This window comes from Pogona vitticeps, chromosome 5, assembly GCF_051106095.1.
Source record: "Pogona vitticeps strain Pit_001003342236 chromosome 5, PviZW2.1, whole genome shotgun sequence".
NCBI lineage: Eukaryota > Metazoa > Chordata > Lepidosauria > Squamata > Agamidae > Pogona > Pogona vitticeps.
The window spans coordinates 91,002,597-91,290,954 of NC_135787.1; the positions used below are offsets into that span (position 1 = coordinate 91,002,597).

The window sequence follows — 288,358 nt, forward strand, 5'->3', positions numbered from 1 at the left end:
AGACTATAGATGGCAGGGGAAGATATGGCAGTGAGAGTAGAGCATGCCCGTGTAGGACAAAGGAGAATAGATACCTTACACTTATCCACTTTTCTAGCTCTACTCCTAGCCAAACAGTACTAGGTGACCATATCACCCAACCCCCAGGCCACATGGTACTGTTGGTAAATGCCAGGTTGGCAAAAAAAAAAAAAAAAAAAGACAACCCTACCTGAGCTGACAGAGGTAATCTCAGACCTGGTGGTGAGGACCCTCAGATGTTTGGTCCTGGGGGACCTCAACCTCCATGCTAAGGCCACCTTAACAGGGGCAGCTCAAGACTTCATGGCTGCCATGACAACCATGGGACTGTCTCAACATGTCATCGGCCCAACTCATGAGAACATCCATACATTTTACCTAGTATTTTCAAAGGGATGGTGGGATTTGCCTTTTAATATTTATCTTTTTGTGTTTTAATTGTGTTATTTTTAATGCTGTGAGCTGCCTTGGGGCCCTTTGTTGGGAGAAATGCAGAATAATAATAATAATAATAATAATAATAATAATAATAATAATAATAATAAGAAGAAGAAGAAGAAGAAGAAGAAGAAGAAGAAGAAGAATGGTGGTGGTGGTGGTGGTGGTGGTGGTGGTGGTGGTGGTGGTGGTAGGGATGTGGTGGGTTTATCTTTGACCCCCATTGTCTGGTCGGACCATTTCCTGGTAAAGTTTAAACTCCCCCACTACTACCCTTTGCAGGGATAGGAGATCAATTAAAATGATCCACCCTCAGAGACTTATGGATCCTGAAGGATTCCTGAATGCTCTAGGGGAGTATCCAGCTGATATGATCGGCATTCTTGTCAAAGCCAAGGTCACTTTGTGGTACAAGGAGATGGTCCAGGCGGTTGACATGGTTGCACCTAGGTGCCCTCTCCCTGCCCACAGAGCCTGTACAGATGGTACACAGAGGAACTTCTGGCTATGAAGTGGTTGGGGAGATGGCTTGAGAGCAGATGGAGGAAGTGTTGCTGCAATTATGACCAAACACAGCTTAGAGCCCATTATCAGGCCTACTCTGTGGCGATACGGCTGGAGAAACACCAGCATTTCTCCAGTTCTATTGCTTCCTCAGCGTGTCCTCCAGCAGAGCTATTTCGAGTGGTCTGCGACCTTCTTCAGCCTAATTGTTCAGTGGAGGTCCCGGACTGCTCAGTGGCTCGCTGTAACAAATTTGTTACACACTTTGAGGGGGAAATTGCTCAGATTCGCAAAGAGTTAGACTCCACTGTTGATGCAGAGCCTATGGATGTGTCTAGAGATGGGGACGAATATAAAAACGGATCAGTTTTCTGACGAATATAGCTGATTTGTCATATATTCATCAATCCATATTTGTGAAATTTTAAATCAGGATGAATATGGCTTGCCAAATATTTCCTTGGTTTTATTTGTCGATCTGTTCATATTCATCTATATTTGTTATCCCTTTTGGGGGCCTCTCTGAGCTTGCTGGCACCAATTCAAAGCTCTGGCCAATCAGGACAGAGATCCTGGATTGACATGTCTGGCAGCCAATAGTACTGCTGAAAGGTGTATCTACTTTTACAGATGCTTCATATAAGCTTTTCCCATCCGGGCCGTTCCCCTCTTCTGTTCATGCTCTCTGGAGTTGCTTCTCGCTGGCTTGCTAGTACTTTTGTGCTTTCATTTTTGTGGCAGCAAAGCAAAGACTTACAGTATATTTTTCTTTTTCATCATCATTCATCAATCATCATCAACTTTACTGGGAATTTGGGAAGGGATTTCAAGTAGCTTAGGCTATTTCTTCAGAAGGGCTTAATTTTATTTCAAATTCAAATCAATCAAACATTTTTTTCCTGAAGGCTTGTTTGTGTGTGTATGTCGCCCAGTTGGGGGGGCACAACTGTCATTGTATGACTGTGGAATCTCTTTTCCTTTATATTCAGTTTTCAAAAGTTCATTTTAGGGAGGCTTGTGTCTCTCAGGAAATTTGGTGAGTGGCTGGATCCATCATTCCTTTTTCTTCCAAAACTTATTTCTCTGTGTGTGTGTGTGTGTGTGTGTGTGTGTGTCTGTGTCTGTGTCTGTGTCTGTGTCTGTGTCTGTGTCTGTGTCTGTGTCTGTGTGTGACTGAGACTTAGTTGGCAGGGCTTTTCTTTTTGGACTTTTTCAGCTTTTGTGCCACAGTGGGTCACGGGGGAATTTTCCTAATCACATTGGAGCACAGATGTTAAAATAATGGACATTCACTGTTCTCCTGATTTAGAGTATTTGGCAGTGAAATGCCGCCCCTTTTACCTGCCTCGTGAGTTTAATGTTATAATAACAGCAGTATATATACCTCCTGATGCTAACACAACCACAGCTTTGAGTTGTTTGTTAACTGCTATCAGCAAACAGCAGCAGGCCTACCCAGATGGAGTGCTGGTGGTAGCAGGTGATTTCAATCAAGCCAATTTAAAGACCGTCCTCCTTAACTTTTATCAGTATGTGGACTGTCCCACTAGAGGGGAAAATACCTTGGATCAGGTATATAGTAACATCATGCATGGATATAAGACGAAGCCATTGCCTAGCTTGGGACAGTCAGATCATATATCTCTTTTTTTTTATTCCATCATACAGACCTCTTGTTAAAAGCATCAGACCATCAATTAGAGAAATACAAGTGTGGCCAGTGGATGCATATGAGCAACTTCAAGATTGCTTTAGGAGCACTGATTGGGCACTGTTTGAGGAGGACAATGTTGATACTTATGCCTCAACAGTACTGTTTTATATCAAAAGCTGCATCAATGTTGTTACTACCACCAGACAAGTACGAGCGTTTTCTAATAACATGCCTTGGCTAAATAGAGAAGTGTGCCTTTTATTAAAAGCCAGAAATGCTGCTTTTCATTCTGGTGATGAACTACAGTACAGAGGCCAGAGCTAAACTGAAAAGGGGCATTAGGGATGCCAAAGCTATGTACAGCCAGAGAATTGAGCAACAGCTTGAGAGTTCTGACACTCGTCGAGTATGGCATGGCCTACGACAAATCACGGGGCAGAGTAACAAAAACAGTCTGTGTAGCAGCAGTGATTTTTTGGCTGAGCAGTTAAATCAATTTTTCAGCCGTTTTGAGGTGGAAACAGGAACAACCATTATTCCAGCACCTACTGCTATCTATAATACATCACTAGAATCTATCATCAACAGACAACCATTATTCCATTATTCCAGCACCTACTGTCTATATTACATCACTAGAATCTACTATCGACAGACAACCACTAGTACTGCAGATTTCAGATGTGAGACGCACTTTCCAGAATATTAACGTTCAAAAGGCAGCTGGACCAGATGGAATCATGGGACGAGTTATTAGGGGCTGTGCTGCAGAATTAGCTGGAGTTTTTACGGATATTTTCAATCTATCCTTGTTGCAGTGTTCAGTCCCCACTTGCCTGAAGACATCTATTATAGTGCCAGTCCCCAAGCAGTCAGCTGTGGTATCTCTCAATGATTATAGACCAATAGCTTTAACATCTGTTGTTATGAAATGTTTTGAGAGATTGGTGCTGGATTACATTAAGGCTAGTCTTCCACCTTCTTTGGACCCATGGCAATTTGCATACAGGAAAAATAGATCTACTGATGATGCTGTGTCCATTGTACTCCATACTGTATTGAGCCACTTAGAACATCAGGGAACTTATGCGAGGCTGTTGTTTGTGGATTATAGCTCTGCTTTTAATACCATTCTACCAAATAGGTTGTTTTTTAAAATGATCAACCTGGGATTACCTCAGGAGATCTGCGTGTGGATAAAGGATTTTCTGACAGATAGGCCACAGTAAGGATGGAATCTCACCATTCTTCTACCCTGGTACTAAGTACAGGAGCTCCCCAGGGCTGTGTGCTAAGTCCCTTCCTCTATTCCCTGTACACACATGATTGCACCCCGCTGTATAACACCAATGCAATTATTAAATTTGCAGATGATACGACAGTGGTGGGGCTCATAAATAAGGACAATGAGTCTGCTTATAGAAGGGAAGTACAAAGGTTGATACTTTGGTGTAAAGAAATCATCTTACACTTAACATAAAAAAAAACTAAAGAACTCATAATTGATTTTAGGAGGAAGAGAAATGTACATTTACCACTGTACATAAATGGTGAGGAAGTGGAGAGAGTTGGTAGTTTTAAATTTCTGGGTACTTACATCTCAGAGGACCTCTCATGGACTATAAATGGCAACATGCTAATGAAGAAGGCACAGAAGAGGCTGTATTTCCTGAGAATGCTCTGCAAGTTAAATTTATCTCGGCATTTACTTCTGTCATACTATCATAGCACCATTGAGAGTGTCCTAACCTATGGCATTCTGGCATGGTTTGAGAGTAGCTCTGTAGCGGACAAAAAAGCTCTACAGAGAACTATTAAAATTGCCCAGAATATCATCGGGCTCCAGCTACCAACCCTGGATGACATCTTCACATCCCGCTGTCTAAGGAAGTCACACAGCATCCTGAGAGACTCTTCCCATCCTGCTTATAACTTTTTTGAACTGTTACCATCTGGCAGAAGATATAGAACAATTAAGACTCGGACCACACGTTTTCTCAATAGTTTTTATCCCAGAGCTATAATTGCAATTAATAATGAGCTTAAAGACCACCAGTAGTGAATAATTAGTTGGACTGTGTTACTTGGCCTGCGGTGTAGATGTTTGTATTTTTAGTGGGGGACTTTCAGTGGGTGGGGAGTGTTTGGGGAATTTTATGTGTGTGCATGTGTCTGGTCTCTGGGTGTCTGTGAATTTCGTTGTATGTGTATATACTTACAATGACAATAAATCATTATTATTATTATTATTATTATTATTATTATTATTATTATTATTATTATTATTATTATTATTATTATACTGATGGGGGGCTTTGTTTAGGCAGGCAGGTCACATTTTAGTAAAAGAATTACACCACCATGATTCTAAAAATAAAATTTATTCACACTCTCTTGACCCTGTATTAGTTTCCTTGCTCAGTCTCCATTGCTTTATTTATTTAGTTGGTTTGTTAGGCAGGCAGTAGAAAATGGAGGAATTTCTTCAGAGGCAATCCAAGGCAAAGAAGGCTGTAAATCTATGCAGGCTAGGTAGCAGCACCATCATCACGACAACCACATGCATAACCATGTCTACGATAACCAGTGCCACTGTCCCTCTTCCGGTGGCCTTGCAGGCAGGCATGGAACGAAAACTTCCAGAGGTGCCAAAAGAACTGGTGTTCCTCTTCTTAGAGGAATCTGAGGAGTTACTGGTTTCTGAAGATCCCCAATCTGATTTGGAACCAGTAGCAGCAGGGCAGGCTTCACAGCCCCCACCCACCCCTGTCCTCAGAGTCATCTGTTCCCTTCTCCCAGACCAGCAGCACCCCTGGGACACAGAGTTCTTCCGAGGCCAGCAGTAAGGAGCCGGCAGTGGATGCTCGTTTGGGCAAACATGGCCGTGGGGCCATATAGGATCATTTCACAGTGCTCACCGATGACCAACAGCTGGCATGCTGCAATACTTGCCTTGGGGTGGTCCGGAGGGGGTCGGACAGGCATCTGTCCTCCACCACCCTCTGCCAACATCTGGAAAGGTACCACCCAAGGCTCCTGTGCAGGAAAGGCACTTCATCCACACCTTCTGGGAGAGGGAAAAGAGCAGCTCTAGGGGAGGCAGGAGGAGGTGCCTCCTTTCAAAAGGGCAGCCACAGAGGTTTCTGGGGTTGGGAGCATCACACAGGCCACACTCCATGAAGTAGCACCCATAGGGTCCACTATGACCCTCAGCCAGTGGTCAAAGGGCAAGGCCCAGCAGGTGGCCTCTTGTCTTGTCACCAAGATGATCACCCTGCTCAGGCTTCCACTGTCCATCGTGGAATCCCAAGCCTTCCACTGGTTGCTGCATTTTTTTGCCCCCTGGTACGACCTCCCCTCACAGAGAACTCTCAGTTCTAGAGTGCTGCCCTCACTCTATAACTCTGTGAGGGAGGTGGTCTGTGACCATTTGTCATGGCTAATGGGGCTCAAGGTGCACTTCACAGTGGACCTTTGGAGTGGAGGTCAGCATGGCTACCTCTCGCTCAGAGACCACCGGTGGCAGCCAGAGGACTTAAGTAGTGGCAAGGCATCAGCAACAGGGTTGCAGGGGGAGGCCCTTGCCCTGCCTCCAGGCTACAGGTCCATTCTGTTGCAGGCGTGGCACATGGAAGCTCAGGTGATGGGGAGGAACATCACAAATGAATTCCTGTCTGTGCTGCAGGAGTGAGCACCAGAGGGGGAGGTGACCCATGGCCACATGGTCAGAGATGCTGGGCGGCATTGAATGCGGCAGGCTTCGTATGCATGGCACACAAATTACACCTTCTGGTGCACAATGCCCTCGACCTGGGCAGCCACGTCAAGCCCAAGTGGGATGCAGGCACCTGGGAGATGTGGGCACTCCTGGAGCAATGCTGCCAACTGGTGGGTCACTTCTCCTGCAGCCTGAAAACTGCCCGCCGGCTGCATGAGAGGCAGAAGGAGTTGGGTCAGGAGACCCACATTCTCCTGACCGACCTGCCCACCAGGTGGAACTCTATCTACACCATAGTGTCCCACCTGGTAGAGCAGAAGGCCATTTTGGAGGACATCATGTCTTCCATGTCCATTCTGCCCAGGGGGAGAGAGGGGGGCATCAGTTCCATGCGTTGGCTGACCCTCTCCCAGATGGTGGAGGTCCTCAAGTCCTCCCTGGAGACCACGGACATCTTGTGTGGTTATACAGCAAGCCTGGGGCAGGTCATCCCCTGATTCATGCCCTCAATTGGTCCCTGGAGACTGCTGTGGCAACAGGATCCTCCCTCCTTCCATGGACCAGGGCTTTGGTGAAGAGGTTGCAGGAAGGCATGCAGAAGTGACTCCTTCCTGTCTACAGCGACAGAGCTTACTGCATGGCCTGCCTGTGTGATCCTCGAATCACCTCAGACCTTGATGAGTGGAGGACGGAACCTTCCACCGAGGTCTGCAGGGCATTGGGGGCACAACACCTGCATGGGGAGCCAGGAACATCAGGCCACAAGGGGCAGGGTGGTTTGCCTGAACCACAGGGAAGGATTTTACCTGGTGAAGATTCCATTCACTACAAACATTACTGGACCTATGTGGTGACCTTGGCACTTGCCTCAGAGGAAGGCTGAAGAGGATTCAGCAGAGATAATGATGTGGGAATATCTGGCTGAGCCCCCTCAGCCCCACCAGTCAGATCCCCTCCATTACAGAGCTAGGAAACTAGTCATATGGCTAGAGTTGTCCAATGGGGCCATGGACCTCCTTTCCATCCCCTCCACCAGCATCCAGAGTGAGTGCATGTTTTCCCATCTTGGAGACGTACTCCGACCATGCCGCTCACGTTTGGATCCCGTTACTGTGGAGAAACTGTCGTTCATCAAGGTGGACCTTCCTTTGTTGGGCTTCCCCTCATTGAACCCAAAGAGGTAGGGTTCCAATGACAGTCTCTCCCTGAACACACTGCCTGCCTACCTGCCCACCTACCCACCCTCCAGCCCTCCTGGAAAAAAAGACCTGCCTACTTGCTTGCCAGCCTGTAAACCTGCCCCTCAGCCAGAACTCCCCTCAGACCAGCAGGCCAAGAACTGTTGAACTCCTGCCTGCCTGCTGGATCAAGTCAGACCAGCAGGCTGAGAACTGTTGAACTCCTGCCTCCCTGCCTGCCTGCTGGGTTACGCAGTCGCAGTGGACTGTTTGTTCCAACTTCTGCCTCCTTGACTGGGAGGAGAGAACTGTCAGGATATAGTGAATTTTTATAGGCCTGAACCTGGATAAATGTGTTATTAATGAGCTGCCATTGTGAAAAGATGTGTGTATGCTGAGTCACTGTGACTGCTGAGAAGATGATGCAATATCTGAAAATGAGAAGACACCCAGGTGCAGAAGATGAAGTAATGTGTCTTCTGATTGTACTAAATAAGTCTCTGCTTTCCTCTATGCTGGTTTGTTTAATGATTTCCTGCCATGCTGATGTGATGCCAGCGTGTATATACTAGTAAATATTCTAAATACAACCGTCTTGCTAAAGAAAAAGAACGTGTAAGTGTCTTCAATTAACTCTGCGTATTTTCCTGTCACCAAAATCCTGACAGAGGTTATGGGCCCAGCAACGTGTGCTACGCAAGCCATTTAAAGTCAAGACAGTGGTGAGTAACGTGGATGAAGTATTTAAATGAAGGAAGAGAGAGAAAGTGACATAGAAGAATTGGGAGAAGACAGTTCGTCTGTTAGCCCAGGAGGGGAAAGGAAACAGAGAACTGCAAGAAAAGGCAGAATGGCGTAGAGTGCAGGAGGCATAGGAGGATTAGCAATTAACAGGCTGAATGACAGAAACTATAAAACATGGGCAGTAAAGGCTGAAATGTTATTAAGAAGAGATGGATTATGGTCATATGTGTGTAATCCTCCAGTGCAGTTAACTGAGGAGCAAGAACAAGAGCATGAGAGGGCTCTTAGCACCCTGATTTTGTCAGTAGAAGATGAACAGTTAGTACATGTGCAAGGACTGGCCACAGCCAAGGCAGTCTGGGACAGATTAAGGAACATTTATTTAAGAGAAACAGCAGGTACGAAGATCTCATTAACCAGAAGGCTATATAAGTGCAAAATGCAGTCTGGTGAATGTGCATCTAAGCATCTACAAACAATGAAAGGACTGTTTAATGAACTGGAGTTGATGAATGTTCATTTTACAGAAGAGCATAAGGTCTTCATGATTTTGAGCAGTCTGCCCATTAATTTTGATATGCTGATTACAAGCTTGGAAAGTTTGCCTGACACACAACTAACTTTGGAATATATTACAAGCAGAATTTTGCAGGAACAGAATCGTTGGAAGGAGAGGTCCCAAAGTGCTGAAAGAAGCCACGTGAGAGCTGACCGGGAGAGCTGGAGACAGATTCCAGAGGGCAGCATGAAAAGAAGAATGCCAGCTACAGACAGAGAGCAGCGTGGGCGTGCCATGATGCTTAAAGCCTGTTACAGATGTGGATCAAAGAGTCATCTTCTGAGAAACTGTGGACAAAAAGAAAACTGCTTAAAAGGAGAGACGATTTCAAACAGAAGGGAACCAGCAGCAAATTACAGACGCTCCACAGAAGGCAACAGGAAAGGAATTTCTCTTGTTAAGAAAACAAGAGATAAGGTGTTCAAGGTTGCGAACACAGCTGTGTGGATAATAGACAGCGGTGCTGTAAATCACTTAACTAATGATCCAGAAATGTTTTGTTTTCTAGGAGACACGGAGCTGAGAAGCGTGATGCTGGCAAATGGACAAAAAGCAGACGTTGCAGCAGAAGGGAGAATATATATTCCCAGTCTAAAGGAAGAGATAAGTAACGTATTACTGGTTCCCAGCATAGATTGTCAATTATTAAGCGTCTCAGCATTAGACAGACAAGGGTTCTCTGTAATATTTGAAAAAGGGGAATGCATAATTAAGAAAAATAACAGAGTAGTAGCAAAAGCAAAACAAGAGGACAATTTGTATGTATTGAAAAACAGAACATATAGAGATACACACATGATAAACAGGAATGAACCACAGCATAACAACTGCATACATTTGCTACACAGGAGACTGGGGCATGTGAACTTTAAAACTGTACAGAGAATGGAAAACATTGCTAGAGGTGTACATATAAAAGATTGTAAAAATTACTTAGATTGCCAGGTGTGCAAGCAATCTAAGTCCCATGTGGCACCAAAAGGGAAACTGAGTATCAGAAAGACAAATAGACCTTTTTCAACTTGTACATGCTGATTTGATAGGACCATTTTCACCCTTATTAGGAGGGGCAAAATATTCAGTGACTATTGTAGACGACCACACATGATTTTCGTATTGCTTCACGTTAAAATCAAAAACAGAGGTCTTTCAAACCTTTAAGAAATGAGTGAAATTAATTGAAAGATGTTTTGGCCACCAGGTGGCGCAATTGCAAATGGATAGGGGTTCAGAATTCATGAACACTGAGTTTCAAAGGTGGCTAGAAAACACAGGGATAAGCCACAGAAAAATAAGTCCATATTCTCCATTTCAAAACAGTGTGGCTGAAAGGAGAAATGGAGTACTTCAGGAAATGAAGGATGCACTGTTAGCAGATGCAGAAATGCATCATAGATATTGGGCAGAGGCACTGAAAACGGCTAATTATTTGGTGAAAAGAATTTGGTCATCTGCCATAGACTATACCCCTTATTACATGCTCTTTGAAAAGGAACCTTCATTAAAGCACCTGAGGGTATTTAGTTGTACTGCATGGGTACACGTGCCAAAACAGTTAAGGAGAAAAGGCAGAGCTAAACCAAAGAAGATGAGGTTCTTAGGTTATGAGCCTGGATCAAAAGCATATAGGTTTGTGGATGGAAACAAAAATATTGTGATATCCAGGTCTGCAAGTTTCAATGAAGGTGAGAATTGGGATAAAGTGCATGCTAATTCACAGATATTTATCCCATTAAATGACACAAGGAGGAGTCAGATTAGACAGTCAGAAACACATGAAGAAGACACAAAGTCCTCAATTGAAGAAGATGAAGAAGAACATGAAGATGAAGAACAACAACACATTAGTGAGTCAGAGAAAGAGCCAGGGTCCTAGGAGGTCTGAAAGGGCAAACAAGGGTGTGCCACCCAAGAGGTTTGGAGTGGGTGGAGTAAGAGTTTGTCACGTATACCTAGAACCTAGAAATTATGAGGAGGTAATGGAACTTCCTGAATTTGAAAGGAGGAAATGGCAAGATGCCATGGATGAGGAAATGAGATCCATGGAAGAGCACAAGATATTTACAGAAACTAAGCTACCTGCAGTACATAAGGTTATTGGTAGCAAGTGGGTGTTTAAAAGGAAATTACAAAATGATGGGAAGCAGAATTTGCCGCTCTGTCAGAATTGTGTTCAGAGTTAACATGGTACAAACAGTTAGCAAAAGATTTAAAAATTGAAACAAATGGTGCAATAAAAGTGATGGAGGACAACACTACATGCATACACATGGCTGTAACAGAAAGAGTGAAAAAACAGAAGTAAACATGTGGATATTAAATACCATAATGTAAGAGAGGCAATAAAAGAAAAATTGATTGAATTAGAGTATTGCCAGACAGAAGACGATATAGCAGACATTTTGACTAAGCCTTTGAATACTCAAAAGCATGAAAAATGTGTACAGGAGTTGGGAATATGTTTTGTTCAGGCATAAAAAATTAGGAGGGGTGTCAGGATATTGTAATTTGTATAGGCCTGAACCTGGATAAATGTGTTATTAATGAGCTGCCATTGTGAACAGATGTGTGTATGCTGAGTCACTGTGACTGCTGAGAAGATGATGCAATATAATAATAATAATAATAATAATAATAATAATAATAATAATAATAATAATAATAATAATAATAATAATAATAATATAATTTATTGTCATTGTAAGTATATACACAGTATACCATACAACGAAATTCACAATATATCTGAAAATGAGAAGACACCCAGGTGCAGAAGATGAAGTAATGTGTCTTCTGATTGAACTAAAGAAGCCTTATATATGTATATAAGTGAACAGTGTGTTCATAGATTCCTCTTCTCTCTCCACCATTTGCTGCTATCCTCTATGCCGGTTTGTTTAATGATTTCCTGCCATGCTGATGTGATGCCAGCCTGCATATACTTGTAAATATTGTAAATACAACCGTCTTGCTAAAGAAGAAGAACATGTAAGTGTCTTCAATTAACTCTGCGTATTTTCCTGTCATCAAAATCCTGACAAGAACTCCTGCCTGGCATGAGTTAAACCAGATCAGCTCTGCAATCTGAAGCCAGGCTATATGGTGATGGTATGATGCACAGACAGCCTTTGGTTGGGGCAGACCCAGGCCGGTCCTCTTGGCATCCAAGCCTAAACCCTCTGTTGGCACACCCATAGCCTGTCCCGGCACCCCCAAATGCGATAAGAGGGCCAGACAACCATCTTGGTGCACCCAGAGCCTGTCCTGGCACCACTGGACTTAATTAGAGCACCAGCTAACTCTTGGCACACACAAAGCCTGTCCCAATCCCCAAATGTGGCAAGAGGACCAGCCAGGCCTCTTGGCAGTTGGCACACCCAATGCCGGTCCTGACATCTGGAACATGCCAAGAGGGCCAGCCTGTCTCAGCCCCCCAAAACCTCCGAGGGCTATCTTTATCATATCCAGGTGGTCTCAGCAGCAAAGTTGCAATCCCCCCAGCTTTCTAGTTCTAAACAAGCATCTTTGTCTGAAGGTTGTCAGCAAGTCTAGTTAGATATTGGTGGTGACAGATGAGTTTCTTACGCCTGTCTCAGACCCACCCAAACCCTGTCCTGGCATCGCCCCATCACATGGCTTCATATTGCATAACATCTGTTTCCGATGACCCTGCAGATTAACTGCTATTAGTAGCACCTTGGACCCTTTTCTCCTGTTGGTGCTACTGATTCCCTGAGAGCCAGACTCTACCCACCCCAAGCCTGTTTGGGTGTCCCCCATAACAAGATGGACAACAATAACAAAAACAACAGCACCTATAACAAGCCCAGTGGCTCAGCAGCACAGCAGTTTAACCCACAGCACCACTGTCTACCTTGCTGCCAACTTCCTCAGTGCCTGATGAGTCCACTCCAAAAGTCTACATTGCTGGCTACATGACAACTTTCCAAGTCCTGCAGCTCCTTCCACTTCCAAAAAGCCTGTGTGCTCATTCCAACTTCCTCAGGCTTGATTCTCAAATGCTGCTTGCTGGCTTCAGCATCCTACCCTCCTCTGGCATCCCTGTGCCAAGAAGGCCAGATTCAGCTCCACCCAAACCTGACCAATGTGCTCCCTCCTCCTGAGATGTGCTTTGTGTGACATGTCCCTCCCTATCTTCAGGATCAGTATCCGCTGATTCATTTCTGAAAAATATCAGAAATGCATATTTACATGTATTTCATGATTCCAGCTTCTCTGGGCTTCATTCCAATTATTCATGGCTGTTCATTCCGGCCTCTTAGCCTTCTCTACTGCCCCAGAAGGCTGGCAGAAGCTGGATGAAAAGCAACGGGACATAGCTCACCCCATCATATGGATTCAAACTGCAGTGCTGATCTTCTGATGGACAAGCCCATTGGCTCAGCAGTTTAACCCACAGCGCCACTGTCTATGTTGCTGCCATGTGCAACCTGTGCAGGCTTCCCCCCACCTCACTGGGCATCAATTCTAGCCTCCTTGGGCCATGTTGGCCCCAAATCCTGCATCCCTCTCCAGATGCCTTGAGCTTTCCTGCTGCTGATTCTGTGCCAAGAATCGAGCCAAGGGCCTTCCAAATCTTGACTGCTGGGTGAAAATGCCTCATCGGGCCAGGTTCTTTCTTTCCTGCCTGTGTGCCTGCTTATTCAAAGGGCTACATTAGTGCTCCAAAGTTCACTTGGGCTTCATTCCTAATTCCTGGCTGTTCATTCCAGCTTCCTACTGCCTCAGGTAGGCAGAACCTGGAACAAACTACAGGAGCTCAGCTCACCCTGTTGCATGAATTTGATCTTCCGCTCGAGAAGCCCAGCGGCCCCATGGATTAACCACTGTTACGTTAGTAGCACCACCCTATTCATCTGTTGTTGCTGTTGTTGTGCAACCTCACCTGCCTCCTGGGGGCAAACTTGACTATGCAGGCAAAAGTGAAGTTCCCAAAGAAGGCAAGAGTCTGCTTTCAAGCCTGTCTGGGCATCTAAGCACCAACCAGGCCTGTCTCAAGCCCAACCAAGCCTATCCGGGTGCCTCCTGTGTCATGATCATGAGTATGTGAGTTAAAGCCTGTTATTTGAATGGTTTATGTAGTCCTGAGAATTGTAAAATGGAAGCTGAATTGTCATGTGGGAGGATAATTTTGCAATGCTGGGAATGTTTTTCTGAAGAGATGGTGAGAAGATTTTTTTTTCTGGCTGGTACAGCAAGGATGAGATAAGAGACCAGACACTACATTCCATCCTAATTGCCCCCCCAACCCTGGAATAAGGCGCGAGACAATAATATGGGTTTAAATACGGGCCACACTTTATTAATTGTACAATCATATATATCAAGTTTTTTATTCTGAAGGAGGAGCCTGCTGTAGTGCGGAAACATTTAAAGTGATTAACGTAAGGGCGAGTCCCCGGCCCCCAGGCCCCCGCGACCGCGAGGGATAGCGGGGACCTGGCCGGCCGCTAGCCGAACGCCCCCAGACCTTTATCCCCCTTTGATTGAGGGTTGTTAGTCTGGAGTGTCCCAGCGCATCTTTCCGCCACAGGCACTGTAATCGCACGATCCGCAGTGCCGGGCGGTCGGATGTACTGTTGGCTTACCTGAAGTTACTGCGGGACCCACCGTAGATGCCTATTTTTCCGCACTACCTGCCACAGCATAGGGACTAGCCTGGCTATGTCCCATGCCCGCCACAGAGCCCTGTGAGCTCAGCAAGCAGGCCCCCCCCGTATATCCTCTAAAAATACTTCCAGGCCTTCATCCGATAGATGCACGCCGTCACTCCGGAACAGATGTGACCTCTCAGGTTGAATCCTGCGGTGCCCTATCACGGCTCCAATACCGCTGCAGACGCCTCTGCATACCTCTCTGTTGACGCCCCGCCGGGCCCTGTTCACTGCCGCGCACCTCACCGAGCCTCGCCAGGCTAACCGAGGTATGATTGTAGACCATATGATATGCATCATCGGGTATGTCGTCTTCAATCTCTTAAGGTCGCACAGAATGTCCAGTATTAACGCCTTGCCAGGCAGCCGGGGCAAGTCGTTGCCACCCAAATGTATTAGTAAAAGGTCAGGAGGGCAGTGATCAAACGCCGTGGCTCTGCATAGTTGACCCCATTGCATGCCACGCATACCCCGCCATGTAATGGTAGCCCTTGCTCCTAGCCCCAGGTTGCTTCCCCAGTGCGATGCTGCCGCATAGCGCTCTGCCCAGTATATATAGCTATGGCCGATGATCAATATGTGCTTCCGTGTACTTGCGCTTGAGCAACCTGTAAAAACATCAGTCAGACACCCGCCTACGCTGTAGGTAAGAGTCTAATATACCTTTTATAACAGGAAGAGGCCCACCGCCCTATCCGCTTGATGTCCTGTGTGCTGTAGCCCATGGCTGCCGCAGTGGATGCTGCTCCGATTCTGAATGAATGTGTGCCAAACCTAGCACCCCTGATACCAACCGCCTGTAGGGCTAATCCTGTGAGTGTCCAGAACTGGTATTCGTTAGTGGAGATTTATCAGCATGCTGGAAAAAATAACCCGGCTCGCTACCCCTATATTCCACGTATGCTTTAGCTGCTCTAACTGGGCATATGCTCTTGGTTGAGCATTGGCCTAAAACTAACTGCCTGCCCTTTCCCCTTTGATCAGTTTTAGATCTTCTAATCAACAGCTCCACTGTCGCTCCCTGCACTCTCACATCCCCCCACTGTAGGGCTACCCTTGCCTTGTCCTCCTTACCCTGAGCCACCAACTCACTGATCCTCAGGGCACCGAAAAAGGCTATGAGCGATGCAGCATGTAATAACCTTGCTTCATACTCATCCCTGCATAATGTCCTCCAATGCGTACAGATACGCTCCAGGATGCCAGGTGATATGGGTGCCCTAGTGTCCTGTGTCCTGCCCCTTTCCTTAGACCACCCCTCTAACATTTTCCTAATGCAGAAATCGCCGGTGGTATCCCTGTAGCCATTGCTTTTCGCCTGAAATGCTACAGCTGACAGTTTACCCTGTATAGTGGACGGTGCTAGCCCTCTCTTATACAGGTATACCATGAACTGCTGCAGGTGTTCCACCGGGACCGCCCAAGCCTGGTCCAGGTGCGCCATCCTTCTAAATTGCATGAACTCCGTACTCACTGCGGAGTAGCCCTTCCTTGTCCTTTCCGCAAGGGCCATCCCTATTGCCGCGGATGCGACGTCACGCCAATCCGCCAGACCTCCGGGGGAAGGACGTCTGGCGCCTCCCTGGCTTCTGGAGCCAGTTCCCTGAACCTCGCGATCTGTTGACGTGACAAAGCATCAGCTATGCTGTTGTCTACCCCGGGGACGTGTCTAGCATGTACCACTATGTTGAACTGCAGTGCCCTGAGCATGAAGGCCCTAACCAGGTTCATAACCCACTCCGATTGTGCTGTCTGGTTGTTTATGATGTGCACAACCGCCAGGTTGTCGCACCAAAAGCGTACTACAGAATTTGCCCATTCTTCCGCCCATAGCCATAGCGCCCCTACAATTGGGAAGAATTCTAGGAAGGTTAGATCCCTTGTAATGCCAGTCTGGTGCCATGCCTGCAGCCACTGGCCTGAGCACCATTTGCCCTGGCAATAGATACCGAATCCCAATGACCCAGCGGCATCCGAGTGTACTTGGAAATTTGCCTTAAGATTTATCTCGGACCTCCAGAAAGAGACCCCGTTGAACGACTTAAGAAATAGGCTCCATACCTGGAGGTCTTCCCTCATGCCCCGCGTGACCCTGGTCCTGTGGCTCGGTCGCTTGAGACCTCTCATAGCTGTGCATAGGCGCTTGAGGAATGCTCGGCCCGGTGCCACGACTTTGCAAGCAAAGTTCAAATGCCCGACTATTTCCTGCAGGTCTCTAAGGGAAGCTTTCCTTTTGTGTAATAGAGCTTCAATTCGTGCCCTCACGTCAATCAACTTGTCCCGTGGCAGCCTAGATGTTTGCTGCACCGTATCGAGCTCTATACCCAGGAAGGTTAGGGATGTCGCTGGACCCTCCGTCTTATCCTCTGCTAGGGGCAACCCTAATTCTTTGGCTAATGTTTGGAATGTACGGAGTATGACACCGCATCTACCTGTGCCTCCCTTTCTGCAGAAAAGGAAGTCGTCGAGGTAATGCGTTGTTGAATTGCTTCCCACCGTGCGCCTAAGTCTCCACTCAATAAAAGTACTGAACCTCTCAAATGCGGCACATGACACTGAGCATCCCATGGGAAGGGCCCTGTCCACAAAAAATTCGCCACCAAACTGGAAGCCTAGCAAGTTAAAGTCGTGAGGGTGAACTGGCAGCAGCCGAAATGCTGATTTAATGTCACATTTCGCCAGTTCAGCTCCTACACCACATTTCCTGATCATTCTCACTGCATCATCGAAGGAGGTGTACCTGACTGTGCACAATTCTTGGGGAATAGCATCGTTCACCGATGCCCCTTCCGGGAAGGACAGGTGGTGAATTAACCAGAATTCCCCTGGGGCCTTCTTGGGCACTATACCTAGCGGTGAAACTCGGAGGTTTGCCATAGGTGGTTTTGAGAAGGGGCCAAGGACCCTGCCCTCCTTTACCTCCTTGTCAATTTTTTGTCGTACTATGTCTTCCATACCTAACACAGATCGGAGGTTCCGGGCCATGAAGGCCTTGCGTTCCCCTTCTGCTGGTATTCTAAACCCATATTTGAAACCTTGCAATAAATACTTAGCGTCATCATGGCGAGGGTAAGCCCTCAGCCATTCCTCCAAAACCTGCACTTTAATTGGGCTGGGCCCCTTTTGCATTGTTCCCACTTCCGTTGTTAGGCTTCCTGGGCCCCCCTGCGTTCCTGCTCTGTCTCTGGGCCCCTGCCCTAAAACACGAGGAGTTTGCATGTTGCCCTCCGCATGTGAGGCACTCGTGTCTAAACTTGCAGGGCTTCTTGTTACAGAAACCCCTGGCGTTAAACTGAAAACAAGGCAGGCGGGGTTGAACCACCTGCCCCGCACCTGTGCGGGTAGCTTGTGGGACTAACGCTCTCCTATTGAGGTGCCCACTATCAAATCGTTCCCCAGTGTTGGGCCTAGAAGGGGCCATATGCTGCAGCCAGAGCCCTGGTTGCGGTTCGTCCCACTGCAGGTTTGGTTGGATGGCGCTCCTCATGCGGAAGGCCTGATCGTATTGTAACCAAGCCTGCCCTGCGAAGTCCGTGTAAGCCCTATAGATGATGTCCAGGTACTGGAAGAGGGCCTGCGCCCTCCACGGCTGAGCCTTTACAATAACCCCAGCATAGATTAAGAACCCAGGGAGCCAATTAGCCCACGTTCTCTCCGGCTTTTTCCTCCTTCTCCTCTCCTTATCCTTCTCATCCTCCCCCTCTAGGTCCTTCTTTTCCACTTCCCTATTAAGCAATTCAAAGACGTCTATGTACTCTCCTTTCCAAATTTTTTCCTTTGTTGCCGGGCTCAAATGGTCACCCAAAGGCGTCGAATAGTCCCCATAAGGCAGCGCCGCAATAGGCACGGTGTTGTATCCCGTGTTGGGTACTGCCGGGTAAGGCCAGGCCCCTGAGCCAGTTGCAACCCCAGGCTGAGCCTGCGCGGAAGGAGCCCCGGCAGGACCGCCCCACCCCGTGAGATGCGGAGCGGCATACGGCCAGGGAGGATTTGGTAAACCTGCGCTCAGTGAGATGCAGGGGGCGGTCACTGCATATGTTCCCGGTGCACCCGCGGGCCAGGGCCATGCTGCGGGAGGCGTGTGGGCAGTTGCCCCGGCTGCATACTCACCGTATGATGTCAACGGTCCGCCCGGTTCCTCATGATGCTGTGGGGCTACGTAGCCAACCTCCTCAATCTCCTCCTGTTCCTCCTGGCTCACAGAAGCCTGTTCCGAGTCCTCCCTGTGTACCGGCCTCTGTTCAACAATCCGGCGCCTCTTTGCAGCCACCACTGCACCATCCTCATCCGGGCTCGCAGCAGCATCCGTGCCCTGTGTGGACTCAATAGCAGCACATCTCTGGGTTAGTTCGCGAGCCATGACCCTTAGCCTAGTTCTCCTGTGGCTTTTGGACTCCCTAGCCGACCTACGCACCCCCCGTGGTTGAGTGGGCTGCTTGCCCAGTGTTTGTGCCTCCAAAGCCTCAAGTTTCTTCTGCAATTTTTGCCAGACCGGCCATGATTCCTCATCCGAAGAGGAATGAGGCGGCGACGCAGGGGTTGCCTGCGTCCTCTGGGCCGGCTGCTTCCCTTTCTTGTTTCCAACCCCTTTTCGTGGCGCCATTTTGCAAGGCAACTGTACTACAACCGGGGCCACTAACCAGACTCTCTCTCTCTTCCCCCTTTTATTTCTATTTTATTTATTATATATATGTATATGTATATATATATTTGTATAGAATCGTCGCTATTGGTTTCGCTTGCTCATTAGCAGTCCCCCGCTTCCAATCCGCACCTGGTAATCCTACACCCAGGGTGGGTTGTTTATTCTATACCCAATCCAAATTTAATCGGTTATTTATTTTTGACTGCCGCCCCTGCGTGCGCCTGATCTAATTAAAACAAATCCTGCCGCGGGGCCAATGGAGTACTGTACAACAAGCAGCAAGGTGCTAATGCATAGGAATTGATGTTAGCCAAGCAGTAGTCACCCTTGCGTCCACGAACCACCTTAGTGCAATTTCTCTCTTTTTATTAAATTTTTTTTTGTTTGTTTATAATTATTATTCAAATGCTCACTAATAGGAGAAAAATTGATTGTAATATAATATTTAACAATTACAATTTCCAACTTAGGGTTTCCTCTTTAACCAGCCAATTAGATCATCCAATATATTTATATACGGCTAATCGATTGCGTATGAATTAATTGTAGATCAAGCTGCTTGCAGTGAAAATTTATTGAAATAGTAATCACAATGTAGGCTTTACCAATTAATCAGCCAATAAATTTATCTATTTATATATTAATGTACGCCTAATTACCTGTATATATGAAATCGAATGTAAGTAAAGCTGATTGCAGTTAAAGTGTATTAAATTAACATGTGCAGTTCAGGCTGTACTACTGAACCAGCCAGTTAATTCATTTATTCATATAATTAAATATGGCTAAGTAAATGTATCTAAAGATCAATGCAGATAAAGTGCAGTGCAATTAAAATTTATTTCATTAAACCCTTTCCAATTCAGGCTTTAATACTCAACAGGCCAATTAATTCGTCTCTGTATATATTGATATCTTACTAGTCAATGGCAAAAGTAATTCAGCAACTCTTGGCACTCAAGCAATGCAGCGTAATGTAGTTGCTATGGAGGTACTCTGGGTATCCCCCTCCCAGGTAGCTGACCCGGTCCTGCGCGGAACCCTCAGCTCCTCACTATTTGCCTAAAACAACAACCGCCGCGATGGGTAGGCAAGTGGGCGGAGCCAGAAAAATGGCAGGAAATTTAAAACAGAACGCTCCGTTCTTCCAGGCAAGCCGATGGATCCCCTAAATAACAGCAGCCCTTGCAGGAAAGACGCGAGTAGAAAAGGCTGCCCCCACAGTACCGCCCTGCCTCCATGCCGCTGTTCGCGAGCAAGCCGGAGCTGCCACGTGGCCCGAAAACAATGGCAAACAAGGGGGGTCAGAACCACCGCTGCAGCAAGGGAGAACGAGCGAGGGGGAAGCCAAAGAACCGCCCTACCCTCCGGGTGTAATGCAGGCGAAGCCGCTGTTGCCGCCCAAGAAAATTGGCGGGAGATTTTAAATACCCGAACAGGGCTACTCGCGCAATGGGGGAGGTAAAAAGAGCTCTGCCGCTGGGCTAGATGAAATCGGCACGCAAGCGCACCGGGAAGCCAAGTCCCCGTGAAAACCCCCAGCACAGCCCGACTCCAACAAAACAGGGGATGCCGCCTCAGCAGAGGGAAAGGGAAAAGGTTGCAAGGCAAGGCGGAGAAAGGAAAGGGTGCTCCACTAAGGTATCCCGGGAGAGTGGAAGGGAAATCCAAAAAAGGCGCAGCGCCGCGAGGCAGCTGTAGGCTGCCGGCTAGCGCAGCGAGCAGAAAGCAGTGCAGGAAAAAACACAATAGGTAAGAGGGACAGCCCCGCCGCGATAAGGCCACCTCCCGTGCCCCTGGGGTGAATACAATCAAAAAGGAACTTAGCCCAGGTAGGAGGCTGTTGCCTCTACCGCTCCACCGTTCGCCGCCGCTAGATCGTTCCCTCTCTCGCTTTCCGTCCTCAGCCCGCGGGAGAAGCAGATGATTCTCCCGCTCCGTTAAAGCTCCGCTGCTGATGAGCTCCGCCGCTACAAGATTGCTCCAGCAATTCACGTGGTGCCAGTAAGAAACCGCGCTCCGACCACTCTCTTTCCAGCTCGGGTGCCCGAAAAGAAGAGGGCGTTCCGGAAGGGGAAGGCCCTTTAAGTACCAGGGCTTTCCCCTCCCACCCGGAAGTCGCGTTGGCCCATCTCGCGATATCCCGGGTGGAGGGCAAGGCCAGCCTCGCTGTTCGAGGTCATGGACCCTCCAGCGGCTGGATCATTGGAAGAAGATAGGAGGAACTAAACAACACCTGCATTCTCACAAGAAACAGAGGAGGGGGCTAATTTTACTGCCTGAGTTATAATTGGTTGACACCTTGGAAGACGGAAGAGAATGGAGGAGTTTAGCATATACAAAAATGAAGGTTGTACTGTGTGCAGTGTTCCTTATGAACCAGAAGAATTTTTGACTTTTTCCCTTATGCCATGTGCTAGGGTAAGGAATTAACTAGAGAATAAGGAGGGGTGCTTTATGCCTTTTGCCTACCCTGAAAGATGCTTTTAGAAGTTTTTAGCTATTTTTATATTTAACTTGGAATTAGTCTTTCTTATTAATTGTAATAATCCTTGAATATGCATTCAGATGCTAATGCTTGTGCAATAAACTGATTTCTTTATGAAACTTTATTTTTTCAATAAAAATATTTTTAAAAGATTGGAGAGTGGTCTCTTTAAGAGCAAGGCTGAAAATCCTGAATTCCTTAGGTGGAGGATTGAGGCCATGGTTGCTATTTACAGAGTCCTGTTTTTCTGAGCTTATGTGAGTCTTAAGGGGCTACTAAGCCAAGTGCCTGTACTTTGTTAAATCTAAGGAGGCGCAAGAGGGAATCTTTTAGGTCAGATTTGTGAGAAAGGATTTATGATACACCCTAACTGGTGTTACTAGGACTCAGCTAGCTGATAAGGGGTACATAAATACCCGGACACTCTCTCACTGAACAAACGGTGCTTCCTAGAGGGAGGTTGGTTCATTACACCCTGTGCCAAAGAGGGCCTGTCTCAGGCCCACCCACAACTGGCAGGCTGTTCATTCCAGCTTCCTAGCTATTCTACAACTTCAGTAGGTAGGCAGAACGTGGAACAAACTACAGGAGCTCAGCTCACCAGTGGCCCCGTCAATTAACCGCCATTACGTTAGTAGCACCTTGGACCCTATTCATCTGCTGTTGTTGCTGCAGTTGGGCAGCCTCAGTTGCCTCCTGGAGGCAAACTGAACTAACTTTGCGCTAAAGAAGACAAGAGCCTTCTTTCCTTTTGCTTCTTTCCTTTAGCCTCTGCCTCTTCCTTTTCCTCTGTCCCCTCCCCAAGCTTATCTGGGCATCCCAATGCCAAGAGAACCAGGCTCTGCCCCACCCAATGCCTGTCAGGCCATCCCATGCCAACACGGTAATCCAAAGTCCACTTGAGTTACTGCTTGAGTAGGTTGGCAGACCTTCCAATCAACAAGCCTAGTGGCTCAGCAGCAATTTAACTCAGTAGGTAGGCAGAAGCAGGAACAAGGGACAAGAGCTCAGGTCACCCCATTGCATGGATTCAAACTGCTGATCTTCTGCTCAAGAAGCCCAGCAGCCATCTTGATTAACTGCCATTAGTAGCACCTTGAAGTCGGACCCTGTTGCTGCTGCTTTGACAACGTTAGTTGCCTTCTGGGAACAAAGTGAAGTAACTTTGCAGGCAAATGTGATGTTGAAGAAGAAGAAGACCAGAGTCTCCTGCGGCTGCCTTTTGCCTCAGTGGCCAAGGGGCAAAAAAGCCTGCTCTCTGACTGCAAACTTCCTCAGTGCCTGATGGGGCAAAAAGTCAATGATGTTGCTGGCCATTTGAACAATTTCCTAATCCTGCAGCCCCTTCCACTTGGGCTACATTCCAAAAGGTCTGTCTGCTCTGCCGCACCCAAAGCCTGTCTAGGTGTGGCCCCATTGCCTGGCTTCAGAGGGCAGAACTCATCTGGCTTTCAACCTGTTCCAAGGGGGCTAGCTTGTCTAAGCCCCCCCCCCAAACCTCCGAGGGCTATCTTTATCCTATCCGGCCAATCTCAGCAGCCAAGTTGCAAGCAATCCCCAACTTTCTAGTTCTAAATGAGCATCTTTGTTGCCCCATCACTCAGTTTCAGATTGCAGAGCTGATTTGTTTCTGATAGCCCCATGACCCCGTGGATTATCCACTGTTAGTAGCACTGACCCTGTTCATCTGATGGTGCTGCTGGTGATGTTGGAAGTTACAAGCAACCTCAGTTACCTCCTGGGGACATAAATCTTTCCTTTGCAAGCAAATCTGATATTGCTGAAGAAAGTCAGTCTGCTCTGCTGCCTTTTGCCATAGTGGACCCCAAAGCCTGCTTTCCAGCTGCCAATTACCTCAGTGCCCAATGCAGCCAAAAAAGCCTGCTTTCCTGCTGCCTTTCCCCCCAGTGCCTGATGGGGCCAAAAGAACCTGCTTTCCTGCTGCTGTGTGCCCGAGTGCCCAATGGAGCAACACACTCTACTTTGATGCTGCCAACTTACCTCAGTCCCCCCATGGGGCCAAAAGAGCCTGCTTTCCTGCTGCCGTGTGCCTGAGTGCCCGATGGGGCAAAACACTCTACTTTGCTTCTGCCAACTTATCTCAGTGCCACAATGGGGCCAAAAAGCCTGTCCAGGCATTGCCCCATTGCACAGCTTGGGACTGTAGAGTTTATCTTGTGCCAACAATCATCACCATCCCTTTTCTTCATCAATAACAAAACAAACAACACAATTACACAGCTTCAGATTCAGACGGCAGACTTGATAATCTGGTTTTCCAAAGCTGTCCTCCTGGCTTCCCCATGCCAAGAGGGCTGGGTCAACCCAAGCCCTTCCTGGCAGTCAAAAAGAGCATACTTGACTAAATAATTCTTTCTGGAGGCTTGTGTTTCATACGCCACCTTGATGGAAAATGCCATCCTCTTGCTCATCAATGTTGAAGATTTCTGCCACTACACACCCAATGGGCAAAGCCTACTTTGCTGCCAATTGCCTCAGTGCCCGATGTGATGGAGTTGAAGCAGTGTGGGATATGTAGTCAGAGAAATGCAAGATGAAGTCAGACAGGTTATGTGTGAAGATGATTTGAGAGAAATTGGAATGTGTTTTTCTAAGTGCTATGAGAGTTTTTCTGAAGACTGGTACAGCATGTTTTGAGATAAAGCTGGTTAGACCAAGGAGCTCATGAAAGACTCAACATTCCCAGCTAATTGGAGAGGAGATAAAACACCTGGATTTTCATTGGATTGAGGGAGGAGGAAGCTGTTATAGCCCCTCGAGGCTAATTGGTTAACAGCCATGAAGTGTCAAGAAGAAGGGAAGATGTGGGAGAAGTTCAGAAGTTCTGAGGTTCTATTCCATGATGATGGGAAAGAAAAAGAACTTGATGTATGTGGCTTGAAGGAGAAAGAACATAAGTGGAGAGAAAGAAGGAGGTGGGGCTAGCCCACCTTAGCCCAGCTGAGTAGTGTTTTTTTATTTTAATGGGGATTAGTTATTTTATATAACTTCAATAATCTCTGAATATGTTCCTTATGCTAAAGCTTGAGCAATGTAAACTGATGCTATGAAACTTTATTTTTGTAATAAAAATTAATTACAAAATACTTACAAAGGACTGGTCTCTTGAACAGCCGGGTCTGGCTAAATCCAGGAGGTGGAGAGGACCACAAACTAGCTATCTTTAACAGTCCTAACTACCTGAGATGTTGTGAGTTCTAAGGAATCACAAAGCCCATGTGCCTGTACTTGCAAAGTACTGGATAAAAGTAAAGTGTTCTTTTAAGGACATACTTGTTCAAGGGGCTTATGTAATGCACTGCTGACGTCTTGGGACTTGCCTCAGTGCAAAGGTGGTAGGTAAGTGGCCTGTCAAACTCTCTGACCGAGTGCTAGGCGCTCCTGAGGGAGACTTGTGCACTACATGATGGTAGCATGTGAGATGTATGATCTGAGCTGTTGAGAGGCCATTCTGTTGGAATCAGTTTTGCATATTCAAAGAAATGCAGAATAAGTGACTTTTCACTAAGTTGTTATTTTGCTAAGGTAGAAATGGCAATCAGGAGAAGCTTGTCCATAACTAAGCATCCATTACCTGAAGGAATGGACTTACTTCTGGACAAAGAACTGCAACACATTACTTTGGATGAGTCCTTAGGCACAACTGGCGGCATCCAACCCAAGATAACTGGGGTGTCCCTCCTCAAACCAATGCTTGGTGATGTGGAACCGTTTGACATGATGGACAGAATGAGTCACTACTTGAAGCGAACAGCTTGAGACGCCGTGAAAGCTCAGACCACCTGGGGTGACTTGCCAGATGACCAGGAGAATGAGGGAGACGACGATCTAAATAAAACTCCAAAGAGCCTCGTGGCGCAGTGGTTAAAACGCTGTACTGCAGCTAAAACTGTGCTCACGACCTGGGGTTCAAATCCCAGGTAGCCGGCTCAAGGTTGACTCAGCCTTCCATCCTTCCGAAGTCGGTAAAATGAGTACCCAGCTTGCTGGGGGGGCAATGTGTAGCCTGTATAATTAAAATTGTAAACCGCCCGGAGAGTGCTTGTAGCGCTATGGGGCGGTATATAAGTCCAATAAATAAATAAATAAAATAAATAAATAAAGATGGCTATTCTCCAGGATGAGACTGGAGAGGATGCTACAGTAGGTGCCACCAGGGGAATCCCAACTCCGATATCTCATACCATGAATCAGACAGAAAAGGTAACTTTGTTGATGGCTGATTTCTTGTCTGCTCAGAGAAAGCTGATCATCACCCAAACCACAAGGGAAAGACAAGGAGAAACAGAGGTGGTTTTCCTAAGAGAGCAAGCAGAAAGAAAGGCTGAGAAAAAGAGGAAAGAAAGAGACTCCATTGCCAGGCATGACAGGAAACATTTGCCTTTTATTCTGATGAAGATTTTTTTAAATAAACTTTGAGTTAATCTGTAAAGACTTAGGGATACCAGAGAGACTCTGTTAAACTGCTATGTTCTCAGGTTTCTGGACAATTAGCTAAGATTGTTGGAAGGAAAGTTGAAGATGAACCCACTTGGGTGGAATCATCATTTTGGGTTCACACCAAAAAGTCTGTGTCAGCAGTTTAGGAGCATAAAGAGACAGTATAAAGAGAGTTTTTCTGCTGTGGCTGATAAGTTGGAGAGTCATTGCTCGCAATGGATGCAAGCTGCAAAGGCGCAAACAGCTGAACAAATTATGCAGTTACTTTTGTGTGAGCAGTTCCTGACTCTGGTGCCACCTGAACTTAAAGTGACCTTGCTGGAAAAGCATTTGCATAATCTTCATTAGCTGGCTTTGGCTGCAGATGAACTTTGGGCGTTTCGCAGGGACGACAAGCAAAAAGCTAAAGCTGTATACGCACCAGGGATGGCCAAAAAGCCAGGAGAATTTAAAATGGCAGTCAAACCGATTTCCCAAGAGGATAAGCATGCTCCTCCAAGTGACGCCAGAAAGCCAGCCACTTTGGGTCACCCTATAAAGTGTTATTTGTGTGGCGGTGATCATCTCTGGAGAGATTGTCCTAAAGTTACCTCCCAGCCAAGCCAACAAGCTTGAGTTCTGCCTCCAAGCAAGACACCTACTCCCACACCCCCATGGCTACTGCCCAAGCGGAAATTCCTGTTAACTGGAGGAAGAAGGAGATCCACCCAGCTTTGAGAGACCCCAACCGGAGGAAGTCAATACTTGCCCTATAAGGCATCACCACCAATACCCGCTCAACAAGGAATTAATCCTCTACAAGCTCAGAGGCAAGCCAGTGAAGACAAAGGAATTCCAGCTCCTCAGCGACCCCCCACTAATCCTTTTCAGCCTAGCATGTTTGCAGCAGCTGTTCAGAAAGAGGCTCAGGATTATACATAGCCTACCCAGTGGAAATTACAATATAGAATCATTTATCCCACTTGCCTGATACCTAATGACAGAGCAGAATGGGCAGCAAAAGAGTTTGGTGAGTCAATTGAAATCCAAGCCCCCCAAGGCTTTTTGAGAATTAATGCCCTTTGGGATACAGGTGTGGACCTTTCCTCTGTTAGTGGGAACTTAATTAACCCTAGTCAGGTTGTGCATATTTCCAGATTTCCCATCCATAGTTACCACCCCACAGGCAAGGAACTAGTTCATGCTCCTATCGCCTTGATAAATGTGAACTGCAAAGGTTGGACTGGCCAAATTTATGCTCTGGTGCATAGCGAGAGTTCACCTTCTTTTTTTGTTGGGAATGACTTAGAATTTGAAGTGTTTAAGAAGCAAATGGAGCCTGGAATTAATGTAATAACATGCGCTCAAACAAAGTTGCTTTCACATCCCCTGAGTGAGGTTTCAGAGGAGCTATGTAAAAAACCACTCAGGAGGTGTCAGAGTTTGCCTAGGCTGACTTCAAAGGAACAGCTAGTAGGCTTAACAGATGACTCTGAACCCCCTCAGGCAGAGCAATCCCCGCCTGCCAAGCCAGTTTTGTATCATGAGTTCAGCCGAAGATCTGGAACCTGAGGGGTTAACTACAGCTGAGCAAAATGCTGAGTGATTAGAAGCACAGACAGCTGAATCACCACCAGATTCTCCTCCCCCAGTAGCCAGGGTGAGGGCTAGATTTCAGCAAAGATTTATGATGCAAACGTCAGAGGATCAATTGAATGCTGCCCACAAAAACATCAGGTCAGCTAGTCCTGAGTTTTGACAGGATGAAAAGCTTCCAGCAGTTCAATGACTGTTTTGTTACATAATCAGCTCCCAGACAGCTGGGAAGCTCGTGGAAGCAACAAGTCAAATCTCTGGCTTGCATCCACGCTCCTGACTACCTTGGACCTTGTTCTCTGGACCATTGGCTTTGGATTCTGTCCCTGGACTATGTTGTGTGATTTGGCTTTGGACCCTGACCTCGGCTTATGGTTTGTGATTTGGCTTTGGCATTTTGGTATCAGCTCTGCATCCTCTGAACTTCTGATATTGGACTGGCTTATTGGACTTTGCTCTTGAAACCCCCAGGAACGTGACTTTTGCCAGCTAAAAAGCAACTTCCATTGCCTGAGCAACAACAAACTGCTCTTTCAGATCTTAACAGCCCAGAAGGGGGAGAGACTGTTGTTCAAACGATGGGTACAGATGAGTTCAAAAGACACAAGAAAATGACCCTTCTTTAACAGCCCTGCGGTTGCATGCTGACCAGCCTCAAGTACTCAGTCCGGCCAAGCCTATAATTTTTTTTCTGGGGCCAAAATGGTCTACTCTATCACCAGTTTGCCCAAGGTTTTAGAGTTGATTTAGAGCAGTTTAGTCAACTCATGGTGCCTCAGCAACACAGGCACAAGGTGCTGGAGCTGGTACATAATTGTCCATCTTCAGGACACCTGAGAACCAAAAAGACTTTGAAGACCAAAAATGAAGAGATCTGAAAGTTGTTTTTTCTTGTGACATATGCCAGAGGGGAAGGCACAGAGAGTTTACGTTGAGAGACTCTGTTCTTGCCTTGAACCCCCCCAGACCTAACAAGCTAGAGATTTCCTGGGAAGGTCCAGGCAAAGTTTGTGATGCCTTGGAACTGTGAATTATCTTATTAAAATGCCTGGTTCTGGGGAAAAGCCTACCATTTATCATGTCAACAGCCTGAAACCATATCGGGACAGAGCAGCTGTCATTCTGAGGTGTCAAGCTGATTGTGTTAGACCAGAAGAGGAACCTATGGACATTTTGTCTGATTTGGAAAATGCTGGAAATTGGCTAGAAAATTTTGTTCTTTCAGATACTACTGATGAGCTGGAGTGGCTTTCTCAAATTCTTGAATACTACCAAGGTGTGTTTTCTGATAAAACTGGTGTGATGATTTGTGTTTTTATGTGTATTAGAATGGGATATGTAGTCCTAAGATTGTCCCTATAGCACCCATTTTGATTTAAAGTCTGTTCTGTAGTAGGAAAGTTTTACATGCTGTTTCAGAGAAGCTTTGCTCTCTGGTTATCTCGTTGCTAAGCTGAGTAGAGAGCAGAGACTTTCGTAGTCAAAATAATTCTGCCACAAAGTATGATAACAACTGAAGCTTCATGAGAAAGTTAGGCGGAACAACAAGACCCAGGAGGGGGTGTTCCTTATGAAGCATTCTGGGAAGAAGAAGGAAATTAGTGAGGAGTTGGAAAAAGATGGAGATGGTCTGAGAAAGGGCAGACACGTGCTTTTCCCATAATGGACTATTTTTCCTACCTTGGACTGATGGAAGTCAACTGGTTTTCATCTAGCATCAGCCTATGAAGACCCAAGACACGTGAGATGGACTGTTACCCTTTATATTAGTTAGCATAGTTTCATTTCTTTATTTTTCCAGCTGGAGTGGGGGAGTGGAGTATTCCGTTTGCCTTGATATGAAAATGTACCTACTATACTATTTTACTATCAACTGAAATATTTTCTAAAGCAATTCTTTTCAATAAAGCAGTAATGTCTAAATCTGCATGTATTAGTTCTTGAACAGACTAGCTGAATGTCTAATTGGCCACGTGTGTTTGCTACCAAAGTTTCAGAGCCAGATTATTCTGAGTATAGCTCATGGATTTGTCTGTGTGTGTTGCTTTCTTAATAAAGGAGATTGGCTTTTGAGGAAGAAATTTAGACAAGACCTGGCTGGGAACTAAGTGGCTCTGCTCAGCAGTTAGAGGTTTGTCTGGATTTCGTACTCATCCCAGTTTCCGGCACCCCCATAAATCTCTTTGGAGATAAGGGGCAGCTTACAACTGGTTCTATTGATTTGGTTACCCATGTCATGAATTTGATTATGAAAATAGAATAGAGTTGTATTTCATAGGATTTATTTCAGAGCTGCAACGAGAAAGCTAGAAATCTGCTTGTGTCCAGGTGCTAATTAGAGAGAAAAATGTACAAGGTCAGTTCTTCTCCAGCTAAAGAAAAAAAAAGTTAAGAAGAGCAAGCTGACCCTTATCTTATCTCAACTCCGATGGACAAGGACATAACTTCTTAATTTAAGAAAGATGGGCGAAGAAGGAGAAGGACGGAGAAGAGATGGAAGGGAGAGAGACGACACCGAGCGAAATGCAGCCGACAGGACTTTATTTTGAGATTGCGTAAGAATGCTTATTTAAGATATAGTTAGACATTTCATTATTTTCACTTTATAGAGGAAATGACTGGTGGCTAAGGCTGGGGGTTATTTTGGAAATACTGAATAACGTTAAAATAAGCTTGTTGAAATGATATCTTTTGTAATAAAATATAAAAAGACAAATTGTCTGTAAGCTGTCTCCTTGTTTAGACCAAGCTACTGTAATACATTGGATATTTTAGAACTAGGATTGTTTTGATCTGGCCACATTACGCTACCAAATGAGGGTCCTAAAGTAATAAAAGAGGAAGAGCAGACCTTCCAGATTGTTTATTTAAAATCGAGACAGACTTGGGTGAAGGAGTGTGAAGTCGCCTAGAGCAAAATTACAGGACCCGATTTTGCTGGCAATAGGGACTGATCATTCTGAATCCCTCTCTGTCTCGTGTAAAGGTAGTTCTAAGGAACGCTTTTACCACAACCCATGTTATAGATACTGGGGGCAGCCCTCCTGTGAGGTCAAGTCCCTATAGGGCTATAGGGGCTCATGCTGTGCAGATTGAGGAGATTCAAAAGATGAAATCTCATAACCAAAAGTTGTTGCATTGGAGGTTAACTTTACAGGATTTTGATTTCAAGGTTCAGCACATTCCTGGGAAGCTGAATGTCATCACAGACAGCCTGTCCAGGATGCATTGTGGAATTTCAGATGTGGCAGATGGTTGAAGAAGTTTCTTCTGATTCAATGGTTCCTGAGCATAACCAAAGCATTATTCTGTTTTACTACTAGCCAAGGGCTATCTTCATCATATCCGGGTAGTCTCAGCAACCAAGTTGCAAGCAATCCTCAGCTTTCTAGTTCTAAATGGGCATCTTTGTTGCCATATCGCCAGGCTTCAGATTGCAGAGCTGATCTGTTTCAGACAAACTCGATGTCTCATGAATGCCTCTGCCAAAGGGACCTCTCATTCTGCTGTGGCTAAATCTAACTCCCTCAATGCTATGCGCTCCTGTGCTGTGTGGTAAACTCTCCTGGGGGGACCCAATTTGTGGGTGAATAACTCAGGGTTCTGATAACCTAATCTTCACCAAAGTCAGAAGGCATGTTGGGGAAGGACATAGGAAGCTCCATTGTGATTCTGAAGTCTCTAAGTACCTGGGGGGGAGCATTCCTTGGGTGTCCTCATTGTGACTATATAACTTGGGGGTCCATGAACCATGTGATGATTTGTGTTTTTATGTGTATTAGAATGGGATATGTAGTCCTAAGATTGTCCCAATAGCATCCATTTTGATTTAAAGTCTGTTCTGTAGTAGGAAAGTTTTACATGCTGTTTCAGAGAAGCTTCGCTCTCTGGTTATCTTGTTGCTAAGCTGAGTAGAGAGTAGAGACTTTCGTAGTCAAAATAATTCTGCCACAAAGAATGATAACAACTGAAGCTCCATGAGAAAGTTAGGCGGGACAACAAGGCCCAGGAGGCATTCTGGGAAGAAGAAGAGTGAGGAGAAGAAGAAAGATGGAGTTTGCCTGAGAAAGGGGCAGACACGTGCTTTTCCCTAAATGGACTATTTTTCCTACCATGGACTGGTTTTCATCTAGCATCAGCCTTTGAAGACCCAAGACACGTGAGATGGACTATGTTATCCTTTATATTAGGTAGCATAGTTTCATTTCTTTATTTTTTCAGCTGGAGTGGGGGGAGTGGAGTGTTCCGTTGGACTTGAATGAAAATGTACCTACTAAACTATTTTACTATCAACTGAATTCTTTTCTAAAGCAATTCTTTTCAATAAAACAGTAATGATTGGTTTCTATCTAGAAGCATTGTTTCTTGAACAGACTAGCTGATGTCTAATTGGCCACGTGGGTTTGCTACCAAACTTTCAGAGCCAAATCATTCTGAGTATAACTCAAGGATGTGTCTGTGTGTGTTGCTTTCTTAATAAGGAGATTGGCTTCTGAGGAAGAAAATTTAGACAGAACCCGGCTGAGTTCCAAGTAGCTCTGCTCAGCAGTTAGAGGTTTGTCTGGTTTTCGTACTCGTCCCAATTTCCGGCACCCCCATAAATCTTCTTGGAGATAAGGGGCTGCTTACAAACCAATGTTCATCATATTTTCAGGAGTTGTAGAAATGTGTCTCAGGAATCTTCCCTGCACATATGGTATCTCTAGGTCATTGGGGGCCCGTGTTATAGCCATTTAAAGTGAAGATGAATCAACAGATTGATTCGTCAATTCATTGAAGAATATTTGTATATTTGTATTCATTGATTCATTAACCTTGATGAATAACGCATCAAAATGAATTGCCATTCTTTGATTCATCCCCATCTCTAGTTGCATCCAGTGCTTCAGAGTTATGTCATAATTTATTGAATGAGTTTCAGTTGTTACGACCCAAGGATGTGGACAGGGTGTTTGGATTGGTTCATGCCACCACTACGCAACCCATCATGGCTAATAAAGGAATCTGCTGGGGGGTTCACACCTGGATCCTGGAGGTCATCAACTCCTCATTAAGAGAGGGAGTGGTCCCCGCCCCATTAAAGGAGGCAGTGATTCGCCCACTCCTGAAAAAGCCTAACCTGGACCCAGGCCTAGTGATCAACTTCCAACAAGTAGTGAACTTCTATTTTCTGGTCAAGGTGTTGGAATGTGTGGTGGCTGAGCAGATCCAGGGTCTCCTGGATGAAATGGATTGTCTAGATCCATTTCAGTTGGATTTCAGGATGGGTTATGGGATGGAGACTGCCTTGGTCACCCTGTCTGATGACCTCTGCTGGGAGAAAGATAGGGGGAATGCATCTCTGTTCATTCTCCTGGACCTCTCAGCAGCTTTCGACACCATCAACCATGGTGTCTTTCTGGACAGATTGGCTGGGATGGGAATGGGAGGCAGCGTTTTACAATGGTTGTGTTTCTACCTGGCTAATCTAGTCCAGAAGGTGGTGCTGGGGGACAGTATGTCTGATCCATGGCAGTTGCATCATGGGGTTCCTCAGAGCTCTATACTGTCCCCCATGCTATTCAATATCTACTTGAAACCTCTGGGGGAGGTTGTTAGGAGGTTTGGACTGAGGAGGCAGCAATATGCTGATGACACCCAGCTCTACCTCTCATTCTCTACCAATCCAGGTGTGGTAGTCATCATTCTGGACTTGATAATGGACTGGATGAGGGTCAAGAAACTGAGGCTCAATCCAGACAAGTCAGAAGTGCTGCTGGTAGGTGCTCTCCCAGATAGGTTAAAGGGCCATTTCCCTGCCTTAGATGGGGTAAAACCCCTCCTAAAGGACTGGCTCTGCACCTTGGGGGTGTTACTTCACCTGGGTCTGATCTTGGAAGCCCAGGTGTATTTGGTATCCAGGGGTGCCTTCTTACAGCTGTGGAGAATATATCAACTTTGTCCTTACCTGGATGAGCGGAGCCTGGCAACAGTCACACATGCACTGGTAACAACCAGACTGGACTACTGCAATGTGCTATACATGGGACAGCCTTTGAAGACGATTCAGTGACTGCAACTGGCACAGAACCAGGCTGCGTGGCTGGTAACTGGTGCTGCCATGCGGACTCATATCACACCAGTTCTGAAAAATTTACACTGGGTGCTGGTTGCTGCCCAGGCCCAATTCAAAGTGCTTACTTTGACATATAAAGCCCTAAATGGCTGAGGACCTGGTTACCTAAAGGACCGCCTTCTTCCATACAAGCCTACCCATCCTCTAAGATCAGGCCAGGAGGGCCTTCTGAAGGTGCCATTCCTGAAAGAGATGAGGGGGATGGCATGCCAAAATAGGATCTTCTCGGCTGTTGTCCCCCAACTTTGGTTGCCTGCCCTGTAGACATCCGTCTGGCTCCAACACTTTTGGCTTTTTGGCACCAGGCAAAAACCTTTCTGTTTAGCCAGCATTTTAATTAAATAGTATTTTTTGCTGGCCATATAAGCAGCAGGATGTAATAATATTAATGTTTTAATGACTGTTTTTAATATAGGATATTATTATAATATTGCCTATCTTTATGGTTTTAATGTTTCTAAAGTTTTGATATTGTTGTATGCTGCTCAGAGACCACTGGTAATGGCACAGCTAAAAAAACCTTGTAAATAAATAAATAAATAAATAAATAAATAAATAAATAAATAAATAAATAAATAAATAAATAAATAAATAAATAAATAAATAAATAAATAAATAAATTCTTATTGGACTGCTTCTTGCTGTTGTCCCAACCCTGTCTGTAAAATTTTACTTCAGAAAACATAGAATCTCTGATCCCACTAATCAAGTCACAATATTCAGATACTTGTTGTATATTTTTTGGTTCTTTATCCTTTACTAAATATTGAAGTTCCCCTGGTAAAAGAGAATAGAATTGCTCCAACCCAAATACATTTTTTCATTTGGTCTGAGGAGGTTACATGTTCCTGTTCTAAACACTTATTCAAAAATTGATTCATGCACACACCTAATTGGACAAATGATTCATCAGATTTTTTTAGTAATTGATCTGAAGTTCCACCTGATGTGTTTAGCATGAATCCCAAATCTTGAATATACAAGTTTTCTATAAGACTCAAAATTTCTAGATTCTTCCAGAGGAATCTGAAAATAGATTTCTTCTAAAACTCCTCCTATCTGAGATCTTAAAATGACCATTCTTTGCCCTTCTTTAATTCCAAAATCCCAACAAGCTCTTTCAAATGAAATTAAGAAGGATTCAGGGCAATCTCCTTGTCTATACTGAGGGAATGTCTTTAAATCAGTCTTGGGGGGATAACATTCACACTTGAATTGGTATTGTTATTGTTCTGGGCCTCCAATTCTAACTTCCTCATCTCCAGTTGAAAATGCATTTCACTTTCTTTTAATTCCATTTGTCTGGCCTCAGCTCTCTCTCCTTAATCTCCAATTCCTTGATTCTATATTCTTGTTCATCTTTCAAAATCCGGGGGGCTTAGAACACTTTCTTTCTCTGAGGCAATCACTATAAGTTTCTCAGGTCTCTCCTCTTGAATTTGAGGTTCCTGAGGTACAACTTCCTCCATGACTGATTTTTTTTTTGTTCTTTTGGGGAACAGATTAGAGTTAAAGTGGACTGGGTTTTATTTTCTTTTACTATTTTTAAAAGGACCTATCTTCCAATTGTTTTTCTAGTAACTATGTTGTGCTTTACTTAGCAGCTCTCTCTGGCTGCTCTCCAGCTCTGAACCTCCATTTCTGTTTCCTTGTCTGAGCAATTCCTGCATCTAGACACCAGAATAATTTTCTTTTTAGCTTTTTATTTTCCTATCACCTCAGATCTTTCATGACTCTGGCTTCCACTCTTATCCACCACTGGTTCCTTTCTCTCAGAGCTCCAGATTTCAAGCTATCTCACTGGGTCTCTCAAATCCTGGGGTAAAAAGAAGTTTTCTTTAGAGTCAGTTCCCTATCAAGTTCCTCTATACCTGGGTTGAGAAGCCTTTCCACAAAAGCTCTAGCAGGTTACCCATTTCTTTACCACAGATCCTAACTAAAAGGTACACACAACTCCAGAAAATTCACTTTCAAACTTTGGCTTCACTGGATTGATTCATATCCTGCTGCTGCCACCAATTGTGACGTGCCCCTTCCATGTCCCTGGATTGTTTCACTAATCTAAGGCCCATGCCACATTCCTATTTATGCTGCCACCAGTTGATCTCTGTCAACATTATTTACTTGGAAAGTCTGAGGTCCATATTGCATGTAACTTTTAATGAAAACAGGTTTATTGGATACAGTTCAAATCTTGAGTTTTACATAAGCATATTCCTAAAAGACATTAAAGCGTTCAGTAGTTTCATAATACACACTTAACTCTAAGTTCCACACTCTTAACTGCTTTTCAACTACCCACTGAGTATCTGCCCTTAACTATCTGCTTCACACTTCCCTTTTTGTTCCACTGGCTCTGCCTCCCAACAACTTTTATTGGTGCATGCCGATACACTTATACATGTGCATAGGCAGGGTGGTCACTACAATAGCAAACAGTCCCTATAATACTCCAGTTTGGCCAGTAAAGAAAGCAGATGGGAAGACTTGGTGTCTTGTGATGGACTACAGGAAATTGAACCAGGCTACACCAGCCATTGCTCCCATGGTAGCTAACATTGTGGATACCATAGCCAAATTAGGGGCTAATACAAACTGATATTCAATTATTGATCTCTCTAATTGTTTCTTTGCTTTGCCATTAACAGAGGAAAGCAAGGCAAGGCTTGCTTTTATACATTTCATATAGGTCATAGAGCTCTGGGAAAGTGGATAGAGCAAACCAAACAATTAACGGGATGTTAAGGAAATTAGTGAAAGAAAACGGAAAAGATTGGATTGAAAAATTACCAATAGTGTTGGCCACATTGAGGAGTTTACCGATTGGAATATGGGGTTACTCTCCTTACGAGATATTGCTTGGAACAAAAATATGTTTGGGATTTCCCCAGGATTATGCTAGAAGATTATTAGTTTAACCTGTAACAGGAAAGAAATAGATACCAGGAAGAAATTCAAGAACAATGGAATCAAGCTAAAGAGGTAAAGGAAAAAGTTATGTCTGATAAAGCTATGTTTCCCATAGGAACACAGGTAGGAACATTGGTTGAGACCACGCTGGAGAGGACCCTACGCGATTTTGGATTCTACTTATCTAACATATTTGTTACAGATAAATGACCAGCAGAGGTGGGTTCATCGAAACCAGATAAGCTGTGGAAACCAGGAGGAAGCAACTAATAAAATTCACACTTTATTTTCCTTTAGGGACAATGTGGCCACCAACATCTGAAGATTTAGTTTTGTGGGAACTGCTTCCTTGTTATTCCTGTCTTAATATATACTGTGTATGAACAAGAAGGGATGTGGTGGCGCTGCGGGCTAAACCGCAGAAGCCTGTGCTGCAGGGTCAGAAGACCAAGCAGTCGTAAGATCGAATCCACGCGACGGAGTGAGCTCCCGTCGCTTGTCCCAGCTCCCGCCAACCTAGCGGTTTGAAAGCATGCAAATGTTTGCGCTAGGTCAAGGAACAGGGAGAAAGGGGCTGCATCATCTTTCAAGGCCATGGACCCATCTACAGTTGGACAAGAGGGGCAGGGCGCCCCGTTGGAGCCTTGTGTGGCTTCCACTTCAGATGGTGAGTGTATCCTTGCCCCACAAGTACAATCAGCTCTGCCTGCTTGGCCCTGGCTGGTGGAGCGATTGGTACATCATACACGAACAAACCACAAGCGACAGGATGAGGGGTTCCCTAACACAGTCTGGCCATACAGAGGTCCTCAATGGGGAGTCTGGGGCATGCCATGGGGAGTAATAACTTCCCCGCCTCAGCTTGTTAGTTATGATAGCGTGGCAGGCTAGCAACCGGCTATAATACTGTGCCGGTGGGATCCTTGCCGCATGCCGATTATTCAACACCTGTAGGAGGGTGATTTATGCTGGTGTCTTGATTAAAATGCAACCATGGAAGGCACCTGCCCTATTTCAATATTTAGATATCATGATCAGGGCTTATTTGGACTTTGAAGGCCAAGCCTGCTTGCGATACGACGGAGCTTTGCGAATGAGGAGTGCTATTCAACCTAACCTTCGTTGGGATGAACTGCATCCTGGTTTGTGGCTTCAACATATGACTCCAGCTAAGTCTAACTTAGGCGACAGCTTCAACAGTGGTCATTTGAATTGGAAATCGAGGCAAGTACAACTTGCCCACCCTTTGGCAGGTCAGGTGGTTCAACCCCGTTTGCTGTGTTTCCAACACAACGCCAGAGGTTCTTGCACAAGAAGACCCTGTAAATTTAGGCACGAGTGCCTTGCCTGCGGGGGGCAGCAACCAAACTCAAGTTGCTTCAAAGCAGGTGCTCAGAGGCAGGATAGAGGGGCCGGAGGTCCCAAGAAGCAGAATGGGGGCGGGGATAACCCTGGAAAAGGGGCCCAGCCCAATTAAGGTGGATGTACTGGAGCAATGAGCAGTACCCAATGATAGATGAAGCTAGATATCTCTTAGAGGGTTTTAACTATGGCTTTAGGATACCAGCTGTAGGCAAACACAGAGTATTTTGCGCAAACCTGCGGTCAGTAAAAGGAATGGAGAGTATAGTGTGGAAGGAAATAAGCAAGGAGGTGAAGGAAGGGCGGGTTTTAGGCCCCTTCCCTGACCCCCCCCCATTGAGAACCTCGGGGTTTCCCCATTAAAAAGCACAGGGTGAATTTCGTCTTATTCACCACTTGTCTTTTCCAGAAGGGGAGTCAGTTAAAAACGCTATTCCTCCAGAGGTTTGCACAGTTAGGTACAAGTCATTTGACGAAGCAGTTGATATGGTTTAGAAGTGTGGGATTGCATTTCGGATCTTGTCAGTTCACCCACAGGATTTTAATTTGTTGGGATTTCAGTTTGAGGGCTCATATTATGTAGACAGGGCCTTGCCCAGGGGCTGCTCGGTGGTGTGTGCTGCCTTCGGAAAGTTTCAGGAGAGAGATTCAGGAAGGTGCCAGTACATTTTAAATACATTCAAGGGATTAGCTATGAAGCTGGCGTTGCCTTTAGCCGAGGAGACGACCGAGGGGCCAGCCACGGTGCTAACATTCTTAGGTATAGAAATAGATACTGTACAGCAAACATCTAGGTCACCATTGGAGAAACTGGAAGCTCTGAAGGCGAGAATAGGATCTTTATTAGAAAAGTCTAAGATGACACTTAGGGAGCTGCAAAGGATAGTCGGACATCTTAATTTTGCATGTAGAGTAGTGGCTCCAGGGAGGGCCTTTATCAGGCGCATTAGTGCAGCTATGGCAGGTTTGAAACGTCCGCTATACAGGACTAGGGTTACGAGGAGTGTGAAGGAGGACCTAAAGGTTTGGATGCAATTCCTGACAGGATTTCATGGGATCTTCTTTTTGGAGGTTCAAAAGAAGTGTACAGGTCGAATTTCAAATTCAGTCAGATGCGGCCGGAGCGTACGGCTTTGGCATCTATCATCGAGGAAGGTGGTACGCAGGTTCATGGCCGGAGGAATGGCACAGCGAAGGTATAACAAGAGACCTTACATTTTTAGAATTCTTCCCCATTGTGGGGCCCTCTGAATGTGGGCAGAGGAATGGGCCGATTCTGTCGTCCGTTTCTGGTGTGACAATAAAGCGGTGGTATGCATTATAAATAGTCTCACATCACAGTCAGAGTGGATTATGGGCCTGGTTAGGGCCTTTACATTAACGTCGCTTCAATATAATAATTTAGTACATGCACGGCATATCCCTGGTTTGGATAATAGCATTGTTGATACTTTGTCACATCAGCAGATGGACCGTTTCAGGCAGTTGGCGCCAGAGGCCAGGGAGTTACCAAAGATTCTGCTCCCGGAGGTCTGGCAAATTTGCGTCATGACGCATCCGAAGCAATAGGTTTGGCTTTGGCGGCAAGGACAAGAAAGGGATACTCAGCCATGAGTAAAGAGTTCTTAGAGATTAGAAGTGGTGGAATTGGAGCAGGTGTGGCCTCTGCCTGTGGTACATCTGCAGCAGTTTATGGTTTATCTACATAGGAAGGGGATAGCTCCAGGCACTATCCAGGGTAAATTGTTGGCTCTGGCATTTCACTCTAAAGTCAATGGCTTTAGGGATTTCTTGAGGGACTATAGGGTTAAGAAAATGTTGGAGAGTTGGTCCAAGGAGAGAGGGAGAGTGCAGGACTCCAGGGCACCCATTTCTCTCCCTTTATTAGAATGATTAGGCGAGCAATGGGTGATCTTGTGCAAGAGCGAATACGAAAGAGCACTATTGAAGGCTGCCTCGTTAATAGCATTTTTGGGGCCCTTTGGATTAGTGAATTAGCTGGTGGTAATGAGGACAAATCAAAGTTGGCCTTACAATGGAGGGATGTCAGAGTCCTGGACAGTAGGCTGGAATTGTTTATCAGACGTTCTAATACGGACCAGACGGGCAAAGGGAAGTGCCGGGTGTCGCGAACACGGGTTCGAAAACACACGTGTAAGCTTGGACAGAGAGCAATCAGGAGTTTGCACATGCTAAAATGGGCTGAAAGAGTCCAATTCAGCCAGCCATGCTACAACACTCCTTCTCACAGGTCTGCCCACATAAGAACACCCTGGTACTCTCAGATATTATTGTGAAAAGGTCAAGTGGGCTTTGTAGTCCTTAGACTTAACTTGCACCACTGACAGGACTCTAAGTAAGCTAGGCCGAGGCAGCACTCTCAGATGACCCTATGACAAGTGTACTGTTCAGAAAACCAATTGAGTTTTATAATCTTTATTTTATTAAAGAAAAAGCATGTTACTAAGTATCAGAGCCAAATTAACCCAAAACAAATAATCTAGCATTGTGCTGTTTAGTTACACAGATGTAGTGAGGCAAAGAAAACATGAAAAATAGAAAAGTATTCAAAAAACCCAAAAAGTCATTAAAAAGAGTAAAAACAAAATAATCCATGTAGGTTATAAAAAGGCTATAGTCCTCAGTGATCCTATAGAATAAAAATCCCTAAACAAAAGTAAAAATCCATTATATGTCCCATAGTCCTTAGAAAAGAAAAATCCAGTAAATATACCATAGTCCTTACAAAATTACAAGAGCATAGTCCATATGGAGTATTCCAAGAAAAGAAGTCCATAAAGAATATTCCATAGAACAGTCCATTGAAAATAGTCCATGCACAGTCCTTAGGAAAAATCACATAAGTCCAAAAGTAATCCAGCAAAGCATAGAAACCAGTCCATATAGGTAGGCCACCAGTCCCAAATGGCTGAAGAGTAGGTCACGAATCACTGAAAGGTCGGTCTTGGAAAGACAATGTCCATAGAGAAAAAGTTCCTTTTTCAAGAGTAACTGGCAAGGGCTCATCGCACCTTCCCACGATGTCATCCAATCAGAGTTCGTTACTAGGCAAACAGTCCTGTTGTACCACATGACTTCTTTCTCTTACACACCAGATGTTATTTGGGTTACGGTGGTTTCTCAAAGAGTCACAACAATTCCCATCTATCTAATCACACAGAGTCCTTTCTCAGGCTTTCAGAATAACATTCTCTCTGCTCATCTGGAAAACACTTGTCAGCATAGCAAAGATACTTTATACAAAGAAACAAAATGGAACCTCTCTGGCTCATTTCTTAATTACAAAACCCATATGCCTTTAAACGATTTTAACTCAAAAACCCATCTCATCACAAGCCCCCTGAAGATTAACAAAATTCTCAAACAATTTAAGTTTTAATTTTGATAACTGAATAAGATGAGATGTCATAATTAAGCAGTAACAAAATAGAGAAAGATATTAACTTGAACATAAAGTAATACATTTCAAACATGATTCTAAAATAGCAAAACAATTGATACATGAGAACTATTATAATCACAGTATTTACCATACATGAGAGAAATTTGCCTTAGACACTTCTACTAGTCTGAAAAACAGAAGAACAAACATGTTAGCATACTTAATCAAATACATCACTCTGCATATGCTCAGATAATACTCTAGTCATCAAACAGCAAAATAGTGAAACCAGGGTTAACATCATAATAACTTGACAATCTAATATACTGATATGTAGTAATAATAGTGAAAACACTCTATGTATGCTCAGGAACATAGTCATACAGAATACCAAGAAAATTAAACATCAGAGCTTTATCAATTCTAGCCATTTTCTCCCCTTGCATCTGCACTAAACATTCGAGATAACCAGTGAGGAATTAAAGCCTCCTTTCCAAGTAGATGTTTAACATCAAAATCATATTTTTGCAATCTGAAATACCACTGCATTAATCTTGGGCTTCGATGTCTCTGCTTCTCTAAGAATGACAAAGCATTTTGGTCTGCTTGAATTGGATCAGGGCTGTAAATTACAAGGTTGTCTACATAGCCAATCACATAATATAAATCACCAAACAATTCATCAACCAATTTCTGAAAAGTAACATAGGTATTTTCTGTGGTAAAAGCGTTCCTTAGAACTGCCTCTACACAAGACAGAGGGATTCAGAATGATCAGTCCCTATTGCCAGCAAAATCGGGTCCTGTAATTTTGCTCTAGGCGACTTCTCACTCCTTCACCCAAGTCTGTCTCGATTTTAAATAAATAATCTGGAAGGTCTGCTCTTCCTCTTTTATTACTTTAGGACCCTCATTTGGTAGCGTAAATGTGGCCAGATCAAATAATATATTTCTAACGTAGCCAATTTTACCATAGTAGCTGTGGTCTAAACAAGGAGACAGCTTACAGACAATTTGTCTTTTTATATTTTATTACAAAAGATATCATCTCAACAAGCTCATTTGAACGTCATTCAGTATTTCCAAATTATTTTCAAAATAACCCCCAGCCTTAGCCACCAGTCATTTCCTCTATAAAATGAAAATAATGAACTGTCTAACTATATCTTAAATAAGCATTCTTACACAGTCTTCTGTTTAAAGTTCTGCCAGACGCATCTCTCTCCGTGTGTTGTCTCTGGCTGTCGTGAAAGCAAACTCTTCCCCTGTTAAGGGAGTGTGCGCCTGTGACTTTATCTTGTCTCTCGCAGAGTAAAGAGCAGATAAACGCACACAACAGCTTCTTCTTTTCAGCAGTGTGTTTACAAAATATATACAGGATATACATACATACAGCACTTCAGTATTCAGTATTCAAACCGGCAGCATGACATGCAGACATCAGTACACAGGAGAAGAGAGAGACTGTACAGAGTTCATTTCTTAAATACAGTTCTGGCATCAGTCTGGTCCAATCACGTCTAAGGTGACTTCATGCACACAGGTGTGGCAATCTTCATATTGCAGAGAAATTGCATCAGCCAGGGATGAAGGAATGATGTCATCTCAATCTTGTTCTGCACACACACATATTATGTTCAGGCTATATAAAAATTATATACCTTAACACTCCTCCTAATTTTTAAATTGCCTGAACCCATTACACATTCCCAATGCATCTATACACTTTTTATGCTTTTGAGCACACAACGGTTTAGTCAAAATGTCTGCAATATTTTCTTCAGTCTTACAATATTCTAATTCAATTAGTTTTCCTTTTACAGCTTCCCTTACATTATGATATTTTATATCAACATGTTTGCTCCTGTTTTTTACTCTATCTGTTTTGGCCATTTGTATACAGGTGGTACTGTCTTCCATTACTTTTATTGCATTATCTGTTTTACACTTTAAGTCTTTTTCTGTGTAAAACCTTGTGCAACCAACCTTGCTTTATATCTGTAGTTTCCGTCATTTTGCAATTTTCTTTTGAACACCCACTTACTACCTATTACCTTATGCTCTGGTGGTAGTTTGGTTTCAGTGAACACGTGATGTTCCTTCATGGAATTCATCTCCTCCTCCATGGCCTCTAACCACTTATTCTTCTCATAATCAGGAAGCTTCAAAACATCTTTATAGTTTCTGGGCTCAATATAAACATTACACACTATAACACCCACTCCATATCTATTGGGTGGCACACCCTTATTTGCTCTCTGGGACCTCCTGGGACCGTGTGAATTTGTGTGTGTTTCTATCTGACTACTAGTATGTGCTTCCTCCTCTTCGTGTCCTTCCTCATCACTACCTTCTTTTTCTTCTTCTTCTTCATCATCTGTAGTAGCTCCTCCTTCTTCATCATCAGCACAGGAATCCATGCCTTGCTTAAGTGTTCCTGTCTGTCTTAACTGACTTTTTCTTTCGTGTAGAGGGATGTATAACTGTGAGTTTGCATGTACTTGGTCCCAGTTTTCCCCTTCATTAAAACTGGCTGACCTAGAGATTATCACACTTCTATCCCCATCAAAAAACCGGTATGCCTTTGAATTGGGTTCATACCCTACAAATGTCATTTTCCTTGTTTTATTTTTACCTTTTCTTCTGAGTTGTTTCGGGATATGCACCCAAGCCGTGCATCCAAACACCCTCAAATATTTTAAACATGGTTTCTTACCGTATAACAAGAAATATGGTGTGTCATCTATCGAGGAAGAATAAATTCTGTTAACCAAAAAGTTAGAGGTTAGTATCGCTTCACTCCACAGACCGTGACGCAACCCAGAGTCTGCCAACAATGCATTTTTCATCTCTTGTAACACTCTGTTGCGTCTCTCAGCAACACCATTCTGAAATGGGCTATATGGGCTCGTTTTTCTATGTCTAATTCCCAGACTTTCTAACCATCTTTGAAACCTTGTGTTTGTAAACTCTGTACCTCTATCCGTTTGCAACTGCGCCACCTTGTGGTTAAATCTTCTCTCTACTGAAAATAACCATTTTCTAAATGTATCAAATACTTCTGCTTTAGATTTTAGTGTATAACAATAAGAAAACCTTGTAAAATCATCCACTAGAACCATTGCATATTTCGCTCCTCCTAATGATGGAGGAAATGGTCCCATTAAATCTGCATGAACTAATTCAAATGGCCTGGTTGTGACTCTGTCACTTTTCCTCCCTTTTGGGGCCACATTTGTCTTGCTACTTTTACAGACATTACAGTCCAAGTAATTTTTGCATTCCTTTATGTTTACATCCCTGGCAAAATGTTCCATTTTCTGTAATGATCTAAAATTTACATGACCCAGCCTCCTATGCAATAAATGTATACAGTTGTCATGTTGTGGTTTGTTTGTATGTATCACATGTGCACTTTCATGTGTCTGGCTCTTTAACATGTACAGATTATTTTCTTGCTTCACTTTTGCAACTATTTTACCATTTTTCTTAATTATACACTCCTGTTTCTCAAAAGTGACAGTGAACCCTTGCTCAGCCAACGCTGATACACTTATTATATTAAACGACAATTCAGGAGCGTAAAATACCCCACTTATCTCAGTATTCAACGAAGGAATGTAAACAGTTCCTTGTCCTTCAACGGCCGTCTCTTGTGAATTTGCCATCATCACACTTCTGAGGCTGGTTTCATCTAAAAGACAAAAGAGATCCTTATTATTAGTCAAATGTACGACCGCCCCCGAGTCAATTAGCCACGCCTCTGTGTGGCTGCCCGGAACCTTGTCCCTCGTTCCTCTGGTAACCAAGGAGACCGGCCTCATGTCGTTTCTTTGTTGAAACCTTTTGGAGACTTTCTTCCTTCCTTCTTTGTTGCTTGGAGGACTTCCGCTTTTGTCACAGTTCCGTTGCAGGTGATTGGTGGATCCGCAGAGGAAACAGGCTTTCGTCATCATCACTCTTCCTGTTTGTTCTCCGTCTGCCCGCCTCCTGGGCATGCTGCCATCAGCGTATCTCTGTCTCTCATGGTCAGCACGCACGTGGTTTGCCTTTTTGTTCAGCATTCTCTGTTTTAAATGCTGCTCCTCCTGGAGAATTCTGTTTGTCACATATTCTTCTGAAAGCTCAGTTTCTGGCATGCTTTCCAAACTTGTTACTAGCATGGAGTAATCGTCATTCAGAGAACTTAGCAAAATATAAACGCGCTGTTCCTGAGGGAAGACAACATTCATTAATTGCAGTTGATTAAACATGTCCTTCATATTTTTTAAGTGTTCCGAAGCACATTCATCCTGTTTCATCCTGCATTGGAACAACCTCCTGGTAAGAGAAATCTTTGTGCCTGTCGTCTCCCTCTGATAAATGCCTTTTAGTTTATCCCAGACTGCTTTTGCTGTTGCCAGTCCTTGAATGTGGGTTAGAAGCGAATCTTCAATGGCCAAAATGATCGTGGCAAGAGCTCTCTCATGCTCTGCCTCTTCCTCCTCACTGGGCTGCACTGGGGGGGCTGTAACGTAACGAAAAAGACCCTCCTTTCTCAACAACATCTCCGCTTTAATTGCCCACGTTCTATAATTATTTTCATTCAGTCTATTTATGGCCAGGCCACCTATATTTCCTCCCGTGCTGTATGCCATCCTTGCAGCTCTCTGTATCCTTCCCTTCCCCGGGTTTACAGACGAACTGGTTTCACTATCACTGCTGCTTAGGCTCTCCTCCTCTTTCATTTACTCATTTACTCACGTTTGCAGCGCAGCGGAACGTTGCTGGGCGCATAACCTCTGTTAAGGGAGTGTGCGCCTGTGACTTTATCTTGTCTCTCGCAGAGTAAAGAGCAGATAAACGCACACAACAGCTTCTTCTTTTCAGCAGTGTGTTTACAAAATATATACAGGATATACATACATACAGCACTTCAGTATTCAGTATTCAAACCGGCAGCATGACATGCAGACATCAGTACACAGGAGAAGAGAGAGACTGTACAGAGTTCATTTCTTAAATACAGTTCTGGCATCAGTCTGGTCCAATCACGTCTAAGGTGACTTCATGCACACAGGTGTGGCAATCTTCATATTGCAGAGAAATTGCATCAGCCAGGGATGAAGGAATGATGTCATCTCAATCTTGTTCTGCACACACACATATTATGTTCAGGCTATATAAAAATTATATACCTTAACATCCCCCATCTCTCTTCTCCGTCCTCTCCTTTCAGTCCTTCTTCGCCCATCTTTCTTAAATTAAGAAGTTATGTCCTTGTCCATCGGAGCTGAGATAAGATAAGGGTCAGCTTGCTCTTCTTAACTTTTTTTTTTCTTTAGCTGGAGAAGAACTGACCTTGTACATTTTTCTCTCTAATTAGCACCTGGACACAAGCAGATTTCTAGCTTTTTCGTTGCAGCTCTGAAATAAATCCTATGAAATACAACTCTATTCTTTTTCATAATCAAATTCATGACACGCCCCCCCTTAAATATACAAAATATAGGACTATTAAAGTTCTTATTTTGTTACTAACTTAACATTTGATTATGAAAGGTTAACAAGACTATAAGTGAACTTACAATTATCTTAACCAAGTATTAAGCTTATCAAAATAATATCTCTATGAGTATACAGAAAAATAAGCACGTTAGTTAATTTTAACCATAAATTCAAGGTAACCATATTACAGCATACCATTTTTCAACGATCTGTTACATTACGTTCGATTTTTCTCCCCACATTGTTACAATTAGAATTATTAGGAACAATCTTTTGACTTTTACCCCATTTAGTTACCATGTCAGTAGGTTCATTATCTGGTTTAAAACACGCCACATGACACTGATACACCATTGCCGATCTGTCTCTATACATTTTTAAACTATTTACATGAAACATAACTGATTTCTTGGATGAATTTAACATTTTCACAAGATAATTCACATTTCCTACTTTTTGTATGATTTCCCCTGGACCTTCCCAGACTACTTCCAATTTTGAAGGTCTGAGCGGGTTTAGTACAAGTACAATATCACCAACTTCAAACTCTCGGTGACGGGCCTTCTTGTCATGATAGTATTTTTGTTTTGTACAATCAGTCCGTTTCCCTGTTCTTTGACAGTAATTACAGGTACTAACGTAGTCCTTGACGGTTTTATAAATTCCGGGCCAATAAAAATGTTGTGAAATCTGGCTTAACGTTTTTTGGATTCCCAGATGTCCGCTACTTGGATTATCGTGGGCCATTTGTAGAATTCTTTCCCTATACTCTTTTGGAATGACTAGTTGTTGTACTGGTTCCGCCTCTTCATTCAATTTTGGGGAATATTCCCGGTATAACAATCCATTTTTCCCCCACAAAAAGGATACTTTTTGTTGTACCGGTTGTCTAGCGTAATCGTCGGCTTGTGACCTCAAAGAATCTAACGTAGGGTCTTCCATCTGCTTCTGCTTGAATACTTCGGATCCCATTGGTACTAGTAGATCCTCTGGTTCAGTTTTTATCTCAGTTGTACTATCCGTTTCATCTGCAAGGGGTTGATGTTGCGTTACATGTCCATCTGAATGCTCCTCAGAGTTATCTTCAGTTGGGACTTGCTCTATTGCTTTGCTTCGCACACGTGTCACTGCTTGTATGGAAGCTGATTTTAAAGTGTGTTGGTGGTTAAGAAATGCTAGATCGTTTCCCAATAAAAAATCAGGTTTGCCTTCATGCACTAATAGATATTTTGCACCTTTCCAATTCTTGTAGCTTAAGTGTACATACATGAGTGGTAAGAATCGCTCGATTACTTCTCCGGATCCATATGTTTTCACTGGACATCTCAGGTTATTCAAAATTAGTGCCGGATCCACAAACCGTTTGTTGATTGATGAGATATCTGCGGCGGTATCCCTAGAGGCGTTTATGGTCAAATCTCCTGTAGAAAAATGTAGGGTTACCGGTTCCGAAAAACTTTTCAGTGACCAATAAAACTGTTCTTCCGGTAGGATGCTACTGGGATCTATAACTGAAAATTTCTCCCCTGAGGATGTCTGTTGGTTTACTGTTGTAGAGACTTGAGCTACTCGTAAGCCCATTATCCTTGGCACAATCCTTGGCTCTGTTGCTTGCATTTCACTAGTTTTAGAAAAATTTGGATTGACTTCTCCTTGTCTCTGGGGTGGCACATTACATAGTTGATTAATTACATGTGGTTCTGTTGGTTGTTCTGGTATTTCTTCTGGTATTTCTAGTGGTGTTGCACTGAGATAATCCACTTTAGGGGTCGTTGGCTTGAATTTCCGTGGAGTGGGTATGGGTGCCTGCTGGAATTTCCTTGGTGCTGGTAAGGGTGTCTGCTGAAATCTCCGTGGGACAGGTAACGGGGTTTTGCCAACTGGCTTCTCCTCTTGATTAGTTGATCCCGCCAGTCGTGGACAATCCCTTTTTAAATGGGCTCCTCCGCATTGAAAGCAAGTCAAGGGTGACCTAGCCTGGCTAGGGCCCATGCTTCTTCGCTCTCCAGCCAAAGACTGTCTTGGTTCAGGAACCACTGTCTTCTTAGCTTCATATAGGCTCTGCCTCCTAGGCACTTCTGGAATAGGCCTAACTTTGGGAGTAGGTTCAATCTTCTTAAAGGAAATTATTTCTTCAGTTTCCTGGTAATCAGACAGGTTTCCACTGTCCATGCTCCCTAAAGAGCCTCTGGTCCACTCTTCCTCAGCAATCTTCCTCTCCAAAAGATGCAGTTTCATCTCATGGTATTCCCTTGCTTTTCTCTGAATCGTGGAGTGGGCTTCAAACCATTGCCTCTGGCTCTCCATGAAGTCTGCCATCATCAGGGTAAACTGCTCTTGCAACCTGAAACTCGCATCTCTTTTATCTGCTGGACTGCTGCTGGCCTCTGCCATTGCTGCTCCTGACGACCTCTGGTCATCAGCAAGAATTTTCTCTGTTAGCAGATCCTGCTGAGTTGGAACTTGTTCCGCCCCAGTGTACTGCTGTGCCTTTCTTGGCTTCACTTTAGGTTTAACAACTTCTGGATTTGCTTCTATTAATCTTTGGGCATCTTCTTCATCCTCTGGGTTATCTACTTCCCAGTGTTCCACTGCTTCCAAAATCTCCTTATCCACTGATAATTCAGGCAGTGAAAACCGACTGCTAAAAGCCATTTTTCCTTTTTTTTTTTTCCTCTCCCTGCAGCCTTGGCCGAAGCACGGGAGGAGCAATAAAACAATTAAACTGTCAGCTTTGACTAATCCTATTTTCCCTTCAGGAAATCCTTTTGGCTCTGGCTTGGGGTAGGAAATTTTCCTTTTTAAACTTTATTTAATCACTTTTAAATTACTTTTATTATCCTAGCTGCTCCTTATAGACTCCTGCTACACTCAAAACAATTTTGCCACTCTTCACCTGAGTGAAACGAGCTGGCACTTTTTAAACAGCACAATGCTTGTTCCTTAGAACTCTTAAGCCACTGGCAGAATCTCTCCTTGCATTACTTTAGCCTGAGCTTTCTGCATAGGAGTCTTCTCCAGTCACAATAATTTACAACCTTCTCTGCTTTGCTCTGAAGCTCATGCCAGAGAAGTTTCTCTTGTCCTTTATTTAGCAGTGTGTATCTGCTTGCTCACACATCTGCCTTCATAAAACAATTACAAGCGCTAATTCAGCCCTTGAGCAAAGCGCAAATATTTAAGCTGCCAGCATGGCATAAACACAGCACATGGATTTGTATCCAAACACAGCCACCATGGCTTGTAAATCAAATCCCATCTGCCACTATACTGTAAACACGGCACGTAAGGCTCAGATCCCACCACTGCCACCATGTGGTAAAAGCGTTCCTTAGAACTGCCTCTACACGAGACAGAGAGGGATTCAGAATGATCAGTCCCTATTGCCAGCAAAATCGGGTCCTGTAATTTTGCTCTAGGCGACTTCTCACTCCTTCACCCAAGTCTGTCTCGATTTTAAATAAATAATCTGGAAGGTCTGCTCTTCCTCTTTTATTACTTTAGGACCCTCATTTGGTAGCGTAAATGTGGCCAGATCAAATAATATATTTCTAACGTAGCCAATTTTACCATAGTAGCTGTGGTCTAAACAAGGAGACAGCTTACAGACAATTTGTCTTTTTATATTTTATTACAAAAGATATCATCTCAACAAGCTCATTTGAACGTCATTCAGTATTTCCAAATTATTTTCAAAATAACCCCCAGCCTTAGCCACCAGTCATTTCCTCTATAAAATGAAAATAATGAACTGTCTAACTATATCTTAAATAAGCATTCTTACACAGTCTTCTGTTTAAAGTTCTGCCAGACGCATCTCTCTCCGTGTGTTGTCTCTGGCTGTCGTGAAAGCAAACTCTTCCCCATCTCTCTTCTCCGTCCTCTCCTTTCAGTCCTTCTTCGCCCATCTTTCTTAAATTAAGAAGTTATGTCCTTGTCCATCGGAGCTGAGATAAGATAAGGGTCAGCTTGCTCTTCTTAACTTTTTTTTTTCTTTAGCTGGAGAAGAACTGACCTTGTACATTTTTCTCTCTAATTAGCACCTGGACACAAGCAGATTTCTAGCTTTTTCGTTGCAGCTCTGAAATAAATCCTATGAAATACAACTCTATTCTTTTTCATAATCAAATTCATGACATTTTCCATTCCAGGTGCTAGTTTTCTGAGTTGGTAAATTCCCTGAGGGCAAGTAAATGATGTATAAGGGCGATGTCCCTCTTTAATTAAAATCTGATAAAGCCCTCCTTTTATTCCAATCACAGAAATGTATTCAGCGTTTGCAACAATTTCTACCAACATCTCAACATTGATTGTAGGGATTGTTTCAGTCTCCAGGAACTTATTTAACTGGCTAAAATTCAATTCCACTTTAGGATTAGCTAACACAGACTCCAATATCTGCCCTGGGCTGAATTGATCAATGCCTGAATACCTGTATTGCTGAATTAGCTGTGCTATCAGGTTTGGTCACAAGGGGCCGCTGTTGCATCCAAGTTCCCACGGAAGTACTCTGCATAGCCTCAGAAACAGTATTAGCATTCTCACCACTTCCTTGGAAAATAGGCTGTTGAAAATAAGAATGGTCCCAAACCTCTGTCTTTCTTTTTAAAGATCTTTCTGGGAAGATTAACTGTGGTACCGGGCCAAAGCTTCCAGATATGATTTCAGTCTCTGGAGAAACATCAGTACTTTGTAATCCCAAAAAGTTAGCACTTCCCCCTTCGTTGGTTGTGTTAGAAACAGTCTCACAATCTGACAGTTTCAAATGCAGTCTTGTATCTTTAACCAAGTTTACACAGTCACTTGTACTATTGCAACAATGTGAAAGTCCATGCTGCAAAACCGCTCCACTATCAACCACTAAAACACTTGGCAAAGACTCTGAGAAAACCTTCACTCCTCCAGCTTTCTCAACAGACTGCTCCGGTACGCTGAGTAGGCCACCCCCTTGGTATATTTCTTGCTCCCCCTCTTCTGGCAAACCCATAGTCTCATCCCGAATTATTTCAGAACCTCTCACCTGTCCAGTGCTCTGAAAAAGAGCTGAGGTTGGTGCTGAGCTGAATTCCAATGCACTGCAGTTCTCTGGAGCACTGCAGTTTTCCCTTGGGTCGTCCGATGTTAATTCCCTCAAGTTCCCTTCTCGGCGAACTTTTTCCTGCATTCCTTTCTCTGCGCGCGGCTCCAGGGCCTGTGAATCCTCTGTTTGGACGGGCGATGAATCGCTGTCTTCTCTGGAATGCTCATTAGAATTCCACTGGGCCTCGTTAACTCTTTCCACACAAGCATCTTGCATCTCAGGATCGCTCCCAATTGTTTGGAGCGTCTCGTTGCAGTAATCCCCAAAGGAACCCTGCTGAGTTTGGAAAAACTTTTGCATCAAGCCAGGTTCTGTGCTAAGAAAACGTTTTAAAAGGATGTTTTCATAGTACAGATTTTCTATAAGGGAATCTCTTTCCCTAATTTTCTGCTTGGCTTGCTCGAAAAATCCCGAAGCCACTTCCAAGATTATATCCACGGTTTTCGACTGGTTTTGCTCCTCCATCTTCTGCTGGCAATCTAGCCTTGGCTAGGTCAGCAATAAAACAAACAAAACTCCAAAAAAAAAAATTAAAAATCTCCTCTGCACCTTCGATCAACTGCTGTGACTCTGTGACCCTAAGGTCTGTGAGAGGCCAGACAGCTACCAAAACCAAAATACTGAAAAATCCAAAAGGGAGAGAAAAGAAAAACTGTGATCACTCTGTGAACCCTAAAGTTACAGAGATGATCAATGACTGAGCTGGGTGCAGACAGATATCCTAAGATCATAGGGTATGACTCTAGGCCAAGCCAGATGCAACTAGGTACTCCTGACAGATCCTAAAATCGTAGTGGGGAGACCCAGAGCTAGTCTGGAACACGGCCAGGTGCTCCGGCAAATCCTAAGATTATAGGAGTACACTTAGGCCAAAAACAAAAACAAAAAACCTGGATGCAAGTTCCAGAACAAGGTAGTCAGAGTCATTTATGCAATCCTAAGATTGTGAAATGACCTGCTCAACTTGGGTGCAAGCACTCCAAAAATAAAGGACATGTATCTTGGAATTTCTTCACTACAACGTTGTAACAACCTGCACATGCCTACTGATTAAATCCAATTGTTTCCTAACAGTTTGCTTGTCCCACTGTGAATCTCTTTCTTAAAAGAGCACCCCAGATTCTAACACACATTACCACAGCCTGAAGATCTAACACCTCTCACCACAGCCTTTAGATCTAACTGCTGGCAAACAGTGTTTCCTAGGAAGCTACTGTTTACACCCAGGGAAGCACCTAGCTCCTTGAAGCCTCAGTGTCCCACTGCAATCAAAACTTAGCTTGTGGATCAGAGTCACTCAAGCTGCCAGATAGAACAAAAATTGGTCATCCTGAGGTACTACAAAACCCAGCACGTGGTCCATCGCGCAGCTGCCACCATGTCAGCAAACACGGGTTCGAAAACACACGTGTAAGCTTGGACAGAGAGCAATCAGGAGTTTGCACATGCTAAAATGGGCTGAAAGAGTCCAATTCAGCCAGCCATGCTACAACACTCCTTCTCACAGGTCTGCCCACATAAGAACACCCTGGTACTCTCAGATATTATTGTGAAAAGGTCAAGTGGGCTTTGTAGTCCTTAGACTTAACTTGCACCACTGACAGGACTCTAAGTAAGCTAGGCCGAGGCAGCACTCTCAGATGACCCTATGACAAGTGTACTGTTCAGGAAACCAATTGAGTTTTATAATCTTTATTTTATTAAAGAAAAAGCATGTTACTAAGTATCAGAGCCAAATTAACCCAAAACAAATAAACTAGCATTGTGCTGTTTAGTTACACAGATGTAGTGAGGCAAAGAAAACATGAAAAATAGAAAAGTATTCAAAAAACCCAAAAAGTCATTAAAAAGAGTAAAAACAAAATAATCCATGTAGGTTATAAAAAGGCTATAGTCCTCAGTGATCCTATAGAATAAAAATCCCTTAACAAAAGTAAAAATCCATTATATGTCCCATAGTCCTTAGAAAAGAAAAATCCAGTAAATATACCATAGTCGGAGGAAAGATGGCGACCATAGCAGACGCCCACGCTATCAGCTCCGGCTTTTAAATCTCTATTTTCCATCTACTGGCTTCAAACTATGTTTTCTTTTGACTGCTTCTTGGGCTGAGCTGAGCTGCGGCGAAGTTTCTCTGCAAGCTTTGCTAAACAGACACTTCACCGGACATTTACACTTACAGCAAAGCAAAGGAAAGTTCGTCTGATACTGTGCTTCCTTATCTGGCTGGCCTGACTCCAACCTCCCTGCCTTCCTCCAACGCAAACATGCATTCAGCTAAAGCGAAGAAAAGGCAGCGAACCAGCCCCAACAAGGGGGAGGCCAATGTTGTGAAGAAGAAAAAGAAAGGAGGAAAAAAACAACAGCCTTCTCATCCACAGATAACCCCCTACCTTTCTACGGCCTCGCCGAACGCTAAAGATGCCAAGGATGTAAGTGCCAAGCCCCCCCCTTCTCCACCATTCCATGCTGTAGCTGAACCTGGTCGCTTCCCCCCGGACTCTGAAACCAGGGAGGAACTGGGAAGGGAAGGGGGACCTACCGACTCTATGTTGGAATTTGACTCAGAGCGGGAGCAGCCCTGGTTGGAAGCAAGTTCTCCACAGAAGATTCTTACTCAGCAGATGAGAGACACATGTATGATATCTGCTCGTACCCTGCTCCTGATCCTTGAAAGGCTGGGTGAGATCGGAAGTCAGGTACAAGCAGTATCTCAAAACATCTCCCAACTTGCTAATTGGTGTAAAAGGCAAGCTGCTACTGAGAAGTTCACCACCCCCCCCTCATGCTGTGGACAACAAAGTGGGTAATAATTTACTCTCAGCAGACAAACCTGAGAAATTTCAGCTGTCATTATCTCCTTCAAATATTGTGCTTCATTTCCCTTGCCGGGATGCCTCCTTATGGTCCAGCAAGCGAAGAGTTAATAACTCACTAGAACAGCTGCTGGGCCTTGCCTTAAGCCCCAACGCCCTAAAAAAATTCTTTTTTCTTCCAACTTGGGCCCAACGTAAAAGAATTTTTCTGTCTTTTAGCTCTGACCAAATACCCAACAGGTTACTAAAACTCAGAGCTCATTTAGGACTTTACGATATTTCCATTCAAAGAGTGTTCAAGCAAGCAGCCTCTATAAGGATATTTAAAACAAAATTTTCCAGAGTCAATCACAAGGGCCCACAGCCACTCACTTGCTCCCCCTTTTCCTTGGGTCATCAACCTAACAATCAATCAAACAAAGCGAAGCCCACCCTGTTCTGCAGTGAAGCTAGTGCTCTGGATAAAGTGGGAGAACACTTAGAACCTAACCAGAGACCTTCCAACGATTTACTTACTAACCTTGATACGGACTGTTCTTACCCAGGTCTAGAAGGTTCCTCACCCCCTTCAAAGTGCTTCTCACTTGTGAAAACACTGAACTCTCCATCAGCATCACATAAGACCCCTTGCCCCAAGGCCAGTGCCACAGCTACTGCCGAAACATTCCCGCCTGCCCTTAACAGCAAGTTACTGGAAGCAAACCTGGTACACAATTCTGAGGAAAATTCAGTGAGACCGCTGTCTCCTAGGCTGCTCCAACAGACAGATACGTACCACCGGATCTCTGACTCTGGCCTCTGGCCTGATTCTCCTGCACCCAACCCAAAAGCTTTAAGACCAGGGTCTATTTTTTGCCATGACCCACATTTTGATAGTCTTACCAACTTGTTATTCCCGACTACTCTGGCCAAGAACGAACTAGAGGCAGGGTCCTCGACAGTAAATGCCAACCCGGACACTAAGGCGATCCATCTACGCCGTGATCAGGTGTGTAACTTAAACCCAGAAACAGTCCTTTCCCCCCTATCCCCAACAGAATCTATCTCCACCCTACCTCCAACAGTATCGGTCCCTTTATGACCCCCTATGGAAGTATTAAACACATTCCTTAACAACCCAACTTTTCCCCCTAGCCTAGAAGAAATATTAACCATCCCCGTTTCCTGCACCAAGCCTAATCTGTCAGACTTTACTAGCTTCCCGTATGAGCTCTCCACTTCGGACTCTTCTCACATCAAGACCAATTTAACCCTCACCCCGGCTCTACAAACTCTTAATAAATCTTTGACTATTGACATTGAACCACCTGTTTCTAAACTTACTCTCTCTTCCTCTCAAGCCTCTCGAGAGGTGATCTCTATCGTCTCCTGGAATATAGCAGGATGGACCTCAAAACCTTTGGATTCTGACTTCATCAAATTTTGCTCTAGTTTTGATGTCATCCTCTTCCAAGAGACATGGTCAATCAAACCCACACTCCCTTCTCTCCCTGGCTACACCTCTCTCACTAACCCAGCTACTAAAGTTTCAGCTAATGGACGTGCCAGGGGGGGTCTGGCTACTTTGATCTCAAACAATAAATTCCACAAATACGAGGTCTTAGATATCTCCAACAGTTCAAATCTCATGGTTTCATGTGTAACACACACATCTTCTTTTAAATTTCTCCTGCTTAATATATACTGTCCTCCTTCGGATCCTCTTCGTCTAGGATCGCCAATGTTCCTGGAATTAAATCAAGCCCTGTTAATTTTGTATGAGAAATATCCGGACACTAGAATACTGATTGCCGGCGATATGAATGCCAGATTGGGACCAAACAACACCAATATCGGAAACTCTCTGGGCCTGTCATCTGAAGATCTTCTATTTCTCCCTAATAGAGTATCTCCTGATCTGGTTGTGAATCCTGCGGGTAAAGCCCTTTTCAGCCTGATTTTTAAATTTCATTTATTTATTTGTAATGGATCAACCACTGACTTGGATGCCTCCTCGTTTACATTTCACGGTCCAAGGGGCAACAGTGTGATAGATTTCATGCTTCTTTCTTTCCCCCTCTCGACCTATTTTCGATCTTTTAAAGTCCTATGCAGACCCGAAAGCGACCACATGCCAATTTCTTTGACTCTTTGCTTACCTCCAGGCCACGACCCAATAACTAATAAACAACGTGTTCCCACCCCACTCTACTGCCTAAGAAGGCTTCCATGGAATGAGAAAATTCAAAACCAGGTTCTACTTCTACTTGATTCTCCTAATATGCTCGCCTTAAGAGATTCTGTTTCCGATACTTCAAACCCCTTGGATACCTTTAATGAAATTACAGCAGCAATTAAGCCTCTCCTTGTCTCCTCTAAACCCCCAAAATATGACTCTTCTTCAGCAGGCGGCTGGTTTGACAAAGACTGTCTAATCCAGAAGCGCGTACTTTTAACAGCCCTCAGAAGACTCCGCAAGTGGGGTTCTACTGCTAACTATTATGCCTTCACTCGATTGAGGAGGGACTACAAAATCCTGCTCAGAAGGAAGAAAGACGAACACACTAAAAAGTCATGGCAGGCCTTATCCTCAGCCGCCTTACACAAAGAACCTGCCAAATTCTGGGCCTTGGTCAACAGAGGTATGAAGTCTTCATTTGAGCCCTTGGACCATCAGATTTCTTCTTCCCAATGGCACCAGCACTTTTCCGCCATTTACCGGGAAAAGGATGATACCAACTCGCTCACTCACTTACTCGAGCTGAATGTCCCCTCACTTCACCTGCTACCTGAATGGGACCCAGTTTCTAAGGAAGAACTAAATGAACTTATTACCGCCATTGCTAACAACAAAGCCCCTGGACCTGACATGCTGCCAGGTGAACTCTTCAAATGTAACCCAGACTGGTGGTCTGATGTTTTATCCAAAGTGTTCTCCTTCATTAACCACTCAGGTGAATTTCCCCCGGTGTGGTTAGACAGTATTGTCTCTCCCATTCACAAAAAAGGATCCAAATTGGACCCAAAAAACTACCGTCCCATAAGTCTTCTTTGTGCGGTTTCCAAACTATACACGAAGTTCCTGCTCCTTAAGCTGGAGAAATGGGCATCAGAGAATTCTATTATCGCTAAAGAACAGGCTGGCTTTCAAAAAGGGAAATCAACGCTGGATCATTCCTTTGTTATCCACCATTTGGTCCGTAAATACACCCAGGCGGGGAGGAAAAAATTGTACGCTGCCTTTGTCGACCTATCCTCGGCCTTTGATACAATAAATAGATCCCGTCTATGGCGGAAACTTGCAGAAACCAATATTGACAAAAGACTCCTCCTTCTTCTTATAAAGCTTCACACAAACACCAATCTCAGAGTTAGACTCGGCCCACATGGTATGCTTTCAGAGGAAATTACTACCGAAAAGGGGGTCCGCCAAGGTTGCTTACTGGCTCCGTTTCTTTTCAACTTTTACATAAACAACATTGTACCTGAGCTCCAAGGTCTCGATTTCTTTCCGCCGACAATTGGGGACATAAAACTTCCAATATTATTATATGCCGATGACATTGCTCTTTTTTCACTCACCCCGGTTGGGCTACGCAGACTACTGGCCAAATTAAGTACCTACTGCAGCCATGAAAAACTAACAATAAATCACGCAAAAACCAAAGTGATGACCTTTGGGAACCATCGCAGAAAACATACCTGGAGGCTTGGGGACTTCCCAATCGAGCAAGTGTCAGCTTTTCGTTACTTGGGTATTATTTTTGGCCCTCATCTTTCCTGGTCAAAACACCTGGACTCAGCAAGGCTCAAAGCCGCCCATGCCATCCAAGCCCTCCTACACTTTACTAGGTCTAAAGGAGGCAACTTGGTTCCCCCCGCTACTGAAATTTTTGCCAAAAAACTGATTCCCCAAATGACCTTTGGGGCCGAAATCTGGGGATACACAAACATTTCGACCCTAGACGCCGCACAGAACACCTTCATTCGTTCCATCTTGTGTGTCCCGCGGAGTACTCCAGCCTCCTTACTTAGGGCAGAAGTAGGCCTTATCTCTGTAGCTGCCACCTGCCATTTAGCACTAGTCCGGTACTGGCATAAACTGTCCCAAATGAATGATACCAGTTTACCTAAGATCTGCTTCAGAGAACAACTGGCCAACCCCTCTCTTAAATCCTGGGTGAGTGCTGTGAAACAAATAACTGACTCCTATGGCATCGACTTAGATTCTTTAACCGCTCTTCCGCTCAAATGTGTGAAAGCTAGTCTCAAGGACACAATTCGCCTTTTTCATATCAGAAGTGACCTCTGCACCATCTCTAGCTCGCCTTATTCCTCTTCACTCCCACTCTATAAGTCAACCTTTGTCATGGAAAATTATTTGACCTGGATAACTACATTCGCCCTTCGCAAGGCCTTCACCGCTCTACGTTTTCAATGTATGCCTTCAAGAGTGTTAGAGGGCAGACACGAGAATCTGCCCTATCATCTAAGAATTTGTCCTTGCCACCTGGGAGAAGTCGAAGACATCACTCACTACCTTTTGAGATGTCCACATTACCACTCCCCTCGATCAAGGTTTTTGGCAAGTTCTCTGACTTCCATCCAAGACAGACCTAATCTCGCCCAGGTCTGTTGGCTCCTGGCTGACATCAACGCCAATACCACCTTAAACGTGGCAAACTTTGCCTTGGCTGCAATTAACATCCGAGCTCGCTTGTTTCCTGTACCTTTGTCTTTTTGATTCCTATTTACGTCTCATTGTATTTGCTTTTTAATTAATTATCTCACCTGCTGCTTTTATTTTATTTTAACGTATTTTAATGACTTATAGTTGATAAATAAACTCTGCTCTTTGACAATATACCATAGTCCTTACAAAATTACAAGAGCATAGTCCATATGGAGTATTCCAAGAAAAGAAGTCCATAAAGAATATTCCATAGAACAGTCCATTGAAAATAGTCCTTGCACAGTCCTTAGGAAAAATCACATAAGTCCAAAAGTAATCCAGCAAAGCATAGAAACCAGTCCATGTAGGTAGGCCACCAGTCCCAAATGGCTGAAGAGTAGGTCACGAATCACTGAAAGGTCGGTCTTGGAAAGACAATGTCCATAGAGAAAAAGTTCCTTTTTCAAGAGTAACTGGCAAGGGCTCATCGCACCTTCCCACGATGTCATCCAATCAGAGTTCGTTACTAGGCAAACAGTCCTGTTGTACCACATGACTTCTTTCTCATACACACCAGATGTTATTTGGGTTACGGTGGTTTCTCAAAGAGTCACAACAATTCCCATCTATCTAATCACACAGAGTCCTTTCTCAGGCTTTCAGAATAACATTCTCTCTGCTCGTCTGGAAAACACTTGTCAGCATAGCAAAGATACTTTATACAAAGAAACAAAATGGAACCTCTCTGGCTCATTTCTTAATTACAAAACCCATATGCCTTTAAACGATTTTAACTCAAAAACCCATCTCATCACACCGGGTATTGGGGCAATGCGGTATAGAAGATATACGACCTGTAAGGGCAGCGAAGGTATATACAGATCACTAAGGACAAGAGGAAGGATATTTCTTTCAACACGCCGATAAGTCTCCACTAACAAAGTACCAATTTTGGAAGCTGACAGATCTAGCCTTAGGTAAAGTAGGGGTGCAGGGAATAAGGCTTGGCACACATTCTTTTAGAATCGGGGAGGCATCCTCTGCAGCGGCCCTGGGTTACAGCCCTGAAGAAATTAGGTCGATGGTCAGCTGTGAGTTATAAGAAATATATTAGGAATTTACCTAACGTGTAGGTAGGGCATGACTTGTGTCTTACAGGTCCTGGGAAGCCAGTAAGGCAAAAGGACGTTTTGATCATCAGTCATAGTTATATTTATTGGGCAGAGCATTTTGCTGCCATCTCCCCATGGGGGAGTGATTTGGGGCTCGGAGCCTGGGCACATATTATGTGGAAAGGGCTCCGTGGGATGCAGTGGATACAGTTCAACCGGATGACAGTGTTTGGTCAATCCCTGCCGGACGTGCTGGTACTGCATTGAGGTGGCAATGATTTGCCCAGGTTTGCTGGTAAGGCCTTGATACTGAACATTCTCCACAATCTGAAGCGGCTGAAAGGCAAGTATCCTTTTCTGAGAATCTTATGGTCCAATATCACTCCTCAGTTAGCCTGGAGAGGCTCAGGGAGGACTGATGCGGTAAATAAGGCCCGGCGGGGCATTAATAAAGAAGTTTGTAGAGGTGTCTGCGGCGGCGGCCTCGGATCGGTGATAAGCCATCGTTGGATCCAAGTTTCAAAACCTGAATTAATTTGACGCGATGGTGTCCATCTGAGGATCTTATGGTCCAATATCACTCCTCGGTTAGCCTGGAGAGGCTCAGGGAGGACTGATGTGGTAAATAAGGCCCAGCGGGGCATTAATAAAGAAGTTTGTAGAGGCGTCTGCGGCGGCGGCCTCGGATCGGTGATAAGCCATCATTGGATCCAAGTTTCAAAACCTGAATTAATTCGAAGCAATGGTGTGCACCTGTCAGAGGCAGGTCTGGAAATATTTCTGGATGATATCAAAGGGGGCCTGCTTATTGAGCTCGAGGGGCTCAGTGGCGGGCATGCGACATAGCTGGGCTAGCTCGCATGCTGTGGCGGGTAGTGCGGAAATAACCAGTATTTCGGTGTGTCCCAATTTGTAAAATCAGGTAAGCCAACAGCGCATCTGACCTTCCGGTGCTGCGAATCATGCGATTACAGTACCTGTGGGGGGAGGATGCGCTGGGCCACTTCCGGACCAACAGTCATCAGTCAAAGATGTCTTGAGGTCTGGGGGTGTTTATTAGCAGCTAGCCAGGATCCTGTGGTCTCGGGACCGCCGGAGCTTGGGGGCCGGGGACTCGCCCATTTATTGATCAGGGGGTATGGGAATACCCCCAGTTAACCGGCTTTCCGCACTACAGCAGGCCCCCATATTCTTTTACTGGCCGAAAGGCAATTTTACGGAATTCATTATTTAAATAAAGTGTGGCCCGCATTTAATCCAATCTACTGTCTCATGTCTTTATTCTGGGGTTGGGGTGGCAAACAAACTTGTGATTGACACCTTGTGGCCAAAGAGAAAACAATCAACCACAGTGTGGAAATTATTGCAAATGGGAATTTTTTTAATGATCATTGAAATCGGGTATGCTGGATGAAAAAAAATTCATTCCATCAGTTGGTGAAAAACATTAACAAAGAAATAAATGCTACAGATTGTTGGGTTTGCTCGCATGGTCTGGCATCAGGTTTACAAGGGTGGCCAATTATACCCACTGCCACTCTGGATGTTGCAGGCTAGTTTAAAATTGAAGTATATGAGGGTGATGAACAAGTATTGGATTTGATGCAAATCATGTTAGCTAGACAATGGACATGGCCACTGGCATCTGTATGTTTCCAATTGGACTATAGTATCAAATGTGGATATTTCACTGTTAACAATAAAATGGTTCAGATAAAAAGGGCAAATGTGGGACATTATCCTGTTTGTAATTTGACCATTCCAGTTTACGATTACTGTGGTAGTGGAAATCTATGTAATACCAATTTAAACATAAAAACGTCCCAATATCTATCAATAAGAAGGAGTGAGTGTATGACGGTACTTAATGAAAGTGAAAAAGTAAACTCACTCTTTATAGCTATACAACAACAAGCAATAAATCACAATGGATGGAGTTCACATGGATCACTGTGACTTTTGCCCCTCATCTCCCCTGTTTGTCTTCCAAACCACAGACAGCACACAAAGGCAAACCAAACAGAAAACATCTTTTCACACGCTGCCATCAGTTGATTTCTTTATCAATGTACTTTACTTAGGAAAGACAAAGGCCCATTCATCACTGTCTTTTGAATAAAACAGGTTTATTGATTAAAATGTTTCTATAATAATTCATAAGTATCTTCTTCAGGTTCATCAAGCATCAATACAATCTTCTATATTATCTTACAGGTTACTATTCACTCCTCAGAGTAATCACACCTCAGATCCCCAAACTCTCTCCCTCTCTCTCCCTAACTCTGACACAACTCTACCCCCTTCTCCTCTCAGGCTCCGCCTTTTAACAGCTCTAGTGGCCCCACTTCCAGTTTTTTTAAAAGTCCTTGCATCCTTCATGTTTCTGTCCATCAATATTTAATTTTTCATCACTATTTCAAACAGAACATTTATTATACATTACTAATTTTGTTTATCCCCCCCATCAGTCATTTGGCTTTTGAGGCATGATCTGAGTCTCTTTTGCAAAGTCCAACTTTGCAAAGTCCAAGTCTTTCACCTTCCCATTATAGTAAAGTGAGCCATGGATTGGTCCGGTCATTACTGCCTCCTTCAGGTGGACATTCAGTTGTCCACTGGACGTCCTCTGCTGGTTGTTTGCTAGTGACGTCTGCTTTCTTTCTGGCTTGGGGCTTCTCCTTCTCAGGTGGGGAAAGGGTAGGCAGTTTCCTCTCCTTCTCCCGAACATCTTTGGATGCGTCCCTCTTTAAGAAGTCAGGGCTTACGCCTTTCTCCTCACTCACACATTCACCCACAGGTACTTTCATTAGTATTCTCATGAAAGTTTCTCTTAAGTGCAATCAATTATTGGTTTGTTTTAGCTGCACTGAGTATGTTAGCTGGTTCTATTTCTTCATTCAGTGATATGCTAGACAGAGGATTCCTTGCAAGGATTTAAGGACTACTTGTTCCACCCCTGCCAAAAGCAATTTTCTCCCCTCTATAGTTCTCAGTTCTACTACTTGGTCCCCAGGACAGAATACACTTTCCTGGGCCTCATACAAGCCTTTCCCTTTTTCAGGAGTACTTCCCAAGCTTGGCTCTGCCACTTCTAAGGACTTTTTTTCTATATAAAAGCTCCTTAACCAGGCAAGACCTTTCAGGGCATTCAGGAGATAATAAAGTGGGTGTACTGGTGGCTGGTTCAAAGCAACCTACCAAACTAATTTCCTCCTCCTGCTCCTGAGCCAAACTGGTTTTGCTTGGGGTTTTCAAAAGCATGAGCAGTTTCTAAGAGACTCCCCCCCCCGAGGCTTCCCTTTGTTACTGTAACAATTTTTGCTGCAGTGGATGATTCCTGCCCCCCTTGTGAGCGTGTAAGTGCAAAAGAACACTTAACATGCTGTATCAAATGTAAACCCTCTCCATATATCAGGTTTTTATCAGTCATTGACCTCTCTGGGTGTTCAGGAGTCAGAGGAATGGGATTCTCTCTAACTAATGCACAAGCATTCAAAGTACTATCCTCTATCTGTTCTTTAATACAGGAAGGAACATTAGGGATTTTCAAAATAACTTCATCATTCATTTTGGTTACCTCATGGTTCTTTTCTAACTTGGGATATCCCTGGATAGATTTAGAGGTTAGGGAATCCATTTTTCCTTCAGGAATTGTTAACTGCTCTCTCAGGGAATCTGTTACTTCACAAGCACTCTGCACATGCTTAGTGAGATCTAGCTCAATTAAACAAGGTGCAGGAATTTGATCAGAGATTGCCACATCACAAATTCCAATCCAATCTCTATAGTTTATTTTCACTCTAGCCATGGGCAAAATCACTGGAGTAGAACTTATTCCCTTGATGGTAACAGTCTGGTTTGGGAGAATTTGTTCTTTAGGAATCACTTCAGGATGACACAGGATTATGTTAGAACACGTATCAACCACTCCAACATAAGACTTTTCATTAATAAGAATCCTCTCACCAGGGTTATGAACCAAGATATCTTCTGAAAACAATGAACAACCTCGGCTAGTGGCAGATCAGAATTTTCTGTTATGCCAATTGCCATGGAGACAGACCCTTGGCTACTGCTTTTCTCCTGCCTCTAATAATATTTTAGGATTTTTGTCTCTAACTAAATAACGCAATTCCCCAGGTAAAATAGAGTAAAATTGCTCTAGCTCAATCACACTTTTAATCTGTTCTAGAAAAGTGACATTTTCAGGCTCCATCCATTTCTCCAGACATTGAACTAATTTAGCCCCCAACTGGGAATAAGATTCATCGGGCTTTTTGGTAAGAGAACAAAATTTTCACCTCAGGTGTTCTGCATTAATACCAAATCTAGAATACAGTGGGGTCTCTACTTAAGAACTTAATCCATATTGGAAGGTGGTTCTCAAGTTGAAAAGTTCTTATGTTGAATCTGCATTTCCCATAGGAATGCATTGAAAACCATTTAATCTGTATCTGCTCTTTTCCGTCCATAGAAACTACAGTGGAACCTCTACTTAAGAACTTAATCCGTTTTGGAATGGTGTTCTTAAGTTGAAACGTTCTTAAGTAGAAGCAAAATTTCCCATAGGAATGGACTGAAAACCAATTAATCCGTTCTGGCTGTTTTTTTGTTATGTAGAGGTGCGTTCGTACATTGAAGCATTAGTTCCCATAGGAACTAATGCAAAGCTGGTTAATACGTACTCTACCACTAGGGGGAGAATTTTTTTTAACCTAAGATGACCTAAGGTTAAAAAAAGAGCAGGAAAGATTTTTTTCCTGTTCTTATCTTGGATTTCTGTTCTCAAGTAGAAGCAAAATTTAGCAAATGGAGCTGTTCTTAAGTTGGATTGTTCTTAAGTAGGGACGTTCTTAAGTAGAGACCCCACTGTAAATCATTTTTCTATAGGCTTCAAAATCTCTAACCTGCTCCAGAGGCATCTGTGAATACAACTCAGCTAAATCTCCACTTATTTGGGAACTCAAAACCATCATCCTTTCATCATCCTTCACATTAAAGTCCCAGCAAGCACATTCAAAGGAAATGAGGAAAGATTCTGGGCAGTCACCTTTTCTATATTGGGGAAATTTCTTGAGATCAATCTTTGAGATATTTTCCTCACTAGTGCTGTTGTTATTGTTATTTTGAGAAGTTAATTCTAATTGTTTCATCTGTAATTGAAACTCCATTTCTCTTTGTCTCAATTTCATTTGTTTTAATTCCATTTCTCTTTGTCTATTTTCTTGCTCAGATGCCATTTGTCTGGCCTCTTGCTCAGCTTTGTCTCTCATCTCTACTTCCCTAGCTCTCTCCTCAGCTCCGAATTCTAATTCCTTTTGTCTGGCCTCCTGCTTAGTCCTGAGCTGTAGTTACTTAAGCCTGAATTCCTGTTCCAATTTCCATTTTTCATAACCTTGGGATCTTTAATCACTTTCTGTCCCTGAGACACGCTCATGAGTCTCCCCCTCCTGTTCCCTTTGAGTTAAAGGGTCTCCATTTCCCTCCACTTCCTGAGGTAAACTTTGTGCCTCGTGAGGATCAGTTTCCTCTATTATTAGCTTTTTAGTTCTTTTGGGTGGCATTTTTATCTGAGTTACTTAGTCTTGAGTGTGTTTATACTGATTTTAAAAAGGATCTGTCTTTCTTCTAATTCCAGTCACTGAAATAAATTTCTATTTCAAGCCTCTGCTTTTTCTTCTGTTCCCCCAGATCTGTTCTGATCCCTGGCTTCTGCTTTTATGCACCAACACCCCCTTCTCTCAGAGCCTTGGATCTTAAGCGAGCTACTAGGTCTCTCAAATCCTGAGGTAAAATAGGAAGTCCTTTCTTTCTTTCTTTCTTTCTTTCTTTCTTTCTTTCTTTCTTTCTTTCTTTCTTTCTTTCTTTCTTTCTTTCTTTCTTTCTTTATTTATTTATTTATTTATTTATTTATTTATTTATTTATTTATTTATTTATTTGATTTATATCCCACCCATCTGGTATATTATACCACTCTGGGTGGCTAACAGCAAACATGAATACAATTAAAATAATATAAATCCAAAAACATCATTACTAAAAATACATTCCAGAAAATAATAAATGATAGACAAGAGAAAGAAATTTGAATTAAATGCTGGCAGGAGGGAAGGCCTGGATGTAAAGCCATGTTTTTAATTGGGTTTTAAATATACCCAGCGTGGGGGCGGCACGAATCTCAGGAGGGAGTTTGTTCCAAAGATGAGGAGCCACCGCCGAGAGTCTTCAGAGTCGTTCCCTATCTTAGTCCCCCAGATCAGAAGCCCTGAAACTAAGCTTTTCCCAAAAGCTCTTGCAGGTAACCTACTTCTTCACCACAGAACTCTGTCTAAAAGGTTCCCTTGACTCAAAAAAATTCACTTTAAAACTCAGGCTTTACTGGATTGCTTCGTGTCCCACTGCTGCCGTCAGTTGTGACATTTGCCCCTCATGGCCCCTGTTTGTCTTCCAAACCACAGACAGCACACAAAGGCAAACCAAACAAAAAACACCTTTTCACACACTGCCACCAGTTGATTTCTTTATCAATGTACTTTACTTAGGAAAGACAAAGGTCCATTTATCACTGTCTTTTGTATAAAACAGGTTTATTGATTAAAATGTTTCTATAATAATTCATAAGTATCTTCTTCAGGTTCATCAAGTATCAATACAATCTTCTATACTATTTTGCAGGTTACTATTCACTCCTCAGACTACTCACACCTCAGATTCCCAAACTAACTCTCTCCCTCTCTCTCCCTAACTCTGACTCAACTCTACCCCCTTCTCCTCTCAGGCTCCGCCTTTTAACATCTCTAGTGGCCCCACCTCTCAACCACATCAGCATAAAACATGAATAATGCATGACTTATTTAACATAATAAGGGTGAATGCCACAATTACCACCAGGACTGATGTGGATATATGGACATTGGGCTGGTAGAGTATTGCCAACTGTTTGGAATGGGACTTGCACTGTTTGCAGTGGCTCAAGGAAGGATTCAGTTTCAATCATATCAACAACATATTGAGGCATGGGATCCACATTTTTAAATGTCATAGATTGCAAAATAAGGTATATGATGGCAAATATGGATATGACCCAAATGACACATATTTATCTGAAGTTGGAAGGTTTGATGTATTCTCGAAGGCTTTCACGGCCGGGATCCAATGATTCGGCCAAACAGCCCAAAAAACCTACAACAACCTTTGGAGTTGTTCTTTTCCCACCTGTAGGAGTAGATTTGAATGGAAACACAGGTGGTGTCGGTAGTCCGCACCGCCTTTTTCCACCTATGGCGGATTGCCCAGCTGAGTCCCTATCTCGACACAGGGCGCTCACTACCTTGGTGCACACGCTTGCAATCTCAAGATTAGACCACTGTAATGCGCTCTACATGGGGCTGCCTTTAAGGCTGATGCAGAAACTTCAAGTGGTGCAGAATGCGGCGGCCAAACTCCTTAGTGGTGTGAGAAAATTCCAGCATATTTCTCCTATGCTGGCCATGCTGCGTTGGCTGCCCATTCGTTTCCGCATCGACTTTAAAGTTGTAATGCTTACTTATAAGGCCCTAAATGATTTAGGACCTCAATATTTGGCGGAATGCCTACTCCCACCAAGATCTACCTGGATCACCCACGTGAGCCAGGAGGTGAGGCTGAGGAGCCTGATGCCAAGAGAGGCCCGGAAGGAAAAGACATGTCTGTTTATTCTCTCCTTATGTACTTTCTATTCTATCCTATTCTGTTTATTACAGTATGTTTTATATAATTTTTTGTATTTTTTGTATTATTTCACTGTTTTTACTATATTGGAAGCCGCCTAGAGTAGTCTTTTAGACCAGATGGGAGGGTATAAATCAAATAAATAAATAAATAAACAAACAAACAAACATAAATTGGCCTTGGGTTACTTGCTTAGCAGGGAGGATGGTTTGTGTTTCTCATTTAATACCAAATGTTGTCACTATATTAATAAGTGTGGGGAAATAGAAACTGATATTAAAAGGCTGCATGAAATATCTGCCGAAGTACATAAAAGCTACTCTCCAGCAGGAGATTCTTGGTGGGATATATTAACAGGGTGGTTGCCAAATCTTCAATGGTTGAAAATATTGTTTATGAATATTATTATGTTTATTCTTATAGTATTAGTCTCTTGCTGCATGATGCAATGTACTCTTCCATATTGTTCATCTATTACTACTAAGAAAGTTGCTGTTGTTTCTACTATTACAAAAGACTATGATTTTTAGGGGAAGTATGTAAGGTGTTTGCATGTTTGGTCTGGAATAAGGTGAAGAACTAAAGAGACAGCAAACACAGAGAGGGAGACCAACAAAACCAGAGGAAATATGGGACTTTACATTTCTGGGTATAAGCCCTCATTGTGAGAAATTCTACTCTTTAACTGTGAACTTTTTGAACTATGCTTTAGCAGGTTGACAAAAACCATATGCTGTTAATTGAGAGAGTAGAGCAAACTCAGAGATTGAGAAGCCCCTGGTACAGATATCCTCCTGAGCAAGTAGATTCCACACCTGTCTAAAAGCATTCCATACTTCACAATAGGTGATAAGGACCATATATCTAGGGGAAAAAGAGGAAACATCTAATGTGCATGCCCAGCCAGCAACCTGCCCCAAAAGAATATAAACCGAGGGGTCCGGGCAGGTATAATTTGTCTGCTGAAACAAAAAGTCTTTTGGAACCAACTACTTTCTTTGGAATTTAGATGATGCAAATAAAGAATTCTTCTCTCTTTGGTGAGTATGTATGTGGTGTGAATGTGTTGAATGTTTGAGATCCCTTCTTTAGAACTGTAATTCATAGGTATTATGTATATTCATTTTGCATTTATTAATGTGTCTTGTGAGAAGAAGATGACATGACTATATTTGAATAAATGTAGATCGTTGTGTATGAAAAAAAATCTCCTGAAAATAAGCCCTAATGCAAAACTGGGCAAGGTGCGGCCCGAGGGCACATTAGGCCCGCAAGCCGCTCCTGTCCGGCCCGCGGACAGTTTTGAACATCAAAACCATTTATAGTTTCTTGTCTAAAGTTGATCAGTTGTTTATCTTTGTTGTTGTTTAGTCGTTTAGTCGTGTCCGACTCTTCGTGACCCCATGCACCAGAGCACGCCAGGCCGTCCTGTCTTCCACTGCCTCCCAGAGCTGGGCCAAATTCATGTTGGTTGCTTCGATGACACTGTCCAACCATCTCATCCTCTGTTGTCCCCTTCTCCTCTTGCCCTCACACTTTCCTAACATCAGGGTCTTTTCCAGGGAGTTCTCTCTTCTCATGAGATGGCCAAAGCATTGGAGCCTCAGCTTCAGGATCTGTCCTTCCAGTGAGCACTCAGGGTTGATTTCCTTTAGAATGCATCGGTTTGTTCTCCTTGCAGTCCAGGGGACTCTCAAGAGTCTCCTCCAGCACCACAATTCAAAAGCATCAATTCTTCGGCTTATATTTAACATACCACAAAAACCCTTTAGTATTTGTGAAGACTAACAAGTTTAAAATAAAAACAACATAATATCACTGTTTCATTTTAAGTATAGTTGGTTCGGCCCCTGAACGCAGTTCAGATTTTTTATGTGGCCCCCTATAGAAATTAATTGCTCACCCCTGCCCTAATGCATTTTTGGAACAAAAATTAATAAAAGCCCTGCCTAATTTTCAGGCAAACACTATATATAGAGAGAGTATTGTTCTTCTTGTGTTACAAAAGATCTTGTAGTCACCTTTTTGTGACGGTGGTGACAAAGAATCCCCCTAAAATATTTCTCTGTTGCTATTAACTTCCCCAATTTCTTCACCAGGGGCCATTAAGATGGTTTTCCATTTTCTATCTTTTTCTTGAGGAACTTTTTAATGTTTTTAGTAATCCCAAACATTTTAAAGCAGGTGTTAATCCAGCTGTGTGGCAATGAGTCAAATGCCTTTTTATATATCCAGGCCATATTAAGGTCTGTTTTTCTGTTGCAAAGTTTTGTATAAAGGTTTTAGCTGCATTCTGTTCCAGTGACATGCATATACTCCTGGCAAGAAGCGGCAGCTTCCAGTAGGCAGGGTAGCCCCTTATTCTGCCCTTTCGCTTAGAGGTAGAGCATAAGATCAAAGGGTTATTTTAGCCAATTACAATTAGGTAACTAGTATCCTATCTGTCTCTCTCATAACATACTATGTAAATCATGTTAAGTAAATAAAAGAGTGCTAAGGGTGCTGCCTGTAGGCTCCACTGGCTTGAACATCTGCTGTCGACTCCTTTATTCTCTCTCTAAGGCAATTAGCCTTCCTTTCTTCTGTGATCACCCACATTGGTGCCCGAACAAGGACATAGCCTGAGGCAATGAAAGCAGCTCACCTTACCTAGCATGGGCTCCAGACACATCCTCGCATCCTCTATTGGGTCCTGGTGAGTATTTAATTCAAGATGAGAAACACTAGTACAGTGCTTCAAATTCAGGTGAATCTATTGCTCAATTGTTGTTGCTTCCATTAACACAGATGGGTCCTTCTACCAACTCTTGTATTGGGGTTTTTGGTTCCACTTGAGTTACTGCCTTCACTACCATCAAGCACTTGCAGCCCCAACTCCCTCTTAAAATGGAATTACTTGTCCTTTATGGCCTGATTGATACGGGAGCTGACGTTAGCATTATTGCAAAAAAAAAAAAAAAGACTGGCCAGAAAGCTATCCCACCCAGCCAGTGTATGACATTTGGGGAGTTGGAGGCTATGAGCAAGCCCAGAAAAGCCTTTAGCCCAGGGGTCTCAAACATGCGGCCCAGGGGCCATTTGCAGCCCCCCAGATGATAGTTTGTGGCCCTCGCCTTCCCTGCCCCCCCAAAGCGCCCACACATTCTCTGCTGTCAAGAGTAAAAAAAAGCCTTGCCTCGCTTGCTGGCTCTCTCCCAAGACAGCACCTCTTGCACCCTCCATCCAGAACTGCAGCCTGCCAGCCAGCCCACCTGTCTGCTGGCTAAGGAAACTCCTGGGCCGTTTCCATGGGCTCTTGCTCCGCTTGGCAGAAAATCTGATGCGGCCCAGCCTCACCCAGACTGTGCCTCCAGCGGCCCCCAGGCAAATTGAGTTTAAAACCCCTGCTTTAGCCCATTGTTCTGGAAAGTCTATGTGACTCTCCTACAAATCACAATCACTCCTTACATTCTGCCTATTCCTATTTCCATCTGGGATTGCGATCTCTTGATACAAAATTGCAGACAAATTTATAAAGAATCTGACACAGCCGTGCCATTAACGTGGCTTCCTGGGCCACCAATCCACAGCTGAGCGTCCTTTTGGCTTTGGCCCAGCCACTTCATTAACTCTGGAGCTACTTGTACTTGTCCTCTGCTCTTCCTCAGTAGCATGTTGGACGCCTTCCGACCTGAGGGGCCCATCTTCCAGCGTCATGTCTTTTAGTCTTTTGTTTCTGATCATGGGGTATTCTTGGCAAAGATACTGGACTGGCATTGCCAATTCCTGCTGTAGGTAGATCGCGTTTAATCAGAAATCTCCACCATGTCCTGTCTGTCTTGGGTGTCCCTGCACAGCATAGCCCATAGCTTCTCTGAGTTACCCAAACCCCTTCGCCACAACAAAGCAGCAATCCATGAAGGGATATCCATATCCATCAGCAAGGCTATGAAAGATACCATATATCAAATTAATGCAGCCTTGTGATGTACCATGATCAACTGCATTCCTTCTTTGGTCCCTTGCCACTGGTTATCTTGAACACTCCCCAACTGCCTACTGGGTTGTTGTATAGCCCGAAGTCTGACAAGGCCATTTCTGTAACGGAATGGCTTTATTTATCTGACACTCCTCCCTGAAATGTTTACTCCACTCTAAATGCAATTACAGAACTTGTAATCAAAGGATGCAATTGTGCCAAACAACTCACAGGTTGAGATCTTCCATGTTTTTACTTACCTATTTCCAAAGCTGACCATGATCATTTAATGTCTACGTCACTAACTTATGTTGTTAGCTGCCAAGAGTAGCCTATATGACTAGATGGGTAGGTAATAAATAAATAAATAAATAAATAAATAAATAAATAAATAAATAAATAAATAAATAAATAAATAAATAAATAAATAAATAAATAACTTGTCAAATTTCTTTTCCAGACTATTTTGGTGACATACGTTTCAATCCACCTAAAGATCCTCGCTTAACATTCATTCAGCAAGTACTGTACCCTTTGCTTTTCCTCTCCTTTCACTGCTACACTTCTCCCTGATGCACTAACTGTTTTTACTGATGATGCAGGTTCCAGAGGCATGATTACCTTTCAGAAACCTCCCAGAACCTGGATAACCTCTTTTACTTCTATTCAGAACCCTACTGAGCATGCAGAACTGGCTGCTGTCATCCTTGCCTTTCAAATGTTTCAATAGCAACCTTTAAATCACAATTTTTGCAGCTCACATCCGATTTCATACTGGATTTCAAGATGCTATCATGGAACGAAATCATAGTGTGTACTCTGCTCTTCACTCCTTGTGTCTCCTCTTTTCCAATCCTGTTGACAGCCATTCCTTTTTTCATCAAAGTGCTAAAGAGTAGCCGATTGATTAGATGGCCAGGGTATAAATGCAATCAATCAATCAATCAATCAATCAATCAATCAATCAATCAATCAATCAATCAATCTATCTATCTATCTATCTATCTATCTATCTATCTATCTATCTATCTATCTATCTATCTATCTATCTATCTATCTATCTATCTATCTATCTATCTGTCTATCTGTCTGTCTGTCTGTCTATCTATCTATCAATAAACAAACAACTCCATAAGCAATTTTCTATTCTGCTTTCTCAAGCTTGAGACATTGTCTCCCCCTACTCTTCCTGTTCCATGTCTCCCATTTCCTTTCCTTTTGATGCTGTTAACCCACGAGCAACAGATGCCAATCAGCTTTGGCAAATGGATGTCATCCATGTTCCTACCCACACAACATTGTTTACATACCTTTGCAATTATGGGCCGGACTCAAATCTTAAAAACAGACAATGGCCCTGCCTATACCTCTCATGCCTTTACTGCTTTCTGCAATGAATAGGACATTCAACTTTCCCATGATATTCCTTATAACTGCACAGGACAGGCTATTGTAGAATGAGCACACCACTCTTTTAAATTTCTCCTTTCAAAACAAACAAAAACAGAGGGATTAAGGCCCAAGATGTTTCAGATGTACTATCAATAGCATTATTCACATTAAATCATTTAACTGTATCTGCAGGTCAGCATAAGTTGTCGGCAGTAGATGCCTTTTCCCTCTACACCCCTTTTGTAGCATCTAATGAAAACACTTCATGTGCCAGAGTAGCCAAGTGTTCCTCTGACACGTGCATTTCCACAACCAAAATCACATGGAATTGTATGCATGATGTCAATATTTCTTATAATTTCACACATATCAACCTACCTACAGGGTGGTTTTTTACATGCAGTCAATGTACTTTCACAGCTACATTCCAGCCAATCTGTCAGAAACACAATGCTGTCTTAGTAGAATAGTAATCAACTTAATGCAACCTTTTGCCTTGCAGAACTCCTCGACTTGGCTGAGACGAGAAAGTTTGTCTCTTGATAGTACTTGTGATGCTAATTTTACTTTGTTATCCAAAGCATGTTTCACTAGCTACATTGCTTGTTGGCGTTCCTGGCCTTGCTGTTCGCAATTCTCACACTCTTGCCAACATTGTGTGTTCCTTAACTAGAGCCATTGATTGCTGTTGCCCTGCTGAGTCAGGAGCAGCAACAACTATGTAACACTATTTTAGACAACTGCACAGCATTGGATTATCTCATGTTGCATAATCACATTGGTTGTGTGTCTTTTGCCAATCTCTGTTGCTTTAATTAACTGATAATAGTCATGCAGTAAATACAGTGGTGCCTTGAATAGCGATGTTAATGTGTTCCGCAAAAAAAATCGCTATTTGATTTCATCGCTATTCAAAACGTGGTTTCCCATTGAAATGCATTGAAAGCCAGCTAATCCGTTCCAATAGGAACAAATTGCCGTCGCTGTTCAGAAATCTCTGTAGGAAACATCGCTATTCAAAACACAGTTCCCCCATTGAAATGCATTGAAACCTATTCAATGCATCTCAATGGGGGGAAATCAACAATAAAGCCAGCCAGCGAGGGAGGGAGCGAGGAAGGAGGAGGGTTTTTGAGTTAAAATCTTTCAAGGCATATGGGTTTTGTAATTAAGAAATAAGCCAGAGAGGTTCCATCTTGTTTCTTTGTATAAAGTATCTTTGCTATGCTGACAAGTGTTTTCCAGGCGAGCCGAGAGAATGTTATTCTGAGAGCCTGAGAAAGGACTCTGTGAGATTAGATAGATGGGAATTGTTGTGACTCTTTGATAAACCACAGTTAACCCAAATAACATCTGGTGCGTATGAGAAAGAAGTCATGTGGTGCAACAGGACTGTTTGCCTAGTAACGAACTCTGATTGGATGACATCGTGGGAAGGTGCAATGAGCCCTTGCCAATTACTCTTGAAAAAGGAACTTTTTCTCTATAGACATTGTCTTTCCAAGACCGACCTTTCAGTCATTCGTGACCTACTCTTCAGCCATTTGGGACTCACCCTAATGTCTTTCGAGACAGGCTGGTGGCCTACCTACATGGACTGGTTCCTATGCTTTGCTGGATTACTTTTGGACTTATGGGATTTTTCCTAAGGACTGTGCATGGACTATTTTCTATGGACTGTTCTATGGAATATTCTTTATGGACTTCTTTTCTAGGAATACTCCATATGGACTATGTACTTGTAATGTTGTAAGGACTATGGTATATTTACTGGATTTTTCTTTACTAAGGACTATGGGACATATAATGGATTTTTACTTTTGTTTAGGGATTTTTATTCTATAGGATCACTGAGGACTATAGCCTTTTTATAACCTACTTGGATTATTTTGTTTTACTAATGATTTCCTGGACTGGAACTGTTTTTATTCTTTTTAATGGCTTTTTGGCTTTTTGAATACTTTTCTATTTTTCATGTTTTCTTTGCCTCACTACATCTGTGTAACTAAACAGCACAATGCTAGTTTATTTGTTTTGGTTTAATTTGGCTTTGATACTTAGTAACATGCTTTTTCTTTAATAAAATAAAGATTATAAAACTCATTTGGTTTCCTGAACAGTACACTTGTCATAGGGTCATCTGAGAGTGCTGCCTCGGCCTAGCTTACTTAGAGTCCTGTCAGTGGTGCAAGTTAAGTCTAAGGACTACAAAGCCCACTTGACCTTTTCACAATAATATCTGAGAGTACCAGGGTGTTCTTATGTGGGCAGACCTGCGAGAAGGAGTGTTGTCTCAAGGCTAGCTGAATTTGGACTCATTCAGCCCATTTTAGCGTGTGCAAACTCCTGATTGCTCTCTGTCCAAGCTTACACGTGTGTTTTCGAACCCGTGTTTGCGACATGGTGGCAGCTGCGTGATGGACCACGTGCTGGGTTTTGTAGTACCTCAGGATGACCAATCTTTGTTCTATCTAGCAGCTTGAGTGACTCTGATCCACAAGCTAAGTTTTGATTGCAGTGGGACACTGAGGCTTCAAGGAGCTAAGTGCTTCCCTGAGGTGAACAGTAGATTCCTAGGAAACGCTGTTTGCCAGCAGTTAGGCTGTGGTGAGAGGTGTTAAATCTTCAGGCTGTGGTAATGTGTGTTAGAATCTGGGGTGCTCTTTTAAGAAAGAGATTCCCAGTGGGACAAGCAAACTGTTAGGAAACAATTGGATTTAATCAGTAGGCATGTGCAGGTTGTTACAACGTTGTAGTGAAGAAATTCCAAGATGCATGTCCTTTATTTTTAGAGTGCTTGCACTCTGTAATAGCACCCAAGTTGAGCAGGTCATTTCACAATCTTGGGATTGCATAAATGACTCTGGCTACTTTGTTATGGCTACCTTGTTCAGCTTGTTTTGGCCTAAGCGTACTCCACTACGATTTTAGGATCTGGCAGGAGTACCTAGTTGCATCTGGCTTGGCCTAGAGTCATGCCCTATGATCTTAGAGGTATCTATCTGCACCCAGTTCAGTCATTGATCATCTCTGTAACTTTAGGGTTCACAGAGTGATCACAGTTTTTCTTTTCTCTTCCTTTTGGATTTTTCAGTATTTTGGTTTGGCAGCTGTCTGTCCTCTCACAGATCTTAGGGTCACAGAGTGACAGCAGTTGGTCGAAGGTGCAGAGGAGATTTTTAACTTTTTTCTCTCTTTTTTTGGAGTTTTGCTTGTTTTATTGCTGACCTAGCCTAGGCTAGATTGCCAGCAGAAGATGGGGGAGCAAAAACAGTCGGCAACTGTGGACAGAATCTTGGAAGTGGCTTTGGGATTTTCCAAGCAAGCCAAGCAGAAAATTAGGGAAAGAGATTCCCTTATAGAAAATCTGTACCATGAAAACATACTTCTAAAACGTTTTTTAAGCACAGAACCTGGCTTGATGCAAAAGTTTTTCCAAGCTCAGCAGGGTTCCTTTGGGGATTACTGCAATGAGACGCTCCAAACAATTGGGAGCGATCCTGAGATGCAAGATGATTGTGTGGAAAGAGTTAACGAGGCCCAGTGGAATTCTAATGAGCATTCCAGAGAAGACAGCGATTCATCGCCCGTCCAAACAGAGGATTCATCGCCCGTCCAAACAGAGGATTCACAGGCCCTGGAGCCGCGCGCAGAGAAAGGAATGCAGGAGAAAGTTCGCCGAGAAGCTGTTTCTTTGAGGGAATTAGCATCGGACGACGCAAGGGAAAACTGCAGTGCTCCAGAGAATTTCAGTGCATTGGAATTCAGCTCAGCACCAACCTCAGCTCTTTTCCAGAGCACAGGACAGGTGAGAAGTTCTGAAATAATTCGGGATGAGACTATGGGTTTGCCAGAAGAAGGAGAGCAAGGGATTTTCCAAAGCAATAAAGCAATTACTGGGACTGAGAGGCCTCACATCAGCTTAGAAGCCACAGTAGTTCATGGGGGAGTGAAATACCGAGATGATGAAATAGAGACTCAGCTTAATTCTTCGCTAGGACTTGTGTCAGCAGATTTTGATGCATGTCAGATCTCAAATAACCCTCCTTCTCTTAGCCCAGAGGGAACAGCGAAATCAGACACTGGAAGTTTGGCAGGGACCCCGTGTACTTCATGGCAGTTTGGGAGTAACGAGAGTTACCAAGGGGGTGGCCTACTTAGCGTACCGGAGCAGTCTGTTGAGAAAGCTGGAGGAGTGAAGGTTTTCTCAGAGTCTTTGCCAAGTGCCATAGGAGGTGATAGTGGAGCGGTTTTGCAGCATGGACTTTCACATTGTTTCAATAGTACAAGTGAGGGTGGAACTAATTCTGTAAGCTTGTTTAAAGATACAAGGCTGCATTTGAACCTGTCAGATTGTGAGACTGTTTCTAACACCACCAATGTAGGGGGAAGCGCTAACTTTTTGGAATTACAAGGTACTGATGTTTCTCCAGAGACTGAAATCATATCTGGAAACTTTGGCCCAGTACCACAGTTAATCTTCTCAGAAAGATCTTTAGAAAGAAAAGCAGAGGTTTGGGACCATACTTATTTTCAACAGCCTATTTTCCAAGGAAGTGGTGAGAATGCTGATACTGTTTCTGAGGCCATGCAGAGTACTCCCGAGGGAACTTTGATGCAACAGCGGCCTCTTGTGACCAAACCTGATAGCACAGTTAATTTAGAAAGAACACCAGCAATTCGGGTTTACATGTGCATTGCATTTCTTGACCCAGAGATTCCTGACATTACACCTGTGGTAACAGAGGTAGACCAAGAGAATAATGAGCAAGGTGGAGGAAGTGATGAGGAGGTAGATACTGGAATTGAAGGCATTGATCAATTTAGCCCAGAACAGGTATTGGAGTCTGTGTTAGCTAATCACCAAAACGTTTTCTCTAATTCACCTGGAGAGTCTAATGTGGTGAAACATTCCATTACAGTCAATGATGGTTTGACAGCTGTATTCAATACTATTTCAATTTGTCAAGGCGAACAGGATGCTAATCCTAAAGTGGAATTGGATTTTAGCCAGTTAAATAAGTTCCCGGAGACTGAAACAATCCCTACAATCAATGTTGACACGTCATTTGAAATTGTTGCAAACGCTGAATATATTTCTGTGATTGGAATAAAAGGAGGGCTTTATCAGATTTTAATTAAAGAGGAACATCACCCTTATACATCATTTACTTGCCCTCAGGGAATTTACCAACTCAGAAAACTAGCACCTGGAATGAAAAATACCTATGTTACTTTTCAGAAATTGGTTGATGAATTGTTTGGTGATTTATATTATGTGATTGGCTATGTAGGCAACCTTGTAATTTACAGCCCTGATCCAATTCAAGCAGACCAAAATGCTTTGACATTCTTAGAGAAGCAGAGACATCGAAGCCCAAGATTAACGCAGTGGTATTTCAGATTGCAAAAATATGATTTTGATGTTGAACATCTACCTGGAAAGGGGGCCTTAATTGCTCACTGGTTATCTCGAATGTTTAGTGCAGATGCAAGGGGAGAAAATGGCTAGAATTGTTAAAGCTCTGATGTTTAATTTTCTTGGTATTCTGTATGACAATGTTCCTGAGCATACATAGAGTGTTTTATCCATTATTACTTCATATCAGTATATTGGTTTAACAAGTTATTATGATGTTAACCCTGGTTTCACTATTTTACTGTTTGATGACTAGAGTATTATCTGAGCATATGCAGAGTGATGTATTTGATTAAGTATATTAACATGTTTGTTCTTCTGTTTTTCAGACTAGTAGAAGTGTCTAAGGCAAATTTCTCTCATGTATGGTAAATACTGTAATTATAATAGTTCTCATGTATCAATTGTTTTGCTATTTTAGAATCATATTTGAAATGTATTACTTTATGTTCCAGTTAATATCTTTCTCTATTTTGTTACTGCTTAATTATGACATCTCATCTTATTCAGTTATCAAAATTAAAACTTAAATTGTTTGAGAATTTTGTTAATCTTCCGGGGGCTTGTGATGAGATGGGTTTTTGAGTTAAAATCTTTTAAGGCATATGGGTTTTGTAATTAAGAAATAAGCCAGAGAGGTTCCATCTTGTTTCTTTGTATAAAGTATCTTTGCTATGCTGACAAGTGTTTTCCAGGCGAACCGAGAGAATGTAATTCTGAGAGCCTGAGAAAGGACTCTGTGAGATTAGATAGATGGGAATTGTTGTGACTCTTTGATAAACCACAGTTAACCCAAATAACATCTGGTGCGTATGAGAAAGAAGTCATGTGGTGCAACAGGACTGTTTGCCTAGTAACGAACTCTGATTGGATGACATCGTGGGAAGGTGCAATGAGCCCTTGCCAGTTACTCTTGAAAAAGGAACTTTTTCTCTATGGACATTGTCTTTCCAAGACCGACCTTTCAGTCATTCGTGACCTACTCTTCAGCCATTTGGGACTCACCCTAATGTCTTTCGAGACAGGCTGGTGGCCTACCTACATGGACTGGTTTCTATGCTTTGCTGGATTACTTTTGGACTTATGGGATTTTTCCTAAGGACTGTGCATGGACTATTTTCTATGGACTGTTCTATGGAATATTCTTTATGGACTTCTTTTCTAGGAATACTCCATATGGACTATGTACTTGTAATGTTGTAAGGACTATGGTATATTTACTGGATTTTTCTTTACTAAGGACTATGGGACATATAATGGATTTTTACTTTTGTTTAGGGATTTTTATTCTATAGGATCACTGAGGACTATAGCCTTTTTATAACCTACTTGGATTATTTTGTTTTACTAATGATTTCCTGGACTGGAACTGTTTTTATTCTTTTTAATGGCTTTTTGGCTTTTTGAATACTTTTCTATTTTTCATGTTTTCTTTGCCTCACTACATCTGTGTAACTAAACAGCACAATGCTAGTTTATTTGTTTTGGTTTAATTCGGCTTTGATACTTAGTAACATGCTTTTTCTTTAATAAAATAAAGATTATAAAACTCATTTGGTTTCCTGAACAGTACACTTGTCATAGGGTCATCTGAGAGTGCTGCCTCGGCCTAGCTTACTTAGAGTCCTGTCAGTGGTGCAAGTTAAGTCTAAGGACTACAAAGCCCACTTGACCTTTTCACAATAATATCTGAGAGTACCAGGGTGTTCTTATGTGGGCAGACCTGCGAGAAGGAGTGTTGTCTCAAGGCTAGCTGAATTTGGACTCATTCAGCCCATTTTAGCGTGTGCAAACTCCTGATTGCTCTCTGTCCAAGCTTACACGTGTGTTTTTGAACCCGTGTTTGCGACAGAAGCCAACCAGCCAGCCAGCCCAGAAGGAGGTCGCAGCAGCCTGCCTGCCTGTCCCTGCCTGCCGGGGGGTGCCTGGTGGGTTCCTTTGTTCTTCTCCTCCCTCGATCCCCAGCACCGTCAGGAGGAGCCGGAGCTGGAAGAGGCCCAGCTGGGCCGCCGGGAGATGGCTGTCTGCCACCGCCGCCCTGGGAGGAGCGAGCCGGCCGGCCACTGGCCTTTGGAGGAAGAGGAGGAGGTGAAGGGGGAGCCTGGGAGCCAGGCGCCCGGCCATGCCAGGGCTTGTTCCCTTCCCCCTCCGCCGCCCCGGGAGGATCAAGCCAGCCGGCCACCGGCCTTTGGAGGAAGAGGAGGAGGTGAAGGGGAAGACGGGGAACCAAGGCCCCAGCCGCACCAGGGCCCTTTCCCTCCCCCCGCTGCTGCCTCCGCCCCGGGAGGAGCGAGCCAGCCAAAGCGCCGCTCGCCACCGGCCTGGGGATGAGTGCCCGCCACTGCCTCCTCAGAGGAAGAGGGCTCCCCGCAGTCCTTCTCAAGCTCCCACCGGCATTTTCCCCCAGCTGACCAGCGGGAGCTTGAGAAGGACCGTGGGGGAACCCTCCCCCCGTGGTCCTTCCGATGCCCCCACCGGTCAGCTGGGGGAAAATGGGGCCTATGGGGAAGAATCACAAAGTGATATTTCCCCATAGGGAACATCACAATGCTATCGCTTTTGTGATCGCAAAATCCACATCGCTATGCGGATTCGTCATTAAACGGGGTGCCCGTTAAGCGAGGCACCACTGTAATCAACTTGCTCAACTTAGACAGTTTGCCAATAACATAACATAGGACATCCTTCCTGGTGAGACAGTTTATGTTCATGGCTGCCCCACTTTGGATGGCTTTGCACTGTGTTAATGTATGGAATTATATTCCTCATACTCCTTATAAGTTGCTGTTGCTTTATTCAATGTACACCAACCTTCTTCTCCATGATAACTACCTGACTCAAAGCTTCACCCTCAGGCCTTCACCGAAAAGATTTATATGTAGTTCGCAAATATATGAAAGAATATGTGCCTCTGCTTAACAAACAAAAAAGGGGGGGATGTGGGAAACTTCTGCTTAAAGGTTGTAGCTGCATTCTGTTCCAGTGACATGCATACACTCCTGGCAGGAAACGGCAGCTGCCAGCAGGCGGGGTAACCTCTTCTGCCCTTTCACTTAGAGGTAGAGCAAAAGATCAAAGGGTTATTTTAGCCAATCCTAGTTACGATTAGGTAACTAGTATCCTATCTGTCTCTCTCATAGCATACTATGTAAATCATGCTAAGTAAATAAAAGAGCTCTAAGGGAGTTGGCTGTAGGCTCCACTGGCTCCGGCATCCACTGTTGACTCCTTTGTTCTCTCTCTAAGGCAATTAGCCTTCTTTTGTTCCGTGATCACCCATAATTTTTGTCTTTTTTTCATTCTTCAGGATCATTTTATCAATATGCAGCTGATCTTTTGTGCCTCCTGACTTTTTAAAGTCCTCTTTCTGTTCAGTTGAATATAGGGAGTTTTCAGTTAAGTATTTATATATAGATCTTGCAAGTACTCCTGTGAGGAGCTTGAACATTGTCAGTAGGCATGTAATAGGTTGATAATTACTGGGTTCATTGCCCTTTTGATTATCTTCTATTATCAGAAATGTGCAGCCTGTTGTCATTCAATCTTCAGTTGTAGAATTTTGAAGTAGTTAAATTGCACTGCTATAAGTTGATGGAGACTTGTTAGATGCTTTAACCAAAATCCGTGCAGCTCATCTGGACCAGGTGCACTTCAATTTTTCACATCCTTTACTTGCCTCTTAATCATCTCAGTTGTTATTACAATATCAACCATTTTTTCCTTCAGTTTCTTTACTAATATCTTTAATCCACAAGACATTTTTGTTATATCTGGTTGAGCTTTCCCACATTTCTTTCCAAAATTTTAGAGCATCATGGGCCTAATTTCTTTTACTCTGCATTTTCTCCTAGTGGCGTATAGAATAACTGTTGGTTATTTCAAAATTCCGTGTTTTCTCTATATTGTTTCAGGTGCCCATCATATCTTTCAATTTTCTTTGGTGTAGCTGTTACCCATTGTTTTAATTCTTCCATAGTTTCATCATTTTCCTTTCTAGGTCATATATTTTGCATAGTCTGAGTTTTACTTTTCCAATTTTAAATTTTGAATCTTTCAAATATTTTAAGTTGCTAATGTCTGCATGTAAATTGTTTATTTTTCTTTCCAGCCGAATTTTCCATTTTGGAAAATTGAGTTTTCTGGGGGTATGCAGCTTGTAACCAAGTTCCATGGTTACTATGGTAGCTGTACTATACATGAGCTGGTTTGTTTCCTTTAGTTTCTAGGCTGGGATAGTTCTGATGACAACATTTTCATCATTCAGTAGATCTTTTATCTCTCAACCTCACAGAAGCACACAAGCCTTTCCACTTCAACAAGGACTGTGCCTATGGAGGGGATGATGATTTATTTTATTCATTTATTTAATGTATACCCCATCCATCTAGACTGAAGTCTACTCTGGGAAGGTAACAACAATCCATAAAATAATAACAATATAGAATAAAACAACAATGTTAATATAATTGAAGACAGCAAGAAATAGATTAGATGCTGATGGGAGGAAGGCCTACCTAAAGAGCCAGGTCTTAAGTTTCCTCTTAAAAGCACCCAATGAAGGAGCTAGACAAATTTCTAAATGAAGACTGCTCCAGAGGCAAGGGGCCACTGCCAAGAAGGCCCGGTTTCTTGTTCGTTCTCTCTGGACCTCCCTTGGCATTAGGCCCCTCAGCTGCCCATCCTGGCTAGAATGAGTAATTCAGATAGATTTAGGTGGGAGAAGATGTTCTGCTAGATATTGAAGTCCTAAACCATTTAGGGCTTTATATGTCATCATTAACACTTTCAAATCAATGCAGAAATGAACAGGCAGCCAATGCAGGGTAGTCAAAATGGGGGAGATATGCTAATGTTTTCTCATGCCGGTGAGAAATCTGGCTGCCGCATTCTGCATCATTTGAAGCTTCCGCATAAATCTCAAAGGTAGCTGTCCATTACAGTAATCTAATCTCGAGACTACAAGCGCATGGAACAGAGTGGTGAGCACCTCAACATCAAGATAGCTGGGCAATCCACCAAAGATGGAAATAGGTGGTGCGGACCACTGACACTACCTCAGCTTCAAGGCTCTAATCAAAGAAAAGACACCACCTGAGTTTGCTTTCTCAATTAAACACAGTGGGGAGAGAGCCATGGCAGATTTCTGCTTAGACACAGAGGGACTAGAGGACTTGATATCGGCCATAGAATTAGAGTTGTCTGTGAGTTCTTGAGATCTCATTTATTTGGATCAGTGCATACAACCTTGCTGTAGAGAAAGTGCAAGTCATCTTTCTGTGTTGCATTTTGGGTGTTCCTAACTGGAAAGTATACACAACCATGTATCTGGAGTAGGCCAGTTAGAAATTAGAGCATGGATCTGGCTGCATCTTCACTTTTTAACCAAACATCCTGGTTATGGGCATTTTATGTTAATGGTTTCCTATACTAGTTAGTGGTCACTTTTGGTCCAGCAGAAAATTAGATCTACTGGCATTCCTCCGGACTCCATTCTAATACTTGGACAACAACAAGCATTGAGAGTATTGTCTCAGAGTCTATATGATATTAAGAGACAAGATCTGTTTTCACTAACAAACAGCACTTGACCACATGTTGTAAATGGTGTGGTGCCAATATATGGGTCTTCAGCAGCTTATTTAACAACTCTTGAAACATCCCAGGCTCATAAAGCATTTATGCATGCTAGATTCAATCTTCTACCTTTCAGCATAATTTTGGGGGAATTCACCATCAAGAGAGAAATTGTCCATGCATGGCTAATTTGTCCCCTCCTGCAAACATTGCAAGGCTGTCCTGGAGTGGTTGATGATGTATTGTTTGTCAGAACAGAATTTTTATGTTACTGCTCAAGTTGCTAACTTTTTCTTGGTGTAATACAAAGAAGGTCCTATTTGATACTTGATAACTTGTCATTGCTTTTTAAAAACCTTCTGTGTTCTTTGTATTGTGTGTTAGTTGCTTGGCATGTATCTGAACAGGTCAAATGACCATAATTAACTTATTGATTGAATCTGTTCTTCCTTTGTTTGCAAATCCTTTATAATTTGACCTTGTGAGTTTAATCTTTTCTCGAATATGTTCAGTTGATCAGTAATATTAACAATTTATCTCTCTAATCTCTTATATTTCTTTGAATTCCTGATAGCTTTTATACAAGAAATTTGCATTTTCAGCATTTTTCAGCATCATATCTTCTTCCTTTAACATTTATTTTATAGCAGTAAATAGATTAAAAATGTCCACTCATTCCTCATATCCCCTTCTTTAGCTTCAGTGAAAGAATCTGATTGAGCTGTTACACCTATTTTATTTTTTTCTTCTAAGACATGTTGTTCCTTATTTTAATTGGGAAGGGGAGGGGAAACCATCTAGGAGTTAAACAAACTGAAATTTAATCCAGACAGGAAAGAGATGCTCCTGGTAAATGGAAAGATCAAGGAATAGGGAGTACTGGATGGAGTCACACTCCCTCTGAAAACACAAATACATTGCTTGGGTGTGCTACTGGATTTGCATCTGAGCCCAGATGTCCAGACTTGAATGGTGACCAGGAGTTCCTTTGCACAGTTAAACCTGTCAGCCAGCTGCACCCATTCCTGACTTAGCTACAGTAGCATATGACTTAGATACATCCCGGCTGGATCACTGCAATATGTTGTACATACGCCTGCCTTTGGAAAGTACTAAAAAATGTCACCAGGTCCAAAATGGTACAGCCAGATTGTTAACTGGGGCTGGTTATAGGGATCACATAACCCACTGTTACAGCAGACTCACTGGGTACTGATCTGTTTCTGGGCACAATTCAAAGTGCAGGTTTTAACCTATAAAACGCCTAAATGGCATGGGTCCAACTATCTCAGAAACCATATCTCCCTTTATGAACCTGCCCAGGTGTCAAGAACATCACAGGTTGTCTTTCTCTCAGTCCCACCACCCTCACTGGAATGCTTGGTGGCAATATAGGAGAGGGTCTTCTCTGTCACTGCTTCCAGAACTCCCTTCCACAAAAGGCCAGACTGGCCATATGTTTGTTGTCCTACAACAAGATAGGTGAATAATTTTTTCTTCAGGCAGGCTTTTCCTTAGTGACTGGCTATATAGGAGACAATAAACAGGATTGTTTATATTTTGTTCTAAATCTGTTTTCTTGAAATGATTTTATGTAACATTTCTAATATAATATAATATAATGCTATTATTTTCTCTTTATTCATATAATTAATTTCCAGCAGCTGGAGGCCTGTGTTCCTAATCTTCGGACTATCAGGAAGCAGCCCGTTTAGGTGGGGCTCATCAACCTTGGAAGGCAGCCCATCTAGGAGAAGGAAAACTCCAATTTCAAACCTCCATTGCCTTGTGGCTATATCCACTTATGGAAAAGGCTTCAGGAGTTAAACTCAAGGCAAAATCCAGAGCCAGAATCCCGGAGGCAATTCGTGCCATTCTGGCAACTCCTGCTACGTTGCTGGAAACAGTTGCATTGGCTCTTACCTTTTCATTGGACTATTTCAGTGATGTGGAGAGGGGGTATTTGCTGCTTGGGTAACAGCCTATCCATCTCCATATTATTCTACCCAGGCTTCGTGCTCTGGAGAGGACACTGCAGCATCGAAATAACACTGGAAGTAGCAGTTACTGGTTATAAGTCTTTGCTCAATTGGTGTAGAGCATGATACCAGGGGCTACTTCTGATGGTGGGAGAGGTCATTGCACCTCACTTGGTAGCAACCACCTGCCTTAAGCTGGGCAGTCCCCAGCCAGTAAGGTGCTACCTTGCCATGGTCTGTTAACCTCACAGGATGAATGGAGTTTAGGGTGAAAGCCAACCTCATAGGCATCCTTCAGTCTCGAGAGACTATGGTAACATGCTCTGTATTGAGAAGTGTCCTCTCCAGAGAATGAAGCCTGGGTAAAGTAATATGGAGGATAGGCTGTTACCCAAGCAGCAAATCCCCCCTCTCCACATTGCTGAAATGGTCCAATGGAAAGGCAAGAGCCAATACAACTGGTTCCAGCAACGTAGCAGGAGTTGACACTGTCTCCCTAGATATTGAGCTGGATACACACATTTGCAAAGCAGCTACCACGTTCTCCAGATTCACAAAGAGAGTATGGGGTGTGTGCAGTTTAGGGTGAAAGCCGACAAGCAGATGGATATCCCTGCACCATGCAACAATCATAAGAAAACTTCTGCCCTAAAGTTGGGCACCTGGAATGTTCAGACAATGACCCTGGCTTTTCTGATGACCTGCAGGAAATAGACAATGTGCGCAAGACAGCTGTCATAGACATGGAACTGAGTAGGCTTCAGATGGACATTGTTGCCCTGCAAGAGACAAGCTTGCCAGACATGCGATCTGTCAAAGAAAAATATTTTTAATCTTCTGGCAGGGAAAACCATTGAATGAGACCAGAGAATATGATGTTGGCTTTGTGGTCAGAAATACTCTGCTGAGATCCATTGTTCCACCTACTGTGGGGAGTGAAAGAATCCTGTCTCTGTAGCTCCACTCATCGGCGGGTCTGGTCACCCTCATTAGTGCATGCAGCAAAACTGTCCTCCACAAGAGAAGTCAAAGACAAATTCTGTGACGATCTGGCAGCTACTATCAAAAAATCCCAGAGAGAGAGAGACTCTGTTCATTCTTGGAGATTTTAACGCTACTGTTGGTATTCTTGACCCACTTCTCTAGGCAGTTTTGGCATTAGGAAGATGAACGAAAATGGCCAACACTTCCTGGAGTTTTGCTGTTATTATGGTCTTTGTGTCAGCAACACGATCTTTAATACAATGCTTCAACACAGAGTTTCCTGGAGACATCCAAGATCGAAGCATTGGCATCAGCTCGATTTGATCCTCACTAGATGTTCTAGCCTTCTTAGTATTACAATCACACACAGTTATCAGGGTATATAGTAGAGTAAAATTGTGAACAAATAGGTTGTATCATACAAAAAAGGAAGGAAGACCACATATTGACAGCAGCAAGACTCACAATCAGAAAAAAGTGGAGGAATTTGCCCAAGCACTTGAGGATACCCTTCCAGGACCAGCTGATGCAAATGCACCTGAACGATGCAAAAATTCAAGAACACCGTTTATAACACCACCTTGTCCACATTTGGCAAGAAGACCAAAAAGATGGCCGACTGGTTTGAAGCACATTCGGAGGAGTTGATGCCAGACATTGAGGAAAAGAGGAGAGCTCTACCAGGATACAAATCCTGTCCTAGTGAGCACAACTTACAGGCTCTTCAACTTGCTCATAGCAAAACCCAACAGGCTGCCAGGAGATGTTCCAATGATTATTGGTTTCAGCTCTGCTCTTGGATACTGATAGCAGCAGACACAGGTAAAATCAAGGCAATGTATAATGGTATCAAGCAGGCTTTAGGTCCAATACAGAAAAAATCTGCTCCCTTGAAATCAGCTACAGGCATGATCATACAGGACCAAGCATAGCAGATGGAACACTGGGTGCAGCACTACTCTGAGCTATATTCCAGAGAGAATGTAGTAACCAAAAAGCATTAAATGACATTGAATGCCTGCCTGTCTTGAAAGAGTTGAGCAGTGAATCAACTTTAGTGGAAATAAAAGCGGCCTTGGATTCCCTCGCCTCCGCAAAAGCACCTGGGAAGGATAACATCACTGTTGAGGTGCTGAAGTGCTGTAAAGACATCATCACCAGTGAGCTGCATGAAATCTTTTGTCTTTCCTGGAGGGAAGGTAGAGTACAACAGGACATGAAGGATGCAAACATCGTCACATTGTATAAGAACAAAGGAGACGGGGTGATGGCAATAACTACCTCTCTTCTCAACGTTGATGGGGAGCTGCTTGCCCGTGTTGTGCTGAAGACACTCCAAGTGCTTGCAGACAGAGTCTATCCAGAACCACAGTGTGGATTTTGAGCCACCACTGACATGGTACATTCCCTCAGACATTGCAGGAGAATGTAGGGAACAACGACAGCCAGTCTTTGTGGCCCTCATAGATCTTACAAAGGCCTTGATTTGGTTAGCAGGGACGGCCTTTTTAAAATACTTCCCAAGATTAGATATCCACCTTGACTCCTTAACATCATCAAGTCCTTTCATGAGGAAATGAAGGGCACTGTAGTTTTTGATGGGTCAACATCAGATCCGTTTGATATCTGAAGCAGAGTGAAACAGGGCTGATCCAGCAGGGTTCTTCTTATGTTCTTGGTTCCTTTTTTAGGAATAAAGCAGGGTAAAAACATTTAAGATAAATAAATCAAATAAATGATTACTACCATCATGAAGTACCTTGCTGCAGAAGCTCCTGTTCTCATTGCAGAAGCGGGGAAAATAAATTTGTGGTGCATTGCTCCCAAAGGCTAGGAGAAGAAGAAAGGATTTAGAAAAACGTATTCTACAATAACTGTCCATTTCTGTTTAGAATGGAAGCTGATTGAGAACAGCCTCACATTATAGCCTAAATGATAATAATTACAATGGTCTTCTTGTGGGAAGAGATCCCAGCAAATAAAGAATTCTTTATAGTAGCACAGAAATATAGAATGTATACAGAACATGTGCCTGTTTACAGGCCCACCCCTTACATTTCCAGAGACTATTGGAGACTCACAGTATAGAAAACCACATTCAAAGGATGTTTGTAGTTTATGCATGAGATGGGGGAAATATCCTTGGTGGTAACCCTTTGATGATTTTCACAAGTGCTCTTGTCTTAATAAGGAGAAGTCATTCCACTATAATGAAAAGTATAAGTGTATGCACATAATATATGCTTCCAACAGCTAGCTGTTTCAATTTTTTTTTGTCTTGAACGGTAATGTTTGGGATTTGGGCAGTTTGTTAAATAAATGATGACTTGCTGTACTGCCTCATTTTCTAAAAACATCTAGTCACAAACCACAATCACTTGCAGGAAATGGAATGTTTATTTGAACGTATTATACAAGGGTCTGGATGTGAGCTGTGGGATTTTTACACCTCATAGCAATGGTATTGCAATTTATTTACATCTTCATGTTGGCAGCTGTACAAACTGTTATGAAATAGGACAATCACACCTTAGGGAGCAGCAATTATGGGTAAAGTTATAAATAACATGAAGAAGTGTTTGACACTTAAGTAAAAGAGAATAGAAAGAAGTCTGGCCAATCTTCAGAACACCGTTCTCTAGCTCATTATGATGGTATGCTCTAATTAAACTTAAAATGCTGTATGAACAGGCCAAACTGCTAAATCCATCCCATTCATGACACAGACCTGCTGCAAACCCATGAAGAGTGAAGTTGTTTTAGTTATGTCAGTGTGATGATGACATCACTCTCAAATGTATTAATGCATAATTAATGCCATATGTAAAAATGCTAATGGGTATTGAATTTGAATGTCAGTTGTAAGCCTATGTTGAGTTTACAGAGTAACAATCTGTTATTTTTCTCCTGGGACTTACATGAATTATTAGAATTTTGTTTTACAAAGAACATGTTTCCTACATGTACATATTTTAGATATAATTATTAATATTGTTTTAAAAAGCAATTCAAATACAAGGCACTATTAATAAAAACAAAATTGATCCTGTAAAAGTAACAAATGAGGTAACTATAAACACAAAATAAAATTCTGCACTGCACAGGATCACAGTCAATTGAGTTTAGTAATGCAAGTCTGTTCTTTATGGTGATTTTAAATTCATTAGAAATGTTTTTTAAATTAAAATTTTGGCACTATGATGTTTTTCAGCTGTCTAACTGATACTAACTATTCCTTATCACTACCACAATCAGCTCCTCATCTGGTTTTGGCAGACAGAATGCAGTTCTCCATCTCTCAATAATGTAGTTTCTTTTATTTCTATATTGGTCATATATACAGTTTTTCTTTTCACCTGTCTGAAGCATATATTTGCAATAAATAGATTATTGGCTTCACATAATTCTATTACTTGTTCTCCTGCTTTATTTCTGACCCCTAGACCAAATTCTCCAACAACACTTGGTTCTGCTTGGTTTTTTGCTTTTGCATTCTAGTCACCAATGATTATTAACATGTCTTGCTTTGGTGTGTAATCAGTTTCCTTCTGGATACTTGCATACCGTTTCTTCTTTTTCATGTGTAGACAAATCAGGGGACAGGGATTCAGCTGGTACTGGATGGGATTACACTTCCTCTGAAAGGTCAGGTTTGCAGCTTGGCTGTATTTAACACTGTACATGGATGCACAGGCTTCAGCAGGGGGGGAGTGCATCTGCAGAGCTAAACCTGATTCCTTGAGATATCCGATCTGATCAAGATGACACATGTCTTAAGGACATCCCACTTGTATAACTGCAGTATGTTCTATGAGGAGCTGCCTTGGAAGAGTGTTTGGAAACTTCAGCTACTACAAAATGCTGCAGCTAGACTGCTGACTGGCACTGGTTACAGCAGGAATATAACTGCCTTGTGTTATAAAGGTTTTACTGACTGCCAATCTGTTTCCAGGCCCAATTCAAAGTGCTGGTTATTACTTCTAAAGCCCTATGCAGCTTGAGTCCAGGTTATCTGAAGTATTGTATCACCTCTTATGAGCCTTCTCAGCTTTTAAGTTCTTCTGTGGGGGTCCTCCTCTCAGTTTCACCACCTTCTCAAAGCTCATTTGGTGAGGACATGAGAGAAGGCCTTCTCAGTGGTTGTCCCCAGATTTTGGAATGTGCTGCCCCATGGTGGGGCCCATTACTCTTGCCCTTCCACCATCAATCAAAAATCTTCCTTCTCAGTTGGGCTTTGAAGAAACAAGGGTCTTAGGAATGCTGATGGGGGCAAGGATGAGGTTCTGATATAACATATACGAAGTACTGGCTTTAAAATTTAAGACAACACATGCTATTTGATTCACATGTACTTAACATTCATAATCAGTATTTTACACAAGTAATCATACCTTGTACCTGTAATTGAAATATGAGTTCTTACTATTTCCTTACTATAGTGATATTCTATATGCATTTTGTATCTGTACTTTATATGCATTCTCTATAGTCAATGTATTTTGTATCCTCATTCCTGACCCCTTCCGCTTGGCACTCACAGAAACATTCCTACATTATCACACCGCTGTTAAACTGACACAGCTTTAAACTGACACAGCTTTGTGAGAACCGCCACCCCCATTCAAGGCCAACTCACTCAAAATAACTCCTTTTCACAGTGCTTCAGGCAACGACTGTAACATACCGTAACAAGATGGCTCATAATCTGTCATTAATATATTTAAAGATAAGTTGCACAATGGGTCACACAAATTCACAAACTTGGCAGCCACTAATGCAGCCACTAACCCACAGGTCCAAAAGGGGGGGGACAAATTGGATATTTTCTTACATCTATCACATCCAATAGGATGACCCAACAGGCACCCATAGGGTTCAGGGGACCAATAGGGAATGCTCTGCTTATTGTACTTTGTGTAAGAAACTTATAAAATGCGTTACCAGATGTATGATGGGGCCCACAGTCCGCCTTTTTAGGAACGAGGACCAGCTATATGTGTTTGAATAAAATTTGACTTACATATAGACTGAATCGATGCACTGTCTTTATCTGTTATTCCCTGCCGGAGAATTGGGACCAAAAATTGGGTGCTAACAATGCTATGTGAGAAAATAAAATAATTTAAATTTAAAAAAGGAATGCTTTGTTTAGTAAACTTAGAATTTTAGAAATATTTTTAAAAATTTTAATTGTTTTTATTCTTGCTTTTAATATTGATATATATTTTATTGCTTTTAAATATAGTTCTTCTGGTATTTTAAAACTATTATTATATAGATTTTATAGTTGTGATCCACTGTGGGGAGAAAGGCGGCAAATAAATAGATTAAATAAATCTGTAGTTGGACCATGGATGAATGATGTAAATCTTGATAGGTTGTTGGACTACAATTCCCATTAGCCCCTGCTAGTCTAGCCAATTGTTTTTTAATGTTTTAAAATTCTATTGATATGAAACATCACAAAACATAATAAACATAACAAATGTTACAAAATTTAAATACTACTTGTAACACAAAGCATCAAAACAACTATATAAAAATGCCTCCCACATTGAAGATATAATCAACTCTCCTATAATCATGGAGTTCCTTTCTCCTTCCAAAATTGTAATGACTCTTGCGAGGGTGTGCTTCCTTTTCCCTCTCTTTATATGTAGTCCATAATATCTCCTCAGATATATATAAAAATATACATTTTAACAATCCCTTCTTTATTTCAATACTACACATTGATTTATTAATAGCTATATTCCATACTTCTCTATATCATTCATTTAATTGAAAATCATACATTATTTTCTAGTTCTTAGCTACCATTAATTTTTGTTGCTATTAATACATTTGAAATTGTTTTTGTTGTTGAACAATTACCTTGCTCCTTATAAAATATTGATAGTGGTATTTTACGGGATACCTCTAAATTTTGCTTAGGACACAATTGTAACTAGCCAGCCTGACTTTAGGCTGGCTGAACCAGACTTGGGCCAGCTGAATCTAACATGAATACACATCCCTCCCATCCCAAGAGGGGAGGGACTTCAGCAGCCCTAAAAGGGAAAATAACACAAGTGGAAAAAATCAGAAACCACAAGCCAGGCACAATTGCTATAGAAACTGTGCTGACATTTACCAATCAGTAGCTGGTAGTCAGCACAGCCCTAAACTCCATCCAGCGGAACAGCTAGCCAGTGAGAGTCTGCCATCCAGAAGATCAGGCAAGCACAGCTGCACAATTGAGAAGGAAAGGGCAGTTAAAGGCAAAATGTGATAATTCCCCCAAATGCAAGCCCCTGCTACAGCTGGTGTGAAACCCTTTGTAACTGTCATACAGGTGCAGCTCCCAAGCCATTCAGCTGCATGTGACCACAGCTATAGAATTTCAGTAAGAACCCCTGCCTGACACTTCAACTTGAGAGAGGTGTCGAGAACACCAGGTCTCCACAGAGAGGATCCATTCGCCACTCAGTCACAATAACCTTGCACTACCTGATGTGGGTGTTCCCAGGTGGGTCAGTGCATTAGTGATTGGGAAAGCTTTCTGTGAGCTCTTCTCCCAACATCCTCTGAGCCACTTGCTTCTTGATGTTCCAGGGAGAACAGATGCAGGTTGTTGCTCCTCATTGCAAGGAAAAGATCCACAAAAATACTCAAAAATCTTGAGTGCCTAAGACACCAGATTTAGTACCTTCAACCTGTCCAGTTGCCTGAATTTAAAGACAACTATAAATTTTTTATAATTTTATTGAAAATAATTTTAGGAACACACAGAAGTTCTAGGTGCTGCAAGTGCAAATCAAAGTCCTCACTATACAACATAAGCTGATGCAAATAGCAATACTCCCAAGAGATTATTGATAAACCTAGAAGGTAGTTGGACTGTTTTTAGTCTGAATGGGTGTGTTTTGAACTGGTAACAGACTATATATAAGTTCAACAAAAGACTTATTGACTCCAGCAATATTATTATTACATGAAAAAGTTCCATATTGCAAAAATAAGAGCAGTTTCAGAGTTTGAGGTGTTATGGAGGATAAACACCACTTATGGACAAATTTCACTTAGAAAACAAGATAGCTTGGGGAAGCTGTTAACAGATGCTGTCTGCTGTCTTATGAGGTATTTTAAGATTATGCTTTGCTGCCATTAGCAAGATTGCGGAACAGTAACCACAAAGGCCTGAAGGGAGGAAACGTATCTGGAACAAAGGCTGCACTCATGGTCAATTGTGCAAAACAGGGAGGGGGATTTCCAGGTCAAGTTGACCCAATATGCTATGACATATATTCTGATATAAAGCTGCTGATGCCATGTAATCTGTGCTATCAATCATAAATGTATACAGAAAAAGGGGGTGTGTAATTGGGGTTGGATAAAGGGGGATGACCTAGCTAGACTGTGCACTCATTGGCTAGGAGAAGAACAATCCGCCCGCTTGCTAGCGGCTTGTCCAAGTCATGCTGAATAAACAAGCACTAAGTTCTGGATGTTTTACATTGCAATATCAACCTGGGTGAGACTATTTTTCTTCTTGTTTTACTAATTCTATCAACATTCCTGACTAAAATAACTCCTTAAAAGAAAGAAGTATTTTAAGCCGTCCCCTAGCTGGAGAAAGAAAAGCGGCGACAAAAGAAAGGAGCGGTCCACTGCTCTGAAGGGGAGGCTAAGAAGGAAACGGCAAGTCTGTCCTATGGAACATTAATCTGTATTTGTTGGAATCTCTTGGAAAGCAAAAGGGGGAAATAATGGGTGTTTTTTGAACTTAATATTGTAAATGGGGATCAAAGAGTGGAGGCAACTCTGAAACTTTGTTGTGTCTAAACGGTGGAACTGGTGGTGAGCCCAAATGAAGAGCAACAGATATCTCTCATAATGACCTTGGCTTAGCTAAAATTTTAAAGCCTTTTTTTTCCTTTTGGAGCTGCAGCTTGTATTAATTACAGATGTTTACAGACACTTAACTCTTGGATTATAAATAATAAACTTGATGGCTCTTGATCGAGCTGGATTTACAATTAAAAACTCTAGATCATCTGGTCAGATTTGAATATATACTTTGAGAACTCTATGGACTGAATGCCATGCCAGCCAGCAAACAGTGGGAATAACCCTTGAAACTTTGTTATATCAAATTGTAAAATTGTAAAACTAATACTTTGCTTAGAATATAGAGCTGTGATGATCAGGTATTATTGATGACCATTGAGGATAAGGTATTGCTGATATATTGATATATTGACTATAATTGAATAACTAAAGAAGTAGCAAATCAACAGAACTTTGGAGGGTTGATTTGATATTTGGGGAAAGTATTCATAATGAGCCTACCAAATCTACCTAACACTGCCAAAAAATAGCCTCTGCAGCATCATCTGGGCCTCCCAGTCCAGTACAGCAAAGGTCTATTAATACAATGCTATTTCAAGAAAAATTTCAGAAAGCTCTACAAGCAACACTCCAGAAGATTCAAGATACAGTTGTATCGCACAAAGAGGAGACAAAGAAAAATCAAGAAGAAGCAAGAAGAAACCATGAAGAAGCCAAGCTTAATCAACAGAAACTGGAAGAGAAAATGGATAAAATCAATGAACAGATTGGCGTCATGAATACACAACTTGAAGATATTCAGCAAAAGACTATAAAGAACCAACAAAGAATTGAAAAATTGGAAAATAACAGAGAACAGAGAATGATTGGATTGAACTGAAAAGAGAAAACCATGAACTTGTCGAGGCTAATAAAAATCTAGAAGACTCCATTGCAGTGATGGAGATGGAAAGAGCCTCAAACATTCTTAGATTCCAAAACATACCAGAAGATAAACAGGAGGACTTACCAGAACTAATGGTAACCATTTTGGCAGAGGCACCGGGAACTGAAAAAGAAGAGTTGGAAAGTGAGATAGACCAAACATATAGATTAAATTCAAGCTATTCCAGAAAGAATAGATTACCACGTGAAGTACATGTAAAGTTGTGAAAAGATCAACAAGAGATGAAATACCGTGAAGGGCCAGTGAAGAACCAATACAATACCGGCCCAGAGATTAAAGGTACCAAAATAAAGGATGAGAGCTACAAACTACAAGCATTTGCAGACAATTTGGTGTCTATATTAGAAGACCCACTGGAAATAACATCGAGATTACTGGAGAAAATCAATGAATTTGGAAGAGTAGCAGGATTGAAGATAAATAAAGAAAAAACTAAAGTTATAGTGAAAAAATAGCCAAGCAAAAAAACCAACTCTCAAAGATGTCAGATTTACAAATAGTTAAAAATGTCAAGTACCTTGGAATATATTTAACTGCCAGATGCGTAACAATAAAAGAAGATAATTATATGAAACTACTTAATCAAATAAAAATAGACCTTTAAAATGGAAAAAGCTACAATTATCACTATTAGGAAGAATTGCAACAATCAAAATGAACATTTTGCCAAAGCTACTTTTTCTGTTTCAAACAGTGCCAGTGAAAATCAAGAAGAAATACTTTGACGATCTAAACCAAATGATATTAAAATATATTTGGCAAGGGAAGAAAGCCAGAATCAAATTAAAAATGCTTCAAGAATCCAAGGAAAATGGAGGATTTGGTTTACCAGACTGGACCTTATATTACCAATCATCTGTTCTAACTTGGCTGAAAGAATGGATTAGCCTGAAAAACAAAAGACTTCTGTATTTAGAAGGACATGATCTACAGTTGGGTTGGCATGCCTTCTTATGGTATCAGAAAGCTAAAACTCATAAGAATTTTCAAAACCATTACAGTGGTGCCCTGCATAGCGATGATAATCCGTGCCGAAAAAATCATCGCTATCTGGATTCAGCACTATGCGGGGCAAAAAAACCCATAGGAACACATTAAAACATGTTTAATGCATTCCTATGGGGGGAAAACTCACCTTTAAGCGAAAATCCTCCATGTGGCCACCATTTTCACTGCCTGGTAAGCAAGGAAAGGGCACAAAAATGCAGCGGGTGGACATCTTTTCTGGCAGCCATTTTGGAACCACTGATCAGCTGTTTTATAAACATCATTATGCGATAATGGGTAAGCGAAATGCTTACCAATCATCGCAAAGCGATTTTTAGCCATTGAAAACATCACAATGTGATCGCTTTTGCGATCTCAAAAAAGCCATCGCTATCCGGATTCGGCGTTAAACAAATCGCTCATTATGCGGGGAACCACTGTATACAGTGGTGCCTCGTATAACGAGTGCCCCGTTTAACGATGAATCTGCATAGCGATGGCTTTTTGCCATCGCTTTTGCGATCACATTGCGATGTTGCCTATGGGGAAAAATCGCTTTGCAATTTTTTCCCCATAGGCCCCATTTTCCCCCAGCTGAGCGGCGGGAGCCTCCGAAGGACCGCTCCCGCCGCTCAGCTGGGGGAAAATGCCAGCGGTAGCCTCTGAAGGGCCATTCCAAAGGGTCCTTCCGAGGCCACCGCTGGGATTCCCCTTCGGATGCCTGAAAGGCATCCAGATCCAAGCCCAGGATGCCTGAAAGGCATCCGGACCCCTCCCACCCTGCCACCGCTGCTGCCGCTTGGATCCGCCTCACGGCTGGCTACCCCATCCATGGTAGGACTCCCAAGAGTCCAACCATGGATGGGGTAGCCGGCTGCGATGCGGATCCCGGCCGCCCTCCTCCCAACCCTTCACCCCCTTCTCCGCTGCCGCCGCTGGGATTTGGAAGTGCCTTCCGAAACCCAGCGGTGGCGGTGGTGGAGATAAGGGTGAGGGGTGGGTCAGGCAGAGCTGGGAGGAGGGCAAGGCTCAGGTGTTCCTGGCTGCCCTCCTGCCAACCCCTCACCCCCTTCTCTGCCGCCGCTAGGCTTTGGAAGCGGCTTCTGAAACCCAGGAGCCGGGAGGAGGGGGAAGGCTCCGCCGCCGCTCGGAAGCGCGGGCTGGCATTTTCGTAGCCAGCGCTTCTGAGAGGCCATGGGGGAAGGCTTCTCCACCGCCGCTCGGATGCGCTGGTCAGGCATGGGGCAGCTCCAAGTGGCGGTGGTGGGGGCAGGGGGGTTCTGGATGGCTTCCAGTGCTTCACCTGGAAGCCATCTGGACCCCCCCTACCCTGCCCCTGCTGCCGGGAGCCACACCACACCCACTTATCCCAGCCATGCTTGGACTCCCGGGAGCGCAGCTCCCAGCAGCGGGGGCAGGGTAGGGGGTCCAGATGGCTTCCAGGCGAAGCACTGGAAACCATCCGGACACCCCCTACCCTGCCTCCGCCACCGCTGAGAGCCTTCTGAGCTCTCAAAGGGCTTTCTCCAATGTCAGGGGGGAAGCCCTTTGAGAGCTCGGAAGGCAAATGTCGGTGGTCGGCGATGGCTTCGGGGTCCTTCCAAAGCCACCACCGACCGACTGCCGACATTTTCTCCCAGCTGAGCGGCTGGCCTTTGAAGTTCCCGTCGCTCAGCTGGGGGAAAATGCCAAAGGCCCCATTTTCGGTCAGCTGGTCGGCGGTTCCAAAATGGCTGCCCCACTGTGTTGCCTCACTTTAGAGGCACCGAAAATGGCCTCCCCTATGGAGGAACTTCGCTGAACGGTGAGATTATCCCTCATAGGAACGCATTAAACGAAATTTAATGCGTTCCTATGGGTTTTTCCGTTCCGTTTAGCGATGTTTCCACATAGCGACGATTAATCTGGAACGGATTAACGTCGCTATGTGGGGCACCACTGTATTAGAAACTCCTTGTGTATAATATGGGAAAAAATAAAAATAAAAATGTACACAAAAATACCAGGATAGGTTTCACCCATAGAAGCATTTGTCCATCCCAACCTTTTGAATTTTGGAAAAAATTGACTTATACAGATATTTTAGACATAGATAGGAGATTAAAGCCCAAACAAGATCTTCTAAACCAGGGATTAGATGCATCGTGGTGGTCTATAATGCAAATACAATCAAGATATGAAAGGGAATTAAAAATTTATGATTTTTATAAAGAACAGGCAACTTTTGACCAAATAATGTTAACATCAGATGATAAACTAATTAGGAAAATATATACATTCCTTTTAAACTGGAAAATGGAGGACGAACAGGTCAAAGAAACGATGGTTCAATGGGCACAAAATTTTGGATACAGTATTGACTTTGAAAAATGGCAAGAGCTGTGGACTAGAAACTATAGCCACCTAGAGTGGTTTTAAGTGACTAGATAGGCGGGATATAAATAAAATAAATAAAATAAATAAAAATAAATAAATAAGATCACAATGGCAACATCTTATAAAGAGAATTTATATAATGTTTTTATATGGCATTTATCTCCTGACAGATTGTCTACGATGTATTATAATAGGTCAAGTAAATTTTGGAAATGTCATAAAAAATTGGAACCTATTATCAACTCTGGTGGACTTGTGATACAGCAAAAAAAATCTTGGAACAAAATACATGCATGGCTTGTTAAAATAATCAAAAAGCATGTAGATTTCAGGCCAGAGCTCTTTCTGTTAGGTATAATACCAGAAAAGGTTGATAAACAAAATGTATATATAATATTGCATATTTTAACAGCCGCGAGGATTATATATGCACAGTACTGGAAAAATGAAGGAACACCTAGAGATCAAGAAATAATTAAAAAGATATTGGACTGCGCCGAAATGGATAGACTAACACTGAAAATCGAAGGAAAAGAAGATACAAAATATTATCAAACATGGGACTTGTTCTATCAATGGTTAGAAGGATGTTGTATAGATTAGGAGCATAATGTGTGTAATAATTGTTTTACAAATGATTATAAGCTGTACCCAGGTGGCACAATGTTAAATCGACATGGATGGATTTTATATAATAAAAAGAAAATTAAAAAATGATATTGTTTATATTCATGGGGACGAAATCTTACATCAGGGTTATCATCTGATCCATGAGACACTGGAATGGTGCTGCTGCCCCATGCAAGCCAAATGGCATATACATTGTTATAGATCCCTAGAGAGGTGGGGAAAGCTGTCTTCTCCCCGTCAGTTTCACTGAGGGGAATCTGCCAGTATCTTCTGGTCAGGTCTAAGGATGATAGGCACATGGCTTTTCTTAACCTCTCTGTCAGTTCATCCACCCGAGATATGTGGTAAGCATTTGATGCTGCATTTACCCACCTGAAGTCAATATAAGACTGAATACTACTGTCTGGTTTGGGAACCAAGACTGAGTGACTTGACCAAGAATTAGTAGAAGGTTTGATAAACCCCCCAGGTTCAACATTGACTTGATTTAATCTATGATTACTTACTCAAGGTGTTGAGGCCAAGAATAAACAGCCTTGGTTGCTCTCTCTCTCTCTTTTTTTTTTACCAAAGTATTTTATTTAGACATATGACTACAAAACATCTATCATTCGAACAAACTACAACAAAGTACAAAATAACAGGGTGGAGTAGCCCAAAATAAACCCATCCCTCCCCCTTCAGAGGACAGGGATTCCAACCTCCTTTGGATCCTAGATTTCCCTGGTTTCCGGTGAGCCTTGAAAAAAGTAATAAACATGAAACATTTTGCCCTAAACTTTTGTCTTTTCCTGAGCTCAAACATGTATTGTTCCAACTTTGTTTTACATAATCTCTTGTTTGTTCTCATAGTGCTTCTGAAACGGTGTCTAATTCCGTGATGTCCCACAGCTTCTTTAGGAACTCTTCCATTGTATGTATTTATTCACTTTTCCATTTTTGGGCCCAGAGTAACCTAGCTGCTACGAGTACATACAGTACATTAAACAATATTTAATTTTCTTATCAGTAATTTCTGGCATAATATTTAATAGTGCTATTTCAGGTTTAAAATTTACTTTCTGTTGAATGATTTCTTTTATTATTTCCTACACCTGTGTCCAATATCTCTTGACTTTTTCACATGTCCACCACATATGATAATAAGTTCCTGCTTTTTTTTTACACTTCCAACAAACATTGCTATTACCCTCTGACATTTTTGCCAACCTTACAGGGGTATAGTGCCATATATAAAAAATTTTGAGGATATTTTCTCTTAAATTTACCAGCTTAATCATTTTATGACATTCTTTCCACAGAATTGTCTAATCATCAATATTGATATTGTAACCAAAGTTGCTTGCCCATTTTATCATTGTCTCCTTTACCCTCTCATCCTCCAGATCATATTCCAATAGGTATATACAGTGGAGTCTCGACTTACGTCTGGCTCCACCTACGAACTTTTCGACTTACGAAATTCTCCAGCTGCAAAATTCCACTTCAACTTGCGGCCAGAGAATTGACCTACGGACCAGAAGAGGGAGGCGGGAAAAGCTCCAAATTCAAGTTTGGCGCTTTCCCCACCTCCCCATTCCAGTCTGTAGGCCATAGGTTGTGCCTCTGGATGCCTTCCAGGGTTTCTCTGCCACCATGGGAGGCATCTTGGAGGTCCCCCCCACCGCCGATAGTGCTTTGGAGCCACTATCGGTGCTGGTGGGGACCTCTGAGATGCCTCCCATGGCGGCGGAGAAGCCCTGGAAGGTATCTGGAGGTCCCCTGCCTCTGCCACTGCCGCTGCTGGGAGCTGCACCACGCCCAGCTATCCCAGCCATGCTGGGACTCCCAGGAGTCCCAGCATGGCTGGGATAGCACTGCACGGCTCAGCTCCCGGTGGCAGTGGCAGCAGGGTGGGGGGTCTCCGGATGCCTTCTCTGCCTGGAAGTCATCCGGAGGTCCCCCGCTGGAAGCCACACTGCGCCCAGCTATCCAAGCCATGCTTGGACTCCCAGGAGTCCAAGCATGGCTGGGATAGCCCCACACGGCTTGGCTCCCGGTGGTGGCAGCAGCAGGGTGGGGATCTCCGGATGCCTTCCATTGCTTCTCTGCCTGGAAGGCATCCGGAGACCCCCCACCCTGCTGCCGCCGCTGCTGGGGGCCTTCCAGGCTCTCAAAGGGCTTCCTCCAATGTCAGGGGGGAAGCCCTTTGAGAGCTCAGAAGGCAAACAGGCAGGGAGAGAAAGGCTGGAAATGCGAATTTCCAGCCTTTTTCTCCCTGCTTTCTTGCTTTCGGAGCTCTAAAATGGCTTCCTCCAATGTCCAGCGGAAAGCTCCGAAGGCAAGAAGGCAGGGAGAAAAGGCAGGAAATTCAAATTTCCAGCCTTTCTCTCCCTGCCTGTTTGCCTTCCGAGCTCTCAGAGGGCTTTCCCCCGACATCGGAGGAAGCCATTTCAGAGCTCCGAAAGCAAGAAGGCAGGGAGAAAATGGCTGGAAATTCGCATTTCCAGCCTTTCTCTCCCTGCCTGTTTGCCTTCCGAGCTCTCAAAGGGCTTTCCCCCCTGACATTGGAGGAAGCCCTTTGAGAGCTCGGAAGGCTCCCGGTGGCGGCAGGGTAGGTGGGTGGTCTCCAGATGCCTTCCAGGCAGAGAAGCAATGGAAGGCATCCGGAGACCCCCACCCTGCCGCCGCTGCCGGGAGCCGAGCCATGCGGGGCTATCCCAGCCATGCTGGGACTCCTGGGAGACCAAGCATGGCTGGGATAGCCCGCTGTGGCGTGGCTCCCAGCAGTGGCAGCAGCACGGGAACCTCCACAGGCCTTCCCTGCACCATGGGAGGCCTTTTGGATGTCCCCCCACCACCGATAGTGCCTCCGAAGCACTATCGGGACGGCGGGGGACCTCGGAGAGGCCTCCGGCAGCGGCGCCGAAGCCCTCAGAGTCCTCCGGCAGCGTTGATGGCTGCGGCGGGGGAGCTCCGAGAGGCCTCTGGCAGCCGCACCAAAGCCCTCCAACAGCAGCAATGGTGGTGGCGGGGAACCCCTTGAAGATGTCAAAAAGGTAAGGTGGTTTTTTAAAATTTATTTTTAATTTTATATGTGTGGGGGGATGTTTCTTGGGCGGGTTCCGGATTAATTGGTTTTCAATACATTCTTATGGGGAATGCATTTTTGACCTACGGACTTTTCATGCTACGGACTCTGTTCCAATACGGATTAATTCCATAGGTCGAGACCCCACTGTATACATTTTTAATTATTTTCTTATTAGTATAAATCCAGTTTATCCACCTGGACTTCACCTTCAAAGAAGCCCACAATCTTATCTTTTTTATATCTTGATTCTAGTTTGTTCATTGACCACCAATCTGTTGCCACCCCTAGTTCCTCTAGCTCTTGCTTATTTTTATGTTTTGTTCTTTATTAAGTAATTCTTTATATGTTAGTAACACTCCTTTCTGATTTAACACTTTCAAAGTAAATGCTTCTATAGGCGCTACCCATGTTGGTATTTTCTTGTAGGTTGGTGCTTGAAATTTTTGCCACACTTGGCATAGTGCCTTTCTCACAATGTGTTCCATAAAATATGATTGCTCTTTGTTTTTCCCATCTCACACATATACATGCCAACCCATTCTTAAATCATGTCCCTCCAATTTCAGTAATCTTTGGTTTGCAAGAATTATCCATTCTTTTATCCACGTCATAGCACAAGCCTTATAGTATAATAGCCAGTTCGATAGTCCTGAATCCCCCCTTCTTTCAAATCCTGCAAATCCTTTCAAATCCTTATCTGCCTGTTTAAAATTTCCAAAGTTAGTTTAAATAGAAGAGAGGATAACGGACATCCCTGTCTTGTGCCTTGTTCAATCAGTATGCTCTCTGTTAAATTACCGTTGACTTTAATCCTGGCTTACTGCTTAAAATGTATTGCCTTATAGAAGGGTTCCTTCCACTCCCATTTTCTCTAGTTGTAACAGCATAAACTCCCAGTTGACATTGTCAAAGGCTTTCTCCGCATCTAGAAAGATTAACATCATCTGCTTTTCTGGATGCAATTCATAATATTCTATCTATTACTGTCCTTATGTTTGATGATAATTTCTTTTTAGGGATTAAACCTGTTTGAACTTTATGTATTATTTCTCCCAATATTTCCTTTAATCTTGATGCCCACATGGTTCTGAAGATCTTATAGTCAACATTTAAGAGAGAGGTTCTTAATTTTATTTTTCTCTGTCCCCTCCTTGTGTATTAGAGTAATATGTGCCTCTTTCCATAAGTTTGGAATTTCCCCTTTAGACTCAATGTCTTCAGCTAACTTCTTAAATTCATGCCTTAAGATTTCTTCAAATGCCTTATAATATTCAGCTGGTAGTCCATCTGGACTGGGGGATTTCCCACTTTTCAGTTTTTTCCATGCCTCTCCAATCTCATTCATTGTGATTGATTTATTTAGTTTCTTGAGAGTTAAACCTCCATGCAGGAATTTTATTCAGATATTCCATTTGCTTCTCCTGCTCTGTAACGACCAAGTTTCCTCTTAGAGGGTACCTAGTCGGCGGACAGAGAGTAATTAGGAGTTTGCACACCCTTATGGTGCTGAGTGAGTCCTGGATCTCAGCAAGGTGTGAGCCAAACACCTGCTTACAAGTCTGCCCTAATAAGCACACTCCTGTACCTTAGGATATTTAAGATAGAAAACCATGTGGGTTTTTTAGTTCTTAGACATACTAAGCTCCACAGGTTAGGACTCATTAAGTAAAATTTGGCCGAGGCAATACCATCATGGATGACCTATGACAGTTTACTGTTCAAGAGACCAATTGATTTTTATAATCATTGTTTTATTAAAGAAAATAGAAAATTCCATAAAGAAACAGTCAGTTTATGCTAAAGCATGCAAATGATCATTTTTCAGGTTAGTTACAAAATTGTAATGAAGAAAGAATCCATGATAAATACAAAAGTTCCAAAAGTCTAAGAAAACAAGTAAAAACTGGTTAAGAAGTCAAAAAGGCAGATGCCTCCCCTATAATCCAAAAAGGTAATTCATAAGGAAAACAAAATGAAGAAAATAATCCAAATAAGTGTAAAAGAGACCAATTGATTTTTATAATCATTGTTTTATTAAAGAAAATACATTACATTATCCTGTAAAAAGAAAAATCCTGTAAAAGAAATATCCTATTCTATTAATTTTACTACAGCTAATAATCACATCTCTCTGAAAACTAATCCATATTGTACTGATCATACTAAGCCATATTGTCCTCTCTCTATATGTCCATAGGCAAAAGTTCCTTTTTCAAGCTTAGCTGGCATATCCCTTATCTTCCTCTTCTCACGGTGTCATCCAATCACAATACGACGTTGGGTAAACAGTCCTGTTTTTCTGCTCCATTCCTTTCCCATGGGTAACAGATGTTATTTGGGTTTGGTGGTCTGCAATAAGCCACAACAAAGTCCATCTATCTTATCGTGGAATGTTCTTCTCAGGCCTTCAAAAGATCATTCTCCCATCCTCCTACTAGCAGATACTTTTTTAGCCTTGCAGAAATCATCTATGCAGAGAACCAATATGGAATCCCTCTTACATTGTTCACTACTACATAACCCATCTTCAGTACAAGATCTCAACCACATAACCCATCTCATCACATGCTCTACTTCTCTTTTTTTATAGTCTGGCATAGAACTTTTGAATTTCTTTTTCAATCTTCTTTTGTTTATATATTTCCTTCTCTTGGTTATCCAGTATCTCAGTAATCCTTGTTTTCTCTCTCTTTTTTAAATTCTATATGCTAACCATCTTCCTGGCTTATTTGCATTTTCAAAGAAGTTTTGCCTTGCAAATTTAATTTTTTTTCTCCATCTCTTCTTGTTCTAATGAGTTAATTTTATGCTGTAAAATATTTATCTTGTTTAATAAATTCTTGTTGGTAAGAGACTTCTTTAGTTCCATTTCCTTCTTTTTAAAGGACATTATTAGAGTGTGACATTGTTTATTTCTGTCCTTTTATGTGTATTATATTCTATCGCACAACTGAAAAAATGCTTTTGCAGTGTCCCATATCACTGTCATCACTGTGTCCTGGGGTTTATTAATTTGAAAGTAAAATTTTAACTCCTTTTTAATTTTGTTCAGGAAGAATTCTTCTCTTAATAGATGACTATTCAACCTCCATGAGCCTCTTCTTGGTGCTCACCCTAAGATCATCCATAATGGGTTATGGTCTGCATATGTGTTTAGTAATATTTCAATTTCTTCCACTTGATGAGTAATTTCCGCTGAGATCCAGCAGTTGTCTATTCTTGACCAAGAGTTGTGTCTGTTTGAGTAAAATGTGTAGTCTTTTCTTTGGAGATATCTGATTCTCCATACAGCAATTAGACTTAGTTCTTCTGCCTTTTCAAGGAATACCTTTGGTATCACATTTCTTGTTCTTTTCCTTGCGTTTCCATTGTTGATGTATCTTTTTCTTTATTTACTATTGCATTAAAATCTCTCACGATACATATTTTCTGTTCTGTCTTTGAAATTAATTGATTCTTCAGTTGAAGATAAAAATTTGTGTTGGGATTCATTTGGTGCATATATATTCACCAGTAGTATTTCTTCTCCTTCATAGGAAATTTTCACCATCAATAGTCTCCCATCTTCTGAGGCAAATGCCAATTTTGGGTTCAGACCTTTCTTAATATACATAGCTACTTCTTTCTTTTTTTATTGAGTTGAAGCTATAAAAGTTTTCCCTAGTTTAGAATTATCCTAACAGTTTTTTGTCCTTTTCTTTTATATGTGTTCCTCCGCCCCTTCCCAGTTGCTCTCTCAGTACAATACTCCACCATGCCTATATGCCCTGGCTTATGGGACAGACCATCTGGGAACTCCTGTTTGTGGGTCCTCAACTGCTGTTTCTTCTGGGATCCCAATGATCGTGCTAAGTCTCACCCATCCTCTATGTGAAAGGAAGCCAGCCTGGCTTCAAGCTCAAAGTCAACATCTTCTGCCACTTCTTCAAATGGTTGACATGGAAGATCTCGAAAGCACACGTGAATGCCTGGACAGAGAGTAATCAGGAGGTTGCACATGCTAAAATGGGCTGAGTGAGTCCTGGAACTCAGCTAGCCGAGCTATAAGCCTCCTTCTTACAAGTCTGCCCACATAAGAACACCCTTGTACACTCAGATATTACTGAAAGAAAAACATGTGGGCTTTGTAGTCCTTAGACTTAACTTGCACCACAGGCAGGACTCCTTAGGTATGCTAGGCCGAGGCAGCACTCTCAGATGACCCTAAGACAAGTGTACTGTTCAGGAAACCAATTGATTTTTATAATCATTATTTTATTAAAAAATAAGCATGAGTCTAGGTATTAAATCCAAACTAAGCCAAGGCAAGTAAATAAGCATTGTGTTAGTTATTTACAACTCTGTAGTGAGGCAAAGAAAACATGAAAATTAGAAAAGTGTTCAAAAACCTTACAAGAATACAAAAACCATTAAAAAGTATAAAAACAGTTCCAGTCAAGTAATTCATCAGGAAAAACAAAACAGTCCAAACATGTTAGAAAAACGCTATAGTCCTCAGTGATCCTGTAGAATAAAAATCCTGTACCAAAAGAAAAATCCAGTAAATGTCTCATCGTCCTTAGAAAAGTCCAAGAGCATAGTCCATATGAAGTATTCCAAACATAAAAGACCATAGAGAAATAATCCATGGGAAATAGTCCATAGGAAATAGTCTTAAAGAAATAGTCCTTAGGAAATAATCCATAGGTCCAAGGGTAATCCAGTATAGTATAAGAATCAGTCCATGTAAAGATTGGTCACGATAGACTTCAGGGTTGGTCATGAAACACTGAAGAGTCACGAATGACAATGTCCATAGGCAAAAAGTTCCTTTTTCAAGAGTAACTGGCAAGGGCTTATCGTACCTTCCCACGATATCATCCAATCAGAGTTTGTTACTAGGCAAACAGTCCTGTTGCACCACATGACTTCGTTCCCATACACACCAGATGTTATTTGGGTTACTGTGGTTTAGCAAAGAGTCACAACAATTCCCATCTATCTAATCACTCCGAGTTCTTTCTCAGGCTCTCAGAATAACATTCTCTCTGCTCGCACTAGCAAACATAGCATGTCAGTATTATACAGATCCTTTATACAGAGAACAAGATGAAACCTCTCTTGCTCATTTCTTAATTACAAAACCCATATTCCTTACAAGATTTTAACCCAAAAACCCATCTCATCACAGGCGAGTCTATGGTGGTATGGAACTTGGACATCTTAGTCTGTCTGGCCTGCCCTCCTCACAACCTCATAGGTCCTTCAATTGGGCAGTTTGGTCATTTTTGTGGCCAAAAGCAAAAAGTCCATTTGTCCGGGGACAAATTCAAGTGGTTAAATCTGAGCATCATAGTGGTGTTTCTGGGATGCTTGTGCTTCTCACAAATACTTTAAAATATTTCTATATTTAGTGTTTTCACTATACAAAATAAAATACATGTATTTTTAACACATAAACTTGCCTACTAAATAAAAATACTAGTGCACCTCTCACTTTAGGGAGCATTATATCTTACATACTTTTTCTTATAATCTGCCATCTCCTTTTATCCAACCCCAAAATCTTTCCAAAAGTACATATAAATAGTGGCTGTTTTTCCCCCTTTAACTTTACACAATATAGCTTTTATAAATTATTCCCATATTTCATTAAATATATTTATCTTTATCTCCCTTTTATAAAAACTTAAATTTCTGAAGTCAAATTGATTGATTGCAATATTCCATATCGCATTATACTATTCTTTTACTTACTTATTTACTTATTTACTTATTTACTTACTTACTTGTTATTTATTTATTTATTTATTTATCTATCTATCTATTTATTTATTTATTTATTTATTTATTTATTTATTTATTTATTTATTTATTAACTAGGGATACAGTAAGTAGTACAGAAGGTAGAGAGGAATTGGGGGGAAGGGGGGAGGAGAACACAGAATATACTATCATCCATGTTTGGCTATTAAGTCAACTTTCCACCTTTCTACAATTTGATTGCCCTCCAGGTTTCAATTTACAGTTACATCTTAGTTTAAATCTATGTTATTCAAGCACTATCTGGTGACTCAAGCCATTTACATAATAAATCCCATGGTTCAGTTGCCTTTTGTATTGGACAGTCTTTCATCACTTCTGATAAAATGTCAATTTCTGTTGCTTCCCGTATCTTCTCAATGAGTTCCTCTTGTTTCGATATCTCCGATTACTTCCAGTTCTTACCATAATGAATTCTGGCTGCAGTGACTATATATATAGCTAGGTAATTCTTTGTCTTATCTATATTGTCTGGTATAATGCTCAGTAAAAACAGTTCTGAGATTAGTGGAACATTACAAAGCAGTATTTTTTGTAGCAGAGTATGTACTGCTATCCAATACTGTTTTGCTACTCTACAAGTCCACCACATATGGTAAAAGCTTCCTTCATGTGCTTCACCTTTTTAACAAACATTTGACACCTCTATATAAATCTTAGACAATTTCTCTGCAGTCATAGGCCATCTATAAAACATCTTGTATATGTTCTCCTTGAAATTTACCAATTTTGTGAGCTTTATGTTATTTTTCCATATTTGCAACCACTGATCAATATCAATATTATGTCCTATATTTTATGCCCACCTAATCACACATTCTTTGACCATCTCATCTCACATTTTAAGTTCAAGCAAGTAATCATACATTTTCTTAATTACTTTATCATTTGAGTCCAACAGAAGTTTATCAAATATTGTTTGTTCTGTATAAAAGCCTTCTATTTTATATTTTCCATACCTAGATTCCACTTGCGCCCTGGACCACCAGTCTAGATATATGTTTTGTGTCTCTAACTCTTCTTTAGACCTTAACTCACAATCCTTATTTAATAAATCTTGATATCTTAGAAGTTTCACTTCTGTCATGAGGTTAGGTTGTGTAAATATCTCTATAGGTGATACCCAACCTGGTGTTTTTTGGTAAATCTGCTGGATGATCTTTTTCCAAGTCCCTAGTAGCGCTCTTCTTATCATATGCAAGTTGAAACTTTTCTGCTCTTTATCTTTTTTGTAACATAGAAAAGCATGCCAACCTACACCTGCTCTTTGTTTGGCATCTTGCATTGCTTTAATTTTAATTCTTGGTGTCGCATCCCCCTAGTGTCCCTTGTTTGTTCTCCCCCAAACACAGGCCCACCCTCAGGATGTGTTGCCTCTTTTTACACTGCCACCAGTGGATCTAGTCCACACTGTATCAAATATATGTATCTCAGACATGTACTGCCAATACAACAGGTTTATTGATCTTTTAGTTGATATGTAAATCAGTTGTTGAGGATCATTCATTAAATTTGTATTTTAGCCACTGGTAGAGTAATTAGTTCTGTCCCAATCCTTTTTATGGTGATGCTTTCATTTTTTAAAATATCTTCTTGAGGGATTATACCAGGATGGCACAATGTCACCTGAGAGCATGAGTCTCTTAGAGCCAGGTATTTAGTATCATTCATGTAAATAACTTCACCAGAACAGCTAAGAAGCTCCTGGTTACTTTCAATAAAATAACATTGGAGAACTTTTGCCAAAAGAAGTGGTTGTTGTTGTTGTTGTTGTTGTTCCCGGCTCTCTGCTCTAGCAGTTATTGGGGTTATGGCACCCGTTTCCACTGCCTCAGTGCTTGCTCTCTTTTGTTGTACACAGTACACTTTCTTGCGCTGACTTCCCTTGCCTTTTTGCTGACCAATCTCTCTATTTCTTGAGGTCTGGAATTGGGCAATAAAATGTCCTTTTTCTCCACACCCATGGCAGGTTTTAGCGACTCTTTGTTCAAAATATGGGGGCTTGCCTCCTCCCCTTCATAGCTGTTATATCTCTGTTGGCTCTGCTCTGAGGGCTTGCCTCTAAAATAGCTTTCAGTTGCCTAATTGTGCTTGAGGTAATCCCTGGGCTCTTTCTTTCTGTCATCCCAACTTTTCCTGCCAAATTTCACCTAAAATTATTTGGAGTTTTTGATATCTGTTATATAGTCAGCAGTTTCACTTGCCTCCGGTACATTCTTGGGCATTTTGTCTCTGACTAAGTACCTCAATTCTCCTGGCAGAACCAAATAAAATTGTTCTAATCCTATAATATTTTTCATATCTTCTAATGCCTCAACATTATATTAGCCTGCTCTAGCCATTTCTCCAAGTATCTGACTAGATTTGCCCCCAACTGAGAATATGATTCCTCAGGCTTTTAAATGAATGCTCGAAATTTTGGCCTCAGATGTTCAGCATTGATCCCAAACCTCGAGAAAACCAATTCCTGTAAGCCTCATAGTCTCTGGCTCAATCTAAGGGCATTTGGGAATAGATATTTGCTAAATCCCCACTTATCTGGTACCTTAATACAACCATACGTTCTTCTGCTTTTACGTTAAAATCCCAGCACGCTTGCTCAAAAGAGATTAGGATTGATTCTGGGCAATCACACTTTCTAAATTGAGGGAATTTCTTAAGAACTATTTTTACATTTTCATTATTATTATTATTGTTGTTGTTGTTGTTATTATTATTATTTAGAAATGCCAGTTCTAATCTTTTCAGTTCTAATTGATACTCCATTTGTCTCTTTTCTTGTTCCATTGCCATTTCTCTTTCTTTTAATTCTAATTTTCTCACTTCTGCCTCAGCTTTTTCTCTCATTTCCAGCTGTCTGGCTTCAGCCTAAGCCCTAGTTCTTATTTCCAACTGTCTAGCTTTAGCCTCAGCCCTAGTTATTATTTCTAATTCCTTTAATATAAATTCTTGTTGCAACCTCCATCTTTCAAATTTTGGGGAGGTTAACGCAGTTTCACCTCTTGAGGCATCCTCCTCCTGAGTCTCATCTTGCTCAGTTATTTCAAGAGGGCTCCACTCTTCGTGAGGTAACTCTAGAGGATCTGATACCTCCATTGCTACCTTCTTCCCTCTTTTAGTAGGCATGTTTATTTGTACTTTATTGGGCTAAGTTGGTTTATTCTACTGATTTCAATAGTCAAGCCTCAGTTTAAAACACTTTTTTCCTTTTCTGTGTTAAAGAGTTATTCTGTTGCTCTCCATTGGCAGCCACAGATTGTTACTACAGTGGTGCCCCGCATAGCGACTGCGAGCAAACATGGAGTTCGAAAACATCTGCGTAAGCCTGGACAGAGAGCAATCAAGAGTTTACACATGCTAAAATGGGCTGAGTGAGTCCAAGCTCAGCTAGCCATGCTACAACACTCCATCTTACAAGTCTGCCCACATAAGAACACCCTTGTACTCTCAGATATTACTGTGAAAAGATCAAGTGGGCTTTGTAGTCCTTAGACTTAACTTGCACCACTGACAGGACTCCTAAAGTATGCTAGGCCGAGGCAGCGCTCTCAGATGACCCTAAGACAAGTGTACTGTTCAGAAAACCAATTGAGTTTTATAATCTTTAATTTATTAAAGAATAAGCATGTTACTAGGTATCAAAACCAAACTAAGCCAAGGCAGGTAAATAAGCATTGTGTTAGTTATTTACAACTCTGTAGTGAGGCAAAGAAAACATGAAAAATAGGAAAGTGTTCAAAAACCTTACAAAAACACAAAAAGCCATTAAAAAGAATAAAAACAGTTCCAGTCCAGTATTTCATTAGTAAAAACAAAATAATCCAAGTAGGTTATAAAAAGGCTACAGTCCTCAGTGATCCTGTAGAACAAGAATCCTGTACTAAAAAGAAAAATTCAGTAAAAGTTCCATTGTCCTTAGAAAAGTCCAAGAGTATAGTCCATATGAAGTATTTCAAGAAAAGAGGTTCATAAAGGGTATTCCCTAGGTAACAGTCCATAGGAAATAGTCCATGCATAGTCCTTAGGAAAAAGCCCATAAGTCCAAGGGTAATCCAGTATAGTAAAGGTTAGTCCCATGTGTCACAAATGAATGAAGAGTTGGTCTTGAAAGACAATGTCCATAGGGAAAAAGTTCCTTTTTCAAGAGTAACTGGCAAGGGCTTAATGCACCTTCCCACGATGTCATCCAATCAGAGTTCGTTACTAGGCAAACAGTCCTGTTGCACCACATGACTTCTTTCTCATACGCACCAGATGTTATTTGGGTTTACTGTGGTTTATCAAAGAGTCACAACAATTCCCATCTATCTAATCACACAGAGTCCTTTCTCAGGCTCTCAGAATAACATTCTCTCTGCTTGCCTAGAAAACAACTTGTCAGCATAGCAAAGATACTTTATACAAAGAAACAAAATGGAACCTCTCTGGCTCATTTCTTAATTACAAAACCCATATGCCTTAAAAGATTTTAACTCAAAAACCCATCTCATCACAAGCCCCTGGAAGATTAACAAAATTTCTGAACTATTTGAGTTCTAATTTTGATAACTGAATAAGATGAGATGCCATAATTAAGCAGTAACAAAATAGAGAAAGATATTAACTTGAACATAAAGTAATACATTTCAAATATAATTCTAAAATAGCAAAACATTTGATACATGAGAACTATTATAATTACAGTATTTACCATACATGAGAGAAAATTGCGTTAGACACTTCTACTAGTCTGAAAAACGTAAGAACAAACATGTGAGTATAACTAATTAAATCATCACTCTGCATATGCTCAGGTAACACTGCAGTCATTTAACAGTAAAATAGTGAAACCAGGGTTAATATCATAATAACTTGACAAACCAATATACTGATATGAATGAATAATGGATAAAACACTCTATGTATGCTCAGGAACATTGTAATACAGAATATCAAGAAAATTAAACATCAGATTTTTTTTCTTCAATTCTAGCCAATTCCTCCCCTTGCATCTGCACTAAACATTCTAGATAAACAGTGGGCAATCAAGGCCTCCTTTCCAGTTAGATGTTCAATGTCAAAATCATATTTTTGCAATCTGAAATGCCACTGCATTAATATTGGGCTTCAATACCTCTGTCTCTCTAAGAATGTCAAAGCATTTTTGTCTGCTTGAATAACCACTTTCCGTGTACATCCATATATTCTGAAAACATGAAGAGCCCACAAAATTGAATAAGCATTCCCCTCCTGACAATTATACTTTCTCTCTCTTTCCTTCAATTTTCTGGCCACATAAGCTAAGGGGTGTAAAAACTTATTGTTATCTTCTTGTAATAAGATAGCGCTCAGACCTCTCTCTGAAAAAGCAGTTTGAATTATCATAGGTTTAGCAAAATTAGCTGATTGCAAGATTGGTTGTTATAAGTAACATCTTTAAACACTCAAAAGATTGCTTGCATTCTCGTGTCCACTCCATTGCAACAGATCTTGCTTTTCTTATTAATTTCTTTAGAGGTGACACCAAATCACTGTAACCATTAATGCATCCTTGGAAATGGTCAACTAATCTTAAAAATAACAATATCTGTTCTCTTTCTGTAGGAACAGGCCAATCATTAATAGCTTTCACTCTGAAATACTCAGGTAGAGAACAATTAGTTCCAATCCAATATCTTAGGTAGGGTACACTCCCATCAAACCAAACACAATGATCCATTTGCACCTTCAATCCTGCACGCCTCAATCTGCGAAGTACCGTTTCTATATGTTTTACATGTAACATTGGATCAGGGCTGTGAATTACAATGTTGTCTACATAGCCAATCACGTAATATAAATCACCAAGCAACTCATCAACCAATTTCTGAAAAGTAACATAGGTATTTTTCATTCCAGGTGCTAACTTTCTGAGTTGGTAAATTCCCTTAGATGAAGTAAATGACATGTAAGGGTGATGTTCCTCTTTAATTAAAATCTGATAAAGCCCTCCTTTTATTCCAACCACAGAAATGCATTCAGCGTTTGCAACAATTTCTACTAACGTGTCAACATTGATTGTAGGAAAAGTCTCTGTCTCAGTGAACTTATTTAACTGGCTAAAATCTAATTCTACTTTAAGATTAACATCCTGTTCACCTTGACACACTGAAATAGTATTGAATACAGCTGTTCTACATGGTTCAATCACTCCTTGTGAAATAAGACTTTCAACAGTTCCAGACACTAAATTGCCCTTAGTCCCTTCTAGGTCCATAGGAACAGAAACAGCGGTCAAACCATCTTTAACTATAATAGAATGTTTCACCATATGAGTCTCTCCAGGTGAATTCGAATAAATATCTTGGTAATGATTTAACACAGACTCCAATATCTCTTCTGGGCTAAATTGATCAATGCCTTCAATTCCAGTATCTACCTCCTCATCACTTCCTCCACCTTGCTCATTATTCTCTTGGTCTACCTCTGTTACCACAGGTGTAATGTCAGGAATCTCTGGGTCAAGAAATGCAATGCACTTGTAAACCCGAATTGCTGGTGTTCTTTCTGAATTAACTGTGCTATCAGGTTTGGTCTCAAGAGGTCACTGTTGCATCTGATTTCCCTCGGGAGCTCTCTGCATAGCCTCAGGAATGCTATGAGGCCTAACGTTATCACCTGTTTGTTTGGTCAATTCCTGCATCGATTCCAAAGTCATATTATTATTCAAACAAATATTAGACATTCCAGAATCATTACTAGCATTCACAACTTGGAGATTAGGCTGGTTAAAATCCCCTTTCTTTTCTAAAGGCATCACAGGAAATATCAACCTTGGTACTGAGCCAAGTTTCTCAGACATGATTTCAGTCTCTGTAGAAAAATCAGCACTTTGTAATCCCAAAAAGTGAGCGCTTTCCCCTTCGTTGGTTGTGTTAGAAACAGTCCCACAACTCGACAGGTTTAAATGCAGTTTCTTATCTTGAACCAAGCTTACAGAATTAGCATCACATTCTCTTGTACCATTAAAACAGTGTGAAAGTTCATGCTGCAAGGTCTCTGTACAATTAACTCCTCCTGTAGCATTACTCAACGTCTCTGGTAAAGGTACTTTATCTCCTTCGGTCTGCTTTGATGTGTTCTCTCCTGCTCCAATTAGTTCCCCCACACAAATTCCTTCAGATCCTACAGTTCCCAGTTGCTCAGGCAACTGAGGAACAGTAAGCTGTCTATCCTGATCTGACATAGTCACTAATGCTGGGCATTCTCTCAAGTCCGGGAGCGAACGAGATTCTGCCAATGCTTCTAAGCAAAGGCCTTCCGGCAGTACTTCCTCCCTCTTAGCAAGCAAACCCATAGTTCCAGAGTTTCTCACCTGTCCTGGGCTTTGAAGAAGGACTGAGGGGTGTGCTGAGCTGCATTCCAATGCACTGAAGTTCCTTGTGTCGTCCGATGCTAGTCCATCCACGGAAACAGCTCAGTGAAGCGATGTCTCTTTCTCCTGCATTCCTTCCTCTGTACGCTGTACCGGCACCCACAAATCTTCAGCTGTTAATCTGCTATCTCCTCTGGTATGCTCATTTCCACTCCTCTGGGCCTCGTTAACTCTTTCCATGCAAGCATTTTGCATACCAGGGTCGTTTGACTGGAGCGTCCCGTTGCAGTAATCCTCAAATGAGTCCTGCTGTGCTTGAATAAACTGCTGCATCAAATCAGGTTTTTGTTTCAAGAGGCTTATTAAAAGTAAGTTTTCCCGGCAAAGCTGAGCTATCTCTCAATCTTTTTTACTTATACTTTCCATAGCTTGTTTTATAAATCCCGAAGCAATTTGTACGATTCTCTGTACAGCCGTCAATTGTTCTGCCTCCCCCATGTTTATTTATTTATTTATTTATTTATTTTATTTATATCCCGCCTATCTAGTCGCGAAGGACTACTCTAGGCGGCTTACAACAGGGAAAAAGTACAATAAAAATAAAACAACAAATTACAAAACAGGTAAAAGTAAAAAAACAATAAAAGATAAGAAAATCAAAAGTAATCTGGTGAGAAGGCCTGCCGAAACATCCAGGTCTTTAGTAGATTCTTAAAAGTGCCCAGCGAGGGAGCTCCGCGAATACCAGGAGGTAAATTATTCCACAGGCGAGGAGCGACCGCCAAGAAGGCCCGATTTCTTGTTTTCTCTTTTCGGGCCTCCCTCGGCGTTAGGCTCCTCAGCCTCACCTCCTGGCTCGCCCGTGTGACCCGGGTAGAACTTGGTGGGAGAAGGCGTTCCGCCAGATATCGAGGCCCTAAACCGTTTAGGGCTTTATACGTAAGCGTTAACACTTTGAAGTAAATGCGGAACTTGATGGGCAGCCAATGCAATGCGGCCATAGTGGGCGAAATATGTTGGAATTTTTTCACTCCACTGAGTAATCTGGCCGCCGCATTCTGCACCACCTGTAATTTCCGCAGCAACCTCAAAGGAAGCCCCACGTAGAGCGCATTACAGTGGTCTAATCTCGAGATTACGAGCGCGTGTACTAAGATGGTGAGCGCCCCCACTTCCAGGTAGGGCTGCAGCTGGGCTATCCGCCTGAGATGAAAAAAGGCGGTGCGGACCACCGACGCCACCTGTGACTCCATGGAGAGCACCGGGTCCAGATGGATCCCCAAGCTGCATACCCCATCCTTTGCAGGGAGAGTCACCCCCCAAAAGAGAGGGAGTTTCCCAAATCCCCGACTGTGGGGGGGCCCACCCTCAGTACTTCCATCTTGTCCGGGTTCAGCCTAAGTCCGTTCTCCTGCATCCATTCCAGTATAGTCCCCAGGCAGCGCTGGAGGCACAGGACGGCTTCTCCTGCGGTTGGCAAAAAGGAGATGTAGAGCTGCGTGTCGTCCGCATACTGGTGACACAAAGCCCCACACCTCCTGATGACCCCACCCAGCGGCCTCATATAGATGTTAAATAGCATTGGGGAGATAATCGACCCCTGTGGAACCCCACAGTTGAGGCTCCACAGGGCCGAGACCCTCTCCCCAAGCTGAACTCTCTGGGGACGGTCCTCCAAGAAGGAGCGGAGCCAGGACAATGCCAGGCCACCTATTCCCAACTCGGAGAGCCTCCCCAGGAGGATACCGTGGTCAATGGTATCAAAGGCAGCTGAGATGTTGAGGAGGACCAACAGGGACACTTTGCCCCTATCGGCCTCCCTCAGTAGGTCATCACACAGGGCGACCAAAGCCATTTCTGTGCCATGGCGCGGCCTGAAGCCCGACTGGAATGGATCCAGGGCATCTGTTTCTTCCAGGAGCGCCTGAAGCTGGTCGGCCACCACCCTCTCGACTACCTTGCTAAGGAAGGAAACATTGGCGATGGGCCTGTAGTTGCCAATTTCGTCCGCCGCCAAACTGGGTTTCTTCCTAATGGGCCTAATGAGTGTGTCCTTCAGGGCAGATGGAAATCTGCCCTCAAGGAGAGACCCATTTATAATAGCCGTGGCCCACTCCGTTGTTAACGGCCTGGCTGCTTTGATTAGCTAGGCTGGGCAAGGGTCCAAAGAGGAGGTGGTGGCACGACAGCGATCAAGCGCCCTGGAGACAGTGTCAGGCGTAACAGGCTGAAAGGTGTCCAAGATCACCGGGCAAGACGGAGTGCTGGACATCTCAGCTCGACTCACTGTGCTCAAAAAAGGAGAGAGGTCCCGGCGGATGGCCTCCACTTTTGATTTAAAAAATGCTGCAAATTGGTCTGGCGAGAAACTAGGGGGAGGCCCATCACCCGGACCAACTCCGGAGAGGTCGCGTACTATACGGAATAACTCCGCCTGCTGGTTGGACGCCTCGCTTATCCGGTTAGCGAGGTATGATCTAGTAGCAGCCTTTACCTTAGCTAGATAAAGGTTAGTAGCGACCCTGACAGCTATCTTATTAAAATCCGTCGGGGCCCTTCTCCATCTGCGCTCTAGCCGTCTCCTGACCCGCTTCCTCGCCCGGAGGTCCCGGTTAAACCAGGGTGCCGGGCGATCTCTGCGGCAGAGAGGGCGTTTAGGTGCGATCATGTCAGCAGCCCTAGTCGCGGCAGCAAACCAGCCATCTACCAGAGCCTCGACAGGAGCGCCAGCCAGGTCAGCCGTAACACCTCTCATGGCATCCTGGAATCCAACAGGATCCAGTAGCCTTCGAGGGCGGACCATAACAATAGATCCCTACTCCCTGCGGGGGGGAGAGCCATTTTAATGGTACACTTTATTAGGTGGTGATCCGACCATGACAAGGGTACCGACTCAAGGTCAGTCACCATCGGACCACTCTCACTCCCATTGGTAGAAAAAACCAGGTCAAGTGTATGACCCCCCACGTGAGTGGGGCCGTTGACATGTTGGGACATGTTCAAGAAGGCCATGGTCTCCAAGAACTCAAGAGCTGGACCAGAGGTCTCCGCCCCCGCATGCACGTTGAAATCCCCCAGCACCAATAGGTTCGGGGAACCCAACAGTGCCGCGGAGACGAAGTCCACCAGCTCCGGTAGGGAGGTGGCTGGGTCGCGGGGAGCACGGTAGCCCAGCAAGATCCCAATACCATCCCTGGCCCCGATAGACACGTGGAGGGCCTCAAGGCCCGGCTTTATCACTGAGGAGCACCTAGTGACCTCCAAGCTGGACTTATGGACAATGGCTACTCCCCCCCGACCCTCCAGTCTACCTTGGTGTTGGACAGCATAACCGGGCGGACAGATGAGAGCTAGAGGGGGACCCCCCTCTCCGCCAATCCAAGTTTCGGTTATGCAAGCCAGGTCTGTATCCTCCTCCAGGATAAGGTCTTGAATTACCTGGGCCTTATTGGATACAGACCTGGCGTTCAACAACACCAGGCGTAGAGTGGAAGGCTGGCTGGTCTGGCTACCTCGATGCTGGGGGCTGGTCTCCGTCTCAGAACAAGGAACAGCCTTTAAATATCTGTCCCTAGTTCTTCTAACACGAGCAGAGACGGAGCCAACGCCATATCTCCCCCTACCCGTAATCACAGAAATGTTCTGGGGCCCCTCGCTGGGAAGGCAGGCCTTCCAAACCATATCAAAGGAGAAAAAAGAAAAAAGGAAAAAAAAGAAAAAAGAAAAAACAACTAAGTACAAACAATCAATTAACCCAAAATAAATAACTTATACAATTATAAAATAAACAAAAGTAATCTAACCAAAAATAATAACAATTGCTGGCAATCTAGCCTAAGCTAGGTCAGCAATGAAACAAAACAAAACTCCAAGGAAAATTTTAAAAAAATTAAAAATCTTCTCTGCACCTTTGACCAACTGCTGTCACTCTGCTATCCTAATATATGTGAGAGGACAGACAGCTGCCAAAACAAAATACTGAAAAATCCAAAAGGAAGAGAAAACTGTGACCACTCTATGAACCCTAAAGTTACAGAGATGATCAATGGCTGAGCTGGGTGCAGATAGATACCACTAGGGCCAGGTCATCCTGACAGATGCTGAGATCATAGGGCATGACTCTAGGCCAAGCCAGATGCAGCTAGGTACTCCGACAGATCCTAAGATCGTAGTGGGAGACCCAGATCTAGGCTGGATACAAACAGGGCCAGGTCCTCTGACAAATCCTAAGATTATAGGAGTACGCTTAGGCCAAAACAAGCTGGATGCAAGTCACCAGAACAAAGTAGCCAGAGTCATTCATGCAATCCTAAGATTATGGAATGACACTGCTCAACCTGGGTGCTATTAAAGATGGCAAAGGCAGGGTCATCCCTAACAGATCCTAAAATCCTGGGCATGACCTGAAACAGCACTGAATGCAAGCACTCCAAAAATAAAGGACATGCATCTTAGAATTACTTCACTACAATGTTGTAACAACCTGCACATGCCTATTGATTAAATCCAATTGTTTCCTAACAGTTTGCTTGTCCCACTGGGAATCTCTTTCTTAAAAGAGCACCCCAGATTCTAACACACATTAGCACAGCCTGAAGATTTAACACCTCTCACCACAGCCTTTAGATCTAATTGCTGGTAAACAGCGTTTCCTAGGAAGCTACTGTTCACACTCAGGGATGCACCTAGCTCCTTAAAGCATCAGTGTCCCACTGCAATCAAAACTTAGCTTGTGGATCAGAGTCACTCAAGCTGCCAGATAGAACAAAGATTGGTCATCCTGAGGTACTACAAAAACCAGCACGTGGTCCATCGCACAGCTGCCACCATGCGAGCAAACATGGAGTTCGAAAACATCCGCGTAAGCCTGGACAGAGAGCAATCAAGAGTTTGCACATGCTAAAATGGGCTGAGTGAGTCCAAGCTCAGCTAGCCATGCTACAACACTCCATCTTACAAGTCTGCCCACATAAGAACACCCTTGTACTCTCAGATATTACTGTGAAAAGATCAAGTGGGCTTTGTAGTCCTTAGACTTAACTTGCACCACTGACAGGACTCCTAAAGTATGCTAGGCCGAGGCAGCGCTCTCAGATGACCCTAAGACAAGTGTACTGTTCAGAAAACCAATTGAGTTTTATAATCTTTAATTTATTAAAGAATAAGCATGTTACTAGGTATCAAAACCAAACTAAGCCAAGGCAGGTAAATAAGCATTGTGTTAGTTATTTACAACTCTGTAGTGAGGCAAAGAAAACATGAAAAATAGGAAAGTGTTCAAAAACCTTACAAAAACACAAAAAGCCATTAAAAAGAATAAAAACAGTTCCAGTCCAGTATTTCATTAGTAAAAACAAAATAATCCAAGTAGGTTATAAAAAGGCTATAGTCCTCAGTGATCCTGTAGAACAAGAATCCTGTACTAAAAAGAAAAATTCAGTAAAAGTTCCATTGTCCTTAGAAAAGTCCAAGAGTATAGTCCATATGAAGTATTTCAAGAAAAGAGGTTCATAAAGGGTATTCCTTAGGTAACAGTCCATAGGAAATAGTCCATGCATAGTCCTTAGGAAAAAGTCCATAAGTCCAAGGGTAATCCAGTATAGTAAAGGTTAGTCCCATGTGTCACAAATGAATGAAGAGTTGGTCTTGAAAGACAATGTCCATAGGGAAAAAGTTCCTTTTTCAAGAGTAACTGGCAAGGGCTTATCGCACCTTCCCACGATGTCATCCAATCAGAGTTCGTTACTAGGCAAACAGTCCTGTTGCACCACATGACTTCTTTCCCATACACACCAGATGTTATTTGGGTTACTGTAGTTTATCAAAGAGTCACAACAATTCCCATCTAATCACACCGAGTCCTTTTCTCAGGCTATCAGAATAACATTCTCTCCGCTCGCCTAGAAAACAACCTGTCAGCATAGCAAAGATACTTTATACAAAGAAACAAGATGGAACCTCTCTTGCTCATTTCTCAGTTACAAACCCCATATTCCTTACAAGACTTTAACTCAAAACCCCATCTCATCACAGGATTAACGTCATTATCTGGAAATCTGTTCCAGGATTAACGTCATTATCTGGAAACGTCGCTATGCAGGGGGGGAACCCCATAGGAATGCATTAAACGGGGGAAAATTCACCGTGATGCGAGGAATCCTCCATCCAGCTGCCATTTTCACTGCCCAGTAAGCGAGGGCAGGGCGCTAAAATAGAGTGGGCGGCCATTTTCTTCTTCTGGTGGCTATTTTGGAACTGCCGATCAGCTGTTCCGCAAACATCGCAATGCGAAGATTGGTAAGCAAAACGCTTACCGATCATCGCAATGCGATGTTTTGCCACCTAAAACATCGCAATGTGATCGCATTAGTGATCGCAAAAAATGTGTTGCTATGCGGATTCGTCATTAAAAGGTGCGCTCGTTAAGCGAGGCACCACTGTATATTTCTTCTGGCACCCAGCTGATCCCTGAGACACTGTTTCTCTTTTTGCCTCCAGACACCAAAATTGTTCAGAAATATTTACTTTATTCAAGCCTCTGTTGGTTTCAGTCACCTAAGCTATATTTATGACCCTGGCTTCCAGTGCTCCCCTCAGTGCTCCTTTCTTAGAGCTTGGGATCTCAAGTGGCGTACTGGTCTTTTACTTAAAACATGAGGTAAACTTAAACCACTGAATTTTTCTCAGAGCCTTTTCCTGTCCTTAGTCTTTTCCAAGGTCTGTGATCAGGAGTCCCTTCTAAGCTTTACACTAAGAACTCTACAGGGTTTTCCACTCCTTCTCGACTGTCCCAGACTAACAGGTCTCTTTGACTCAGAAAATTCACTTTTTTCTTTGGCTTACTAGACGTTTAATTGCATCCAACCACTTGCCACCACTTTGTCACACCCCCCCTAGTGTCCCTTGTTTGTTCTCCCCCAAACACAGGCCCACCCTCAGGATGCATTGCCTCTTTTTATGCTGCCACCAGTGGATCTAGTCCATACTGTATCAGATATATGTATCTCAGACACGTGCTGCCAATACAACAGGTTTATTGATCTTTTAGTTGATATGTAAATCATAGATGTAAATCACAGTTGTTGAGGATCATTCATTAAATTGCATTTGATTATACATTTACATTCATAGGAACCACTTTAACAATATTCTTCAATCATCTATTCTCTATTCCTTTTAACTCTTTCCTATTCTCTATAACACTCCAACTTTCCAATCTCTGTCTTAACTCTCAATTCAATGTCCTCACTGTCTCAATTCCATTTCCTATTTTGTGCTTTCATCAGCAATGTTATACTGTATCTCTGTGTGTCGATTTGAAAGAATAAACCTTCTGGTTTCAACCATCTATAAGAAATTCCATTTTGTTGAAATAAAGATGCAAGGGAGAATATTGCTTCCTTCTCTACCTCATTTGCCAGCGAATTTCTTTTAGGACATTAATTTTTTGTCTTCTATTATCAATTGTTTATCTTGTGAGGCTCTTAAAACCTTGTCTCTAATTGATTTCTTCGTAAATCTCATCCGGATTTCTTTGGGGAGATTGTTTCTTCTTTCATATGCTGAATTCACCGTGAAAGTTATTTCCATATATTGAAGGAAGTCAGCTGCTTCCATGCCTATTTCTGCTGCCAAGGCTTTACTCATTAATATCTCTAGATCCTTCCCTTCCTTTTCTGGCACATTTTCAAATCTAAGCATCTTCAATGCTCTCTCCATCTCTAGCATTATTAATCTGTCATCATTTTGTTTTTGATTCTTCTGTACTGCCTCAAATGTTTCTTCAGTTTGATTCACTCTAGCATCTGTTCCTCTCACTTTTTCCTCAAGATCTTGTGTTTTTGTTTTATCTTCAGTTATCTATTGTTTGGCATCTGTAATCTCTAGCGTCATCTCTTTCATCTGATCTGCTATTTGGCTGAGGCATTCATTTACTTCCTGAAATCCTGCTGTTAGTATATTTTGCATGGTAGTCTGCCATTCTTTGTATGGTACTTATGTCACAAGTTTTCCCAGACTTTGAGACTGGGCCAGAGAGGTTCCAGACATTTGGGATTTAGGTTTTTGGGAAGCCATTTCAATTTTTTCAATGACAATATCTCAATTTTCCTCCTAGTATCTGTGAATGGAGTTTGTGTAAGTTATACTATACCCTTCACCAAAATGACCAACCCTCAAGTATATCACATGCTCTCTCAGAAGTTTCCGCTGTTTAATCAACAAACAAGACCCACAACCAAAAACCTCCCCTAGGATCTTCCTCCAGTCTTTACACAGGTGTTATGATATGTAAATCCACTTTTAGCCCAACAGTTTAGCCCAAATCCACTTTTAGCCCAACTGTGGCAAAATTGTTCCTTCTTCTCAAGAAGGCTAGCAGAATTGTTGTCTCTTGACCTCTATTGCCAGAGTCCCATGCAATCCAAAGAGAAAATCCAATCTACTGACAATCACAGGATTTTAGACCTCAATATTTGTAAAGTTCCAACCTCAATACGATTTTCCAGAATCCCAAACAGGGTTCCACATATCAGATCGAAGTTAGGAAAAATCTCTGGCTTTCCCACCTCAATATTTGTACAGTTGTAACCTCAATGCGATGTTCCAAAGTCCCAAAAGGCTTTCCACATATCAAATCAGATATGATTGTTATCCATCCTGCTCATTATGCAATATAGGTGGTGTGTTGAGGCTGTCATTCAGCTTTTCCTCCAGTAGGTGTCCTTATAATCCACTGTATGTTCCTTCCTTTAATGCATAAACCCAATCAACAACTCCAGTTCTGGCTTTCCCAGTTCCATAGTCCACCCTCGCGACAATATCTTCTCCCAGTATATAATATAGCCCTTTACAGCCGTAGCCTCTGAGGGGGGGTCTCCCAAAGCTTCCTCACACCAAGGATAATTTACAGTTCCAAAGTTTTGATAGCACTCTGTCTGTACTGGCAATGCGGTGTTATGTTTTTCAGTCTGTTTTCCTTACTGATAAGAGGTTTAAGTCCAGTCCGTAGTTGTATTATTTCACCCTGGGATTATTTCCAGAATCAGTTTTTTTTCCCCTCTCAGTCTCTCAGTATTGGCCTTGACCAGTCTGCAGTTTAAAAGTTAGTTTTGCTTTCTGAGACAGCAGGACCGGTAAACAAGCTAGCCGCTTCTCCACTTCTTTTGGCCAAATATTTTGCACTCTAGTTTCTCTTTCTGCTTTATAGTGCTATTCATAAATCAAAGGCTTCAACTTACTTTATTGTTGTCAGTTTCAATGCAGCATTACCATTCATAAAGGCAATGAAAGGGGCCAAACAGTTCAATCTACTCAGTAACTTGAAGAATTACCAAGGCAAACAAACTCATTGCCTTTATGAATTTGATGCATAGACCCCAAGGTTTCATTAGGAGGAACTCTCTCACAGCACTCCCAGCCCTACTATTATGGAGGTAATGACTATTCCAATGGAAGAACCAGAGGATATTCTGGATTTCATGTTAATGACCCCTGTGCTGCAATCTATTCAAAATGAACTGCTCCCATGCATTGTTCCATTTTCAGAACTTAAAGAATCAGGAGCTGCCATTGTGTCAATGTCCTTGTGTCAGGAGCTGTTCAAGGTTCTCCTGACAAGGATGGTTTATCCCCTTCCCCCTAGATAACAGCCCAGACAGGATCATTAGGGCGGTTGAGAAGGTGGGAGGTGACACAACAAAGAAACATTGGAAACAAATTAAGATTACTAACTTTGCTAATATCAGGGAGTGACATACTCATAGAGTGGACCATAAGCAGTCTGACTACCTTGGGGAGTCAAGTAGCCCCATAATTGACTTGCCAGATAGTATTGCTGACAATTCTCAGATATTGTACATCATATGCCTATCTAGTAACTGGATGTGGATTTTGGTCGTATGAGATCACTAGACATAAGCCCCTTACCAGATGCTTTTCTAGGTGAAAGAGCCCTTTCGAATACATCAAAGAGCCAAAGGAAAGGATTATGCCCTGGTAGAAGCCATGGAAGTGGAGAAAGCCCAGAACACTCCAGATCAGCCCATCCCAGCGACAGGGTTTTACAATACCTCCACAAGAGACGATCCCTGTGCTCATAACCAGACCCAGTTATCAGACATCAGGGATTTCTTATTTGACATCAAAGAACTTATGATAGTCATAATAGGCTACCTGATGAAAACACAACAGCTTCCTGTAGAGGCAGAGAAAGGACAACTCCACACAAGAACCTGACATGGACTACCACAATCTGTCACTGAGCACAATAAACAGAATTGCCAGTCTGTCCCTGGAGGAGTTACTGCTATGTGTGGATCCTAAGAATGTAGAGCATCAAGATTCTAACTCTTTAAAAACCTTTACAGCAGGTACAGAGGACAATTACCAGAGTTTGTTGGATGACAAGGAAAGACCAACCCGAGCCACGGAGCCCCCAAGTGGAACAAGAAGCTCAGCTGTGAACAGTAACAGAAAAGACCTGGGTATAGGTGCATCAACAGTTAGGCTGAAGGGGAGAAGGAAAAGACGGCGAGGTCTGGCCATAAGAAGGTGGCCAATCCCCTGCAGGGGAAAGTAAAGAACGTAAAAAAAGATATTAATTTTAGACCAGTTTTTAAACTATTAGACAAGGATGCTGCTACTGATAGTAATAAAAGGAAGCAGAATACTAGCAAAAGCTCCCCTCAATGTGGCCCTAAGCTAAAAAGGAAATATTTAAATAAGGATGTAGTAGTGACAGGCAAAGTGTTGGAGCCAGGCCTTGACACATTTTATGCATACTCAAATGGCCCTGTTGGCAGTAGAGTAGTGCCTTCTCCAATGAAAAGATGCTATCAACCAATATAAAATACTGGTCCTAAAATATTAGCGAAGAACCATCAACAAGGGAATGATAATGCGCTTGTTGGTAATCCATCATCATCATAGGGATCCTTCAGTCTCGAGAGACTATGGTAACATGCTCTGAATTGAGGAGTGTCCTCTCCAGAGCATGAAGCCTGGGTAAAGTAAGAACCCTGTGTCTCTATATGCAGCTTTTATTGACTTTAGAGCCGCCTTTGATTCAATCTCAAGGAATATTCTATGGGCTAAATTAAGAGGTTATGCTATTGAAAAACACCTCTTATTTTTGATTAGAGGTCTACATAAAAATACTAAAATATGAGTTAAAACCAACTCACAAGGCCATCTTACAGTTCCTATTAAGACTGAGAAAGGTGTAAACGGGGATGTATACTGGCTCTCTTGTTATTCAACACTTTCTAAATATTGCTTCTTTTAGTATTGTAGGAAACAGACCCACGATGGAAAAACTTCAAACTAAATTTTTAAAAGCCATACTATTGTCACCAACCAATGTATCAAATGCAAGGGTTTGTCTGGGAACAGGACTAGCAACTATAGAGGCTAGACTTTGGATAATTGTCCTGTCATATTGGTTAAAATTGAATCACACTAACTCTGGGCTCGCTCATTTGATATTAAAGGACATCTCTGTCTCCCCGTGGTTGGAACTGTCGGAGAACAAATTGGGGTACTACGGATTCTCACATCAGTATCTAATGTCTATGAGTTATGACCAAGCCAAAAGTCTGATCAAAAAAAGGATCTTAGACATAGAAAGGCAGCATGATCTGAATAGAGTTAAAGCACATATAATGGATATCATCAGTATTAATAAAAACATATCAATGCCTTATGTAAGCGAACTTGAAAATTCTGAAAGGAGAAGGGCGTTTATGCTAATCCATATGGACATGTTGCCATCTTGGAGGGCAGATATAAAAAAAATTCCATAGCTGAATTGGCTGTGTGGGGAAGGAAGTACAGTGGTGCCCCGCATAGGGACGATAATCCATTCCGGAAAAATCGTCGCTATATGGATTCATCACTATGCAGAACAAAAAAGCCCATAGGAACGCATTAAAACACAATTAATGTGTTCCTATGGGCTTAAAAACTGACCTTAAGCGAAGATCCTCCATAGGGGCGGCCATTTTCGGTGCCTCTAAAGAGAGGCAAAACCGCGGGCGGCCATTTTGGAACCACCGATCAGCTGTGCGAAAATGGGGGTGTTGCAATGATCGCTTCCGCACGATCATCGCAAACACCCCATTTTTGCACAGCTGATCAGTGGGGCTTTAGCATTATCAATGGGGAAGCGCTTTCCCCCCATCATCCCGAAGCCCGCATTTTCGCACAGCTGATCGGTGGGCTTCAGGATGATGGGGGGGGAAGTGCTTTTCTGTCTTATTTGCCATGGATTATGTTTCAAGGACTTAATTTCTTTATCTTTTCTGTTAGGTTCCTTGCATTGTATATTTCTTAAAACTTTATCTCAAAATATCTTTCTTGTAAATTTAACATGAATTACTCTGGGGAGATTTTTATTCCTTGTGTTATGCCTTAGTAATTCTTCATGCTGTTGCCTCTTCTGTCTTTTGTTATTCCATCATTTCTTGAACTTCCTCCTTAATTTTGCCTCTTATATTTTTTTGCATATGAATTTATCTCTATCAATATTTTATCCCCATTAGATAATTCTTTAAAAAAACTTTGAAAACCCCTCAATTCTTCTTTCATCGTTACATAATCCATCTTTCTCATTCCTTATAGATCATATTGTATTTTTCACTTTCCTGAACTGTGTGGCTTTGACCAACATTTTTTAATATTTATTGCTATTTTCATAAAGTTCTCTTTTTAAATATATTAAATCTGAACTGTTTTATCTCCCCATTCTCTAAACTTTTCTTTTTGCTATAATTTCATCAATATATTTCTCTGTATATACTTAATATATCTTTTCTGAAGTTCCCAATTTCTTCCTTTAATTTCATCACTTTTTGCTACTTTAATTTTTTCAAAATATATATTTTATACTTATTCCTCACCTACTCCTTTACAAGCTTCTCATACTATATTAATATTGCCTCCACCATTTCCATCAATTTCCCATGCTTCTTTCAGTTTCTTTTCCATTTTTCCTATTATCATTTTATTTTCAAAAAATTTATTCTCCATCATTTTTCTTCTTTATGCACTCCATTCCAATTTCCATCATTATTATTGCATGCTCTAAAACTTTTGTCCCCTTTATATCTGATTTAATTACTTTCATTAATATATCTGATGTCACAAATATATTATCTCTTCTAGATTAACTCTTGTATCTATTAGAATCAGATGTGTACCATTTTTCCTCTTTGTGCGATTCCCTCCACACATCCTTAAAACTTGTTCTTTTTATTATTTTATTTCAGGACGCAATCCAAATTCTAAGTAGGCTGGTTGCAGAGGGTTTGAATTGGGTGTAGGTCCCTTGTGCTGGCACAACTGCCCGTCGGCCAGCCTAAACCTCTGTGCTGGCTGATCTCCCATCTGCTGACACAACTTTGTGCCAGCATAAAATAAGCCAGCAGAAGGGCCAAAAAGGGGAGGAGCTCTTATACTAAATCCAAACCCCTGCTCAGCAAAAACTCTGCACCCTTTCTCCACCAAATAATCCTCTAGTTTCTTCCTTCACTTTTTGTAGGAGAAAATTATCAGCCTTACAAGCCAGGAATTTCTTGGAAGGGCTATACTTGGCAGAATTTGCTTCCCAACAGACATCTGGATGATTGAAATCTCCCATCACTACCACATCATATCTCTTTGAAATCCTTCAAGGGCATTTGCATTGGCAGTATGGGATATTTTTAAATTTAGTCTCCTGGACTGCTGATTACAGAGCACTCAGCTGCGTGAAATTGAAAGTTCTACAATACTTTTGTATTGAAAGTAAATAAAAATAAATAGTTGGTTTAAAAGCCAGCAACAGTGTATCAAATAGAACATTGTTTGAAGTTTTACTTAGATCATGTTGCCTCTCAAGTTCTTTTATACATTTCTGAGGGCTCATCTAGCTGTATCACATCCCATATGGATAAGGTATTCCATGGAGAAGTCATATCCTCTAAGAGCAGGATTACACTATGAAAATGAATCAGTAGCTGTATCACAGTTTTTCTAATCCAGTTAAAATCACATGGTAGTCACATGTATTTGGATCGGTGTGTGCATCCTCTTGAGAATGGTAAAGGGAATCATTTTACAAAAATCTAAGAGTGACATTAGTCATCGATAACAAGATTTATCTGTTGATAGAAGCTATATTAATCCACACTATTGTACTGTTTACTCAGTTAGACTAATCAATGTGACAGATACCACAACTACTCAATTCCTTTAAAATTATTATATATACTATCATAATACTAGGGTAGGTTTAAACTAGCTCTTTAAGATTCTCCTGCCAGAATTCTGTGATTTCACAGAACTGCTCTTTCTGTTTCATTTAAGATTATCATGAGTGATCATTTAGAACTTTAAGCATGCCACAAAGAGACGTAAGAGTGAGAGGTGATTAATAACTATTTAGCAAATAATTATGGCTTAGTAATATTTACCACTCGGATTTAGCCTCTCTGGCTTCATTACTGAGGATATTTTCCTTAGTTAAATATGCCTCAGTTCTAAAGCCAAGAGCTGTCCACTGGGGGGAAAAGTGTATGGCATCATCCAGAAATAATGATTTCATATTTCTAATATGAGTTAAGCCAAAAAGAGTTCCAGGTTATATTTTATGATGTTGCCCCTCCAAACATTCTAAAAAAAAAAAAAAACACCAACTGGATGAGTATAAAATAGCTTTTGCTATATATATTTTCACCGACCACCACTTTCCAATGAGTTTTTATATCAAGATAGACAAGGCTGGCATAACATAATGACCCATCAGGCCAAATTAAACTATGGCTCCCACCCCACTCAGGATGTAACACATGCCTTGTTTTTGCTCCCAATGACAGATCACAAGATGGGGGCTGGTAGTGGAAACATTACTTGTTCACCAGAACATGATATATATCTTGTGGGCTCCATTAGGCCTGGTGAGAGACAAGTTCCACCATCATGGAATATAGCTGACTATCAACAGAATCTACTTATAAATCAATTAGCTGCAATACAAACACAGCTCAAGTCTAGCATTAATACTCTGAAATATATATATTTTTAATTGAGTATCAATGAATGGGTCCCTCTACATTTAACTATTTGGACTAGAATAGGATAAACACTCCTTTTTGGATGCACACCTTAATATGGTGAAGGGGTTTGAATGTGTCAGTAAAGCTGAGAGCAATTCTGTCAGGAGGCCAAACTCTATTATGATGGTCAGGGTCACCTATGGTGGAATGGTCACAGCTGAGATATTAAACAAATATACATTCACCATCTTCAAGGGTAGCCACTACAAAAAAGAATGGATAGTTCTAATGGTGATGGGGGTGGCAGGTGACAGGAAAAAGTTGATTCATTTTGAATGTGGTCCTGGAAGAAAGTTTTGCAGATACACTGAATTGCCAGAATGGCAAACAAGTGAGACTGCAGTGAAGAAATCAGAAGAAAACTGAGACTTGTAAGGACTGCAATGAATTAGAAAAGGTCATCAAGTGTAAAGATGTGTCTCTTGAAACCTAGACTAATACGATCCACACTCTTCTATTCCAAATCACTATGTATGAGTGTGAAAGCTGGGCAGTGAAGAAAGCTGATTGGAAAATAATTGATCTATTTGAAATACAGTGCTTGAGGAAAGTTTGGGGATATTTTGGACTACCAGAAAGACGAATAGTGGATGCTAGACCAAATTAATCCTGAACCTATCTCAGGAGGCAAAAATGAGGGAAAATGGCTGTTTTACTTTGGGCCCATCATTAGAAACCAAGATTCTCTGTAAAACCAATAATACATGGAAAAGTAAAAGCCAACAAGAAATAAGAAGCTCAAATCTATTCATTCATCCACCCACCCACCCATCCATCTGTTTATTTAAAATATTTAGATGCCATGTTTCTCCTAAAGGATCCAGGGCACTTTACAGTATTAAAAGAAACAAAGTTAAAAGCTAATAAATAATTACAGTAAACTAATAAACTATTACAATATTTAAAAATTATTAAATCTATTAAAATTTATTTTTAAAAAAGCAATATCAGATGCAAAAGCAACACAACAGAATACAATAATCCCTTTTAAAATTCCATTGGTCAACCAGTGATTTAGAGGAAAGGCTGCTTGAAAAGATAGGTCTTTTTCTGCATGCAGAAGGACAGCAAACATGGGGCCAGCCTGGCATTTGAGTGGGGGGAAGAGTTCCAGAGTCTGGGACCAACAACAGAGAAGGGCCTCTCTCATGTCCCCACCAAATGCGCCTGGAATGATCTTAATATCTTGTTAACACTCATAAAGGGAGATGTGGTCTTTTAGAAAACTTGGACCCAAGCTGCTTAGGGCTTTATAGAATAAAAAGAGCACTTTGAGTTGTCTCTAAAAACAGATAGGCAACCAGTGGATCTGTTGTAACAGGGGATTATATTGTATATTTCCCCTAACCAGCCTCTGTTAATAATCTGACTGCTGCATTTGGACCTTCTGGAGTTTCCAAATACTTTCCAAAGGCAGTAATCCAGCCAGGATGAAAGGCATGTGCCACCATGGCCAGATAAGACCTCTCAAGAAATGGTTCCAGCTTGCACGCTAGTTTTAACTGTGCAAAGGCATCTTTGGCCACCACCAAAACCTGGGCATCAAGGCTCAGATATGAATCCAGAACTGTGCACCTGTGTTTTCAGGGGGAATGTAACTCCATCCAGCAGAGGCTGGATCCCTAATCTTTGAACTGCCTTTCAGCTGACCAGGACCACCTCTGTCTTGCATTAAGTTTCAATTTATTCATCCTCATCAAGTCCATTACTGACACAAGACATTGATTCAGAGCTGAAACAGATTCTTTGGTTTTAGATGAAAAGCAAATATAGAATTGAGTGTCGTCCTCATACTGATGACACCAAACCCCAAAACTCCAGACTCTCCCAGCAGTTTCATGTAGATGTTTAATAGCATAGAGGACAAAACAGGACCCTGAGTGACACCACAGGCCAATGGTTAGGGTGTTGAACAGGAGTCCCCCAGCATGACCTTCTGAGTTCTCCTCCCCAAGATGGACTGGAGCTACCATAAAACAGTGCCTCCAAGTCCCAGGAGATGGCCCTGACTGATGGTAGAGAAAGCTGGTGAGAGGTCCAGCAGAACCACTAGGGATATTTTCCTCCTATCCAGTTCCCAGCATAGGTTATCCACTATGACTCTAGCCGCCTAGAGTGGACGAGTCACCCAAATAGGTGGGGTATTGTGGGGAAATTGTATGATTTTACAATGTATTTATCTGTGGCAGACATTGTGCTTGGGCGCACAGGTCATGTACACAGTGTGATAGCTTCCAGTAAGGATGATTCATTAACCTGCTTTGGTATCTAGGATAATTACCTGTCTCTGGGTTAATTGTATTAACTTACTTGTGTATTTAAGGTGCTATCTGTCTATGTTTACCCTGCTCGTGTATTCAGGAATGTTTACCCTGCTTGTGTATTTAGAGTTTACCTGCCTGTGTTTACGGGCCCCTCTGTTTACCATACTTATGTATTCAGGATATTACCTGCCTGTGTTTAGAATGGTAATTGATTAACTAGTGCAAAGGTAGTAGAAAACAATAAAAGGGGGGCGCGGCAATGGATCGGGAGGAATTCCCACTGAACAGTTTTGCACAGCATGCTGTTTTGTTCATCCGGATTCCGTCCTGAAACACACGCTCGAGTGCCTCGCCTTTTCCTTTCTCCTTGCTGGTCAAGAGGGGGGAAAGCCTTCATCTGCAGATCCCTACAACTAGGCTTCATCTGCAGATCCCTAAAGGCTTCGTCTGCAGATCCCGACATTAGGTTTCATCTGCAGATGCCGACAGGATATAAATAAATAAATAAATAAATAAATAAATAAATAAATAAATAAATAAATAAATAAATAAATAAATAAATAAATGGATGAATGGATGGATGAATGAATGAATGAATGAATGAATGAATGAATGAATGATGACCAAAGCAGTCTCCAGCCCATAACCAAATTGGAATGGATCTAGATAATCCATCTCATCCAGGGGCCCCTGGAGCTGAGAAGCCAAAACCTGGTCTAGCTCCTTGCTCAATAAACGAAAATCAGAGACTGGTCAGTAATTACACAATACCATGGGATCCAAGGAGGGTTTTTTTCAACAATGGTCTTACTACTGCCTTCTTTAAGCATGCTGTAAGCCTGCTCTGCTGCAAGGAGACATTCACCATTCCTCGTACCCACTCAGCCTCTCTGGTAACTATTATAAGTCAGGAAGGGCAAGTGTCCATCAGACATGTGGTAGCTTTAATCCCTCCAAGAGTCCTATTCAGATCCTGAGGATGAAAAAACTGAAACATATCCATTAACACAGGACCACTTGGCAGATAGCCTTTTAACAGTATTCCTGTATTGAGCAGGGGGTTGGACTTGCTGGCCTTATAGGTCCCTTCTAACCTCATTATTCTATGATTCTATGACAAACCGAGGCTGCAAGGGGGGACAATTATGATGGTCCACAGAATCTGTATCAACTGCATGTCAGAGTGAGTGCTACAGCTGATATCTATAATTACTAACTGCTCATTTTGTTACTTTATTCTAGGCATCTTTTAAACTCATGATCTGGTTATACCTATTTCTATTTCCTTTTCAATTAAAATTACTCAGTGAAATGACATTGTGCTTTTAAATTACTTACCTATACCGTGGAAATGATCTTCTGGTCAGCAAAAAATGACTGAGTTATCACTGTGATTAAAGAAACTACATTAGAGAGATAAATGCCCACTTTTGATTATTCAATGGATTGAGGACTTTCTAAGCCATTCAGCATGTGGCTTCTGGTTATCAACTGGCTCTTTTCTTGAAGCTCAACCAAAATGCTTCTTCTTTTTTTTCCCTCCTTTATCTTTTTCACATATGAAATTTCTGTTTAATTTTCATCTAGATATTCTTTTCAATCAGTTTTTTTCCTATTTTTTCTTGCAAAACTTCAAAATTTAAATTAAAAGTGAGATACTTGCTTCATTTTATTTTTCAGCAGAATGGATGTCCAATTGATGGTTTTTCTTTTCTTTTAGGCAGCTGCAAATCTCATTTTCCATTACACTTTAGAAATCAATTGAGTTAAATGCCTGTTTTTGCATGAATCTGCCATGAGTATGTTGAATTCCTCATGAAAATTTGGAATGGGATACATCACAGTGGCAATAGGAATAGGGAGCAGGCTGGGTAGGTGGGATTTGTTCAGCCCTAGAAGGCAGCCCATCTAGGAGAAGGAAAACTTTGACTTCAAACCCCCACTGCCATCTGCCTCCATGCCATGAGGGAGCAGGCTGGGTAAGTGGAACTCGTTTGGCCCTGGAAGGCAGCCCATCTAGGAGAAGGAAAACTCTGACTTCAAACCCCCACTGAGGCACTGCCATCTGCCTCCATGTCATGAGGGAGCAGGCCGGGTAGGTGGGACTCATTCAGCCCTGGAAGGCAGCCCATCTAGGAGAAGGAAAACTCCAGTTTCAAACCTCTACTGCCTTGTGGCTATATCCACTGATGGAAAAGGCTTCAGGAGTCAACCTGAAGGAAAAATCCAGAGCCAGAGTCCCGGAGGCAGTTCGTGTCATTCTGTCAACTCCTGCGACATTGCTAGAACCAGTTGTATTGGCTCTTGCCTTTCCATTGGACTGTATCAGTGATGTGGAGAGGGGGGATTTGCTGCTTGGGTAACAGACTATCCTCCATATTATTTATCCAGGCTTCATGCCCTGGAGAGGACACTCCAGCTTCGCGTACAGCATCAAAACACTAGACGTTGTTCCAAGTTCTCCATACAGAGCATATTACCATAGTCTCTTGAGACTGAAGAATGCCCATGAGGTAGGAATGATGTAAGATTTTGTACTCTCATTTTGTACTTTACTTTTTTAATGGTTGCTAATGGCTTTTGTTTTTGTAATACTTTGCTTTCTTCCTTTTCCACTCTGTTCCAGATAGGGCTCATTGCAAACGTGACACACAAGACAGCAGTGAGGTACTCTGTCAGTCAGTCAGGTACTGAGGCAGAGGATGAATTGCACATCCCTAACTGTGATATATTTCCTGACATTTCTTTCTCTTCCTTTTACAGGTCAAATTCATTCTCAATAGATTAAGAACAAAAGATAAATTACAGGAAAGAGAGTAGACATAACAGTCATTTTGGGTAAAATCATCAAATGCATTTTTCTGCTTGCAGTCACAACAGTAGTTCCCAGCATCAGGTGTCCAGAGAGGCATTGCCTATGGATCTGAAAATTCCATTCTGTGATGCATTTCACCTTGGTACCTATGGGGCATCATCAAAGTAGTTCCTTTATTTTATTTCTTCAGGACAACCTGCCATATATGTTAATTTTTAGCTTCTGTGGGGAACCATACTATTCAGGTTTTTTCAATGGCTTCATGCAATACCTAGCATTGTTTTGGAATGAACAGATATTTATAGGCTCTAGGAAATTGTCTTGTAGAACTGCAAAGGAGGGGGGAACACAATTTGCAGAAGCAACTTTCACAAACACAGATTAAGAAATGGCTAAAGGTCAGCCATTCTTCCAGCCCTCCTTGCATAGAAAGGTCTGCAAAACAGATACACATAGCTTCTGTATCTACTCCTATACATGGATGCTATCAAGATCAGTAAGCAGCAACAGTGACCATGTACACATTCTTTCACAGGTTAGTGCTGTACCAAGATGAGTCTGCTGAATAAATATTTTGATCCAACTAATCTGCTCAGATGAGTTGCAACTGCCAGCAGTCATTAACATTAGTTCCTAAGGGGAACTAATGGGACTAAATGTAATCATATGAACGAAGTTTGTATTCTTAACAGGACTCATTGTATTAATAAGTGCATATATTCATCTGGGCTGATTTTTTTTTCAAAAGGAAATATGCTATGTAAAAGAGTTTCCCAGATATGAATTCTTCTAGATGATGGTGATACAGAATACAAGACACAAGTTAGTTAAAGTTACGAAAAGGGACATAGCAAAACAAAGGGGAACAAAGGTTTCTCTGTATGGTCAAAGCTGGAAACAAGAAAATGAATCAGAACAATATGTCTCTATTTCTTATGAGGCTTGGAGAAAAATTGGGTTACAGGTGGGGCTCATAAGGAAATCTTTAGAACTCCTGTGAACCAGTATGAATATTTTCATTAATGCTTGTTCTTGAAGGACCCAAGGACAGAGAGTACATGATCCATTGAAGCTCACATAAAAATATAGCAGTTAGTCTTTTTATTTTTATTTTCTTTTGTTATTGCCTGATATTAGGATACTTTGTATGGTCAGAAATTGCCAAGAATTATATAAGCTCATTGGGCAAGTAACATCTTCTTCATCCCCCAGCCAAGACCTGGACATGATAAATCCTCCATGATAACAGATTCTCACTTATCCACATTGAGGTTAGGAAGATGACTGAGTCCTCTTTGCACCATCCTCTTAACACAATTTGGGTTGGTGATGGAACAACCTAACAATTTGGATTCCATGATTCAAAAGGACTGGCCTTGAACCAAGATGATTGGAGGTAAATTGGCTGTTCAGCTTTCTGAACAAAGGCAGCTGGCTTTCCAGCCACACTTTTCCTAGAAATTGCAGGAAATCATCTCACAGTCAAGCATGGCCAGATTTGCCTGGTGGCAAATGATTTGCCTGTTGTCCTGAATCACAGAATCATAGAATATTGGAGTTGGAAAAAACCAATCATATCTCCCTTCAGTCTTCTTTTCTCTAGGCTAAACATACCCAGTTCTTTCAGTCTTTCCTCACAGGGCTCGGTTTCCAGTCTCCTGATCCACATTGTTGCCTTCCCCTGAACTTATTCTAGTATGTCAGCATCCTTTTTAAAGTGTGTGTCCTCTAGCTGAGGTCAAACTACTGCTGCATAGAGGGGGACTAATACCTTATGGGATTTTGGGACTGTACTTCTATTAATGCAACCTAAAATAGCATTTGCCTTTTTTGCAGCTCCATCACACTGTTGGCTTATGTCAGCTTGTGATCTACAACAATTCCAAGATCATTCTCACTCATAGTATTAGCGAGCCAAGTATCCACCACTTTGTAACTGTGCATTTGGTTTTCCCCTTGCCTGGGTGAAGAATTTTGCATTTATCCCTCTTTAATTGCATTCTGTTGTTTTCATCCCAGTGCTCAAGCCTATCAAGATTTTTTTTAAAAAATTATTTTTAAAAATAAGGGGAGAAGAATATAAATTATAGGCATTTGCTGATGATTTTGTTTTTATTTTGGAAGAACCCAGTAAACCTATTGAACTAATGAAAATATTAATAAACTTTGGGGAACTCGCAGGAATGAAAGTGAATTGATGGAAAACAAACATTTTAGGCAAGAATATCAGAACAGAAGAGGTTCACAAATTGACAAACACAATGGGCTTCCAAGAGGAAAAAAGAATCAAATATTTGGGAATTCAAATAACAAACAAAGCAAGTACAATGATATAAGATAATTATATGAAACTTTTTATGGAGATACAGAGAGACTTGGAAAAGTGGGATATGCTACAACTTTCATTGATGGGAAGAATAGCAGTAATTAAAATGAATGTGTTACCTAAATTGATCTTCCTTTTTCAGACAATACAAAAGTTGTTAAAGCAAACACTTCTACATGAGTTCAATAAAAAAATAATAAAATTTGTTTGGCAGGGAAAGAAACCGAGGATCAAAATAAAGGCATTACAAGACTCTAAACAAAGGGTGGGCTTTCGTCTTCCGGATTGGGAAATTTGTTATAGGGCTTGTGTATTGATATGAATTAAGAAATGAATTACTCTGGATAATGAGATGCTGCTTAAATTGGAGGGACATGATATTCACTTAGGATGGTCTGCCTTTACATGATATCAAAAAGCTAAAGAGTATAAAGTCTTCAATAAACATATGATAAGAAAATCTTTGTTATGGATTCGGATGTCACCATTAGAAACATTTACACAGTCTACCACAATGCTGAAGTACACAGATTTGATTCAGAAAGAGAGGGTGTTAAAGACGAGAGAGGAGTTAGAGGAGCAGATTTTTATTTTAGACTGGTGGACGAGATTACAATTAGACTCCAGGTATGCAAAAGATAAAATAATGGGTTTTTATGAAGAACAAATTACATTTGATAAACTACTGTTAGAGGCAAATGATAAATATTAAAAGAATGTATGAATATCTCTTCCCCTTCATGGATTGCTGCCTTATCATGGCAAAGGGGCTTGAGTAATTCAGAGAAGCTATGTGCTATGCTATGCAGGAACACCCAAGATGGACAGGTCATAGTGGAGAGTTCTGACTAAACGTGATCCACCTGGAGCAGGAACTGGCAAGCCATTCCAGTATCTTTGCCAAGAAAATTCCATGGACAGAAACAAAAGGCTAAAAGTTATGGCACTGGAAGATGAGCCCCTCAGGTTGGAAAGTATCCAACATGCTACTGAGGAAGAGCATAGGACAAGTACATGCAGCTCCAGAGCTAATGAAGTGATTGGGCCAAAGCCAAAAGAACACTCAGCTGTGGACGCGCATGGAAGTGAAAGGAAAGTCTGATGCTGCAAAGAAAAATACTGCATAGGAACCTGGAATGTAAGATCTATGAACCTTGGGAAGCTGGATGTGGTCAAAGAGGAGATGGCAAGCATAAACGTTGATATCCTGGGTATCAGTGAATTAAAATGGACGGGAATGGGTGGATTCAATTCAGAGGATTATCATATCTACTATTGTGGGCAGGAATCGCGTAGAAGGAATGGAGTAGCCCTTATAGTCAACAAAAGAGAGGGAACATCTGTAATGGGATGCAATCTACAAAGGATAGAATGATTTAGAGAGAGGCAGAAGTTCATCACTGCCAGCAGCTTCCGGGAACAACTCCAGGGAGAAGATAGAACTGGGGGATTGAAGGGAAGATAGAAATGGGGGATTGAAGGGAAGCCCAGGAGAGGTCTCCCTGAAGCAGTTGGTGAGCACCAGAAGGAAGAAGATTGAGCAGCAACCTGGTATTTCTTCCCTCTGAAAATTCACCTGAGCACAGATCAAATGCGGGAGCCATTTTGGCAGACAGCTGTGAGCAACTCCACCACCACCTGTTGCGGGCACGCTGGAACTTCTATTCTCTCAGGCCTCCAGGAGGTGCTCACTCTTCTTCTCAAAGTTGCTGCCACCAGGTATTGTTGTTTCAATACCAATTATTCACTGAGACATATGTTTCTTTGAAACTTAAACTTGTTTATTTGATTAATAATAAGTAATAGGTAAATCACAAGTTGCTAATCAATCTCTCTCACTCACTGAACTTACTAATACACAGAACCCTACTCTCACTGACTCCTTAACTCACAGAACCTCTCTACTCACCATTCCCTCTCATACTCCATACACCCCCTTTATATACAAGCCCCTCCCCCTTTAGCATCACCTTCCATTCACTTATTGGCTCCTCTTCCACTGCTCAGCTGTGACGGACAGGTGAGGGCAGGGCTAAAAGCTACACCACCCTCCAAGGAGAGGAGAACAAGCAATACGGCGTTGAAAATATATAAGAACAAATTAAGTTGAAGCCTTTGATTTATGAACAACCCCATTAAGCTGAAAAAGAAATTAGAGTGAAAATACTTGCCTGAAAGAAGACAAGGAGTGGCAAGTTTTGCTTGCCAGCCTGCTTCTTCAAAAACAAAAGTGATTCTTATAAAGTAGGCTGGTTCAAGGCCAAAACAGAGACAGTGAGATGGAAAAATCTTTTGTTTCTGGAAAAAATCCCAGAGTTAAATACCACTAAACAGGCTTTAAGAGACTGAAATTTTGTGAATGCTGTTTAGCCTGGACCTTTCTCCTTAGACCAGGGGTCAGGGAACTTTTTTACCTTTTACCCTGCAAAAAATTTATATACGCCGACTGTGACGGTAGCAATGATGTCATCTGCCTGTCATTGCTGTGGCTAGAATTCATCTGCCTATAGCATGACGGGAGGTGGGACTTCAGAGGGTGGAGCCATGGTATTTAAGGGGGGAGTGAATGAGGTGTGAGTCAGATAGGGTCTAAGATAGGATTTAGATAGGGACTTGGTTAGGGTCTGGTTAGGGACTTAGGGAGGGCTTATACCCGTTGTGTAGTACTGTGCTATATTTTGAGAGAAGGTCTGAAAGAGAGTGTGTGTGTGATACTTTATATTGATTGCCTTATTATTTCATTGATACAGTGATTTACCATTTCTTCTGTTATTCTAAATAAACACAAGCTTTTATTTTAAAAGTCATTTATTTGCCTGAAGAGTCTCAGATGAAGGAATGGTTGGTGGCAGCGTGAACAAAGTGTTTGTATGTAAGAGTGACGTGACACCTCCTTTGTGACATGAGAGGAGGCCGTCACAATAAAACTGGTGTCCAGCGGTTGGGATACGAGTTGTCCAGTAAAGCCTTGGCCAAAGTGACCAGAGCAAAAGGATTTCAGTTAGGGTCACCTGGAGTGTAAAGCGTGGGTAACTCTCTAGCATTTGACTCAAGGGGAGCAAATTTAGTGGAGAGGCGCTTAAGCTTCAGAGTGGAAGAACTGATATATGAGCTCTGTGGTGTCCATTTTGTGAGGGAGAGTGGCCCAAAAGCAGAGGCTGTGGTGGTTTGGTCAGCGTGTCCAGACTTAGGAAAACTCTGTGGGGACACAGACCAAGGGCACAAAGCTGAGGGATCTCCATTGTAAACAGCAGAACCTAAGTGTGTGGGTAGAGCTGTAATAAAATTTAAAGTTGTGCCAAAGGCAGAAATATAAAGTATCCTTAGTTGGCAAGGGGCCAAGTGTAAGGGACAGAAGACGCCAAAGAAGTGGAGTTACAGTTACCAGCTCACAGCTAGGCCAGCTGGTGTACTCTGCAACTAAATATCAGACCTTAGCACAGAAAGGAAAAAAAGTGATCTAAAGAGAGGCTTGGAAATAAAACAGAGCCTTTTTTGTGAAAAATATGCCCTTACCTCGCAATAAATATCTGAGATTGAGCTGAGAGCTGCACAGATGGCAGCCAGTTCTGAGGAGGAATTTAATGGTAAAGAGAAAAGATTTTCCTCAGCGCAAGAGGAAGAGTCCTCTACTGAACATTTATTAGACCTAAGAAAATTTGAGCTGGCAAAAGCACATGAATTCAGAATGAGGCAATTAGAGGTAGAGAGAGAAAAATTGCCATAGAGAAAGAGGCTAACACGGGTTCGAAAACACACGTGTAAGCTTGGACAGAGAGCAATCAGGAGTTTGCACATGCTAAAATGGGCTGAATGAGTCCAAATTCAGCTAGCCTTGATACAACACTCCTTCTCGCAGGTCTGCTCACATAAGAACACCCTGGTACTCTCAGATATTATTGTGAAAAGGTCAAGTGGGCTTTGTAGTCCTTAGACTTAACTTGCACCACTGACAGGACTCTAAGTAAGCTAGGCCGAGGCAGCGCTCTCAGATGACCCTATGGCAAGTGTACTGTTCAGAAAACCAAATGAGTTTTATAATCTTTATTTTATTAAAGAAAAAGCATGTTACTAGGTATCAAAGCCAAATTAAACCAAAACAAATAAACTAGCATTGTGCTGTTTAGTTACACAGATGTAGCGAGGCAAAGAAAACATGAAAAATATAAAAGAGTTCAAAAACTTTACAAAAACACAAAAAGCCATTAAAAAGAATAAAAACAGTTCCACTCCAGTAATTCATTAGTAAAAACAAAATAATCCAAATAGGTTATAAAAAGGCTATAGTCCTCAGTGATCCTATAGAATAAAAACCCCTAAACAAAAGTAAAAATCCATTATATGTCCCATAGTCCTTAGAAAAGAAAAATCCAGTAAATATACCATAGTCCTTACAAAATTACAAGAGCATAGTCCATATGGAGTATTCCAAGAAAAGAAGTCCATAAAGAATATTCCATAGAACAGTCCATAGAAAATAGTCCATGCATAGTCCTTAGGAAAAATCCCATAAGTCCAAAAGTAATCCAGCAAAGCATAGGAACCAGTCCATGTAGGTAGGCCACCAGTCCGTCTCGAAAGACATTAGGGTGAGTCCCAAATGGCTGAAGAGTAGGTCACGAATGACTGAAAGGTCGGTCTTGGAAAGACAATGTCCATAGGCAAAAAGTTCCTTTTTCAAGAGTAACTGGCAAGGGCTCATTGCACCTTCCCACGATGTCATCCAATCAGAGTTCGTTACTAGGCCAACAGTCCTGTTGCATCACATGACTTCTTTCCCATACCACACCAGATGTTATTTGGGTTTTCTGTGGTTTATCAAAGAGTCACAACAATTCCCATCTATTAATCACACCGAGTCCTTTCTCAGGCTTTCAGAATAACATTCTCTCTGCTCGCCTAGAAAACAACTTGTCAGCATAGCAAAGATACTTTATACAAAGAAACAAGATGGAACCTCTCTGGCTCATTTCTTAATTACAAAACCCATATGCCTTAAAAGATTTTAACTCAAAAACCCATCTCATCACAAGCCCCCGGAAGATTAACAAAATTCTCAAACAATTTAAATTTTAATTTTGATAACTGAATAAGATGAGATGTCATAATTAAGCATTAACAAAATAGAGAAAGATATTAACTTGAACATAAAGTAATACATTTCAAATATGATTCTAAAATAGCAAAACAATTGATACATGAGAACTATTATAATTACAGTATTTACCATACATAAGAGAAATTTGCGTTAGACACTTCTACTAGTCTGAAAAACAGAAGAACAAACATGTTAGTATACTTAATCAAATACATCACTCTGCATATGCTGAGATAATACTCTAGTCATCAAACAGTAAAATAATGAAACCAGGGTTAACATCATAATAACTTGTCAAACCAATATACTGATATGAAGTAATAATGGATAAAACACTCTATGTATGCTCAGGAACATTGTCATACAGAATACCAAGAAAATTAAACATCAGAGCTTTATCAATTCTAGACATTTTCTCCCCTTGCATCTGCACTAAACATTCTCGATAAACAGTGGGCAATCAAGGCCTCCTTTCCAGGTAGATGTTCAACATCAAAATTATATTTTTGCAATTTGAAATACCACTGCATTAATCTTGGGCTTCGATGTCTCTGCTGAGGGCTGCATTAATCTTGGGCTTCGATGTCTCTTGATGAGATGGGTTTTTGAGTTAAAATCTTTTAAGGCATATGGGTTTTGTAATTAAGAAATGAGCCAGAGAGGTTCCGTTTTGTTTCTTTGTATAAAGTATCTTTGCTATGCTGACAAGTTGTTTTCTAGGCAAGCAGAGAGAATGTTATTCTGAGAGCCTGAGAAAGGACTCTGTGTGATTAGATAGATGGGAATTGTTGTGACTCTTTGAGAAACCACCGTAACCCAAATAACATCTGGTGTGTAAGAGAAAGAAGTCATGTGGTACAACAGGACTGTTTGCCTAGTAACGAACTCTGATTGGATGACATCGTGGGAAGGTGCGATGAGCCCTTGCCAGTTACTCTTGAAAAAGGAACTTTTTGCCTATGGACATGGTCTTTCCAAAACCGACCTTTCAGTGATTCGTGACCTACTCTTCAGCCATTTGGGGACTCACCCTAATGTCTTTCGAGACAGGCTGGTGGCCAACCTACATGGACTGGTTCCTATGCTTTGCTGGATTACTTTTGGACTTATGGGATTTTTCCTAAGGACTGTGCATGGACTATTTTCTATGGACTGTTCTATGGAATATTCTTTATGGACTTCTTTTCTTGGAATACTCCATATGGACTATGCTCTTGTAATGTTGTAAGGACTATGGTATATTTACTGGATTTTTCTTTTCTAAGGACTATGGGACATATAATGGATTTTTACTTTTGTTTAGGGGTTTTTATTCTATAGGATCACTGAGGACTATAGCCTTTTTATAACCTACTTGGATTATTTTGTTTTTACTAATGATTTCCTGGACTGAAACTGTTTTTATTCTTTTTAATGGCTTTTTGTGTTTTTTGTAAGGTTTTTGAATACTTTCCTATTTTTCATGTTTTCTTTGCCTCACTACATCTGTGTAACTAAACAGCACAATGCTAGTTTATTTGTTTTGGTTTAATTCGGCTTTGATACCTAGTAACATGCTTTTTCTTTAATAAAATAAAGATTATAAAACTCATTTGGTTTCCTGAACAGTACACTTGTCATAGGGTCATCTGAGAGTGCTGCCTCGGCCTAGCTTACTTAGAGTCCTGCCAGTGGTGCAAGTTAAGTCTAAGGACTACAAAGCCCACTTGACCTTTTCACAATAATATCTGAGAGTACCAGGGTGTTCTTATGTGGGCAGACCTGCGAGAAGGAGTGTTGTATCAAGGCTAGCTGAGATTAGACTCATTCAGCCCATTTTAGCATGTGCAAACTCCTGATTGCTCTCTGTCCAAGCTTACACGTGTGTTTTCGAACCCGTGTTTGCGACATGGTGGCAGCGGTGGGATGGACCACGTGCTGGGTTTTGTAGTACCTCAGGATGACCAATCTTTGTTCTATCTAACAGCTTGAGTGACTCTGATCCACAAGCTAAGTTTTGATTGCAGTGGGACACTGAGGCTTCAAGGAGCTAAGTGCTTCTCTAGGTGTGAACAGTAGTTTCCTAGGAAACGCTGTTTGCCAGCAGTTAGATCTAAAGGCTGTGGTGAGAGGTGTTAAATCTTCAGGCTGTGGTAATGTGTGTTAGAATCTGGGGTGCTCTTTTAAGAAAGAGATTCCCAGTGGGACAAGCAAACTGTTAGGAAACAATTGGATTTAATCAGTAGGCATGTGCAGGTTGTTACAACGTTGTAGTGAAGAAATTCCAAGATGCATGTCCTTTATTTTTAGAGTGCTTGCACTCTGTAATAGCACCCAAGTTGAGCAGGTCATTTCACAATCTTAGGATTGCATAAATGACTCTGGCTACTTTGTCCTGGTTACCTTGTTCAGCTTGTTTTGGCCTAAGTGTACTCCTATAATCTTAGGATTTGCCGGAGTACCTAGCTGCATCTGGCTTGGCCTAGAGTCATGCCCTATGACCTTAGGATATCTATCTGCACCCAACTCAGTCATTGATCATCTCTGTAACTTTAGGGTTCACAGAGTGATCACAGTTTTTCTTTTCTCTTCCTTTTGGATTTTTCAGTATTTTGGTTTGGCAGCTGTCTGTCCTCTCACAGATCTTAGGGTCACAGAGTGACAGCAGTTGGTCAAAGGTGCAGAGGAGATTTTTAAATTTTTTCTCTCTTTTTTTGGAGTTTTGTTTGTTTTATCGCTGACCTAGCCTAGGCTAGATTGCCAGCAGAAGATGGGGGAGCAAAAACAGTCGGCAACTGTGGACAGAATCTTGGAAGTGGCTACGGGATTTTTCGAGCAAGCCAAGCAGAAAATTAGGGAAAGAGATTCCCTTATAGAAAATCTGTACCATGAAAACATCCTTTTAAAACGTTTTCTTAGCACAGAACCTGGCTTGATGCAAAAGTTTTTCTAAGCTCAGCAGGGTTCCTTTGGGGATTACTGCAACGAGACGCTCCAAACAATTGGGAGCGATCCTGAGATGCAAGATGCTTGTGTGGAAAGAGTTAACGGGGCCCAGTGGAATTCTAATGAGCATTCCAGAGAAGACAGCGATTCATCGCCCGTTCAAACAGAGGATTCACCGCCCGTCCAAACAGAGGATTCACAGGCCCTGGAGCCACGCGCAGAGAAAGGAATGCAGGAGAAAGTTCGCCGAGAAGCTGTTTCTTTGAGGGAATTAGCATCGGACGACGCAAGGGAAAACTGCAGTGCTCCAGAGAATTTCAGTGCATTGGGATTCAGCTCAGCACCAACCTCAGCTCTTTTCCAGAGCACAGGACAGGTGAGAAGTTCTGAAATAATTCGGGATGAGTCTATGGGTTTGCCAGAAGAAGGAGAGCAAGGGATTTTCCAAAGCAATAAAGCAATTGCTGGGACTGAGAGGCCTCACATCAGCTTAGAAGCAACAGTAGTTCATGGGGGAGTGAAATACCGAGATGATGAAATAGAGACTCAGCTTAATTCTTTGCTAGGACTTGTGTCAGCAGATTTTGATGCATGTCAGATCTCAAATAACCCTCCTTCTCTTAGCCCAGAGGGAACAGCGAAATCAGACACTGGAGGTTTGGCAGGGACCCCATGTACTTCATGGCAGTTGGGGAGTAATGAGTGTTACCAAGGGGGTGGCCTACTTAGCGTACCGGAGCAGTCTGTTGAGAAAGCTGGAGGAGTGAAGGTTTTCTCAGAGTCTTTGCCAAGTGCCATAGGAGGTGATAGTGGAGTGGTTTTGCAGCATGGACTTTCACATTGTTTCAGTAGTACAAGTGAATATGGAACTGATCCTGTAAACTTGCTTAAAGATACAAGGCTGCATTTGAACCTGTCAGATTGTGAGACTGTTTCTAACACAACCAATGTAGGGGGAAGCGCTAACTTTTTGGGATTACAAAGTACTGATGTTTCTCCAAAGACTGAAATCATATCTGGAAACTTTGGCCCAGTACCACAGTTAATCTTCTCAGAAAGATCTTTAGAAAGAAAGGCAGAGGTTTGGGACCATACTTATTTTCAACAGCCTATTTTCCAAGGAAGTGGTGAGAATGCTGATACTGTTTCTGAGGCCATGCAGAGTACTCCCGAGGGAACTTTGATGCAACAGTGGCCTCTTGAGACCAAACCTGATAGCACAGTTAATTCAGAAAGAACACCAGCAATTCGGGTTTACAAGTGCATTGCATTTCTTGACCCAGAGATTCCTGACATTACACCTGTGGTAACAGAGGTAGACCAAGAGAATAATGAGCAAGGTGGAGGAAGTGATGAGGAGGTAGATACTGGAATTGAAGGCATTGATCAATTGAGCCCAGAACAGGTATTGGAGTCTGTGTTAGCTAATCACCAAAACGTTTTCTCTAATTCACCTGGAGAGTATAATGTGGTGAAACATTCCATTACAGTCAATGATGGTTTGACAGCTGTATTCAATACTATTTCAATTTGTCAAGGCGAACAGGATGCTAATCCTAAAGTGGAATTGGATTTTAGCCAGTTAAATAAGTTCCCGGAGACTGAAACAATCCCTACAATCAATGTTGACACGTCATTTGAAATTGTTGCAAACGCTGAATATATTTCTGTGATTGGAATAAAAGGAGGGCTTTATCAGATTTTAATTAAAGAGGAACATCGCCCTTATACATCATTTACTTGCCCTCAGGGAATTTACCAACTCAGAAAACTAGCACCTGGAATGAAAAATACCTATGTTACTTTTCAGAAATTGGTTGATGAATTGTTTGGTGATTTATATTATGTGATTGGCTATGTAGGCAACCTTGTAATTTACAGCCCTGATCCAATTCAAGCAGACCAAAATGCTTTGACATTCTTAGAGAAGCACAGACATCGAAGCCCAAGATTAATGCAGTGGTATTTCAGATTGCAAAAATATGATTTTGATGTTGAACATCTACCTAGAAAGGAGGCCTTGATTGCCCATTGTTTATCGAGAATGTTTAGTGCAGATGCAAGGGGAGAAAATGGCTAGAATTGTTAAAGCTCTGATGTTTAATTTTCTTGGTATTCTGTATGACAATGTTCCTGAGCATACATAGAGTGTTTTATCCATTATTACTTCATATCAGTATATTGGTTTGTCAAGTTATTATGATGTTAACCCTAGTTTCACTATTTTACTGTTTGATGACTAGAGTATTATCTGAGCATATGCAGAGTGATGTATTTGATTAAGTATACTAACATGTTTGTTCTTCTGTTTTTCAGACTAGTAGAAGTGTCTAAGGCCAATTTCTCTCATGTATGGTAAATACTGTAATTATAATAGTTCTCATGTATCAATTGTTTTGCTATTTTAGAATCATATTTGAAATGTATTACTTTATGCTCATGTTAATATCTTTCTCTATTTTGTTACTGCTTAATTATGACATCTCATCTTATTCAGTTATCAAAATTAAAACTTAAATTGTTTGGGAATTTTGTTAATCTTCCGGGGGCTTGTGATGAGATGGGTTTTTGAGTTAAAATCTTTTAAGGCATATGGGTTTTGTAATTAAGAAATGAGCCAGAGAGGTTCCGTTTTGTTTCTTTGTATAAAGTATCTTTGCTATGCTGACAAGTTGTTTTCTAGGCAAGCAGAGAGAATGTTATTCTGAGAGCCTGAGAAAGGACTCTGTGTGATTAAATAGATGGGAATTGTTGTGACTCTTTGATAAACCACAGTAAACCCAAATAACATCTGGTGCGTATGAGAAAGAAGTCATGTGGTGCAACAGGACTGTTTGCCTAGTAACGAACTCTGATTGGATGACATCGTGGGAAGGTGCATTAAGCCCTTGCCAGTTACTCTTGAAAAAGGAACTTTTTGCCTATGGACATGGTCTTTCCAAGACCGACCTTTCAGTGATTCGTGACCTACTCTTCAGCCATTTGGGGACTCACCCTAATGTCTTTCGAGACAGGCTGGTGGCCAACCTACATGGACTGGTTCCTATGCTTTGCTGGATTACTTTTGGACTTATGGGATTTTTCCTAAGGACTGTGCATGGACTATTTTCTATGGACTGTTCTATGGAATATTCTTTATGGACTTCTTTTCTTGGAATACTCCATATGGACTATGCTCTTGTAATGTTGTAAGGACTATGGTATATTTACTGGATTTTTCTTTACTAAGGACTATGGGACATATAATGGATTTTTACTTTTGTTTAGGGGTTTTTATTCTATAGGATCACTGAGGACTATAGCCTTTTTATAACCTACTTGGATTATTTTGTTTTTACTAATGATTTCCTGGACTGAAACTGTTTTTATTCTTTTTAATGGCTTTTTGTGTTTTTTGTAAGGTTTTTGAATACTTTTCTATTTTTCATGTTTTCTTTGCCTCACTACATCTTTGTAACTAAACAGCACAATGCTAGTTTATTTGTTTTGGTTTAATTCGGCTTTGATACTTAGTAACATGCTTTTTCTTTAATAAAATAAAGATTATAAAACTCATTTGGTTTCCTGAACAGTACACTTGTCATAGGGTCATCTGAGAGTGCTGCCTCGGCCTAGCTTACTTAGAGTCCTGTCAGTGGTGCAAGTTAAGTCTAAGGACTACAAAGCCCACTTGACCTTTTCACAATAATATCTGAGAGTACCAGGGTGTTCTTATGTGGGCAGACCTGTGAGAAGGAGTGTTGTATCATGGCTAGCTGAGTCTGGACTCACTCAGCCCATTTTATCATGTGCAAATTCCTGATTGCTCTCTGTCCAGGCTTACACATGTGTTTTCGAACCCATGTTAGCTGACATGGTGGCAGCTGCGCGATGGACCACGTGCTGGGTTTTGTAGTACCTCAGGATGACCAATCTTTGTTCTATCTAGCAGCTTGAGTGACTCTGATCCACAAGCTAAGTTTTGATTGCAGTGGGACACTGAGGCTTCAAGGCGCTAAGTGCTTCTCTAGGTGTGAACAGTAGTTTCCTAGGAAACGCTGTTTGCCAGCAGTTAGATCTAAAGGCTGTGGTGAGAGGTGTTAAATCTTCAGGCTGTGGTAATGTGTGTTAGAATCTGGGGTGCTCTTTTAAGAAAGAGATTCCCAGTGGGACAAGCAAACTGTTAGGAAACAATTGGATTTAATCAGTAGGCATGTGCAGGTTGTTACAACGTTGTAGTGAAGTAATTCTAAGATGCATGTCCTTTATTTTTGGAGTGCTTTCAGGTCATGCCCAGGATTTTAGGATCTGTTAGGGATGACCCTGCCTCTGTAATAGCATCCAAGTTGAGCAGGTCATTTCACAATCTTAGGATTGCATAAATGACTCTGGCTACTTTGTTCTGGGACTTGCATTCAGCTTGTTTTGGCCTAAGCGTACTCCTATAATCTTAGGATTTGCCGGATCACCTGGCCCTGTTTCTATCCAGCTTAGCTCTGGGTCTCCCACTACGATCTTAGGATCTGTCAGGAGTACCTAGCTGCATCTGGCTTGGCCTAGAGTCATGCCCTATGATCTCAGCATCTGTCGGGATGACCTGGCCCTAGGGGTATCTATCTGCACCCAACTCAGTCATTGATCATCTCTGTAACTTTAGGGTTCACAGAGTGATCACAGTTTTCTTTTCTCTTCCTTTTGGATTTTTCAGTATTTTGGTTTGGCAGCTGTTTGTCCTCTCGCCTATCTTAGGATAGCAGAGTGACAGCAGTTGGTCGAAGGTGCAGAGGAGATTTTTAATTTTATTTTGTTTTGGCAGCTGTTTGTTCTCTCTCCTATCTCAGGATAGCAGAGTGACAGCAGTTGGTCAAAGGTGCAGAGAAGATTTTTAATTATATTTTGGTTTTGGCATCTGTCTGTCCCCTTTGCATATCTTAGGATAGCAGAGTGACAGCAGTTGGTCGAAGGTGCAGACGAGATTTTTAAATTTTTCTTTCTTTCTTGGAGTTTTGTTTGTTTTTATTGCTGACCTAGCCAAGGCTAGATTGCCAGCAGAAGATGGGGGAGCAAAAACAGTCAGCAACCGTGGACAGAATCTTGGAAGTGGCTTCGGGGTTTTTCGAGCAAGCCAAGCAGAAAATTAGGGAAAGAGATTCTATTATAGAACATCTGTACCATGAAAACATACTTTTAAAACGTTTTTTAAGCACAGAACCTGGCTTGATGCAAAGGTTTTTCCAAGCTCAGCAGGGTTCCTTTGGGGATTACTGCAAGGAGACGCTCCAAACAATTGGGAGTGATCCTGAGATGCAAGATGCTTGTGTGGAAAGAGTTAATGAGGCCCAGTGGAATTCTAAGGAACATTTCAGAGGAGACAGCGATTTATCGCCCGTCCAGACAAAGGATTCACAGGCCCTGGAGCCGCGCGCAGAGAAAGGAATGCAGGAGAAAGTTCGCCGAGAAGCTGTTTCCTTGGGGGAATTAGCATTGGACGACGCAAGGGAAAACTGCAGTGCTCCAGAGAATTTCAGTGCATTGGGATTCAGCTCAGCACCAACCTCAGCTCTTTTTCAGAGCACAGGACAGGTGAGAAGTTCTGAAATAATTCGGGATGAGACTATGGGTTTGCCAGAAGAGAGAGAGCAAGGGATTTTTCAAAGCAATCAAGCAATTGCTGGGACTGAGAGCCCTCACATCAGCTTAGGAGCAACTGCAGTTCCAGGGGGAGTAAGATACCAGCAGGATTATGATATGGGGACTCAGCTTAATTCTTTGCTAGGACTTGTGTCAGCAGATCTTGATGCATGTCAGATCTCAAACAACCCCTCTTCTCTTAGCCCAGAGGGAACAGTGAAATCAGACACTGTTAGGTTGGCAGGGACCCCATGTACTTCATGGCAGTTGGGGAGTAATGAGATTTTCCAGGGGGGTGGCCTACTCAGCGTACCGGAGCAGTCTGTTGAGAAGGCTGGAGGAGTGAAGGTTTTCTCAGAGTCATCGCCAAGTGCCTTAGTAGTTGATAGTGGAGCGGTTTTGCAGCATGGACTTTCACATTGTTTCAGTAGTACAAGTGACTGTGGAACTGATCCTGTAAACTTGATTAAAGATAGAAAGCTGCATTTGAACCTGTCAGATGGTGAGACTGTTTCTAACACAACCAATGTAGGGGGAAGCACTAACTTTTTGGGATTACAAAGTACTGATGTTTCTCCAGAGACTGAAATCATATCTGGAAGCTTTGGCCCAGTACCACAGTTAATCTTCTCAGAAAGATCTTTAAAAAGAAAGTCAGAGGTTTGGGACCATTCTTATTTTCAACAGCCTATTTTCCAAGGAAGTGGTGAGAATGCTGATACTGTTTCTGAGGCTATGCAGAGTACTACCGAGGGAACTTGGATGCAACAGCGGCCTCTTGTGACCAAACCTGATAGCACAGCTAATTCAGCAATACAGGTATTCAAGGGTGAAGGCATTGATCAATTTAGCCCAGGACAGATATTGGAGTCTGTGTTAGCTAATCACCAAAACGTCTTCTCGAATTCACCGGGAGAAACTAATGTGGTGAAACATTTTATTACAGTCAAGGATGGTTTGACTGCTGTTTCTGTTCCTATGGACCTAGAAGGGACTAAGGGCAATTTAGTGTCTGGAACTGTTGAAAGTCTTATTTCACAAGGAGTGATTGAACCATGTAGAACAGCTGTGTTCAATACTATTTCAATGTGTCAAGACAAACAGGATGGTCTGAAAGTGGAATTAGATTTTAGCCAATTAAATAAGTTCACTGAGACAGAGACTATTCCTACAATCAATGTTGACACGTTGGTAGAAATTGTTGCAAACGCTGAATACATTTCTGTGATTGGAATAAAAGGAGGGCTTTATCAGATTTTAATTAAAGAGGAACATCGCCCTTATACATCATTTACTTGCCCTCAGGGAATTTACCAACTCAGAAAACTAGCACCTGGAATGAAAAATACCTATTTTACTTTTCAGAAATTGGTTGATGAATTGTTTGGTGATTTATATTACGTGATTGGCTATGTAGACAACCTTGTAATTTGCAGCCCTGATCCAATGTTACATGTAAAACATATAGAAACGGTACTTTGCAGATTGAGGAGCGCAGGATTGAAAGTGCAAATGGATCATTGTGTTTGGTTTGAGGGGAAGGTGTCCTATTTAAAATATTTGATTGGAAAAAATTGTCCTTTACCTGAGTATTTTCAAGTGAAAGCCATAAATGATTGGCCTGTTCCTACAGAAAGAGAACAGATGTTGGTATTTTTAAGATTAGTTGACCATTTCCAAGAATGCATTAATGGTTATAGAGATTTGGTGTCACCTCTAAAGAAATTGATAAGGAAAGCAAGATCTGTTGCAATGCAGTGGACACGAGAATGCAACCAGTCTTTTGAGTGTTTAAAAATGTTACTTATAACAGAACCAATCTTGCAATCAGCTAATTTTGCTAAACCCATGATCATTCAAACTGCTTTTTCAGAACGTGGTTTGAGCGCGATTTTGCTTCAACCAGATGACACTAATTTTTTACACCCCTTAGCTTATGTGGCCAGAAAGTTGAAGGAAAAAAAGAGGAAGTATAACTCCTAGGAGGGAAATGCATATTCAATTTTGTGGGCTCTTCATGTTTTCAGAATACATGGATGTACACAGAAAGTGGTTATTCAAGCAGACAAAAATGCTTTGACATTCTTGTCGCAAATACGGGTTCGAAAACACACGTGTAAGCTTGGACAGAGAGCAATCAGGAGTTTGCACATGCTAAAATGGGCTGAGTGAGTCCAATCTCAGCTAGCCTTGATACAACACTCCTTCTCGCAGGTCTGCCCACATAAGAACACCCTGGTACTCTCAGATATTATTGTGAAAAGGTCAAGTGGGCTTTGTAGTCCTTAGACTTAACTTGCACCACTGACAGGACTCTAAGTAAGCTAGGCCGAGGCAGCACTCTCAGATGACCCTATGACAAGTGTACTGTTCAGGAAACCAAATGAGTTTTATAATCTTTATTTTATTAAAGAAAAAGCATGTTACTAAGTATCAAAGCCGAATTAAACCAAAACAAATAAACTAGCATTGTGCTGTTTAGTTACAAAGATGTAGTGAGGCAAAGAAAACATGAAAAATAGAAAAGTATTCAAAAACCTTACAAAAAACACAAAAAGCCATTAAAAAGAATAAAAACAGTTTCAGTCCAGGAAATCATTAGTAAAAACAAAATAATCCAAGTAGGTTATAAAAAGGCTATAGTCCTCAGTGATCCTATAGAATAAAAACCCCTAAACAAAAGTAAAAATCCATTATATGTCCCATAGTCCTTAGTAAAGAAAAATCCAGTAAATATACCATAGTCCTTACAACATTACAAGAGCATAGTCCATATGGAGTATTCCAAGAAAAGAAGTCCATAAAGAATATTCCATAGAACAGTCCATAGAAAATAGTCCATGCACAGTCCTTAGGAAAAATCCCATAAGTCCAAAAGTAATCCAGCAAAGCATAGGAACCAGTCCATGTAGGTTGGCCACCAGCCTGTCTCGAAAGACATTAGGGTGAGTCCCCAAATGGCTGAAGAGTAGGTCACGAATCACTGAAAGGTCGGTCTTGGAAAGACCATGTCCATAGGCAAAAAGTTCCTTTTTCAAGAGTAACTGGCAAGGGCTTAATGCACCTTCCCACGATGTCATCCAATCAGAGTTCGTTACTAGGCAAACAGTCCTGTTGCACCACATGACTTCTTTCTCATACGCACCAGATGTTATTTGGGTTTACTGTGGTTTATCAAAGAGTCACAACAATTCCCATCTATCTAATCACACAGAGTCCTTTCTCAGGCTCTCAGAATAACATTCTCTCTGCTTGCCTAGAAAACAACTTGTCAGCATAGCAAAGATACTTTATACAAAGAAACAAAACGGAACCTCTCTGGCTCATTTCTTAATTACAAAACCCATATGCCTTAAAAGATTTTAACTCAAAAACCCATCTCATCACAAGCCCCCGGAAGATTAACAAAATTCCCAAACAATTTAAGTTTTAATTTTGATAACTGAATAAGATGAGATGTCATAATTAAGCAGTAACAAAATAGAGAAAGATATTAACATGAGCATAAAGTAATACATTTCAAATATGATTCTAAAATAGCAAAACAATTGATACATGAGAACTATTATAATTACAGTATTTACCATACATGAGAGAAATTGGCCTTAGACACTTCTACTAGTCTGAAAAACAGAAGAACAAACATGTTAGTATACTTAATCAAATACATCACTCTGCATATGCTCAGATAATACTCTAGTCATCAAACAGTAAAATAGTGAAACTAGGGTTAACATCATAATAACTTGACAAACCAATATACTGATATGAAGTAATAATGGATAAAACACTCTATGTATGCTCAGGAACATTGTCATACAGAATACCAAGAAAATTAAACATCAGAGCTTTAACAATTCTAGCCATTTTCTCCCCTTGCATCTGCACTAAACATTCTCGATAAACAATGGGCAATCAAGGCCTCCTTTCTAGGTAGATGTTCAACATCAAAATCATATTTTTGCAATCTGAAATACCACTGCATTAATCTTGGGCTTCGATGTCTGTGCTTCTCTAAGAATGTCAAAGCATTTTGGTCTGCTTGAATTGGATCAGGGCTGTAAATTACAAGGTTGCCTACATAGCCAATCACATAATATAAATCACCAAACAATTCATCAACCAATTTCTGAAAAGTAACATAGGTATTTTTCATTCCAGGTGCTAGTTTTCTGAGTTGGTAAATTCCCTGAGGGCAAGTAAATGATGTATAAGGGCGATGTTCCTCTTTAATTAAAATCTGATAAAGCCCTCCTTTTATTCCAATCACAGAAATATATTCAGCGTTTGCAACAATTTCAAATGACGTGTCAACATTGATTGTAGGGATTGTTTCAGTCTCCGGGAACTTATTTAACTGGCTAAAATCCAATTCCACTTTAGGATTAGCATCCTGTTCGCCTTGACAAATTGAAATAGTATTGAATACAGCTGTCAAACCATCATTGACTGTAATGGAATGTTTCACCACATTATACTCTCCAGGTGAATTAGAGAAAACGTTTTGGTGATTAGCTAACACAGACTCCAATACCTGTTCTGGGCTCAATTGATCAATGCCTTCAATTCCAGTATCTACCTCCTCATCACTTCCTCCACCTTGCTCATTATTCTCTTGGTCTACCTCTGTTACCACAGGTGTAATGTCAGGAATCTCTGGGTCAAGAAATGCAATGCACTTGTAAACCCGAATTGCTGGTGTTCTTTCTGAATTAACTGTGCTATCAGGTTTGGTCTCAAGAGGCCACTGTTGCATCAAAGTTCCCTCGGGAGTACTCTGCATGGCCTCAGAAACAGTATCAGCATTCTCACCACTTCCTTGGAAAATAGGCTGTTGAAAATAAGTATGGTCCCAAACCTCTGCCTTTCTTTCTAAAGATCTTTCTGAGAAGATTAACTGTGGTACTGGGCCAAAGTTTCCAGATATGATTTCAGTCTTTGGAGAAACATCAGTACTTTGTAATCCCAAAAAGTTAGCGCTTCCCCCTACATTGGTTGTGTTAGAAACAGTCTCACAATCTGACAGGTTCAAATGCAGCCTTGTATCTTTAAGCAAGTTTACAGGATCAGTTCCATATTCACTTGTACTACTGAAACAATGTGAAAGTCCATGCTGCAAAACCACTCCACTATCACCTCCTATGGCACTTGGCAAAGACTCTGAGAAAACCTTCACTCCTCCAGCTTTCTCAACAGACTGCTCCGGTACGCTAAGTAGGCCACCCCCTTGGTAACACTCATTACTCCCCAACTGCCATGAAGTACATGGGGTCCCTGCCAAACCTCCAGTGTCTGATTTCGCTGTTCCCTCTGGGCTAAGAGAAGGAGGGTTATTTGAGATCTGACATGCATCAAAATCTGCTGACACAAGTCCTAGCAAAGAATTAAGCTGAGTCTCTATTTCATCATCTCGGTATTTCACTCCCCCATGAACTACTGTTGCTTCTAAGCTGATGTGAGGCCTCTCAGTCCCAGCAATTGCTTTATTGCTTTGGAAAATCCCTTGCTCTCCTTCTTCTGGCAAACCCATAGACTCATCCCGAATTATTTCAGAACTTCTCACCTGTCCTGTGCTCTGGAAAAGAGCTGAGGTTGGTGCTGAGCTGAATCCCAATGCACTGAAATTCTCTGGAGCACTGCAGTTTTCCCTTGCGTCGTCCGATGCTAATTCCCTCAAAGAAACAGCTTCTCGGCGAACTTTCTCCTGCATTCCTTTCTCTGCGCGTGGCTCCAGGGCCTGTGAATCCTCTGTTTGGACGGGCGGTGAATCCTCTGTTTGAACGGGCGATGAATCGCTGTCTTCTCTGGAATGCTCATTAGAATTCCACTGGGCCCCGTTAACTCTTTCCACACAAGCATCTTGCATCTCAGGATCGCTCCCAATTGTTTGGAGCGTCTCGTTGCAGTAATCCCCAAAGGAACCCTGCTGAGCTTAGAAAAACTTTTGCATCAAGCCAGGTTCTGTGCTAAGAAAACGTTTTAAAAGGATGTTTTCATGGTACAGATTTTCTATAAGGGAATCTCTTTCCCTAATTTTCTGCTTGGCTTGCTCGAAAAATCCCGTAGCCACTTCCAAGATTCTGTCCACAGTTGCCGACTGTTTTTGCTCCCCCATCTTCTGCTGGCAATCTAGCCTAGGCTAGGTCAGCGATAAAACAAACAAAACTCCAAAAAAAGAGAGAAAAAATTTAAAAATCTCCTCTGCACCTTTGACCAACTGCTGTCACTCTGTGACCCTAAGATCTGTGAGAGGACAGACAGCTGCCAAACCAAAATACTGAAAAATCCAAAAGGAAGAGAAAAGAAAAACTGTGATCACTCTGTGAACCCTAAAGTTACAGAGATGATCAATGACTGAGTTGGGTGCAGATAGATATCCTAAGGTCATAGGGCATGACTCTAGGCCAAGCCAGATGCAGCTAGGTACTCCGGCAAATCCTAAGATTATAGGAGTACACTTAGGCCAAAACAAGCTGAACAAGGTAACCAGGACAAAGTAGCCAGAGTCATTTATGCAATCCTAAGATTGTGAAATGACCTGCTCAACTTGGGTGCTATTACAGAGTGCAAGCACTCTAAAAATAAAGGACATGCATCTTGGAATTTCTTCACTACGTTGTAACAACCTGCACATGCCTACTGATTAAATCCAATTGTTTCCTAACAGTTTGCTTGTCCCACTGGGAATCTCTTTCTTAAAAGAGCACCCCAGATTCTAACACACATTACCACAGCCTGAAGATTTAACACCTCTCACCACAGCCTAATTGCTGGCAAACAGCGTTTCCTAGGAATCTACTGTTCACCTCAGGGAAGCACTTAGCTCCTTGAAGCCTCAGTGTCCCACTGCAATCAAAACTTAGCTTGTGGATCAGAGTCACTCAAGCTGCTAGATAGAACAAAGATTGGTCATCCTGAGGTACTACAAAACCCAGCACGTGGTCCATCGCGCAGCTGCCACCATGTCGGCTAACATGGGTTCGAAAACACACGTGTAAGCTTGGACAGAGAGCAATCAGGAGTTTGCACATGCTAAAATGGGCTGAATGAGTCCAAATTCAGCTAGCCTTGATACAACACTCCTTCTTGCAGGTCTGCCCACATAAGAACACCCTGGTACTCTCAGATATTATTGTGAAAAGGTCAAGTGGGCTTTGTAGTCCTTAGACTTAACTTGCACCACTGACAGGACTCTAAGTAAGCTAGGCCGAGGCAGCACTCTCAGATGACCCTATGGCAAGTGTACTGTTCAGGAAACCAAATGAGTTTTATAATCTTTATTTTATTAAAGAAAAAGCATGTTACTAGGTATCAAAGCCAAATTAAACCAAAACAAATAAACTAGCATTGTGCTGTTTAGTTACACAGATGTAGTGAGGCAAAGAAAACATGAAAAATATAAAAGAGTTCAAAAACCTTACAAAAACACAAAAAGCCATTAAAAAGAATAAAAACAGTTCCACTCCAGTAATTCATTAGTAAAAACAAAATAATCCAAATAGGTTATAAAAAGGCTATAGTCCTCAATGATCCTATAGAATAAAAACCCCTAAACAAAAGTAAAAATCCATTATATGTCCCATAGTCAGAAAAGAAAAATCCAGTAAATATACCATAGTCCTTACAACATTACAAGAGCATAGTCCATATGGAGTATTCCAAGAAAAGAAGTCCATAAAGAATATTCCATAGAACAGTCCATAGAAAATAGTCCATGCATAGTCCTTAGGAAAAATCCCATAAGTCCAAAAGTAATCCAGCAAAGCATAGGAACCAGTCCATGTAGGTAGGCCACCAGTCCGTCTCGAAAGACGTTAGGGTGAGTCCCAAATGGCTGAAGAATAGGTCACGAATGACTGAAAGGTCGGTCTTGGAAAGACAATGTCCATAGGCAAAAAGTTCCTTTTTCAAGAGTAACTGGCAAGGGCTCATCGCACCTTCCCACGATGTCATCCAATCAGAGTTCGTTACTAGGCCAACAGTCCTGTTGCATCACATGACTTCTTTCCCATACCACACCAGATGTTATTTGGGTTTTCTGTGGTTTATCAAAGAGTCACAACAATTCCCATCTATCTAATCACACTGAGTCCTTTCTCAGGCTTTCAGAATAACATTCTCTCTGCTCGCCTAGAAAACAACTTGTCAGCATAGCAAAGATACTTTATACAAAGAAACAAGATGGAACCTCTCTGGCTCATTTCTTAATTACAAAACCCATATGCCTTAAAAGATTTTAACTCAAAAACCCATCTCATCACAGCGATTAGAAAGAGAGAAAATTGCGCTAGAGAAGGAGGAAAGAGAGAGGCAATTTGAAATGGAGAAATAGCGTATGTCTTTTGAGATTAGGAGGCTGGAATTAATGAACCAGAACAATAGCAACAACAACAGAAATTCTAACTCTGAGGAAGGGACAGTTGTCAAAAGAAGATTTAAAGAAATTCCCTTCTTATAAAGACTGTCCAGAATCATTCGACACTTTTTGAAAGAACATGTGCAGATTTCTCTGTCAAAGAGTCAGAGAAAATGATAATTTTAAGGTCTCTAATAGTGGGAAAATGGCTGAAGTTTACGCTGATATGCCAATCGAAATAAGTAAAGATTACTCAGAATATAAAAAGATGGTTTTTGCTAGATTTGGCATAAATGCAGAACACCTGAGACAGATATTCAGAAAACTGTCAAAGAAATCAGATGAATCTTACACACAGCTTGGTTTCAATTTAGTAAAATGTTTGAACAAGTGGTTAGCACAGGAGGATGTACAGACATTTCAACAATTAAAAGATATTATAGGATTAGAACAGTTCTATTCCTTACTCCATGGTGAAATTAAATATTTGGTACAAGAAAAGAAACCTTCAGATGTTAAACAGACAGCTCAGATTGCTGATTTTATTTCTCAAATAAGAGGGCCTCTGTATTCTGAGAGAAAAAAACATGAGGAAGACATGGGAACACTACCCTAAGTATTCCAAAGGGCTAGTTCAGAGCCAGCAGAAAGTGGGCGGCCATTTTGGTGAAAAGCCTTCAGAACAGGGCCAAGCCAAGAGCCAGATTTTGGAGGGAAAAGAAAAATTAGAAAGATTTGCTGGAAAAAGCTCATGGGGAGAAAAAATTTGCTTCAACTGACAAGAGAGGGGCCATATTTCTTCCCAGTGTCTTAAAACAAAACAAAGAAACTTTACCTCAGAAAGTGAATTTAAAAGAGGCTAAGTCTGTGTATTGCATTCAGAACAGCCAGATGACTCCCCCTAGAGAAGACCCTGTAGCCACGGAAACGAAAGCAGAGGCAGCTGAGCTCTCTAAAATTGATACATTTAGAGGGAAAATCTCAAGCTATGATGAAAATATTCCTATTGCTGAGATTAGACACTGCTTATGTTTTAGAACTGATTCTCAATTATTTGAATCAGCTGGTGACAATATAAAAATATTTGAAAACAACTATTTAGCATTGAGAGACACTTGCTCCCAGGTTACCATCTGTCACTCTGATATCGTACCTCAGAAATATTTGATTCCTAACCAGCACATGACAATCAAAGGAATTGGGAAGGAGATAGTGATTTTGCCTGTGGCTGAAGTTTTAGTTAGTTATCAGGGATGGCGAGGTAATTGGCGCGTTGGAGTTTCATCACAAATTCCTGCAGCAGTTCTTATAGGCACAGATCTCTCAAAACATGTCAAGAGTGCCTTGGTAATTACACGATCACAACCAGAACAAACTGAGGCAGCAGGAAATGTTACTGATTTTCAAGAGAGAGAGGGAAATATACCCCAAGCTCAGGCATTTTCTCTAGAAATACCTCAGAAAAATATATTTGCCAAAGAGCAACTAGCAGACCCCACTTTAAAAGTTTGCTTTGAAAAAGTGGCTGACAAAGAATTATCCCTTGAATGTCCTGAACGTTTCATTATCAAACACGGGTTGCTATAAAGAGAAAAACTGATAAATATTTCAAAAGGGGGACCTGAGGTTAGAAGCCAATTGCTTGTACCAGATAAATACCGTCCAATGATTCTGGAAAAGGGACATGCAGACATATTCGCAGCACATTTAGGTATAAATAAAACCAAACAGAGAATAACCCAGAATTTTTATTGGCCTGAAATTGGAAAACAGATTAGAATTTTCTGTCAGAGATGTGATGTATGCTAGAAACTGGGTCATAACCGCGACAAGGCTAAAGCAAAGCTGTGTCCTTTACCAGTAATTTCAACACCTTTTAAACATTTAGGAGTAGACATTATAGGACCATTACCCACAGTCACGAAGAGAGGGAACAGATTTATTCTTACCATTATAGATCATGCCACGAGATACCCTGAAGCAATTCCTTTAAGAAACATTGAGACCCATACTGTAGCTGATGCCCTGGTGAACTATATGAGTAGGATGGGTTTTCCTTCAGAGATTATAACAGATTTAGGAACATCATTTACTTCCAAACTTATGAAGAGATTGTGGCAGATTTGTGGAGTAAAACACTTAGAGAATTCTCCCTATCATCCAGAAAGTGATGGGTTGGCAGAGAGATTCAATGGAACCATCATGAGGATGATTAAAGTCTATTTAACTGAGAACCCTAATAACTGGGACCAAAACCCACAGTTACTTTTATATGCCTACAGATCAGTCCCACAAGAGAGTACTTGTTTCAGCCCTTTTGAGCTATTATTTGAGAGACATGTGAGGGGTCCGCTTGATCTCATTAAGCAAAATTGGGAACAGATTGTTAAAGAAGACCCCCAAAATGTGGTCACATGTGTAGAATCTGTGGTAAACAGCCTCGAAAGAAATCTAGATTTGGCTGCTGAGAATCTAAAACCACAAAAAGTCAAACAGAAACTGGGGTATGACAAAAAGGCTAGGGTTGTTCATGTAAATGCCCTTAAGCCTTCTTGTAGTGAAGAAAAAATGTGCTGTTTGAAAGGAAAGCAGCTGATAAAGGAGAACATGAGTTACTTTCCTGGAAAGGGAGGGGTCAGCAAAAGTTCATCTCAGAGGAGGTGCAGATCAGCCCTGTGATGATTTGTGTTTTTATGTGTATTAGAATGGGATATGTAGTCCTAAGATTGTCCCAATAGAATCCATCTTGATTCAAAGTCTGCTCTGTAGTAGGAAAGTTTTTCATGCTGTTTCAGAGAAGCTTCGCTCTCTGGTTATCTCGTTGCTAAGATGAGCAGAGAGCAGAGACTTTCGTAGTCAAAATAATTCTGCTACAAAGTATGATAACAACTGAAGCTCCATGAGAAAGTTAGGCGGGACAACAAGACCCAGGAGGGGGTGTTCCTTATGGAGAATTCTGGGAAGAAGAAGGAAGTTGGTGAGGAGTTGGAAAAAGATGGAGTTGGACTGAGAAAGGTCAGACACATGCTTTTTCCCATAATGGTTTGTAGCTTTGCTATGGACTATTTTTCCTACCATGGACTGATGGAAGTCAACTGGATTTCATCTAGAATCAGCCTATGAAGACCCAAGACACGTGAGATGGACTGTGTTATGCTTTTTATTAGTTAGCATACTTCTATTTCTTTATTTTTCCAGCTGGAGTGAGGAGGGGAGTATTCCGTTTGTCTTGATATGAAAATGTACCTACTGAACTATTTTACTATCAACTGAAACCTTTTCTAAAGCAATTCTTTTCAATAAAGCAGTAATGTTTTGATCTGCATGCATTGGTTCTTGTACAGACTAGCTGAATGTCTAATTGGCCATGTGTGTTTGCTACCAAAGATTTAGAGCCAGATTATTCTGAGTATAACTCATGGATTTGTCTGTGTGTGTTGCTTTCTTAATAAAGGAGATTGGCTTTTGAGGAAGAAGTTTAGACAGGACCTGGCTGAGACCTAAGTGGCTCTGCTCAGCAGTCAGAGGTTTGTCTGAATTTCGGACTCATCCCAGTCTCCGGCACCCCCGTAAATCTCTTTGGAGATAAGGGGCTGCTTACAAGCCCTGCTCTATTCATAGAACAACAGAGTGATCTAACATTGGTTAATAAGTATCACCAGGTTTTCTCCAGCAAGTCTGATGCAGCCAAGGTAGTGTTACATCGAGTTGACACAGAGCTGATGAAGAAAAGGAGCAATGACTTCGTTCCATGGTCCCATGACTGCAAGGTGGCTTTTGGAAAGTTAAAAGAAGCATTTACCAACCACCCTGTGTTGCATGCTCCAGACTTAAATGAAGAATTCATCGTCTTCACCAATACTTCGAAGGCCATGGTAGGAGCCGTGCTGTACCAGTGTGATGACAACGGAGACCAGCATCCTGTGTCCTACCTGATCCGGAAACTTCGAAAGAAAGAAAAGCACCTGTCGACCATCGGAAAAGAGTGTTGGGCCATCGTTTCCATGATCCAGAAAGTGAAGGCCTACAGCAGGAAAAGACACTTCATTTGGTGCACGGACTACTCACCTTTTATATGGCTAAAGACTATGAAAGCCCAGAACAGTGAACTAATGAGGTGGGACTATGACTTGGAGGGTAAGGTTGTCAAAGGGACAATGAACTATGTTGCCGACACCTTATCCCAAAGACCTGACGACGACGGCTGAACAAACATGGACTCTTAAAATATAACTATGTGTAAAAGTTATAAAAAAGTGTTATTGTTGTTGCATTATTATCTGTGTATATACTTATGCAATTGCTTGTTTAGAAAGTAAGTATATTTGAAAAGATATGGTTATGCATAAAAGTGTTATATGGTTGTGCTAAGTGTTGTATTGGGGTATGCATTGTTTTATTTGATGTGCAGTTGTTTTGGGGTGAAAAGCACCTTAGCTTTCCCCCCACAAAACAACTTTTATAAGGGGGGAGGTAATGTGACGGTAGCGATGATGTCATCTGCCTGTCATTGCTGTGGCTAGAGTTCATCTGCCTATAGCATGACAGGAGGTGGGACTTCAGAGGGTGGAGCCATGGTATTTAAGGGGGGAGTGAATGAGGTGTGAGTCAGATAGGGTCTAAGATAGGATTTAGATAGGGACTTGGTTAGGGTCTGGTTAGGGACTTAGGGAGTTAGGGCTTATACCCGTTGTGTAGTACTGTGCTATATTTTGAGAGAAGGTCTGAAAGAGAGTGTGTGTGTGATACTTTATATTGATTGCCTTATTATTTCGTTGATACAGTGATTTACCATTTCTTCTGTTATTCTAAATAAACACAAGTTTTTATTTTAAAAGTCATTTATTTGCCTGAAGAGTCTCAGATGAAGGAATGGTTGGTGGCAGCGTGAACAAAGTGTGTGTATATAAGAGTGATGTGACACCTCCTTTGTGACGTGAGAGGAGGCCGTCACACCGACATTACCCCCTTGATTCGAAAGGAAGGAAATCATACATTATTTGAATTAAAAATATCATTGAATCTACACAGGCTGTGTACCGAACTAGCAGGATGCACCAAATTTGATTAAGATGTGCACTATTTTTGCTGGAACACATTGCACTCCAGCCATGGCGTGGTATAGAGAGTAGTAAGGTGTCCAATGTGCCTAGCAAGTTGCATTAAATTTTGCAATGACATGCTTTCTAGAGACAGCCAATGCAGAATTGGGAGGGGGTGTTTCCCTACCACTTTAATCATTCTATGTGTGGTGTGCACAAAGGAACAAACCAGGCTAAAGATCATGTCACCCACCCTGGTGCCACAGCCCAATATCAAAGGACCAGTGTGCTTTTTTTATCATCATCAATGGAAAACTCAGCAGTGGTCAGAAGATTGGAAAAGATCAGTCTACATCCCAGTCCCAAAGAAGGGCAGTGACAAAGAATGCTCTAACTACCATACAATTGCACTCATTTCACACACTAGCAAGGTTATGCTCAAAATCCTCCAAGTCAGGCTTCAGCAGTACATGGACCGAGAACTCCCACAAGTACAAGCTGGATTTTGAAGGGGCAGAGGAACTAGAGACCAAATTGCTAACATGCGCTGGATTATGGAGAAGCCAGAGAGTTCCAGAAAAACATCTACTTCTGCTTCATTGACTATGCAAAAGCATGGCAGAAAGTGAGGAGGAATTAAAGAACCTCTTAATGAGGGTGAAAGAGGAGAGTGCAAAAAATAATCTGAAACTCAACATCAAAAAAAGGAAGAGCATGGCCACTGGTCCCATTACCTCCTGGCAAATAGAAGGGGAAGAGATGGAGGCAGTAACAGATTTCACTTTCTTGGGCTCCATGATCACTGCAGATGGAGACAGCAGCCACAAAATTCAAAAATGCCTGCCTCTTGGGAGGAAAGCGATGATAAACCTAGACAGTACCTTAAAAAGCCACCCTCCCCCCCCTTAATTCAGTTTCACTTTTGCTTGCCTGCCTGTTCATTTTCAGTTCTGAGTAGTCTCTCTCTCACACACACACACACACAAACACACACACACCTCCTTCCCTCCATTTTGTACATTTAAATAAGCTTGACAAAGTCCTAGGTCTCTCGCACCTTTCTTTCTTCCCTCCTTCCCTTGCTTGCTCCTTTCCCTCCTGCTGCTTCTTTGCAGTCACTTCCGAAGGAGGCAGTCATTCAGAAGCCCTGGATTGGCTGATTGCCCGGGGCTAATCCCCAGCTGCATCCAATTAGGCTTATCTCTCCGAACTCTCTAACAGAACGGAGCACTTAGGAGCTCCCTGCTGCAACGAAGGAAGTAACTCAATTAAAGCTTTGGCTCCAGAGGGTGGGGGTGGATGGGAGGGAGGGGGGTAGCAGCCTGCTCATTACCCCCAGGATTTTCACTTTTACTCCAAATGGGGTAATTTACCCCTGTTCCCTGACCCATGCCCTAGACTGTGTGGGACTCTGATAACAGAACCTTGCTGAGTTTTTGGAGAAGAAGGAATAAGCTTTTGGAAGAAAGAAATTGGACTGTCAATCATCAGTGAGATGACGCAGTTGGCTAGATTGAGGAGCTAGGAAAACCAGGACTGGAGTTTTTTTTTCTTTTATTGAATCTTTGGATTAATGGAAAGAACATCAGGCAGATTATAAGGATATCTACTATAGAGAGTGACTCCCTGTGTTTGCTGTTTAGTCTGGATTTTTTTGGCTGGACTGTGTGGGACTCTCATAATATTGCTAAGGGTGTAATTTAAATTGTTGGGCTAAAACTTGATTTATACTCTTATATCTGTGTAAGGATGGGAGGAAGAACCTAGGGGAGGTTTATGATTGTAGGTTGGGTTTGTTGATAAAATAGTGGAAACTTCAGAAAGATATTTGAGGGCTGGCCACTTTGGTCAAGGATATAGTACTATTTATACAGACCTTATTCATTGGAAAAATTGAAATGGCCTCTGAAAAATTAAAATATCAAATGTTGGGGACTTTGTCTGCCCAATCTCAAAATTTGGGAATAGGGGCACAAAAATCAGATGAAGAATGGCAGGCTACCATGCAAAAGATAATAATAGGATTTCAGCATGTATATTAGCATCTCAGCCAAATAGAAGATCTGATGAAAGAAAAGTTATCAGATGTTAAACAACAGTTAAATGAAATTGTACCAACTGCAGAACTGCTTTTATTGAGTAAAATACCAGGAAACATAGATGGATTAAAGAGTTACCCAGTGAGCTATTTAGCCACTACAGTCAGAAAATGTTATGTTAAAAATTGGATTACTGTCTTGGATCCATCTTTCTCTTCCAAAAATTGAAAGAAAGCAGAGCTATGGAAACAAGAGGAGCATACTGAGAAAATTTGGGAAGCGACAAAAGGGCTACTCTTTCAGGCATGCTGAATGATTGTCCAAATCAAAAGGCAATAGAACAATGGGATGTTTTTAAAAATGGTTTTGGTTTCCTCACAGTGTTGGAGTAACTTAGGTTTAAACTAAAATATAACTGTAGGTTGATAACTGGAGGGTAATCAAATAGTTTTTTAAAAAAGCAGAAAGTTGATTTGTTATTGAAATATGAATAGTTTGGATGATTGTATATTCTGTGTTCTCCTATCCTCAATTTTTCCCTTCCCCCCCACTTCCTTTTACCTTTTGTATTCCCTACCTTATTCCTAGTAGTTAAAAATAAATATTTAAAAAAAGAATGATAGAATGATTTCCATATGAATCCAAGGCAGACCTTTCAACATCACAGTAAAGGATGGAGGCTCATAACACTGTACAGGAGGTAGCAACGAAAACCATCCCAAATAAAAGGAAATGCAAGAAAGCAAAGTAGCTGTCCAACGAGGCCTTACAAATAGCAGAGAAGAGAAGGGAAACAAAAGGCAAGGGAGATAGGGAAAGTTACCGAAAATGGAATGCAGACTTCCAAAAAATAGCAAGGAGAGACAAGAGGGCCTTCTTAAATGAACAGTGCAAAGAAAGAGAGGAAAAGAATAGAAAGGGAAAAACCAGAGACCTGTTCAAAAAAATTGGAGATATTAAAGGAACCTTTTGTGCAAAGATGGACATGATAAAGGACAAAAATGGTAGGGACCTAACAGAAGCAGAAGATATCAAGAAGAGGTGGCAAGAATACACAGAGGAATTATACCAGAAAGATCTGGACATCCCGGACAACCCAGATAGTGCGGTTGCAGAGCTTATGCCAGACATTCTGAAGAGTGAAGTCAAGTGGGCCTTAGAAAGCTTGTCTAACAACAATGTCAGTGGAGGTGATGGCATTTCAGTTGAACTATTTAAAATCTTAAAAGCTGACACTGTAAAGGTGCTACACTCAATATGCTACCAACTTTGGAAAACTCAGCAGTAGCCATAGGATTGGAATAGATCAGTCTACATCCCAATCCCAAAAAAGGGCAGTGCCAAATGATGTTCCAACTATTGCACAGTTACACTCATTTCACATGCCAGCAAGGTTATGCTCAAAATCATACAAGGTAGGCTTCAGCATTATGTGGAACAAGAACTCCCAGAAGCACAAGCTGGATTTCAAAGGGGCACAGGAAGTAGGGACCAAATTGCTAACATGCGCTGGATAATGGAGAAAGCCAGAGAGTTCCAGAAAAACATCTACTTCTGCTTCATTGACTACACAAAAGCCTTTGACTGTGTGGACCACAGCAAACTATGGCATGTTGTTAAAGAAATTGGAGTGCCTGACCACCTTATCTATCTCCTGAGAAATCTATATGTGGGACAGGAAGCAACAGTTAGTGTGATGAGATGGGATTTTGAGTTAAAATCTTTTAAGGCATATGGGTTTTGTAATTAAGAAATGAGCCAGAGAGGTTCCATCTTGTTTCTTTGTATAAAATAACTTTGCTATGCTGACAGGCTGTTTTCTAGGCGAGCAGAGAGAATGTTATTCTGATAGCCTGAGAAAAGGACTCAGTGTGATTAGATGGGAATTGTTGTGACTCTTTGATAAACCACAGTTAACCCAAATAACATCTGGTGCGTATGGGAAAGAAGTCATGTGGTGCAACAGGACTGTTTGCCTAGTAACGAACTCTGATTGGATGACATCGTGGGAAGGTGCGATAAGTCCTTACCAGTTACTCTTGAAAAAGGAACTTTTTGCCTATGGACATTGTCTTTCAAGACCGATCCTTCAGTCATTCGTGACACATGGGACTAACCTTTACTATACTGGATTACCTATGGATTTATGGGCTTTTTCCTAAGGACTATGCATGGACTATTTTCTATGGACTGTTACCTATGGAATATTCTTTATGGATTTCTTTTCTTGGAATACTCCATATGGACTATGCTCTTGTAATGTTGTAAGGACTATGCTATATTTACTGGATTTTTCTTTTCTAAGGACTATGGGACATATAATGGATTTTTACTTTTGTTAAGGGATTTTTATTCTACAGGATCACTGAGGACTATAGCCTTTTTATAACCTACTGGGATTATTTTGTTTTTACTAATGATTTCCTGGACTGGAACTGTTTGTATTCTTTTAATGGCTTTTTGTGTTTTTGTAAGGTTTTTGAACACTTTTCTATTTTTCATGTTTTCTTTGCCTCACTACATCTTTGTAACTAACCAGCACAATGCTAGTTTATTTGCTTTGGTTTAATTTGGCTTTGATATCTAGTAACATGCTTATTCTTTAATAAAATAAAGATTATAAAACTCAATTGGTTTTCTGAACAGTAAACTTGTCATAGGGTCATCTGAGAGTACTGCCTCGGCCTAGCTTACTTAGAGTCCTGTCAGTGGTGCAAGTTAAGTCTAAGGACTACAAAGCCCACTTGACCTTTTCATAATAATATCTAAGAGTACCAGGGTGTTCTTATGTGGGCAGACCTGTGAGAAGGAGTGTTGTATCATGGCTAGCTGAGTCTGGACTCACTCAGCCCATTTTATCATGTGCAAACTCCTGATTGCTCTCTGTCCAGGCTTACACATGTGTTTTCGAACCCATGTTAGCTGACATGGTGGCAGCTGCGCGATGGACCACGTGCTGGGTTTTGTAGTACCTCAGGATGACCAATCTTTGTTCTATCTAGCAGCTTGAGTGACTCTGATCCACAAGCTAAGTTTTGATTGCAGTGGGACACTGAGGCTTCAAGGCGCTAAGTGCTTCTCTAGGTGTGAACAGTAGTTTCCTAGGAAACGCTGTTTGCCAGCAGTTAGATCTAAAGGCTGTGGTGAGAGGTGTTAAATCTTCAGGCTGTGGTAATGTGTGTTAGAATCTGGGGTGCTCTTTTAAGAAAGAGATTCCCAGTGGGACAAGCAAACTGTTAGGAAACAATTGGATTTAATCAGTAGGCATGTGCAGGTTGTTACAACGTTGTAGTGAAGTAATTCTAAGATGCATGTCCTTTATTTTTGGAGTGCTTTCAGGTCATGCCCAGGATTTTAGGATCTGTTAGGGATGACCCTGCCTCTGTAATAGCATCCAAGTTGAGCAGGTCATTTCACAATCTTAGGATTGCATAAATGACTCTGGCTACCTTTTTCTGGGACTTGCATTCAGCTTGTTTTGGCCTAAGCGTACTCCTATAATCTTAGGATTTGCCGGAGCACCTAGCCCTGTTTCTATCCAGTTTAGCTCTGGGTCTCCCACTACGATCTTAGGATCTGTCAGGGGTACCTAGCTGCATCTGGCTTGGCCTAGAGTCATGCCCTATGATCTCAGCATCTGTCGGGATGACCTGGCCCTAGTGGTATCTATCTGCACCCAGCTCAGTCATTGATCATCTCTGTAACTTTAGGGTTCACAGAGTGGTCACAGTTTTCTTTTCTCTTCCTTTTGGATTTTTCAGTATTTTGGTTTGGCAGCTGTCTGTCTTCTCGCCTATCTTAGGATAGCAGAGTGACAGCAGTTGGTCAAAGGTGCAGAGAAGATTTTTAATTTTATTTTGGTTTTTGCAGCTGTCTGTCCCCTTTGCATATCTTAGGATAGCAGAGTGACAGCAGTTGGTCGAAGGTGCAGAGGAGATTTTTAATTTTTTTTCTTGGAGTTTTGTTTTGTTTTTATTGCTGACCTAGCTTAGGCTAGATTGCCAGCAGAACATGGGGGAGCAAGAACAGTTGGCAGCCATGGACAGAATCTTGGAAGTGGCTTCGGGATTTTTCAAGCAAGCCAAGCAGAAAATTCGGGAAAGGGATTCGCTTATAGAGCAGCTGTATCAGGAAAACTTACTTTTAAAACATTTTTTAAGCACAGAACCTGGCTTGATGCAAAGGTTTTTCCAAGTTCAGCAGGGTTCATTTGGGGATTACTGCAACGAGACGCTCCAAACAATTGGGAGCGATCCTGAGATGCAAGATGCTTGTGTGGAAAGAGTTAACGAGGCCCAGTGGAATTCTAATGAGCATTCCAGAGGAGACAGCGATTTATCATCCGTCCAAGAGGAAGGAATGCAGGAGAAAGAAACATCGCTTCACCGAGCTGTTTCCGTGGAGGAACTAGCATCGGACGACGCAAGGGAAAACTGCAGTGCATTGGAATGCAGCTCAGCACCACCCTCAGCTCTTCTTCAGAGCCCAGGACAGGTGAGAAGCTCTGAAATAATTCGGGATGAGACTATGGGTTTGCCAGAAGAGGGAGAGCAAGGGATTTTCCAAAACAGTCAAGCAATTGCTGTGACTGAGAGCCCTCTCATCAGCTTAGAAGCAACAGCAGTTCAAGGGGGAGTAAGATACCAGCAGGATGATGTAATAGAAACTCAGCTCAATTCTTTGCCAGGACATGTGTCAGCAGATCTTGATGCATGTCAGATCTCAAACAACCCCCCTTCTCTCAGCCCAGAGAGAACAGTGGAATTGGATACTGTGAAGTTGGAGGGTATTCCTTGGACTTCCTGGCAGCTTAGCAGAGAAGCAATACTCCATAAGGAGGAACTAATTGGAACAGGAGAGCACATCAAAGCAGACCGAAAGAAATAAAGTATCTTTACCAGAGACGTTGAGTAATGCTACAGGAGGACTTAATTGTACAAAAACCTTGCAGCATGGGCTTTCACATTGTTTCAATAGTACAAGTGAAAGTGGTGCTAATTCTGTAAGCTTGGTTCAAGATAAGAAATTACATTTAAACCTGTCAGGTTGTGGGACTGTTTCTAACACAACCAATGAAGGGGGAAGCACTAACTTTTTGGGATTACAAAGTACTGATGTTTCTCCAGAGACTGAAATCATATCTGGAAACTTTGGCCCAGTACCACAGTTAATCTTCTCAGAAAGATCTTTAGAAAGAAAAGCAGAGGTTTGGGACCATACTTATTTTCAACAGCCTATTTTCCAAGGAAGTGGTGAGAATGCTGATACTGTTTCTGAGGCTATGCAGAGTACTCTCAAGGGAACTTTGATGCAACAGCGGCCTCTTGTGACCAAACCTGATAGCACAGCTAATTCAGCAATACAGGTTTTCAGGGGTGTGGCATTTCTGGACCAAGGCGTTCCCAATATTGTACCTGTGGTTGCAGAGGTAGACCAAGAGAATAATGAACAAGGTGGAGGAAGTGATGTGGAGGTAGATACTGGCGTGGAAGGCATTGATCAATTTAGCCCAGGACAGATATTGGAGTCTGTGTTAGCTAATCACCAAAACGTCTTCGCGAATTCACCTGGAGAGACTCACGTGGTGAAACATTCTATTGTAGTTAAAGATGGTTTGACTGCTGTTTCTGTTCCTATGGACCTAGAAGGGACTAAGGGCAATTTAGTGTCTGGAACTGTTGAAAGTCTTATTTCACAAGGAGTGATTGGACCATGTAGAACAGCTGTATTCAATACTATTTCAGTGTGTCAAGACAAACAGGATTATCTCAAGGTGGTTATTCAAGCAGACAAAAATGCTTTGACATTCTTAGAGAAGCAGAGACATCGAAGCCCAAGATTAATGCAGTGGTATTTCAGATTGCAAAAGTATGATTTTGATGTTGAACATCTACCTGGAAAGAAGGCCTTAATTGCTCACTGTTTATCTAGAATGTTCAGTGCAGATGCAAGGGGAGAAACTGGCTAAAATTGTTAAAGCTCTGATGTTTAATTTTCTTGATATTCTGTATGACAATGTTCCTGAGCATACATAGAGTGTTTTATCTATTATTACTTCATATCAGTATATTGGTTTGTCAAGTTATTATGATGGTAACCCTGGTTTCACTATTTTGCTGTTTAATGACTAGAGTGTTATCTGAGCATATGCAGAGTGATGTATTTGATGAATTATACTAACATGTTTATTCTTCTGTTTTTCAGACTAGCAGAAGTGTCTAACGCAATTTTCTCTCATGTATGGTAAATACTGTAATTATAATAGTTCTCATGTATCAATTGTTTTGCTATTTTAGAATCATATATGAAATTATTACTTTATGTTCAAGTTAATATCTTTCTCTATTTTGTTAATGCTTAATTATGGCATCTCATCTTATTCAGTTATCAAAATTAAAACTTAAATTGTTTGAGAATTTTGTTAATCTTCCGGGGGCTTGTGATGAGATGGGATTTTGAGTTAAAATCTTTTAAGGCATATGGGTTTTGTAATTAAGAAATGAGCCAGAGAGGTTCCATCTTGTTTCTTTGTATAAAGTAACTTTGCTATGCTGACAGGTTGTTTTCTAGGCGAGCAGAGAGAATGTTATTCTGATAGCCTGAGAAAAGGACTCGGTGTGATTAGATGGGAATTGTTGTGACTCTTTGATAAACCACAGTTAACCCAAATAACATCTGGTGCGTATGGGAAAGAAGTCATGTGGTGCAACAGGACTGTTTGCCTAGTAACGAACTCTGATTGGATGACATCGTGGGAAGGTGCGATAAGTCCTTACCAGTTACTCTTGAAAAAGGAACTTTTTGCCTATGGACATTGTCTTTCAAGACCGATCCTTCAGTCATTCGTGACACATGGGACTAACCTTTACTATACTGGATTACCTATGGATTTATGGGCTTTTTCCTAAGGACTATGCATGGACTATTTTCTATGGACTGTTACCTATGGAATATTCTTTATGGATTTCTTTTCTTGGAATACTCCATATGGACTATGCTCTTGTAATGTTGTAAGGACTATGCTATATTTACTGGATTTTTCTTTTCTAAGGACTATGGGACATATAATGGATTTTTACTTTTGTTAAGGGATTTTTATTCTACAGGATCACTGAGGACTATAGCCTTTTTATAACCTACTGGGATTATTTTGTTTTTACTAATGATTTCCTGGACTGGAACTGTTTGTATTCTTTTAATGGCTTTTTGTGTTTTTGTAAGGTTTTTGAACACTTTTCTATTTTTCATGTTTTCTTTGCCTCACTACATCTTTGTAACTAACCAGCACAATGCTAGTTTATTTGCTTTGGTTTAATTTGGCTTTGATACCTAGTAACATGCTTATTCTTTAATAAAATAAAGATTATAAAACTCATTTGGTTTTCTGAACAGTACACTTGTCATAGGGTCATCTGAGAGTACTGCCTCGGCCTAGCTTACTTAGAGTCCTGTCAGTGGTGCAAGTTAAGTCTAAGGACTACAAAGCCCACTTGACCTTTTCATAATAATATCTAAGAGTACCAGGGTGTTCTTATGTGGGCAGACCTGTGAGAAGGAGTGTTGTATCATGGCTAGCTGAGTCTGGACTCACTCAGCCCATTTTAGCATGTGCAAACTCCTGATTGCTCTCTGTCCAGGCTTACACGTGTGTTTTCGAACCCGTGTTTGCTGACAGTTAGAACTGGATATGAAACTACTGATTGGTTCATTATTGGTAAAGGAGAACGGCAATGCTGTATATTGTCCCCCTGCTTATTTAACTTACATGCAGAATACATCATGCAAAAGGCTGGACTGGATGAATCTCAAGCCAGAATTAAGATTGCCTGAAGAAATTTCAACAACCTCCGATATGCAGATGATACCACTCTGATGGCAGAAAGTGAGGAGGAATTAATGAACCTCTTAATGAGGGTGAACGAGGAGAGCACAAAAATGGTCTGAAGCTCAACATCAAAAAACTAAGATCATGGCCACTGATCCCATTGCCTCCTGGCAAATAAAAGGGGAAGATATGAAGGCAGTGACAGGTTTTACTTGCTTGGGCTGCATATCTCTTAAATATGAAAATGGAAGATGAAGTGCTAAAGGACTGTATGATAAAATGGCCAGAAAACATTGCTCATAATATTGAATATTATGACTGAAATTGTAGATAGAGAAATGAGATATTTGATAATACCTGTAATTACAGCAGTGAGGATATTATATGGGAAATATCTTGAGGACCCGATAGAAAAGACACCGTAAGTGGAGAAGATGGATGAGGTAACAGAAGCATTAAATGAAAGATCATCTCAAAAAGGACTCAAAAATGGTAACGGTTTTATAACTGGATCCAAAATATGGATTGGAAAGTATAGATAAAAGAAGTATGAGAAGGTCCAAAGGAATGAAGAGAGTAGCAATGATAGATATTTTGGAAAAAAGGTTTTATTGTTTACTTATGTGATTTCCCTTTTTAGCATAACAAAGTGGATGTAAGAATACTCTTTCACGCTCTCAAAATTAACCCTTTCACCATTCTTACTCATCCCCTCCTTATTCCCCTATACCAACACCCCAACCCCTACTCCTACTGAAAATGAATACAAACTTGTAACCTGGGAGAGTTTTTAAAAGGTTTTGTTCCTTCTTTACATGGCATTAGCTATTCGACCCAATTTATGTCATGTGGCCCGCTTCACTGGCTCTGAGCTTTGATGCGCAAAGCATCTTTCTCCTCTTGCCTGGAATACTACAAGACATGGTTTCATGTCCCAGCTATCTGGGAAGGGAGGGGGAGGAGTGCAGTTTATAACAGGCACTCCTCCCCTATTCGGCCTCTTTCAAGGCTTCCACTCCTAAGAGAAGGCTGCTGGTTGCTGTGTTGGTGCAATCCTGGTTTCGGTTTTGACGTGACGCAGCAGTGCTTCTGTGCATCTACTGAGGACTTAGGGGGTTTGCATCAACACCCCTCAGCATTTTGGATTGGGGACTTTTCCCCATAATTATTGCTGCAGATTGAGCATTTAAAAGAGAAAATAAAAGGGGAATAGGTTTGTATAAATAATTTAAGTAATAGTCATCAAAGAGGGAGGGGGAGTTATAGGGGCAGTATAAGGGGCCCTAAGGGGTCTTATTCCAGTTAAGGGGCAGCAGCAGGCCTCAGATTGGGGTGCTGCCCCCCAGGTTTTGACTGGGAGTTCTTCTAATTACTAAAAAAAAAAGACAAGAAGAAGCCCAATCCCTTTGGGAATAGTAGCAGGCTGACACCCCCTCCCTTAAGGGAACACATATACAATTAAATGAATACTAATAATATTTTTTTAAAGAGAGATCAGAAAATTAAATAAGGAAGTCCTTAGCTGATTGAAGGCAGAGAATAAGACATTACTTGGGGTGGGGTATTAAGCTATAATAAAATAAAATAATATAAAATAATAGGAGAGAGAGAGAGAGAGAGAGAGAGAGAGATTGATAGAGAGAGAGGTCTCTAATCAATTTGTTCCAGGTGGTGGGGTGGATAACTTTCAACATTATTGTCTCAGTACTGAGTTAGTGGCGCAGTGGTTAAACCGCTGTACTGCAGCTAAAACTGTGCTCACGACCTGGGGTTCAAATCCCAGGTAGCCCGCTCAAAGTTGACTCAGCCTTCTATCCTTCCGAGGTCAGTAAAATGAGTACCCAGTGCGAGAACACCACCCATATCTCCAAGGAGACTTTTGGGGGGTTCCGGAGAATGGGATGGATACGAAAGACAGACAAACCATAGTACTGCTGAGTAGAGCCCAGGGGATCTCAGCCGGGTCTTGTCTATTCCTTCTTCTCCAAAAGCCACACTCCTTTTTTAAACCAAATAGCCAACACAGACATAACCATGAGATATACTCAGATTAATCTGGGCTCTAGAGATCTTTGGTAGCACACACATAAGGCCAATTAATATTCATCAGCTAGTCTGAACAAGAAACAATGCTTCTAGATAGAAATCAATCATTACTGTTTTATTAAAAGTAAAGAAACCAAATGTTTGTAAGACAGTTTAGTTGGTACATTTTCAATACAAGGCACAGATACTTCCTCCCCCACTCCAGCTAGAAAAATAAAGAAATGAAACTGTGCTAACTAATCTAAAGAGTAACATAGTCCATCTCACGTGTCCTGGGTCCACAAACTGATGTAGATGCAATCCAGGTGTTTCCCCTCAGTCCATGGCAGAGGAAACTATTTGTAATCCATGATGGAACACACTCCACTTTCCTTCTCCTCCGTCGCTTCTTCTTCCCAGAGTCCCCAAGGGCAAGAAACTTCTGGACAGGTCACGCCCCATATTCCCACGAGAGCTACAGAAATGCTTTGGCAACCAGGAATGTTTCTCCTTAGCAACTAGATAAGAGATAGCCGCTGTGGCTCATCTCAGAAACTACACAGAAATCCTAATTTAAAATGGATTCTATTGAGACAGGCTTACCCATAAAAACACATCTCATCACACCCAGCTCGCTGGGGGGGGGGCAATGTGTAGCCTGCATAATTAAATTGTAAACTGCCCAGAGAGTGCTTGAAGCGCCATGGGGCGGTATATAAGCAGCATGCTTTGCTTTTGCTTTGCTTTATCTAGAGATACAGGAAAGAGGCTGAGGAAGCATTAATGTTAGTTGAGTTACCTTGTGAGGGTGTTAGTCTGTTTGTCCACACAAAAGGTATTAAAACAATTATGGGTCCCAAGAGGGGCCAGTGTAAAGGGAAGCAGCCAGCAAAATGCAAGGCTCCGCCTGCGTTCTCCCCTTCCGGGTCATCTTCAGATGAAGAGAGCTAGCCTATTTGGGATGTAATGCAAGACAAAAAATTTTAGGCCTGGGAAGCTCAAGTTCAACCTGGGCTGGGGGATAAGCAGCCATATCATTCCATTCCACTAGGGAGTCTGAGGGGCATAGGCGTGCCAAACCGAAGGCAATTGCAGATAGTCTTATGTCTTGTATCACTGTTTTAGAGGCAGAGAGGCAAGGGTCATCTAAAAAGGCACCATTGCAAGCAACCTGATCACTGGTGTTACAGACAGCTATGACATCACCTGCCCATCACTGCTGAAGCTGTGTGCCATCTACCAATGTCGTGACGGAGGGTGGGACATAAGGGGTGAAGCTGTTGTATATAAGGGGAGTGAATGGTGTGAGAGATTCAGATAGGGCTTGGAGATAGGGCCAGATAGGGCTTTGAGATGGGGCCAGTTAGGGTGTTCAGATAGGGAGATAGGGCTTGGAGATACTGAGAGATAAGAACTGTGCTATATAGTGAGGGTCTGTGAGAGTGTGTGTGCGATAGTTATATTATTATAGTGATTGCTTTATTATTTATATACAAGTGATTTACCATTCCTTTTATTTGTATACAATAAACCTAAGTTTTTATTTTTAAATCATACCTTGGCCTGAAGCTTCATTTGAGGGAATGTTTGGTGGCAGCGGAAACGAAGAGTGATTGAGTGTGATGTAACGGCCCCTTTGTGAGGTATAAGGAGGCTGTTACAACTGGTAGTCAATGAGGGGTCTGAGGAGTTCAACGATGCCTTCAACCAGCCGGGACCGAGCAGACCACGTAGGAGCAGTATGGCTGGACAGTACAACAAGGGGATGGAGCCGGCCCAGGAGAAAGAGGTGGTGTGTTTGGAGCAGGATGCAGCTGCACTTCCCCTCAGAGGTGAGCTAGTGGTTTCACCAGACACCAACCCGGCACTGGTCACCTGGCCCTGGCCTGGCCTGGGCCAGGTTCAAACACATAATACACAGCAGTATGGAGTGGGGAGCCCGGGGCCCTCCATGAGTCAGTAGCAGGCATTACCCCTTACCCACCAGTCACCTTCCCAGCTCCATTTGAGCTTACCCCAGGAGTGGAGGTTTGGCTGTACCCATCGGTGCTGGACACAGGTTACAACTCACTGCCACTTGGTGATCATGCCATGCCCCTGGGCAATCACCTAACTCCTGCCACAAAAAATGGTGAAAGGACTGTGGACCTTTTTGACCTGTTAAACAGAAAATTGGATGTAAAGGAGATAGAAAAGGAGGATGAAAGGGATAAGGAAAGTGTCAGCTTTCTCAGCGGAAATCACAGTTTTCAGCAGAGTATTTGGCGGTTCAGACAGTCCAGGAATAACTCACACATAGTCCAGCAGCATTTCCTTCAGCAAAGTGTATTTACAGCAATATTTACAGCAGTCTGGCAGCATAACAAGTAGATGTGATCTTCAAGCAGGTGAAGATACAACTAACTGTACAATCATACATATATACATATCCATAACCAATCAGGTTACACATTACCTCATCCCTGGGTTGCATCAGCCCTGGATTACATCATCTCTGCTGAGTCATCCTGACTCAGTTTCAGCACACCTGATCATTATGGCTTCTCATTAATACACTCCATTCTGCTCAGGCCTGCAATTTTCCTTGACAGAAAGGTGTAAGCATAAAAACCCAGAACATACCTGGGCAAATTGTTTCACAGTTACTTCATTTACTTTGGAATAATTGTGAAAGCACAACCTTGGAGAGCCCTGTTGTTAGTTCAGTATCTGGATATAATCTATATCTATATGCAGACTTCCCAGGCCATGCTTGGCTTCTTTATGATCAGGCATTTAGGATGGGAGCAGCGATTCATCCAAGCATACAATGGGATGAACCGCAACTGGGACTTTGTTTTCAGTTCATGATACCAGCGAGGCCAGCCACAGTAGACAGATTTGCTGGTGGACATTTAATACATAGAGCAGGCCAGCATACCAATCTCCAAGGAGCTATGGGGCAGGTGTTTCAACCCCACCTGCTATGTTGGGAGTTTAACTCCAGGGGGGAGCTGCTCTCAAAAGCCATGCCAATGCAGGCATGAATGTTCAGTCTGTGGGGGCCAGCACACAGGCCCCAATTGCTTTAGGATAGGACAGAGAGCCAGAGGCAAGGATAGAGGTGGGGAAAGAGAGCCAATGGGCATGGGCAGACCCCTACAAAAGGGCCCCAGACCCATTAAGGTAGCAGTGTTGGAAAGGTGATTAGAGACTTATCCAAGAAAGGATGAGGCAGCATATTTACTAGAAGGATTTAAATTTGGCTTTAGAATACCCGTAGTCGGGGAAAGAAAGGGCTAATGGTCTGAGAACCTGAAATCTCTAAAGGATACGGAACATGTCGTGAGGGAAAAGATCAATAAGGAGGTTCATGCGGGGAGGATTTGGGGTCCCTTTGATCAGCCACCAGTTTCTCATCTTAGGATCTCACCCTTAGGTGTTGTTCCAAAAAAGGCAGAAGGGGAGTTTAGATTAATACATCACCTGTCCTTCCAGGAGGGTGATTCAGTGAATGATATCATACCTTCTGAATTGGGCTCAGTGTCTTACACGTCCTTTGACACTGCAGTGCACATGGTTAAGGTGTATGGTTTTGGGGCAGAGATGTCAAAGGCTGGCATTAAATTGGCTTTTCATTTGCTGCTGGTACATCCTAGTGATTGTGATTTGTTGGGATTCTTTTTTGAAGATGTGTATTATATAGACAGGACTCTACCTGTGGGCTGCTCCATTTCCCGCACTGCATTTGAGCATTCCAGTTCCTTTTTGGAGTGGAACCTCCAATCTTGTCAGGTGGTAGTGCCAGGTCGGGCTTCCTTAGGAGGCTTTGCAATGCCATGAGTGACTTACGAAAGTCTTTGCACAGGACAAGAGTCACGGGAGGTATGAGGCAGGACCTATTGGTCTGGACCAAATTTTTAGATGGATTTAATGGGATTTTGTTTTAGAGAGCAGACATTTGCTTAGGAGCTGACTTCCAGGTACAAACTGAAGCTTCAGGTTCCCTGGGCTTTGGAATTTACTTTAGGGTCAGATGATGTGCTAGCAAGTGGCCAGAGAGCTGGCGGGAAGCAAGAGTCACTAGGGACCTAACCTTCCTGGAATTATTTCCCATTGTGGGCACATTTTGGCTCTGGTCAGAAACATGGTCTAATTCTGTGGTACACTTTTGGTGATTAAGTCCAAGTGTATTATGAGGTTGATGAGAGCCTTCACATTGTGCGGACTGCAATTTAACATAGTAGTGCAGGCCAGACCTATCCCAGGGCTAGATATGAGTATAGCTGATGCCTGTCAGGTCTACACATGGAATGGTCCAGGGAGTTAGTGCCAGGAGCCTGAAAGTGTTCCAAGAGTCTTCCTCTGAAAGTCTGGCTAATTAGCAATAAGAGGCTAAGCATGCAATAGGGCTAGCATTGGCTCCCAGGATTTGTAGGGGGTATACAGCTGTGAGTACTGAGTTTCAAGACTTCAGGTCTAGCCTACATGGCCAGCCCCAGTAGAACATTTGCAGCAATTTGCAATATACAGTGGTGCCTCGCAAGACAATTTTAATTCGTTCCACAAAAATTGTCATCTTGTGAAAAAATCATCTTGTGAGGTTCCCTATGCATCGGTCTAAAAAAAAAGTCTTGCAAAGCATCGGTCTTTTAAAAAAGTCTTGCGGGAGGCGGGGCTTTGTTGTGGTGCTGCCAGCAACTCCAGAGAAGAGCTCTCTGGAAAAAACTGGAACCCTCCGGTCCGGGATCCCCCTTTTGAAATGGGGATCAAAGGAGAGTCTAGAAGAAGTCTCTCTGAAGCAGATGGTGAGCAGCAGAAGGAGAAGAAAGGGAGGCAGACCCGGACTTTTTTCTTCTGAAGAAATCACCGTGCACGGACTGGAGCGGGCGCCATTTTTTGGCACTGAGCCGCGAGGAACCCTTTACCGGGGGAGAGGAGAGCAATCAATATAAACTAATAATAACAAGTAAGTAAGCCGAAGCCTCTGATTTATGAAACAGCCTCATTAAGCTGAAATAAGAATGAAAATATTTGGCTGAAAGAATAAATGTGGCGGCGGGTTTATCGTATCAGTCTGACTCAAAAGCGAAACTAAGCTTCTCCAAGTGAACTCTTAAAACACCAGGCTGATTCTAAAGCCGAGAGTCTGAGATGGAAAAATAAATCTTATGTTTCTGGAAAAGAATCCCAGATAGCAACACCGTCTGACTGGATTTAAGAGACTTCGGTGGATGCAGTGTGGCTGGGATACGTTACTCTTTGCCTTCTCTGGACTTTGGGAACTATAAATAATAGAATCTGGTGGTTTTCGGGAGAAGGAGCTGACGTGGCCGACTGGACTAAGGAGCATTAAGGGGTTAATGAAGATCACAAGACGAGCTCCAAGGACAATCTACTGGACAGTTTGAGACTTTAAGATTGTTGTTTTGTTTGTCGGACTGCAGACCACGTGTGTCTAATAACAGAAGCTTGCTGAACCCAGGAGAAGAAGAAATAACTGCGTCACGGTTCTATTTGATATTGTATTTGCTGGGCTAAAAGTTGATTTTTATATTACAATATTTGGATAAAGATTGGAGGGAGATCTAAGGGGAGGATTATGATGAGGGGTTTGAATTGTTGATAAAATTGTGGAAACTGTGGAAGGATTTCTAGGGGGTGATTATTGTGGTACTTATACAAACCCCAAAGCCTGAGATGGACCCCAAAAATTCAAAAGAACAAATGGAGACTTGGTCTGTTCAATCCCAAAGTTCTGGAATAGTGGTGCAAGAAATAGAAAAGGAATGGCAGATTAATATACAAAGGCTAATATTAACAGGGTTCCAGCGAGTGAATGCAGGTCTTAGCAAAATAGAAGATTTGATGAAAGGGACGAAAGAGGGGACAGTAGATGCCAAACAAAACTTAAATGAAGCTGTACAAACTTTAGAACCGTCTGTATTAGACATGACACCAGGTAATATGAATGCAGTAGAGAGTTATCCAGTGACCCATGCAGCTTCCAAAATTAAAAAGCTTTATGACAAAAATCTTAAGGAGGCAGAGATACTGAAACCAGACAATCTTATGGTGAAAATATGGGAAGTGAAAAAAATGGATATTCTGTCAGATGGGCTGAAAGACTGTTCAATTCAAAAAGAAACTGAACGGTGGGATGTATTGTATAAATGGCAGCAGCTACCAGACAATGTTGGAATAACATAGAATAAAATTAAAATTAAATGATAAGATAAAAGCAGGAGGGTAATCAAACTGTGAAAAAGCAAAAAGTTGATATGTATTAGTAATATGAATTGATTGGATGATGTTATACTTTATGCTCTCCTATCCCCCAAAACCATTTTTCCTTCTCTATCTCCTCTTTCTTTTTGTACCCTTTATCCATGTTCCTAAATAAATATATAAAAAAGGAAAAAAAAAAATAAAAAACTCTTGCGAAGCATCAGTCATAGAAAGAAACGTCTTGCAAGGCACCATAGTGATAAATAAATAAATAAATAAATAAATAAATAAATAAACAAACAAACAAACATACATACATACATACATACATACATACATACATACATACATACGTACATACATACATACATACATACATACATACATACATACATAGCGGGTATTTTCTTTTGCCATAGATATGGCCTACCCCTTACTATATATCAATTTTGGAGACTAATGGAGTTTGCGCTCCCAAGGATAGGGTTGCAGGGATGGTAGATGATGCACCCATTCAGAATAGGAGCAGTATCAATGGCTGCTGCTTTAGGATATGGTCCAGAAGCTATCAAAAGTATATACATCTTCTCTGCAATCTCTCCATGTAAAAATACAATCTTGACATCTAGGTGCTTGACTTGTATATTTCTGGAGCCTGCCACATGCAAGAGCATTCTTATTGTGTTGGCACACCTTCATTGGGTTGCAGTGAGCATCTAATCACTGATACTGTAACATCTGCTGGCATAAATGCCACCTCGCATTCAAAAGTCTCAGTATCTCTATCTCTGAAGGGAAGTTGTATCATCTTGTCTATATGTATAGATTTATGTATTTATGTATAGATGAATGGTATCAGCTTCAGGAATTAACCTCGAGGCAAAATCCAGAGTCGGAGTCCCTGAGGCACTTTGTGTCATTTTGGGAACTCCTACGACATCATTAGAAACAGTTGTATTGGCTCTTGCCTTTCCATTGGACTATTTCAGTGATGTGGAGAGGGGGGATGTGCTGCTTGAGTAACAGCCTATCCCCCATATTATTTTACCCAGGCTTTGTGCTCTGGAGAGGACATTCCAGCTTTACATACGGTGTTGAAACAACACGGGAAGTAGCAGTTACTGGTTATAAGTCTTTGCTCAATTGGTGTAGAGCATGACGCCAGGGGCTACTTCTGATGGTGGTAGAGGTCATTGCACCTCACTAGGTAGCTACTGGCCACCTTAAGCTGGGCAGTCCCCAGCCAGTAAGGTGGTACTTCATCAGTTTGTTAACCTCACGGGGTGCGTGGGGTTTAGGGTGAAAGCTGACAAGCAGATGGATAACCCTGCACCATGCAACAATCATAAGAAAACTTCTGTGCTAAATTTGGACACCTGGAATGTTCAGACAATGACCCCTTGCTTTTCTGATGACCTGCAGGAAATAGATGACATGCACAAGACAGCTGTCATCGACATGGAACTGAGTAGGCTGCAGATGGACATTGTTCCCTTGCAAGAGATGAGATTGCCAGACATGCAGTCTGTCAAAGAAAAAAACTTCTCATTCTTCTGGCAGGGAAAATCATTGAATGAGACCAGGGAACATGGTGTTGGCTTTGCAGTTAGAAATACTCTTCTGAGATCCATTGTTCCACCTACTGTGGGAATGAAAGAATCCGGTTTCTTCAGCTCCACTCATCAGCGGGACTGTTCACCCTCATTAATGCATATGCACCAGCACTGTCCTCCACAATAAAAGTAAAAGACAAATTCTATGATGATCTGGCAGCTACTATCAAAAAAAATCCCCGAGAGAGAGCCACTGTTCACTCTTGAAGACTTTAACAATAGAGTTGGTGCTGATCACAATTCTTAGCCCACTTATCTAGGCAGTTTTGGTGTTGGGAAGATGAACGAAAATTGCCAACACTTGCTGGAGTTTTGCTGTTATTATGGTCTTTGTGTCAGCAAGACGATCTTTAATATGAAGCTTCAACACAGAGTTTCCTGGAGACATTCAAGATCTAAGCATTGGCATCAGCTTGATTTGATCCTCACTAGATGTTTTAGCATTCCTAGTATAACGATCACACACAGTTACTAGAGTGCTGATTGTGATACCGATCACTCCCTGGTATGTAGTAGAGTAAAACTGCGAACAAAGAGATTGTATCACATAAAAAAGGAAGACCACGTATTGACATCAGCAAGACTTGTGATCAAAGAAAATGGAGGAATTTGCCCAAGTGCTTATGAAAACCCTTCCAGTCCTGGCTGATGCAAATGCACTTGAACGATGGGAACATTTCAATAAAGCTGTTTATAACACCTCCCTGTCCACATTTGGCAAGAAGACCAAAAAGACGGCCAACTGGTTCGAAGCGCATTCGGAGGAGTTGATGCCAGCCATTGAGGAAAAGAGGAGAGCTCTAGCAGCATACACAGCCTGTCCTAGTGAGTACAACTTGCAGGCATTTCGACTTGCTCATAGCAAAGTCCAACAGGCTGCCAGGAGATGTTCCAATGATCATTGGCTTCAGCTCTGCTCTCAGATACAGATAGCAGTGGACACTGGTAACAAGGGAATGTATGATGGTATCAAGCAGGCTTTAGGTCCAATACAGAAGAAATCTGCTCCCGTGAAGTCTGCTGCAGGCGTGATCATACAGGACCGAGCACAACAGATGGAACATTGGGTGCACCACTTCTCTGAGCTATATTCCAGAGAGAATGTAGTAACCAAAGAGGCACTAAATAATATCGAGTGTCTGCTTGTCTTGGAAGAGATGGACAGTGAACCAACTTTAGCGGAAATAAAAGCGGCCTTGAATTCCATCGCCTCTGGCAAGGCACCTGGGAAGGATAACATCACTGTTGAAGTGCTGAAGTGCTGTAAAGACATCATCACCACCAAGCCCTATGAAATCTTTTGTCTTTGCTAGAGGGAAGGTGGAGTACCACAGGACATGAAGGATGCAAACATTGTCACACTGTATAAGAACAAAGGAGACAGGGGCGACTGCAATAACTACCATAGAATCTCTCTTCTCAGCATTGTAGGGAATCTGCTTGCCCGTCCTGTGCTGAAGAGACTCTAGGTGCTTGCAGATATAGTCTATCCAGAATCACAGTGTTGATTTCAAGATAAGAGACCCACCATTGACATGGTATTCTGCTTCTGACAGCTACAGGAGAAATGTAGGGAACAACGACAGCCATTCTTTTTGGCCTTCATAGATCTCACAAAGGCCTTTGATTTGGTTAGCAGGGACAGCCTTTTTAAAATACTTCCCAAGATTGGATGTCCACCTTGACTCCTTAACATCATCAGGTCCTTTCATGAGGGAATGAAGGGCACTGTAGCATTTGATGGCTCAGCATCAGATCCCTTTGACATCCGAAGTGGAGTGAAACAGGGCTGTGTCCTTGCGCCAACCTGTTTAGGATCTTTTTTGCTATCATGCTGAAGCACGCCTTTGGAACTGCAACAGAAGGTGTCTATCTCCAGACTAGATCAGATGGAAAGCTCTTTAATCTCTCTAGACTGAGAGTGAGGACTAAAGTCCAGCTGAAATGCATGCGGGAATTCCTCTTCACCAATGATGCAGCTGTTGTTGCCCACTCTGCTGAAGACCTCCAACAACTCATGAATCATTTTATCAAGGCCTGCCAAGACTTTGGATTAAGAATCAGCCTGAAGAAAACACAAGTCATGGGCCAGGGTGTGGATTCACATCCCTCTGTTATCATCTCCACACAAGAATTGGACGTTGTTTATGACTTTGTGTACCTTGGCTCAATGATCTCTGACACCCTCTCCCTAGTTGTCAAGCTGGATAAATGCATAAGCAAAGCAACTACCATGTTCTCTAGACTCACAAAGACAGTATGGCTTAATAAGAAGCTTACAGCATATGCTAAGATCCAGGTCTATAGAGTCTGTGTCCTGAACACACTCCTGTATTGCAGTGAGTCCTGGACCCTTGGTGCACAGCAGGAGAGGAAGCTGGACAAGTTCCATATACGTTGTCTCCAACAAGTTTTTGGTATCACCTGGCAGGACAAAGTTCCATATAGATTAGTCCTAGAATAAGCTGGAATTTTTAGCATGTATAGATTATTCAAACAGCAATGTTTATTTTGGCTTCGGAATGTCATGAGAATGGCTGATGGTCAGATTCCAAAAGATCTCCTGTATGGAGAATTAGTGCAGGGAAATCACCTCAGAGGGAGACCACAGCTGTGATACAAGGATATCTGCAAGCGGGATCTGAACGCCTTAGGAATTGACCTCAACAGATGGGAAATCTTGACATCTGATCGTTCAGCCTGGAGGCAGGTGGTGCATCCTGTCCTTTCCCATTTTGAAGAGATACTTGTTCAGCAGGCCAAGGCAAAGAGGCAGTCACGAAAACAACAAAATGAGGGAGCTGGACAGGGGACAGATTGTATTTGCCTTCGGTGTTGAAGAGATTGTCACCCTCAAATTGGCCTTCTCAGCCACACTAGACACTGTTCCAAGTCCTCCATACAGTGCACTTTACCATAGTCTCTCGAGACTGAAGGATGCCTACATAAAGGTTAAAAATTTTATTTTCAAAAATCTAAGTTATTATGTGTAAATATCCCTATTATAGAACAAAACATGTCTCTCGAGTCTGAAGGATGCCTAATCTAAATGGTGTCAGTGCAGTTTTGTGTTGCTGTAGATAGTGTGGTAACCTTCTATGCATCCTTCAGTATCGAGAGACTATGGTAACGTGCTCTGTATGGAGGACTTGGAACAGCGTTTAGTGTGGCTGAGAAGGCCAATTTGAGAGTGACAATCCCTTCCACACTGAAGACAAATACAACCTACAGTGTTAAACAATAAAGCTTGTTCACAGCTATCTGTGCCCCTTTCTTTTGATGTGCTACTCTCAACTTGTGTGCTACCTTCCTGCTTCTTATCTGGCTTAGGCTGTGGAAGGATTGGCATAGCTTCATATAAGAGAGATCCAACACACAGGTCAACTGTTCCAGCTTTCTTTTTTTCATCAAAATGAACCAAATGTTCTATATTGCCTTCACCTTTTCTTAAATTTATCAATGTCTTTCCTCCCAGGAACATTTGTTGTTGTTGTTTTGCTGTCATGTCGCCTCCAATTTACAGCAAACTTATGAATGAACAATTTCCAAAATTTCCTGACCTCAATGTTCCTACTCACCTCATGTAAACAAAAGCCTATGGCTTCCTTTAGGGAGTCAGTCCTTCTTGTATTTGGTCTTCCTCTTTTCCTGCTGCTTTCCATCTTTCTCAGAATTATTGTCTTTTCCAGCCTCACTTTCAACATTTTTACCTCCAGAGATAGTTCAGACTTGATTTGATCAAGGACCCACTTATCTGTCTTTCTGGCAGACCAGGTATTCACAAAGCTCTCCTCCAGCACCACAATTCAAATGAAACATTTTTTCCCTGTCAGGTTTCTTTATTGTTCGATTTTCACTTCCATACATGGGTGTGGATGATCTTGACATTCGTTTTCCAGTGACACAGCAAAATAGTCAGTTCTATTCAATTTGTGCCTTCTCTGTTTTGGTATATAACCGTGTGCCAGGTTTCCAAAAACCCTGGTATGTTCTACACTTGGTAGTAGAACATTCTACTGAGCTGCTGAATAGCTCAGCAGGCTAAGGCTTCTAATTGCTGATCTGGAGGCTGGGGTTCGATTCCCACTGTCCCTCTTTGTATCAGGCTCTCTTTTGCAAGACCAAGGGTTGGGGAAGCTGCTTGCTAACTTACGTATTATTGCAAATTTATCAGATTCTTATAGCCTTACTTCAGTACATTGTCTTAACATCTAGGTTTTCTTATTTCCTTGATTTCTGATATAGGTAATTGTTAGTAGGAGGTTTTGTCTTTAAAGGTTTGCGATTGTGTTTTAAAAATTTTGTAGTCTGAGACAGGGTTGGGGATTCTTATTTTAATTTTATTTTATTTTCTCCTTTTGTCCTGAGGGGAGGTTTGCTGCTATTAAGGGGTTTGCAGGGTTGTAGCATTGGGCAGACCTTTAGGAAAGATTGTGGGAATTGGGTGTTTTGAATAAGGGAGTGGCTTTGATTACATCATAACAGCTTTGGCCTCCTTAAGCCTTGGAAGTTAGTAATTAGGTATAATTAGTAGTGAGTAACTGAGTAATTAGTAACTAATTACTTATACCTCTAAAGTAGTTAAAAATATAACAGCTTTGGCCTCTTGAGCCTTAGTAGTTAGTAATTAGGTATAATTAGTAGTGGGTAACTAAGTAATTAGTTACTTATAACTAGTTACTTATACCTCAAAAGTAGTTAAAATATAACAGCTTTGGCCTCTTTGAGCCTTAGTAGTTAGTAATTAGGTATAGTTAGTAGTGGGTAACTAATTAGTTACTTATAACTAGTTACTTATAACTCAAAAGTAGTTAAAATTTAATCTTTTTTTAAGGGAAAAAGGAGAGGAATTATACTATTAGGAGTAAGAAGATAGGGAAAGGGGTCAGTAATAAAAAAAAGATTTTGGATAGGACAATAGGAATTACTAGCGGGTAGAAGCCATAGGTAATTGTACACCAGCGCAACCAGGAAGTGGTATATAACAATGGCCCCAAAGAAAGGTGGAGCCAACAAAAAAGGGAAACAGCCTGCTAAGAGAAAGGCCACTCCTCAGGTGTCGCCACCACAATCGTCTTCTGATGAAGAATCCTGGCCCATATGGAAGCAGCTTCAGGAAAAAATTTCTGCCCTTGAGGCGGAAAAAATGGCTACACAATTAAGGCAGGATGGGGAATATCAGCCACGTAGGTCCACCAGAGACTCTTCAGGCCACCGTAGGGCTAAGCTGAAAGCATTGGCATCTGATTTAATGGAGCATTTTAATGTTCTTGAGGCTGACCGAGGTACCAGAAGGAATGAGATGACCGAGTCTGCAGGGGAGTCTTCGGTCTTCAAATCCAGACATTTGGAAAGGATCAGCGATGTTTCATTGCCGGCAACTCCAGCTAACCCCGAGATCCCAGACGGTTCAGAAGATATTGTGGGGATTCCTCAGGATACGGAAGCTGATAGCTCTCCCTCGACGTCAATGGGTCAGTGGAATGTTAATCCTTACACATACACACCTGGCATCACATGGCCTTGGGCAGGCGCTAGTCAACCTACACCCACAACACCTTCACAGGGTAGCTCTCAGATTATGGGACCGGCTGGTGCATTTTGGCCATATGCCATGCCCCTGGTCTGCAATTGGGAGATGATTCCACCCAATGTAGCATCTGCAAGCCAGGGCACCCCGGCCAGTGCTGGCGGGTGGCCTTACCCATCAGTGGCGGACACTGGATACAACACTGTGCCGTTGTATGAGCTTCCATATGGGGATTATTCGACTCCGCTGGGAGATCATCTGACCCCAGCAGTCAAGGAAAAGATATGGAAGGGACAATTTGTGGATGTCTTTGAGTTATTAAACAGAACCGTTGAGAAGGCAGATTTTGATAAGGCAGACAAAGTAGAGAAGGAAAGGTTAAAGAGAAAGAAGCCCGAGAGGAACTGGACAAATTGGCTGTCAGGTTACTTAATCTATGCTGGGGTCATAGTTAAGTCACAACCATGGAGGGCTCAGTCCCTTTTTCAGTATCTGGACATTATACATAGGGCATTTCTTGATTTTGCGGGTATGGCCTGGTTGCGTTATGACCAGGCGTTTAGAATGCGAAGTACGGTACAGTCGAACTTGCGTTGGGATGAGCCTCAACCTGGTTTATGGCTACAGCATATGGGCCCAGCTCGTACAAATATCGGAGAGCGTTTTGATAGTGGCCATTTGAATAAGAAGTCAGCTGTGAGTCAGAATCCCCGCTTAATGGCGGGGCAGGCGGTTCAACCCCACATGTACTGTTGGGAGTACAATTCAAAAGGGGTTTGCTCCAGAAGGCTTTGCTATTTCAAGCATGAATGTAGCTCATGCGGGGGGCGCCACCCCAATGCCACTTGCTTTAAGGCAGGAAATCAAAAGCAAAACAAGAGCACTGGGGGAGGAAAGAAGCCAGGCAGTGGTGGGGGTGCAGCTGGAAAAGGGCCCCAGCCCAATTAAACTGGAGGTGCTGGAGGCATGGTTGAAGGGATATCCATGTAGGGCGGACACAGATTATTTGTTAAAAGGATTTAGGTTTGGTTTTCGCATCCCAGCTTCTGGTAAGCGTAGTACTTACTGGGCAAAGAACCTTTCTTCTGTGAAGGGAATGGAGGATGTCGTGCAAAGGAAGATAAACAAAGAAGTATCAGAAGGAAGGGTTCTTGGCCCTTTCTCAGAGCCACCTATCAGAAATTTAAGGATTTCACCCCTGGGGATTGTCCCTAAGAAGACTCAAGGGGAGTTCAGGCTTATTCATCACCTTTCTTTTCCAGAGGGTGCATCGGTTAACGATGCCATCCCTTCTGAGTTGTGTTCAGTTCGATACACATCTCTAGATGAGGCTGTGTGCATGGTTAGGAAGTGTGGGGTGGGGGCGGAGTTGGCTAAATGTGATGTTAAATCAGCATTCCGTCTTCTGCCTGTTCACCCCAGGGATTTTGACCTCCTAGGTTTTCACTTTCAAGGGGCGTTTTATATAGATAGGGCTTTACCCATGGGATGTTCAATTTCCTGTTCGGTTTTTGAGAAGTTTAGCACATTTGTTGAGTGGAAGCTTAGGGATTTGACAGGATATCGGAGTACCGCCCATTACCTCAATGATTATCTTTTTTGTGGAAAACAGGGTACAGGCCAGTGTAGTTTTCTTTTGGGGCAATTTCAAGATTTAGCAAGGCAATTAGGTTTGCCTCTAGCTGAGGAAAAAACAGAAGGACCATCAACGTCTCTTACATTTTTGGGAATTGAGTTAGACACAATCCGGCAGGCCTCCAGGTTGCCGGATGATAAATTGGTTGACCTGAAGTGTAGAATATTGAAGATCCTACAGAAGAAGAAGGTGACATTACGGGAGCTCCAACAAATAGTGGGACACCTGAATTTTGCCTGTACGGTCATTGCCCCGGGTAGACCATTTATCAGAAGGCTCTGTTTTGCCATGCAAGGCCTGCATAAACCATGGCATAAGGCCAGGGTCACCCAGGGTATGAGGGAGGACCTTTTGGTTTGGAGTAAATTTTTGGAAAATTTTAATGGCATATCATTCTGGAAGGGTGAAATCAGCCTGAGAGCCAATTTCCAGGTACATTCTGATGCTGCGGGATCCCTTGGATTTGGCATTTACTTTAAGGATAGGTGGTGTGCTGGGACCTGGCCAGAAGCATGGCATGCCAAGGGTGTTACTAGAGATTTAACATTTTTAGAATTTTTTCCTATCGTAGGTGCACTTTGGCTCTGGGCTGAGGAGTGGGCAAATTCAGTAGTGCGTTTCTGGTGCGACAATTTAGCAGTGGTTTACATCATAAACAACCTTACATCGCATTCAGAACGGGTCATGGCTTTGGTTAGAGCATTTACTTTAAGGGCATTGCAATTTAATGTATTAGTGCATGCCCGACACGTGCCGGGCTTGGAGAATAGGGTAGCTGATGCGTTGTCGCGTCAACAGATGGACTTGTTCAGGGAGTTAGCCCCCCGAGCCAAGGAGTTGCCCGAAGTGTTACCCGCGGAGGTCTGGGAGATTGGAGAGAGGACGCAACGAAAGCAATAGGTTTGGCCCTTGCTCCGAGAACCAGGAAGGGTTATGCGGCCGTGAGTATGGAGTTCAATGACTTTAGGCAGAAGTTTGGCCTTGGGCAGATTTGGCCTGCTCCAGTTGAACATTTACAACAATTCATGGTACATTTGAATAGAAAAGGTCTTGCACCGGGAACCATTCAGGGCAGGCTTTCTGCGATAGCCTATTTTGCAAAAATTAATGGTTTTCGGGACCATACAGGGGATTTTCGCATTAGAAAAATGTTAGAAGGTTGGTCTAGGGAGAGGGGTAGGAAGTAGGATGATAGGACTCCCATTTCCCCACAGTTGCTGGAACGCATCTGTGGCACGTGGGTTCTGCTTTGTAGGGATTCTTACGAAATAGCTCTTTTCAAGGCAGCCTCTTTAATTACCTTTTTTGGTGCCTTACGAATTAGTGAAGTTGTTGCGTCAGGTAAGGAGGATCGATCTAGGGTTGCCCTGCAGTGGCAGGACGTAACTGTTTTGGATGGGAAAGTTCAAATTTTTATTCGGCGATCCAAGGCCGATCAAAAAGGTAAGGGCATCAGGGTAGAGCTGGGTCAGTGTAGCATAGGTGACATTTGTCCTGTTAAGGCTACTCAGATGTATTTGGAGGTCAGGGGGTCCGGTACAGGATATTTTTTCCAGCATACTGATGGGTCGCCTCTTACTCGGTTCCAATTTTGGAAACTGACTGACCTGGCTCTGCATAAAGTAGGCGTGACCGGTCTAAAGTTTGGCACCCACTCCTTTAGAATTGGAGCCGCCTCCACAGCAGCGGCCTTAGGATATAGTTCTGATGAGATTAAGAGGTTAGGGTGTTGGTCGTCAGACTGTTTTCGTCGTTATGTCAGAACATTACCTAACATATAGGCAGGGGCCTGGTTTTGTTTTTGTTTTCACAGGTCTGATCGAGATGCCTAGGCGGCGACGCATCATGATTATGGGACATAGTTATGTCCACTGGGCTGGGCGATATGCCGCTGAGTCCCATTGGGGGAGTGATTTAGGCCTGGGAACCAAGGCACAGTTGACCTGGAAAGGACTCCGCGGCATGCGATGGATCCAGCTGTGTCGGTTGGCGGGCTTTGGACAGGCGCCACCGGATATTTTGGTCATTCACCTGGGTGGTAATGACTTAGCCCAGCATCCGGGTAAGGCGCTGGTGCTTGATATCTTGCGGGACCTGAGATGGCTGCAGTCCAGGTACCCTGTGATGAGAATCGTGTGGTCCACAATTGTGCCACGTTTGGTGTGGAAAGATGCCCGTGTTGCTCTCGAAGTTAACATGGCCAGAAGGAATGTTAACCGTGAGGTTTGTAGGGCTCTTTGTAAAGGCCTTGGATCTGTGATTGGCCACCACAGGATTCAGTTTGACAGGCCTGAGTTATTTCGGAGAGATGGTATACATCTATCTGAACTTGGTCTGGATGTCTTCCTAGAAGACATCAAGGGGGGCCTGCGTGCTGAGCTCGAGCGGCTCATTGGCAGGCATGGGACATAGTACCTAGTCCCAATGCTGTGGCGGGTAGTGCGGAAAAACAGGTATTTCTCGGTGAGTCCCAATTTTAACATCAGGTAAGCTAACAGCGCATCGGACTTCCCAGGGCTGCGAATCGTGCAATTCAGCACCTGGGCGGGCAAGATGCGCTGGGCCACTTCCGGACCAACAGTCATCAAGGGAAGATGGCTCGAGGTCTGGGGGTGTTTCATTAGCGGCCAGCCGGGTTCCTGCAGTCATTGAGACCGCAGGAGCCTGGGGCCGGGGACTCGCCCGTATGATCAAGGATCTATCTGTTCCGCACTACTGCAGGCCCCCCTTTTGCCATTTGAATGGCAAAATATTTATGAATGATTATAATTTTAATAAAGTGTGGCCCGTTATGTATCCATATTTGTTTGTCTCGCGTCTTTATTCCGGGGTTGGGGGGCAATTGCTGTGGGTGTGGTCAGCCATTGGTGCTACGGAGCTGACAATGGCTTGGTTCTCTGGCACAAATTCTTTCAGCTCAGATTCCATGTAGAAGTATCTGAATGTCCTCACAGGGCTCCTGATCTACAGATTCCTTATGAATGACTTACAGATTTCTGACTTATACAACCTGACAAGGAAATTGATTGTGGTCTCAGAAGATATTGGACCTTGTTTATATTTAACTAATTCTTCATTCCTGGATACCCTTTGACTTGAAAGTTCAAAAATGAATCCTTTTCTTCTTTAAAAGAATTATTTAGAAAGCAAGCAATCAAGTAAATAAGAGCCAAAAAATTAAAATATATGTGGAATATATATGTATATATAAACTACATGAGTGTATACTGCAAAAATCATAATTCTCTAATACAAGACCTTCTAGTTCATACAAGTACATAGTGTTTCTTATATATAAAAAAGAATGTTGGTACTATTCTGTTTCAACAGCCAAAAAATAAAGTTTAATCATTCAAAGGATACACGAAAGAACTATTTCCTTTTGTAAAAGGCTATTTTCTTAGCAAAAACATATCAGTTAGATAAAACTCTAAAAATTTTAAAAATCTTTATTGCTGTACATATTATTAAAAGCAAATTGCATAACAATATAAGCATAATAAATAATTCACATCGCATTAAGATAATTATCACCCAATTTCCAGCAGCGATTTCTCCCCGGTTTGCAAAAACAGGTGTCCATTGCCCTTGGGAGATATTCTGTAAATATGACAGAAATCTCTGTTTATATACTTTTGATGTTTTGGTTTAGTCATCACATTGTGATGTAGAACTTTAGCGTTCCTGTGGACTGTCATGAATTTGATTATGAAAATTGTAAAAGTAGAATAGAGATGGATTTTGTTTCATAACAGCAACGAAACAACTAGAAGCTGACTGATGTCCAGGTGTTAATTAGGAAGAAAAAAATTGTACAAGGTCAGTTCTTTTTCTAGCATAAGAAAAAATCAAGAAGAACAAGATGACCCTTATCTTATCAAAACTCCAAAGGACAAGGACACAACGTCTTAATTTAAGAAAGATGGGCGAAGAGAGAAGAAGGAGGACGAAGAAGAGAGATGGGGGAAAAGTTTTGCTTGCACGACAGCCAGAGACGACACATGGAGAGAGATGCATCTGGCAGAACTTTAATTTGGGAGACTGCGTAAGATATAGCTAGATTGTCTATTGTTTTCGTTTTATAGAGGAAATATCTGGTGGTGAAGGCTGGGGTACTGGAAATAATTAATGACGTTATTATGCTTTAGTATGTTTGTTTGAATGCTATCTTGTTTTAATAAAAGATAAAAAGACAATTTGTCTGTAAGTTGGCTCCTTGTTTAGACCACAGCTACTATGGTAAAATTGGCTACTTTAAAAATATATTATTTGATCTGGCTGCGTTTACGCTACCAAATTAGGGTCCTAAAGTAATAAAAAAGGAAGAGCAGATCTTCCAGATTGTTTATTTAAAATCGGGACAGACTTGGGCGAAGGAGTGAGAAGTCGCCTAGAGCAAAATTACAGGACCCGATTTTGCTGGCAATAGGGACGGATCATTCCGGATCCCTCTCTGTTTCGCGTAAAGGCAGTTCTAAGGAACGCTTTTACTACATGGACAAGTGATGTCCTTGAGTAGCAATCTGCTAGAGTACCAAGCAGCTAGGCCAGCTGATCTTTAAGGTAGCCACCACCTTTGGAGTAACTTCATTAGCACCATATTTGGACAGTACAATGCATTTTGAACACCAATTTCATACTTACTATATTTTCTATGTTCTCCATTTAAACTTTGTTTATTTTTTCCTGTCATATATTTTTTCCAAAACCTATAATTGACACTCAGTTTCCAGGTTTAAACTTGTCAGAGCTTTATTTGCAGTTGCAATATAGCTCTGTGAAATACCTGCACCCTAGAGAGATTCCGATTGAAGAGGCTTTCACCAGTCCTTTCAGTTTGTGCCTTCTCTGTGTTGGTATATGCCAGACTTCCAAAAACCATGATATGTTCTACACTTGGTACTCTTCTCAAAACAAAGGCACCCTTTCACCCAGTGGAGTTCTCAGCTAATCTCACTGAATGTCCCCATAGTTCTTCTCTGCCAGAGTAAGGCTTCACCCAGCTCAAAAATGTATACTGTCCTTGATAGAGGCTCTGGCTGGGAAGTCCCTTCCCCCTGGTCCTTGCCTGTCCAGGATGATGACTGGGGAAGGCTCTGCCGTGAGATGGCAATTGTCCTTTGGGTGGAATGGGCTAACACCACTCTCCTGGCTCCAATTGGCAGTAACAGTTCCTTGAGGCCATCAAGCCAGACCCATTTCCTTCTTCCTCCTTCCGTTGACTAGCAGCCTCCTAAAACCCTGTCTTCACTTCCTTTTATCTGGCTCCTGGCCGGCTTGGGCAAGTGTACCTTCTTTAGTTGGTGTGCCTTCCATAGCTCTCTTCCCTCCCTTTTTCCTTTTGCTTAACCTTTTCCCCTGGCCAGCTTAAAGGAAAAACAGCTCACTGTGAGTGTGTTGGCTATCTGGCATGCTCACCCCCTCACAGTGGCCCACAGAAGTTACTGTGTATCAGATCCAAAACCCTGGTGCTTCTTCTCTCAGACCTTGACAGGAATGAGAGCCAAACACATTTTTCTGTGATGCAGCGTACATACCTGGTTGTGTTGGTTCCATCATGTAGATTTATCTTGATACCTGTAGCAAGTTTTTGGTTTTACAGCACCAGAATTGCTGTTGAATCTGTGTGCAAAGCAACAATGCCAATGCTCCATCATGTTGCCATCTTCTCCCTGTCCCTGCACTACATTGCTCTGTTGCTGCTCATCTAAAGAACTCTTTTTATAGACACCATTAGATTTAACTATTTTGCAATATATTTTACCATCTTTCATTACTGTACACTGCCCATTTTCAAAATGAGTAGAAAAGTTGATGCACTTAACATGTTGCAATAGTATTCTTGCTTATTTCATCATGTAGTTCTCATTGCAAAATGGCAATCTATTTTTCATTAATTTAATAAATCACCATTAGCAACTTGAAAACTCTATTTCCACTTGATCTTTCATCTAAATTTATAAAGTAATTTTTTAATGTGTAGAATGATTGGTCTACCCTGAGCCAATGATCTAGTAATTTGATTTCTATTCACAGTTATGGGTCATGCATAGGGTTGCCAGACGTCTGGCAAAAGGAGGACATGTCCTCCTTTTTAACCTAATGCCTTCCATCCAGCAGGCAAAGTTAAAAACCTTTAAAATGTCTGGCATTTGTAATATTTTATGTTATAATTTTGGAGGGGGGGGAGAGGTGGAAAGTGGAAAGCAGTCTCTGATGGAATCACAATCTAAGACACCACTTCGGGCTGTAAATCAGCCATGCCCATGGGGAACCTTTGCTTCTGGAAGTGACTTCCCACTTAGTTTTGAGCAAGCTGCGCATAAACATATTCTGATTTGCTTTTCATATTCTGATTTGATTTTAAAGCTGGACAAACTATAGGATAGCTCAAGTGTTTCTAGCATCTCTTTTGTATTTTCACAACCTTTGATATATATTATCTGGCTTTGTGAAATTATTGCTTTTCTGGTAGAATTCTCATCTTCGCATTTGGCCTGTGGTTCTTTTGGTCTTTGTCTTTTTAAACAAACAAACCTTTAAACCACTGAGGCTAAACTGCAGTCTCTCTTTCCATTGAGAGAAATTCAGAGATATTAACTCTGGAAGTGTCTTGTTCTAACCAAGATCCGTTTTTCCTTTTTCTCTTTGGCTGGAAATCTCAAAAAAGAAACAACTCTTGCTCTCCTCAACCAGTTATGCGGCATTTCTGGTTAAAAATGCAGGGAGAGGGATTAAAAATTGTAAACACTTGGAAAAATAACAAAGCCTGGAAAATACTTTGTAGCTAACTGTCAGTTTCTCTAGGCTCATTTCCTGTTGTAGAGTTTTGAATTTCTTGTAAAATTCTCTTTTTGCTATACACTTGAAGTACAGAGATTCACAGAGAAGAATAGTTACATGTTCCCCAGCGTCTACCCCTTTCTCATTAACTGGCATTTAAAGTCTTACTTTGAAATATTTATAGGAGGTAGAATAAAATATATATCTTTACTTACAGTTGCTTGATGTTACAGACTTGTTTATATTGCCTTGTTTACAACTCATGGACTTAGCAAACAACTGAAGAGATCAATAGCAAACAAACAACTCCCTTTAAGAGAGGAAAAGAGCCCCCAGGAGAAAAACAGGGCTGTCTTTGAATTCCAAGACAGGCAGAAACAATTGGTTAATGATGGATAGATAGACAATCACCCCATCCCAGAGACGTCCTTTCCAGTCATTCAAAATATAGACAGTATGTGAGGTTGCAAATAAAACTCTAACTCTAGAATCTCAAAATGGGAACCAAGTTCAATAAGTCACTTACTCCTGGTACTGTTGACTAATGGTGAAAGGGAGAGAGGAGAATCACCATGGGGCTGCTCCTGCTCCAATGTTTTGATTCCTGTGGTTAGACTGTGGGTGTGATCAGTCAGCAAGAAAGGTCAGTGTCTGATCACACTGGAAAGTATAATTTTGCTGGCAATGATCTGTCTTAAAGCAACCCTTTTACCTATCAGGGAATTACTCCAACCCATCCCCAATAAGTAGTAGCTCTACTTCAGAACCAAAAAGGTCTAGCTTGGACATGGATCAGGGTCAGGATGGAACTCTATTGCCCGTACATCATATGATTGCCAGGAAATAGCTTGTACCCAACTATGCCACAAGTGATCCAAAATGTGAGCTATATGCCCTTGTGATCATACCTGTGTTCTTGCCAAGTAAAGGGAGTATATGAATGTGCAATCTCAGTTCCACTCAAAGATAAAGGCCCTGAATTCCTCTGCAGTGAAAGTGGCAAATTAGGCTGAAATGTGCCACTGCACCTCAGTAACTATGTCTCTTTTTCTGATTAAGGCTTTGCAAAGAGGCAAATTAATTTTATTATATGATAGTCTTGTTAGTAAATACAGTGTATAAGAGCTTTCTGGAACAATACAGTAAATGTGTACTTAATAAATTTGAATTATACCCTATCCTATTGTGGTCTGGTTCCCTTTTTCTGGTTACAGAATGATTTCACTATTAAACTGGACTGGCTGAATACTCACGTACGTTATGTAAAACAAGAATACAGACATTTTGTTACATACCATGTGCCTTATTATCTCAGTTATTGAATCTTGTATCCTGGTATAATTATGGTGTGATCAGTAGCAGTTACTCTAAACTCTGTGAGATTTTACCCACATAAGGAGATTGATGTTGAGTGAATGATGCAGAACAAGGTGGGAGACAGTGATTTTTCATTCCTCATTGAGTTCACAGGAAGAAATGTAATTTACACAATCTCTTTAATTACAGTGGGGTCTTGACTTGCGAACGGCCCGAGGTACGAACTTTTTGAGTTATGTACTTCTCCGTCTGCAAAAATCCATTTTGACTTGCAGATGGAGAATTGAGGTATGTACCAAAAAGTTAAAAAAAAAAAGCGGGAAAGCACCCGGAGCCGGGTGGCGGTGATGCAGCAAGAGGCGGCGAGAGGCGGAGAGGTGGTGGCGCTGCTCCTGCTCTGAGATTGGGGTGCCTCGGGGCATTCCAGCCACCAGAATTCCAGCCCGGCTGGGGCCTCCGAGCGGCAAGGATGGCGGAGGAGCCTCCGAGCGCCCCGGTGAGCCCGCGCGGCAGGGCAGGAGCGAGTTCATGGGGGTGGCACTGGCGCTGAGAGGGCTCCACGCTGGGGAACTAGGTGGGTGCGGGTGGTGATTGATGGGAACAGGGGCTGGGAAAGGAGAGTGAGGAGGGCCGGGATCCAGCTGGGGCTGGAAACGGGGGCCGGGTGGGGAGGGAGGGAGCGCCACGGGGGCCGCGGGAAGCCTCGATGGCTGGGGAAGGAGAGCAAGGAGGGCCGGGATCCAGCTGGGGCTGGAAACGGGGGCCTAGCACCGCGGGGGCCGCGGGGAGCCTCGATGGCCAGGCACCGTGTGCTGCTGCTGCTCCCATCTCCACCCGGCCCATTCCCCGGAGCTGGGAGGAAATGGCCGGGCTGCCTGTTTCACCTTCCTGGGATTACAAAATATCCCCCTCTAATGGCAGAAGGTGGAATAGCAGCTTCCCATTACTTTCTATGGACAGTACAGAGCCGATACGGATTACAATGGTTTTCAATGCATTCCTATGGGAATGCAGATTTTGACCTGTGAACTTTTTGACCTGCGAACCGCGTTCCAATACGTATTAAGTTCACAAGTCAAGACCCCACTGTAGTGTATTCATAACAACACAGAAGCATGAAGTAAAGATCTGGGGGAATAGGATTTTTTAGAACCCTGTTCCTCCTTCGACCCACACACAACATTGGTCCATTTTCACTCTTCCTATTGCAGTCTAGGGATATTGATATCAGTGAGGGGAATTAAGCATGATCTTGATTGCCATACAATATAAATTTAGCATATGGTTGCTCAGTCTGTGGACTACAATAAAACAACAGCTTAAAACAGTTTAGGACTGCTCAAATACAAAAACAATTATTTAAAACATCCATAACTCAAAGTGAAATTTTTAACTTCCATCAGATGTAACAAATTACACAGAAATGGACAATAAAATTTTCAGGACTCAGTTACATTGCTCTAATGTTATTGGGTCTTTAGGTTAACATGTAAAAAAACATATTATTGGTTTTATGAATAAATACATTTTCTTTAAGGATTTAGAAAGCTCTGTGTATTCATATACAGAAAGAGTTTAGAATATCTAGTAGCCACTATGTCTGCAGATATATTTATATTGGGCTGTTTATATTGGCTAAATGTCTGTAATAATTTATAACAGTTTCAATGTAAACCTGCCACTGAGGAGGTCATAAAGGTCCTGCATTTTAACCACCATAGTTCAGATAGAGCCACAAACCCATTTCTCAAAGGGAAAACACCAGTGAAAGCTGAAATATCTTAGGGACTTTTTAAAAATTTTAAGCAGTTCTGAAGACAGTATTTTAATGTAGTATTTGATATTTCAATACGCATGATAACTTTAAATGCAGTTCATTTTGTGTCATAGAAAAATCCTTCACTAGCACTTATTAATATAAAATTTGACCCTTTTATTGATACTAAGTACAAATGAACAAAGGAGTTGTTCATTTATAAGTGTTCATCATGCCCCCAGAAAAATAAAATAAAACATTACCAATTCCTCCTACAAAGAAAGCCAAACAATATCCTTTTGTGCTCTATTTTCTATTTCACAACTCTGGGGCTTGGGAAGCTGAAAAAGAAAGGCATTTCTAACTTAAAGCATTTTCATGTTGATGAGGAGATATCATGACAGTGTTTTCAATGGCCTGTCAGCTAAAAATTATTTTTTTAATTAATTGAAATGATTTTTGTTTTGGAGGAGTTACAATCTTAGAATGTCAGATCTGGAAGGGACCATATGGAACATCACGTCCAGCCCTGTCAAGGAGAAACAGTTGGGAATCACAAACCAATGGAATTGAAAGGGACCCATAAGACCACTGAGTCCAACCCACCCTGCTCAATGCAGGATTGCAAATCAAAGTATATCTGACAGTTGTCTAGTTTTCTCTTGAATAATTCTAGCATTGGAATGCTCACCACCTCCCAAGGTAATTGGTGCCACTATCATACTGCTCAAAAAATCAAGAGACCTGGCTTCCTGTAACTTGAGCACATTATTACATGTCCTGCACTCTGGGATGGCAGAACAGAAGGTGCCCCACCTCTGTATGACAATCTTTCAAGTATTTGAAAAGTGCTATCATCTCCCCTGTATATTGTCTCCCTGCTTATTTAACTTATATGCAGAATACATCATGCAAAAAGCTGGACTGAATGAATCCCAAACCGGAATTAAGATTGCCAGAAGAAATATCAACAACCTCCGATATGCAGATGATACCACTCTGATGGCAGAAAGTGAGGAGAAATTAAAGAAACTCTTAATGAGGGTGAAAGAGAAGAGTTCAAAAAATGGTCTGAAGCTCAACGTCAAAAAAACTAAGATCATGTGTACTGGTCCCATCACCCCCTGGCAAATAGAAGGGGAAGATATGGAGGCAGTGACAGATTTTATTTTTTTGGGCTTCATGATCACTGCAGATGGAGACAGCAGCCATGAAATTAAAAGATGCCTGCTTCTTGGGAGGAAAGCAATAACAAACCTAGACAGCATCTTAAAAAGCGGAGATATCACCTTGCCGACAAAAGTCCGCATAGTGAAAGCTATGGTTTTTCCTGTAATGATGTATAGAAGTGAGAGCTGGACCATAAAGAAGGCTGACCACCAAAGAATTGATGGTTTTGAATAATGATGCTGGAGGAGACTCTTGAGAGTCCCCTGGACTGCAAGGAGAATAAACCTATCTGTTCTGAAGGAAATCAACCCTGAGTGCTCACTGGAAGGACAAATCCTGAAGGTGAGGCTTCAATACTTTGGCCATCTCATGAGAAGAGAGGACCAGATGGTTGGACATTGTCATCAAAGCTACCAACATGAATTTGACCCAACTCTGGGAGGCAGTGGAAGACAGGAGGGCCTGGAATGTTCTGGTCGATGGGGTCACGAAAAGTCAGAAACAACTTAACGACCAAACAAGAACATCAATAATCTCCACTCAGTCTTTTTCTTTTGCTGACTAAACATGCCAAGATCCTTCTGTTTTACTGATGGGTACCCAACTCAGTTGAGGAAGCTATATTAGGTTTTGTCTAACTCTGCAATCAAAGGGACACTGAAAGTTGCAAATTCTACAAGCAACATCTGTATTGGTGCTGTTCCAAGGACTTGGATGCACAGATTATAGCATTTTGTTGTTGTTATAATTGCTCATGTTGTCTGTTATATCAGTGAAAAGAAGAACAAAGTCAGTTTGTGAAACTGTTTGCAAGATTCATCATCGGCAAGCAATTAGCCCATAGAACTTAAAAGTGCTACACCTGCACCTCATCATCAGAGTCATTAATAAAAAAATGTTGAACATGATTAACATCTTGTGATTTACTTACTTTATTTTGTTAAACCAATAAATAAGTTTTTGTTTTGAAACAACACTTGTCTTTTTTTAAAAAAAATATTGGATAAAATTGGTGGCAGCAACTGAAGAAGAAGAGTGAGCACTCCTGGAGGCCTGAGTTGGTAGAGGCTTCAGCGTGCTCGCTACAAGCACCAGACCCAGTACTGAGCCTTGTGATACCATGCTTGTTTTCTCCTCCCAATTCAAGGAGGAGGAGGCATTTATAGCACTCTGAGTATGATCTTGTAACCAACTGTATATCCACTCATCAGTTCTTTCCAGCCCACACCTAGCTGGCTTGCTAATCACAATATCATGGGGCACTTTTTCCAAAGCTTTGCTTAAGTCAAGATATGTCAATGGCATTCCAAAGATCTACTAGGAAAGTTTTCCATCAAAAAATTAGATTAGTCTGGATTTGTAGTCTGTAGCTCAAGCTACAGGAAGCGAGATTTAGGATGAATATCAGGAAAGAATTCTTAACTATTAAAGCAGTATGACAATGGCACCAATTTACTCAGGAGGTGGTGAGTGCTCCAGTGCCGTAGGCATTCAAGAGAAAATTGGACATCCATCTGTCAGATTTGCTTTGATTCAGATTCCTGCATTGGTTGGACTCAATATAATACTATAATATTGTGTCCATGTTGCCAGCAGTCACAAAGATGCAAAACTTCACCATCATTGACTAGTATTCACACTTTTTGAAAAACAGCCTTGGCAATTGCCTTGTGTTTGGGTGATGTGGTTAATTGATGAAAATGGGAAGCTTATGAGATCATCCCTTGCAAGGTGTAACTTTGTGAATAGTAGTGAACAGAAAAGGGTATCCAGTAGACCATCTTACCTACTGTCACTAGTGATCAACATTTAGGCTGTCCTTTGCTATATGAGTCTGATATTGTGCAGCAATATCAGGGCATTTCCTGGATTTTTGATTGAGTAGAGAAGCACAATATTTCACATTCATAACAGAGTGGGTTTTTGAAGAACTGAATTATATATTTGGATCTTATAGTTTGATCTTGAGAAGAATTAAAACTGAGGTTGGAGTAATAAGAATAACATACCATGCTATACTACATATAGATATTAACATTAAGTGTGATTATGGAGAAGCTAGAAGATGGAGATTAGATACTTATTTTTCAGTTTGTTGGTTTATCAGGTTTTTTTTAAAGACAGCCCAAGGCTGTCTTAAAAAAAAAAAGCTAAGCCTCCCAACCCCCACAGCCTGCTCCCACTCCCTTCCCACTGTGTCTGTTGCCTTTCTACCTTGGCTACTACCATCCAAACCCACCATCCATGCTGCCACCACTACCTGTGTTGCTGCCTGCACCACCACCATAACCATCTGTGCCACCACTGTTGCCCATGCTGCTACTGCCAACCTGTTGATGACATCTGCCTGTTACTGTGGTCTTTGCTGCAGCCTCTGCTGTGGCCTCCACCACCTCCAGTTCTTTCTGAGCAAAGCATAGCCCACTGTAAGGGAAACTATGCTCCCCTTTGCCAAGATGGTGGCTGCAGCTTCCCTGCCCTGAAGAAAGTCACAGCTGCTATCTTGGCAAAGGGGAGTCTGGTTTCCCTTATGGCAGGCTGTACTTTTCTAAGATTGTGGCAGAGACCAAAGGCCACAACACAGCTGGTGGTTGCATGGGTGATGGCAGCCAAGGGAGGGAGGGGAAGGAGTAGGGGGCTATCTGCCTGGCTGTATGTGTGTGTGTGTGTGTGTGTGTGTGCTGTCTGCCTATGGGCCTGCCAACCAGCTGTTCAGTGGGCCCATAGGCAGAATGGGAAGGCCATAGGCAGAGAGGGGAGTCTAGCCTTCCCTCTCTGTCTATGGAGGACAAATAAATATGGAGAAACATTCATCCCTTTGGTATTGGCAGATGCCCCTGCAGGAGGAAGAATAAAAGAAAACAACCTTCATGACTCCCAAGGGATCATATCAATTTACTTTTGTGCTCTTTGGCTTCCATGGCAGCACCACAACCTTCCAATGACTGATTGACCGGGCTTCTAGAACCCATAAAAACCATTACCTCAGCATATAGTGATGACATAATTATTTTCAGCCTCACTTGGGAGTCCTATCTTCATTACTTGACAACACTTCAACACAGGTTCTTGTGGAGCTCTGTCAAGCCAGGCTAACAGTGAACCCAGCTAAGTATATGATAGCCCAAGGGAAAATCCAGTAATTGAGATTTGTGGTAGAGAGTAGTGAAGTGAGGCCAGTAATTGATAAGGTTGATAAACTGTCCAAATGGCCCCAGCCCCATGACAAGAAACAGGTCCAGCAGTTCCCTGGGTTGGTGGGGTATTATAGACACTTTATCCCCCATTTCTTGACAATTGCTGATCCCCTGATGGACCTGACTCAAAAGAGGGCCTCAAGACAAGTCAGATGGAAGCCCCAGGAAGAACAGACATTTCTCAGCCTTAAAGAGGTCTGTCACACACACCCAGCTCCTCTGTATGTTCTCCCTAACAAACAGATTTGCCTTCGGGCATGACAATTTCTCTTGTCTCCACTTCCGCTGCCACCAGAGGAAATCCTTCCTCAATTAACAATTAGGACCACAGAATCAGTTGTGTCAAATATAATGTTGTTTATTAACAGATTAACATATTTAAGACTCAAGGTAATCATAGATGGTATTATATTTGATATTCATTAAACTTCATTTAACTTGGAAATATGCTGGTTACTTTGTATTTAGTTTCAATCACTTTGTAACAATTTATTTGTTTCTTATAGTTTTCAGTACATTCAGTTCTCTTTCCAAAACAATTCTTCCAACTACCTAACTCTTTCCCTAACTCCTAACTGTCCTATCTCATCACTAACTGAAACCCCTAAATCCTGACTAACTGAAATCCTAACTCTAACAAACTCTAACTCTCCTCCATTCTCTTCTTATATTCCTTGGTTCTGCCCTCCTGCATAACCAGTGGCTACTGAATCAGTATTCCATTGTGATGGACAGGTGTGGTTTCTGGCCTGTCTGTCACAAGGTCCTATGTCAGAGCTCAGTTCTTAGTTCCTCAGATTTCTCTCAACCATTTATATTACAGACAGATGCATTGGAGAGGGCCTTGGTGCTGTTTTGGCACCATAGTGTGAGGGGAAGGAACACCTGATCCTCTACCTCAGCCAAAAGCTTATGCCCTGGGCCACTCACTTGCTGTGGTATTACTTTTTTAACCCTGGTGATGGACCATGTCCCTCTCCAGTGATTCAGTGAAAGACACCAATCTCTGCTGGGGGGGGGGCAATGTGTAGCCTGCATAATTAAATTGTAAACCACCCAGAGAGTGCTTGAAGCACTATGGGGCGGTATATAAGCAGCATGCTTTGCTTTCCTTTGATCTCTGCTTCACCCGACAGCCCTACAAGTTCCAGGTCCAATACAGGAAAGAGAAAGCCCTTAGTAATGCTGATTAGTTCTCTCAGCAGGCACCTTGGATAGAGAAAGTGGACAAGGGCACAACAGCCTGCTTGGCAGGAAGGGGCATGATAGGGTATGCCAGGTAGCCAGCATACTCATGGCAGGTTGGGTGGATCCTTTTTAGATGGTTGAGAGACCACAGCCAGGAAAAAAAAAAGCTAAGGAATAAGGATAAGAGGTAGGGAAAGCACCTGGGAAAGATACCAGATCTGCCTACAGGCCCACCAAACAGACAGGGACACCTGTCGGAGGCATCTAGAAGACAGATAAAAGAGAGTGAATACTTAGGGGAGCTGCTGGTCAACAGAAGGAAGGGAGGAATAGTCTGGGGTGATGCCTCAGAGGAGCTGCTGCCACCCAAGGGAGCCAGGATAGCTGTATGATGTTCTTCCACTTGCAGTACCAGTGCTAACTAACAACAGAGCACCCCTCTGGTTCTCATCATGGATAGGCAAGGACCAGGGAAAAGGAAATAGCAGGGTAGCTGGCCTCTATATCAATACAAACCCTTTTTAAGCTGGGGCTGGGCAAAATCTCTTGTTGGTGGACCTGAACTGTGAGGACTCCCAGTGAAGATAACTGAGGATCCCATTCAGGGAGAGAATGCCCAAGGGCTGGTGTATGCCCCTCCAAAGCTGTAGAGGAAGCAAACTAAACTTTTGAAAAACAAATTGCAAGGTTTTCTCTTTTTAAAAAATTAATTTTATTTTATACAAAAATACACCAAAAAAAAAACACCAAATACATAACAACAAAAATACAAAAAAAAAAAAAAACAAATAATAGTGCTTGTTATAAACTAAATTCTAATGTGCACCCAATACCCACGGGACTCTATTAGTAATATTTTATTACAGATTACCTCTCCAAAATTGTATTGAATATTCTTTAAAGGCTTTCCCGCTTCCTTTCACTAACACAAATTCCACAAATTTACCCCAAATATCATAGAAATTGTTAGAACTTATTTCCCCTCTTTTTATTTTAAGTTCCATAGTCAATTTATCATTTAATGCAATGTCCCATACTTCACAATACCAGTCTTCAATTTTAATATCATTCTTGTCTTTCCAAGATCTAGCTATTAATATTCTAGCACCCGTCATAAAATTAGTGATTAATTCTTTCGAGTGATGGTCCAAATCTGTATTATCAAAAATTGACAATAAAGCAATTTTGGCATTAAAATCAATATCTTTACCAAATATATCACACATTTCCTTAAAAATCAGTTCCCAAAATTTCTTAACCACTTTACATTCCCACCACATATGAAAATACGTACCAATTTCCTCATCACATTTCCAACATGCTTTGGGGTATGTTGGATTTATTATATTCAATTTTACAGGAGTCAAATACCACCTTAGGCAGATTTTAAAAAAAAATTCCTTTATTCTTGTTGACATTAATCTTAACGCTCTCATCCTCCACATTTTTTGTCCAATCCTCTATTTTAATTTCTGTTTTAAAATCATTTTCCCAAATTAATTTTAAACCTTCTATTCCCCATTCTTTTTCCTCTTGTTCCAAAATTATATTATATATTTTACTTACTATTCCTTTCAAAATTGTATCTTGCATGTCTTCATGTGATGACAGAAATTGTTCGTACTTAGTTCTCTACATTTAGCATTAGTTTTCAACCAATCCTTTGTCCAGGTGTCTAAATGAATAAGATTATACCATGATAGTTTATTAGATTGAAGTTTAGACATAATCAACTTCTTCGATCTCATTTTACCCATCCAGTCCTTCAATCTTGCAACCCTTTTATTCTTAAATAGTTCTACTAAATCCTTTAAATTTGTAGGAAAATTTTCTGTCTCAGTCACTAATTTTAATGGTGAAGTTGAGGGACAAAACTTCTCTTTATATTTATTCCAAATATTTAACAGGTTTCTTATAAAAGGGTTTTTCATCTGATTTATTGAACTTCTCTTTACTATATTAAACAAGTATCCTTCAGCATTTCCATTTATTTCTGAAGATTCCATCTCCCACCAAATTAATTTTTCTTTATTGTATATAATATCTCCAATAACTCTTAATTGATTTGCTATATAATAATTTTTGACATTGGGCATACCTAAACCTCCTTTTTTTGAGCTTTATACCAATAACTTTTATTTATTCTAGATTTTTTGCCTTGATTACAAAATCCATTAATTAATCCCTGCCAATATTTAAAATCCTCTTCTTCTAATCATATTGGGAGCATCCTAAATAAAAAAGTAATCTTCAGTAATATTTTCATTTTAATTAAAGCGATTCTCCCAAACCATGATAGTTTCAATTTGGCATACTTTTGCAATTTATCTTTAATTTCATTTTTTAATTTATTAAAATTTTTCTCTTTTAATTTTTGAATTGTTCTAATTATGTTTATACCTAGATATTTGATAAGATTACACATTTTAACGCTGTATTTATTCACAAACATTTCTTGTTCCTGTATATTATAGTTAAACATCATCATTTGTGATTTTTGCCAATTAATCATTAAACCTGTTATTTCCCCAAATTTTTCTAAATGGTTTTTGATGTTTTCCATACTCTCTAATGGATTTTTAATAGTCAGTAAGGAATCATCAGCAAACAAATTAATTTTAATTATATCATTTTTACCTGTTCCTTTAATTGATTTATCATTTCTTATTGCATTAGCTAATAATTCTATAACCATGCAAAACAATATTGGTGAAAGTGGGCAGCCTTGTCTAGTACCTTGGCCTAAAAAGATCTTTTCCGTTAGACCATCATTAACTATTATTTCTGAAGTATTATCTAAGTATAATTGATCTATAACCCCTCTAAACTTTTTACCAAATCCCCAACCTCTTATAAGAAGTTTTAGTGTTGACCATTCAACACAATCAAGGGCTTTAAATATATCCAATGATAAAATCATTGCTTTTATTTTTTTCTTTTTCTATTTCATATATAATATTTAAAACCCGTCTAGTTAAATTATCCCAAATTGCAAGGTTTTCAAAGAAGCATGACATACTAGTGATGGGAGATTTCAATTATCCAGATATATGTTGGGAGGCAAATTTTGGCAAGTATGGCCCGTCCAAGAAATTACTGGCTTGTGGGGCTGATAATTTTCTCCTAGAAAAAATGGAGAAAAAAACTAGAAGATTTGCTATTCTTGACTTGATTCTGACCAACATAGATGACTTGGTGGAGGAAGTGGCAGTAAGGGGAACACTAGTCGAGAGTGACCATGTCCTTCTAGAATTTTTGATTTCAAAGGAGATGAAAGCAGAGTGTAGCTGCAGAAGTCTGTTAGATTTTTTAAAAAGCCAATTTTAATAATCTCAGAACAAGGATAAGTAAGGTCCTATGGCAGGAGATCCTAACAAGAAAAGGAGTCCAAGAAGAGTGGGAGCGTCTAAAATAGAAAGTCTAAAGGCACAACTACAAACAATCGTATAAATCTTTCACCTTTTACAAACAATTCCAACAAGAAAAAAAGGTGGGAGGCAGCCAGAAAATTCCAGTATGGCTTCACAAAAAGCTCAGGGAGGACCTACAAACCAAAAAAGACATGTACAGGAAGTGGAAAGAAGGCAGGCCACCAAGGAGTACAGACAAGTAGCAAGGAAATGCAGGGGTGGCATCAGAAGGGAAAAAGCTGAGAATGAACTGAAGTTATCTAGGGACACTAAAATCAATGAAAAAGCATTTTTCAAGTATTTGAGTAGCAAAAGACATAATGGCATAGATCTGCAATGGAGATGGGAAAATGATAACAGAGGAAAAAGAAAAGGCAGAGGTGCTTAATTCCTACTTTAGTTCCTTCTTTTTCCATAAGACAGACTATGAACTTCCAAACAAACTGCAAGTGCAAGGGGACAGGATTGCAGCTGGAGACTGATAAACAAATAGTCAAGTTCAGATCTCCAGGGCTGGATGAACGGCATCCGAAAGTACTGAAGGAACTGGCTGAAGAACTCTCAGAATGGCTATCCATTTTTTTGTTGAAACCATGGGAAATGGGAGAGGTGACAGAGGATTGAAGGAGGCCTAATATTTGTTGATATGCAACACTGTAACATTCTTTCCATTATGGGTTAATTAATTAGGCTTATAAAGCCTTGTCTCCTCTACCCACTTTTATCACCTTCCTTTGATGGTGCTGAGTCATGGAGCGAGGCAGAGGCTGTCTGTGTTTGCTGGCATTACCTGAGCTGCCGTCGCTTTCTTTGTTTACTGATTTGGTATGTTATGTAACATAGTTTTAGCACTTTGTTTTCTTAGGAACCCCCATTTCCCCTTCCCCTAAGACAGGGGTCTCAAACATGCAGCCCAGGGGCCATTTGCGGCCCCCCAGATGATCGTTTGTGGCCCTTGCCTTGCCTGCCCCCCCAAAGCACCCACACATCATCTGCTGTCAAGAATAAAAAAAAGCCTTGCCTCACTTGCTGGCTCTCTCCCAAGACAGCACCTCTTGCACCCTTCATCCAGAACTGCAGCCTGCCAGCCAGCCCACCTGTCTGTCAGCTAAGGAGACTCCTGGGCAGCTTCCTCGGGCTCTTGCTCCGCTTGGCACAAAATTTGATGCGGCCCAGCCTCACCCAGACTCTGCCTCTAGCGGCCCCCAGGTAAACTGAGTTTAAAACCCTTGCCCTAAGAGAACTAGATAAAGTATATATACTATTTGTCTCAGTGTCTCAAAGCCTCCTTTTTCAACAAATTTGGTAGCAGTAGATGGTTGCATTTTTGATAAGCTGCTTTTGAGACACTGAAAATTGTTGCTGTGTTTTGAACTTTTTTCCTATTTTTCTTTTGAAGTTCAGATAGTTGAACAAAGTGCTTTTGGCAAACATTCTTTTCATTTTCAAATTGGAGAATGTGTTGTTTTTTGCCTCTGAGTAAAGGGAGTAAATTTTGATAAGAGACTGCAAAACATTTTTAAAGTAACAGCAATTTTTATATGCAGTCAAATAATCTTCAGTAAATTGAGAGTGAAGTTGTGGAGAGGAGAAGAGAATTTAACCTTTGCCTTATCAGAAGACATTTATTAATATCAAGATGTCTACAGTCCTGGGCCCAGTGCTCTTCAACGTTTTTTATTAATGACCTGGATGAGGGAGTGCAGGTAATGCTTGTCAAATCTGCAGATGATACTGTGAGCAAACACGGGGCTCGAAAGCACACATGAATGCCTGGACAGAGAGTAATCAGGAGTTTGCACACACTAAAATAGCTGAGTGAGTCCGGGAACTCAGCTAGCTGAGCTACAAGCCTCCTTCTTACAAGTCTGCCCACATAAGAACACCCTTGTACTGAAATATTACTGAAAGAAAAACATGTGGGCTTTGTAGTCCTTAGACTTAACTAGCACCACAGGCAGGACTCCTTAAGTATGCTAGGCTGAGGCAGCACTCTCAGATGACCCTAAGACAAGTGTACTGTTCAGGAAACCAATTGATTTTTATAATCATTATTTTATTAAAAAATAAGCATGTTTCTAGGTATTAAATCCAAACTAAGCCAAGGCAAGTAAATAAGCATTGTGTTAGTTATTTACAACTCTGTAGTGAGGCAAAGAAAACATGAAAAATAGAAAAGTGTTCAAAAACCTTACAAGAATACAAAAAGCCATTAAAAAGGATAACAGCAGTTCCAGTCCAGTAAGTCATCAGGAAAAACAAAATAATCCAAACATGTTATATAAAGGCTATAGTCCTCAGTGATTCTGTAGAATAAAAATCCTGTACCAAAAAGAAAAAATCCAGTAAATGTCCCATTGTCCTTAGAAAAGAAAAATCCAGTAAATGTCCCCTTGTCCTTAGAAAATTACAAGAGCATAGTCCATATGAAGTATTCCAAAAGTAAGAGTCCATAGAGAAATAATTCATAGGAAATAGTCCTTAGGAAATAGCCCATAGGTCCAAGGGTAATCCAGTATAGTATAAGGATCAGTTCATGTAAAGATTGGTCACGATAGACTTCAGGGTTGGTCCTCAAAGACATTAGGATGGAAGTCAAGGAAACAAAGTTCCATTGCTACTTCTACAGCTGAAGCAGAGTTTGCAGCTTTATCCGAACTTTGTTCAGAAATCATTTGGTACAAACAATTGATCAATTGATTGGCTGCTTATTAAGACACTTTGTACTGCTCAGGCCTGTAAATTTTACCTTGACAGAATTCACCATTGTGCCTCCTTGAGAGGGGCTCTACTTTATGATCCATAGGATCCCTTCCAGCTCTGCAGTTCAAAGGTTATTGTTACTGTTATTGATATAAAAAAAGGAAACACAATATAACAATCAACATTTGCCCAAACTATAACATAAAAATATAGTGCACTCCCTTAGGTAAAGGTAAAGGTTCTCCTTCAAAATTTGTCCAGTAAGTCTTATTCTAGGAGGTGGTGTTCATCCCCATTTCCAAGCAATAGAGCCAGCATTTGTCCGTAGACAGTTTCCGTGGTCACGTGGCCAGCACAACTACACATGGAACACAATTACCTTCCCACCATTGGTACCTATTTATCTCCTCACATTTTTTGTTGCTGTTTAATCGTTAAGTCATGTCCGACTCTTCATGACCCCATGGACCAAAGCACACCAGGCCCTCCTGTCTTCCACTGCTTCCCGGAGTTTTGTCAAATTCACGTTGGTAGCTTTGATGACACTGTCCAACCATTTCATCCTCTCTCGTCCCCTTCTTTTCTTGCCTTCACACTTTCTCAACATCAGGGGCTTTTCCAGGGAGTCGTCTCTTGTCATGAGATGGCCAAAGTATTGGAGCCTCAGCTTCAGGATCTGTCCTTCCAGTGAGCACTCAGGGTTGATTTCCTTTAGAATTGATAGGTTTGTTCTCCTTGCAGTCCAGGGGACTCTTCTCCAGTACCACAATTCTTCAGCGGTCAGCCTTCTTTATGGTCCAGCTCTCACTCCCATACATCGCTACTGGAAAAACCATAGCTTTGACTATGCGGACTTTTGTTGGCAAGGTGATGACTCTGCTTTTTAAGATGCTGTCTAGGTTTGTCATTGCTTTCCTCCCAAGAAGCAGGTGACTTTTAATTTTGTAGCTGCTGTCACCATCTGCAGTGATCATGGAGCCCAAGAAAGTAAAATCTGTCACTGCCTCCATATCTTGCCCTCCTGTTTGCCAGGAAGTGAAGGGATCAGTAGCCATAATCTTAGTTTTTTTTTAATGTTGAGCTTCAAACCATTTTTGTGCTCTCCTCTTTCACCCTTGTTACAAGGTTCTTTAATTCCTCCTCACTTTCTGCCATCAGAGTGATATCATCTGCATATCTGAGGTTGTTGATATTCCTTCCGGCAATCTTAACTCCATCTTGGGATTCATCCAGTCCAGCCTTTCACACAATGTGTTCTGCATATAAGTTAAATAAACAGGGAAACAATATACAATCTTATCGTACTCCTTTCCCAATTTTTAACCAATCAGTTGTTCCATATCCAACTGTTGCTTCCTGTCCCACATACAGATTTCTCAGGAGATAGATAAGGTGGTCCAGCGCTCTTATTTCTTCTAGAATGTCAGGTTTTTCTCATGGAAATCATGGAATTAGCAGAGTGTAAGGCGGTTCAGGTAGTCCAGTAATAAATCACATGCAGTCCAGCAGCATTTCGTTCAGCATAGTGTATTTACAGTAGTCTACAGCAGCATGGCAGGCATATGTGATCTTCAAGCAGGTGAAGATATTACTGACTGTACAGGTCTATATATATACATTCATACAACCAATCACATTACAGATTACCTCATTGCATTACATCATCTCTAGGTTGCATCAGTCTGGGTTACATCATCCTTGCTGAGTCACCCTGACTCATTCTCAGCACACCTGACAGTTATGGTTGCTCATTATGCACTTTATTCTGATCAGGCCTATAATTTTTCCTTGACACCCCTCTAAATTTGAGGGCTGAGCAGAATGTACTCCCAGTTTTTCTGTTAACTCCATATGTTTCTGTATGCTCAGGGATTTTGTGAATATATCTGCTATGTTCCTTTCTGACTTCTCATGTCATCATTTGTTACCATTTATTTCACTTGTGTGTACCCTGAGTCATCAATGTATCATCACCTATGATATACCCGCACCAAACCTTTCTGGTGGGATTCCCTTATTGGACCTTTGTGACCTCCTAGGTGTCTGTCTTTCTTCTTTAACTATGTGTTCATTTTCTGTCTCACTACATGCCCCATCTTCCTCTTCTTCTTCTAAGTCATCACTGGAACTTTCTTCAGCCTCTTGCTTTGGCTCTATCTGACTTTTGTGTTCCCTTTTTCTTTCTAAAAATGGAATGTACACTTGTGTTTCTCTGCTACTGGAACTTTCTTCTGCCTCTTTATTAGGCTCTACCTGACTTTTGTGTCCCCTTTTTCTTTCTATATATGGAATGTGCACTTGTGAGTTTGCATGTATTTTGTCCCAGTTTTCGTGCTCACAGAAGCTTGCTGACCTAGAAATCACAACACTTTTATTACCATCAAGAAAACGATATGCTTTTGAACCTCTTTCGTAACCCAAGAACCTTATTTTATTTGCCTTTGGTTTTCCTTTTCATCTTGTTTCCTTTGGCACATGAACCCACGCACTGCAACCAAATACTTTCATGTGGTTTATGGAAGGCTCCCTTCCATATAGCAAGTAGTATGGTGTCTGATCTATAACAGAAGAATAAATGCAGTTAATAATGTAACACAAAGTAAGAATCGCTTCCGCCCAGTAAACGTGGCTCATTCCAGCATCTGCTAATAAAGCATCCTTCATTGTTTGTAGGACCCCATTCCTACGTTCAGCTACCCCATTCTGAAAGGGTGAATATGGGCTTGTCTTCCTATGAAATATGCCAGCATTTCTCAACCAACTCTGGAACCTTTCTGACATGAACTCTGTCCCTCTGTCCATCTGTATTTGTGCCACATGTATATCAAAACGTTTCTCTACATAAGACAACCAATTCCTGAAATGTTTATATACTTCTGACTTATTTTTCATCACATAGCAGTAACCATACCGCGTGTAGTCGTCTACAATTGTCAAAATATATCGCGATCCACCCATAGATGGTGATAGAGGACCAATTACATCAGCATGTACAAGCTGAAAAGGTCTCTGTGTTTGTGTTGTCCTTTCATTAGGAATCGGACAAACCTTAGATTTCGCCAATTTACAAACATGACAGTCTAGGTAATTCTTACATGCTTTCACTTTTGCCCCCTTTGCAAAGCTTTCCATTTTTTGTATTACCTTAAAGTTTGCATGTCCCAGCCTCCTATGTAACAGATGCGCACACTTGTCATGATCTGGCACATTCCTTACTACATTAGCCACTTTGTTATCTTTCAGTACATACAGATCATTTTCTTGTCTTACTTTGGCACAAACCTCATTCCCTTTCTTTATAGTACACATGTTATTTTCAATGGCTTCTCAATGGTTTCTTTTTCCAAGGTGCGGTACTTTTCACTTATCCCTGTTGAATTTCATTCTGTTGCTTTCAGCCCAGTGGTCCGTCCTATCAAGGTCATTTTTAATTTTGTTTCTGTCTTCTAGTGTATTAGCTATTCCGTCCAATTTGGTATCTGTGATGTGATGGGTTTTTGAGTTAAAATCTTGTAAGGAATATGGGTTTTGTAATTAAGAATGAGCAAGAGAGGTTCCATCTTGTTTCTTTGTATAAAGTATCTATGCTATGCTAACAGGTTGTTTGCTAGTGCAAGAAGAGAGAATGTTATTCTGAGAGCCTGGGAAAGAACTCGGAGTGATTAGATAGATGGGAATTATTGTGACTCTTTGCTAAACCACAGTAACCCAAATAACATCTGGTGTGTATGGGAAAGAAGTCATGTGGTGTACCAGGACTGTTTGCCTAGTAACAAACTCTGATTGTTTGTGTTTTGTGTTAAGTCAAAAGTTGAAAATAGAACAAATGTTGGGAAAATATAACATGCAAGAGTGTAAGAGTGTTCAAACTCCTATGATAGTGGATTTTCAGAAATCAGAAACTGAGAGTAAGAAGTGTGATAACCAGGAAATTTACCAATCAGCAATAGGTAGTCTGATGTATCTTGCAAACTGGACAAGACCAGACATTGCTGCAGCGGTAAATATCCTAAAATAGACATGTGTCTAAACCCACATTAAAACACTGGCAGCAATTCTTGAAAAGTTTTAATGGGACTTCCTTCTGGAGATCATAGATTCAGCTGAGAATTGACCTGAAAGTCCACACAGGACACCAAGGATCCCATGGGTAAAGCTCTATCCATATAAAAAACTCCTTCAAATGAAAAACCCAGCAATTCAAAATTATCTGGGTGAACTGGGAGGAGATGAAATGCCGATTTCACATCACATTTCGCCAACTTTGCACCTAGGCCACAGGAGCAAATCATGCCCACTGCCTTGTCAAATGATGTATATTGCACGGAGGAAAGCTCTTGATGTATACCATAATTCACTGATTCTCATTCCAGGTACAGGTGGTGAATAAGTCTAAACTCCCCCGGAACTTTCTTGGGTAACAAACATAAAGGTGGCACCTAGAGATGAGGCACTGGAGGCCAGGCAAAGGGGCCTATCGCTCTACTTTCCCTCACCTCCTTAACTATTTTTCCCTGACAATGTCTTTCATGCTCTGTATAGACTACGAATATTTGGCAAAGACAGGCTTGCGCTCTCCATTCACTGGAGTGCCGATCGGTCCTCAACCCCGGCCCCACATTTTAGCTCTGGCTCCAGCCCCGCAATCCTGCGCTTGATCCAGCAGCCAGCAATCAAGGGGCAAGGAGAGGGACCAGAGGAGGGGGGGAGAGAGGGAAAAAGAAGAAAAAGAGTAGTGAATAGAACAAGAGGCGAACCAGCGCAGTGGAGGAAAGTGCTAACCGCCCGCTACCGACGCCATCTTGGAAAAAAAAAGATAGAAGGCATACAACAGACACATTCCAAGAGATGAGAAAAGATATAAGACACAATTTAACAGGCACATGATTTCAACATCATCAAGTGCACACCTTTCACCTCCTTCCTTATCCTTCTCCATAAAACATACAAGATAACCTTTCAGTCATTTGGTTTTCCGTTCCCGTAATAGGGGCAATATCAAAGATGAAATCTTTAAGGCCCAGAGTCCATCTCAGGAGTTTCTAGTTAGAATTTTTTCATATTTTTAAAGCCACACCAGGGGATTATGGTCTATTTGGAGTAAAGATTTTCTCCCTAACAGATAATACTGTAACTTGTAACAGATAATACTGTAACCTGATTCCCCTCTCTTTTCTTTCCTAGTGTTTAACCTAATTGTTGAAAGTTTTTTATGTAAAACTGTTTTTATTCATTGTTGTACCCCTTGTTGTAAGCCGCCTAGAGTGGTCTTAATCGACTAGATAGGCGGGATATTAAATAAATAAATAAATAAATAAATAAATAAATAAATAAATAAATAAATAAATAACTTATTCATACTCCATAAAATAGCAAAACATTCCTTATCTACCACGGAGTAAGCTTTCTCAGGAGGCAACAGCTTTCTACTAATAAATGATATAGGATGAAGGTCTCCATGAAGTAATACTGGCCCCAATCCAAACTCAGTGGTATTAGTCTGCAAAACAAAGGGTTGTTTGATGTCAGGAGCTGCCAAAACAGATGCTTCTATCAACATGGCTTTTAAGGTCTCAGACGCCTCTTGGAAAATTTCAATCCACTGCTCTTTGATGGTCATCCTTACACAATTCAGTGAGAAAGGTAGCAATAGTGCTAAAGTAGGGAATGAACTTTCTTTAATACCCTGCCTAGCCCAAAAAGGACATGACCTTTTTCTCGTGTTGAGGCACAGATCAGTCTCACACATTCTGCACCTTGGCCTGCAATGGCTGAATCTGACCTCCTCCCACTACATGGCCCAAGTAGATGATTTGTACTAACCCTCACAGACATTTTGAAGCCTTTAAGGTGAGGCTTGCCTCCTGCACATGTCTCAACACTATTCCTAGTTGGGAGGTAGCAGGAAAAGAAGAAAACCAAGTGGAGATGGATTGACTTCCTAAAGGAATGCACAGACTTTGGTTTTGCAAGAGCTGAAAACAGGATATGTTTGAGATTTCTCATTCATGGTGTTGCCATTGTGACTTTACAGCATATAACAAAGTCCCCAAGCTTTCTTTGCAGAGCCTCAACATTAGATGTGATTTCTCGAGAGTTGTTCTTGGCTGTGTTATTTATTCCCATGTGGAGAAGGAGAAAAGAGTATGCATTGGTGGGTTATATTAGCAATGACAATCCTTCTGTAATATCCTTAATCCATCTGCCAGGGAGACAGCATACGCAGGAATTCCACGGTTCTTCCTGCCATATTTCAGTTTCAATCCCACATAGTAGTGAGTCTCCTACAACAACTACTATTCTTTTTTTTGTAGGTTCAGTAACTCTACTTGGCTGAGCTTCAGCATTTCTCATATTTTCTCATATTGTCCTCCAGGGTCTCATGTATTTCTTATTCTTTACATTTTGTCTGCCAGACTTTTCTTCAAGAATCAGAAAGTGATTTTGCAACTCCACTGGTGAATAGTGTCTTTTTTTCTTCAGTGACTCTTTTTCATGTTTCTTCTTCCACTCTGTTTACTATCTCCTCGGTAGTCACTCCTTCTGCTTTATCTTGCTGTTCATTGGCTGCTGCTGCCTGAAAATTCTGCCTATGTTGCCTTCATCTTTTCTTATAATTTTTGCCAGTGTATTTTTTGGTTTCTGTGCGGGATTGTATCAGATTTGACTTTTCGACTCTTTTTTAATGTTGTTTCAACACAAACCAAAGAAATGAGCATGTGAGTACCAAAGCATTTGCAACTGCAACAATTTTCTGAGAGAAGGATTGCTTTTTCTGATAGAATTGCAAGGGTGCCAATATTTCTGGCTCTGACTGTAGCTTTAAACATTGCCAGTTGCTGCTCCAGTTTTTTCACTTTTCTTTCTAAGAGAAAGAGGTTTCTAAGAGAAACCTTGACTTCCATCCTATTAATGTAAACATTACAGTATCTTCAAGAAGCAATTAAAGACATGGTTGTTCCGGCAGGCCTTTCCATCATACACCTCTTGACTCCCCTCTTTTCTTTCTTTTTGTTTGGCTTACGTATTATGTGATTTAATGTAGTGTTTTTATCTCTTAGAATTGTCTATTTACATTGTTTTGTATTATTTTTATGGTTGTTAGCCGCCTAGAGTGATACTCTCGGACCAGATAGGCGGGGTATAAATCAAATAAATAAACAAACAAACAAACAAACAAACAAACCCAGACACTGATTTTCTATTTGTTTCATCATTTGCCCAGTCACTGTCTACATATGCCTTTAATTTTAATTCATAAGAGGGTTTTATGATCAGACACTTGTCAAGTGTTCATTTCAAATATCTGAACACTCTTTTTATTCCTTGCCAGCTGAGAACTGACCTGAAAGTATAGATGGATGTGGCCATGTCATTGGGTTTTGACATATATTTTAAGGGATGCTGGTGTGCTGGACATTGGCCAGATGAATGGCAGACCTCAGGTTTAACAAGAGACCTGACGTTCCTCGAGTTTTTCCCATTTGATGTGCCCTATGGTTGTGGGCAGATACAGTAAGTGAGCAAACTCAGTTGTTAGATTTTGGTGCAATAATTTAGCTGTGGTACATGTCATCAACACTTTATCTTCAAGATCTGAACGCCTGATGAGGCTAGTTCAGGCATTTGTTTTACACACCTTGCAATTTAACATTGTTGTCCATGCACAAGACATTCCCGGTATAGACAATAGTATAGCTGATGCCCTGTCCCATCAACAATTTGAGTGGTTCCGGGCATTGGTTCCAGGAGCTTGCAGGTGGCCCTAAGTCCTTCCTCAAGAGGTATGGTTAACTGGAAGGGAGAAGCCCTGTGAGTGACAGGGTTGGCACTCACCCCAAGCACTCGATTAAGTTATTCACCTAGTTCTATTCAAGGGAAAATGTCTGAGTTGGCATTCCAGGCCAAGGCAATGGACTTTAGAATATGTAAAATGATTGAAGGATGGAGCAAAGAAAAAGTTCAGATACTAGATGATCCATTTACTCCTGCCATACTGGTAAGATTTAGCCAAACCTGGGGCTTCATATTTACAGATATGTATGAAGCATCCCTTTTTCAGGCTGCCACACTTCTGACATTCATTGGAGCATTGAGGGTCAGTTGCTGCATATAGAAGTGACATATCACAGGTGGCTTTACAGCTCTCAGATGTGGTGTTGGTAGCAGGTAGAATACAGATGAGAATATGAAGATCTAAAACAGACCAGATTGTGAGAGGGACAAACATTACATAGGGGACATGTTTTATGAGGGAGATATGCCCTGTTAGGACTTTGGAAGGGTACCTAGCAAAGAAGGGCTGACACAAGGTTACCTATTCTGTTGCAAGGATGGCAAGCCATTAACGAAGTACCAATTTTTTCTTCTTTATCACCTTGTATTAGATTAGTATCATGGATACATAGAAATACCACAATGCCTTCAGTAATATACGTTATCCTAGTCAGGGGAAATTTGTCTTTCTGTTTCTTTTTCTTTTATATATATATATATTTAAACCAGAAAAAAAGAAATACAAAGAAACAAAAATTACACAACAATAAAAATTTAAGCCAAAACTTAATATACACAAAAACAAAAATGACATAAACTATACACAAACAGTGGACCCTTCCACTGCGACCATTTGGTGCCCCGCATAGCGACATTAATCCATTCCAGGATTAATGTCGCTATCCGGAAACATCGCTAAATGGAACAAAAAACCATAAGAACGCATTAAACAGGGTTTAATGCGTTCCTATGGGGCAAAAACTCACCATTCAGCGAAGATCCTCCATAGGGGTGGCCATTTTTGGTGCCTCTTAAGCGAGGAATCTGTCCAGAAAACAGCGGGCAGCCATTTTGAAACCGCCAATCAGCTGTTAAGAAAGCATTGCTTTGCCATGATCGGTTCCCCAAGCAGGGAACCGATCATGGCAAAGTACCGCCAGCCAGCCAGCCAGCCAGCCAGCCAGCCCGGGAGACACCGGGCGTCCTTGGGTGGTGGGTGAGAGAGGGCTCGGAGGCAGCCGCCCGGGATGGGAAGGGGCGGGCCATCCACCCAGCACTTCCTTGCCAACCAGCCAGTCAGCCCAGGAGACACCAGGCGTCCTTGGGCGGCAGGCGAGCGAGGGCTCGGGAGGAAGGCCGCCGGAACACCTGGGCCTTGCCCTGCCTCCCGGCTCTCCCTGAGCCACCGCTCACCCCGTCTCTGCCACCACCGCTGGGAGGAGGACCACCGGGAACACCCAGGCCTTGCCCTGCCTCCTGGCTTTCCCCGAGCCACCACTCACCTCCATCTCTGCCACCGCTGGGCTTCGGAAGCCACTTCCAAAGCGCAGCGGCAGCAGCAGAGATGGGGTGAGGCATTGAGAGGAGGGCCACCAGAAATACCTGGGCTTTGCCCTGCCTCCCAGCTCTCCCCGAGCCACCCCTCAACCCCGTCTCCACTGCCGCTGGGCTTCGGAAGCCGCTTCTGAAGCCCAGTGTCATGAGTGCTTCCGAAGATCTGGACCCAGAAGGGTTAACTGTGGTTGAGGAGAATGTGGAGAGATTGGAAACAGCTGAGCAGCCTCCAGATTCTCCCTCCACAGCAGACAGGCTTCGGGGCAGGCTTAGGAAAAGACTCAGGGCAAGAAGAGCAGAGGATCGCTGTAAGGCTTTCCACAGGGACCTACGTTCACCTAGTCCTGAGTACTAGCAGAATAGAGAGCTTTCCAACAGCTCAAGGAGCTGTTTTAGTATAAAACAAGCTTCAGTGAAGCCAGAAACTTTGTGGAAGCAAGGAGTCAAAATCTTGGCTGGCATCCACATCTCTTCTTCCTGTTTCTGAACTCTGGACCTTGACCCTGGACTGCGCTGGTATTGGACTTTGAACCTTGGCGCTGGACTACGTTGCTATTGGACTCTGTGTATCTGACCCTGGACTTTGACATTGGACTGCACTCTGTAAGTTTGTTTCGGGACTTTGGCTTTGCATTCTTGCTATCTCTGACCTTGGACTCGTTTATCGGACTTCGGCTATTGTAACCCCCGGGAATGTGACACCTGGCGGCGGTGGCGGAGACGGGGGTGAGGGGTCGGGAGGAGGGCCACTGGGAACACCCGGGCCTTGCCCTGCCTCCCGACTCTCCCTGAGCCACCCCTCACCCCTGTTTCTGCCACCACCGGGCTTTGGAAGTTGCTTCCGAAGCCCGGCAGCGGAGACGGGGGTGAGGGGTCGGGAGGAGGGCCGCTGGGAACACCAGGGGTTTGCGCTGCCTCCTGGCTCTCCCTGAGCCACCCCTCACCCCCGTTTCTGCTGCCACTGCTGGGCTTTGGAAGCCACTTCCGAAGCCCAGTGGCCATGGCAGAGACAGGGGTGATGGTTCAGGAGGAGGGCCGACGGAACAACCAGGCTTTGCCCTGCCTCCCGGCTTTCCCTGAGCCACCGCTCACCCCGTCTCTGCCGCTGCCGCTGGGAGGAGGGCCGCCGGGTACACCCAGGCCTTGCCCTGCCTCCCGGCTTTCCCCGAGCCACTCCTCACCCCTGTCTCCCAGCTGTGGTGGCGGAGATGGGGGTGAGGGGTGGTTCAGGGAGAGTCGGGAGGCAGGGCAAGGCCCGGGTGTTCCCGGTGGCCCTCCTCCCAGCGGAGGCTCCTGCCCAGCTGAGTGGCATGAGGTTCCAAAGAGGAAGCCCCCACCGCTCAGCTGGGGGAAAATGCTGGTGGTGGCTTCTGAAGGACCGCGGGGGAGGGCTCCCCTGTGGTCCTTCTGAAGCCACCACCAGCATTTTCCCCCAGCTGAGCGGTGGGAGCTTCAGAAGGACAATGGGGGAGGGCTCCCCCGCTGTCCTTCGGAAGCTCCCACTGGTCATCTGGGGGAAAATGAGGCTATGGGGAAAAATCGCAAAGCGATTTTTCCCCATAGGCAACATCGCAATGTGATCGCAAAAGTGATCACAAAAAAGCCATCGCTATGCGGATTCATCTAAACGGGGCTCCCGTTAAGCGAGGCACCACTGTATATTACGTTGATCTTTTTCTTTTTTAATAAATGTGATGCTTTATTTATTTATTTACTTGTTTATTATAAATATATTTTAAGGGTTGGCAGGAGTTGTGATTTTCCTTCCTCACTTTTTTAAGCTATAAAAACCAAGTAAAACAACAGTTTATAGTGGTGATACTTCATACCGCCCTACTTCTGTAAATTATCTCTAAGCTATAGGTTAAATATAAGAACATTCATGATTTTAAATTGGATACAAAAGTCATTCCGCTGCAGCATAATCAGATATGCTTAAACATATTGCTGTTACAAATTACAAACAATTTTGCAGTATGTTTTAACTTTGTTACAGTTTCTAGTTCTTTTTTAAAAATATTTTTAATTGACTAATTCAAGTTACAAAATACAAACTATCATAATTGTGCTCGCCACCACCATCGGGACCTTCTGGAGAACTCTTCCTTTATTTACTGGGCAGGTGTACATGCTGCCAGGATGGCTCGGGGCCATCATGTGGGACTTGGAGCCTCTGCCCATTTAGACTGGAGAGGGCAGTAAGGCATGCTCTGGAATGAGTTCAAGGGAGTTGTCACTTCAAGTTTGGGTGCACCCCCAGACATACTGTTGATCCACAGTTGATCAACTTGGGTGGAAATGATTTGGCCAAAAGGAGTGACAAGTGTATAGTGCTGGATATTTTGCGGGACCTTCAGTGCTGGAAGGCCAAGCACCCATCATCAAGAGTGGTTTGGTTCACAATGATCCCCCGACATGTTTGAAGGGCTGAATGTGATCCAAGTTGTTTAAATAGGGCCCATAGGAAGGCTAATAAAGAAGTTTGTTCGGCATTCATTAATGGGCTGGGTTCAGTATTTGGACAGACAGAAATCCATTTGGACTGCCCCGAGCTGTACAGAGATGATGGTGGTTCATTTATCTCAGGCTGGTTTAAAATTTTTCCTGAGTGATTTGTACAGGGGCTTTCGTGCAAAATTCTCAGCTTGGGGGGGGGATGAGTCATACAGTAGCTAGATTTGCCTAATTCCGTGGTGGGTAGTGTGGAAGGAACTAGGATCGGTGAGTGCCCATGGAACACAATGGAAGTGATAATACGTCCAACCTTGAGGTGCTGCAGATCGTGGGGTTACAGTGCCGGGAGGAAGGACAGGCTGGGGCCCCCACTGGGCTGAGGGCCACCAATGAGCAGGGGCTTACAGGCCCGAGGGGAGTTGATATTTCACTGGTCAGGGTCATGCTGTTTTAAAGACTGGGTGACAACGGGGCATGGGACTCACCCATACAAGTTTGGGGAGGGTGTCCTGTGAGACCTTCGGCTCCAAACCTATTTCCTGCATTACAGCAGGCCCCTGATTTTCTGTGGGCAAGAAGTTACCTGAGATTCTAAATAAAGTGTGGCCCTAGTTTCAACTGCATCAACTGCATTTCACCTCTTTATTCCAGGGTGGGAGGGCAATGTATTTTGCTTAACTCGTGAATAGGATACGTTTTCATACAGACCTGGCTGCTTGCCCTAAATTAGCTTCTAACAGACATTCAGTATAATGCTGTTTAAAATCTCCTTGATTAGGCACAATCCACTTGTTCATGGTGTCCCCTTTTTTACACCCACCTTGATCATTTCAACACTTTAATATGTCAAAGTATTATTTTGTCTATTAATAATCTGAAACTCAGTGACCTTGAGAACTGAATTTCAGGGCAGATAAATGCTTATAATTTTTTTCAGCTCTGGGAAGGAAATATTCCTTACCAATTAGGAATGGAATGAAACAATCAGTACTACTGAAAAAGCTCTGTATGGTGTACTTAACAGTATATACTAAAAATGGGCACAAACCAAAAAGCAAACTAGGAAGTACATCAAAAACATGCTGGTTTGTTGGTTCAGGCTCAAGAAAAGTAACCAAAACAAACTGAACCAACAAATGTTTTAAGCAGTTTTTGTTTTGCTTTGTTCATTTGCACATTTTCTACCCCACCCCATCTCCAACAGCCTGCTCCTGTCAACCAGAAGCACTAGGCAATCCTGGGAAGGGCCTAGAGACTATTGGGTTGGCAGATTAGGCAGCCAAACATGTGGCTCAAAGGGGTTTGGGGGAGTTGCTTGTTCTTATTTATAAGAATGATTCACAGGAGCCCTTTTCACCTCAGAGCCACTTCTGCTAATCAGAGGAACCCTTCTACCTCAGAACCAGGTTAGCTCAGATCTCCTTTGTCAGGCAGCCTGTCTCTCCACCACTGCCCTGCTGGCCACACAATAATCTCTGTCGTCGTCATTTAGTCATTTAGTTGTGTCCGACTCTTTGTGACCCCATTGATCAGAGCACACCAGGCCCTCCTATCTTCCACTGCATCCCGGAGTTGGGTCAATTTCATGTTGGTTGCTTCGCAGACACTGTCCAGCCATCTCATCCTCTGTCGTCCTCTTCTCCTCTTGCCGTCACACTTTCTCAACATCAAGGTCTTTTCCAAGGAGTCCTCTCTTCTCATGAGATGGCCAAAGTACTGGAGCCTCAGCTTCAGGATCTGTCCTTCCAGTGAACACTCAGGGTTGATTTCCTTTAGAATTGATAGGTTTGTTCTCCTTGCAGTCCAGGGGATTCTCAAGAGCCTCCTCCAGCACCACAATTCAAAGGCATCAATTCTTTGGTGGTCTGCTTTCTTTATGATCCAGCTCTCACTGCCATACATCATGATGGGAAAAACCATAGCTTTGACTGTTTGGACTTTTGTTGGCAAGGTGATGACTCTGCTTTTTAAGATGTTGTCAAGGTTTGACATCACTTTCCTCTCAAGAAGCAGGCGTCTTTTAATTTCCTGGCTGCTATGACCATCAGGAGTGATCATGGAGCACAAGAAAGTGAAATCTGTCACTGCCTCCATATCTTCCCCTTCAATTTCCCAGGAGGTGATGGGACCAGTGGTCATGATCTTAGTTTTTTTGATGTTGAGTTTCAGACCGTTTTTTGCACTCTCCACTTTCACCCTCATTACAAGGTTCTTTAATTCCTCCTCACTTTCTGCCATCAGAGTGGTATCATCTGCATATCGGAGGTTGTTGATATTTCTTCCTGCAATCTTAATTCCGGCTTGGGATTCCTCCAGTTCAGCCTTCCGCATGATGTATTCTGCATATAAGTTAAATAAGCCAGGGTACAATATACAGCCTTAGTCGTACTCCTTTCCCAATTTTGACCCAATCAGTTGTTCCATATCCAGTTCTAACTGTTGCTTCCTGTCCCATATATAGGTTTCTCAGGAGATAGATAAGGTGGTCAGGCACTCCCATTTCTTTAAGGACTTCCCATAGTTTGCTGTGGTCCACACAGTCAAAGACTTTTGCATAGTCAATGAAGCAGAAGTAGATATTTTTCTGGAACTCTCTAGCTTTCTCCATAATCCAGCACATGTTAGCAATTTGGTCTCGAGTTCCTCTGCCCCTTCAGAATCCAACTTGTACTTCTGGGAGTTCTCGGTCCACATACTGCTGAAGCCTACCTTGAAGGATTTTGAGCATAACCTTGCTAGCGTGTGAAATGAGTGCAATTGTACGGTAGTTGGAGCATTCTTTGGCACTGCCTCTCTTTGGGATTGGGATGTAGACTGATCTTTTCCAGTCCTCTGGCCACTGTTGAGTTTTCCAAACTTGCTAGCATATTGAGTGTAGCACCTTTACAGTGTCAGCTTTTAACATTTTAAATAGTTCAACTGGAATGTCATCACCTCCACTGGCCTTATTGTTAGACAAGGTTTCTAAGGCCCACTTGACTTCACTCTTCAGGATGTCTGGCTCAAAGTCAACAACCACACTGTCTGGGCTGTCCAGGATATCCAAATCTTTCTGGTATAATTCCTTTGTGTATTCTTGCCACGTCTTCTTGATGTCTTCTGCTTCTGTGAGGTCTCTCCCATTTTTGTCCTTTATCGTGTCTATCTTTGCACAAAATGTTCCTTTAATATCTCCAATCTTCCTGAACCAGATCTCTGGTTTTTCCTTTTCTATTATTTTCCTCTATTTCTTTCCATTGTTCATTTAAGAAGGCCCTCTTGTCTCTCCTTGCTATTCTTTGGAAGTCTGCATTCAATTTACTGTATCTTTCCCTGTCTCCTTTGCATTTTGTTTCCCTTCTCCTCTCTGCTATTTCTAAGGCCTCGTTGGACAGCCACTTTGCTTTCTTGAATTTCCCTTTCTTTGGGATAGTTTTTGCTGCTGCCTCCTGTACAATGTTACGAGCCTCCATCCAAAGTTCTTCAGGCACTCTGTCCATCAAATCGAGTTCCTTAAATCTGTTCTTCACTTCCACTGTATATTCAAAAGTGATTTTGTTTAGATTATACCTGAGTGGCCAAGTGGTTTTTCCTACTCTCTTCAGTCTAAGTGTGGATTTTGCTATGAGAAGTTGATGATCAGAGCCACAATCTGCTCCAGGCCTTGTTTTTGCTCCAGGTCTTCTTCTTGCATCTTTGGCTGCAGAGAATATAATCAATCTGATTACGGTATTGCCCATCTGGTGATTTCCATGTGCAGAGTCGCCTCTTGTGTTATTGGAAAAGAGTGTTTGTGATGACCAGCTTGTTCTCTTGACAAAACTTTAATAGTCTTTGGCCTGATTCGTTTTCATCTCCAAGGCGAAACTTACCTGTTGTTCCTTTTATCTCTTGACTCCCTACGTTAGCATTCCAATTCCCTAGAATGAGAAGAACATCTTTCTTTGGTGTCCGTTCTAGAAGGTGTTGTAAGTCTTCATAGAATTGGTCAATTTCAGTCTCCTCAGCATTGTTGGTTGGTGCATAAACTTGGATTCCTGTGATGTTGAAAGGTCTGCCTTGGATTCGTATTGAAATCATTCTATCATTTTTGAGATTATATCCCATTACAGCTTCTCCCACTCTTTTGTTGACTATGAGGGCTGTTCCATTCCTTCTATGGGATTCTTGCCCGCAATAGTAGATATGGTCATCATCTGAACTGAATTCACCAATTCCTGTCCATTTTAGTTCACTGATGCCCAGGATGTTGATGTTTATTCTTGCCATCTCCTGTTTGACCACATCCAGCTTCCAAGGTTAATAGATCTTGCTTTCCAGGTTCCTATGCAGTATTTTTCTTTGCATCCTCAGACTTTCCTTTCATACATGGTGTTATATTACACACCATGAATGCTTCATTCCTAATGTGTGATATAAGTATAGGTTGATATGCATACGATACTTTGTAGTTGTTCTGCACTATTGATATATACTGCGAGGTGGTGGAGTTTTTAAAAAGTGTATTTTTCTTGTTAGACACATTTAATATGCTTATTGTATATTACATTATTTATACAGTGTTAAGCACACCATATGAAGAAAATGTTGTTTGCAACTTTGGTTTTTTACATCAACAATGGGCAATCTCTCGACATCTGGAGGTCACATTAACCCATCCCTAGACCTTGGAGCACTGCACCCACTGCTGCAAACTCTCCTTTTTCTTGTAGAAATGTTCAGTTTTTTAACTGAAACAGCCCCACTGCACCTTTTCCTGGGAAATTTTAAAAAGTCAATGGCCAGAATCTTTCAGTATAGTTATGTCTGCATAAATCTAATGGTATAACTTTTGTAGATAAAGTCCTTGAAATCAGGAAACCATAGCAGACATTACCATGGTAGTCATACAGCTCAGGAAAAACAGATAGTCTATAAGGTGATTTCTTAACTGAAAGCAAAATTGCCCGTTAGTATTGCACTAGATTAACTATACAATTTAAAAATATGTTTTGGGATTGCAAGGGGCTTGAGATGACATTTGAGCCCTCAAAACAAGGAAAAATAGCCCCTAAAATGATTTTCTGAATCAACATGTTTTTAAAATCATTTTTAAAGTTTGAGGTGAACTATACAGTTTCTGGGGGAGCAAGGATGATGAGAGGATACATTTGAGTTTTAAAGACTGCAAACAGTTCAAAGGTCCATCAAAGGTTTACTTCAAATTTCAGAGGAAAGACTATACTGCCTGCATCTATTTGTCTGGATTCTGGCAGCTCTAATCACCTGTTAAGTAGTTTATTTACTGAAGGCTTGTATGAGGGTCCAAAAAACAATCCTCTAGTACACAGGTATTAGCATAAGGTATTAGCATATACTAATATCTGTGCACTAGAGGACTGTGGGAGAAACACCTAGCCCCTGATGGGGGTCATGCAGGGCACCCCGAAACACTGAGGAGCTCTCTTGGCCTCTGGCAGGACTGGGGCTGTGCAGCCCTGTACTGAGTGGGAGGTGCAGCCAGGGGGTCACCATGCCTTGAGGGGTCAGGGGACAGAATGGGGTAGGAGGTTCAAGGGCCATTTCAACTCATACCTTGCAGGGGAAATACCATGTCATAAAAGTGTTTTTCCCAGGGGGAGGCTCATCCATTGCATTTCAGGTGTGCTGCTGAACCCTGTGATTTCCCCAAATGTGGGGAATTCAACTGCATAATTTTTGTTACTGAGCGATTGTGTTTGTGATTTCCCTGGTGTTTATACAATCTCTTTACCCTTTGGTTCCTGGCTATTTGCATCATCCTCTACCATTTAAATTTGCAGCCATAGCCCCATTGGTGATGTTTTGCAAGATGGTTTTCCCCCCATTAAAACACATTAATTACATAAGACCTACCTTTTTTATCCCAAAAAAGTAGGGGAGAAAGTGTATGCTGCTCTTTTTCTAGAAGGCAGACCCTGGAAAGCCAGCAGCATGCATTTTCTCCCCCACTTTTTTGGGATAAAAAAGTAGGTCTTATGTAATTAATGTATTCCAATTGGGGAAAAACCGTCTTGCGAAACAGGGTCCCCCCCCCAAAAAAAAACCATCTTGTGAGGCAAGGACCCAAACATCATCCAATTAAAACTGCCCACAGAAACAATCATTTAGCGATTCTTATAAAGACATGTGTGCTCAAATCTGTTATTTATAGGGAGCTACTGCTTTTGTACCTAGTGATTGCCTTTCTGAGTTTGATGTAATAAGTTGCTTCCCTTCTTGGATGCATACTTTAATGTGGTGAAGGGGTTTCTATATCTCAATGAAGCCAAGAACAATGCTGTCAGGAGGCCAGAATCCATTACAAGCTTGGACTCCTAGCAGTATCACCCAAGATAGAACGTTACAGCTGAGACATCAGACTAAGGTGCACTGACCCTTTTCAAGGCAGCTATTGGATAGCAGCAGTAGCTGAACATGAAACTCAAACTATTTATTTTTATTTATTTATTTGATTTATACCCCGCCCATCTGGTCTAAAAGACCACTCTAGGCAGCTTCCAATATAGTAAAAGCAGTGAAATAATACAAAAAAACACAAACAATTACATAAATCATATTGTAATAAACAGAATACAACAATATAACAGAAAATACATAAGGAGAGAATAAACAGAAAAGTCAGATATTAACTGGAGGGAAGGCCTGAATGTATAGCCATGTTTTTAATTGACTTTTTAAAGTGTCCAAAGTGGGGGCCGCGCAGATCTCAGGAGGGAGATTGTTCCAGAGGCGAGGAGCCACCGCCGAGAAGGCCCGGTTTCGTGTCCTTTCTTTCCGGGCCTCCCTTGTCATTAGGCTCCTCAGCCTCACCTCCTGGCTTGTGCGGGTGATCCGAGTAGATCTAGGTGGAAGCAGGCGTTCTGTCAAGTATCGAGGTCCTAAACCGTTTAGGGCTTTATATGTAAGCATTAACACTTTGAAGTCAATGCGGAAACGGATGGGCAGCCAATGCAGCATGGCCAGAGTAGGAGAGATATGTTGGTATTTTCTCACTCCAGTGAGGAGTCTGGCCGCCGCATTCTGCACCATCTGAAGTTTCCGCATCAGCTTCAAAGGGAGCCCCACGTAGAGCGTGTTACAGTAGTCTAATCTAGAGATTAGGAGCGCATGTACTAAGGTAGTGAGTGCCCCTGTGTCTAGGTAACTTTTTAGTTAGTACTGTGAAATTGTGGCAATGGTAAATCCCTCTGGAATGTTCTTTACCATGAAATGATGAGACAATCCAAAATGAAACAAGAGGTCACAAAAGCACTCATTCGGCTAATGGGGAGGAGCAATGGACAACTACAAAATAGTTCTGCCACTATTGACACAACTAGATTAAAACCAAAAGGATATCTAAGTGGATGGTGTGCACAAAAGTGAAAGTAAAGTCCAATGCTGTACAACACATACAATTGAAATTTGGTATGTGAGAAGTTTGAATCAAGGTAAACTGGAAACCATAAAATAAGGAATGGAATTTTTAAACATTGCAGTGGTTGGTATCAATGAATTAAATTCGATTGGAATGGGACATCTACTCTGAAATGACAAAATCAGAAAAAAAAGGCAAGATATAATAGCAAGATGTAGCACAGAGAGTTATGGGTTATAATGCAACATTTGACCGAATAATATCAATCAGGCTCCATAGAAAATCTATCAATACAAATATCATTCAGTTCTGTGCTCCAACTACCAATGCTGAAAAAGATAAAATTAAAAACTTTTATGGAAGCATGCAAGAGGAAATTGATCAAACACCAAAGCAAGTCATGCTTATAATCATAAGTGACTGCAATGCAAATGTAGGGAACAAAGGAGAACCAAATGTTGCTGGAAAAATTGGCCCAGGGGATAGAAATGAAGCAAGAGAATGATTTATCAAGTTCCGTGAAGCCAACAATTTGTTTGTTGAAAATACATGCTTAAAGCAAGTGAACAGATGGCTATATATGTGGACATAACCAGATGGACAATAATGAAACCAAATAGAATATGTATTTGGGAGCAGGAAGTGAATAAACTATATTCTCTCTGCCAAAACAATACCAGGAGGCAATTTGGTACTAATCATGAATTATTACTATACAATTATACTACACAGTGAAGCTGAAAACGAACTAAACAAACTAAAAGAAGTGTAAGCTAAATGAACTGTAGTGTCAAAATATACTTCAAACAACATTCCTCATTAATTTAAAGTCCATATAAGGAACACATTTGTATTACTACACTAGGATGACTGTGAATCAGAAAAACAGTGGATTGAAATCAGAGATATCATTTAGGAAAAATGTGAAAATACAATTCCTGTAGTAAAAAGGAAAAACAATCTAGATGGATGACAGAAGAAAAACTTAAAATTACAACTAACAGATGAGAAGCAAAAGTAAGTTGACAGAAATAGGATCTGAACTCTAAATGCAGTTTTTGAACTGTCACATAGAGAAAAGAAAACTACTACAGCAACACTGAAAATGTCTGCTGGCTACTGGAGCACACCAATGAGTTTCAGAAGAAGATCCATTAATGCTTGAAAGACTACAGCAAAGCCTTTGACTGTATAAATAATGAATAACCATGGGTTGTGCTGAAACAAATGGGTGTACCTCAGCACTTGATTTGTCTGATGCATAACTTGCATTGTGGACATGAAACAACTGTTAGGACAGAATGTGAAAAAACAGAATAGTTTCCTATCAGCAAAGGTGTCAGACAAAGGGGCATTTAACCCCTTACTTGTTCAATCTGTTTGCAGAACATATCGCATGGAAAAACAGACTAGATTCACATAATGGAGAAGTGAAAATTAGTGGAAGAAATATGAATAATTTAAGATACGTACATGACACCAAAAAGCAGCAATGACTTGAAACAATTTTTATTGAAAATGAAAGAAGTGCCAATGTCAAACTGCAGCTGAACATCAAGAAGACTACATTCATTTTTAAAGAAAAAAAAAATTAAACCTGCTATTCATGAGTTTTACTGATCATGTTCAATTTGTCTTGGTTTTTAGCTATGTTATGTTAAATCTTATTGAAACCCAAGTGTGTTCTGAATTTAGTAGGACTAAAGAGAAATAGTTTCTAATTTTTTGAAGTTCTCTTTGTGTTTTGCTGTGGGGGAAACAACTCTGGTACAATACAGATAGCAGGAGTGTGATGTCATTTAGAAAGAATATGCTTATTTTTAAAGATCCTATTGGGATTTCCTGGTATATGTAGAACCACTCAGATTAGTGCTCACATCTGACAGAGCTGAGTGCCTGTGAGTCTTAAAAGAGGTTTCACTTGTCTCTTATGTTATTGGTAAGTGTATGTATCAGTGAGATCAGAAAACTCTTATGCATTCTCTTTTTAAACATGTCCTAACAAGAAGTCTGTTATAGTTCTGTTAGTGGTAGTATATTCGGTTACCTTTTATGTCAATGCCAGCTGGGAACTCCTTCCATGAAAGAGGAACCTAGGATTTGCTTCAGGCTAGAACTCAGCCATAAACATGTTGTTTTAAGAATGTCATTTAAATTTTCTGCAAAACCAGAGAGCTGAATTAGAGATGTTCTGTTTATTTTTAATCTATTTTCTGTCAGCTTGTTACAAAATTAATCTACAACCTCTTTTGTGACCATGTTCCTAAGAATGGACATCTAGCAAACATAGCCAAATACAGTGGACCCTTGACTTACAGACGGCTTGACTTACAGACTTTTTGAGTTACAGACTTCTCTGGCCGCAAAATTTAGGTTTGACTTGCAGCCTGAGAATTGACTTACAGACCAGAAAAAAAGCAAAATGGAACAAAAACGGCCTGTTATGGGATTAATCGGTTTTCAATGCACTGTAGGTCAATGGAGACTTGACCTACAGACTTTTTGACCTGCAGCCACCGTTCCAATACGGATTAATTCTGTAAGTCAAGGGTCCACTGTAGTAGAATAGTGCATTTCCCCCACTTAAGATCTGTTTGGTGCTTACTGCTTCCTTGTCCTAGCCTCAGTGAGGAAATGAATAATCAATTCTTCCTTCTAATATCTTTCTTAATGTTTGAACCAGAACAAAACAGTATACTTAGCTTTTTCTTTACCACAAAGGTATTCAGTTGCTAGTTCCTTTTACCATAGGATTTCCTCTCAGACTGTTTAACAGTTTTGGCAATTCAAACCTATAATTCTCATCTAATGTGGTATCACATGGTTGGCTGAAAATGTGGCTGGCCTCATAAAAAAAAAAAAAGAGCAAACAGATTACAACCAAATATTCCTACCATGTTTCCCCAAAATAAGACAGATACTTATATTAATTTTTACTCCAAGAAACACATTAGGGCTTATTTTCAGGGGATTTTTTTCATGTACAACAGCCTACATTTATTCAAATAAAATTATGTCATCTTCTGGTTCCTGCACAATGCTGCACAATCTTGGAGGGTGGGATTTCACTTAACTGGGGCTTATTTTCGTGTTAGGTCTTATTCTTGGGGAAACTGAGAAGTTAGTACATTCTGCTGTGCTGAACAAGAAAGAATAGAAGTTAGGGCCTTCTATTTAAATTGTCTGTCCAAGTTAACAGTTCTATGAGTTTTGCTAATCACATTAAGCAATAATTCTGTGCCAGACTCAATGAAACTACAGAATTCTTAGATTGGTACTGAGAAACAAGCTAAGAATGAGGCTATATGTATGAGATCACTCACACATATCAGTGATCACTACTGTGCTATACCCCATTCCAGGTATTATATAGTTACCTACTTATTTCTGAAAATATTTCTGCTCTATATAGTGAAAGATCTGAGGGCAGGGTACAATAAATACTATCACATTATATGAAATAAAATTCAAAAGGTAGGAGAAAGCAAAAAAGACCAATGTGGCTTCACAAAAAGCTCAGAGAGAACTTGAAAAAAGGACACATATAGAAAGTGGAAGGAAGACCATGCTACAAAATACAGACAAGTACTGTAGCAAAGAATTGCATTAAGAAGGCAAAAGCTAAGCATGAGCTGAGGTTAGCAAGAGATGCTAAAAGTAACAAAAAAGCATTCTTTAGGAATGTGTGTAGCAAAAGACAGAGAAAAGAAACAGCTACTCAGTAGGGATGGGAAAAGTCTGATGTGCCCAATTCCTATCTTATTTCACTCTTCTTCCACAAGTCAGTCTATGCTCCTTTAGGCAAAAGTGAAGTGCAAAGGAAGGGGATAGGATTGCAGCTTGAATTTGATACACAAATAGTTAAGGAGTATCTTACTACAGTGGTGCCTCACACAACGATGTTAATTGGTTCCAAAAAAATCAACGTTGTGTGAAACATCGTTCTGTGAAACACCATTTCCCATAGGAATGAATTGAAAACCGGTTAATCCGTTCCAATTGGAACAGATTGCCGTCTTTAAGTGAAAAAACCCATAGGAAACATCGCTGAGTGAAACAATGTTTCCTCCATTGGAATGTATTGAAGCCAACTCAATACATTTCAATGGCTTTGCGAAGTCCTTTTTCGCTCCTGTAAAAGTGCCTTACAGTGTTTGGAACAGGTTTTAAATGCTTGCAATCGTTAGCCCACCTCCTGAACCCTATGCAAACTTAATTTGATGTTGTTCTGAGTCGTCCTTAATTGTTAGTGATTTTTTAAATTTTCTCTCATTGGAATGTATTGAACTTTCAGTCCAATGCATTCCAATGAGAGAAAATTCAAAAAATCACCAAAAATTAAGGACAACTCAGAACAACACCAAATTAAGTTTGCATAGGGTTCAGGAGGTGGGCTAACGATTGCAAGCATTTAAAACCTGTTCCAAACATTGTAAGACCCTTAAGAATGAGCGAAAACAGAAGAGCTTCAAAAGCACTGAAGCCGGCTTCAGTGCTTTTGAAGTCTTTTCCGATGTCCCTTTTCGCTCATTTTTAAGTGTCTTACAATGTTTGGAACAGGTTTTAAATGCTTGCAATCGTTAGCCCACCTCCTGAACCCTACGCAAACTTAATTTGGTGTTGTTCTGAGTCGTCCTTATTTTTTGGTGATTTTTTGTTTTCCCTATTTAAATGCATTGAACTGTCCATTCAATTGATTTAAATGGGGAAAATAAAAAAATCACCAAAAATTAATGAAGACTCAGAACAAAACCAAATTAAGTTTGCACATGTTTCACAAGGTGCACTATGGAATCCAAGCATTTAAAACAGGTTTCAAACATTTTAAGACACTTTTAAATGAGCAAAAAGGGACATCGTTAAGTGAAATTCCCCCATAGAGAACATCGTTAAACGATGGGGGAAATTCCTCAAAAAAACCCATCGCTGTGTGAATTCATCGTTGTATGAAGCAATCGTTGTGCGAGGCACCACTGTACTTTAAATGGGTTTAAATCCTTGGGGCTGGATAGACTGCATCCAAGAATATTAGTAGTAACTTTATTATGGTCAAATACCAGTAAGATATTGAAAGAACTAGCTGAAGAGATTGCAGAAGCACTGTCTATTATAATCTTCGAATCCTGGAGGATGGGTGAAGTGCTGGATGATTGATGAGGGCTAACATTGTCCCTATCTTCAAAAAGGGCAAAAAGGAAGAATCTGGGAACTTCGGAGCAGCCAGCTTGATATCAATCCAGGGGAAAATTCTGGAGCAGATTATGTAACCGGCCAAATCTGAATTCAGGTTAGACCAGTGCTGGGTTTGAGTTCTCCGGCAAGGACCACAGGCTAAGACACAAGACAGCTGAACAAGCCAATTTTATTTAAGTACAAAAGTACAAAAGTTCAGCTGGGCCTCCCATCTTAAAAAAAAGGGGGGACACAGAACAAAGAGTGAGTCTGTTTTATAATGGTTACAGACAAAGAGCCATAAAAGTACTACATTGCTATTGGTCATCCGTATCCCAACTTTTGGATCTCGGCCGTGATTGGACTTCAGGTGTTCTGCAGTTGATCTATTGATCATTTGTACACCCCAACCTTGGATCTTGCTCCTCATTGGATCTGAGATGCTAAATTAGCCAATCTATTGGTCAGAAGAAAATATCAATTTTATGCCCTGATGTTTCTTTGACCTGTGCCCAAGATGTTCCCAGAAAGTCTGGGAACAATTCCCCTTATCTATTGATATGTTTATGTTGCATTTCCTGGGCCCCGGTATATGGCCTTCAGGAACAGTAACCCTCCCTAGTGGTGTCAAAATATAGATGCTTGTTTTCCTCCCTTACACATACCAAAGTGGCCATCTGTCTCTTAAATTGCTGCTCCCTTGAAGGAAGAAAAGTTGCTTTGTTATTGTAAGTGAAGCCTAAATGTTATCTCATTGCAGTGTGATATCTTCCTATTGCCTGGGTCCTAGAGGTCAATGTAGCCAATGTGTTCTGCAATGCAGGAATGTTACTTGAAATCTTCAAAGTGGTAAAATACCAAGAGAGGCCCAATGCAGTCAGATACAGAATACAGTTGTATAGTCTATATAGTTACTTACACATATTAAAAACCATGATTCAGATAGATACAGAGTATATTGGTTACAGAAGTTACAGAAGTCATGTAAAATATACAGAGAATGCCTTTCTAAGTGTGCATAGCTAATAATATTGTATGTTAAAATGGAGTTTCATCCTGTCCCCCTAACAATTATAAAGCAGTTACTCTGCAAGCACCTGGAAAACAATGCAGTAATAACTAGACGTCAACACGGATTTGTCAAGAACAAATCTTTCCATACAAATATTATCTCATTTTTAGATCATGTAACCTCTCTGGTAAATGATGGAAATGATGTAATATATCTTGACTTCAGCAAAGCCTTTGACAATGTGCCCCATTATATTATGATTAGCAACTTAACTATGTGTGAGCTGAATAGAACAAGTGTCAGGTGAATATACAGCTGGTTACAGAATAAGTACTCAGAAAGTGCTTATCAATGAATAATTCCTTATGATACTGGGAGGAGATAAAAATGGGGTACCACAAGGCTTAACCCTGGGCCCAGTACTCTTCAACATTTTTATTAATGACTTGGATGAGAGAGTGCAAGAAATGTATTCTCAAAGGCTTTCATGGCCAGGATCTGATGGCTGTTGTACGTTTTTCGGGCTGTTTGGCCATGTTCTGGAGGTTTTTCTTCCTATCATTTCACCAGTCCCTGTGGCCAGCATCTTCAGAGGACAGAACTCTGTCTGTGTTCTGGTGAAGTGTAGCCACTGAAATCCAGGAACATCAGCACAGCTTCAACAAAAAAGAAGAAAGTCTAAAACTCAACAAAGCCTGGCTCCCAGCACTGAAAAACAGCTTGCAAAAAGGTCACTGAACTCTACCCAGCCACAAGGACCGGTGATCACTACACACAACAGACTAGCTAGCAACACCCATCAATCACAATGACAGATAATCTCCCCCCTTGTCACAACAATACACCCATAACAAAAAAACACCCTGATTACCATAATCACTCTATCTCCTGAAAAGGATGAAAAGTTGATCCCACAGCTACAAATACTCAACTATCCTACACACTACACCTGAATACAGACAGAGTTCTAACTCCTATCCTCTGAAGATGCCAGCCACAGAGACTGGCAAAATGTTTGGAAGAAAATCCTCCAGAACATGGCCAAACAGACCGAAAAACCTACAACAACCACCGGTGCAGGGAATACTTACCAAATTTGTGGATGAATAAAAATGAGTAGAATAGCTAACACCTTGGAAGACATGAAAAAAATTCAAAGAGAAATTGATTGGCTTGAGCACAGGGCTGAGAACAACAGAATGAAATTTATTAGGAATAAGTACAAAGTTCTACACCTAAGGGGAAAAAAACCAAATGCACAGTTACAAGATGGGGGTATACTTGTCTCAGTAATATTACAAATGAAAAGGAAGTTGGAATTGTAGATTGGAAGCTGAATTGTAGATTGGAAGCCAACAGTGTGATATGGATGCAAAAGAGGCCAATGCTATTTCAGGTTGTATTAACAACTCCTCGAAGTACTATTTCCCACCACCAGCATTTGACACTGGTTAGACCTCATCTAAAGTATTGTGTCCAGTTCTGGATGCTGTACTTTGAGAACACGGAGCATGTTCAGAGAAAGGCAACAAGAATGATCAGGGGACTGGAAACCAAGCCCTGTGAGGAAATAACTGGGAAAGAATTTGTTAACAGAAGAAGTTATGATAGTATTTTTCAAATACCTGAAAGGTAATCATACAGAGGGGGGGCAGGATCATCCCACAATACACTTGTTATGCATCCTGTACTCAATTTACAGGAAGCCAGATTTAGACTGAATATCAGGAAAAAGTTATTGACTGTAAGAGCAGTATGACAATTGAACCAATTGCCTAGGGAGGTCATAAGTGCTCCAACACTGGAAGCATTCAAGAGAAAATTGGACAGCCAACTGTCAGATCTGCTTTGATTTGCATTCCTGCCTTGAGCAGGGTGTTGGACTTGATGGCCCTTCTAATTCCATTATTCTATGATTCTAATTACAAATGGTTTCCTTCTCTGAGGTTTTTGATGGCAGTCCTGTTGTTTTATGTTACTTGTTGTAAACTGCCTAGAGTCACCTTGGCTGCCAGATGGGCAGTATATAAATCAAATGAATGAATGAATGAATGAATGAATGAATGAATGAATGAAGTCCTGAGCCTGCTTAAAGATAACCTCCCAATCTTAAACAACTAGTGATACTACATAGATACAGAAACAGAATCAAAATACAGCTACAAACCTAAACGTCAACTATGTCCTCACATTTACTCTGGCAACACCATGATAGGTTCCATCTATGTCATCCACAATATCAGGGTCTGGTTTATTTTTTCATCTTCTTTTTGTTACGATAAGATTCACTCTCAGAAGAGTGGGCCCATTCTTTGTATTTTCTTTTGGTTTGGTTTGGTTTTGGAGTTTTTTGTTTTGTGTTTTTTTTTTCTATATAGTAACTTGAATTAAGGAAAGGATACAGTATACTGCTGCTGAAAGTGATACAACTGACCCTACTCCTACTAAAGTCCACTATAATCCCTATAGACTGTGTGTGTGTGTGTCTCCTTTCAGCCACTCTGCCAGCCATTTCATGCTGCTACAGGTTGAAGGGAAATACTTGTGCCTTTGTTTTAAGATAATCTTTTTGCTTTCTAGGTTATTCTTTTTTGTTCTCTCACTCAGCTTAGTTTACTAAAGTTTACTGGAATACTATTACAACACTAGGATTGTGTGTTTGTGCTTATATGTGTGATTAGAAAAGGATTGTTATTATGTGTAGTATGAGACAATAGGTCAAACAATTAGACCCTCCTCTGGGCTATAGCCTTTAGCATTTCCCCCTATTTAGGAATGTGGTTTTTAAAATAAGAATTCTGAAAATATAAAGATAACGTCATGACCTGGGGCCAGAGTAAGTTGGAATGCCTACTGAAGAGTACAGGCTAGGTCAATCTGTATGCTATTCTATCAGATACAGAGTGGGTCAGGGGTTTCTGGACAATCCTAATATATACATCTATAAATATCCAAACAGCAGTACGCTTGCCAAGTGGAAAAACCACCAGCTGCAATTTAACTTCCAGTACATTTTCAGCTAGATTGTGGGGATTTCTGAAATATGATTCTATACAATGAACTGGATCCCAAAACATCTATTAAACATTGTGCACAACAACCTCTTGTACAATGACAGCACAATATAATATAATAACAGGTCCTTAAAATCAAAGGTGAAACCAGCAGTAATTTCAGTTGGGGAAGAAGGCAAATATAAGCCCTTTTTGGGGAACAGTGTCTTAGAGACTAGGAATCTAATCAGGATCTTGTATCAGAATTTTATACAGTGGTGCCCCACATAGTGACGTTAATCCATTCCAAAAAAATGTCGCTATCTGGATTCCTCGCTATGCGGGGCAAAAAACCCCATAGGAATGCATTAAAACATGTTTAATGCGTTCCTATGGGGGGAAACTCATCGCTATGCCAAAATCCTCCATCCGGCCACCATTTTTGCTGCCTGGTAAGTGAGGAAACCGCGCAAAAACACTGCGGGTGGTTATTTTGTTTACCCAGCGGCCATTTTGGAACCGCCGATCAGCTGTTTTTAAAACATTGCAATGCGAAGATCGGTAAGTGAAACGCTTACCGATCATCGCAATGAGATTTTTGCCTATTTAGAACATCGCAATGCAATTGCTTTTGTGATTGCAAAATCCCCATCACTATGCGGATTCATCATTAAACGGGGCGCTCGCTATGCGGGGCACCACTGTAGTTTCCAGAAGTAAAAAGTACTGATGAAGGAACAATGCCAAGAATTATTTTTCAGGAAGCAAATATGCCTGGAAGATGAGCTGTGACTTCAAGGAGACCCAACAGTGCAAGACCAACTTGAAAAGCTATAAAGAATTACTACAGCACCATTAGGAAGGAAACTTGAGTAAGCGCAATGCTAGCTGTAAAAATTCCATCTAACATGTGTTGTATTTGCATTGATCAAAGCTGGTCAATCAAGCATTGAAGAGGTCACTACTATCTACAACAGATTGTTTCTCAAAAACAAACAACTTTACAGGTGTGTGACAGGAAGAATAGAATTGATATTCCTCATATCCCATTATGCTAAGAAGTTAGACTGAGGCCCTGACCTCTTTTACTTTTGTTTATTGTTGTCTACCACTTTAAACATCTAAATGAAGTAACTGAAATAACAGCTGCCTGATGATATACGAAGCAGACTTTTAGCAAACTGAGACTTCATTGGATGACGCTGGGACCGGGTGCTAATGAGCAGGCCTGCAGAGTTTATAACAGGCATCTGTTTAGATTCCTTCCTCTCAGAGGGAGTGAACTTTCATATAAAACAAAAGGAACCTAAGGGTCTGAAAAAAAAACACCAGCCAACTGCAGGGACCAATAGATAACCAGCAGATAACCACAACTCCAGTATTCCCCAACAACCCATGTCTCAGCAGGCTTGGAGTTATCTGAAACTAGTGGATCTGCCAGAGCAACCTGGAACTACTTTTAAATCTTTCACTATAAGGAAAGTTGGTGTTTTTACAATTAGTGACTGCTCTCTGGTGACTAGCTGGACTTAGGAGAATATTTGTCTTGGATCTGACAAAAGATTTACTGTCCGGCTACTTAAAGATACCATGTTCTACTTTACCTCTTCCCTTCCCTTTCCTACCCCTTTCCCTCTTTTTTCTTTTTTTCTTTTTCTTTTCTACCTTATGCTTAGCTTTTTAACAATATATATATTGGCTTGTGCCAGGAAGTTTTACTGTTAATCAATCTAATTTATTTAATTTTTTCAAGATATACTGGGCCAAAAGCAACAGAATGAAATTGAACAGGGAGAAGTGTGAAGTACATCACCTCAGAAAAAGAAACCAATTGCACAGTTACAAGATGGGAGATACCTGGGTCAGCAAAACTATGAGCAAGAAGGATCTTGGAATTGTCATAGATCACAAGCTAAATATGAGCCAACAGTGTGGTGTGGCTACAAAAAAGGCACATGCTATTTTAGACAGCATTAATAGAAGTACAGTTTCCAAATTCTTTGAGGTGCTAGTCCCCCTCTATTCAGCACTGGTTATGAGAAAAGGCTGAAAGAATTGGGAATGTTTAACCTTGAGAAAAGAAGACTGAGGGTGATGTGATAGCACATTTGAAATATTTGAAAGGCTTTTGTACAGAGGAAGGGCAAGATTGTGATTATCCCAGAATGCAGGACTCTCAACAAGAGGCTCAAGTTAAAGGAAGCCAGATTTCGGTTGAATATCTGGAAAAACTTCCTAACTGTTAGAGCAGTACGACAGTGGAACCAGTTACCTTGGGAGTTGGTGAGTGCTCCAACACTGGAGGCATTCAAGAAATACTTAGGTAATCACCTGGCAGATATGCTTTGATTGTATTCCTGCACTGAGCAGGGGGTTGGACTTGATGGCCTTGTAGGCCCCTTCCAATTTCACTTTTTGATGATTCTATGATCTATGATTTTGGTACCAGAAAGGGCTTTAACAGATGGAAATTTATCATGTTAAAAAAAAGGAGGCAAAAAAATTACCAACTTCATGCGCCTAAGAGAGGGTGTTGTTGATCTTGAAGGTAAATCTTATTGCCTCCCAACCTAACTTAGACTGGTCAATTGACCAGAGATGTGCAAGGTATGAGATGCAACAGGAACTGAAGAGATGAAGCTAATAAAGTTATTTCTTTATGAATCTCACGAGTTACTAACCACACTAATAAAGTTAGGCAAGCTACCCAATAATATTAATGAACTAGTTGATCTAGGCATTGTAACTTCTCAAGTTACCTCTTTTAGTTTGAAAAAATCCTTTTTAAAACTAAAATGAAAGTAGACTCCGAAAGGAAATTATTCATAATCCTAAAAACAAACAAAAAGAAAATTCCAGGAGGTGGGGTAATAAAGAAAAAACAGGGGAAATGTTAAGAGTCCTAACTGGCCTTTTAAAAAGACCTCTTTTGAAAATTTTGTTCAGTCATGTCCTACTCTAGGCAGCGGTGCTCATCTCCGTTTCCAACCCATAGGGCTAGCATTTGTCTGCAGACAATCCTCCGTGGTCACATGGCCAGCGTGACTAAACACAGAACACCATTTACCTTCCCAACAGTGGCTGTGTAGTACACTGCACGAATTCTTAACTGTGCCAGGGAGAGAGTGGAAAGAATGACGTTCGGAGGGTGCATCAGCACACTTGGAAGTTTGGATTAGAGTGGAATCAGTTAGGATATCCAGTCTGGCCCCTTATTGTTCAGTTTAAAAATAATAATAATAATAATTAATTATTATTTAAGTTAATTATAATTTATTCATATTAATTAACTTTAAATTGGATTATTAGAAAGATGGGTTGGGGGCAGCTTTGGGGGCCCTGGGACTCTGTCTGGGAGCAACAGCTTAGGGGTCTGGTAAGGGGACTTCCGCCTCCACAAATAGGTGGAAAAGATAATTTAAATAAATAAAAATAAGAGCAATCAAGGGGAGGATTGGTCGGGGTTGCTTTTATTTGAAGTGGTAGGTCATGTTTGGAGGGATGATTTGAGTAATTAATATTCATGATAGAGAAAATAAATAAATAGTAAGTGAAATATATTTTGTGGGGAATTTATTTTTATTGTCCTTACTAGGCTGCTGCACGTTGATAGACAGTGAATAGAGGGTATTTTACCTCTGCTTGGTGGGGTCAGTTATAATGAATTGGACATTGTGTGTTGATTGAGAGGAGCATGCCTCCCAACAAAGGACAGGGTTTTGGCAAGGGAAAGCAACCTGAAAACACAGGACATGCAGGGCTTTCCCTCCAGCATTGTCATCATCTTCTGATGAAAAGGGATGGCTAGTCTGGAAGGAGCTTCATACAAAGATAGCTGCTCTGGAGAAGCAAAGGGCAGAACATGAAGAAAGAGAGACCAGGAAAGACCATCCAAGGTGATCAGCAATAGAGTTTAAAGCACATAAAAGAGCAAAACTCAAGAGCTTTAGCTGATGACCTTTTGTTCCGTCTTGCCTCCTTAGAAAATGAGAGGCAAAGTGCATCTGAACTGGTAGTGACCACAGGGAATCAACATTAAGCAGAACTGGAAGGTATAACCGATGAGAGACATGCAGCTCAATTGCATAAATCCATTAGAAGCAAAGAAGACCCGAGATGCAGTGGCTGAGGCCGGATCTGATGTGGAGTTGCCTTCCGCAAGCTCAAATACAATTGGAAGTCGTATGCTGGATGAGCTTGCCGTTGCACCAGACACGGATGGGGCAATAACAGTGTGGCCTTCGGGGGTGAGATCACAGTAGTCCAGTCAGTCTGGGGTAGGTTCACATTGGTCCAGTCAGGCTAGGCTACAAGTAGGCACAGGCACACAAGGTGGGCTGATTGGGCTGGGCGCTTACCAAGGACAAATTCCTGAAACTTGGTGGCCTCTTTGCCAGGCATCATCTTTCTCCAACCAGTCAGGGCCTACCACTGGTGTTGAAGTGTGGCCCTACCCCTAGGTTCCAGACACAAGATATAATTCTGTTCCCCTTAAGGCCTTGCTTTTTGGGGATTACTCCCTCCCAGTGGGTGATCACTCATTCTTCTGGCAGAGAAAACCATTGAATGAGACCAGGGAATATGGTGCTGGCTTTGCAGTCAGAAATACTCTGCTGAGATCCATTGTTCCACCTGCTGTGGGGAGTGAAAGAATCCTGTCTCTGCAGCTCCACTCATCAGTGGGATCGGTCACCCTCATTAGTGCATATACACCAACACTCTTGTCCACAATAGAAGTCAAAGGAAATTCTATGACGATCTGGCAGCTACTATCAAAAAAATCCCTGAGAGGGAGCCACTGTTCATTCTCAGAGACTTTAATGCTAGAGTGGGTGCTGATCACAATTCTTGGCCAACTTATCTAGGCCGTTTTGGCATTGGGAAGAGGAACAAAAATGGCCAACGCCTGCTGGAGTTTTGCTGTTATGGTTTTTGTGTCAGCAACACATGCTTTAATACGAAGCTTCAACACAGAGTTTCCTGGACACATCCAAGATCCAAGCATTGGCATCAGCTTGATTTGATCCCCACTAGATGTTCTAGTCTTCCTAGTATTAAGATCACACACCATTACCAGATGGCGTGCTGATTGCGATACTGATCACTCCCTGGTGTGTAGTAGAGTAAAATTGCAAACAAAGAGATTGTATCACACGAAAAAGGAAGGAAGATGATGTATTGACATCAGTAAGACTCGCAATCAAAGAAAAGTGGAGGAATTTGCCCAAGCGCTTCAGGAAACCCTTCCAGGCCAGGCTGATGCAAATGCACCTGAACGATGGGAACATATCAAGAACACTGTGTATAACACTGCCCTGTCCACATTTGGCAAGAACACCAAAAAGATGGCCAACTGGTTTGAAGCCCATTCGGAGGAGTTGATGCTAGCCATCAAGGATAAGAGGAGAGCTCTAGCAGCATACAAAGCCTGTCCTGGTGAGTACAAATTGCAAGCTCTTCAAGCTGCTCGTAGCCATGTCCAATAGGCTGCCAGGAGATGTTCCAATGTTTATTGGCTTCAGCTCTGCTCATCAAAGGAATCTGTGATGGTATCAAGCAGGCTTTAGGTCCAATACAGAAGAAATCTGCTTCCTTGAAGTCTGGTATAGGTGTGATCATCCAGGACCAAGCACAGCAGTTGGACCACTGGGTGCAGCATTACTCTGAGCTATATTCCAGAGAAAATGTAGTAACCGACGAAACATTAAATAACATTGAGTGCCTGCCTGTCTTGGAAGAGTTGGACAGTGAACCAACTTTAGCAGAAATAAAAGTGGCTTTGGATTCCCTCGCCTCCAGCAAGGCACCTTGAAAGGATAACATCCCTGCTGATGTGCTGAAGTGCTGTAAAGAGATCATCACCACCGAACTGTATGAAGTATTTTGTCTCTGCTGGAGCAAAGGTGAAGTACCATGGGACATGAAGGATGCAAATATCGTCACATTGTAGAAGAACAAAGGAGACGCACGCGACTGCAATAACTACTGTGGCATCTCTCTTCTCAGCATTTTAAGGAAGCTGCTTGCCCGTGTTGTACTGAAGAGACTCCAGGTGCTTGCAGAAAGAGTCTATCCATAATCACAGTGTGGATTCTGAGCTAATAGATCCATCGTTGACATGATATTCTCCCTCAGACAGTTGCAGGAGAAATGCAGGGAACAACAACAGCCACTCTTTGTGACCTTCATAGATCTCACAAAGGCCTTTGATTTGGTTAGCAGGGATGGCCTCTTTGAAATACTCCCCAAGATTGGATGTCCACCTTGACTCCTTAACATCATCAGGTCCTTTCACAAAGGAATGAAGGGCAACGTAGATCCAAGGCAGAGTGAAACAGGGCTGTGTCCTTGCGCCGATCCTGTTTGAGATCTTTTTTGCTATCATGCTGAAGCACACCTTTGGAACTGCAACAGAAGGTATCTATCTCCAGACTAGATAAATGGAAAGCTCTTTAACCTTTCTAAATTGAGAGCAAAGACCAAAGTCCAACTGAAATGCATGTGGGACTTCCTCTTCGCTGATGATGCAGCTATTGTTGCCCACTCTTCTGAAGACCTCCAACAACTCATGAATCATTCTAGCAAGGCCCACCAAGACTTTGGACTAACAATCAGCCTGAAGAAAACACAAGTCATGGGCCAGGGCGTGGACTCACTTCCCTCTATTATGATCTCCTTGCAAGAATTGGAGGTTGTTCATGACTTTGTGTACCTTGGTTCAACGATCTTTGACACTCTCTCCCTAAATGTCGAGCTGGATAAACGCATTAGCAAAGCAGGTACGATGTTCTCTAGACTCACAAAGAGAGTATGACTCAATAATAAGCTGACCACATATACCAAGATCCAGGCCTGTAGACCGCATATACCAAGATCCAGACCTATGAGCACACTCCTGTACTGCAGTCAGTCCTGGACCCTTTGTGCACAGCAGGAAAGGAAACTGAACACCTTCCATATGCATTGTCTCCAACGCATTTTTGGTATCACCTGGCAGGACAAAGTTCCAAATAGTGTAGTCCTAGAATGAGCTGGAAGCTTTAGCATGTACACATTACTGAAACAGTGACATCTATGTTGGCTTGGGCATGTTGTGAGAATGGCTGATGGTCAGATTGCAAAAGATTTCCTGTATGGAGAATTAGTACAAGGAAATTGCCCTAGAGGGAGACCACAGCTGCGATACAAGGATATCTGTAAGTGGGATCTGAAAGCCTTAGAAATGGACCTCAACAGATGGGAAACCCTGACATCTGACCGTTCAGCCTGCAGGCAGGCATTGCATTACAGCCTCTTCCAATTTGAAGAGACCCTTGTCCAGCAGGCTGAGGCAAAGATGCAGTCATGAAAGCAGCAAAATCAGGGAGACAGATTGTATTTGTCTTCAGTGTGGAAGGGATTGTCACTCTTGAATTGGCCTTCGCAGCCACACTAGATGCTGTTCCAAGTCCTCCATACAGAGCACATTACCATAGTCTCTCGAGACTGAAGGATGCCTAATCAATCAATGACTCTGGCTATGAGCGAAAAAAATTGAAAGGATATTTATGTGGACATATTTGATTTATTAAATAGAAATGTGCATGCTAAGGAAATTAAGAAGATGAGGTTGAGAAGGAAAGGCATAGGCACAAAAACCTAATCACTCCTGGGCCAATTGGCAGCCAGGTTTTTTTAATCTATTCCAGAGTCATGTTTATGCACAGCCATGGTAGGCCTTGTCACTAATACAGTACTTAGATCTTATTTATAGGGCCTATCCTGGTTTTTCAGGTCATACATAGTTGGCCTATGAGAAAAATTTTAGTATGAGGGTGGCAATTCATTGGCTACAAACCATGATGTGTGCACATGCGGTGTAGGGTGAAAGGTTCAATGGTGGTCATCTTATTAGGAAGGCAAGCCAAGCAAATATTCCCCATGCTGTAGCAGGGCAGGTGGTTCAACCTTGCGAGCTCTGCTGGGAGTTGAATGCACGAGGTTCCTGCTCCAGAAAGCCTTGCTATTATAGGCATGAGTGCTCTACCTATGGAGGATTGCACCCCAGTTCAAGATGTTTTAAAAGGAAGGCCTCCAAAGGGGGAGGCAAGGACCAGAATTTTGGGAAGAAGCCTAATGGACCCTCAGGTGTGGCAAAAGGGGCCCAGTGTCATGAGTGCAACTGAAGATCCGGAACCTGAAGATCCGTAGCTGAGGAGAATGCAGAGCGATTAGAAATACAAACACCTGAATCGCCCCCAGATTCTCCTCCCCCAGTAGGCTGAGGGCCAGGCTGAGGGGAAGACTTATGACAAAAAGGTCAGAGGATCGCTTGAAGGTTGCCCGCAGAAACATCCAATAACTAGCCCTGAGTTCTGACATGATGGAAAGCCTTCCAGCAGTTCAAGGGCTGTTTTTGCTATATAAACAGCTCTCAGATGGCTGAAAGTCCATGGAAGCAAGAAGTCAAATCTCTGGTTTGCATCCACGCTCCTGACAACCTTGAACTTTGTTCTCTGGACCTTTGGCTTTGGATTCTGACCCTGGACTACGTTGTGCATTTTGGCTTTGGACTCTGACCCTGGACTACGTTGTGTGAGTTGGCTTTGGTATTTGGATATCAGCTCTGCATTCCCTGAATTCCTGACACAGGACTGCTGTTGTAACCCCCGAGAATGTGACAACCAGCCCCATTAGGTTAGATATTTTGGCTCATTTGTTGCCTGGATACCCGAGGTGGGAAGATGCAGGATATTTGTTTGATGATTTTCAATTTGGTTTTCACATAAGAGTTACAGGCAAACGAAAGGCAGTGATCACCAGGAACTTGAAGTCAGTACTAGGAATGGTGGTCATTGTTAGGGAAAAATAGATAAGGAAGTTAGAGAAGGTAGAGTGTTAGGCCCTTTCCTCAATCTGCCAGTGCCGAATCTCCGGTGTGGGTGATCACGGAACAAAGGAAGGTTAATTGCCTTAGAACAAAGGAGTCGACAACACAGATGTCCAAACCAGCGGATCCCTGGAGGCAATGCATCAACTTAGCATGAGTTGCATAGTATGTTGTTAGAATTCAGATAGGATACTAGTTACCTAATCACAACTAGGATTGGCTGAAATAACTCTTTATCATGCTCTACCTTTAAGCGAAAGGGCAGAATAAGGGATTACCCCACCTGCTGGCAGCTGCCACTTCCTGCCAGGAGTGTATGCACATCACTGGAACAGAATGCAGCTACAATCTTTAAACAAAAGTTTTCCACATCCCCCCTTTTTCTTTTTTTCAAACAAAGGCATATATTCTTTCATATATTTGTGAATTATAAATCTTTTTGGTGATGGCCTAAAAGTGAAGTTTTGAAAAAGGTAGTTATTATGGAAAAGAAGGTTGGTATACATTGAATAAAACAGCAGCAACATATAAGGAGTATGAAAAGCATAATTGCATGAATGAACACACAGCACAACAGCATCACAGAGTTAGCATTCAGCTGCCAGATAATGGCTGCTAGAAAAGTTTCAGGAGTTTCCAGGATCTGCTGCTGATTTAGAGGGGTTTTTTTGCATCAGCACTCAGCGTCTTTATCATCCCCCAAGTAACTTTCGGCTGAGTGTCTTCAGGTCAGGCTGGGCGCTTCTGGCAACATGCAGTCCTCTGGTCCTGCTCAGGAGCTACAGTGTTGCTGGGTTGAATTCCAGAATCAGGTCCTGCAGGTTGCAATGCCAATTCATTCTTCCCATGAAATGGCCTCACACACTTAGCCAGGATCCACAAAGTACTTGTGGGAGGAAGCATAGCAGCATAGCTGTGACCCCATGTTAGTAAAGGGGCTGGACCCTCCCACCGAGGATCAGGAGGTTGCTTATAAGTCACCAGCAGTAGAAAATGTTTTATAGATAGCATTTACCTTCCGATAGATTGGCTAAGATGTACTCTAACAGGTCAAGTAAATGTTAGAAATGTCATTTTAAAAATGGAACCTATTATCACCTCTGGTGGACTTGTGATAAAGCAAAAAAAAAATTGGAACAAAATACATACATGGCTTGTTAAAATAATCAAAAAGCATGTAGATTTTAGGCCAGAGCTCTTTCTGTTAGGTATAATACCAGAAAGTGTTGATAAACAAAATGTATATTTAATACTGCATATTCTAACAGCTGCGAGGATTATTTATGCACAGTACTGGAAAAATGAAGGAACACCTACGGATCAAGAAATAATTAAAAAGATTTTGGACTGCGCCGAAATGGACAGACTAACACTGAAAATCAAAGGAAAAGAAGATACAAAATATTATCAAACATGGGACTTATTCTATCAATGGTTAGAAGGATGTTGTATAGATTAGGAGCATAATGTGTGTAATAATTGTTTTACAAATGATTAGAAGCTGTACCCTGGTGGCACAATGTTAAATCAGGATGGATGGATTTATATAATAATTAAAACAATTTTTTTTAAAAAAAGTCACCAGTGGCCATTCCATGGGGATTTCTTTATGAAAGTGTTTCTCTACTGGCAACAACTTATGCTGACCTGCAGATACAGTTAAATGATTCAGTGTGATACTACATCTGGAACATCTTTGGGCTTAACCCCTCTGTTTTTTGTTAGGAGAAATTTAAAAGAGTGGTGTGCTTGTTCTACAATTGCCTGTCCTGTGCAGTTATAAGGAATACCATGGGAAAGTTGAACATCCCATTCATTGCAGAAAGTGGCAAAGGTGTGAGAGGTATAGGCAGGGCCATTGTCTGTTTTGAAGGCTTGAGCCTGGCCCATAATTGCAAATGTACGTAAACAATGTTTATGATATGGTGGAAGGTCTTGCCACAAAGAGGGGTAGTCCAGAGGTATCCTGATTAAGTATCAATGGTTAGATGAACATAAGAAAGAGAAGCAAGGGTAGGCAGATGAGTGACATCCATTTGTCAAAGCTGGTTGGCATCCATTCCTCATGGGTTAACAGCATCAAAAGGAAAGGAAATGGGAGACATGTAATAGGAAGAGCAATAGGAAATGATGTCTCAAGCTTGAGAAAGTGGAATAGAAAATTGCTTATGGAGTTGTTTAGCACTTTGATGAAAAAAGGGATGGCTGTCAATAGGATTGGAAAAGGGGACACAAGGAATGAAGAGCAGAGTCCGCACTATGATTTCGTTCCGTGATAGCATCTTGAAATCCAGTATGAGATGTGAGCTGCCAAAAAAGTTGTGATCCAGCAGCAAGGAGGTTTTTTAAAGTCAAAAACAGGAAAAGAAAAGAAAAGTCAAGAGTAGGAGAAAGATAGGTATGGGACAGATGAGTGAGAAGGTTATATACATATTGAGTGTCTACAATGAGATTTAAAGGTTGATATTGAAACATTTGAAAGGCAAGGATAACAGCCGCCAATTCTCAATGTTGACCAGAGATTTGAACAGAAGTAAAAGGGTTTTTTTGGGTTCCGGGAGGTTGCTGAAAGGTAATCACACCTCTGGTAGGTGCACCATTGGTAAAAACAGAGCATCAGGAAGAGGAGTAGCAGAAAAAAAGAGGAAAAATGAAAGGGTACTTGCTGAATAATGTTAAGCGAGGGTCTTTAGGTGAATTAAAACGTATGTCACCAATATAGTCTGAAAAAGCAATTTGACAAGTTAGTGACATAGACATTAAATGATCAGGGTCAGCTTTGAAAATAGGTAAGTAACAAAACAGAAGATCCCAACCTGTGAGTTGTTTGGCACAATGGCATCCTTTGATTATAAGGCCTGTAATCACATTTATAGTGGAGTAAACATTTTGGGGAGGAGTATTAGATAAATAAAGCCATTCTGCTACAGAAATGGCCTTGTCAGACTTTGGGCTACACAACAACCCAGTAGGCAGTTGGGGAGTGTTCAAGATAACCAGCTGCAAGGGAAGAAAAGAAGGAATGTAGTTGACCATGGTACGTCACAAGGCTGCATTAATTTGATGTATGGCATGTTTCATGGCCTTGGTGATGGGTATGGAGTCAGCAGGAGACTGATGTCCCCAGAGTGCATTAAACAAAGACTGCAATTTATGAGGAACTGTTGCAACTGCACTAATGTAAATTGAGATGGAGTTTTGGGTTCTGGTAAGAATGGAGAAGATGTAGCTTGCAACAGTTTGTGCCCTAGATAAAGAAACGGAGGTGTAGTTTGTATCTTTTCTGGAGCTATGTGAAGGCGTTTTTTCTCTAAGCAGTTAGCTAGAGAATCAGAGACAGTGGGGAGGGATTGCCCCGCCACCAATATATCATCCATGTAATGATATACAAGCAATTCAGGGTGTTCTAAGCAAAATTGCTGTAGGGCTAGATCCACAAAATGTTGACATAGAATAGGAGAATTCAACATTACCTGAGGCAAGACTTTGCACTGATATTATTGAGTAGGTTGGGAATTTTCCCCTGTCTTGTGGTGCTAAAGGAATAGTAAAAAAAAAAGTCCTTGAGATCCACTATCATTAACTCATAGTGTTGGGGTATCAAATTTGGATTAAGTAAACCACATTGTAAAGGGTCCATAGGTTGATTGTGCTTATTAACTTCCTGAAGATTCTGTAGCAAATGGCACTTCCCAGATTTCTTTTTGATTGTGAAAATGGCAGTATTCCATGGACTGGTGGAATACTCTATATGTCCTTGATCTAATTGCTCCTTAACTAAGGCCTCCACTGCATGGAGCTTTTCTTTAGACAATGGCCATTGATCAATCCAGACAGGTGGTCCAGGGAGCCACGTTAATAGCAAGGCTGTATGAGATTGTGTGGGGTATGTGTTATAAATTTGTCTGCAATTTTGCATTGACCTTTTTCAAGAGATCCCAACCCCAGATGGAAAAGGGAATAAGCAGAATGTAAGGAGTGATTGTGATTTGTCTAGGAGAGTCACCTAGACTTTCCAGAACAATGGGCTGAAGGCTTTTATGGGCTTGCTCATAGCCTCCAACTCCCCAAATGTCATGCACTGGCTGTGTGGAATACTTCTCTTCCAGTCTTTCTTTGCAATAAAGCTAACATCAGCTCCCATATCAATCAGGCCATTAAGGACAAGCAATCCCATTTTAAGAGGGAGTTGGGGCTTCCAGTGCTCAATGGTAGTTAAGACAGCAACTCAAGTAGAACCAAAAACCTCACTATGAGGGTTGGTAGAAGGTCCCATCTATGTTAATGGAAGCAACAACAACTGAGCAATAGATTCACCTGCAGGAATGACCTGTGGTATATTAGACCAGGTTTGAATAATTAGAGGTCCTTCAAAATCCCCATCAATGATTCCTGATACAACAAATAAACCCTGTGCAAAGATGCTAGAGCGGGGGAGAATGAGACCCACAGTGTCTTTGGGTATTCGTCCATGATGTGCTGTTTTGACGTTGCAGAAAGCTAGAGGAAATTGATAGTCAACCTCTTCGGCTGTGATCAAATCATGACTGGTACTTTTAACAGTAGCAGGTGAGATTTCTTGAACTGGGGTAGTTTTCACTGAGTTCCCGTCACTTAATCCAGGGCTGGAAGACCACCTGACTTGGAGTTTCCCAGCATTGGATCAGACCAGCATTGATTGGCCCACTGATAATCTTTCTGACATCAGGGACATTTTTAGAAGGGTATTTATTATTTTGAGGGGTTGATCTACATTCCTCACTGAAGTTCCCTTCCTTGCCACAGGAAAAATATTTAGGATCTCAGGCGGGGTTCAAGGAGATAGCCATGGTTGTGTCAAGAGGCTGTGTCTTGTGAGTTTCTGTCCCAATGTTCTGACATAATTTTAGCATGGCAGCAATGTCAGTCTCTGGTTTATTGTAAATATCCTGAAGGGCCATTTTACAAACCATGTTAGCATTTTCAAATGCCAGCTGCTTCATCCAAATATCAGCAGCCTCAGTATTCTCCACCTGCCATTCAATCGCTCTTTGCAATTAGTTAATGAAAGACATATAGTCCTCTGTAGGTTGTTGTTTAGTCGTTAAGTCATGTCCAGCTCTTTGTGACCCCATGGATCAGAGCACTCCAGGCCCTCCTGTCTTCCACTGCCTCTTGGAGTTTGGTCAAATTCATGTTGGTCACTTTGATTACACTGTCCAACCATCTCGTCCTCTGTAGGACCCAGATGCAAATTGGCAACAAACCCTAAATGGGTACCTTTGACTGGGATTTTTTAACCAGGCTGCTCTAACAATGTCAGCCACTTGTGCCAGTCCCCTCCTAGGGATGGTAATTTGCTGTGCTATGGTGACAAATAGTCCTTCTCCAGTTAACATATCTGAAGACACTGCAATATTGTTCCATATGTTATCCATGGCCAAAATTGCAGCAGCGTTTTTCCATTCCTGCCAAAAAAGTACAAATTGCGCGGGAGAGAGCATAGCTTTAACCAAGACTTTCCAATCAGCTAGAATGAGGTTTCCATTTCCTCATAACCTGTCAACCAACCCAAGAGTGAAACTGCCATGGTGACCATTTTGAACTACATTTTTTTCAACACTTTAAACATGGCTGTAGTGATCACCATAAGGTATGCATTGTAAGTTATGCATTATTCATCTTATATCTTTATGTAGTTAAGAGGCAAGACCGAAAGAGATGTTCTGTCTGGAATTATGTTGTCCTGAGCTATGAGGTCTGAATATGCGATAGAAATTTGTGAACCTGTGTTCCTTAGAGCAATGTACTTCTTTCCGTCTACTACTATTGCTTTCCCAGAGTGTTTAAGAAGAGAATTGTCATTTTCTATATAAAAACAATGAACTACAGGGGCTTCAGGGATCTCCTCAGGCTCAGCAGCAGTCTTGGTTGCCATGGAGACAGAACTACGGTTACAACTTCCCTCATTGGCTTCTACGGGTTTGACACAATAAAGTTTCTTGGTCTGATTATTATCTTTTTCTGTTTTATTTTGATTTTTCATACAATTAAATTGAATATGCCCAAACTCACAGCACATATAACATTGTCTGTAAGTCTTTTGATCATTCTGAGGCGATCTGTTAAACTTTTCCTCAGGGTACATTTGCTTCTGCAGATAGACCTTGGCAACTTAGGTGAGGTACTAAGCTGGCCATCTTTCCCTGACATTTTACTGTTGTAATTTTATTGAAGAGTCTCTTACTCTTGTCCCAGTTCTGCCTGTAAAATTTTACCTTAGAGAACTTGTGGTTTCGAATCTCACCAATGTAATCAGCTTTCTCACCTGCTTCTAGTAAATTTTTATGATTTTTGTCTTTGACTAAATAATGCAATTCCCCAGGCAAAATAGAATAAAATTGTACTAACCCAATCCATGGCCAAAATGGCAGCAGTGTCTTTCCATTCCTGCCAAAAAAGTACAAATTGTGCAGGAGAGAGCATAGCTTTAACTAAGACTTTCCAATCAGATGGGATGAGGTTTCCATTTCCTTGTAACCCATCAACCAACTCGAGAGTGAAACTGCTATGGAGACTATTCTCAACTACACTTTTTTTCAACTCTTTAAACATGACAAGGGGAAGATTTTCATGAATATGGTGTCCCTTATTGTTACCAATCACAGGAGAAACATACATAAGGGGGAGGACAGCAGGAACATCCTCCAGATTTCCTTGGGCCATAACATCAGATAACATCTGCTGCACTGCTGAACGGGGGGGAGAAGAGGGAGGAGGGGAGGGGAAAGAGGAAAAGGGGGCTGTTGCAAGAGCGGCAGGAGCTATATAGGGAAATTGTTTCTATTTTCATGGAGAGCAGGTGGCTTAGAGGGTGGCAAAGTCTGAGGAGCTGTTGGAAGGTTAGCTGAAGACTTGGCTAGCAAAGTGTTCACGATCTTTGAAATCGCATTCTGGCAAAGATGCCATGTATGTAGGACTAACTGGAGCAACAGGGCCCTTGTGAAGTTTATTTCCAATTTTATTCCAGTCTGAAAGTTTAAGGCTGCCTCCTTCTGGGTACCATGAACAAAAAGTACCTATTTGCTTCAGTAAATCCTCTATTGAATCAGATACATCACGGTGACCTTCTTTATGAAGCAAATAAAGCAAGTCTCCTTTACGTTGTTTTTGAAGCGGTGTAAGAGTGCTTCCCAATTTTTAACTAAATACTTACCTGGGATCCAAAGGGCTATGCATCTGTAGCCCTTGCTGGGCAAGGCGAGCTATTTTGATTGCCTTAGGCGATGTTGATGACATGTCCCTGTTTCAGGTCCCTGTTTGAGGTCTCTGTTTGAGGTTTCTGTTTGGTTGCCAAATGTGGGTGACCATGGAACAAAAGGTTAATTGCCTTAGAACAAAGGGGTCAACAACATGGATATTCGAACAGCAGAGCCCTGCAGGCAATGCCATGAGAGCTTTTTATTGACTTAGCATGAGTTACATAGCATGTTGTTAGAATTCAGATAGGATACTAGTTACCTAATTACAACTAGGATTGGCTGAAATAACTCTTTGATTTTATGCTCTACCTCTAAGCGAAAGGCAGAATAAGGGGTTACCCCACCTGCTGGCAGCTGCCACTTCCTGCCAGGAGTGTATGTATGTCACTGGAACAGAAATGCAGCTACAACCTTTAAGCAGAATTTTCCCACATCTGGGTGTCCCCTTTAAGAGTTGTCCCTAAGAAGGCCCCAGGGGAATTTAGACTGATTCATCACCTATCCTTCCCAGAGGGTGATTCTGTGAATGATAGTATTCCACAAGAGCTTTGCATGGTACACTATAAATCCTTTGATGAAGCAGTGCATATAATATGTGCCTGCAGTGTAGGTTCAGAGTTGGCCAAGTGTGATGTGAAATCGGCATTCTGTATTCTTCCAGTGCACCCAAATGATTTTGAGCTATTAGGTTTTTCATTTGAAGGAGCATTTTACATGGATAGGGCGTTGCCTATGGGCAGCTCAGTGTCATGTGCTGCGTTTGAGCACTTCAGCTCCTTTTTGGAATGGGAGCTCCATAAGAGGGCAGGACTACGAAGTATGGTCCATTACCTAGATGATTTTCTTTTTTGTGGAGCAAAGGATTCTGGGAATTGCAGATTCCTAATGGAGACTTTTCAGACCATGGTGCTGGAGCTAGGACTCCCCTTGGCCAGGGGAAAAAACGGAAGGACCAGCCATGACACTTACATTCTTAGGTACAGAACTAGATACTCAGCAACAATATTGTAGATTACCAGAGTCAAAATTGGAAGAGCTTCAGTCATGTTTGGCCCATTTAGTGAGTTTGCAGAAAGTTACCTTAAAGGAGCTACAGGAAGTATTTTGAATTTTGCTTTCAGGGTTGTGGCCTCAGGTAGGGCATTTTGGTGCAGGCTTTGTTCTGCCATGAGCAGTCTATGCAGACCATTTCATAGGATCAGGGTTATGGCAGGCATGAAGCAAAATATGAGGGTATGGCAACAATTTTTAGATAATATAAATTTTCTGTCATTTTGGAGAATGGAATTACGTCTGAAGAGTGACTTTCAGCTCCTGACTGACTCGGTGGGGTCCTCAGGATTTGGCATATATTACCATGGTCATTGGTGCATAGGCACCTGGTCAGACGATTGGCAGACTCTAGTGACCTGACTTTTCTAGATTTTTTCCCCGATTTTGGGAGCCCTATGGCTTTGAGCTGAAGACTGGGCCAACTCAGTAGTGAGGTTCTGATGCAACAACATAGCAGTTGTGCACATCATCAACAACATATCTTCTAAATCAGAGTGAGTAATGAACCTAGTGAGGGCTTTTACGCACTTTGCAATTCTACATAGTAGTTCATGCTCGACATATCCTGGGACTAGACAATAGCATTGTTGATGCCCTGTCCCATCAACAGATCTCGTGGTTCAGGGTGTTGGCTCTGGGAGCTTCCAGGTGGCCAGAAGCATTCCCACAAGAGGTATGGTAGATTGGCAGAGGAAAGCATTGCAAGCGATAGACCTTGCATTTGCCCCACGGACCCGTAGGAGTTACTCAGTGGTATGTGACAAGTTTAGGGAGTTTAGTGTTGATAGACAATTGGACTTGATATGGCCGATTCCAGTGAGACATTCGCAGCAGTTTTGTGCGTATCTGTCTTGTAAAGGATTGGCTCCTATGCCAATTCAGGGTAAAATGTCTGCTTTAGCATTCCAAGCAAAGGCTCTGGGAGTAGCAGATATAACTGGAGACTTCAGGATATACAAAATGATCAAGGGTTGGGGTAAGAAAAAAGTTAAGAAACTGATGATAGGTCCCCATTTACTCCCACCATCTTGATGATATTTAGCCATATGTGGGCTGACTTATGTAGGGACGTGTATGAAGCATCGCTTTTTCAGGCTGTGACTCTGGTGACATTTTTTGGGGCTTGTAGTGGTTGCTGGGGTAAGAATGACACATCACGGACTGCAGCCAGCTTAGGATACAGCCCAGAGAAGGTTAAGAGGGTTGTAGATGGTTATGTAACTGATACGAGCTTTATGTTCGTGACATGCTGCACTTGTATGCCAGTTTCTGGTCTTTATATTTTGTTTCAGGAGTCAAACTGACTGGCGGGCAGTGGACGATTCAGCTGGTGGGGCACAGCTTTATTTACTGGGCAGCAAAGTACGCAGGCAGATTGACCTGGGGCTGTGATTTGGGATTTGGGCCATCCATTAAGTTGAGCTGGATTGGCCGGAGAGGAATGTGTTGGTGAGATTTCACTGATATGGTATCAGCGGCAAGTTTCAGTACACCCCCAGATGTGCTGCTGATCCATCTGGGTGGTAATGACTTGGCCAGACAAAGTGGCAAGTCATTCGTGCTGGATATATTGAGAGACTTGCACAGTTGGAATACCAAGGATCCAGTCTCCAGAATTGTTTGGTCCACAATCATACCATGTTATGTGTGGAATGCGGTTTGCAATGCCAGTTGTTTGAAAAGGGCATGTAGGAAGCTTAATAAGGAAGTTTGTAGAGCAGTTGTTAAAGGGTTGGGTTATTGGACACCCAGAGATCCATTTGGACTGACCATGGCTTTACAGGGGTGATGGGGTTCACTTACAGGATGAGGGAGGTTTTTTTGACTGACCTCCTTGATGGGGGGGAATGGGGCATATTTAGTTTAGCCCATTCCATGGCAGGTAGTGCAGAAGGAAATAGAATTGGTGAGTGCCCATGAGACCTTTGGCACCAAACCTGATTCTGCACTATCACAGGCCCCTGCCTTTCATATTTACAGATATGTTCCAATGAAGTGTGTCATGAATTTGATTATGAAAATAGAATAATGTTGTATTTCATAGGATTTAGTTCAGAGCTGCAACGAAAAAGCTAGAAATCTGCTTATGCCCAGGTGCTAATTAGAGAGAAAATGTACAAGGTCAGTTCTTCTCCAGCTAAAGAAAAAAAAAGTTAAGAAGAGCAAGCTGACCCTTATCTTATCTCAGCTCCGATGGACAAGGACATAACTTCTTAATATAAGAAAGATGGAAGGGAGGAGAAGGTGAAGGACGGAGAAGAAATGGAAGGGAGAGAGACGACACCGAGCGAAATGCAGCCGACAGAACTTTAATCAAAAGGATTGCGTAAGAATGCTTATTTAAGATCTAGTTAGACAGTTTATTGTTTTCACTTTATAGAGGAAATGACTGGTGGCTAAGGCTGGGGGTTATTTTGGAAATACTAAATGACGTTAAAATAAGTTTGTTGATATAGTATCTTTTGTAATAAAATATAAAAAGACAAATTGTCTGTAAGCTGTCTCCTTGTTTAGACCAAGCTACTGTAGTAAATTGGATATTTTTGAACTAAGATTGTTTTGATCTGGCCACATTACGCTACCAAATGAGGGTCCTAGAGTAATAAAAGAGGAAGAGCAGACCTTCCAGATTGTTTATTTAAAATCAAGACAGACTTGGGTGAAGGAGTGAGAAGTCGCCTAGGGCAAAATTATAGGACCCGGTTTTGCTGGCAATAGGGACTGATCATTCTGAATCCCTCTCTGTCTCGTGTAAAGGCAGTTCTTAGGAACGCTTTTACCACATGGTGGCATCTTGGGATCTGAGTCTCACGTGCCGTGTTTACAGTATAGTGGCAGATGGGATTTGGTTTGCGCTTTGCTTAAGGGCTGAATTAGCGCTGGTAATTGTTTTATGAAGGCAGATGTGTGAGCAAGCAGATACATACTGCTAAATAAAGGACAAGAGAAACTTCTCTGGCGTGAGCTTCAGAGCAAAGCAGGGAAGGTTGTAAATTATTGTGACTGGAGAAGACTCCTATGCAGAAAGCTCAGGCTAAAGTGATGCAAGGAGAGATTCTGCCAGTGGCTTAAGAGTTCTAAGGAACAAGTATTGTGCTGTTTAAAAAGTGCCAGCTCGTTTCACTCAGGTGACAGAGTGGCAAAATTGTTTTGAGTGTAGCAGGAGTCTATAAGGAGCAGCCAGGATAATAAAAGGAATTTAAAAGTAATTAAATAAAGTTAAAAAAGAAAATTTCCTACCCCAAGCCAGAGCCAAAAGGATTTCCTGAAGGGAAAGTAGGATTAGTCAGAGCTGACAGTTTAATTGTTTTATTGCTCCTCCCGTGCTTCGGCCAAGGCTGCAGGGAGAGAGAAGAAAAAAAAGGAAAAATGGCTTTTAGCAGTCGGTTTTCACTGCCTGAAGTATCAGTGGATAAGGAGATTTTGGAAGCAGTGGAACACTGGGAAGTAGATAACCCAGAGGATGAAGAAGATGCCCAAAGATTAATAGAAGCAAATCCAGAAGGTGTTAAACCTAAAGTGAAGCCAAGAAGGACACAGCAGTACCCTGTGGCGGAACAAGTTCCAACTCAGCAGGACCTGCTAACAGGAGAAATAACCATGCAGAGGGGAACAGCTGGAGCAGAGGCCAGCAGCAGTCCAGTAGATGCAAAGGATATAAGTCTCAAGTTGCAAGAACAGCTTACCCTGATGATGGCAGACTTCCTGGGTTGCCAGAAACAATGGGTGAATGCACACACAGCTAATGAACTTCAAGTAAGAAGATACCACGAAATGAAACTACAGATTTTAGAGAAGGAAATTGCTGAGAAACAACAAGCCAGAGACTCAATATCTAACATTGACAGGAGTAACCTACCATATTACCAAGAGGGCGATGACATTTTTTCATTTTTATCACTTTTTGAATTTTCGTGTGCTGATCTGAACGTGCCAACACAATTATATTTAAAAATTCTACGATCACAAGTTTCCGGGGAGTTAGCCACCATTTTAGCAAGAAGTTCCAGCCAAAATTTAACTTGGGAACAGTTTAAAATTTTGGTTTACCAAAGAGAAGGTTTTACACCAGAACTGCTAAGGCAACAGTTTAGAAAATTGAGGAAGACCCCTCAAATGAGTTATTCTGCCCTTGCTGATCAAATAGAGGTGTTAGGCGACCGTTGGTTAGAGGCTGCCAAGGTCAATACATTCAAGGACTTAAGAATGCTACTGTATATAGAACATTTTCTAAATTTAGTACCACCAGAGTTGAAGAGTAGCTTATTGGAGAAAAATTGCACAGACCTCCAAACGTTGGCGCTCAAAACCGATGAATTAATTTCCTTCAAGAAGAGTGAACCTATTACCAGAGGAAGGCCTATTCCAGAAGTGCTTAGAAGGCAGAGTCAATACGAATCCAAGAAGACAGTGGTTTCTGAACCAAGACAGTCTTTTGCTGGAGAGCGAAGAAGCATGGGCCCTAGCCAGACTAGGTCACCCTTGACTTGTTTTCAATGCGGAGGAGCCCATTTAAAAAGGGATTGTCCACGACTGGCGGGATCAACTAGTCAAGAGGAGAAGCCAGTTGGCAAAACCCCGTTACCTGCCCCACGGAGATTTCAGCAGACACCCTTACCAGCACCAAGGAGATTCGAGAAGGCGCCCATACCGGCTCAACGGAAATACAAATCAACAACCCCGAAGGTCAACTATCTCAGTGCAACATCGCTAGAAATACCAGAACAACCAACAGAACCACATGTAATTAATCAACTATGTAACATGCCACCCCAGAGACAAGGAGTCGATCCAAATTTTTCTGAAACCAGTGAAATGCAAGCAACGGAGCCAAGGATTGTGCCAAGGATAATGGGCTTACAAGTAGCTCAAGTCTCTACAACAGTAAACCAGCAGACATCCTCAGGGGAGAAATTTTCAATTATAGAGCCCAGTAGCATCCTACCGGAAGAACAGTTATATTGGTCACTGAAAAGTTTCTCAGAACCGGTAACCCTACATTTTTCTACGGGAGATTTGACCATAAATGCCTCTAGGGATACCGCTGCCGATATCTCATCAATTAACAAACAGTTTGTGGATCCAGAACTAATCTTGAATAACCTGAGATGTCCAGTGAAAACATATGGATCAGGAGAAATAATCGAGAGATTCACACCATTAGTCTACGTGCAAATTAGCTACAAAAATTGGAAAGGCGCAAAATATCTATTAGTGCATGAAGGTAAACCTGATTTTTTATTGGGAAACGATCTAGCATTTCTTAACCACCAACACACTTTAAAATCAGCTTCCATACAAGCAGTGACACGTGCGCGAAGCAAAGCAATAGAGCAAGTCCCAACTGAAGATAACTCTGAGGAGCAATCAGATGGACATGTAACGCAACATCAACCCCTTGCAGATGAAACGGATAGTACAACTGAGATAAAAACTGAACCAGAGGATCTACCAGTACCAATGGGATCAGAGGAATTCAAACGAAAACAGATGGAAGACCCTACATTGGATTCTTTGAGGTCTCAAGCCGACAGTTACGCGGTACAACCGGTACAACAAAAAGTAACCTTTTTGTGGGGACAAAATGGACTATTGTACCGAGAATATTTTCCCAAATCAAATGAACAGGCGGAACCAGTACAACAACTAGTCATTCCAAGAGAGTACAGGGAAAAAATTCTACAAATGGCCCATGATAGTCCAAGTAGCGGACATCTTGGAATTCAAAAAACTTTAAGTAGGATTTCGCAGCATTTTTATTGGCCCGGAATTTCTAAGACCGTCAGGGACTACGTTAGTACCTGTGATTACTGTCAAAGAACAGGGAAACGGACTGATTGTACAAAACAAAAATACTATCATGACATGAAGGCCCGTCACCGAGAGTTTGCAGTGGGTGATATGGTACTTGTACTAAACCCACTCAGACCTTCAAAATTGGAAGTAGTTTGGGAAGGTCCAGGGGAAATCATACAAAAAGTGGGAAATGTGAATTATCTGGTGAAAATGTTAAATTCATCCAAGAAACCAGTTATGTATCATGTAAATAGTTTAAAAATGTATAGAGACAGATCGGCAATGGTGTATCAGTGTCATGTGGCATGTTTTAAACCAGATAATGAACCTACTGACATGGTAACTAAATGGGGTAAAAGTCAAAAGATTGTTCTTAATAATTCTAATTGTAACAATGTGGGGAGAAAAATCGAACTTAATGTAACAGACCGTTAAAAATTGTATGCTGATGTAATATGGTTACCTTGAATTCATGGTTAAAATTAACTTGCTTATTTTTCTGTATTTTTCATAGAGATGTACTGTACTTAGCTATGAGTAAAGAGATATGACTTTGATAAGCTTAATACTTGGTTAAGATAATTGTAAGTTCACATATAGTCTTGTTAACCTTTCATAATCAAATGTTAAGTAAGTATAAAAATAAGAACTCTAATAGTTCTGTATTTTGTATCTTTAAGGGGGGGCGTGTCATGAATTTGATTATGAAAATAGAATAATGTTGTATTTCATAGGATTTAGTTCAGAGCTGCAACGAAAAAGCTAGAAATCTGCTTATGCCCAGGTGCTAATTAGAGAGAAAATGTACAAGGTCAGTTCTTCTCCAGCTAAAGAAAAAAAAGTTAAGAAGAGCAAGCTGACCCTTATCTTATCTCAGCTCCGATGGACAAGGACATAACTTCTTAATATAAGAAAGATGGAAGGGAGGAGAAGGTGAAGGACGGAGAAGAAATGGAAGGGAGAGAGACGACACCGAGCGAAATGCAGCCGACAGAACTTTAATCAAAAGGATTGCGTAAGAATGCTTATTTAAGATCTAGTTAGACAGTTTATTGTTTTCACTTTATAGAGGAAATGACTGGTGGCTAAGGCTGGGGGTTATTTTGGAAATACTAAATGACGTTAAAATAAGTTTGTTGATATAGTATCTTTTGTAATAAAATATAAAAAGACAAATTGTCTGTAAGCTGTCTCCTTGTTTAGACCAAGCTACTGTAGTAAATTGGATATTTTTGAACTAAGATTGTTTTGATCTGGCCACATTACGCTACCAAATGAGGGTCCTAGAGTAATAAAAGAGGAAGAGCAGACCTTCCAGATTGTTTATTTAAAATCGAGACAGACTTGGGTGAAGGAGTGAGAAGTCGCCTAGGGCAAAATTATAGGACCCGGTTTTGCTGGCAATAGGGACTGATCATTCTGAATCCCTCTCTGTCTCGTGTAAAGGCAGTTCTTAGGAACGCTTTTACCACAAAGTGTGGCCCTAGTTTTACTCATCACCTGGGTCTCATAAATAATGGAGCATCTATAATTTTAATGGGAGACTCAAATGCCCATATCGGCCCAAATGAGGAGCGTACCATGAGTAATGTCAACATGTATAATTTGCAATCTCTGTTTTCAACTTTAAATGTGGGAAGGGAATCACAGGATATCACAAACAATTACTATGGTAAAGTTTTTTATAGCATAATTGTGAAATATCATTTCTACATCTTTAACAGCAATCATCCTAATGATAGAAGTTTCATTGATTCATCAGACTCAATCTCTTATATAAGTGGGTTTGAAGTAATTTGTTACCTAGAGACTGACCAGTTTGCAATTTACCAATAACTTTTGGTGATATCTAACGTGTGCCTAACACAAGAAGAAAAAACAAAGAATATCCCCAAATTGAAGTCTTTTAAAAGAATTAGATGGTCAGTTTAAGTAGAACAGCAATTGCTAGGAATACTTTATGATTGGAAATGTCTTCTGTGACGTAGTAAATTTATTCATAAATCAGAACATAAAGACCTAGTTACACAGTTTCCTGAAGTACTGCAGATATTAGACCCTCTGTTTTCCAAGAAAATAATATACTTACAGAAAATCACTTCATCTGGGTGGTTTGACAGGGAATGTAAACTGGTCAAATCAAAGTCGCAAGGAGCTCCAAAAATGGCTCACAAGGCACAAACTTCCCTGTTAGTCCTTAACTACTGTCAGTTATGAAGTACAGTGGTGCCCCGCATAGCGGCATTAATCCGTTCCGGATTAATTGTCACTATGTGGAAACATCGCTAAACGGAATGGAAAAACCCATAGGAACGCAGTAAACTTCATTTAATGTGTTCCTATGGGGCCCAAACTCACCATAATGCGAAGTTCCTCCATAGCGTTGCCATTTTCGCGCCCTCGGTAAGCGAGGAAACAGCGTGAAAATGGTTGCGCCGGCCATTTTGGGCACCCGGTGGCCATTTTGGAACCACCGATCAGCTGTTTTAGAAACATCGCAATGTGAAGATCGGTAAGCGAAACGCTTACCGATCATCGCAATGTAATGTTTTGCCCATTAAAACATAGCGATCTAAAAAAATAGATTACTATATGGATTCATCATTAAATGGTGCGCTTGTTATGCGAGGCACCACTGTAATTGTAAGAATTTAATAAAGCACAAAATGTCAATATACCTTAGCTCACAATGGAATGAACTTTTCTGATGGCAGCCCATAGGATAAAGACTCTTACTGATTTTGCAAACTCATTAACAATTTAAATTCCAATGACTATTCATTGAATGAATTAAAAAACCTTTCACGTGTATGAGAGGCTCATTTTAGAGACTTGTTCAATGAACTCTTCCATAAAAATAATTCTTTGAAAGTTTCTGTGGAGAGTAATAGGCCTACTGCTGAGGTTGGAAAGGATTTGCCAGTATGGAACTTTGTTTTCCCCAGTGAAATCTGTGAAATAATTGCTACTCTAAAGAACAAGAAGGAACCTGGTGAGGATGGAATTGTGGGTGAAATCTACAAAGCAGCACCAAACTCGTGGACTTCTATCGTTTCAGCCTTATTCCCAGAAATTAATGGTAGTTGTCACTTCCCCCCACAATGGAATATCAGTATAGTGGTCCCTATATACAAAAAAAGTGACCCAAGCAAACAAGCCAATGTTCACACTATCAGTTTGTTGGATATCTCATCAAAAATATATACTAAATATCTGTCAAAAATTTAAATTATTGGTTCAAGTCTAGTGAGATGGTTGCAGAAGAACAGGCAGACTTTTCATGTAATGATTCAACAGTGGATCACTGCTTTCTTCTATCTCACTTTGTTTACAAATACAGTGGTGCCTCGCTTAACGAGCGCACCATTTAATGACGAATCCGCATAGCGATGTCGTAATTGTGATCGCAAAAGCGATCGCATTGCGATGTTTAGATAGGGAAAAACTCACATTGTGATGATTGGTAAGCGTTTCGCATTGCGATGTTTTTACAGCAGCTGATCGGTGGTTCCAAAATGGCCACCAGACACCCAAAATGGCCACCGCAATGTTTTCACGCCCTGCCCTCACTTACCGAGGGTGCGCAAATGGCGGCGCTATGGAGGAACATCGCTGAACGGTGAGTTTAGGGCCCCATAATGCGTTCCTATGGGGTTTTTCGATCCGTTTAGCAATGTTTCTGCATAGTGACGATTAATCTGGAATGGATTAACATCGCTATGCGGGGCACCACTGTATGTCAGACTAAAACACAGACGTCTATATATGGTATTTTTAGATTTCTCAGCAGCTTTTGAATCTGTTAACTGAGATAATCTCTGGGATAAATTAAATAATACCTCTATAGATAAAAGACTGCTGGTGTTGATGTGAGAGTTTCACTCTGACACTAAGATTCAAGTCAGGATAGCTCAGGTCTGTTATCAGGTTTGATGTCAACTACATGAGATGTCCATCAAGGAGTTACATCCAGCATTGTTCAACATTTACATCAACTCATTAATCACTGAGTTGAGCAACAATACCAACTATGTGTCTCCTGAATTGGGATCCAGAAAAATAACAATAATGTATGCTGATTACAACATCTTACTGTCACAAACACAACAAGGGTTAAGGAGGTGGTTGAAAGCCTTTAATCAACTGGAAGCACAAGAAAAATTGAAAATTAATTATGAAAAAAACTAAAGTAGAAGTATTTGCCAATAGGCCGAAGAACCATGTATGGCAGATTGATTGCCATCTTGTAGAACAAGTGAAGTTCTTTAAATATTTAGGACTAAGCTTCTTCTGAATTAGTTCTTGGAAAAATACCTAATGAGTCAGGGTTTGAACAGGCAGCGACACGTGCCAAGTCTATTGAAATAAGCATTAATAAACTACAGAACCAAGTTGTAGGAATGAGACAGGAGATGAAAACTGCCAAACAGAAAGTTAAGGAAGTGGAAGACAGGGCAGAATCAAATCAGGCCAAGATAAATTTGTTGGATGAGAGAGTCAGTGAAATAAACAAAAAGCTGCTCTATTTGGAAGACAATTCTAGATGGCCCAACATCGAAATAATTATTTTTCAACTGGAACATAGACAAGACCTTTAAAAAGAGATTATAATGTGAATTAACTCCATAATGGGTATACAACATTGGGATGAAAAGGAAATAGAAAGAGCTCATTTTGTTGGAAATCCTAAAAGCCCAAGGATAAGACCAGTGGTGGTGAAGTTTTTCAACTATACAAAGAAAGAACAACTTATGAGAAATTAAACAAAAATAAGACCAGTTGGTCAATAGAGGTACTAAGCTGCAGATTTTCTGAGATTTAAGCAGCAACTCTTTAAGTTGGAGAAAATCTATGAAGCCTGTTACAGCAAAATTATCAAAAATAATCTCAAATACCAATAGGGTCATCCTATTTTTAAAAAAATTTGGAGACACCAGGTTCTGTTTAAATTTTATTCATGTGAAGAAGGTAAAGACTTGCTGAAGGTGTGGAAATTCTGGCAGGGGAAGATGGAGGTCAGGAGCAAACTCCGAGTCCAAGCAAAAAACAGAAGGTTGAAGGAAAAAGGACCAGATTCCTATATGGCTGGAAGATGGACCACCTGTTGTCTCCCCCATCCCAATAAGTCTTTGCGTTTCCTCTTTTCTCTTCCCTTCTTTCTTTCTTTTTTGTTTTCCTGTTTGTTGGTTGGTTTTGTTGTTGCTGGTGTTTTTTAAATATTTAGTGCTATTTTAGTGCTAATCCTTTTTAATATCTTAAAGGCTTCCTTTATTATTCTGTTTAATCTATTTTTTCTTTCTTTCTTTCTATTCCTTAATACTAACTATACTAATTATAGTTAGTATTAAGGAATAGAAAGAAAGAAAGAAAGAAAGAAAGAAAGAAAGAAAGAAAGAAAGAAAGAAAGAAAGAAAGAAAGAAAGAAAGAAAGAAAGAAACAAACAAACAAACAAACAAACAAACAAACAAACAAACAAAAAGAAAGAAATAGGGAGGATGGAAAAGGAGACCTCAGCTTTATTAACATTAAGAAGAAATGCTAAATTTTAAGAAAAAGAACAGAAGTGAGGTTCTGGTTGCGGTTCCCCCGGAGCGTGGTGACTCCCCACCACCTTTAGTTATGATGGGGAAATATGGTGGGGTGCTAATTTCTAGTTTATTTTTGTTTGTTTGTTGGGAGGATGGGTTACACAAATTGAGAAATTTGGAAAGTAAGTTTTTTTAGAAGGAGTTAGAAGGATATTGGCAGAAATTCAGGCGAAAAGAAAGGAAATAGAAAACTTAGAGAGAGAGAAAGTCCAGAGGAATTTGATGTATATGAAGAGGAATTTTTTTGAATATAGGAATAAAAATTCAAAATTATTAGCTAGAATGTGCAAAAATAGAAGATTAAAAAATACGATTGGGGTAATTAATGATAGATCAATGTAATATAATGAAAGATAAATTGAAGATTTTTCAAGAATTTTATCAGAAATTATATAAAGGAAACAATGTGTTGAAAGAGGATATAGAAAATTATATAATTGAGAACTTAAATACCAAATTATTGAAATGTCAATAAAGAATATTAGAAGAAAAGATTAAAGAAGAAAAGAGGGGCAGAGCTAGAAACAGCGAGGCAGCAAGAAATCTGGGCTCTCCTGAATTCTGCTGCATGCTGTGAATCCAGGTTCCCCCCAAGAAATTGGGGGAACAGGGAGGGCCAGGAGAGGCCACCCTGAGTCGTAGGAGAGCTGAGATTTCCTGGGGTGGTGGTGGAAGGCAACCACTCCTCAGGTCATCCTTTCTCCAGACAGAAGATTCCTCTGACACTATTTTCTAATGTCTTCTTAGCTGTGAAGCTCCATGGGCAGGAGGGAAGCATGAACAGGGACTAATTAATTTCAACATGGCTTCAGTAAGTACAAAATAAACTTAAGTGGCTGATTTTAAAGAACATAGTGTAATCTTGGAAGCAGCAAACAAGCTTTAAACCCAGACATACCAGTAGTTTATTACTACGTCACGTCACACCTGAAACAGAAACTGGAAACTGATAAAGGCAGAGACACAGAGACTTTTTCCTCTTATCCCCTGTCCTCGGATGGATGGAATAATTTTTATAATAGAAAATAAGATGTTTAAGGAGGCAAAATGCTGCGAGAGGTGGATTTTAACCTAATGGAAGTTTTATTATGACTGAATCTACAATTGAAGCTATCTGGTGAAAGTTAAAGTCTGAGCTAGCATAATAAATCATCAGCTCTACTGAGGATCTGACTTTTATTACTTAAGTACTTTATGGCTCCCAGCTGGAAGAAGTAAACAAGCTGTTTTGGTGGCTATTCTCTTCAAAATAGGGAATGTTTCTGTATGTGAGACATATATTTTGAAACCAGAAAGCATCTTTTGCCCATCAACTTCTCAACAAAGATGGATTTAACAGAAGACCTGATAAACGCATTACAGAATATGCTAATTAATATTTTGAACCATCTTACAACCCAGTTCTCTGAACTTCAGACATTGATTTCAGACATGAAGGGAATGGTAGAGCTTTGGGAGATGCCAGACCAGTGCATTGAAGCAGCATGAGAGAGAGAGAGAGAGACTTTATTTGTTTCTAGAAAGGAGGGGAAACCCTCAAAAAGGGGGTTAGAAAAAAATAATTTGTATTGTGTGAGAGAGGAGCAGGTGGATGAAATAGAGATGTGTTTTAATATGATGGGTGAATATTTGAAACAGGGAAGTGGAAAGGCGAGGCTGAAAGGGAAACGGAATACTGATTACAGACCAGACATTGATTGGCTTCAAAGGCAGAACATGACTGATGGAAAAAATCCACCAAACCAGAGAGAAAATAGTCTAAAAGAGTTCTACAGATGGCATTTTAAAACTAGTAAAAAAGATACAATTTAACTTTAGGTTAATAATGTTATAAGAGATCTGGAATCCCTGACCTGGGCATAGAGTTAAGATTTATAAACTTAAAAAGGGGGAATGTTTCTTGATGAATATAACAATAGAAATTATGGAATTAAGAATTTTTAACTATATAATCTGAAATGTCTATGATGAATACATTTGAAGCTGTTGACTGTAAAGCTTTTACTTATAGAAATATAATATGTGATGAATATAACAACTAAAATTATAGACTGAGGGGCACAAATGTATACATAAAATAGATGTGATTTATATACTGCAAGTAATTTCGACTATGTTTGGAGTCAAATGGCAATTAAGAATTTCCAACTATGCAATCTGAAATGTTTATGATGAATATAACATTAGAAACTGTTGATTCTAAGGCACATATTTAGAGAAACAAAATATATATGAATTGTAACATGATTAAATATATAAGGTGAAATATATTTAATATCCCCATTTTCTGAAATACTGATGGCATGTGAAATACTGATATGACATACATGTATAGATATATACTAGAGTTAACATAAAACTGGAGATTATTCAATTATAAGGCACTTACATAGAGAGATTAAGCCCATATGAATTTTAATATGATTAAGTAGCCAATGTCAGATAAATATATTTTGTGGTTTTGTTTTGTTTTTTGCTGAAATGCGGATTTATCATGATGGTAAAGCATTGATATTCTGAGATATAATTGGTTAGCCAAGGATGTAAGAGAAATAATCTTTAAAAAAGTCAATCACTAGAATTACTATAACCTTAGGACAGTTTATATTTGAATTAAATTTTTAAGAGCAATAAGGTTGATGCAGTCAGATTTATATAATGGATAATACTGTATGGAAATGCCTCCACCCTGCCTATTGTCATGGTTTAGGTTATTGAAGCTAGAATGTAATTTCTAAATGGGATTTGTAGTCACAAAATGGTGTAGAAGGAATCCATCTTGGTCTGTGTCATTTTACTAGAAGCATCAAGAAGCTGTTTTTCTCTTGTAGCTAGTAGGAATGTTATCAAGTAGGCGAGCTAACACGGTGCTCGAAAGCACGCGTGAAAGCCTGGACAGAGAGCTATCAGGAGTTTGCACACGCTAAAATGGGCTGAGGGAATCCTGGAGCTCAGCTAGCTGTGCTACAACCCTCCTTCTTACAAGTCTGTCCACATAAGAACACCCTTGTACTCACAGATATTACTGTTAGAAGAACATGTGGGCTTTGTAGTCCTTAGACTTAACTAGCACCACAGGCAGGACTCCTTAAGTATGCTAGGCTGAGGCAGCACTCTCAGATGACCCTAAGACAAGTGTATGTGATGAAGTGTATTTTTCTAATTAGAGATTGGCTATGTAGTCATGTCTTAACCATAGAGAAATCCATTTTGAGTCTGACACAGGCTAAGTTCTGGAAAATTACTAGTAGTTATTTTCAGCTTCATGTCGCCAAGCTTATCGCTGCAGCTGGAGAGAAAAACACAGCAGAGTCAAAATATCTCTAACCTGAGTTATAAACAATTCTTTGGTGTTGGTGGGAAAGTAGGGCGTACCCTATGCTAATTCTTTCCTTCGTGATTGGTCGAATATGTCAGGAAGGGGCAGGTTGGAGAAATTTACAAGAGGTTGGAAAAAGGAACTCTGAGAGGGAGAGAAGGAAGAAGAGAGTTTTGGGTATCTGAAAACATGGCGTTGAATATCTTTGATCCAGACGAAGGAACCTGATTTAACAATATGGACTGCGTAAGAATATCGTTTGTTTTCCTTAGTTTATAGTTTAGATTTTGTTTTGTTTTTAATAGTTAATTTTTATAGAAGGTGCTGAAACGTTATGCTGTTGCTTAGAAATGAAACTGTAGAGAAATGTTTTCTTTGTTCACTTAAATAAACTCATGTTGTTTAATAATTGGCCTTTCTAGTCCTTTGAACAGAACAGTTTCCCTATAGATAATGAATTTGGCCTTACGTTACCAAAATTGAGTCATTGAACAGTAAAGATACGGTATTAAGTGGTTTCTTTTTAGTAAAATCGAAACAGACTTAAATGCAGGTTTTCCAAGAGTTCATGTCCCGGGACTGTGTTTGACTCAAGCAGTTAACTTCAATCGGGAGTGAAGGAAGCCTGGATTTTCCTGTTTCGTGGTTTTTGCTCTCATTTATGAGACCAATAACTGACATGGTGGCCACGGTGTTACGATCCACGGGCCTGATTTACAACCTGATTTCAGTAGTGATACACCCGCTCTTTCTTTTTACACAATTTGGATTTATCCAGATGCTGTGGTAAATTGAAGCTGAGGGTCAGGCACGGACTGGTTTCAGTTTGAAACAGGGCAGTAACACAGCGTGGGTTGTCCTGCTAACTGTTTAAATATTTTTTTTTCTCTCTGCTCTATTTTCTTTTCAACTGAAGCCCTGGCTGAGAAGGGTCAGTTGTGGGGGCGAATTCTGTTAAAGGACTAAGTGTAAATTTCTAAAGTGAGCTTTTTCATTGCTAAGCACAGCTAGGTCACGGCACCTTATCAGGGTTTTCAGGGCAGTTTTATGGCTGGCGGTAATTGATTGCCGAAACAGTGGGAGGTTTACAGCTCAGCGGCTGCAAGCAGTCAGCATGGCACAGCATGTTACTGAGAGGAAGGTCTTACTGTTAAAGTGGTCACCCGTTCCCAAAGCCAAAAAGCAGAGACTGGGGGTGGTTCTGATGAAGCTGTCCCTACTACAAACTTAGAACAGCAGCAACATCTAGTGGCAGAACAAGATAATGCAGCTAATACAGAAGCAGAATAGAGGGAAATAGAGGAAGATAACAGAAAAGGAAAGACCAGAGATCTGTTCAGGAAAATTGGACATATTAGAGGAACATTTTGCGCAAAGATGAACATGATAAAAGACAAAAATGGGAAGGACCTAACAGAAGCAGAAGACGTCAAGAAGAGGTGGCAAGAATACACAGAGGAATTATATCAGAAAGATTTGGATATCCCGGACAACCCAGACAATGTAGTTGCTGACCTTGAGCCAGACATCCTGGAGAGCGAAGTCAAGTGGGCCTTAGAAAGCCTGGCTAACAACAAGGCCAGTGGAGGTGATGGCATTCCAGTTGAACTATTTAAAATCTTGAAAGATGATGCTGTTAAGGTGCTACATTCAATATGCCAGCAAGTTTGGAAAACTCAACAGTGGCCAGAGGATTGGAAAAGATCAGTCTACATCCCAATCCCAAAGAAAGGCAGTGCCAAAGAATGCTCCAACTACCGTACAATTGCACTCATTTCGCACGCTAGCAAGGTTATGCTCAAAATCCTCCAAGGTAGGCTTCAGCAGTATGTGGACCGAGAACTCCCAGAAGTACAAGCTGGATTCCGAAGAGGCAGAGGAACTCGAGACCAAATTGCTAACTTGCGCTGGATTATGGAGAAAGCCAGAGAGTTCCAGAAAAATATCTACTTCTGCTTCATTGACTATGCAAAAGCCTTTGACTGTGTGGACCACAGCAAACTATGGCAAGTTCTTAAAGAAATGGGAGTGCCTGACCACTTTATCTGTCTCCTGAGAAACCTATATGTGGGACAGGAAGCAACAGTTAGAACTGGTCATGGAACAACTGAGTGGTTCAAAATTGGGAAAGGAGTACGACAAGGCTGTATATTGTCCCCCAGCTTATTTAACTTATATGCAGAATACATCATGCGGAAGGCTGGACTGGAAGAAACCCAAGCCGGAATTAAGATTGCCGGAAGGAATATCAACAACCTCCGATATGCAGATGATACCACTCTGATGGCAGAAAGTGAGGAGGAATTAAAGAACCTTGTACTGAGAGTGAAAGAGGAGAGTGCAAAAAACGGTCTGAAACTCAACATCAAAAAAACTAAGATCATGGCCACTGGTCCCATCACCTCCTGGGAAATAGAAGGGGAAGATATGGAGGCAGTGTCAAATTTTATCTTCCTGGGCTCCATGATCACTGCAGATGGAGACAGCAGCCCTGAAATTAAAAGACGGCTTCTTCTTGGGAGGAAAGCGATGACAAATCTTGACAGCATCTTGAAAAGCAGAGACATCACCTTGCCAACAAAAGTCCAAATAGTCAAAGCTATGGTTTTTCCTGTCGTGATGTATGGAAGTGAGAGCTGGACCATAAAGAAAGCAGACCGCCGAAGAATTGATGCCTTTGAATTGTGGTGCTGGAGGAGGCTCTTGAGAATCCCCTGGACTGCAAGGAGAACAAACCTATCAGTTCTAAAGGAAATCAACCCTGAGTGCTCACTGGAAGGACAGATCCTGAAGCTGAGGCTCCAGTACTTTGGCCATCTAATGAGAAGAACAGACTCCCTGGAAAAGACCCTGATGTTGGGAAAGTGTGATGGCAAGAGGAGAAGGGGACGACCGAGGATGAGATGGCTGGACAGTGTCTGCGAAGCAACCAACATGAACCTGACCCAACTCCGGGAGGCAGTAGAAGACAGGAGGGCCTGGCGTGCTCTGGTCCATGGGGTCACGAAGAGTCGGACACGACTAAACGACTAAACACACACACAGAAGCAGAAATAGAGGAATCAGTGCCTATGGGGTCAGCTGAGTTTAAAGTGAAGCAAATGACTGATCCCTCACTAGCTTCCTTGAGAGCACAAGCAGATGACTATGCTCAAAACCCAATACCACAGCAAGTTAACTTTGTGTGGGGCCAAAATGGACTTTTGTATAGAGAATATCATCCCAAATCACACTTGAACATGCAACCCACACAACAGCTTGTAGTACCACAGGAATACAGACTGAGGATTCTTGAGTTAGCTCATGACAATCCATCTAGTGGTCACCAAGGTGTGCAAAAAACTTTAAAAAGAATTTCTCAGCATTTTTATTGGCCTGGTATTAACAAAAATGTGAAGGACTATGTCAGTTCTTGTGACTATTGCCAAAGGACTGGTTATCAGACAGATAAAACAAAGTCTGAAATGCACTTGATGGAAATACCTGATCAAGTTTTCCAGTGTTTGCAAATGGATGTCATGGGACCTTTTGTTCCAACTAAGTCTAAGAAGAAATACATCATTTCTTTCATCTGCCAAGCTAGTCATTGGATCGAGGCCTATGCGTTGAACAATCTAAGAGCTTCCACCATCACACACATCATCATAGACTTGTGCTCACGTATTGGAGTACCATCTCAGATAATTTGCGATCAGGCGGGGGCGTTTCGTAGCTCCTTAATGGACAAAATTTGTGAACTTAGTGGAATAGAAATAAAATTTAGCTCCGCCTATCATCCTGAAAGTCATGGGTTAATCGAGAGAGGTAAACAAACCTTACTGAGGATGATCAAGACCATGGTACAGGTGTATGGTAACATTTGGGATGATCTGTTACCATTTGCTTTATTTGCTTATTGAAGTTCTGCTCATACTTCTCTTGGTGGTTTCTCTCCAAGTGAAGTGGTATTTGGGAGGAATCTACAAGGACCTTTGGATTTCCTGAAATCTGATTGGGAAGGTGTGGTGAAAAGCAGCACAGTTCCAGTTGCTGATTTTGTCAGAAATCTGCAAGAAAAACTGTTAGCTGTGCAAGAATTGGCTAAGGACAATTTGCTAAATGCTCAATCAACCCAGAAGCTCTACCATGACAGACATTCCAGGCACAGGGAATTTGCTGTGGGAGATTTGGTTCTTGTTTTAAACCCCCTCAGACCTTCTAAGTTAGAAGTTGGCTGGGAAGGTCCAGGGGAAGTGGTACAGAAACTGGGGAATAACAATTATTTAGTAAAAATGTTGAATTCTGATAAAAAGCCTGTAAGTTACCATGTCAATAGATTGAAATTGTATAAAGACAGAACTGCAATGGTTTTGCAATATAATGTTGCTTGTTACCAGTCTGAAAGTGAGCCTGTAGATATGCTAGCTGAATTAGAAGATGCTGGTACTTGGTCTGACAACCTTGTTTTGACAGGTACTTCACTCCAGAAGGAAAAGCTGTACCAAATCCTAGAAAAGTATCAAGATGTTTTTTCAGATAAGCCAGGTTACACAAATTTGGTCAGTCATGAAATCATCACTACTGATAATCAGCCAATTCGGTCTAGTCCATACAGAGCAGTTGGCGATCATGCTCTACGGATTGAACAAGAGATACAAAAGATGTTATCTCTGGATGTAATTGAGGAGTCATCATCCCCATACTCATCTCCAGTGGTTCTGGTTTCGAAAAAAGATTCTACTGGTAAGATCCTTGATGAGATAAGGTTCTGTGTTGATTACAGGAAGTTAAACAGTGTTACTGTTTCAGATCCTTATCCATTGCCTAGAATGGATCATTTAATTGAAAAATTGGCCAAGACAAATTTGATCAGCATAATTGACTTAAAGAATGCTTACTGGCAGCTGGATTTAGCCGAAAATTCACGAGATAAGACCGCTTTTATCACTCATGTAGGCACTTTTAGATTCAAAAGGCTACCATTTGGATTGAAAAACGCAGGAGCATCATTTCAGAGAATGATGGATAAAGTTTTACAAGGTCTACCTTTTGCTAGTGCTTATCTTGATGATGTTGCTATTTTCAGTTCTGATTTTGACTCTCATATGTCTCATGTTGAAACTGTGTTGTCTAGAATTCATCAAGCTGGACTTACTGTCAAAGCTAGCAAATGTCAATGGATGAAAGGGAAGGTCACGTATTTGGGTCATTTGGTTGGTCAAGGTGAGATTCATACTCTGCAAGCCAAAGTTCAAGCTATCAACGATTGGCCTATTCCAAAAACTAAGAAGCAAGTGCTTTCATTTTTAGGTGTAGTTGGCTATTACAGGAAATTCATCCCTGATTTCAGTGAATTGGCTACACCTCTGACAGAGCTAACTAAGAAGAGACAGCCTGTCAAAGTTAATTGGACCCCCGAGTGCCAAGGGGCTTCTGAAGCCTTAAAAGCGAAGATTATTCATGCCCCTATACTGAAATCACCTGATTTTGATAAGCCTTTCATTTTGCAAACTGATGCTTCAGAATTTGGATTAGGAGCTATTTTGTTACAGCAAGGGGAGGATGGGAACCTATATCCTATCTCATACTTCTCTAAAAAGCTCTTGGAAAGAGAGAGACATTATGCAATCCTTGAAAAAGGGGCTCTTTCTATATATTTTCTATACTTTCTATATAAAATCGAAACAGACTTAAATGCAGGTTTTCCAAGAGTTCATGTCCCGGGACTGTGTTTGACTCAAGCAGTTAACTTCAATCGGGAGTGAAGGAAGCCTGGATTTTCCTGTTTAGTGGTTTTTGCTCTCATTTATGAGACCAATAACTGACAGTGTACTGTTCAGGAAACCAATTGACTTTTATAATCATTATTTTATTAAAAAAATAAGCATGTTACTAGGTATCAAAACCAAACTAAGCCAAGGCAAGTAAATAAGCATTATGTTAGTTATTTACAACTCTGTAGTGAGGCAAAGAAAACATGAAAAATAGAAAAGTGTTCAAAAACCTTACAAGAATATAAAAAGCCATTAAAAAGAATAACAACAGTTCCAGTCCAGTAAGTCATCAGGAAAAACAAAATAATCCAAGCATGTTATAAAAAGGCTATAGTCCTCAGTGATTCTGTAGAATAAAAATCCTGTACCAAAAAGAAAAAATTAGTAAATGTCCCATTGTCCTTAGAAAATTTACAAGAGCATAGTCCATATGAAGTATTCCAAAAATAAGAGTCCATAGAGAAATAATTCATAGTCCTTAGGAAAAAGCCCATAGGTCCAAGGGTAATCCAGTATAGTATAAGGATCAGTCCATGTAAAGAGTGGTCACAATAGACTTCAGGGTTGGTCACGAATGACTGAAGAGTCGGTCTTGAAAGACAATGTCTATAGGCAAAAAGTTCCTTTTTCAAGAGTAACTGGCAAGGGCTTATCGCACCTTCCCACGATGTCATCCAATCAGAGTTTGTTACTAGGCACACAGTCCTGTTGCACCACATGACTTCTTTCCCATACACACCAGATGTTATTTGGGTACTGTGGTTTAGCAAAAAGTCACAACAATTTCCATCTATCTAATCAGTCCAAGTTCTTTCTCAGGTTCTCAGAATAACATTCTCTCTGCTCGCCTAGAAAACAACCTGTCAGCATAGCACAGATACTTTATACAAAGAAACAAGATGGAACCTCTCTTGCTCATTTCTTAATTACAAACCCCATCTTCCTTACAATATTTTAATTCAAAAACCCATCTCATCACAGCCAAGACCGTGGACGAAGAGCCGAACCATAACATCCGAGAACGAATGTCAACATCACCTGCGAATCTCATGAGAAAAGGAGGTGGAGAGAGACGAGCAACCCTTCGTCCTGATTGGTGTACGTCAGTGGAGAGTGAAGAAGGAGGTGTGATGAAATTGGTTATGAAAGCTAGAAAGTAATTTTTTGATGGGATTTTTAGTTGTGGAATTAGCCTAAAAGAATCCATCTTCGGGTCTGTGTGTTTGCAAAAGAAAATTCCAGACACTGTTTGTGATGATTTGTGTTTTTATGTGTATTAGAATGGGATATGTAGTCCTAAGATTGTCCCAATAGCATCTATCTTGATTTAATGTCTGTGTCTGTGGTAGGAAAATTTTACATGCTGTTTCAGAGAAGCTTCGTTCTCTGGTTATCTAGTTGCTAAGGAGAGCCAGAGAGTTACATTCCTGGTAGTCATAATAATTCTGCCACAAAACATGATAACAACTCAAGCTCCCATGAGAAAGTTAGGCGGGACAACAAGACCCAGGAGGGGGTGTTCCTTATGAGGCATCCTGGGAAGAAGAAGGAAGTTGGTAGAAGTTGGAAAAAGATGGAGTTTGACTGAGAAAGGACAGACATGTGTTTTTTCCCAAAATGGATTATAACTTTTGAATGGAGCCTTTTTGCCAACATGGACTAATGGATTACAACTGGATTTTACCTTACCTGTGGGACTATGGACTGTGAAGTCTCAGGATACGTAAGAATGACTACTCTTATGCATTATCCTAGTTTAGAATGCATTTCTTGTTTTATTTTTATAGCTGGAGTGGTGGGGGTGATCTGTCAGCCTTGATATGAAAATGTTTCTAACTGAAATGCTTACTATAATCTGAATTCTTTTCTGAACCATATGTCTTAATAAAGCAGTAATGTTTTGGAGTTGCATGCATTGGTTTCTTGAACAGACTAACCTATCTAATTGGCCATGTGTATTTGCTTCCATATAGAGCCCAGATTTGCCTGAGTGTAAACTCATGGATTGTCTGTGTTTATTGTTTTTACTTAACAAAGGGGATGGACTTGAGGAAGGAAAATTAGTGCAGGGCCTGGCTGAGATCTAGGGCTCGTCTTAGCTCATAAGGACTGACTAATTTTCTGGAATCTCTCCTTCTCCGGCTTCCCCTTAATCTCCTTGGAGATGGGGGGTTGTTTACACTGTTTTCTCACAGAAGCTTACCAAGTGCAAGCTCTTATCTGGTGTCCTTAGTAACAGAGGCCTAGTGAGGGAGATGAGTCCAGAGACTAAACATTCCACCAGTATCATAAATAACACCTGCAGGTTCTCATGTGACTATTAGGCGGGACAAGATACTTTTTTCTTACTCCTGATTGGTTGTCAACTGTGAAGAAGAAGGGGAGAGTTAGTTCCAGCAAGCGAGAAAATGGAGGATGGCTGAAAGACACAGAAGAAGGACTTTTTCCGTTTAATGGATTACAACAGACAACTCTTCAAAATGGGCTAATTCATTTTGGATTTCTTGGAAGTTTGGTATGTTCTGAATGGACTATGCATGCTTGAATGAACTATGGAGTTCACGGAATTCTTTTAAGATGTAGTTTTGTACTCAGTTAAAGGGGAAGCTTGACTTTCCTTTACTTTAGTTAGCAAGTTTGTTATTCTCTTTTTATAGCAGGAAACTGGTTACTTCTCTAACTGGATATGATGGAAATGTATATATGTGCTTTGCTTTTGCATAAACTAAATTCTTTCAGAACTTTATTTTTCTAATAAAATCAAATATTCTTAATATCTGGAGTTTGGCCTCTTGAACAGAACCAATGCTACAATTACTCAATTGACTTATTTAATTGGTTATTCTTTACAGGGCCACAGAAAGTATTGCTACCTTGGGTCCAGTATATTACTGAGTGCTAGGAGATTTTAATATCCCTAGAGCTCACGATTATATTTTGGTTTCTCAATGAAAATCGGGTCAGACTTGGTGAATGAGTGAAGGAAGTGCTGCCTTGGGCAAAACCATGGACCCGTTTTGCCTGGTTTAGGAGCGCACTCACTCAGAATCCTCTCTGTCCCGGGCAGACAGTTCTCCTAGGAGACCTGCTTTGCTGACAGGAGGATGGTCCAGCATGAGAAGAAAATGGAGGAATGCTGACACAGAGAAATACTTTTTTTGTGCTTTATGGATTTTTGGACTTGGATTATGGATTTTTGAATGGACTTTGGAGTTCCCATTGATTTACTAGGATGTAGTTCATAGTAGGAGAATAGAAAGAGAGGCTCAACCTTACCTATTTTTTAGCTAGTACTTCTTTATTTTATTTTGGGTAGTTGGAATTTGCTAGATTTCTAACTACCTTAGTAATGGAAATGTTTTTGAATGCTATGCTTTGCAACAAACTGAATTTATCTGAATCCTTATTTTTCTAATAAAACAATAATACTTAAAACTCATGCTTGGTCTCTTGAACAGATAACCTGCTACCATACTTATTTTGTTTTTCTTTAAGACCACTAATGATGCTACTTTGAGTCCAGTACTTTCCTGAGTTTTGAGAGTTCTGGATGACTCTTAGACTCATGATTTAAAGTTCGTTTCTCAGTGGTTTTTAAGTGGGAATAGACTTGGTAGAAGGGTGCCAGTTAGACAGCCTGGTTGAGACAAGGACTCATCTCAACTTAAATAGGGGTCAATTGGACTTGGAACCTCTCTATTCCAGCTTTCAGCATTCTCTTAGGAGAACTGATTGTTACACCTATATGTGGGGTTTTGTTTTGTTTTTGTTTTTTATTTTGTTTTTATTGCTTTTGCTTGTTCTGTGCATTCTTTGTTAGTTTTGTATGTCTATATGTGTGATAAAATAAAAAATATATTAAAAAAGAAGAAAAGATTAAAGAAGAAACTGCTGAGGTTTTTAATAAATTGAGAAATGGTAAAACACCAGACTATGACAGATTGGGTCCAGAATATTACAGTGGTGCCCCGCATAACGAGCGATTTGTTTAACGACGAATCTGCATAGCGATCTGTTTTTTGTGATTGCAAAAACGATCGCATTGCGATGTTTTTAATGGCAAAAAATCGCTTTGCGATGATCGGTAAGCATTTCGCTTACCGATTTTCGCATAGCGATCTTTTAAAAACAGCTAATCAGCGGTTCCAAAATGGCCGCTGGAAAAATGGCTGCCCACTGTGTTTTTGCACTCATTCCTTGCTTACCGGGCAGCGAAAATGGCGGCCGTATGGAGGATTTTTGCATAACGGTGAGTTTTAAGCCCATAGGAACTCATTGAAGGGGTTTCAATGCATTCCTATAGGCTTTTTCATTTCAGATAGCGACGATTCCGGATAGCAACGATTTTTCCGGAACGGATTATCGTCGCTATGCGGGGCACCACTGTATAAACATTCCAGTTCAATTTTGACGCCTAAACTAAAAATGTTTTATAATAAAATATCGGAAGGAGAAACAATGCCACCATCTTGGAAAAACTCATTAACAATTCTGATACCAAAACCCAACAATGATTTAACAGACCTGGGATCTTAAAGGCCTATGTTTGTTTTGTTTGTTCAGTCGTTTAGTCGTGTCCGACTTCGTGACCCCATGGACCAGAGCACGCCAGGCCCTCCTATCCTCCACCGCCTCCCGGAGTTGTGTCAAATTCATGTTGGTTGCTTCGATGACACTGTCCAACCATCTCATCTTCAGTCGTCCCCTTCTCCTCTTGCCTTCACACTTTCCCGACATCAAAGTCTTTTCCAAGGAGTCTTCTCTTCTCATGAGATGGCCAAAGTACTGGAGCCTCAGCTTCAGGATCTGTCCTTCCAATGAGCACTCGGGGTTGATTTCCTTTAGAATTCATAGGTTTGTTCTCTTTGCAGTCCAGAGAACTCTCAAGAGTCTCCTCCAGCACCACAATTCAAAGGCATCAATTCTTCGGCGGTCAGCTTTCTTTATGGTCCAGCTCTCACTTCCATACAGCACTACAGGAAAAACCATAGCTTTGACTATTCGGACTTTTGTTGGCAAGGTGATGTCTCTGCTTTTTAAGATGCTGTCAAGGTTTGTCATTGCTTTCCTCCCAAGAAGCAGGCGTCTTTTAATTTCGGGGCTGCTGTCTCCATCTGCAGTGATCATGGAGCCCAAGAAAGTAAAATCTGTCACTGCCTCCATATCATCCCCTTCTATTTCCCAGGAGGTGATGGGACCAGTGGCCATGATCTTAGTTTTTTTGATGTTGAGTTTCAGACCGTTTTTTGCACTCTCGTCTTTCACTCTCAGTACAAGGTTCTTTAGTTCCTCCTCACTTTCCACCATCAGAGTGGTATCATCTGCATATTGGAGGTTGTTGATATTTCTTCCTGCAATCTTAATTCCAGCTTGGGATTCCTCCAGTCCAGCTTTCCGCATGATGTATTCTGCATATAAGTTAAATAAGCAGGGTGACAGTATACAGCCTTGTCGTACTCCTTTCCCAATTTTGAACCACTCAGTTGTTCCATATCCAGTTCTAACTGTTGCTTCCTGTCTCACATATAGGTTTCTCAGGAGATGGATAAGGTGGTCAGGCACGCCCATTTCTTTTAGGACTTGCCATAGTTTGCTGTGGTCCACACAGTCAAAGGCTTTTGCATAGTCAATGAAGCAGAAGTAGATGTTTTTCTGGAACTCTCTGGCTTTCTCCATAATCCAGCGCATGTTGGCAATTTGGTCTCGAGTTCCTCTGCCCCTTCGGAACACCGCTTGTACTTCTGGGAGTTCTCGGTCCACATACTGCTGAAGCCTACCTTGAAGGATTTTGAGCATAACCTTGCTGGCGTGTGAGATGAGTGCAATTGTCCGGTAGTTGGAGCATTCTTTGGCACTGCCCTTCTTTGGTATTGGGATGTAGACTGATCTTTTCCAGTCCTCTGGCCACTGTTGAGTTTTCCAAACTTGCTGGCATATTGAATGTAGCAACTTAACAGGGTCATCCTTTAAGATTTTAAATAGTTCAACTGGAATGCCATCACCTCCACTGGCCTTGTTGTTAGCCAGGCTTTCTAAGGCCCACTTGACCTCACTCTCCAGGATTTCTGGCTCTAGGTCAGCAAATATTGTCTGGGTTTTCCGGGATATCCAAAACTATAGCTAAAGGTAAAGGTTCCCCTTGACAATTTTTGTCCAGTCGTGTTCGACTCTAGGGGGCGGTGCTCATCCCCGTTTCCAAGCCATAGAGCCAGCGTTTTGTCCAAAGACAATCTTCCGTGGTCACATGGCCAGTGCGACTTAGACACGGAATGCTGTTACCTTCCCAGCGAGGTGGTCCTTGTGATGAGATGGGTTTTTGAGTTAAAATCTTGTAATGAATATGGGGTTTGTAATTAAGAAATGAGCAAGAGAGGTTCCATCTTGTTTCTTTGTATAAAGTATCTATGCACTAACCCTCATTATTATTATTATTATTATTTATTGGACTTATATACCGCCCCATAGCACTACAAGCACTCTCCGGGCGGTTTACAATTTTAATTATACAGGCTACACATTGCCCCCCCAGCAAGCTGGGTACTCATTTTACCGACCTCGGAAGGATGGAAGGCTGAGTCAACCTTGAGCCGGCTACCTGGGATTTGAACCCCAGGTCGTGAGCACAGTTTTTAGCTGCAGTACAGCGTTTTAACCACTGCGCCACGAGGCTCTTAGTGCATATGCACCAACAGTGTCATCCACTACAGAAGTGAAAGACAAATTCTACGACGATCTGGCAGCTACTATCAAAAAAGTCCCTGAAAGAGAGTCACTGTTCATTCTTGGAGACTTTAATGCTAGAGTTGGTGCTGATCACAATTCTTGGCCCAGTTGTCTAGGCCGTTTTGGCATTGGAAAGATGAACGAAAATGGCCAACGCTTACTGGAGTTTTGCTGTTATTATGGTCTTTGTGTGAGCAACACATTCTTTAATACGAAGCTGCAACACAGAGTTTCCTGGAGACATCCAAGATCCAAGCATTGGCATCAGCTCGATTTGATCCTCACTAGACGTTCTAGCCTTCCTAGTGTTACGATCACACGCAGCTACCAGAGTGCTGATTGCGATACTGATCACTCCCTGGTCTGTAGTAGAGTAAAACTGCGAACAAAGAAATTGTATCACACGAAAAAGGAAGGAAGACCACGTATTGACATCAACAAGACTCGCGATCAAAGAAAAGTGAAGGAATTTGTCCAAGCACTCGAGGAAACCCTTCCAGGCCCAGCTAATGTAAATGCACCTGAACGATGGGAACACTTCAAGAACACTGTCTACAACACCGCCTTGTCCACCTTTGGCAAGAAGACCAGAAAGATGGCTGACTGGTTCGAAGCCCATTCGGAGGAGTTGATGCCAGCCATTGAGGATAAGAGAAGAGCTCTAACAGCATACAAAACCTGTCCTAGCGAGTACAACCTGCAAGCTCTTCGAGCCGCTCGTAGCCAAGTCCAACAGGCTGCCAGGAGATGCTTCAATAACTATTGGCTTCAGCTCTGCTCTCAGATACAGATAGCAGCGGACACAGGTAACATCAAAGGAATGTATGATGGTATCAAGCAGGCCTTAGGTCCATTACAGAAGAAATCTGCTCCCTTGAAGTCTGCCACAGGTGTGATCATCCAGGACCGAGCACAGCAGATGGAACGCTGGGTGCAGCACTACTCCGAGCCATATTCCAGAAAGAATGTAGTAACCGAAGAAGCATTAAATAACATTGAGTGCCTGCCTGTCTTGGAAGAGCTGGACAGCGAACCAACCCTAGCAGAAATAAATGCGGCCTTGGATTCCCTCACCTCCGGCAAGGCACCTGGAAGGGACAACATCCCTGTTGAACTGCTGAAATGCGGTAAGGAGATCATCATCACTGAACTGTATGAAATCTTTTGTCTCTGCTGGAGG

General features: G+C 41.7%; 3 long non-coding RNA genes and 1 other non-coding gene across 4 annotated transcripts; 2 read left to right on the top strand and 2 right to left on the bottom strand.

Moving 5' to 3' along the window:
• Positions 1-42,796: 42,796 nt before the first annotated feature.
• On the bottom strand, positions 42,797-46,349 carry LOC140707494 (uncharacterized). Its single transcript, XR_013545556.1, has 2 exons — positions 44,167-46,349; positions 42,797-43,066 (listed from the first exon to the last, which is right to left on the bottom strand). It is a non-coding gene; the product is annotated as an uncharacterized LOC140707494 (long non-coding RNA).
• A 26,165-nt stretch (positions 46,350-72,514) lies between these two features.
• On the bottom strand, positions 72,515-179,686 carry LOC140707478 (uncharacterized). Its single transcript, XR_013545557.1, has 2 exons — positions 151,626-179,686; positions 72,515-76,604 (listed from the first exon to the last, which is right to left on the bottom strand). It is a non-coding gene; the product is annotated as an uncharacterized LOC140707478 (long non-coding RNA).
• A 1,431-nt stretch (positions 179,687-181,117) lies between these two features.
• On the top strand, positions 181,118-195,795 carry LOC140707477 (uncharacterized). The gene is made up of 2 exons (XR_012087563.2): positions 181,118-191,301; positions 193,792-195,795. It is a non-coding gene; the product is annotated as an uncharacterized LOC140707477 (long non-coding RNA).
• Positions 195,796-231,846: 36,051 nt separating this feature from the next.
• LOC140707841 (U1 spliceosomal RNA) lies at positions 231,847-232,012 on the top strand. Its single transcript, XR_012088015.1, has one exon. It is a non-coding gene; the product is annotated as a U1 spliceosomal RNA (small nuclear RNA).
• Positions 232,013-288,358: the final 56,346 nt, after the last annotated feature.